At 44.1% G+C, this 223,771-nt stretch overlaps 1 protein-coding gene across 2 annotated transcripts; it reads left to right on the forward strand.

Moving 5' to 3' along the window:
* Nucleotides 1-47,953: 47,953 nt before the first annotated feature.
* cacna1ia (calcium voltage-gated channel subunit alpha1 Ia) lies at nt 47,954-177,306 on the forward strand. Of its 2 annotated transcripts, none has more exons than XM_072692921.1 (35): nt 47,954-48,060; nt 54,569-54,702; nt 68,858-68,955; nt 73,207-73,366; nt 80,022-80,364; nt 82,342-82,434; nt 92,871-93,198; nt 97,413-97,828; nt 104,317-104,468; nt 106,838-107,023; nt 111,090-111,207; nt 111,365-111,520; nt 114,365-114,455; nt 116,313-116,473; nt 117,720-118,181; nt 119,648-119,748; nt 121,856-121,979; nt 123,346-123,414; nt 127,242-127,420; nt 128,069-128,195; nt 128,474-128,599; nt 130,399-130,488; nt 134,071-134,263; nt 135,910-136,061; nt 138,161-138,270; nt 144,076-144,209; nt 145,866-145,936; nt 149,108-149,186; nt 150,129-150,250; nt 155,111-155,521; nt 169,322-169,468; nt 172,078-172,215; nt 174,728-174,875; nt 175,142-175,374; nt 175,476-177,306. In XM_072692921.1, exons 1-35 carry the CDS (start codon nt 47,971-47,973, stop codon nt 176,052-176,054), a joined length of 6,321 nt encoding a protein of 2,106 aa, XP_072549022.1. In that variant the 5' UTR covers nt 47,954-47,970; the 3' UTR covers nt 176,055-177,306. The 2 variants fall into 2 exon arrangements, with proteins under 2 accessions (XP_072549022.1, XP_072549024.1); XM_072692923.1 differs by having other exon boundaries at nt 172,081-172,215.
* Nucleotides 177,307-223,771: the final 46,465 nt, after the last annotated feature.

The raw sequence follows: 223,771 nt of genomic DNA on the forward strand, positions 1-223,771 counted from the left end.
TCTAGGACAGTGTGAATAGAGGGGGATGTTCTAGAACAGTGTGAATAGAGGGGAAAGTTCTAGAACAGTGTGAATAGAGGGGAATGTTCTAGAACAGTGTGAATAAAGGGGAAAGTTCTAGAACAGTATGAATAAAGGGGAAAGTTCTAGAACAGTGTGAATAAAGGGGAAAGTTCTAGAACAATGTGAATAGAGCGGGTGTTCTAGGACAGTGTGAATAGAGGGGAATGTTCTAGAACAGTATGAATAAAGGGGAAAGTTCTAGAACAGTGTGAATAGAGGGGAATGTTCTGGAACAGTATGAATAAAGGGGAAAGTTCTAGAACAGTGTGAATAAAGGGGAAAGTTCTAGAACAGTGTGACTAGAGGGGGTGTTCTAGGACAGTGTGAATAGAGGGGAATGTTCTAGAACAGTGTGAATAGAGGGGAATGTTCTAGAACAGTGTGAATAAAGGGGAAAGTTCTAGGACAGTGTGAATAGAGGGGGATGTTCTAGAACAGTGTGAATAGAGGGGAATGTTCTAGAACAGTATGAATAAAGGGGAATGTTCTAGAACAGTGTGAATAAAGGGGAATGTTCTAGAACAGTGTGAATAAAGGGGAAAGTTCTAGAACAGTGTGAATAAAGGGGAAAGTTCTAGAACAATGTGAATAGAGCGGGTGTTCTAGGACAGTGTGAATAGAGGGGAATGTTCTAGAACAGTATGAATAAAGGGGAAAGTTGTAGAACAGTGTCAATAAAGGGGAAAGTTCTAGAACAGTGTGAATAGAGGGGAATGTTCTAGAACAGTGTGAATAGAGGGGAATGTTCTAGAACAGTGTGAATAGAGGGGGATGTTCTAGAACAGTGTGAATAGAGGGGAATGTTCTAGAACAGTGTGAATAGAGGGGGATGTTCTAGGACAGTGTGAATAGAGGGGGATGTTCTAGAACAGTGTGAATAGAGGTGGATGTTCTAGAACAGTGGGAATAGAATTAGCAGTGATGATAATGGAGCGTTCTAGGACACATTCTGCCATCTCTCTCTCTGGCCTCACTGTGATTGTGACTCATCTAGTACACACCTGACACAAGAGCACACACAGACGCACACACACACACACACACACACACACACACACACACACACACAGACTCCAACACCTGCTCACCTGTTACTGAAACGACCCTTGAGCTGCAATTACAAGCACCTCACGTATGGCAGTGTGTGTGTGTGGATGACTCAATAAGGTCATGCTTACAGAATGCTATGCAGAAGGTGTTTGAAGACCCCCATGCATGTTGGATGACAGACCACTCTTCTTGGCAGAACTGGTAGAATTCCATTACATTTCAGACCTTTTCAGCACTGTCCACATACTTTTGACAGGGCTGAAGTCAGGACTTTGGGAAGGCTGTTCCAAAAGCTAATATAAAGCCTGATTTATCCATTCCACAGATGAGTATTTGGGGTCACCGTCCTATCAGAACACCCAGTTGTGTCCAAGTTTCAACCATCAAGCTGATGGTTTGAGGAAGTCCTCCTTTTTCAGTTCCAGTTCCACTGGCGGCACAACATCAGCCCCAGAGCATGATACTCATGATAACCCCCACCACCACCATGCTTAAATCGGCAGTCCTTGAGATTTTCCGTTTTACGTACTTACATCACATGCACAGCCTCTGAAAGAGGATCTGGTGCCATGTGCTGGTTACCTGCAACTGTGTCGCTGCTAATGGTGCTAATACCATCAGAACGGCTACTGCCGAGAGCCGCTCAGTCCATGACCTTCATCTGCACAGTTAGCGTTAGCCACCCTGAAGTCCTTCATTAACCGACAATTTCTGACCACAGTGCTGCTCTAGGCCATAATACTTAAGACATAATTTTCCCAACTAGCCAACTACCCAAACCATTTGTTAGTACTCGCCCCCTATCGCATACAATGTTCCAACCCTGGAAGGGTAAGGACTGAAACATGCACAACCAGCTACAGGGCAATCAACACGCTGGAGGAAAGCGCAGGGTATCCAGCTCTGATGCCTCGGCTAGCAGACGTCCTTACCAGCCAGCATAACACTAAGGTAAAGTGGGGAGGAAGAGAGCCATCTACCCACCCGGAGAGAGCATGGCCAATTGTGCTCTCTTGGGCTCTGGCTGCTGATGGCAGGCAGCATGACCCAAGAAACCCTCATTTTTGAAGCTGGACCACGTCCCCTAGCCTAGCAGTGATACTGACATGTAACAAGCACAGATACACTCGAACCTGTGCTGTATACACTACCGTAAATACTACTGTGTACGCTAAGAAGTGTCGTTGCTTTGCAGAGTATACCTTATGTCTGGTCAACGGGCAGTCCTTTGGTCAGAAACTGGCCTGTGGTGAATGATGCACGGATGGGCTGGGGGTCTAAATTGTGCTGTAACAGACGTTCTTCTGGGCCTGTGAAGTAGGTGGAGCTCATTAAGTGGCGAGTAAGTGTACACTAAATGTCTGGGGTGTATCAGGTCCGTCTCCATGAGTTACAGTGGGCTGCAATGGCATTAATCAATGCTGATAAATGAATCAAGAGAATATAAGGGATCCACAGTCCTGGATAACAGCCAAGGATGTCAACAAGTCTGGGCTAATTTAGCATCCTCTGTAGTTCATTAGCAGCTAAAAGCCTCATTGTAGCGCGCCTGTATCACTGACCTCAGAGACGTGGCCTACCAGGAGCGGCCTTTCGCCGGACTGGATTGCCTTGCTCTGGCTGAATTTCAGTGGTGTAAAGCGTGGGGGGGTGTACGAGTGTTGGGCTGCACGCGCCTGTGTTGACAATTCACTGCCAAGATAGCAACGAACGAGCGTCTGACTGTTGACGTCTGCCTAGGCTGTTTTCAGTCAGTGGAGCTCATGTGTTGTCCGTTGCCGAGACAGCAATACGCCAGAAATTGACCTGAACACCCCTAATTTCGAGACCACCGCGCCCATCGCCGTAGATATATTCATAAGCAGCGCTGCTATATAAACAATGCAAATGGAAGGTGTGAAAATAGACTGTTAGTGGGGTGCAAGATAGCAATGAGCATCGCGACTCGCCTTGCGCAGGGTGTAAGATAGGGCCCTTTGTATTCATACAGCCTCACTTTCTGGACGTCTCTATTGTCTGGATTTTGTACTGGAATTTATGGAAGGTTCAATACAGATCAGTCACTGTCTACTAACCTGTCAAGTAATGGAGGAGATATGATGGTGATTTACGTCTGTGTGTGTGTTCCCCTGCTCACGTCCACAGCAAAACCGCACCGAATGAATGCACAACCCATGACGGTGGTGTGGGTCAGGTCTAGGATTCATGCAATTGAGTCGGATCAATAAAGCAATTTTTAACACGCGCAGCTTAAACACCTGGTGGTAGTAAATCATGTCCATGCTGTGTTTATCCCAACATAATGGGGAATATTGAGTGCTTTCAGGTTTTCTGTAATATGCACTATATGTCCAAATTGTTTGTGGACACCCTTTCTAATGAATGCATTCAGCTACTTGCTACTTGCAAATTCACACACACATTTTGGGATAAGTTTGGGAGTCATCCTGACCTCATTAATGATGTCGCTGAGTGCAATCAAATCCTCACAGCAATGCTTCTCCAAAATCTAGTAGAAAAACCCTTCTTCCCTGGACAGTAAAACAAAAGCAAGTATTCAGGAATAAACAATGAATCAGCAGGTGTCCCAATACTTTTGTCCGTTCAGCGTGTATGTTCATGTGCAGTGGCTTTCTGCAGCATTAGAGGGCCCATATCATGGAAAACCCTATTTGAAGCTCAATTTGAAGCTTCAAGATGAATCGTTGGCTCCCTAGTTCATATTGGTCAGCTCGTTTTATGATGTCATAAAAACCAACACACTGGCTAACAGTGCATACAGCCATTACGCTTACTGCACTTTAGCCCCACCCACTCACACTGAAGCAATGAGAAGTGTGTCAGTCGGCTTTGCTTTTGATATGAGTCACGATACAGCTCGGCCAATCTGTATCTGACAAATCAGAGGTCATTTACATATATTAGTCTTAAAGGCACAGGCTTATATAATTCTAGAGGAGAACGTTTAATTTGGCTATTTTTCTTTTTTTTGTTATAATATGAATCGTGCATCTTGTCTTTAAGTTATTTTTAAATATCATGATACTTGGACCAATAGAAATGCTCCATTAAAAGTTAAGAAGGATTTTCCTTCTCCCTTTTAAAGTTGCCCTTTTGGAGATACTAGGTTTTTGTGTGACAGCGACGATAAGTGAAGTGTATCCAAACTAAATTAATATACAAAAGACTAAACAAAAGAATATTTTCAGGCACTTCTGTAATTCTGTTTTTTAATGTCCTACATCAGCACTGTGAGAACTCTGATGCATGCGGGTCCTGGTGTAATGGTACCACATTAAGACACAGCAGGATGTGGAACTCCTACATTTAGAGCATGATTCCTCTCTGCAGGTTTAGTTTAGCTGTCAGTGTAACATCTGTGGGCGTGAGGAGGACAGCTGTGTGAGAGGCGAGCTCATGACTGGCCCGTCAGAGACCTAACGGACTGACGGCAGCTGCTGCGGAGTCAGCGGTTCTGCTACACATCATCAGGACACGGAGAGAAATACAGTCCGCTGTGCTGAGAAGCACATCCGCGTCAGTGCGCCGGGAACGCGACCTTCTTTGGGAGCTGTGGGAGTTTAATGTAACATCACTGTTTATATATATATATATATATATATATATATAGAGAGAGAGAGAGAGAGAGAGAGAACTATGGGATTGTTTTGGAGATTAATAAAGCTGTGTTTAGGCCGGACTAGATGATCATTTAGGCTGTGTTTAGGCCGGACTAGATGATCATTTAGGCTGTGTTCAGGCTAGGCTAGAGGACAATTTATACCGAACTATGGGATTATTTTGGAGATTAATTAGGCTGTGTTTAAAATGAGCTTGAGGATGATTAATAAAGAACTATGGGATTATTTTGGAGATTAAATAGGCTGTGTTTAGGCTGGGCTTGAGGAAGATTGATACTGTGGGATTATTTTAGAGATTAATAAAGATGTGTTTAGGCTGGGCTAGAGGATAATTTAGGCTGTATTTAGGCCGGGCTAAAGGACGATTGGTACTGAACTATGAGATTATTTTAGAGATTAATAAAGCTGTGTTTAGGCCGGGCCAAAGGATAACTGATACTGAAATATGGGATTAGTCTGGAGATTAATAAAGCTGTGTTTAGACTGGGCTTGAGGAAGATTGATACTCAATTATGGGATTAGTCTGGAGATTAATTAGGCTGTGTTTAGGCCGGGCTAGATGATAATTTAGGCTGTGTTTAGGCTGAGCTAGAGGAAGACTGATATTGAACTATGGGATTATTTTAGAGATCAATAAAGCTGCGTTTAGGCCGGGCTTGAGGATGACTGATACTGAACTATGGGATTTTGGAGATGAATAAAGCTGTGTTTAGGCTTAGTTAACAGGGTGATTGATATTAAACTATATATTACTTAGAAAAGTAATACATAGTTGGTGTCTAGTTGCCAAGATGATTGGTACTGTACTATATTAGAGATTAATGATTTATATTGGAGACTATTTTGGAGATTAATGAATTAGCAGGACAGTTGGTATAGACATATAGGTTTTTTTTTAAGATTAAAAAGGCTGTGCTTGGGTTTGGTCAGCGGGTTATTATTTTATTTTATTTTAGACATTAATAAAACTGCTTAGGTCTAGACAGCAATAAAGTCGGTATACGACTGGGGTTATTTTGTAGATTAATTAGGTTGTGGTTAAGCCTAGGTCAACAAAAGACTTTATATTAAGCTAGAGGACAAAGTTTAAGATTAAAAAAAGACTATGTTTAGGTCTAATTAGCAGGACAGCAGATTTCATTTGGGGAATTGATTACACTGTGTTTAGGCTGATTCAGCAGGACAGTTGGTACTGAACTATGGGCTTATTTTGCAGATTAATAAAGCTAATTGTCACTTGGCATTAAACTATAGTTTTATTTTAAGATGAAAAAAGTTGGGTTTAGATCTTTAGGCTTAGGTTGGCAGGGCAGTTGGTCTTGAACTCTGAGATTTTGATAAATTAGGCCATGTTTAGGTCCAATTAGAGGGACAGTTGGTATTGCACTATGGGGTTATTTTGAGCATTAATTAGGCTGTGTGCTGGTCTAGTTAGCAGGATACATGCACAGTTGACTTATATCATAGATATTTCTGATAAAATCACTAAGGAGTACCTAGACCAGTGAGTGTACTTAATAACTGGCAAAAAGGGAACATTCTGGAGAGTGTCTGGTTGGTCCAGTTCAGTATATATACGTGTGTGTGTGTGTGTGTGTAAGCGCTTCGCTCATTGAGTCCTACATGCCAGTAGCCATCAGCGTCACAGTGGGCCGCCCACTGCGTGCCCGGAGCTGAAGTAAAGCACCCGCAGTGGACTTCAGCGCTGATGAGCTAATGCAGCCAAAAGCAGGAGGAAGGGGAAGCTCAGGTGAGGCAGCGCTAATCGCACAAGAGCAGAATAAAAGGACAGAGTGTACGTATATATGTGTTTGTTTTTAGGACTTTTTAGGAAAAAAGCTGCATGTTTCATTCGTTTAAAACTGGAAGGCCCACATCGGTTGGTTTTGTTTACTATGGTTTGGGACTACTTGTATTTCACTGCCAATGTGATGAAATGTTTCAATTAATTTGGTTTTATTTGAGAGAGAAAAGAAAGTCAAGCTCCATCCACAGGTGTTTCTGACTGTCCTTCCACTGTGGAAAGATGACTCGACACTGAGGGTCTGAAAAGATGTGGAGCTGTGAAAAAAGCATGTTCTCAGTACTGTAGACTAACACCCCAGAGTCCAGACCTCAACATCATTGAATATGTATTTTTTTTATTTGATTTTTTCGCCCATTTCCTCCCCCAGTCGGACCGTCAATTACCCAACCTGTACATACGCCTCCCCCTTTCGCACGTGATGCCCCCGACACTAGTGAGGGCGGACCAACACACCCCCCCTCGGACGCGTGCCGCAGATGCAACATCACCCAGCAACCAACGTGCCTGGAGGGAAGTGCCGCACACCCGGCTCCAACGAACCAGCATGCAGATGCCAGTGACTGCCAGCACTGCAGCAAAGCGCCATCTACCTAGAGAGAGCAAGGCCTATTGTGCTCTCTCTGGGCCTCGGCTGCCGATGGCTATAAGCATGACTGGGGTTCAAACCAGTAGTCCGCTGGACCACTCTGGGCCCATCACTGAATATGTGTGAGATTGCTGTGACAGTAAGAAGCAGCTTCTAAGGATGAACTTTGGGAATGCATAAGAAATCGATGGTATTTCAGGTGGTTGCTGTGGTATATCAGGTGATTGCTAGGGTGTTGGTAAACCCCATGTGGTTGCTTGGGTGTCAGTAGTGTGTTTGTGTTATCGTGACATAAGAAGTCGGACTATAAAAATAAATGTGTGTTTGTGTGTGTGTGTGTGTGTGTGTGTGTGTGTGTGTGTGTGTGTGTGTGTGTGCATGCCCCCCTCATGCGTCCTACAACACATACTCATTGTAGGAGTCATTTTAGGCCACCCTGCGAAATTGAATGCCTCTGCTTTTGTTATGTCGCACTTTCATAATGGCTTCCCCTATAAATTATTACCAAATCCTGGACTAAAAAACACTCCTGCTGAGTGTGTAAGCTACCTAACTGTGTGTGTGTGGGGGGGTGCATACTAGCCTACTGTGTATACTTGGCTTTTCTTCGTATACAGCTCTCCAGAATATGCAGACACTGTATATATCATCACTGCAAATTTGCAATTTTACAGGAGAAGGCAAAAACCCTCTTAACGTTTAATGGAAGTCAATGCAAAAAAGATTTCGTTCCATGTCATTTTGGAGCATTTTTATTGGTCCATTCTTCATGAAATTCTGACATAATGTAAAGATCAACTACAAGATTCAAGTTACGTAAAAAAAAAAATATTGAAAAAATTTAATTAATTTGATGGAGAAGTACATCTCATGTGGCTTATAGGGTTAGGTCTTAGCTTTTCTGCTGTGTTCAGTTTTGCTATATGTGTTTGTTTGTCTTTGTGAGCCACATTTCTTCTATTCCCGGCTTTTAGTCAGTCAACAAGGTGTTCAACAAGGTGTTTCCGTCTGCAGAACTGCTGCTTACTGGATCGGTTTTCCTTAATACATCATGTTTAGTAAACTCTAGAGATCAGCAGGTCTGAAGCTGTTCATTCAGAGGACTTTTAGTCCTGCTTTCACACGTCGGCCCCTCTGAGAACTGAGGTGCTGGGAGTTTAGTCAGACTAAAGCGGCCTGTCAAAACGCTGCCCCCCTTTGCCTCCGGACCGCTGGGGTTGGGGTTGGAGCCTCAGCGTGTCTACTGTCATCCGTACTGACGTGGCCTCTGCACTAAGATACTGATGATGTATTGTGGCTCCAAGCCTTGTGGCCGATGCAAATGTGGATATAGGCATGTGGCGCGTAAGCTGAAAACACACAACACTTTGTCACTTACAGTCGCCTCATTCTCATTTAATCTCGAGTGACTAGCTGTGCGTTTAGCCGGGCAGATAACGCTAGGAACAGCCTTCTGCCTTCTGTGTCTCGCCGGGCTAATCGCATTTACCTGTCAAGCTGCCGTCAAGGCGCATTGATTTCCCTGCATCACTTTTATTTATTTTTTTATTTCAATTGTTTTAACATTTTAACTCTGTGAAACTAAAAAATAAAAACCACTGGTTAAGCTCTGGCCAACAGGGGGAGCTGTGCACTCACTGCTCCATTGGCCATCACCTTATAGCTGCTAAATGCTTTCGTTTTGATTGCTCATAATCGAAACTGCTCACATCTGCATGAATACGGGTGTGCTTTATGTAAATAATATGTTAATGAGGTCTTTTGTAATTCCAAAAATTCTTCCCATATCTTCAAGTATGTTTTTCTACTGCAGTTTAGAATGTATCCAGTATGTGGGAATGGGCTATTAGTGTTGTATACCGGTGATGGCGCAAATGAACCGAAATGAGCCGTGAACCTCTTACAAGCCTTGAAGAGGCTAAACCTAGGAGCAGACAGGAGACCAGAGTCAGAGGATCTTCACTTGGATGAAGGAGTATAAGGCAGTAAAATGGAAGACAGGTTTGTAGGTGCAAGGCCAGGCAAGGCCTTAAAGGTCAATGGTTCTGGGATTGGTAGCCAGTGCAGTGCTGATGGAGTACGGAGGTGATATGGGCCGATTTCCTAGTGAGTACGAAGACTCTGGCGGCAGAGTTCTGAACGTACTGCAGAGGGTGGAGAGTTTTAGAGGGCAGGCCATAAAATAAAGAATTGTGATGAGTCTAGGTAATGCAAGGTAATGAAAGTATGCACCAGGATTTCAGCATCTTTAAGGGAGAGCAAGACCAGAGTCTAGCAATATCAGAGTTTTAATATGTGAAGCTTCGACTTGGGTCAGATAGAACACCAAGATTGCGATCAGAGGGGGGAGAACAGACAGGGGTATCATCAACAACAGTTGCAGAGTGCAGAGATGGCTATTTTGGTACCAACAATGAGGAATTGTGCTTTTTCTTAGGAATTAGTTTAGAATCCATGAAAGTTGAGACCATGTATAAGTGTAATATTTCCTAGGGGCATTAAGTAAATGATGAATTACAGGGGACCAAGAACAGAGCCCTGTGGAACTCCCTGTGAGACCGAAACAGTAATTGCTTTATGTTTCCCAATAGACAACAATACACCATTTATGGAATTCATTTTTTTTTTACACAGGAAGGGTCACTGGTACAACATTCAACTAGTGATTCCAAACTTTTGAACACTAGAGTATTAATAAACAGAACTGAATTCAATTGAACTGAATCGAATGGACAAGTGCTTTGCCAGAATGCAGGGCTCTACGGAACCAATCTCACTGGTATATTGTTCTAGCCCTCTAGATGTTGGTGACCTTGCCTGTCTCTCTCCTTTACACTCATGTTCTGTTGAGGGATATTCATCCAGACATGCTCACTGACCAGGCAGCCATGTTTTTCTGCTTACGGAGAGAGCAGACGGAATAGCGAACGCTCAACAAAGCCACGTTGGCTGGTTCTTTTATTAGCTTAGCGTCCAGCAGTGTCGTCTTTGTTCCTATAACTCATCCGATTGTAGCAGCTGTTTAAGTTCTGTCTGCAGCCGTCCACCACCGGGCCCAGTTTTTCATTGTCCGAGTCAGAGATTCTCTCACTCCGGTTCTGCAGCGCAGACATTACATACATCAGTGCTATTAACGAGCGCATTAAATGAAGACAATAGCATCAGCGCCGCTTTAATGGCCGAAATGAAAGTGCTGATTGCTTCCAGCCCGAGAAAATGGAGATGAAACGATAAACGGACTTAGACTGATACAGCAGGAACGCGAGGGTTTCCAGAGCACTCCATCAGACTTAACGGCTTCAAGTGTCGCGGGCTATTGCCTTTTCTCGTATGTGATGTGATTCATTAACGACCCTAAGCCTCATATTTACATTGATATTTACATTAAGTCATTCATTCCCCTGTCAGGGTTGCACTGACGCCGTCGCCCAGGGCTGCTATATATCGGACCTCACCGACAGAAGGCAGTTTGTTACCCTATCCAGCTATACTTCCTTTCTGCTGTCACTCAAAGGGGTTCCACAAGGATCCGTCCTTGGACCTCTGTTGTTCATTGTGTACACGCTTTAAGATGGACTTTAATTGCTACATGGATGATACCCAGATTTACCTTTGTACTTAATCCATTACAAATCCACCGATTGCTCACTTAGAAACCTAAGAAACGGGAAATTAGAAACCAATAATCGTCCCGTCAACACTGTAGTCAAAACATCATATTTACATCTGTGTGACATCTCAAATCAGACCGCCCTTCTCCCAGTCTGCTGCTGAAGCTCTTATTTTCCTCCCCAATTTTAGACCGCCAACTTTTTGGTACTCATTGGTACCGTACCCTCCCCCTATCACATGGAATGAGACCAACACTGGGAGGGTGAGGACTGACATATGCCTCCTCCGACACATGTGCAACCAGCCACTGCCTCTCCATTCTAACTGCCGCTGATGGAGCTTGGAGGAAAGAGCTGACCACCCAGCTCTGATGCATCATCGTTCCATCCAGCATCGCGCTGAACTGATGTCGGGGGACAAAGAGCCATCTTACCCTAATTGTGCTCTCTCCGGCTCTGGCTGCTGATGGCAGGCAGCATCTTCGGGTGTCTTCCAGCTAGCATTAGCTCTACTTCCATTATCAGAAGAACTCATCTGCTCACACGACCACATTTCACCCATTCTCCTTCTTACCTGCCTGATCTTCTTCTTCTCAAACCCTGTCGTACTCTGGGCTTCTCACCATTCCTCCATCTAACCTTCTTGGCTTTGGCCCTATTCTAGATTCATTCTGGAACTGTCTTCCTCCACACAGAGCTTGTCTAGTCCCTGTAGAGAAGTATCGCCTATAGAAGAATAGGACTCTCTGGAACAGATACACATGAACCTATGGAATAGAGGGTTATAAAGCCCCATGCTCCTCCAAAATCCAGTAGAAAGCCTTCTTCTTGGCCAGTAGAGACATTATGTTACTCCAATAAAATTAGGATAAACTCATTTGAATCCCCTTGATTTTGAAGAGGTTCCCCCAAATCACCTTCAAGCGCTTCTTACAGAACACAGAGAGGAGTTTAGGAGACAGGAGGTAAGGAGGGAGGAGGAGTGAAAGGAAAGGCTGCAGGAGTCACAGGAGAGATGTTTGGATGGTAATTATAAAAGACAGGAGCACCGGCTCCCTGGCTCAGCTTGACGTGACTGGTAGAACGGTGCCATTAGCGAGGTGCTCACACTGCCTGGCCTGTCCGAGTGATCTCTTTCTACATGGAGAAATTAGCAACATCCCCATTACGGGCCTGTAATCACACACACACACACACACACACACACACATACCAAAGTGTTTTCCAGTAGAAAGTAGTGGGTATAGTGTGACCCAATCGAGGTCAACTATGGAGCAGTGGAACTGTGATCTCTGGAATGACGGATGGTGCTCCATCCAATTCTTTTGGGATGAGTTGGGGAGTTGGGGATGTGGTGGGGTGGTGAACGGACTTGTTGGACGGTTGTCCAAATACAATCAGATCCTCACAGCAATGCTGCTCCAAAATCGAGTAGAAAGCCTTCTTCCCGGGACAGTAGAGACAGTTACTTCAACAAAAGCAGGACAAACTCCTTTTGAGTCCATTTGATTCCAGAAGAAACAATGACAATGAACAGGTGTCCCAATACTTTTGTCTATTTATATATATATATGAATATCCATTTTAGAATAGCCAGTTCACCTACTGTGTGAGTACTCAGAGGAAACTTATATGGGGACATGGAGAGAACACACCAAACTCCTCGAAAGAGAAAGCGGTAGAGGCCAGAGGAGAGTCGAACCCACAGTCCCAGGCCCCTGCACCTCCGTGCCACCCTGGTTGATGGGTTTTTATGTGTTCCTAGTGGTTTCATAGTGGGTGTACAGACTACGCCTACTAGACCTCTGACTCCACAGGTCCTACAGGTCTCAACGAGAGCGAGAGAAAGGGTGAGAGCGAGAGAGGAATATATAGGAAGGGAGGAAAATTAAATTGGAGCATGAGAGTGATGAACATTTTGTCATAAAGAGCCAAAGCAGAGGGGGACATGAGAGAGCCGGAGCGACGCAGGGTGGGAGGGAGCGACAGATTGATTATCAGAGAGAGGAAGACAATAGATCGCTGAGGGAAAGATGAGAAAGGTCAAAGAAAGCGAGAGAGAGAAAGCGAGAAAGTGTGAGAGAGAGAGAGAGAGAGAGAGAGAGCAGAGGCAGAAATAACAGAGCACACTGTTATTTTTACTGCATCCGAGCCAGCAATGCAAAAATCTCAAACAGACGGGAAAGGAAAGAGACAGAAGCTATGTATAATTGAGGATACTGTTCCCAACTTCTGTTTTCTTCCTCCTCAGCGCTGTTCTTTCTCTCCTCCCCCCTCTCCGTCTTTTTTTTTTTCCACTGAGTGCATTAATATTGAAGCAGTCATCAGACACTGTTGGTCTTTGTTGAGGGAGAAAAGAGGCTAAACTTTCGCATTAGCGCTTTGCTTCCCCTCCCAGCTGCTGAAGCCTGGAGTTTAGCAGCAGGGGTTCGCTACGACCTTGCAGTCTTTAAGCTGTTCTGTCAGGGAAAAAATAGGGTGCATTGTCATTGAGGTCTTCATGGGTTCTAGATAGTACTGAAAAAGGCACTAGTTCGGTGCTAAGTAGTCTGCTTCTATGGGCAGTGTTTCTCTACAGGGACTAGACAAGCTGTGTGTGTGCATTTGCACATCTGTGTCAGCAATGGGTGCAAGTTAAAGTAGCCTAATACATTCATTAGTAGGGGTGTCCACAGATTTTTGGACATACAGTGTATATTGGACCATTGTCTGTACTAAATCACCCTTGTACTTTAAGGGTTCTAGATAGCACCAACAGGATTGGTGCTATATAGACTGGTTCTGTAAAGAACTATCCACATGAGGTTCTACCTTTGGGTTGCTATGGTTTATTTATATATATATATTTATATATATATATATATATATATATATATATATATATATATATATATACCCCACTAGCTCATGCCTGGCATTTGGAGGCATGGTGCCAATAGCTTGGCAATACTTCTCTACAAGGACTAGACAAGCTGTTTGTGTGCATTTGCACATCTGTGTCAGCAATGAGTGCATCCATTAGAAGGGGTGTCCGTAAATATTTGGACATATAGTGTAGATTGGAGTGTTAGATTGTGTTTACCAAATCACCCTCGAAGAACCTCTCTTTTAAGGTGTATCTAGGAAGAGCATGGGGGGTGACTTTTCAGTAAGCAGGGGGACGGCTTCTCTATTGGTTTTCTTCTTCACACTCATACTCTTTATTTTTTCTTTGGTTCTTCTGTGGCATTGCAGCAGTCTAGTAAAACAGCCATAACAGACGTCCGAGGTCATGCATAATCTCGCTGTTTATCGTGATCAGATTCGCTATATACCCTGTTTATTGTTGTCCTCACAATTGGCTGCAATACAATTGCAGTGAACGTAGCATTAGCCAAGTGGATAGATGGTTTATGGGTTCAGTAATGAATATGGGAGCCCAAACAGCCATTAAGTACAACTTACTCATTTTTCAGCGGCGGGGAAATATACTGTATATGTAGCAGGAAATGACAGAAGCTTCAGCAACTAAATATAATAGTAGATATTTCAGTATTTAATGAGCCCATCCTTTACCTTCATTACAGCTTCCGTTCTTTTCAGGAGACTCTCTTTCAGCTCTTCTTTACAGCTCTTATGCAGGGAGATGTTTCCACACCTACAAAGTTCAGCCTTAGAAGTCCAAGTTATCCAGGTAATCCCAAACACATTCAGTGATGTGGAGCCTACATTATCTTTCTGTATCTTTGAACCATTACACAAACAACAACAAAACAATAGTTTTGGAAACTGTGGAAGAACTTAAGTACTTAATGACCATTAACGGACACTGTCTGGTTGCTGGAATGTACACCGATCAGCCATAACTTTACCACCATTTAACAACATTGTCCTTTATATCAACTCTCCCGACAATATAGGAGCATTGTGTAGATCTGCACGCCCAGACTGTAGTCCATCTGTTTCTCTGCATACTCTGTTAGCCCCCTTTCAGGACCCCACAGGACTGACCACCACAGAACACGTAGTATTTGGGTGGTGGGTCATTCTCAGCACTGCACTGACACTGACTGGCATGCTGGTGATGAGTGTGTTAGTAGTGACACCTCAGTGTCACTGCTGGACTGAGAACAGTTCACAATCCAGCTCTAGTGAGCTGTAAGAACATCTCGCATCCAGAGCAAAGAACAGTTCACGATCCAGCTCTTATAAGCTGTAAGAACCTCACATTCAGAGCAAAGAACAGTTTACAATCCAGCTCTAATTAGCTGTAAGAACATCTCGCATCCAGAAAAAAGAACAGTTCACAATCCAGCTCTAATGATCTGTAGGAACATCTCACATCCAGAGCAAAGAACAGTTCACAATCCAGCTCTAATACGCTGTAATAACATCTCATGTCCAGAGCAAAGAACAGTTCACAATCCAGCTCTAATAAGCTGTAAGAACATCTTGCATCCAGAAAAAAGAACAGTTCAAAATCCAGCTCTAGTGAGCTGTAGAAACCTCTCACATTCAGAGCAAAGAACAGTTCGAAAACCAGCTCTAATGATATATGAGGACAGCTTGTATCCAGAACTATATAGTTTAAATCTAAATATCTAGAAGAACAGTTTGTAAATCAATTCAGACCCATCCATGCCCACCCCTACTCACCATTATCATGGTAGTTTTCACTACAGTGATGTTTATGTATGGTGCTGGTGTAAATGTACCTGGTGTGTCAGTGTCACTACTAGGCTGAGAGTGGTCCACCACCAAAAAGAACCACACAAGAGCATTCACAGCAAAGAACAGTTCACAAACCAGCTCTAATGATCTGCAGGAATATCTTGCATCTAGAGCAAAGAACAGTTCACAAACCATGATAATGATATTTGAGGACAGCTTGTATCCAGAACTGTATAGTTCAAATCTAATAATCGAGAAGAACAGTTTGTAAGATGAATCTTGCTCATCCATCCAGAATTTGTATGGTCATGGTATGAATGTACCTGGTATGTCAGTGTCACTATTAGGTTGAGAGTGGTCCACCACCAAAAAAGAACCACACAAGAGCATCCAGAGCAAAGAACAGTTCACAAACCAGCTCTACCAGGATCTGTAGGAATATCTTGCATCCAGAGAAAAGAACAGTTTACTACCCAGCTCTAATGATGAATGCCTAGATGATAGCCAACGCAAACTGTGCATCAGCCGACTGTAGGGAGGATCAGACAGTGAGCGTACGTGATGGGAAATGATAATACGAAGAGAATTTTAAAAATGCTAGGTTCGAAAAATGCTAGGTTCGAAAAATGTTAGGTACCTCGTCAGGAGAAGTGTTTTTTTTAATGATTTATTCATGATATTTCCACAGATATCTTCGCACTTTAACAGCCCTGCTGTTCCACCCTCTTTTAGCATGGCAGACGAGGTCAAATGAAATATTGGATTGATATTTCCTCTTATTCCGGGAGTCTGCGCTCAACATTTAGCACTGCTTGTCCACATAAACCCACTCGACACTGTAATACCACTTTTTGGTAGATCTGACAGCTACTGAAATTAAGTGATAAAACTGATCTGAATACCAGGCCCTCATTTCCAGATCAGGGTGTCTCGGCAAGACAGCAGACGAAAGCGTTGCTGCTGTAATGAAGCAGTGGCTTGGGAAGGAAAGAACTGGGTAAAGTATGGTGAGAGTATTCTTAGGTGGAAAGTTTGGCTACTGTGTCAAAGTATGACACAGTGGCATGCAAACGTCTGGGCAACTGCGGTCAAACCTTCTGTTACTGTGAATAATTAAGTGTGTAGAAGACGAGCTGATGGTCCCCCGAAGTACCATGGTTGGGCACGCCAACAGATTTGAGCTCTCAGATACACTATATGGACAAAAGTATTGGGACACTTACACATTACACAGCTTTTTGACCTCCTATGGAGTTGGTCCCCCTTTGCAACTCTAACAGCAGCAGGTCTGGAGCTCTGCAGCTATTGAGTCAGCAGAGTGTCGGAGACTTTTCTGCACTATGCTCTGAGCTCCGCACTTGGCCCAGACCACGCTCTGTAACTTTAAGTGGTCTGACACCTGGTTGATGGTGGAAGATCTAGGAGGGAAGAAATTTCACCAGCTGCCGTGCTTTGCAGCAGTGGCTTTTATTGCAGAACCACGCTGAGATTCAGTGAGCTCTTCAGAATGACCCAATGTAGACTGCATGGCTTCATTCAGAGAATGGAGCAGTTCGCAATCCAGCTGTAATGGTCTGTAGGAACAGGTCACATTCAGAGCAAAGAACAGTTCACAATCCAGCTCTAATAGTCTGTAGAAACATCTCGCATCCAGAGCAAAGAACAGTACACAATCCAGCTCTTATGGTCTATAGGAACAGGTCACATTCAGAGCAAAGAACAGTTCACAATCCAGCTCTAATGGTCTGTAGGAACATCTTGCATCCAGAGCAAAAAACAGTTCACAATCTAGCTCTAATAGTCTGTAGGAACATCTTGCATCCAGAGCAAAGAACAGTTCACAAACCAGCTCTAATGGTCTGTAGGAACATCTTGCATCCAGAGCAAAGGACAGTTCACAATCCAGTGCTAATGATATATGAGAACCGTTCGCACCCAGAACTGTATAATTCCAAAAACTCCAGTAAAAGAGCCCTCATTAGACTGCAAAAGACCTTTAGGAAGATTTAGCAGACTCTGGAGTGGTGGTTCACTGTTCTACAAAGGTATGGCCTTCATAGTAGAGTCATGGTATGCGTCCTCACCACCTCATAACTTTTAGCATAGTTTTATATCAGTAACTAGCAAAGTAAAATTACCAAAGCACTTAAGTGTACCTGGGTAAAAGTCCTATGCACCTCTGCCTAGACATCTTTTACTACTTAGTAGTGACCTTGCGCCTAACCTTCATGGCACAAGTGGGCAGATGTGTGCTGCTGGCCTCTGACACCTGCAACACCTGCTCCTCCATACCAAGCCAAAGCCTATTAGCGTGTGAGAACACACACTCTTGCCTTTCATTACCACACAATCGGGATGGGGGCCAGAAATACTGGTGTCTAACGAAGTGCCGGGTACAGCGGGTGTCAGCCCTGTTTATTTACACGACACAAAGAGGCTCAGCTGCAGAGGGGTTGAGCGCAGGAGGCTCTGTAATTCAAAACCCCAATGAGAGACGGGTGTAGAGGACTGATAACAGAAAATAAGCACCTCAGACACTTTAGAAACGTGATTACCTCTTTTGAATCCAGTGGTCCTTTGATTTGTCTTGAGCTACAACAAGAAAAAAAAAAAGTCTCTCACACAGTGTGTATTAGCCATCCTTGAGCCATCATCTTGTTCTTCATGAGTGGCCAATTTCTGCCCATTGAGCTGCATATTTTGGGTGAAGAACCGTACAGAACTAGCAGTGTAGATGTAGATGTGTGTAAAGTGTTGCAACTGTGCTAAGAATGGTCCACCATCCAAATTACTTCTGGTCAGCAGTGATTCTCTGATCAGAAACTGGTCAATGATGAACAGTTCGACATTTGGATAGACATTTTGCTAGCTTTTTAAAGAAAAACATCTCATTATAAATATCAGTGAAGACTGATAGCACTGATGCTAACCTTCAAAGAACAGCTCAAATCCACTGCACAACTTCTCAGGATCGATAGGAACAGCTGACAGTCCAGCTTTGATGGACAGAAGAACAGCTTACATCCAGAGCGAAGAAACATACACAACCTCTCTCTAATTCTCTAAATCTGCAGGAACACCTTGCACCAAGAGCAAAGAACAGCTCACAGTCCAGCTTTCATGATCTGTAGGAACAGCTCACACCCGGAGTTGTGCAATCTGATTCTAAAAATCTACAAGAACAGTTCACAATCCAGCTCTGCTGACGTGCAGAAACAGCTTGCCTCCAGAGATGTACAGCTGAAAACAAGAAATCTACAAGATTAGTTCACAATCCAGCGACCATCGGAACAGCTCACATCCAGAACGAAGAACAGCTCACGGTTGTAAAAAACAACAACAAAACAAATCAGGAACAGTTCACACCTCAGCTCTAATTGTGTAGAAGAACAGCTCACATCCACAGCGTCGAAAAGTTCACTACTCGGCTCTAATCATCTGTAAGAACAGCTCACCTCTGAGGCTGTACAATACAGTTCTAAAACGCTATAAGAACAGTTCACAATCCAGCTCTGATGAACTATAAGAACAGCTCAGATCCACAGCTAAGAACAGTTCACAATCCAGCTCTGTAGCTTTACAATCTTTAAAAAAAAAAAAGTAATTTTTTTTTTTTTTTTGTGATGGTGAGCTGGAGCTCAGCTGTGTGTGTTTGTGTGTGTGTGTGTGTGTGTGTACATGTCTGTGTTTGTATCTGTGTGTTTTAAAATTAGGTGTATTCATGCCACTTGCCAGGCCGCTCTCCTGTGAATGTGCCTCCTGGTTCAGACGATGCTAATCAGTTCCTTTCATTCCAGAAGCTGAAAGGCTGATTAACAGATGACAGAGATGATGACGAAACGTCACACCACTGCTGTGTGTTCTACTACCACAGCCGGCCTGCTTGCTAGCATCTATTTAAGTCTACACACACACACACACACAGATGCAAACACACATCAACAGTACTCGCTTTTCACTTAAAGAGAGACAAACCGCCACCTTCCGCTTTACAAATTAGCATCACAAAATAGCCCGGACTCTGCCTATTAATAATGCAATTAGCTCGCTTCCTCTTCGGCTCCAGCCGGCTATTGTGCCAGCCCTGCGTCCTCGCCTTTCCTTCTGCTGCACCTGCTGTAGCTGTGTGAGCTGTGAATGGGCTTTTTTGCCATGCCTTGCACTTAGCGTGGTCTACATGTTGGAGAACATCTGATATCAGTATAGTAAGGAGCAAGAGCACGGTAATGATTCAGAACTAGGGTTGGTTGGTTGGGCAGCATAATGAGTTATACTGAGATATTAAATAATGACCATTTCTGCAAACGGTGGACGGTATTTGAAAATTGTGGCTTGACTATGATGTGCCAGATATCTGTTCTGTTGGGGTGGGGTGCTGTGGGAACTCACTGAAACTCCCTGAAATGCTGAATACAACATCATGGCCAGCTCAAACTGGTTAATATGGTTAAGGTGGTTATGGGGTATGTTTTTGCTTGAGTTTGATGGTTTGGCAGGTCAACAAGCATGATCAACCTGACCAAGCTAAACAACGATAAAGACCAGCAAGACCAAGCTAGTTGACCAACATGACCAGCTTTATTATGCTGGCTGACCAGCATGACCAGCGATACCAAGCCTGACGACTAGCATGACCAGCAAGACCAAGCTGGTTGACCAACATGACCAGCGAAACCAAACTGTTCATCCAGCATAACCAGCTTTTTTATGCTGGCTGACCACCATGACCAGCGATACCAAATTGTTCGACCAGCATGACCAGCTTTATTATGCTGGCCGACCAGCATGACCAGCGATACCAAGCTAGTTGACCAGCATGACCAGCGATATCCAACTGGCTGACCTGCATGACCAGCGAAACCAAACTGGTCTACCAGCATGATCAGCTTTATTATGCTGGCCGACCAGCACGACCAGCGATGCCAAACTGGTCTACCAGCATGACCAGCGATACCAAGCTATTCGACCAGGACGACCAGCTTTATTATGCTGGCTGACCACCATGACCAGTGATACCAAACTGGACGACCAGTATGACCAGCGATACCAAACTGGATGACCAGTATAACCAGCAATACCAAGCTATTCAACCAGCATGACCAGCAATACCAAGCTGTTCAACCAGCATGACCAGCGATACCAAGCTAGTTAACCAGCGATACCAAACTGGACGGCCAACATGACCAGTGAAACCAAACTTGATGACAAGCATGACCAGCTTTATTATGCTGGCTGACTAGTATGTCCAGCGATACCAAACTGTTTGACCAGCATTACCTTACTGGTGACCATCTAAAACTAGCTACTAGTAAAAGCAGGGAATGTAGCACTTACAATTTTAGCCTCAATGTTTAAATAAGGCAGATATTAAATATGATCATCTGCATCTGGGATGCGTGATAAACTGTGTTCATTGGACTTTCGTTTGACTTACTGCTTTAAAGTAAAGTTATGTTCACTTTCACAGGCGTCAGTGTCAACAGTTCACCTCACCAAAGTCGTTCAGCGAAGTACAAAATCCATCCTTCGGAACAAACCTTCCCTCCTTGCTCTTTTCAGCTCCTCCTTGACAGTCAATTCTCAAAGACGTTGCTTTTCAATAGCTATTGAATCCAGTGCAGCTTAAATTAAGCAGCTTAAATCGTCAAATCCTGACACCGGTGTCAGCTGAAAAAATAGCAAACAGTTCCAGCAGAACTCCAACTTTTCGGGCTCTATTTTAGCGATCTTTTGGCGAGCCGCCAACCGTGCACCGCACAACTTGATTCAGGGCGTGTCGGTGTGTCTTTGCCATTGTAACGATGGGAAAAGTTCGCCTGGCGTGGCTCGAAGCTCACAAAAAGGCATGTAGTAAATCTCTTAATGAGTCATGGGTGTGTTTTTGGGCTTAACGTGCAATAATAAACCAATCAGCGTGTCGCTCGCCGTTCCTGACTGGGGCCCAGGTGCGGTCTGACTTTGGTGGATTGCTATTTCAGTGATGTAAAGCGTGGGGGGGTGTACGAGTGTTGGGCTGCACATGCCTGTGTTGACAATTCACTGCCAAGATAGCAACGAACGTCTGACAGAACCATTCAGAGGGAGGGCTTAATGCTACCAGCTACCAGGCTCATCCAGGATTGCTACCACAGCATTAGCATGTTGGCTACGAGCCTTGTCCAGTATCACTACCGCAACGTTATCATGGCCCGCTTAGCTTAGTAAACACTAGCATTGTCTACAAGATGCATGTTGAATGTTTTATGAATGTTTTTGTATATGATATCACAAATGCAGAAACTTTCGGCTGTTCGCGCTGATCCCGCTAGTTGCTAATGTTAGCGATCTAGCTAGCCTGAGTGATTCTGGTGTCTTTTTGAACTCCTTAAACCCGCTAAATAGGCCTGCACTTCAGTTATTCTCCCTCATAACTGTAGCACAGCAGTACAGCACAGTTAGCATACATTTTTTAGACCCTAAAATAGAGCCCTGTGGGATGCCACAAAATATGCTGTAAAATAAACTGTAACCAAACAATTCATGGTCGTTTCTGTATTGTTTAAATTTTAATAATGAAAAATGAGCCTAGATTTCAACAGGTCAAAGCAGCATCATGCAGGGATTACTACTGGTATTGGTACTGGTACTCCCCCTACAGGTGTGGAGTGTGATTCACTTTTACACCATTTCTGTAAATAGAAATCATACTTTGACAGCTTAGTACTAAATTTTACACAAAATAGGACTCTAGTCAGAGGTCTTGTGCAGCTCCATCAAAATTCCATTCACTATTACAATCAGTGGAGCATCAACAGGACTCTCTGAAGCTGCTGTATTAAGGTACAGTTACAACATAATGCTCCTTTAATGCCATCTCTTGTTGCCATCTACAGCTTTAGTTGCCACTAAAACCATCCTTTCCATCACCAGTCCGAGTCCGACATGCCGGAATTGAGAAACCTCTCTGTATTCAATAACACATAAAGGCAGCGTACCTCTAGCCACCATAGCAGCTGCCGTGGAGTAGGCTGTGCCCCCCTGAGTGGAGTGTGCTAGTGAGTGTGATCATCCTCTTGCAGCTGTCTTCATTAAACATAATGACGAGCAAATGAGGCGCAGCAAGACCGGACACACATTTCCTTAAGTCAGATTCCAAGTTGCTGCTGTTGTCTTTTACAACGCGAGAGAGAGAGAGAGAGAGAGAGAGAGAGAGAGGCAGTGGTTCTTCTATGGCATCGCTCAAAGGTAGCACCTGCATTTTGAGTGGGCCTTGAGTGTATAGTGGTTTTACGCCGGTGTAGAACTGGTCTCTCAAGCCCACCAACCAGAATGCTCATGAGCCAAGAGTGGCTCTGTGGTCAGAAACTGACCCCCAGTTAATGTCTAGGTCTACACCAGCAAGGGTTTCTGATAAAGTGGGCAGTTTTTTTTCTGTTAATAGAGACATACTGGGCTCTATGTGTGTGTGTGTGTGTGTGTGTTTGCATGCTACTGTTACTGTGCAGCTTGCCTGTGTGCGGACGCACACACACACACACACACACACACACATACACTCACTATGACTCACAGAGATCTTCTCGTTCTCCTCCACAGCAGCTGGAATAGAAGAGAGAGAGATAGAGGCACCCCACAATTCCTCATCCAGCACACACCTCCCCTTTTCCCAGTCCTTTTCCGGACGTTCCCGTTAGCGTACGCAGAGGAGCTCTGAGAGTTACCCCAGCATCTCCTCTTCTCCCACATACCCCCCCTCCCTCACCCCACACCCCTTTGTCCCAGCTCTCCAGCTCAACCCCGCCGAACATGAAGCGAACATGAAGAAGGAAAAGGTCGGAGGAAGCATAGAGCGTAGGAGAGTTCAGGACAGGGTGAACGAGAGAGAGAGAGAGAGAGAGAGAGAGAGAGAGAAAGAGAAAGAGAGAGAGAGAGAGAGAGAGAAAGAGAGATAGAGAGAGAGAGAGAGAGAGAGAGCGACAGATGGCCGGAGGGAGGCTGGTGTGGCTGCATGGGACACTGCCGTCATTCTGCGCTCCACACGTCCATTTCTTCTGTCACTTCACATCTCTCTCTCTCTCTCTCTCTCTCTTTCTCTCTCTCTCTCTCCATACGTCTTCACCTTACTCTTTCTGTTACTTTCTGTCTTTGGCTGTGTCTCTCCCTCGTTCTTTCTCTCCTTTCTCCTATCTATCTCGCTCCCTTGTTCTCTCTTCCCACCTCTCTCTCTCTCTCTCTCTCTCTCTCTCTCTCTCTCTCTCTCTCTCTCTTCTTCTCTTTTTTGCTGGCTATCTCCTCCTGTCTCCCATCTCTCTCCCTTCCTCTATTTCTCTCTCACTCAGTTCTCTATCTGCCTTTCTTTCTTTCTTTCTTTCTTTCTATCCCCCTCCCTCTCTCTACCATCTTTCTCCACCTATCCCTCTCTCTCTCTCCACCCATCCCCTTCTCTCTCCACCTACCCCCCCCTCTTTCTCCACCAATCCCCCCTTTCTCTCTCCCCACCTATACCCCTCTTTCTCTCTCCACCTATCCCCCTCTTTCTCCACCTATCCCCCTCTCTCTCTCTTTCCACCTATCCCCCTTTCTCTCTCTCCAACTGCCCCCCTCTTTCTCCATCTATCCCCCCTCTCTCTCTTGCCACCTATCCCCCTCCCTCTCTCCACCTATTCCACTTTCTCTCTCTCTCCAACTGTCCCCCTCTTTCTCCACCTATCCCCTTCTCTCTCTCCACCTATCCCCCTCTCTCATCACCTATCCCCCTCTTTCTCCACCTACCCCCCCTTTCTCCACCTATCCCCCCTCTCTCTCTCCACCTATCCCCCTCTTTCGTCACCTATCCCCCTCTTTGTCTCTCTCTCCACCTATCCCCTCGTCTCTCTCCACCTATCCCCCATACCTACCCCCTCTCTCACCACCTATCCCCCTCTCTCCACCTATCTCCCTCTTTCTCCACCTATCTCCCTCTCTCTCTCTACCTATCAAACTCCCTCTCTCCACCCATCTCCCTCACTTTTTTCCTCTCTCTCTCTCTCCACCTATCTCTTCCATTCCATGTTTTTTGTCTTTCTCCCTTGTCCGAATAGCACCTTATCACCATTTTATCTATACACTGTTTGGACAAAAGTATTGGGACAACTGCTCATTCATTTTTTCTTCCAAAGAAGAAGGCTTTGCTGTGAGGATTTGGTTGATTTTAGAGTCTTTGCAAGCTCCAGTTGCAGGCGAAAATCACGCAAACACTGGCCTAGGGCTCTGGGTGAAGAGGAAAAAGATGATGTCGGATTGCTATTGGTATCGGTAGGAACCACTTCAGCTGCTCAACCATTACCATCCTACATTTCCTTGCACTGCACTGGTTAGGAATGAAAACCAGCATCCAAACTGGTCGACCCTAGTTTAGAAGATCACGTACAACCTAGTCAAAACAACAATTTGTGACTGATCAGTTTGTATGTCAATCAAGTACCTCTCTCCGGTGACATTATAGAAATCAGACACTGTTTCTTGGCCATACTGAGCAACAGAACCCACTACTATAGCTAGAACCCCAGGCTATGAGACTGACTACACATGGTTTAAACTGTTTGGGTATTTTTGGTTATTTAACTTTTTGGGCACCTCAGAAACCATAGACTAACCTGGGATGCCCGGGTTTCACCATCTTGAGGTAGAGGATGTCCCAGAGATACAAACATGTGGGCAACCCCCCACCCCCCAACACACACACACACTCACAGTCATAGAACACAGAATCGCCAAAGATCAAACCCAAATGAACTCTCTGATATAGGCAGATAAAACATGGCTCAGTTAGATCAAAGGCCTTGTGGGCTACTGGAGGACTTATTAGCGCACAGCTGGTCAAAGTGTGTGTGTGTGTGTGTGTGTGTGCGTGTGTGTGTCTCTGTGTGTGTGTTTTCATATATTTTCAGGACATAAATTATCCTATGTAGCACCATTTCATTTTTTTTTATAAACTGAAAGGGCAATACCATTTACTTTTGGTTCCTGAGACTAAGTGGATTAGGCCTAGACCATATATGTATGTAACCTATACACGCTAACACACGCTATACAGATCCAGGCACCATTAGTAATTAATTATTTGGCTACTTTAAGGTGCACCCATTGCTTATGCAGGTGTCCAGCTACACACAGCTCGTGTAATCTCCATATAAAAGCATGGCCAATAGAATGGGACATGACGTCTGAGGTCTTCATACCCAGTGCCAAGACTGTGTTCTTTGGAGTGATGGGCCTCCATCCAATACCTTTGAGATGAGTTGGAGTGGTGTTTGTGATCCAGAACTGATGGGACAAAATTATATATAGGTACTTCCATAAAATACATATGGGGCAAATTGTATTATATAAAATATTATATTTAGGTATCTACATGCATGATTTTATTACATATACGTATCTACATATATAATACATATAGGGCATAATGGTATCATATATAGGTGCTTACATATGGTGCATGTTGTCATTACACAGAAGTACATACATATACAGTATAATGCATATCGGGTACATTAGTCATACATATAGATACTTACACACACACACATATGTGTATATATATATATATATATATATATATATATATATATATAGATGTTATGTGTAATACATATAGGGTATATTAGTCGTACAGATAGGTGTTTATATAGAATACATATGAGGCATATTGGTACTACATATAGCTATCTACATATATAATACATATGGGACAATTTAATATATTACATATACTAATTTATTACATAGGTACTAACATAAGACATATGGGACATATGCCTACATATATAATACATACAGGGTATATTGGTATGAAGTGCTAACATATATATTACATATGGGGCATGTTGTTAATACATAGAAGTGCCTACATATATAATTCATATAGGGTATACTAGTCCCACATGTAGGTGCATAAATATTTAATCCATATACAACAAATTATATAAAGATTACTGCCATAAAATACATATGGGGCATATTGGTAATATATATATAGGATGTATTAGTCATATAAGTGCTTTTATATATGTATAGGATATATTAGTCATACATATACTGTAGGTGCTTACATATATACACACATAGGACAGGTTATTACATAAAGGCACTAACATATAATCTATTCATGTACATATACATGTGGGGCATATTGGTATTACATTTGGGTACCTACATATATAATACATATGGGCCATGTTGTTATTACATATAGTTACCTACATGTAATAAAATGTTTTATATATGTGGGTACCTATATGTAATACTTGTATGCATGTATGAGGTACAATATTACATATGGAGTATATCATTATTACATATCGGTTCTTATATAACACATATATAACATAAACAGGAAATATGTATGACCCCATGGGTGGATACGTGTGTGTGTGGTGGAGTGTATTAAAGTCAGTAAGATGTGTTTTTCTTACATTGCATGAAGAACTCTGCACCTCCACCTCCTCCTCGTAGCGCACACTGAGTACCATGCAGATGTTATGCAAACCATAGCAGGAGAAACACATGCTTAGTCATTCTGTCTGTGATAACGCCTGCATCATTCAGCAGCATCATCACATCATCTGTTTCCTTCACTCTTACATAATCTCAACATGCTAGATTTCTCTCTCTCTTTTTCTCTTGCTTGCTCGCTCCCTCCCTCCCTCATGCCCACACACTCGCATATAGGTAGTGTATGTATGTGTGTGTGTGTGTGTGTGGGGGGCATTCTGTTTGTCTCTCTGAGACGAGACACTGTGTTTAGCTCTGTCTCTGAAACACACACACACTCACACATATATACACACACAGACCTCGTCTGATCCCGTTGCTGTGGCAACAGGGCCTGGTTTGTCTTGGGCTCCTGTCAGGGTCCTGTGTGGTTAAATGTCTAAAACAGAAGATGTCTGTCTCTCTACCTCTCTCTCTCTCTCTCTCTCTCTCTCTCTCTCTCTCTGTGTGTCTCTCTCTCTCTTTAATGGATTGTTAGTTCTTCAATGTGGAGCGGTAGAGCTACCTCAGTCCTGAGCATGGGTGTGTGTTTGTTTCGTGTGTGTGTGTGTGTGTGTGTGTGTGTGTGTGCGTTCAATCATTGCATATACACAGCTAGTCCACACTCATCAAAGTTCTGCAGTGTTGACATTACAGTAGTAGAGACTCCATGTTTGTACTATAGTTCTATGTACTGTAGAAAATGGGTTCTTTGACGAGTGGAACCCTTTCGGGGTTCTATTTGCAACACATTTTTGAAAGAAGTTCTCTATAGAACCATCTACAGAAGGTTTTCCACTAACGTGAAGCTTCCTTACATCAGAACCATCTTCTACCAAGGGCTTTTTTGAGTTATCATGGTTCTATATAGAACAACTTCTCTTGGTACAGAACCCTAAACAAGAACCTGGAGAACTACCTTCCTGGATCCAAACCTAATCCACCCTACCTGATAAAACTACTACTGCCTTCAGGAGCCATTGGTTGGGTGATTGAGGTGATGGATTTGGGTTAGTATTGAAGCCTGCAGTAGGAGACCACTGGGACCACGGGAATGCTAATGCTGTCACCATGGCAGAAGTCACTGGTTCATTGGATTGAAAACCCAATGTTTGGAGCACATTTGATAGGTACTGACCACTGCATACCAGATACCATACTTGATGGGTGCCATTGTAATTTCACCACACCATGTGGGACACTGGGGTTTGTAGTACACCAATAAGAGTCCCACCAATGTAATACTAGTGACCTTGCAAGTTGTTCTCTATAAGAGCATTAGCTTAATGCCAATAATGCAATCAGATAACCAGTGTTATTCACTTCACCTCAATCTGGGAAAAAAAACATAGTGCATCCAACAAGAACAAAAGGCTGTGTATTGGCCTCTAGTGAGCCTGTGGGAAATGCTTATACACCTTGTTGAAGAACATGGGAAGAACTCTGCTGAGGAAGGCAGAAAGAAGAGCTGTCTTAGAAGTCAATACGAAGCTGAATACGAAGTGTTTGGTTCCACTGCATCCTGTTCCCTTCTCTGATGTTTGCAGCGTTCCTTTGCTCTCCTTGGGTACACTCCAGTCACTCTAATTGCACCCTGCATGGTGGATTACGCAGAGTATTCACACAACTGATAGCGAATGGGGATATCGGGATGTACTGAATCACCCTGCTCTGATAGCTCTGGTAGCTGATAGGAAAGTCTTTCTACAAATGTTGAAGATGATGCCACTGCAGGGCATTCTGAACAATGGGATTTTGAAGGGGGAATAATTAGGAGTCAGGTGGGATGGGGGCCTTTCCTCTATTTTCCTTTTTCCCTAGCATGTCCTCTTCTTTGATCTGCTTATTGTTTTCTTACCTTTCCTGATCTGATATTTCTTCTGATTTCCAGTACGGAAATGTAATGAAATCGGAATGTACTGAATCCCTCGGCTCCCATATTGGTTCCCATACTTTCCTCACTTGCTTATGTATATATCATATGTCAAATTTTTCCCAATTTGGTAGTCAGTTGACCCATCCTGTTCAGAGCTTCCCCTTGCACTAGCAATGTTCCTGACGCTAGGAGGGTAAGGATCTAACACATGCTGCTGATGGCCAAGCAAAGGTCGAACCCGTGACCCTCGGGCCATAGTGATATCGCATTAGACCTTTAAGCCACTCTGAGCTCCTTCTCCTACTTTTGTCCTCTTTACTGTTACTTTCATTTCCATTCATTTAATATTTTCCTTTTCTTTGTCTTTAATTCCTGATATTTTCTTTTTTATTCCTTTATGCCTTTTCCTCCTTTTCCTCTCATATTTCTGCTTCTTTTTCCCAGCCATTCCTTTCCTTAGCTTTCCTCACTTTTCATTTTTCCTTCCTTTCCTTCTCTTATTTCCTCTCCTCTGTTCCTCCTCCCCTCCGGCCTTTCCCCCTGCCTTGTCCTTCCCTCTTTTCCCTCCATTAAAGCCCCTGTGAGGGTGATACAGTAAAAAAAAGCTATAACCCAGGCGTGAACCTTTTGCATGCTTTAGAGAAGAGAATTAAGGCTGAAACCTGCTGAGACAAGCACAAGATCCAGTGAAGTCATATACAGTGTGTTTGCTTATTAAGACACTTTGCACAACGTTGGCTGTTAAGCTGACGCATTGCATTTCGTCTGCGCCCAGAACCCTGCGATAGTTTGGCACCGCTTGCAGAGATCGGCCTGATTGGTTCAATTCATATCTGCGCAGAATCCAACCAATCAGTTATTGAGAAGCAGAGGTTAAGTAAGGCTTATAGTTATTGTGTAGATTTCGACCCAGGTAGAGCCTGGAAGTGCTGTTGTGTGCCTCTGTAGGATATTCTGTATATATGGATTATTTGAGTGATGTCTTTGACCCGTGTCAGAAACTTGTAAATGATTGTAAATTGCCCAAAACTGTGTTATTTTTGTTTTCTAGCCACTGCTGCAAAGCCACATTAGTTATCTAATGAGCAGTGAGGAACCCTCAGGGCCTTCACAGAAGGCCTAATGATTTCTGGGGACTAAAACATACGTCTGACATTTTTAGCTTGTTTTTGTTTAAAAGAACTGAATTATCCCAGTTTTTTCCCCCAATTTGGCACTGCCAGTTAACCCACCCGTTCCTGGCTCCCCCTAGCACTAGCAATGCTCCCAACACTAAGAGGGTAAGTACTTAACACATGCGTCCTCCAATACATACAAAGCTAGCCACCATCTCTTTTTTGTTGGACCTGATGCCAGTATGGCATTGCGGGGTATCCGACACGCTCAGAGGGGAAAAAAGCTGCACTAGCAAACAGGCGCCTGTGGCGGCCAACATTGCTTAAGAGTAATGAGGAGAGAGAGCGCCATCTACTCACCTGTACAGAGCACGGCCAATTGTGCTCTCTCAGACTCTGGCTGCTGATGGCAAAGCGGCACAGCTCGGGATTCGAAATCATGACCCCCGGTGCATAGTGGCAGCATTAAGCCATTAAGAGCCCTCTTAATGTTTTTACACTCTCAAATTGTATAGTAATTTAGTAAAGATTTTACAATCATTATTTAGATGACAAAATAGTTGATACATACTGGGAAAAAGTCCTGTCTGGATTTACTATGGCCATGTGGGCTCTTCCACATGAGCAATAAGCCACAAGGGGCCATGCAGTACTGTACTGTCTAAATCAGGGCTATGATTTAGCTATATATGTAGCGTAGTCACTCTATATGACGTTATTATTTTTTATCTGTGTAGAAATGCATAGCTGTTCCCGCTTACTGACAGGACGCTAACTCTAAAGGAGAAGTGGCAAGAAGTACAGGGCTAACCTGAGGCTATGTTTTTAGCCTTCGGCTCAAGAAGCTGACTGAGTAGCATTAGCTTAACCTAGCAATCTATAGATATCTGACGCTGTTAGAGGACATCTGAATTAAACGGCGACAAAAAATGGAAGACTTCATTATTCAGCTGATAAATCACACATGTGATTAATAATATTGGCTATAACCGTTTTTCCAGCAGTCAGTGTAGAGTCCGCTAGCTAACGTTGCGCAGGCAGCCAGTTAGCTAACGTCTAACTGACAGCCTGGGTTTAAATCAGTGATGCTTTTATATGGAATTCAGATGTTGTGAGGTGGTGCACGTATATGCTGTATTTTACAACAGGTTCGAGCGCAGCTCAGCCATTAATCATATTTTAGGACTGGAACTAAGCGTTTTCAAAACAAAGCTCCTACAACTTAGCAATAGTTGCTATAAACGAATGCATTAGTGGGCAGAACTTGCTGGACCATAATTTGACCATGTGGTTTTATAGCATTAGGCTTCTTCACTGTGTATTAATCATGGGTGCGGTGCTTGGAAGTGGATGTAAGTGCAGGTACTTTATTGAACGCAAACCTAAACAAAGCAAAACAAGATCCAAAGAAACACAAACTGAAGAAGCTAACAGGTTAGGCTAAGAGGCCAGGCTAACAGGCCAGGCTAACAGGCCATGAACTGGTATGAGACATGTACAAGACCAAACAAAGGAACAAAGGAACTACTTCTAGAAAGACCAACAAGCAACACCTGAGACTAACAAGAGGATAGTGCTACAAAGGAGACACAGGTGGAAACACTAATGACAGGGCGGGGCTAGGGCAGAAAGGAAAAACACAAGGGCAAGACAAAGACACCTGTTACAGTATCAGTGGAGGTTCAAGAGACGCCGATTATTGAGCAAATGGCACGTCTTCAAGTACGGACTTAAAAATGACAAGAATTATTATTATTATTATTATTATTATTATTACTTTTTTTTCTGTATTACCAGTTTTCACCTCCCGCTAAAACCTTACCTTGTGGAGTCCTCGACTGTTGGCAGGCGTTTGTGTGGGCATGCGGTGTGTGAGAGAGTTGTCCACAGCAGGGTGTCATTACGCAGTTAGTGTGCAATGACATGTGGAGCTTACTGGTCTCTTAACCTGACATGAAGGTCAAGGAGGTTGACAGGAGAGTGTATGTGTGTGTATGCTTGTGAATGTGTGTGTGTGTGTGTGTGAGAGAGAGAGAGAAAGAAAGAGAGAGAGAGAGACATCTCAGATGGTGACATCCAACCTGTGATCTACGTGATGGCACTAGTTTCACACTGACACACACACACACACACAGACAGACGCACCACAGGGCATACTCAGAGGACGTTGGCTTTGCTTGGATTTGACCACTGAGGTGACTTAGCCTGCGGCTACTGAGCAACATAAAAAAAAAAAGAGCAGAAAAATGAAACAGAAGGGAAGAAAGAAAGGAAAGCATCAACATTAATCTAGTGTTAACAGATTAAAATAAAATTAATATTTGTATTATTATTATTAATAATAATAATAATAATAATATTATTATTATTATTATTATTATAAACATAACTGTAAAACTCTAGGCTTATTATTGCACACTGCGGCGTATTATGCAGTAAGAACAGGGACCATCTTCCAACCCAGAGCCTAAGTCCATGGCCCAAGGACTGCAATTTCCAGTCCCAGGTCATGCTGCTTTGCCACCAGCAGCCCGAGCCTGGGAGAGCACAATTGCCCAAGCTCTCTCTATAGTGTCAGTGACTTAAGCTTGTTATCGCTGGTTTGCTTTGACCCAGAAGAATCCCATTCGAACCATAGATCATTCGCATCATTTCAAACATCATGGCACTTTACCATACAGGTAAACCTGCAACCAAGAAACCGTTCCCCTACGGCTCCTACCCACCTAGAGAGAGTGAGATAGAGGCCAGTTATGCTCTCTGGGACTCCCAGTCATACTTCTTACACTCAGACTTCAGAGCCAACACCTTTTGGCATGCCCACCTTTAGACACACCTACAACTGCATCCTTCAGAGACTCCAGGGTCTTGAGTGATGTACTCTAAACAGTATGCCACCATAGTATCCCAGAGAGGCTGATGTGTAGTGTTCATCAACTGCGAATATATATTGTATTACATCCTGTACAACTCCGGGCGCTATGGAATTTCTTGATTTCAGTGCTACACAGGAGGACGTCCTTGAAGGCAACCATGGCCTTAAGGCTAGAGAAGTAGGCTTGGGACTGGAAGGTCACTGGTTCAATCCCCTGGACTGGCCTTCTCCTCCCTCAACGTTCATGGCTGAGGTGCCCTTGAGCAAGGCACCTAATCCCCAATTGCTTCCCAGATGTTGAGGAATAGGCTGCCCACTGGTCTCGGTGTAGGTACACTGCCACAGATGGGTTAAATGTGGAGGTTGAATTACGTTGTGCTGCTGTGCTTTCCTTCCCATCATAATTTGACTGTCAGTCCCATATTAATCCAGTTGGCTTTTGGGGTGCAGCTGACAGCCCGCAGGCAACAAGGGGTCCCCGCCAGGATGACTGCTAGAACAGTCATTGTAAAAGCTTTTGCTGATGGAACTTTATTCTTCCACAGATTTTGCCTGAAGTTTGTTGTACGCTGCACTGCAGGAGTTAAATTGCAAAGCTTAAGAACTTTTGATTTATGTGAGCAGCAATGGAAGCTGAGCTCTGGTACTGTAATTTGATGGATGTGTAAATCATTTCTAATACAAGTCTTTATGAAAAGAATTACAACTACTTGTGATAAAGTACTAGACAGCAAGTCTCCCTCATCCACTCCCTCGGCTTCAAACGCTCCATTATCCTTGTGTTTTTTCTTGCCACTGCTGGTTTATATTGCGGCCCTCGGGTCCCGGGCTGACGTGTTCGAGATATGCTGGATTCAAACCTGAATAACTCTACAGCTGATTAAGATATGAATAAGCTTACGGATAATACATACGACAATATGTATTAAGTGTGTCGTAGTTTCCTGTAAAATCCCAGTCCGGATCTACGCTACATCTGCGGTCATCTGCTTTGCCCGGTCATCTACTTCGCCTGTTAAAAGTATATAGAGGACATTGTTCCAAAAATTACATTTCGGATCAGGAACCTTGGAATAATGGTGCTGCTGCCTATAACATTGATGACCTGTTAGACCTACAGGAAACCCAGATATGACCTCCAGAGGACCATCAGGTTGGCCAAAAGCAACTACTGGGACAGAGTGGGGTCTACTACCATAGCTCTGACCTCAGACATATGCTGTTGAACGAATTCAGTTATTTTAAAATTTTAAGCACAACTAATCCCTGTTGAGACGTATTGCCAATAGAATAGGACTAGGGTATGACAGATAAACATGAACCCACTGGCACCATTTGGAACACATAAACTGTTTTCTGTGGAATGATGGTGGTCCAACCAATCCTTTTGAGATGAGTTGGGGAGTTGGAGATGAGGTGGGGTGGTGATGCAATTAAATCCTCATAGAAATGCCCCGAAAAATCGTAGAAAGCCTTCTTCTCTGGACAGTAGAGACAATTACTCCAGCAAAAGCAGGATAAACTCTTAATCCACACAAGGCACCTCATCCTGATGTGGTGCCCAGTCATGTCCTTAGACTAGCCTGTGATTCCCACATTCTTTAAGAGAACCGCCACTGTTCCAGTGCCCAAAAAACCTGCTATCACTTGCATGAATGACTACCACCCTGTGGGGCTGACATAAACAGCCATGAAGTACTGGCTGGTCGAAGCACATTGATCATCTTGCAACAATGGCACCTATCAAGGGGTGGGATCTACATATTAGGCAGCAAGTGAACATTCAGGCCTTGGAATGGAAGCCGGAAAAATGGGCAAACATAAGGATCTGAGCCACTGAGGCCAGACGACTGGGTGAGAGCATTTTCAAAGTGACAGGTCTTACAGGGTCTTTGTGGTATGCATGGAAGGACAACTAAGTCTGCCAAGTTCATCTCAAAGCTCATAGACATAGGTCTAAGCACCCATCTCTGCAACTAGAATCTGAACCTGCAAGCTTGAACTTGAAAAAGCTTCCCCTCCAAATTGACTCTGAGCACAGGGGCTCTTCAGGGATATGTGCTAAGCCCCCTCCTGTACTCCCTGTTTACGCATGACTGTAGCCAAGCACAAATCCAACAGCATCTTCAAGTTTGCTGATGATATGACCATCCTAGGTTTCATCACAATGCTCTGCCTGTCAGAATGGTGCAACGACAGCAATCTCCTTCTCAACATCAGCAAAACAAAGGAGATGATAGAGAATTCCATGTAGCTGCAGAGGTCTATGTTACTCCACTCTCCCTTATACATGAATACAGCTGAAACGGAAAGAGTTCCTTGGTGCACACCTCACCGGTGACCTCGCCTGCTACATTAACACAGCTCTGAGATCTGCCCGTCAAAGCCTCCTGTTCTTCCTGCAAAGGCTCGAGAAGTTTGGCCTGTTTCCTGACATCCGTAGCAACTTATACAGGTACACCACAGAGAGCTTCTTCATAGCCTGCATCACTGTCTGGTATGGCAGCGGCACTACCTGTGACTGAAAGGTCCTTCAGAGAATGGTGAGGACAGCAGAATTCATTATTGCCAGCAAACTCCCAGCCTTACAGGGCATCTATCAGTCTATCAGCCTGAGAAAAACACAAAATCTGAATAGTAGTGACCCAGCACTCAGCCTGCTTACCATACCACCACAGCATTCAGTCTAGAGTGAACAGGCTATGGAACAGTTTCTGCCCACAGACTATCAGGCTACTGAACAAGTCCTGAAACAGTGTATTCCCTTCCCTTGTTGCTATACTTAGTGTAGTATACCACTGTAGAGTAATTACATGATAGTATGGTAGGTTAGCGTAGTGGATAACTACACTACCCTTCTATTTTTTTACCAATTCATCTGATAAACTGAATAATTTCCAGACATTGTGACTGGCACCAACCGACATAGGCTTACCTCTCCTTACCACCCACTCCAATCTCTGCTGCAGTCTGACATGTGCAGCCATCAGGAGTCAAACAGGGATCCATTCTGTCGCCACTCTTCTCATCAGCCTACTTCGTTTCTTCTGTTTCCTACAGACTGCTGACCTGAGATCTGTATTAGAATGTACTGACAACATGAAACAATACATTGTAGAATCTGCAGAAGTCGGTGTAATTTTAGGACCGGATGAGCACGCTCCTGCAGTGCTTTCTCCGCAAACCATGAGTCACCTCAGGCCTCACGACCAGAGCTTTCACAAGGACACTCACACACACTTCACAGCCCTGCGCTTACCTAATGAGAGAGATATGTTCAAGCGTTCATCACATACGTCCTGAAATAGAATAACAGGAAAGGTTTAGATGGCACTCTGGTATACTTTTAAATGGAAGTGCTGCACTATTTTGACTCTCGCTTGTGGGAGAAAGTCATGGTGGCTTCTTAAATACTGGGAAATGTATTGGTGACCTCTTTTTTAAACTTGACATTGGAATGCTAACATGTACGGTGCCTTTTTCAGTCATGTTGTGAACTGCTCTATAGACAACAATGACAAATTTGGCAAACCTTTTCCAATCTGAGGCAGCCCCCCCATTAGAGAAATGAGGAAAAGCTCAAATCTTTCCCTCATAAATGCACTTAAATAGAGGTAAACATATTAGCATTGAAAAATTAGCATTCAAAAGACATACTAATCCATCAAAATAGTACTAAAGTACATGTAACTGTGTAAATCAAACAAATCCCTTTGCACCTCTTAACCAGTACAAAACTCTTCATAGTTACATCCCGCAGAGAACTCTTTATGCTAAGTCTATAGGCTAATGCTAATACTTTTATTACAGTTAAACTTGGAAGCATACACGTATATAAAATGTGCCAAAGTACATTTAACTCAGTAAATGGGAAAAAATCATAATAACATACAAAACTCTTAATAGTTAAAGCCCACAGAGAACTCTTTCTGCTAACTCTATAGGCTAATGCTAATATGTTTTCTACAGCTAGCAATTGAAGCATCTAAACCTGTTAAAACTGTGCTAAATTATATGTAACTGAGTAAATATACAAATCCCAAAGTCAACAAGTCAAAGTCACTTAAGTTAAAGCCTGAAGAGAACTTTTATGCTAATTCTGTAGACTAATGCTAATGCTTTTACTACAATTAGCGGAACTGTGCTAAAGTACATGTAACTGAGTAAACTGAACATATTCCTCCTGACCTCTGAATGCCTACAGAGGCTTTAGCTCTTAATGCTAACTCAGTGGACTAGTGCTAACAGTTTTACTACAGTTAGCATCAGAAACATACAAGTTTATTAAAATAGGATCCCTACTGACCTCTGAAAGTGGACAGAACTCCTAGTAGTTAAAGCCCACAGAGAACTCTTTATGCTAACTCTACAGGCTAATGCTAATACTTTTAGGACAATTAGCATCGGAAACATTTAAGTCTATCAGAATTGTACAAAAGTACATGTAACCTCTGAAGCCTCATATGCCCTCCTAATGCCCACAGAGAACTGTTTATGCTAACTCCATAGGCTAATGCTAATACTTTTACTACCGTTAGCATTTAAAGCTAACAAACATATTGAAACTGTGCTAAAGTGCACATAGCTAAGGCAGCGTAACAAATCTGCACTGACCTCTGAAAGTGGACGACACTCCTAATAGTTATGCTAACTCTGTAGGCTAATGCTAATATGTTTACTACAGTTAGCAATTGAAGCATCTAAACCTATTAAAACTGTGCTAAATTCTATGTAACGGAGTAAATGAAACGAAGTCAACAGCACTTAAGTTAAAGCCTGAAGAGAACTCGTTATGCTAACTCTATAGGCTAATGCTAATACTCCACTACAATTAGCATTCAAAGCTAACAAACATATTGAAACTGTGCTAAAGTGCACATAACTAAGTCAGTGTAACAAATCTTTATTGACCTCTGAAAGTGGACGACACTGCTAATAGTTATAGCCCACAGAGAACTCTTTATGCTAACTCTGTAGGCTAACGCTAACTCCTTTTCTATTAACATTCCTGCCTCCTCCGGCCTGCCGAACGTTCTGTGCCGAAGCATTGGGATGCGAGGCAGCGGAATAGCTGAAAGCTGGCTACGGATCATTGCGGTTGGGCTGCGATAAAAGTGGCAGCCCGAAAGTTTGGAGCGCTGCATGATGCTCTTTGTGGGGCAGCTGCCAAAAGCCTACCTCTAAAGCCTCCCTCAGAGGAAGGAGCGGAGGGAAGAAAAGGGTTTCTGCGAAGGAAAATGTATAAAAAAAAAAAAAGGAGGCAGAGAATGTTACAGAAAGAACTCGACGTATTCCGGGCTTGGCACACATGAGCGCGTTGCCTGATGTGAAAGAATGCGATGGCGTTTGGCTTCTGAAACCCGGCGGAATTAGCGGTTAGGGGGAGCGAAAATAACGATGGTGGGATAAAAAGGGATAGAGAGAGATGGGTGGACAGATAAGGAATGGCCTGTGGTGAGGGATAGAGCGATGGATGACTAAACGGCGAGGGACTGTAGAGAGAGAATGGAGCGATGGATTGTGTGAAAGAGAGAGAGAGAGGGAGCAAGGCCTGTGAACAGAGCGATGGACTTATAGAAAAGCTTGCTGAGAGGCTTGGCTCTCTCAGTGGGCCGTGGACAGAGGGTCACGGAGGGGTCAAGAGCCTACAGCTGGCTCCAACAACTCTGTTAAAGCCGTCTCTACAGCCCACTGATTCAATAGGGCGGCTTGTGCAGGGGCGCTTATGCTGACGCGGGAAAAGAGATTGGGAGAATTTGTTTATGTACTGAGAGGCTAAAGGCTTTCTGAGAGGTGCTGGGCCATGCGAGCCAGTCTACGCTAGGGAGGTATGATATGAATGAAACTCCACACTGCCGCTGCCATCCTTTCACAGCGGAATTGAATTGCGTCCTCCAGGATATTAAAATTAAAAAATATACACTGTTGAATTCTCTCAATGCGGTTCTAGATCGTCTCTGGGCTTCGTTTTTATTGCACTGTATATACGGCACTACAATGGCTCGCTAAGAATCATTCCGGAGTCTTACCGGCAGTCCTCACGTGGTGTCCTCACAGCACAATCTGCGATTAGCAAGCTGAAAAGACAGTAGCCGGATAACATTGCCCCCCACTCGGCTCCTCTGGATTGGCATTCTCCAGTCTCCATAATAATAAGCCGGTGCTTTGCTTTCTGTTCTGTGTTTAGCTCAGCAGTTTGTTTCCTTGGGAGTAGATCATAGAGAGAAGAGATGGTAAAAGCTAGCATCGGCTATCTTTAGCTTTTAGAGCAGATCCCTATTTGGTGATCCTGGCTTTTGCTTTGTCATGTGCCGGGTTTGAGCTCCCCTTAAGGGTCATGAGGCCTGGTTCTCGTAGCAATACGTATTCCCTTACCTAGCAGAGCTTGGAGGTGATGAGCTGCTCTCCAGTATCAGCAACACCATGTTCTTCTGAAGGCATCGTTCGTACACGGGGTTTATGTCAATTTTGAGGTGCAAATATAACAGGTCAAGACTGTGATGTAACAGTTTGGGGGATTTGGATTTGGCCTGTTTTTCAGCTTTGTTTTTATTCTGCTGGACTTTTTTTTGAATGAGGATTAGGGTTGCCACCCTTCCGTCCCGTCGAATACAGAATTGTCCTTTATTTATTTAAATGTTAATCCCATATTTAACTAATTTTGTTCCATATTTCCATAAATATCCGTCCAATACAGACGGGAGTGGGAATAGGCACATCCTTGGCTGGACAGCGTCAGTGGAGATGATTACAAGGCAAATTGTAAAATGGGCAAAGCTTAAAGACTATTGTAGTTGGATTGATTGTTTAGGGTAGTTTGCTGATAATATTCAGTAGAATTAGTCAATATAAAAATGATATAAGGCCATTTAAAGAACAAACCATACTAATGGAATAATACTTAATAAATAAATAAATTAGTTAAGAGAAAATGTCGGGCCCATGGTGGTCATGACCTAGGGGAGCCGTGGTGGGCGTCCCTTATTTTCATTTCTGAAAGGTGGCAACCCTACTGAAGAGTCAATGGTGTTTATGGTGTCATGTGCTAAACTTACATTATTTGAACTATGCCAAGACTCAGAAAGTATCTGCAGCAGAACATGCTATCCATGCTCCTCAAAAGTAACATCTGCATAATTTAAGGTGAAACAGAAAATCTACAGATAGCTGGTGAAGGTTTTCAGAACCTCAGCTCCCTGACTTATGCAGTAAAACATTGAACCTGAAGCCACCCTCTTACCTTATTAATCCAATGCGCTTTCATCCAAGTTCAGGTTTGGACGCCTAGACGTTTCCGTGGGCGTTCTACGGCTGATGGCCAAAGTTGAAAAGATGGAACTCTTGACGGGATGTTCTGCAGTTCCGCTGACTGCTGCAGTACTTTTCTACTGTAAAAGCAGCATTAGTGTAATTAGTCCACCGACAAGAGCCAGACAGGCTGTACAACACGAGTTGCACTGCTGCTTTGGTGCAACCAACAGCTGCGCTCCAAAGCCTAGGCTGCAGCCAAGGTAGGATGGGTCCTTGCTAAGACTGTCCAATGAAAACTCCGTCTAACCAGGCTTCCTCCAAATCGCTACGAATGGAGGCTGCATTTCTAGGCTGTATATGAAGGCTCCTTTACTTCGGAACAACCGGCCGAGAAGTGCAGCCTAGGCTTCGGAACCCAGCGCATGACTGTATAAAGGCACAGATAAGCAATGTCTGTCAAAAGTGAAGCAACCACAGGTCTAGCGCCTCTGCTGGCCGGTTGCAGTATGATGTGTAGCTCCACCCATCCCCATATGGCCCTGGTCTCTACTGCATAGACTCTGGGTTTAAATTTGACAACATGGCGGACTTTTGGCTTCATTTCTATAGAACGAAAGGGAATGGAGCCACAGCAGCCATGTTTTCTACAGTCAACTAGTCTATTTAGCTTTTAATACTAGATATGCTAATATTCTAATATTACATTTGCTTACGGCGTTGCTTAAACTTCGTCCTGGATTAAAGGGCTGCTTAATGTTTCACCATTGATATTTAAATTTAAGGCATTTAGCAGGCGCTCTTATCCAGAGTGACTTCAGAAAGTGCTTCAGAAAATACCCTTAGCTAGTTTGTATAGGCTAGGATCGAAAAGATCCCTCTAAGCTTAGATGCTCCAAAATAACCAACACTACACTTCGGCCAAGTGCTCTCAGAAGAGATGGGCCTTCAGTCTGGGTTTGAAGACAGCGAGCGTTGGACTCTGCCGTTCAGACACCCAGGGGAAGTCCGGTCCACCACTTCAGTGCCAGGACAGAAAAAAGCCTGGATGCTTGTCTTCCGTGGATCTTAAAGGATGGCGGGTCAAGCCGAGCCGTACTTGAAGCTCAAAGGGCTCTTTGTACAGATCTTGGCTTTGTAGGCCAGCATCAGGGTTTTGAATCTGATGCACGCAGCAGCTACAGGAAGCCAGTGAAGAGAGAACGCAGCAGTGGAGTAACATGGCTGAACTTAGATCCAGTTTAGGCTGAGACGTCCCCCTGATTGTGATTGGTCTTAATCACTGCCTCATTTGTTCTGAGACTTCATCCCTAACTGTGATTGGTCCTAATCACCACCTTGTTTCTTCCGAGATCTCCTGCTGATTGTGATTGGTCCTAATCAACCCTGTATTTGTTCTGAGACCTACCCCTGACTTTGATTGGTGCCAATAGCCCACACATTTGTTCTGATACCTACCCCTGACTGTGATTGGTCCATTTGTTCCGAGGCCTGGCCCTGACTGTGATCGGTCCGAGTAGCCCAAAACATTTGTTCTGAGACCTTCCCCTGACTGTGATTGGCCCCTATAGCCCAGACATTCGTTCTGAGACCTTCCCCTGACTGTGATTGGTCCAAATAGCCCACACATTTGTTCTGAGACCTTCCCCTGACTGTGATGGGTCCAAATAGCCCACACATTTGTTCTGAGACCTTCCCCTGACTGTGATGGGTCCAAATAGCCCACACATTTGTTCTGAGACCTTCCCCTGACTATGATTGTCCCCTATAGCCCAGACATTTGTTCTGAGACCTTCCTCTGACTGTGATTGGTCCAAATAGCCCACACATTTGATCTGATACCTACCCCTGACTGTGATTGGTCCAAATAGCCCACACATTTGATCTGATACCTACCCCTGACTGTGATTGGTCCAAATAGCCCACACATTTGATCTGATACCTACCCCTGACTGTGATTGGTCCAAATAGCCCACACATTTGTTCTGAAACCTGACCCTGACTGTGATCGGACCTAATTAACCCTGTATTTGTTTTGAGACCTACCCCTGACTGTGATTGGTCCAAATAGCCCACACATTTGTTCTGAGACCTGCCCCTGACTGTGATTGGTCCAAGTAGCCCACACATTTGTTCTAAAATCTGATCTTTACCACCATTTTGTTTGTTTCGAGACTGATTGCGATTGGTCCTAATCAAACCTGTGTTCATTCAGAGATCTTCCCTTGACTGTGATTGGCCCTAATCACCACTTTGTTTGTGTTGAGACCTCCCCCAGACTTTATTTGGTCCTTGTCAAAATTGTATTTTTTTCAAGACCTCCCCATAACTGTAATTGGTCCTCATTGCCAACCCCATTTCTGTCACTTCCCTTTGACTGCTATTGGTCGTAATCGCACCCACATTTGTTCTAAGACCTCCCCTAGACTGTAATTGGTCACCATTTTCATTTGTTTTGAGACCTCCCCCTGATTGCGATTGGTCCTAATCAACCCTGTGCTCATTCGAAGATTTTCCCTTTGCTGTGATTGGTCCTAATCACTACCTAGTTTGTCCTGAAACCCCTCCAGACTGTAATTTGGTCCTTCTCACTACATCATTTGTTTTGAGACCTCCCCTTGACCACGATTGGTCCATATGTCACATGGCTATCAGTGTAGACTGTCTAGTTTTCGTCATTGAGAACATACTGTACTGTAGGGTTAAATATGAACCAGACTCTTCTCAGCATGTGAGTGAGTTCGGACGTGTGTATGTGTGTGTGTCCAGGGGATTGTGCTGTCCCTGGTGTATCTTGGAGTGTTGGCCTCGTTATTAAAGTCTCCAGGGGGCAAGAAGAGCAACATAACCTAAAATAGCTCACTTCTCATCATCTTTGTCTGTCTCTCTCTCTTTCTCTATGTCTCTCTCTTTCCTTCTGTATCTCTCATCCCATCTTCATCACTGGCCTGGCCAATAAAGATGGCCTGTCTGCCATCTTTATTGGCCTGATCGCTGCCATTTGACTACATTTCAAGGATCCTCGGCACATGACATCGCCGGCGGAGCACTAAGGACTACTTCAGCTGTGTAGAAGGATAGTAACGAGTGTTCTCCCAGAGTTTCAAGGCTCTTGGTCTGGCAGTACAGGTACACGTTACTGCCAAAGCAATTACCCTATACAACTCTAGGCTTATTATTCATTTAGCAATATTCATATGATATTCATGCCATTCGAAAATGTTTCTAACCTGGTTGTCATCCCCTTTAAATCATTCAAATCTGCATGCAGAGTCAAAATCTCCATATGCTGATCAGCATGTGAAATCTAGGCTTTCAGAGTGCTATGGTGTTTCCTATTACTGTGTACAAGAAGATCCATACCGCCTTTATTGTTGGATGCGCTGTATGACATCCCAAACAATCAGCAATAATAATAATAAAAAAAAAAACAATAAAAAGTATATTCCTATTTATGTTTGCTTAAAAAAAATTGTTAGGTCATGTTTGCACTGAAAATTCACAAAATTGTGGTCATTGTGGTCCTACTGACTTGCCGTGACTGTTTCCAGGATAAGCAGCTATCAGCATTAATTTTATATTAATTCATAGTGTGCATGAATGTGCCATGAACATACTTCATACATATGTAGTCGTTATACATATACATGAAGCCATTGTTATTCGTATGGTCATATGTCAGGTACATACACGAGTCAATATACGCATAATAAGCTCCGATTCTGTCTTACTGTTTGTCCTTTAGGTTGTGGAATGATGTCATACATTGTAAAAGAGTGTGTGTGTGAGAGAGAGAGAGACTGAGGATGCTGTGGATTTGTCTGGTGTCAGCGTGCCTCTGGCCTCCATCACCTCGGCCAGCCAATTACAGTGTGAGGAGACCACAGGACTGACCTGATCTCTGTCAGTGTGACAGTAATGAAGCACACATGCCTGCACACACACACATCCTCTCCGATCCAGCCTGATGCACTGGCCTCCTGCAGCCTCTCTCTCGCTCTCTAATTTTCTCATGATGAATATTGAACAAGCTGCTCTCAGAAGAAGATCTCACTTCTCTCTCTCTCTCTCTCTCTCTCTCTCTCTCTCTCTCTCTCTCTCTCTCTCTGGTCTCATTGTCCTTTGACAGTGGTGGACAATGTAGTGGACCACAACAAAAGTCCTCAAAGCATCAAAGTAAACCTGCTGTGAGTTTGTACCGTCATGTTGTGCGGTCCATTCAGGAGGCCAGCCACCTAAGTAGGTAGCATTGTGAGCTAGCTTAGCAACATTCCCGAGCAGCACATGTTCATGCTAACCTAGTTAGCCCAATCCACTATTGATCCACTATTAACTAGCCTGAATTTAACCTGTTAGCTAGATTTAGCCTGTTAGCTGGAGTTATTAGCCCTGTTGGCTTGCGTTTGCCCATTAGCACTGCCTTAGCAAGTTAGCATGCTAGGCTAATGTTGGCGTTATGTTCAAAACGCGTATTCATTTAAAGTACATGTACAAGTACGTTTCCGTACATAGCATCAACTATTCTGCTAGGGTGGGACAACAGACCAAGACATTCAGATACGGGACCAATCAGAATCTCTGTTTTAGCTGGGGGTGGGACAACAGACCAAGGCAATACCAATCAATCACCAGTTCTCTATTAACTAGCCTGAATTTTAGCCTGTTAGCTAGATTTAGCCTGTTAGCTGGAGTTATTAGCCCTGTTGTCTTGCGTTTGCCCATTAGCATATGGGCAGTGGTGGCTCAGCGGTTAGAGCGCCAGGATATTGATAACAGGGTTGTGGGTTCGATTCCCGGGCTCGGCAAGCTGCCACTGTTGGGCCCTTGAGCAAGGCCCTGCCTTAGCAATGCACACACAAATACATTTCATTAGGTTTAAGCTAACATTCTGCTAAAATCTCAGACACACAATCACCCTCCCAAAAATTAGATGTCCAGGATATTGAATATAATTTCTGGGGCCACTATCAATATGAGGGAAACTCCGGATGTCTGGAATGTCATGGGAATGGGAGCAGAATTAGCATTATTAAGAAAGACCTTTATGGCTTCTATGACTTTTAATTACTGTTCATCACTGATATACGCTATGATCTAATAAATATCAAACCAGATGGGATCTTCTCAGAAGGCCTGCATCTCCAGCTTAACATGAAATTGGACGTCTGTTGATATCTCAGAGGGTTGTGAGGTTATTTAAGTTTGAACACAGCCTGCCGACGGCTTCCTTCGGTCTTAAAATGTTAGTCCCTTTTTTCCCACTCACTCAAGTATCTTTGACAGCATAATGGTACGATAATAACCATACCAATAAAAGCCGACAAGGGGACCTCCAGACGGCTGCGGAGACCTAGCAGGCACTTATGTCACTTATTAGGTAGACCTGGCTCTAAGGGCCCACTTAAGGCCCCCGGACGGCTTGAGCCGGCCCCACGTCCACAACGCGACGTGACGTTGGGACTGTGTTTTGTGACATTTATGAACTAATAGAGTTATGTGTTACCTGTGGAGCTCCGCTGCCTCCGTGCCTGCCACTCTCTCCCAGCGCTGCGTTCAGCGATAACTTAAGGCCGGGACTGATTTGCTGCGTGAGATTGATTCTGCGCTGCAGCTCTTTTAACACAGCTGAAGTGTTTCTTCAGGTCTCTGCCTGGGCGAGAAGGAGTCATATGTATTGTCCCAGTCAGGGACAGTTTCTGTCCCTCCTCCAGTCCTAACCAGTAAGAGCGGCCCTCTTGTCCTCTTGCTTGCATAGCACGGACGTATTCTCCCCTCTGGGGTCTGGCATTTATTGCTGTCGACGATTAAAGGCGAGGGGGCGGGGGGGTGGAATAACCCTCAAAGGCTCTTTAGAATATCATGCGTTGGAGTTCAAAGTGTGGACATTGCTGTGGCTATTTCCTCAGCCATTTATTTTGCACGCTAGCTGCAATCTGCATCTGCCCTAATGCCACGGAAGGAAGGCTGGGACAGCACAAAGGAAAAGTAGCAGAAGAAAAATGCTCGTAAATCATGTTTCCCAGAGTGCCCGAAGGCCTGTTTCCGGTGAAGCGCATTTCTATTAAGCCCTAATTAAGCGAGCGCAGTTCCGGGTTTGGTGCTAAACAGCCGCGCCCGCTAGATCAATCCATGCCCCGCGGCTAGCGCAGTTCAAACGCTACAGAGACAGGCCGACGGAGAACAGAGAATAAAAGATGTGTGGGGTGGTGGTGGTGGTGGTGGTGTCAGAGATTAGAGAGAGTGAGAGAGTGAAAGGTGATGTGTTCAAACACGATGGAGAGAATCAAAGAGAGATAAGACGGGGGAAAGTTGATGTGCGCTAGCAGGAAAAAGCAATAGCTAGCTAAAAGCTTGAGCGAGTTAGAGGGTGGAAACGCTGGAAGGGAGTAAATTGAAAAAGAAATGGTCCATAAAGGTGGAGAGATGAGAGCAGGACAGATTTAGTGGGAGAGCCTGAAGGTGTAGCCACGCTTAGATTCCTGGGGAAGTTATATACTGCAGACTTCGGGTTTCAGACACTTTTTGTAGAGGGTGATCATTAAAATGGGGGGACATATTTAACATTTAGCATGTTCTGTCACATTTAGTTATGGGCTTGTCCTTCTCTTTTTATCTCGGAAGAAAATTCATTCTTACCGCGGTTACGGCCTATTTTAGCGATCTTTTGGCGAACCGTCAGCCGTGCACCGTGCAGCTTGATTTAGGGCGTGTGGGTGTGTCTTTGCTATTGTAACGACGGGAAAAGTACGTCTCTTAATGAATCATGGGTGTGTTTTTTTGGGCGTAATGTGCAATAAACCAATCAGCGTGTCATTTGCCGTTCCCTTTAAGAGCCGGGTGCGGTCTGACTTTGGCGGATTGCTATTTCAGTGGTGTAAAGCGTGGGGGGGTGTATGAGCGTTGGGCTGCACGGGCCTGTGTTGACAATTCAGTGCCAAGATAGCAACGAACGCCTGACTGTTGACGTCAGCCTAGGTTGTTTTCAGTCAGTGGATCTCTTGAGTTTTTCATTACCAAGAAAGCAATACACCAGTAATTGACCTAAACCCCCCATATTTCGAGAAATATGGTGAAAATGCAAGATGGCCACACTGCATGTCCTGCATCTTCACCAGCAAGCCTAAACGTCATTTTAATAAGGTATTCAGAAAGAAATGGATGCTGTGCCTTGTTTTCAAAGACAAATTAGACCCATCCGGACATTGGACTTTCATGTTCTTCAGCTATTCTGTAGCAAAATGCTTGAGATGGCTTGAGCCTATCTGATAAGTTGTGGTTAAGTCTTGTAATCAAGTCTTGTAATTAAGCCCTTCGAGCTTCAAGTACGGCTCGGCTCGACCCGCCATCCCTCGAAATCCATGGAAGACGAGCAGCCAGACTTTTTTCTGTCCTGCACCGAAGTGGTGGGACGAACTTCCCCTGGGTGTCCGAACAGCCAAACACTCGCTGTCCTCAAACCCAGACTGAAGACCCTCCTCTTCCGAGAGTACTTGGGTGAATAGCAGAGTGGCGTCCTTACTGACTTGTGTTTAGTAGAGTCTAAACTTTTCATTTTATGCCTTTTCAAACTAGCTGAGGTTTTTCTTGGGTAAACAGTGAAGCACTTTTGTAAGTCACTCTGGATAAGAGCGTCTGCTAAATGCTTTAAATGTAAATGTAAGTGTAATCAAGTGTAATCGGGGCCAAACTTTAAAAATGGTGCATTTTGGATGACTGTACTGACATTTTACTGAATTTTCTACAGTGGTGGTGAGTGGAACCAGAGGCCACAGTGTGTTTATATAGCACAAATTTTGCAATTTAGTTTACTGTCCAAAATGACCATTGAACTTACTTGTGTTTTCTGTATTATTAAATGTAATGTTTATGATAATGCTGCTGCAGTGTATGCCTGTGCATCATCATGTGTTGTCCTTGACTCTTGTGCCTTCACTTGGTTCGAGCGCATCAGCATCATGGTGATCCTGCTCAACTGCGTCACTCTGGGAATGTACCAGCCGTGTGAAAACATCGACTGCACCTCCGACCGCTGCCAGATTCTGCAGGTCAGTACTGCGGCTTGTTTCCCCTCTTTCTCATCACACTTTCAGGCAGGTCGAGTGAAGTGACGGACAGCTTCAGCCGGGAAAGTTCCACAGTGCCACAGTTCCACAGTTGTTGGATCCATATATGGATGCCCACCAGGGTGCCACCTGGGTCAGCGATGGGACCAGGAGTGGTTAAACATGGGCCCCATCTGGGTTGTACACTGTACATGGGGCCTAGATGGGACCCATGTGAGATTAGGGTGGGCTGCATTGATGGGGCCCATTTTGGGAAGCCCAACTAGGTCCCAGTTTCAATACATGGTCAAACTCACTTATAAGCTCATGCCCATCTGGAACCCACCTGGACCCACCTAGACCCACCTAGCCCACGTTCCACCCATATAAGCCCCACATGAACATGTTGGCTGGGCCAGTTCAACCAGTGAGCTAAGCTAAACCATCAAACCTCAAAGAAAAACATGCCCGTGTGGTGCCTGTATGGTTAGCCCAACTGGGAACCAAAATATATGGATATATGGATGCCCACCAGGGTGCCACCTGGGTCAGCAATGGGACCAGGAGTGGTTAAACATGGGCCCCATCTGGGTTGTACACTGTACATGGGGCCTAGATGGAACCCATGTGAGATTAGGCTGGTCTGCACTGATGGGGCCCATTTTGGGAAGCCCAACTAGGTCCCAGTTTCAATACAGTTTCAAAACTCACTCATAAGCTCATGCCCATCTGGAGCCCACCTGGACCCACCTGGACCCACCTAGCCCACGTTACACCCATGTAAGCCCCACATGAGCATATTGGCTGGGCCAGTTCAACCAGTGAGCTAAGCTAAACCATCAAACCTCAAAGAAAAACATAGCCTATGCTAATTAAGAGCCATGCTGGTCAACCAGCTTTCATGAAACGTCTTGAGCTTCGTATCGCTAAAGGAATATCCAGGTCTTTCTCACGGACTCCTGTGAGACCCCCACTCGTGGTCATGGCTCAGACAATAATCTATGTCGGCTAGATATGCATGCAGTCACGCCTTTTATTATCCGGCCATGGGCAATGAACCACTTTCCTTGTTCCTTGGAGAATACGATGACTTGTTGCTTCTTTGTTAAAGTACTCCCATGCTTCCTCTTCTTATTAGGCTTTCACCTTACGTTCGCCCCCCCCCCCCCCCCCCCTCTTCAGAACAGTCGTCTCTTAAACCAGCAGTTGCCTTTAGATGTCTCTTCCGTCTTTCTTCTTTTAACATTCTCTTTATCTCTCTCTCCCTCTCTCCCTCTCTCTCTCTCTGTGGTTAATGAGCTTGCTCTGTGTCTCTATGAGGCTTCAGACAGGCTGTGTAAGTATTGTGTAGACCGAGTGAAGAATGCCCTTTACTAGAATGACAGTTAGTGAAGGAATGTTCCTTAAAACTTCTATAATGATCCCGCACACACACATTTTTACACTAGCCCGACTGTCCGGACCTCTTGGATGTGCTCATTAAGAATGTGTGAGGGAGCGTGTGAGGGAATCTCTTGACAGGTTAGGACATTTATCCATTTTTTTTTGTTAACCCAAACCTGTTGGATGGACGAGCGTCCATAATTGCCCTTTTCCTCAAACAGGACCAAACGAACAGATCACATGCAGATCCAAACATGCTAATATCCACAGCGCTATATTAGCATGCTAAGCCACCAACTGCAGGAAGCATCAACGGGGTCGTTGTGGGCCCAATTTTTTTCTGTTTTATGAGTAATTGTTAATCAGCAAGTTTGCCCTGGTGTTTATATCCAAAGCTATAAGGGTAAGGCCCAGGTCAGGAGCAGTACTGGGCTTTGAGCTGGACCCTTTAGGCCTTGGTGTGATTCATCCTGCATCTAAGCTACTTTTCCCCCTTAGGGTATGTGACTGACCTTCTCTTACCCGTGGCAGAGAGCTGGAGAAGTTTTCCTAGACCAAATATGTCTCAAACTGCCCACTTAATTAACTAATCAAACTACTCTAACTCTGCCCATAACAGTGCCACCCACCATGAGAGTGATAGACCCACTAGTAAGCTGGTCAGTGTCTGTAGGAAACACCATTCCCTGTCAAATTTGCAACCAGAGACTCCGCAGTAGGGGCCAGAGGTGGAGCCAGACTCGCCTGCTCATTTGGTAGACCCGCCCACTTCTTCTAGATCAAACGTCCCTCAGACCACCTTCTTAATTAACTACTCAATGTCCAGTAAGTGGAACGTCTCGACAGTAAAAGTGCAGTTTAAGCTCAGTGCAGTAATTTCCACTACAACTCAGCTACTCCATGTCATTAGCAGAAAGGGAGCAGTGCAGGCCCTGCAGGTGGTGGTCTTTTCCAGCCAAGGCTGTCAATCACTTAATTTCTAGGTGTAATCCCATAGTAGGCCCATTAGTAAGATGGTCAGTGTCTGGAGAAAACACGGACCCCGTGGGTCCATTCCCCTCCACTCTACAAATATAAAGCCAAGGCTGTCCGCCATGTTGTCAAATTTGCAACCGGAGACTCCACAGTAGGATCCAGAGGTGGAGCCAGACTCGCCTGCTCATTTGGTAGACCCACCCACTTCTCCTAGACCAAACAAGTCTCAAACTGCCCACTTAATTAACTAATTAAACTACTCTGACTCTGCCCATAACAGTGCCACCCACCATGAGGGTGGTAGTCCCATTAGTAAGCTGGTCAGTGTCTGGAGAAAACACCATTCCCTAGCCAAGGCTGTCTGCCATGTTATCAAATTTGCAACCGGAGACTCCACAGTAGGATCCAGAGGTGGAGCCAGACTCGCCTGCTCATTTGGTTGACCCACCCACTTTTCCTAGACCAAACACGTCTCAAACTGCCACTTAATTAACTAATCAAACAACTCTAACTCTGCCCATAACAATGCCACCCACCATGAGGGTGGTAGTCCCACCGTGGGGTGAGGGTGGTAGACGCCGTGGGTCCATTCCCTTCCATTCTTTAGAAATGAAGAGGTGGAGCTAGACTCGCCTACTCATTTGGTAGACCCGCCCACTTGTCCTAGAAGTCCCATTAGTAAGTTGGTCAATGACTGGAGAAAACATGGACGCGGTGGTGCCATGCTGTCAAATTTGCAACCAGAGTCTTGGCAGTAGGGACCAGAGGTGGAGCCAGACTCGCCTACTCATTTAGTAGAGCTTCATTGAGCTTACAGTGCAGAAGCAGAGCAGATATTTCCCCTGGATTTCCATTTCTTTTGCAGCCTTACTTTTCCGTGACAGAGGATCAGCCTGTTGCTGTTTGAAGATGGCTGCCGTCGGAGCCTCAATGACATTCGGTTCTCATTGAAAAAGCTGAGAGTTTGTTTGAGCGAGCAAACGTGTTGCAGGTTAAATATAGTATCAGTCTGAGGCAAGGCAACAGACATGAATCAGCCTCCGAGTCTCTCTGATGTTTCTGCATTTTCCCTCTGTTCCTTCCCCCCGCACCTTTGATTCATGAATTGAATGTTAATAGATCTCACTCTCTCTGCTCTCTCCCCGTCTCTCTCTCTCTCTCTCTCTCTCTCGCTCAGTACACTGAACATCAAAAGGGCACCTTGCGTTTCCGGCCGTATTTAACATGGAAGCGTTCGTTCTTTTGTGCTATAAGCGTAATATTATACACAAGTGCGGAACAAAAGCCTGAGCGTCCATTGACTAAGATGAAAGCGATCTCGCGTGTGTAAATATCTATGCCAGTATTAGTATTAAACGCAAGCTTGGGAATGAAGCCAAAGCCCACACACTGTACCCCCTTGTTGTGATGTCAGCACTCATAAGCACTCAAACCTTCCAGCTGTTTGAAAAGCCGGGAGCCCACCTTCACGGCCGTGGTGGTCATTTTGACTGTTTGTTGCCTTATTTATAAAATAACGCAGACAGAAATAGAAAAGTGGACTGGCTGCACCGCTTAAGTGGTTCCCACTTCCAGGCAGTTGCTAGGCTGTTTCTATGTGGTCGCTAGGGAAAAACTATATGTGCTATATGTACCATAACTAGTTAATTGCTAGATGGCTGCTATGATGTTGCCGGGTGGCTGCTGTGATGTGATATAGATGGTTCCTATAGTGTTGCTAGGTTGTCATTAGGGTCTCCCAGGTGGTTGCTAGGGTCTTGCTAGGCGGTTGCTAGCTGTTTGCTATATTGTTGCTAAGTGGTTGCTATAGTATCGCATGTGGTTCTATGGTGTTGCTATATTGTTGCTAGGTTGTCATTGTGGTGTTGCTAGGTGTTTGCTATGGTAGTCTATGCTATGATGTAGCTAAGTGGTTGCTAGTTGGTTGCTAAATTTTTGCTAGGTGGTTTCTATAGTATCCCAAATGGTTGCTATGCTGTTGCTAGTTGGTTGCTATATTATTGCTAAGTGGTTGCTGTGGTATTCCAGGTTGTTGCTCTAGTGTTGCTAAGTGCTTTGCTAGATGGTAGCTAGGGTATTCCAGGTTGTTGCTCTAGTGTTGCTAACTTGCTTTGCTTAATGGTAGCTACGGTAATCTAGGTTGAGATGTGCTTGCCAGGTGCTGGCTGGGGTGTTGCTAGGTGTTATGTTTATGATGTTGCTAAATGGTTGCTATGGTGTCCCAGATGGTTGCTATGGTGTTTCTGGTTCCTCAGACTAAATCAAGGAGCTTATTCAGCTTTTACTGACTGCATTGTTTCATTCCTTTAAACCAAAACCCATTGGTCCATTTTTATCTCGCCTGTTTTCTAAGGTGGAGCCAGGCGTAGCTACGTTGCCAAGGTGATGACAGACGTGCTGGTAGAGCTGGAAAACGAGATATCTGTAATGTAATCGAGCTTTTGCTACAATGTCGGACTGAGAGATGCAGTAATACAGTAAAGTCGGAGATCTGATGACGCTGGGCCTTATTATTTTCTTAGTTTTTACATCCTGAAAGGTCAGAATGACCGTTTCGGTGGTTCGAGTGTTAAACCACCTTCAGGCTAAAAGAGTTTCAGTATTAGCTTCTGACCACAGTTAGAGAAAGAACATTTGGTAGCACTTCATCTGAAGGACACTTACATAGGGACTTTGTGACACATGCAGAAGCACTGAATGATAAAGTGACCCGACTTGTCTGGGGTCAAGCCGAAGCTTTCTCCACAGACCCTTTGCCAGACCAAACACTGGACACCATATTCCTGCATGTATTCGTCTGTATTTTTGTTCATCAGTGGAGGAAATCATGCTACAGACTCAAATGATGCCAATAACAAGAACACGAAGTTAGCAGTTTCCGAGATGCTACCCCCTTCCCTCACTGTCACGGTCATATCAGAATATTATGACCACTCCTGGTTTGGAATGAACGCAGCCCGAGACCTCAGAAAGGGCACAATAATAGGGTACCGGGCAAAGGGTGAGAGCATCTCAGAAAACCATGTGAACAGTGGTCCCCCATGGGCCATTGGTGCCAGAAGGGAACGACGTCAGTGGTTCAGAGCAATAGTGGTATATATCTCCTCTAGCATGCATGTAAGTGTGTGTGTGTGTATGTGTGTGTGTGTGTGTGTGTGTGTTCTGATGCTGTGGTTGCAAGCTAGATGAGTCTGTGCTCTCTGTGCCCCATCTACACACACACACACTGAGCACAATAGGAACGACGTCCTATTTACTTGACAGCAGCTCATGCTCAATTGTAACTGAGAACGGAGCTGTTAGTAAGAAGATGGCAGTGTGTATGTGTGTGTGCGCCTGCGTGTGTGTGTGTGTGTGTGTGTGTACTGACAATACACTCATCTCATCTCTGTAATTATCTCGGCAGGAGCGTAACACAATAAGGAGGTGAAAAGCCCTGGCTGTACAGCAATGCACAGAACAAAGAGACCACCCGTCTCAGACCACCAGCTCACTCTGTCTTTATACCACGATCAGCCATAACATTAATACCACCTCCTTGTTTCTACACTCTTTGTCCATTATATCAGCCCCACTTCCCATATAGGAGCACTTTGGTGGACTGTCGCCCATCTGCTTATCTGCATACTCTGTTATAAGGACCTTTCACCCTGTCCTTTAATGGTCAGGACCCCACAGGCCTGACCACCACAGAGGAGGCGTTATTTGGGTGGTGGGTCATTCATAGCACTGCAAAGTTCTCCTAAAGTTCTCCAAAGTTCTCCATTTCGAGTCGGGTGGCTGATATAATGGACAATGAGTGTAGAAACAAAGAAGTGGTACTAATGTTATGGCTGATTATTATATATATATATATATATATATATATATATATATATATATATATGTATAACATGGAAAAAGAAAAAGCCTTCTGGAGGAAAGTGTTATGGTCAGATGAGGAGTAAAGGTGAGGCGTTCAATCCCAAGAACACTGTAGCGACTGTTAAGCATGGTGGTGGTAGGTTTGTGAGGTACAGGAAGCTCCTGCTCCACGGTGGTGTGTCTGCGTGTGAGCAGCTTTCCTACCCAACGTGCCGTCTGTGCTGATGGAGAGATCAAGCCTTTGCTGATACACTCCCTGTCTGTCTGTCTGTCTCTCTCTCACTCGCAGGCGTTCGATGCTTTCATCTATATTTTCTTTGCGCTGGAGATGGTGGTGAAGATGGTGGCTCTGGGGATCTTTGGCCGTCGCTGTTACCTTGGCGATACCTGGAACAGACTGGACTTTTTCATCGTCATGGCAGGGTAAGGGCTGAGCTCTTCTGAACCTTTCCCCACACCAACATAAAAAAACACATAGGCCTGCACATGGTCCACAATATGTGTATTATTATTGGCCCACCAGTTTGCACCTGTGGTGGAGAAAGGGCGAGACCCCAAAAAGCTGAACATCTCCTCTCCAAATCATTCTTCCAGGCGGGGGAAATCACCATTTTGAGTCTGGTTGTTAAAAGATACCAATAGCAGAGAACAGTGCTCACCTTGAGCTCCACTCAGATGCGCTTAGATAACTTCAGGCCTGAAGTAGCCGCTGACTCATCTACACAGTCCATGAATGTATGCTGTGTGTCCTCGGAAAGCTCTCATGCTGGTAAACAGCGCTCCACTCACAGTTTTACTTAGTGTTTAAATAAATAAATATGAATATGAATATTAATCTCCAGGTAGTTTTCATGGTGTTGTGAGCTGGTTGCTATGGTGTTACTAAGTGGTTGGTATGGTATCTGATGTGTCTTCTGTGGTGTTGCTAGGTTGTCGCTATTGTATCTCTGATGGGGGCTGAGGTGTTGCAAAGTGGTTGCTATGGTGCAGCTAGGTGGTTACTATGGTATTCCAAGTGATTGTTATTCTGTGTGGTTGCTATGGTATTACATGTGGTTACTATGGTGTTGCTAAGCGATTGATAGGTGGTTGCTATGGTGTCGCTTGCTGGTTGCTATGGTGTTACTAAGTGGTTGCTGTGATTTTCCAGGTAATTGCTATGGTGTTCCTTGGTAGTTGTAAAGGTGTCCCAGGTGTTAAGGTGATAAGGTGTTGCTAGGTGGTTGCTATGGTATCCCTGATGGTTTGCTGAGGTGTTGCCAAGTGGTTGCTAGGTGGTTGCTATGGTGCTGCTGTGTGGTTCCTAAGGTGTTGCTTAGTGGTTGCTATGGTGTAGCTAGGCGTTACTTGGTTATCCCAAAATGGTTGTTAAGGTGTTGCTAAGTGTTTGCTAGGTGGTTTCTATGGTGCTGCTGTTTGATTGCTTTGGTATTACATGTGGTTGCTAAGGCACTGCTAAGCCATTGCTAGGTGGTTGCAATGGTGTAACTAAGTGGTTGTTATGATGTGTGGCTATGTGGTTGTTATGGTATCCCTGGTGCTTGCTGAGGTGTTGCTAAGTGGTTACTATTGTGTGGCTAGGTGGTTGCGATGGTGTCTCTGGTGGTTGCTAAGGTGTTGCTAAGTGGTTGCTAAGGTGTTGCTAAGTGGTTGCAATGGTGTTGCTTGGTGTTTGCTATGGTTCCTAGACGGTGCCTAAAATCTTCCTTAGAGCATGTGGAGGAACCATGAATGACCACAACTGCAAGTCCAGCTAGGATATGAAGCCCTGGTCAGGCCATGGGGTTTCAGCCATGAAGCTCAGTCGGGAGATCTTGAGGGAGACGACGGTGGAGCAGCAGCAGGAGGCTGCATGACACGAGCAGGACGCTCAGAATGGGTCAAGCAGGTCCAGAGAGTACGAGGAACCAGAGCAGGAGACCTTCATCAGAATCTTGAAACAGCACTGAATCAGCAGGCAGGGAGACTCTGGCTTTCCTTCTTAGCCGTGCTCTACTGGTTTCATATCTCTATTAACTATCAGACATAAACTGCACTGAATTTGTCTTCCTCCATCAGACCCCTCCCCTCCCGTCCCGTCCTTTCCCTCCCGTCCCTGCAGGACTGATTAAATGAATGATTGGGCTCATTATGACATGCTGGGGGTGGCTGGGACTGTGGGGGCTGATGGCTCCTGACAGGCAGCCATAAGTTCATAACTGTTTCTCCTCCTGGTGCAAAGAGATCTCTGCCCTAATGACTTTGAATGGCTTTTCCAATCAGAAAGAAACTTAGCAAACATGGCTGATCCTGGTCCAAAGAAATTGGTCCAAATCACAGCCAATGACCTTTTCTCAGGTCTTGTAGATCTGATATATATATATATATATATATATAAAAGATTCCTCTTCAACCAAAATATTTACCTGCTTCTCAAATCGGTTCCAGGTTCCTAAAAAAGTTTCCTGAATCCTTAATGCTTCCTATTAAAGCTCCTGGTTCCTGACAAAAAAAATATTGTAGTGGAAAGATGAATTTTGTGGAGGAGACAGCAAACTACGTGGCATTTTGTAGAGATAATAATGTTGGAGAAGAACATTATTTGCATTTGATCTTTTAAAAATTATTCCCAAGGTTCGAGGGTAGGCTACTGTAGTGGATAACACCACTGCCCTTCATGTGGCAGGCTGGGGTTTGATTCCTCACCTGGGCTAGAACCCCACTCTGGGGCTTTTTCAGTAGCAAGAAACCTTCTCATGAGCCATAATACCCTTCCAGGAAACAAGCCTATTCGGGAACAGGACATTTTTGAAGAACCTGGAGGCTATTCAGGACTTTTCAGGAATACAGGCATTTTCAAGATACGGGACACTCTTTCAGGAGCATGCAGCCTGTTTAGGAACCAGGACATTGCTGGAGGTTTTAAAATGGTCCTAGCATGAGTATCCCAAGGATACAGGATATACGTTTGCTAGCACTAGGCTTTTTCAATAGCCTTAAAAACTCAGGACACTTTTTCAGGAATACAGGCGTTTTCAGGATACAGGACACTCTTTCAAGAACATGGAGCTTGTTTGGGAGCCAGGACACTGCTGGAGGTTTTAAAATTTTGCTAGTACGGGTATCCCAAGAATCCAATTCTGAAGATTTTTCAATTGTCCTATCACAGATGTCCCAAGAATTGAATTCAGGAGGTCATAAAATATTCCAAAGATCGAGTCTTAGGGGGCTTAAAATGTTCTTACCATGGGTTTTACACTGGAAGTTTACGCTGGAGGTCTTAAAACTTTGCTAGCATGGGTCGAGTTCTAGGGGGCTTAAATGTTCTTACCATGGGTATCTCAAAGATCTAATTTAGGGGATTTAAAAATATTCCTAGCATCTAGGGAATCCCAAGGATCAACTCCTGGAGGTTTTTATAGTTTGGCCTGCACAGGGATCTTAAGGATTGAATTCTGGAGGTTGTAATAGTTTGCAAGCATGGGTATTCCAAAGATCAAGTTCTAGGGGACTTAAAATGTTCTTACCATTGGTATTCCAAGGAGATTTTTTAAATATTCCTAGCATGGATATTCGAAGGATTGAACTCTCGAGGTTGTAAAAATTTGTTGGCAGAGGACTCCCAAGGATCGACTCCTAGAGATTTTAAAATTTGGGTATCCCTAGAAACGACTCCTGGAGGTTAGTATGGGAATCCCAAGGATCAACTCCTGGAGGTTTTATAGTTTGGCCTGCACAGAAATCTTAAGGATTGAATTCTGGAGGTTGTAATAGTTTGCAAGCATGGGTATTCCAAAGATCAAGTTCTAGAGGGCGTAAAATGTTCTTACCATGGGTATTCTAAAGAGAATTTTCAATATTCCTAGCATGGATATCTGAAGGTTTGAACTTTGGAGGTTGTTAAATTTTGTTAGCAGAGGACTCCCAAGGATCGACTCCTAGAGATTTTATAATTTTGGTATTCTAATAAACGACTCCTGGAGGTTAGTATGGGAATCCCAAGGATCAACTCCTGGAAGTTTTATAGTTTGGCCTGCACAGGAATCTTAAGGATTGAATTCTGGAGCTTTTGTAAAAAATGTTAAAAAAAAGGATCGATTAGCAGCTTAGATGTTTGTCTTACTTTGAAGTACAGTTTTGTTCTGTTACAGCTGCAAACCATTCATTTTTTTAAGTATTTAGTTTTATTTTGTATGAATATTTTTTTAGGTTTTTACTATTAATTATGTGTATTACTGGTAATAACCCTGCCTTGCCTTGCGTTGTCTTTGGCAGGATCGCAGAGTCGTAACGCTACACTTGTCCGTCTATGTTCGGACTGTGTTTTTGCGTGTAGAGGCTGAAGATAAACCTGCTACTTAATGCTGTATCAACTGTGGCAGAAGTCCACGAGCATCCAGAGCCAACACTGCCGTCTATTGTTTTACACACAGGGCTGTGTTCCAATAAACAAAAAAGGGCTCAGTTCCAATAGGTCCACTTCTGTTGTCATCTCTTTTTTCCCCTGTATTCTCTTCTCTTCTCCACAACAATGGCTTAGTGTGTATTAGCGTGTGTGTGCACGTGTGTGTGTGTGTAAAAAAGTTGGTTGTACATGCACACACACACACATATACACACATAGACAATACATTAAAGTGAGAGAGATGAAGGGAACAGAGGATGCAAAGAAAGAAGAGAACAATTAGAGAAAGGCTGCCCGCCGGCAGGTCGCTAATTACTCTGCCAAACACACTCTCTGATTGATGTGCACCGAAACAGCTGTGTGGAGTTTGCTCACTCGCTCGTTTTCTCTCTCTCTCTGTCTTTTTCTCTCGCTACATATATTGTCACTTCATGTCTCCGCCCCCCGTCTATCTCTCTCTCACTGCCTCAAAAGCACATTAGAATCCTCCCCTGTTTCTTATCAAATCTTTCTTCTGAACACCTTTTTCATCCTCCTTCACTGTCGTTTGGGGGAAGGCAAAAAGGTCCGCTGTTTGTTTTTACTGTCTGTCTCAATCTTGTGTGCTTTCACTCACACTGGAAATTCATGTGCATCCATCCCTCGCTGTTCCAGCCCCTCTCTTCTTGCTACAGTACAGTTCTTTCGTGCGCTGTTGCTTCTGAAGCTTCTTCCTCTTCTCACGCTCAGTTTAAGCTTGATTGAACACCTTTGGGATGAGTTGGACTGCAGCTCAATTGAAGCTTCCTCACTCCAACTCACACAAAGGCTAAATCGAACATCGTTGGGGTGGGCTGGAGTGGAGAAGTACCATTGAACCATTCTGGGATGAGTTGGAGTCATGAAACTAATTAAATACCTTTGGGATGAGTTGGAGTCATGAAGCTTCATTGAATACCTTTGGGATGAGTTGGAGTCATGAAGCTTCATTGAATACCTTTGAGCGTCATAACCACAACTCATCCCAAAGATGTTCAGTGGCGCTTGATCACTTGAGCTCATCCCAAATGTTTTCAATGAAGTTTCAGAACTCATCCCAAAGATATTCAATGATAATACCAACCTATCCCAAAGTTATTCAGCCCACAAGTATTCAATGAAGCTTCATCACTTGAACTCATCTCTTTGGTATTCAATAAAGCTTCATGACTCAAACTGATCCCAAAGGTATTCTTTAAAGCTTCATGACTCCAACTGATCCCAAAGGTATTCAATGAAGCTTCATTGAATGCCTTTGGGATGAGTTGGAGTCATGAAGCTTCATTGAATACCTTTGGGATGAGTGGGAGTCATGAAGCTTCATTGAATTCCTTTGGGATCAGTTGGAGTGATGAAGCTTTATTGAATACCTTTAGGATGAGCTGGAGTCATGAAGCTTCATTGAATACCTTTGGGATCAGTTCGAGTCATGAAGCTTCAATGAATACTTTTGGGATGAGTGGGAGTCATGAAGCTTCATTGAATTCCTTTGGGATCAGTTGGAGTCATGAAGCTTTAAAGAATACCTTTGGGATCAGTTTGTCATGAAGCTTCAATTAATACCTTTGAGATGAGTTGGGGTCATGAAGCATCATTAAATACCTTTGGGATGAGTTGGGGTCATGAAGCATCATTGAACATCTTTGGGATGAGTTTGAGGTTATAAGGCTTCATTGAATACCCAAGAGATGAGTTCAAGTGATGAAGCTTCATTGAATACCTTTGGGATGAGCTGGAGTCATGAAGCTTCATTGAATACCTTTGGGATCAGTTTGAGTCATGAAGCTTCAATGAATACTTTTGGGATGAGTGGGAGTCATGAAGCTTCATTGAATTCCTTTGGGATCAGTTGGAGTCATGAAGCTTTAAAGAATACCTTTGGGATCAGTTTGAGTCATGAAGCTTCAATGAATAACTTTGGGATGAGTTGGGGTCATGAAGCATCATTGAACATCTTTGGGATGAGTTAGAGGTTATAAGGCTTTATTGAATACTCAAGAGATGAGTTCAAGTGATGAAGCTTCATTGAATACTTTTGGGCTGAATACCTTTGGGTTAAGTTGGTATTATCATTGAATATCTTTGGGATGAGTTCTGAAACTTCATTGAAAACATTTGGGATGAGTTCCAGTGATCAAGCGCCACTGAACATCTTTGGGATGAGTTGTGGTTATGACGCGTAATTCAATACCCATGGGATGAGTTCAGGTGATGAAGGTCTATTACATACCTTTGGAATGAGTTCAAGTGATGAAAGTCTATTGAATGCCTTTGGGATTAGTTGGAATAATGAAGCTTTAATGAATAATTTTGGCATGGGTTGAAGTGATGACATGCCATTAAATACATTTGGGATGAGTTTAAGTGATACTGGTCTATTGAATGCCGTTAAGATTAGTTCTCTTAGTAATGGGATTAGTTCTCTTCATTGAAAATCTTTGGGATAAACTGGTGTTATTGTTGAGTATCTTTGGGATGAGTTGTTGAAGGCCCACTTAATACAACTGGGATGTATTGGAGTGATCCAGCCATTGAATGCCTTTGGGATGAGTTGATATCATGAAGCTTAATTTAATACCTTTGGGATGAGTTCAGGGGATGAAGATTCATTAAATACCTTTGGGATTAGTTGGAGTTCTGAAGCTTTAATGATTTTTGTTTAGGATACATTGAAGTGATAAAGCTCTATTCAGTGCCTTTGGGATGAGTTGGAGTTCTGAAACTTCATTGAAAACCTTCAAGATGAGTTGTTGAACACAGTTGGGATATATTACAGTGATTAAGCTCCATTGAATATCTTTGGAATGACATGGAGTGATCAGACACAGCAGTGCTACTAGAGTGTTTAAACACCTCAGTCTCGCTGCTGGCCTGAGAACAGTCCACCAACCAGAAACATCCAGCCAACAACGTCCTGTGGACCAGCACAAACTGTGCAGCAACAGATCAGAGAGCTTCTGTCTATGCTGACTTTACATTTACAAGGTGGACCAATTAGGTAGGAATGTCCAATAAAGTGGACAGTAAGTGAACATACACAGTGTTTAAACACTCCAGCAGCACTGCTGCGTCTGATCCATCCCACAACACACCACTAACACACTCACCACCACCATGTCAGTCAGTGTCACTGCAGCGCTGAGAATGACTGACCCACCACTCCAATACTAAGTGCTCTGTGGTGGTCAGTCCTGTGGGGTCCTGACCATTGAAGAACAGGGTGAAAGCAGAGAAACACATGGACTACAGTCTGGACTTCTCCTGTATGGGAAATAGAAGCTGTTGCAGAATTTTACTAGCAGAGCTATGCTGGAGACGGGAGGTTGCGAGGAGGTCATTCATACATAATGTGAAGAAGTTGTTTTTCACACTGTGGATGAGTGACCTCATCACGACCTTCTGGCTCCTGCAGAGTTCAGTAGACTGTTGAGCCATTTAGCATGGCGATACATTTTTTATGTTCTCATGCTTACAAGACCAAAGAATACCTCCAGAGTGTCGGCACGGAGGTACAGTCCTGGAATAGAGCTGCCAAAAAGGTTTATCACACAACGCCATAGAAGAACCACAGTTGGTTCGCTTAAAAAGCTTTCAGTGGATTTTTCAGACTCATTTTGGTAAATGAGATGTTTGAGTGTGAAGAACTTTTTGAAACCTGGGTGCTGAGTGAAGCGTTCAGCAGAGTTCACTCCTCAAACATCACCAAAACTCACTCCTCAGACCTCTCTGAGAACGTTCTGGGCGTGGTCTTAATATTCTGATGAACGCACATGACTGACAGCCTTTATTCACTGCCGAACACAGTTTTCTTTATGTTACCATGGCAACGCAAACAGCCTCAAGACAGAGAAGATGCGTTTTTTGTACTCAGCTTTAAACTCTGAACTGCGGTTGTGATTTCACAGGTCTTGCAGGTTTACTGAGTCCGTCTTGCATGCCGGCGTCCCTCCAGTCGGGCACGTGCCGGCTATGTCCTGTGCATGTAGGTCGGATAGTGGATCTTTACAGCTACCATCCGTCCCGGCACTCAATCCACGAAATTCCTTGGTAAAGCGAAGAGCCGATGGGCACCGGACTTGAAGGGGCATCTGTTCCCTGAGTCGCGGCCCAAGCTTTAGCTCGACAGGTTCAGCTTTGGTCAGGGGTATGCTGACGTAAACCTGACCCACTTTTGGGACCACCCATTCCACATGGAGAGGAGGGCAATACTGGTGAAATACAGCAGACACTTATTTTGCAGACTTTGCATACTCTGTATGTGTACGCTGGGGGCCCCCAGGTTGAACTTCATTAGAATGAAAACTCTGATTTAGGTTCCTAGGGGCTTTAAAGTCTAAAGAACCTCAACATGTGTAAAGCAGTGGTCGCCCACCCTCCTAGTGGAGAGCTACCCAAAATCGATGTCTTCTGAGGGCAGGGTGTGTATGTGTTAGCAGGCCCGCTAGTGCAGCATCAGGGTTGTAAGTGTTACTACTATCTTCACTTTCTCCATGAAGTAGATCTCATAAGTGCATGAGTCTCTGTGGAGCCGTTTTCCTCGTAAAGTGTGTGTGTGCTTGTGTGTGTGTGTGTGTGTGTGTAAAATGTTTCTCTGTGAATGTGTACAGGCAGGTGAGAGAGGCTGAGCCAGTTCTTAGGGGTTGTCTCATTTTATTTGCCATTTCAATTGGCAGGATGACATTTCTGCACCACTGAAAAAAACTCACTATGGATATTTTTGGCACACCCAAGCCCAGTCTAGTCCACCTGGCTAGTGTGTGTGTGTGTGTGTGTGTGAGAGAGAGAGAGTATAGAGAGTATAGTGCCAGTCAAAAGTCTGGACACACTTGAACTGAAAGCTTTCATTGTCAGGCACTAATATTCCATGGTGAAGCGAAGAGCCGATGGGCACCGGACGTGAAGGACGACGAGGTACGCAGGCAAGCTGTTCCCTGAGTCGCGGCCCAAGCTTTAAGGATTCAAGGATTCAAGGATTCAAGGAGACTTTATTGTCATTCGCATCACATGTGGTACATGGGGTGGAACGAAATTGTGGTACCCAAGGACCCAGTTTTACCCAGACAGCAGTACTTAAATAAATAAAATATACATAAATATATAAAAATATATGTAAAAATGAAAATAAAATACAGAGAGAGCTCGCCAGGTTCAGCTTTAGCTTCAGCCTTAGCTCTTCAGGTTGCTCAGACTCTAAGAGAAGACAGAGCCATGTTAGCCTTGTGATCGGTCAGGGGTATGATGAGGTAAACCTGACCCACTTTTAGGACCACCCATTTCATAGATGTTTACACTGTGGGCCCCGAGGAGCACGATTAACTCTATAAGAATATGAGCTCCCCTCCTAGTGGGGAGCTTCCCGGAACAGAGCACTGTGCCACTGTCCGAGAAAGGAGGGAATAAATCTATGAATAGATCTATGCTAAGCTAATGGCTAACGTTAGCTGACTGGCTTTTATAATCTGTTCTCTCCATCATCCGCTCCCCCGAAAACTCTTCAACTGGCTAACCACACACTGCGCTGAGAGGACACAATGGGAGGACAGCAAGACTCTGTAGGAACTGGAACCCATTGCACAATAATAATGGCCAATACAATTACTTTTGTTAATAGTTCTAAACACTATGCTAAGCTATGCTATGCTATGCTATGTGGCTTTGGTCACAGTATCATAAACCAGCCAATAAAAGCGTTTTTTCTTTCATGAACTCACTATAAAAGGAAAACCAGGCAAAATAACGGGGTGGTAAACAGGGTTGTAAAACTGCTTATGGAGCATTTTTTGCAAGGGTTCTGAAATGAACCACAATGCCATAGTTCTTTATAGAAACCTTTTTTTTAGTGGACATCTTGTTCATTGTAAGTGGTGTATACCATGGAGGGACATTAAAGCTCCCAGTAGAGCAGCCCTTGACAGCCCTTGATCAGCTGTACATGACTGTAAACCTAACTGTTCAGAGCAGGCTGGTGGAGCGGGCAGTCGGCCATTTAATTGAGGGCTGAAGTCGCTGTTCCACTTCACTGTTGCCCACCGAACCCTTGGGAACGCCACCGCGGCAAATGGCTTGGAGAGGATGTAACAGCGAACCTTCGTTTGCCGGAATCAGATTGGTAACCCTCTACTCCAACCCTGCCACGACAAATGTCTGATTATGTCTGATTATTATGTCTGATAACGTAACAGAGCTATTTTACCGTTGCTTGTTACTGCCGTTACTTTTCTTAATCCGGCCTCTGAACGAGGAAAGAGGATGCAGCATAGGGGTGAGAGAAAGGAGGAGGAGGACGGTCCAGAGCCGGCTTGGAGTGCCAAGCAGAGCGGGGGGCAATCTGTCGCAAGAGGACGGAAATAATAAGAGAAGGGGATGAAGAAATCAATGATGATGATGAAACTGCAGAAAGAAGAAATGAAGGAAAAACGCAATAGGAGGAAAAGGAGTGAGGGAAGAAGATGAGAAAGTGGTGGGGGAAAGAGGAGAGCAGTGATAGAGGAAAGATGAGGGGAAAAGAGGAAACCAAGGACAAGCACAGGGTGGAGAAACAAGGAAGAGGCAAAGGAGAAGAAGAGAGGTTTGACAATAATGGATGGAACGGAGCAGTAGTGTGTTTTGGAGATGGTTGAGGAGAAGGAGGGAGGGCGAACCAGCATCAAACTTTAGAGTAGCCCTGTGAGGAAAGCTGTGGAGGTCCAGAGCTTCTCAAATATTCATGAAGGACATGGAGGAAAGCGAGATGGAGAGTTTAATAAAGGCCGTCAACATCTTCTAATGTGCTTCTACTCCACTGAAGATTTAATTGCAGTTGTATGGATCTGCCCACAGGTAACATTACAAAAATACTTCAGTATAAGGGTGTTGAGCACTCATGGTTCATTGATGCGTCAGGGCAACAAAGGCCCTCCCATCTGGTTTGAACCGACAGAAGATCTGTCATAGAAGTTCTGGAAACCATGACCTTACAGTAGTTTCTTGACACGTGTATCCATGTCTAAGGCTTCCAGAAACGTTTTTGGAAGACGCCTTGGAAGATTTCTGGGTCAACGTGGTAGAACTCGGTCTACGTCCTCTCTGCACTGGAGAACAGCAGGACAATAACGACCGTAGGTAGTTGCGTTCCAAAGCCTAGGCCTCAGCCGAGGTAGGTGGCAGTCTTGACCGCTATGTCATGGAAGTCCATTCCAAAGTGAAGGACCCTTTCTATACAGCTTAGAAATGCAGCCTACGTTCGGAGTGATTTTCAGGATGCAACTGTTTTATCGAGCCGCATTCTTCAAAGGCTGATTCAGGCTATTGTCCCTGTTGCTAAGCAACAGCACTGTTGTAACAGGAAGTCGATATTTACATGAGGATCATTTAATTGCTATTAACTAGAGTATGTAAGGCTGCTAGCAAGAACAAAACTACAAAATGAAACTAAAAATAGCTGCTTATTGTTGGGGTTTTTTTGGATCCGTGAGGATCTGCAGAATTGCATTACAGCGTGAATGGAATGCAGTTGTTTAGCATTATAACATGCTATTCTGATCCTAAATGGGAGCTTTGGAGACATTTTCCATGCTACTTTGGCAGTTATGGCCTTTTGTGGTTGTTGTCATATTCAGGTTTTACTGCTGGCATATAGTTAAACATGAGGGCTGCTTGGTATTGGTTACTGTCTAAGGTTCCACATTTAAATCAGGAGGTTGTGAGCTTGAATCCGCAAATCCCACCCAGATTGGGTTATTTTGGAACGAGCGCCACAGCAGTTCTGTAAGTATTCTGTAAATTCTGCTACAGCTGAAACAGAAAATATCTGCATTTGAGGGATGCGCTGTATGTTGTGGAATGACTAGACAGTGGATGTTTTTGATGGATCAGTAGAATTAAAGTTGGTCTTTACATAATGTTCAAAGCTAAACGTTCAAATCCCATAGGTGGGACTATGAAGATAAGCACCAGGTTTAAAAAGAGTCATCATGTATCAGTTAGGACTGATATAAATTTACACTTCAATCAGGAGGTTGTGAGCTTGAATCTGCAAAAAAGTAGCTTGTTGATGGTGATTTTTTTCCAATATTGAGAAAAACTGGGGGTCATTAAAATTGGCTCATGTTATCGATCAAGCCAGTGTTTCTTAACCCTGGTAGTGGAGGCTTCCTGGCCTGCACATTTGAATGGTTTCCCTGCTTTAACACTCCCAATGCAACTCTAAAAGACCTAGTTAATTGGGACAAGGGAAAGCAACCAATCTGCAGGCAAGGGTGCCTCCAAGACCACAGTTTAAGAAACACTGGCTTGGCTAATAACATCAGCCATTATAAAAAAACACGGTTTTTCTCAGTATTGAAAAAAAACAGCATGAACTAGATACTTTTTTTTGCAGATTTAAGCTCACAACCTCCTGATTGAAGTGTGAAATTAGTATCAGGTCCTAATTGATAGACATGATGAGGTTTTTTAACCCGGTGCTTATCTCCAAATTCAATACCTGCTATATTAAAACAAAGTTTGAAGACATTTCTCTATTTTTTTTTTTATTTTTAAGTTTTTCCAAAAGTACAGTCCTACCTGTGGGATTCAAATGTTTAGCTTTGAGCATGATCCACCAGTCAGCTTTAATTCTACTGATTCATCAAATCCGTCTGCAGTTTAGTCATTCCACAACATACAGCGCATCCTTAAAATGCATTAAATGTTATGTTTCAGCTGTTGCAGAAGTTACAGAATAGTTACAAAACTACAGCGACGTTCGTACTATAAGAACTCGGTCTGGGTGGACTGTTACAGATAGCTGGAACCTACTTGCGTAATGATTTACTGGGAATATTTGTGTTAACTGTGTACATTACATACAGTTTGTAACTCCCCCTAGCACTAGCAATGCTCTCGACACCAGGAGGGTAGGGACTTAACAAAATGTCTCCTATTTCAAACTGCTGCCAATGCTGCCAATGCTCGCAGGAAAGTGCCAGGTTCCCAGCTCCGTCGCTCCAGCAAACAGATGCCTGTGCCGGCCAACATCGCTTAAGAGTGATGAGGGGAGAGAGCGCCATCTACTACCCACCTAGAGAGAGCACAGCCAGTTGTGGCTCTCTGGCTACTGATGGAAAAACATGGGGGTCCCGAGTTTGGCATTCAGTTTAGCATTAGACCGCTGAGCCATTAGGAGCCCATGTTTAAGATTCAATTTAGCCGCTTTTGCCGGACAATCCCTAGGTGAGTTGCCATGGGCTGACCCAACAAGGACATTCATATGTGGATGGTTAGGCAATTGCCTGTTCCACCCATAGCTGGTTCCGGTCCTGCTAGCCATGATGGAAAGCGGTGCGGTGCGTTTTGGGATTGGCTCCGAGCTGTGGTGTGCTCTCCAGGTGTGCTGTATTTTGTTTGTATGTGTGTGTGTGTATGTGTGTGAGAGATTAATGTGGAGGAGCCACTCTGGGGTGTATCTGCACTTCACCTGCGGAGAAAATGGATGAGCGCAGTAAGCAGGCGCTGGAGGAGTGCGGCTTCTGTCCAAGGCCGATTCTCAATGAATTACAAATCAGCTCCTGTTTAGAAATGTGGAGAAGACATGCATAGACCAATACACACTACACCTCGCACTACTCTACTCACACACACATGTACATAGATACACACATTCCTGTTGCTGTGAATAGTTCAGTGAATAGGAGATGAGTGGATCTCCAAAAGGCGTAAAGCTACAGATTATACATTCCTTTGAAAAGAAATGAAGCATTATGCAAAATATGTTTGGTAAGCCGCCTTTGGAGCGGTGGTGCAATGACACCTGCACAAATATACCCTCCAAGAAAGACTCCACCAATGTGCATGCCCGAAGGAAGGCGAGAGGTCAACCAGCTAACAGAAGCCTGTTCCAGACAACATCACTCCAAGAGTAATGATGGGAGAGAGCGCCATCTACCCCCTGGAGAGAGCACGAGCAGTTGTGCTCCCTCGGTCTCTGGCGCGGCTCTGCGTCTTTAACTTCATGACTTTTGTATATCAGGTTATCTTTTACTCGCTTAGCTATTCACAGTAACAGATACGTGACCAGGGGTGCCCATACTTTTGACACACAGACACTCTTCTGTTTGATTGTACATGAATATTAATGTTAAAATGAAACTTGCAGCAGAATTGTGTTTTTATGTCTCTCTCTCTCTCTCTCTCTCTCTCTCTCTCTCTCTCTCTCAGGATGGTAGAATACTCCCTTGATCTCCAGAACATCAACCTCTCCGCCATCAGAACAGTGCGAGTGCTCAGGCCGCTCAAAGCCATCAACAGAGTGCCCAGTGAGTCCCAATTCCCATTGTGTTTTTGTATGTATGTGTGTGTGTGTGTGTGTGTGTGTGTGAGAGTTCACATGCAAGCTGTCATATACAGTATGCATGCATTTGTGCATACCTCTCCAGTAACTCCATCAGCTCTACACACAGTCCCGACACTGGCGCTATATGTCCAAATGTTTGTGGACACCCCTATTCTATTGAATGCATTCAGCTGCTTTAAGTTGCACCCATTGCTGACATAGATGTGCAAATGCAAACTTCCCTGTAGACAAATACTGGCAATGAAATAGGACTCAAAGGAGCAGATAAACATCAGCCTATTGGCAACCATGCCTAATGCCAGGCAAGGGCTATAAATGTATAAATATAAAGCCCCCATTATTGAACTGTGGAGCAGTAGAAGAACTGTCTTCTCTGGAATGATGGATGGTGCTCTTTTGGGATAAGTTGGGGAGTTGGGGATAAGGTGGAGTGATGATGGTCTGACATCCCAACCTCAAACTAAAGTTCTTATCTCTGAATACAATCAAATCCTCACATCAATGCTCCAAGATCTAGTGGAAAGCCTTCTTCCCTGGACAGTAGAGACAGCTGCTCCAACAACAGCAGAATAAACTCCTTTTTAATACTCTTGATTTCGGTAGAAACATAGAATGAGTGGGTGTCCCAATACTTTTGTCCATATTGTGTATTTTAGATGCAACTTTCCTGTGGGTCCTTCGGCACATGTGTAAATGGCCATACACGAGTTATTAATTCTCATAAGTTAAGTTGATAAGGATGCTGTAATTCATATCTTTAAGCCCTGGAAACACCGAAGAGTCAATTCTTAGCCAGCTTACTTTAGCCCAGCTGACCTTTTGCAGAGCAGCCACCTAAAATACCCTTAGGTCCACATGGCCCGAGGATCGCTGGTTCAAATCCCGGGTCTTGCTGCCTGCCATCAGCAGCCAGAGCCGGAAAGAGCAAGGCCAATTGTGCTCTCTCCGGCTCTGGCTGCTGATGGCAGGCAGCAAGACCCAGGTGGGTGTGAGTAGATGGCTCCCTCTCTCTCCCCCTGGACCACTTCAGTGTGATGCTGGCCGGCACAGGCCTTTACTTGCTGCTGCATCAGAGCCGGGTACCCAACGCTCTCCTTCGAGGTGCTGTTTGCCCGGTGACGTTGCTTCGGCGGCAGGTCGAAAAGAGGCGGTCATGTGTCAGTCCTCATCCTCCCAGTGTCGGGGGTGTAGGTAGGGGGAGAGTAGTCTGGGCTGGGTTATTGGCTGTTTAAAATTGGGGAGGAAAATTGAGGGGAAATGAAAAAGCATCAGTTAGGAAAACAAAATGTGTGTTAGGCTTCTCTCCTAGGCCTGCTGGCAGCACCCCGTCAGTCTCGTGCAGCTGCTCGCTGAGTGGGACTGGATTTAAGCAGGTTTGAAAGCCGTTACCTGTGAGTCACAGCTTGAACTGCGGCTAGATTAATCCGTCTCATAATTAGGCAGCAGAAACTGTTTTCTCAGAGCGCCGGCCATCATTCACACATTCACATCCTCTCTCACCTGCGCACAAACACAGCTGCCTCCTTTACCGAGGGTCTTTACCCATGCACACGTGTTTAGCAGTTGTTTAGCACTGCAGCTGATAAAACAGAGATGCTAATAGCATTAGCGGTTAGCTAGTTTTCTCTCCTTTTCTTTCTTCCCACTCTCGCTCACTCTCGCGCTCTCTCTCTCGTGTGCATTCCCACACTTCTTCCGGCCTGTGCTGCGTGCACCGAACACTGAGTGTGTTCTTCTCTTGGCATGCAGATGTTGAAGCAGACAGGCACACACACACACACACACACTGCTGCTGGCTCTGTGATGATACATTACATCAGTGTTTTGTTGGTTCCCCATCGAGTCTCCCCATGCACACACACAAACACACACACACATACACACACACTGGTAATCAGACACAGCACTTCTCCAATCAGCACAGACACACACCATTCATTCAGAGTGATCGTGGAGCTTAACAAACAAGTACAGAGAGTGAGAGAGAGAGAGAGAGAGAGAGACACTCTCTAGACACTCCGTCTGGGGCTGGTCTCATCTCACAAGCTTCAGAGAGTTGCGAATTAATTAAGGACGAGTCTGTGTCGAGTCACTAATCAGTCATGGGCGAGTCCGTGTTGAGTCCGTGTCGAGTCACTAATCAGTCATGGGCGAGTCCGTGTTGAGTCCGTGTCGAGTCACTAATCAGTCATGGGCGAGTCCGTGTCGAGTCACTAATCAGTCATGGGCGAGTCCGTGCCGAGTCACTACTCAGTCATGGGCGAGTTTGTGTCGAGTCACTAATCAGTCATGGGCGAGTCCGTGCCGAGTCACTAATCAGTCATGGGCGAGTCCGTGCCGAGTCACTAATCAGTCATGGGCGAGTTTGTGCCGAGTCACTAATCAGTCATGGGCGAGTCCGTGTCGAGTCACTGAGTTGTGCCGCTAGTCAGTTAAGGGTGAATTCAGGTTGAGTCAGTAGTTAGTTAAGTGCAAGTCTGAGGCAAGTCACTAGTTAGGTATAAGTGAGTTTATGTTGAGTCACTAATTAGTTAAGGGTGAGTCAGAGTTGTGCCTCCTAGTCAGTTAAGGTCATGTCCAAGTCGAGTCACTAGTTAGATATAAGTGAGTTCATGTTGAGTCACTAATTAGTTACGGGTGAGTCCAAGTCAAGTCCCTATACGTTTAAGGGCAAGTTTAAGTCATTAGTCAGTTGAGTATGGGCAAGTCAAGTCACTAATTAGTTAGGGAGGAGTCTGGGTTGTGCCTGCTAGTCAGTTACGGGAGAATCCATGTCGAGTCACTAGTCAGTTAAGGGCAAGTTCAAGTTAAGTCACTAGTCAGTTGAGTCACTAGTCAGTTAAGGGCAAGTTCAAGTGGAGTTACTAGTCAGTTAATAGTGAGTTCAAGTCTGAGTCCAGTTATGGGTCGGTTTAGGTCTGATTTTTGAGTTTTGTGTTGAGTTATGAGTCAGTCATGATTGAGTCTGAGCCAACCAGGTCTGGGCAAGTCAGATTCCAGTCATAAATCAGTTATGGGCAGTTCTGAGTCCAGATGTGTGTTAGTTAAGGGTGACTCGGACAAGTCTGTGTTGGAAGTCAATTAAGGGTATTCAGACTTTCCTTAACTGACTTGCAATTCAGCTCACCCTTAACTGACAAATAACTCCAGTAGACTGAACTTGGACTTGTTGTACATTTTGTGACTCAACCAATTTGAGTTGCAAGTCAGTTAAAAACAGGTCTGGGTCGAGTTGGGAGTCAGGTAAAGGTGAGTTTGAGTTGAGAGTCAGTTAAGAACAAGTCTGAGTTGAGTTGGGATTCATGTAAAGGTGAGTCGGATGTGAGAGTCAGTTAAGAACAAGTCTGAGTCGAGTTGGGATTCATGTAAAGGTGAGTCGGATGTGAGAGTCAGTTAAGAACAAGTCTGAGTCGAGTTGGGATTCATGTAAAGGTAAGTCGGATGTGAGTCGAGTCGGATGTGAGAATTCGTTAAGAACAAGTCTGAGTCGAGTTGGGATTCATGTAAAAGTGAATCTGAGTTGAGTTACGAGTCAGTTAAGAACAGGTCTGGCTCAAGTTGGGAGTCAGGTAAAGATGAGTTTGAGTTGAGAGTCAGTTGAGAACAAGTCTGAGTTGAGTTGGGATTCATGTAAAAGAGAGTCTGATGTGAGAGTCAGTTAAGAACAAGTCTGAGTCGAGTTGGGAGTCAGGTAAAGGGGAGTTTGAGTTGAGAGTCAGTTAAGAACAAGTCTGAGGCGAGTTGGGAGTCAGGTAAAGGTGAGTCTGAGTTGAGTTGAGAGTAAGTTAAGAACAGGTCTGGCTCAAGTTGGGAGTCAGGTAAAGGTGAGTCGAGTCGGGAGTCAGTTAAGAACAAGTCTGAGTCGAGTTGGGATTCATGTAAAAGAGAGTCTGATGTGAGAGTCAGTTAAGAACAAGTCTGATTCGAGTTGGGAGTCAGGCAAAGGTGAGTCTGAGTTGAGAGTCAGTTAAGAACAGGTCTGGCTCAAGTTGGGAGTCAAGTAAACGTGAGTCGAGTCGGAAGTCAGTTAAGAGGAAGTTTAACTTGAGTTTCTCAGTAAACCCGTTGAATTATGCCATTTGGGAGATGCTGAACCAGCATGCATAACCCATTCCAGTGTTCCACTGACCACTAACTGATACAGTAAAGATGCCTGAAGCTCTCTCTCTCTCTCTCTCTCTCTCTCTCTCTCTCTGTGTGTGTGTGTGTGTAGGTATGCGGATCCTGGTGAACCTGCTCTTGGACACTCTGCCCATGCTGGGGAACGTTCTCCTGCTCTGCTTCTTCGTCTTCTTCATCTTTGGCATCATTGGCGTGCAGCTGTGGGCAGGGCTACTGCGTAACCGCTGCTATCTCGAAGAAAACTTCACCCTGTGAGTATAGAGTCTGATTAGAGTTACGAGTCAGTTAAGGACAAGTCAGCGTTGAGTCGGGACTCAGTTATGGGAGAGTCTGAGTCGAGTCACATGTCAGCTAAGGGGGAGTTCAACTTCAGTTTCTCAGTAAGCCCATTCGAAGTGGTTGTGAGTGACAGGGCAGTTAAGTCTGAGTCGAGTTACAAGTCAGTTAAGGACAAGTCTGAGTCGAGTTACAAGTCAGTTAAGGATGAGCCCGAGTTAAGGTTAAGTTAAGTCCAGGGCAGGTTGGGAATTGTCTAAGGGCAAGTCTGAGTTGTTACAAGTCATTTAAAGTCAAGTTTTAAGTTATCTAGGGGCAGGTCTGAGCTGAGTTGTGAGTCAGTTAAGGGCAAGATGGAAGATGAGAGTCTAAAGGCAAGTTTGAGTTGCATTGTGAGTCAGTTAAGGGCAAGTCTGAGTCAGGTTAGGAGTTATCTAAGGGCATGTCTGAGTCTAGTTGTGAGTCAGTAAAGGACAAATCTGAGTTTAGTTGTGAGTCAGTTAAGGACAAGTCTGAGTTGAGTTGTGAGTCAGTTAAGGACAAGTCTGAGTCAAGTTACAAGTATGTTAAAGATCTTTTTTTTTAAAGATTTATCTGAGGGCAGGTCTGAGCTGAGTTGTGAGTCAGTTAAGGAAAAGTCTGATTCGAGTTGTAAGTCAGTTAGGGGCAGTTCCGAGTTGAGTTACAAGTCAGTTGAGGGCAAATTTGAGTTAAGTTGGGAGTAATCTAAGGGTAAGTCTGAGTCGAGTTACAAATCAGTTAAGGATGAGCCCGAGTTAAGGTACATGTCCAGGTCAACAGTTTGTTGTCCAAGTCCAAGTTTGGTGTTGTCTAAAGGCAGGTCCGAGTCAAGTTGTGAGACAGTTAAGGGCACGTCTGAGTCGAGTTACAAGTATGTTAAGGATAAATTTGAGTCAAGTAGGGATTTATCTAAGGGCAGGTCTGAGCTGAGTTGTAAGTCAGTTAAGGACAAGTCTGATTAGAGTTGTAAGTCAGTTAGGGGCAGTTCCGAGTTGAGTTGCAAGTCAGTTGAGGTCAAATTTGAGTTAAGTTGGGAGTAATCTAAGGGTAAGTCTGAGTCGAGTTACAAATCAGTTAAGGATGAGCCCGAGCTAAATTGTCCAAGTCAACAGTTTGTTGTCCAAGTCCAAGTTTGGTGTTGTCTAAAGGCAGGTCTGAGTCGAGTTGTGAGTCAGTTAAGGGTAAGACTGAGTTGAGTTGAGCAAATCAAGCTAATTTAATGTACACAGCACTTTTATCAACAGGCATTTCCCCTGTATTTGTGTGTTGCTGCAGAAGTCTAATCTATGTCTGCTATTTATTATCGTATATATATAGCATTTATCGATCGTCTCAATCCTCAGTGTATCTGAATGATGTAAAGCAGTGTGTAAAGCAGGCCTTGCTTTAAAAGGCAGTGTCTGAACACCCCCTCAATTGACCCTAATCCAACAAACCCCATACTTTGCAGCTGCCCATATCATTAGTGTAAAATGAGCTCGAGCATTTCCTGTACATTAAACTCATTTCTCCGCTGCTCTCTCTATTTGTCCTCTGCTTCCATCCCCGTCTCCGTCTCCGGTTCGCTCTCCCGCTACCGTTTCAGATGCAAATGCTTTTCCGCTAGTCGATGGCTGCAGTTGATTAAAACTGTTTGGTGTCTGTATTCATGAGCCTGAGGTTACCGTGCCAACAGACGCCTGGCCGCCTCTGTCTGCGGAGAGATTGGATTGGAAAGCCCTTTTCGGTGCATGAGTGTGAATGAGTGTTTGTGTGTGTGTGTGTGTGTGTGTGTGTGACAGAGTTGAGATCAATCCTAATGTACACATATTCATAAACCTGTCCTCCAAGCTCTCCCACGAGAGCTTTTTTGTCATATTCTCTCTTTCTGTTTTCTGAAATAACTCATTCTCCAGCACATCCTTATCACAAGCTTTCTTTTGTCTCTCTCTCTCTCTTACACACACACACAGCCCCTGTCAGTCATCCTGACAGGTCAATTATCTTTCAGCGTGTGGTGTATTATTAAGAGCATAGTAGCATTCTGCCTCTCGGCGGGTGTTTGCCAGGTGTCACACTGGGTTTTGCCACAAAGGGTTATGCCCTGCATGACTACAACAAGCTTTACACGCTGCACGGAGACAATTATTAGCCTTGTATCCAGCATGGATGCAGTTGTTAGCTTTACACACTGCCATTAAATAGGTATTAGGTTTATACACTGCACTGGTGCAGTTTTTAGTTGTACACACAGCACTGTTACAGTTATTAGCTTTATACACAGCACTGTTACAGTTATTAGCTTTATACACAGCACTGTTACAGTTATTAGCCTTGTAAACTTCCCTTTTATAGTTATTACCTTTATACACTTCACTGTTACAGTTATTAGCCTTGTAAACTTCCCTTTTATAGTTATTACCTTTATACACTTCACTGTTACAGTTATTAGCCTTGTAAACTTCACTTCTACAGTTGTTAGCTTTATACAATGCACTGTTACAGTTATTAGCCTTGTAAACTTCACCTTTACTGTTATTAGCTTTATACACTGCACTGTTACAGTTATTACCTTTATACACTGCACTGTTACAGTTATTAGCCTTGTAAACTTCCCTTTTATAGTTATTACCTTTATACACAGCACTGTTACAGTTATTACCTTTATACACTGCATTGTTACAGTTATTAGCCTTGTAAACTTCACTTCTACAGTTATTACCTTTATACACTGCACTGGTACAGTAATTAGCCTTGTAAACTTCACCTTTACTGTTATTAGCTTTATACACTGCACTGTTACAGTTATTAGCCTTGTAAACTTCACCTTTACTGTTATTAGCTTTATACACAGCACTGTTACAGTTATTACCTTTATACACTGCATTGTTACAGTTATTAGCCTTGTAAACTTCACTTCTACAGTTATTACCTTTACACACTGCACTGGTACAGTTGTTAGCTTTATACACTGCACTGGTACAGGTATTAGCTTTGTAAACTTCACTTCTACAGTTATTCGCTTTATACACTGCACTGCTAGAGTTATTCGCTTTATACACTGCACTGGCACAGTTATTAGCTTTACAACCTGAACTAATTACTTATTAGCTTTATACACTGCGATGGTACAGTTTTAGCATTATACACTGCACTGATACAGTTATTAGCTTTATACACTGCACTGATACAGTTATTAGCTTTATACACTGTGCTGGTACAAATATTAGCTTTATATCTCAGTGCTTTGTTTATTAGCTTTATACACTGCACTGCTACATTTATTAGCTTTAGGCTACACACTGCACTGGTACAGTTATTAGCTGTGTACACTGCACCGGTACAATTCACACTGGCTTTACACCTTGCACTGCTACAATAAGTAGCTTCACATCAATCATAGATGAGATTGGAGGCATGGTGAATGTATGCAGGGGTTTTGTGGGGGGCTACTGTGAATAAATCTGCTGTAACCATCCTCCTCTAGTTTCTATCGACTGTGTTTCTCCTCAGCCAGTCAGTAGCTGAGGTTTATCTGGGTCTATCTAAATGAACAGTCCCTCTGCTGTGGTCTGATCAGCTATCGATCGGTTTGGGCATTAGGGCTGGGACTGGGGACAAATTCAGCATACAGAGAGAGATGCAGAGAGCGGCTTGTTTACTCTCCTAATAGCACATTTCACAAAAATGATTCTTTAGGGATTCAAAAGTGGTTCTTCTCCTGCATTGCTCAAGACATTCTTTGTAGCCCTGTTGTTTTTACGGGTGTATGTTACAGCTAATCCATGAATGATTGACATGCCCAAAGCTGAGTAGGTTTTAGATTAATCTATATGTATGAAAGACCACACTCGCAGCTCAGTGTCCAAACAGGCAGCTGGATGCCAGCTCTAAGATGAGATAAACCTTAGATAAATCTTAGCTCAGACCCTACCAGGTAGCCTTGAAGACACCCCATATCGCAGGACAAGGGTTACGTTCACCCTGATATTGGGAGCCCTTTTGCGAAGGGTAGGTGGTGTAAATTGGCCTCCAGATAGGCGCAATTGTTCTGTAGTGTGGGCCAGGCATTAGCTGACATTATGACAGCCTTAGTTACAATTGCTATGTCTATGTTCGAGAGCCCAAATCCGATTTCCCCCCCAAATGCAGTGTTGACCTGAATCCCACATTCGTCTGAACAGTCAACATGTTATTCGGCCATGGACAATCTATTGTTTTGCGTTCTTTGCTTGTAAGCTTTTTATTTTTTTTCTGTGACGCTGCAGCAGCGCCCTCCTGTGGCCACGTTCAGCCATGTGGATCAGTTATGATGAATGCTTTCTAAATGAGTTCGATCAGAGACATCCCACCACTTTGTATGAGGTCTGTTACCTTGCTGTCACTCCCAAAGGAACGTCGAACTGGATTGACGCAAAAGTCGCGTGAATTCCTGCCTCAAATTTATCAGATTTCATTTATCGGACCAAATCAGAACTGAAAATGTCCAATTCAGTGTGTTTTTGCAATTCACACTGCCACAGAGATAATACAAAAAAAATATTTGGGCCACTTCGGGCCACTTTTACCTGCTGTGTGAACGTAGCCTTGGCCTTAGGACGGCCTGGGGAGTTTTACCTATCCATTAATGCAAAATAAAAAATCTAATCAGACAACCATGTGGCAGCAATGCATACAATCATGCAGATACAGGCCAACAGCCTCAGCTAATGTTCACAGTGACCATCAAGTGGTCACCAAGTGGTGATCTAAGCATTTCTACAACTGCTGATCTCTTGGGATTTTCAGCACAGCAGTTTACTCTAGAGTTTACTCAGAAGGTGCGATGAAGAAAAATGTGCGGCAGTTGATGAAAAAGGTCAACAGAGCAAGTCCAGACTAGATATCCACGCAGAAAAGCATCGCTGGGCTACAACAGCAGAAGACCATGTCTGGTTCCTCTTCTGTCTGCCAAGAACACAGGCTCATCAACACTGGACAACTGGTTGAGGACCAGAAAAGCGTAGCCTATAGTCTGATGAAGCTCGATTCTGCCGAGGTGCACTGATGGTAGGGTCAACAGCATGAATCCATGGACCCAACCTGCCTTGTCTCACCAGTCCAGGCTGGTGGAGGTGGTGGAAAGGTGTGGATGATGTTTTCTTGGCACATTTTGAGCTTGATAATACCAGTCAATCATCACATAAAAGGCCTCATGGCCACAATTCGCCCCTCCTCTAACGACTCTACTTCCAGCATGATAATGCACCATGTCACAAAGCAAGTCTCCTCCAGCTGGTTTCATGAACTTGACAATGAGTAGTCGTTGTCACCGGATCTGAATCCAGTAGAACACCTTTGGGATGTGGTTTCCAAGACCTTGTGGAAGAACTGAGGCTGTTTTTAGAGCAAAAGGAGGCCTTACCCAATACTAGTATAGTCAGGCAGTGGTACACAGTCAGACCAGTGTGTGTGTGTGTGTGTAAGAGATAGAGTGGCTGATGGAAAAGGACTATTTTTGGTGTGTAAAACACTGAGATTGAGGGCTAAGCTGCCCTCATTGGGTCACTCTCAGAGAAATGGGAAACACACACACTCTTCCCCACATTCTGGAGACAGAATGGCATGCAGTAACAGCAAATGGACAACAGCAGCACAAAGGACAATGAGTTTTTACTTCATTACCTTTTCTATCATCCAGGTCTTAATAGTCAATTTCCTTATGCATTGTTTTGCGTGCTGTTATTTCCTTAGTTTTGTCTGGTTTTTAAAATCCATTTGGAAGTAATTATTCTCCATGCATTTCCTAGAAGTCCACTGTTACAAAGCAAAAGATTAAAGTCCGTCTTGGTAAGAATTCTGTTGTGGCATCATCCAAGACATGTTTGGTGTCCAAGGCTTTTTTAGTTTTGCCCTGTGTCAAGACCTTAAAGAATCCCTGCAATGGAATAGAACTCTACAATGGAAGGCTCTTTTTTTAATACCCTTGATTTTGGAAGAAACAATAAATCTGCAGGTGTCCCAATACTTTTGTCCTCAAACACTGTCATATCTTTATTCAAAAGATAATCCAGCTAAACCAAAACAGAGCTGGAAAACGGGCCGGTCCCATTTTACCCAAGTTATGGTGCTCCATCCAGTAATTTTGGGATAAGTTGGGGAGTTGGTGATATGAGGTTGCGGTGGTGATCATCCAACACCCTGACCTCAGTGAGTGCCCTACTGTGGATGTGGTAGATCAGGAGATTCACAGCTTAAAGGTTCCCCTGAAGATCCTGCAGGAATTGCGTGAATCAGTCCCCAGAATCTCAAAGGAATGTTTCTAGGACCTTGTGGAATCCACGCCAATGGAGCATTGAGGTTGTTTTTAGAGCAAAAGGAGGTCCTTCGCAGTAGTGGTATAGTAGTACTATATAATGAATGCAATCAAATCCTCACAGCAATGCTCCAAATGCATCTAGTAGAAAGCCTCCTTCCCTGGACGGTAGAGACAGTTACTCCAACAAAAATCTTTTGAATTCCCTTGAATGAGCAGGTGTCCCAATACTTTTGTCCATATAGTGTATGTACTGGGGGTGGGGGGGGGGTGTCCGGTCAGTAGTGTTTCAGTGTCAGTAATGTTTTCTTGTCCTTCATATCTTCTCTTCTCAGCCCCTCTGGTATTCCACTGCCTGCTCCATACTACCAGCCGGAGGAGGACGACGAGCGGCCTTTCATCTGCTCCCTGGCGCAGGACAACGGCATCATGTCATGTTCAGATGTCCCGACGCGGCGTGAGGGGGGCAGGGAGTGCTGTTTGGATAAGGAGGACGTCCTGCACTGGCATGCCCTGGGCCTGAGCGCCGAGCCGCTGGCAAATGGCAGCGCCTCTGCTATGGGCCTCTGCGTCAACTGGAACCAGTACTACACCCGCTGCTTCACAGGCAACAGCAACCCGCACAAAGGCGCCATCAACTTCGACAATATCGGATATGCCTGGATAGTCATCTTTCAGGTCTGTGTACCACACTGAGCATGGAGAAAAGATAGAAGAGCAAAGAATTGTCTGAGGAAAAGCAAGATTGATTAGATAGGTGGATAGATATTTGGGTGGACAGATAGATAGGTAGGTAGGTAGATGGAAGGATTAACTGATGGATGAGTGGATAGATAGATGGATAGACAGACAGGAAGAAAGACAGACAGACAGATGGATATGTGGGTGGACAGCTAGGTAGGTAGGTGAGTAGATGGATGGATGGATGGATGGATGGATTAATGGATTAATAACTGTATAGATGGATGCGTGGATGGAAGGATTAATAGATGGAATGATGGATTAATAGATGGATGGATGGATTAATAGATAGACAGATAGAAAGACAGACGGACAGATAGACAGACAGAAAGATATGTGGGAGGACAAGTAGGTGAGTAGGTAGGTAAGTAGATGGATGGATGAATGAATGGATGGATGGATTGATGGACATGTATGGATAAATGGATACATGGATAAATGGATTAATAACTAGATGGATGGATGGATTAATAGATGGATGGATGGATTAATAGATGGATGGATGGATTAATTAATGAATGGATGGGTCAGATAGATAGACAGATAGAAAGACAGACAAACAGACAGACAGATAGAAAGATATGTGGGAGGACAAGTATGTAGGTAGGTAAGTAGATGGATGGAGGGATGGGTGGGTCAGATAGAAAGACAGATGGACAGATAGACAGACATACATGTGGGTAAACAGGTAGATAGATAGATAGATAGATAGATAGATAGACAGATAGATAGATAGATAGATAGATAGACAGATAGATAGATAGATAGATAGATAGACAGATAGATAGATAGATAGATAGATAGATAGATAGATAGATAGATAGATAGACATGTGGGTGGACAGAAAGGTAAGGAGGTAGGTAGATAGACGGATGGAATAACTGATGGATGGGTAAGATAGACAGATAGAAAGATATGTGGGTGGACAAGTAGGTAGGTAGGTAGGTAGGTAAGTAGATGGATGAATGGATTGATGGATGGGGGGTCAGATAGACATGTGGGTGGACAGATAGGAGGGTAGATGGATGGATGGATTCATTGATGGATAGATAGATAGATAGACAGATAGAAATATATGTGGGTGGACAAGTAGGTAGATAGATAAGTAGATGGGTGGATGGATGGATGGATGGGTGGGTCAGAAAGATAGACAGATAGAAAGACAGACAGATAGACAGATAGAAAGATATGTGGGTAGACAGGTTGGTAGGTAGGTAAGTAGGTAGATGGATGGATGGATGGGTGGGTCAGATAGATAGACAGATAGAAAGACAGACAGACAGCTAGACAGATAGAAAGATATGTGGGTAGACAGGTTGGTAGGTAGGTAGGTAGGTAGATGGATGGATGGATCAGATAGATAGACAGAAAGACAGACGGACAGATAGACTAACAGACAGATAGACACGTGGGTGGACAGACAGATAGGTAGATGGATGGATGAATTAACTGATGGATGGATAGAAGGATAGACAGGCAGACAGACAGACAGACAGACAGATAGACATGTGCTTGGACAGGCAAGTAGGTAGGTAGGTAGATAGACAGATAGAAAGACAGACAGATAGAAAGATATGTTTTGGACAAGTAGGTAGGTAGGTAGGTAAATAGGTGGATGGATGGATGGATGGATGGGTTGGTCAGATAGATTGACAGATAGAAAGACAGATGGACAGATAGACATGTGGGTGGACAGGTTGGTAGGTAGGTAGATGGATGGATGGATGGATGAATGGTTTAATGAATAGATGGATGGGTCAGATTTTTTAACAATAAAACTGTATTGGATAGGAGTTTTCCCTTTGATTTAGATTGTAACTCTTTAGAGGGTCTAAAATGATTTGCCATTACACATCTCATGCTTTTCTACTGGGTTTGCAGTGACCTGAATGCTGTATGATGTGCTGTGTGCAGGTGATCACTCTAGAGGGCTGGGTGGAGATTATGTACTACGTGATGGACGCGCACTCTTTCTACAACTTCATCTACTTCATCTTCCTCATCATCGTAGGTCTTCCTCTCTTTCACTTATCTCTTTCTCCAGAGAGCCGAGTCCCAAAAGCTGAAATAACCTACAGTGTTTAATTAAACTACTGTATTAATATCACCCCTGTTTTTGAGATTCCCGTTTCCAATCGCTTTGAGCAGAAGTGACTATAGACTTTTCATCAAATTCAAATCATCCTAAAATATCTCCTCTTCTACGCAGAAACACAAACAGAGGTCAAATTGAAGGATGTTTAGGTAGTGGCAAGGGTGTTGCTATGTGGTTACTAGGGTGAAACCCTTTGTTTTTGCTAAGCTGTTGCTGTTTGCTGTGGTAGCTATTGGAATTTCACCCTGTCCAGAAGCTTTTGGTGGCCATATTTGACTGCTGTTTTTGGCAGAGTTGGTAGAGTTCAGGATGGAGTTGAAGTCAGGACTGGGAAGACCAAGTGTGTTAGGGGTCATTGTCCTGTTGGAAAGCCCAACTGTGTCCAAGTGTAAACCATCTAGCTGATAATTTGAGGTGGTAGTCCTTCTTCAGAGTCCAGAGTCCCAGAGTATGTTGCTACCGCCACCATGCTTAACAGTTTGTACAGTGTATTTGGGGTCAAGTGTGACATTTGCTTGACTGTAGACAGTGATATTAGTGTTCCAGCAGCTTCCTGTGCAGCCTTGGCTCTTCTTGCATTTTTCCTGACCATTTACACAGGACTTTGTTTACATTTGCAACAACTTCTGTTGGAACTGAGGATCTTAGAATCTGCAGATGTTTAGAAATGACTCCAAAAGACATTCCTGACTGTCTTTATAGACTTTATAGACCAGTGAGGAGCCTTATCCAGTGAAGTAGGGCCAAGCCTTACACCCTACTTTGGTCCAGGATGTGTTTGGTGAGCATTTCTTTTATTTCCAGACCAAAGGACATTAGGTTGGTACTCAGAGCTGTGTGAACTTTACTCATGTTAGAGGTGAGGCTCATTTGTGTGTACAGAGGACGACGTGCAAAGGTCACTTTCCTCCCTTGTGTTTTCTCCAGACCTTTGTAAAACACGCCAGGGCCTCGTGTAACGTCACAAAGAAAATTGGATCTTTGGTGAAGAAAAGAAAAAAAAAGAGCAATAAGCCGCACTTCTTGGCCGCTGTCCATCCCAGTGAGAGATGAACGCTACAAAATGCTGAGTGTTTCACGCTCGCAGTGAGATCACTTCACTATGCCAAGCAAAACTGGCCGTAATAAAGTGTCCATTCATCAAATGCGAAGAGCCTGGATGTCAAAAACTAACGCACAGAGGATATTTGCCATGGTACCCAGCACTGCCCCTGGTTATTGATGTTATTTCAACGTTATGGAAAGCTCTATGGAAAGGCGTTTTGCTGAGCAATCAGTGGAACATTTATAGAGACATTCAGGGCTAGATAGTCTGACCCTTCAGATACAGATTGTACTTATTCTGTGGGAAGAGTCGGCCGTCTTGCTGTGCAGCTCTTTTGAGGTCTATCCACAGAGTTTCAGATTTTTGCTGATGTTTAAATCAAGGCACTGTGAGGGCAATGACAAAGCTTGAGATAGTCCATTAGGAATTTTGAGGTGTGTTTAAGATCATTATTCTGCTGTGGAAGCTCATGTTCTTTAGATCTTTAGTTTTTTTACAGATGGTGTGATGTTTGCTTCCAGAATTTGCTGGTATTTAATTGGACCCATTCTTTCCCCTACCGGTGCAATGCTCCCTAGCTCCCTGGCTCCCTGTGCTGCCACTGGCTGCAAAACAAACCCAAAGCATGATTGCATCTCTTCACTTGCATAACTTCAGGCTCCTGTAGATGGCATTGCTCAAGGATGATGGGGCTACAAATACCTGTGGAGAGTACATCGGGATTTATAGATTGAGAAGAGGTGGTACAGTGCAGGTACAGACAGGAGGTATTGTGTCCATCAGTTTTGCCTTTTGGCCATAATTCCTTTGAGAATGTCCTGTAGACTGGGATTTCTGCCACTGCTGGTAGACCCGTATGACCGTACGACCACTTCGATATACCTGCAAGTTCATCTACTTCCTTTACACTATGGCCAAATGCAATCACTTCCTTTTACCATTCACCAACATCTGCTTTGCAACCTATTTTTCACACATCCAGCAAGACATTCACTGCACTGTACTGCGCTCTTCTCAAAGTATGAGTTCTGTCGCACACCCCGCAGGTATTTATAGCCTGAATAATAGCCCTCGTGCAACGCCACCTGCAAGAGCCTGAAGTTACTACCTCCTTAAACACGTAAGGTGACCAATCATTTGAGCTTATTAGTACAAAAATGCTTTTCTTCTGAGCCCGAAAGGACCCTTTTTGGCCCCTTCGTCTGAAGCAGGGAAGCCTAAATGCATAGTGCAGAAAGGGCAGTTCATTTAAATGCGTATCGTGAAGTATCTCATTACTATGAGCTGATAAATGATTTAAACTCGAAATGAATTTTCCATAAATCTTTATAAATCCAGTTTAGACAGAAATGCAGCAGGTTGAAATGTGTATTATAAAGCATTACATTGCGCCTGTTTTAATCGGGACATATCGCACCAGGGCTGCTGACCGGATAGGCAGTTAACATGAACCTGAGTCTTCCATTAGAAACCTTGCAAATTGAAACGTGGCTTATAAATCATTTAGAACCATTCTGAATATTCCATGAATGTTGATGGCCTGGATTGGAACCCATCAAAGTAGATCATTGTACATTTTACCATATGGTAGATGATGATTCGGAAATGTGTTAAAAAAACAAAACAACAGATTTTCATCTACAATCTGGACACTTAAAGCCTATCCCAGACTGACTGAGTTATGCACTTCCCTTTTGGCACAGGAACACTGTGGATGGGGTAAAACGCTAGTCAAGTCACGCATTCAACATTACACACACCTTCTTGGGTCGATCTAGCTATTGGCACAGAGTGAGGAGATTCAATAGAAGAGTAAAAGCTGATTGTGTAATGTGTCAAGTAAATGGACAACTACAGAGAGGCATTATGAAGATGAGGAAGGATGTATATAGAAGGAGGAAGAACGCTGTATAGTATAGAGTTTGTGTTAGCTGACCGTATGCCTAAAGCTTCTGTAGTAGCCCTCCTTTGCCGGGAGGAAATGTCTGGATCTGGTGAAAAGGGAGCAAAGCATTGTATTATGTTGGCGGTTTGGATAGGTGGCAGTGTGCTAATGTGTGTGTGTGGGGTGTGTGTGAGTGAGGTCAGGCTGGTGTCTGGGTTGCTGACTCTGTTGTAGTATGTCCCTGAATGCAATCAAATCCTCACAACAATGCTCCAAAATCTAGTAGAAGGCCTTCGCCCTGGACAGTAAAGAAAGTTACTTCAACAAAAGCAGGATCAACTCTTTGGAAATACACATGATTTTGAAAGAAATAATGAATGAGCAGGTGTCCCAATACTTTTGTCCATATAATGCATTTACACATCTCTGTTCAGAGAAAATCCTGAAATCCTTTTAGGTGTAAAAGTACACATTGTAGCTCATCTGTTGATGCCCCCCTTCTTCCCATTCATCCTTGGTCACTTTCTCACCAAAGTGCCTCTACTGACCAGCACAGCAGTGTATTGTGTTGGCGAGTTGGATAGGTGGTGGTGTGCTGATGTGTGTGTGTGTGGGGTGGGGGGGTGGGGGGGGTGTAAGTGAGGTCAGACAGGGTGTCTGGTTTGCTGACTGCATTGTGCTCTGAGTAATAGGAGGTCTAGGTTGTGTATGTGGAATGGCCTAATCTTGTGTGGGTCACGCATGTAACCCTATCATCATGTAATCAGACCCTGCTGCCACCACGTACTTGTGTGAACTGTCCCAGCATGCACTTGACCCCTGCAGTCTCATACACATGAGACCACCCTTGAATTATCTAATTTGCACTCTAAATCAAATATAAAATATATTAGATTCACCGTAAACTCCACTTTCGTTCGCTCATGTGCATCAGAGGCTGCGTCCAAATACTTTACTGAAATATCCTTTCCTGTTGGCTTTCAGTGACTCTGCCTGATCTGTATCCCATGGCCTAATTAACTATTCTAGCAGAGCTGACTAACACATGGACCCACATGGCTGCCAGATCAGTAAAGAATTTGGATGCAGTTGGTCATCAGCGGTTCACTTCACTGGCCAGATCTCCAAAATACAACCATATTCCTATACAGGCTGTCCTCTAGACACTGATTTCTTCCCACACACTATCTGTCCAAAAGTTTGTGGACATCCTTGTTAATGAATGCATGCAGCTACGTTAAGTTGCACCCATCACTGACACAGATGTGAAAGTAGAGTAAGGCACCTACTGGCAACATGCTGAATGCCAGGCGTGGGCTCAAGGGGTAAAAAGCCCCCCAGCGTTGAGCTGTGGAGTAGTGGAACTGGTTGGAATTAGGGATGAGGTGGGGTGGTGATCACCAAAAATCACCTAAAGCTCTTGTCCCCGAATGCAATCAAATTCTCACAGCAATGCTCAAAGCAAAATCTAGTAGAAGACCTTCTTCTCTGGACAGTAGAGATCAGCAGGATCAGCTCTTTTTTAATCCCATTAATTTTGGAAGAAACAATAAATGAGCAGGTGTCCCAATACTTTTGTCCATATAGTGTATATATATATACTGACTAATGTAGATAAATACATTTGAAATCCTTTTAGGTGTAAAAATACACGTTGTAGCTCATCATAGCTCATCTGTTGATGCCCCCCCATCCCTTCTTCCCATTCATTACTGGTCACTTTCTCACCAAAGGGCTTCTGCTGACCAGATTTTACTTGGGTGGTGGACGACTCTCAGCACAGCAGTGGCTCTGTGCTCAGAAACCGACCACTAATGAAGGACCAGCAGATGACTAACACAAACTGTGCATCAACAGATGGGCTACAGTCTCTAACTGTACACCAGCGAAGCCCCTAATAAAGTGGCCAGCTGGTGTATTCTGTGGGGTTCATTTCTGCTGAAGGAGGCCACTGCCTTTGTGGGACACTTTTGCCGTGAAGGGATGTTCCTGTCCCACATCAATGTTTAGGTAGGTGGACATGTGAATGACTGGACTTGGGACCTACCTGTAGAACATCCTAGAGCATTGCTCAGCATCAGCATCACACTTCCTCCACTGGCTCCATGTCCATGTGGGGCCTGGATGGGTAGCCCATCTGGGAACCAGAAAATTTTGTCCCCAGATTTCACATTGGACACACATATGGATACCCACCAGGGTCAGCGATGGGACCAGGAGGTTAAACATGGGCCCCATGTGGGTTCTACACTACATACAGGGCCTAGATGGGACCCATTTGAGAAACCCAACTGGGTCCCAGTAAAAACATATGTACAAACCCACTAAAATCCCATGCCCACCTGGAACCCACCTAGTGCCAGACACACCAATTCTGCAGGTAAATGGGACATGCATACCTGGCGTCCGTCCATGCGTCCAGCTTCTTATGTGCTTATTCCTGGTCAGGCTTCCTGGTCGCCCAGCTAACATGTCCATGTGGGGCCTGGATAGGTAGCCCAACTGGGAACCGGAATATTTTGTCCACATATAGATGCCCATCAGGGTCAGGGATTGGACCCAACTGAGTCCTGGTAAAAACACATGCGATGGAACCAAGAGAGGTTAAACATGGGCCCCATGTGGGTTTTACACTACATACACGGCCTAGATGGGACCAATTTGAGAAACCCAACTGGGTCCCAGTAAAAACATATGTACAAACAGATTCTATAGGCCTACATTGCCCGCTGCGTAGCTTTTTGACTTCCTCCTTGAGTGTCTGACCTCGAGTAGCTTCTTTTTAAACCCTGCATTGTTTGAATGTCGTAAACAGTGTGTTTGCCAAAGAGCGAGCGAAATGATTGCATTAGGCTCCCAAACGCACATGAGCAAATATGTCATTTTCTTCCTGAGGAAAATCAAATTTGTCTTGGCTCGGGCTCGGTTTAATTAGTTTGTAATCTTGTGGTTTCCTGAGAGTGTGTGTGTGTGTGTGTGTGTGTGAGGGAGTTATACAGTAGCTTTTTCGCCGCTCTCTCTGGACGCTCTCCGGCAGTGGAAAACAACAGCCGTCAAATCCCTCGTAATCGTCAATGTTTAGGGTATTAAAATGTCTCGTTTGGCTGGAGTATGCAGGATTGTGCTGCTGCCGCTGCATGTGTGTATGTGTGTGCGAGCTCATTTTTATTTACTCCCCGATTGCCGCGCACGCCCTGTAACCAGGCAACCGCCTGGCCAGGTGCCGTTTACCTGTAGAGAAAGGCTATAGTGTAGTAACACTGCACCGCAACCTGCTGATTCCCTCCATTCACTTCACTGCAGTTCAGCTGAGTTCAGCTCAGTTCAGCCCCGTCGTCCTGCACACCCCCCACTTTCCTTATTATTCTTTACCACTGCTGCCCGGCGGCCTCCATTTACCACACAGTTTACTGCTGTTCACATTGTTCCGGAGTTACTACCGCTGTTTGTGCCCTACGCTGAATAATGTGCATTGACATAGTACAGGTATATACAGTGGCATGCAAAGCTCTGGGCTCTGTTGGTCATGTCCAGAAGGTCAAGTGAATAGAAGATGACCTGATCTCCAAAAGGCATTGTGCTTATTTCTGTTTTGCACCAGGTCAGGTACTACCTGGGATCATTGGGCGAAAGGAAAGAATCCCCCCCTGGACAGGGGGCTGGTACGTGAGTGTTTGGGTGGATGTGGTTCCCCGCCAGTCCATCACATGGTACCTAGGGGCCAATTCAAAGCCAGTTTACCTACCACCGTTTTTTGGAAGGTGGGAGGAAACCGGAGCACCCTGAGGAAACCTACATGGACACAGGGTGGACGTACCAAGGTCCTTATAGGGCTGAAGCCACAATCCCGGACTCCTGGAGCTCCACAGTGGGGTTCGATTCCAACCAAAGACATCCATCCATCTATCCAACCATCCATCTTCTTATTCACCTTCTTCCAAGGTGGGTCCGGGGTCATTGGGCACAGGGCAGGAATACCCCATGGATAGGATGCCAGTCCCTTCGGATGATACCACACATCACACACACCCATTCACTAGGGACAATTACCATGACTAGCTAATCTACCATGTGGGAGGTAACTGGAGCACCCAGAGGAAACCTATATAGACACAGGGTGGACGTACCAACATCCTTACAGTGTTGAAGCCACAATCCTGGACCCCTGGAGCTCCACAGTGAGGTTTAAGTCCATCCAACCATCCAATTATCCATCCATCTTCCTATCCACTTCTTCCAGGTCAGGTCAAGGTGGGTCTGGGGCCTACCCGGAATCATTGGGCGCAGGGCAGGAATACCCCACGGATTGGACGCCAGTCCATCAGATGATACCACACAAACACACACACCCATTCATTCATACCTAGGGGCAATTAGCATAGCCAGTTCACCCATGTTTTTGGAAGGTGGGACGAAACCGGAGCACCCTGAGGAAACCTACATGGACACGGGGTGGACGTACCAACGTCCTTACAGATGTAGCAAAGGTTGAAGCCACAATCCCGGACCCCTGGAGCTCCACAGTGAAGTTTAAGTCCATCCAACCATCCATCCATCTTCTTATCCACACTTCTTCCAGGTCAGCATCAAGGTGGGTCGGGGCAGGCAGGGCAGAAATACCTAATGGATTGGACACCAGTCCATCAGATGATACCACACACACACACACACACACACACACACATATGCACTCATACCTAGGGGCAATTAGCACAGCCAGTTCACTTTACCAAAGTACAGTATTCTCTACCCCTGCTTTTGAAGCCTGCTGTATTCCTGCAAGTTAGTAAATAAAGTGCACTGCCGTGCTGAGCCAATGATTAAGAGCCGTCTGGTCATCAGAATCCCAAACGAGCCGGACAGATGAAGGGGCAGGACACACACCTGCATACCTGCACGGCTGTACACACACACCCATTGCGCTGAGTCACATACAAACCCAGGTCCACAGCTGTTCCTTATCTCCTCCCTCCCTCTTCACCTCTACGCTTTGATCCTCATTTCTCGCAGCCAGGCTGCGGTATGTTTCATTAAGCGCGGATCTGGGACTTTGCTTTGTGTGTGCGCGTCTGTGTCTGTGTGTGTTTTGACAGCTCTCGCTGTACGGCAATATGAATGGAGTGCGATATGAAAGCAGGCACTCTACTCTGATGAGTTAGAGCCCGGCTCGCACTCCATCTTTAAAACGGATCCCCGCATAACGGGGCTGACGTATCCATCAAAGCAGCACTGCTAAAGCCAGACCCTCCAACTTCATCCTCCTTGTGAAGGCAAAGGGCTTATTAGCATTAAGCCATATTGACTTTAATAGCATTGGAAAATTGTTTGTGGCCTACCATGAGTATTTGCCGGCTGTTGTCAGGCATTGCTAATGCTTATAAGCCTAGTGACGAAGCAAGAATTCATGTGAGTGAAACATGAACAATCCGTCAGGGACATGTTTAGCAAAGTGGAGAAGGAGTGGAGCAGCTCTTTCAAGGCGTTTTCAGGTTCCCGCTAAACGGATGGGCAAAAGGAAATAGCGATTGGCGCCCCTGGGATTTAGAGAACGGCACGTCTGCCAACCGCATCTTTTCAATCTGCTGCTAACGCCGTTGGACAGCTGTGATTGCCCTTGGAGGAGAACGCCAACTGCCAATTCAGATACGTCAGCTAACAGACACCCACGCTGGCTAGCATCGGCCGGTGTATTCTGCCCAACCCCGAGAGAGCTGCTGGCCGCGGATGGCTGTGCCATCACCAAGGATCAAACTCGTGATCTCTAGCTGATGGCAGCAATGCTGAAGGCCTTTGGGATTCTTCTTGCAGAGATTACGATCATCTGGCCTCGGCGAACATGGCACATGGCAGCTGGACAAACTCCGCCCATAACCACACTACCCGACGAAGTCCAAAGTCCTTCCCTTTTTCATCCAATATGGTACTGCCAATTAACCCCATAGCTCCCACTGCTCTAGCAATGCTCCCATAACACTAGGAGGGCAAGGGCTTAACACACACTCCACCGATACATGCTGCATCATCAGGCAGCCAACTCGCTCTGAGAAAAGCGCTGGGTTCCTGGCTATGGTAGGACCCACCATGACCCTGACCAGAAAGTAAGGGATAAGAAGAAGGATGGATGGATAGACTGCGTCTTGTTGTCGTCACCGGGTCCCATTGATGTCCGGCCTGCATAGTGTGTGGTTAGCTAGCGGAAGGTACTGTAGTAGGTTCTGATAGTGATAGCTCCCGGCTAGCACTTGCACAGCTCTTTCCCTTGTATCTACAGCGGTGCTTAAAAGTTTTTGTGATGATTCCAAGTGTCCAAGTCCAAAGTGTCCAAATATTTTTGTCTAATTTGTTTGATTTGGTTCTCCTGATCTTCTTTTAAGACTTGAGGGGAAATCTGGTGATGTTTTAGGTCAAATTTATGCAGAAATACTGAAACGTCTAAAGGGTCTGAATTCAGCTGTCTCACCTCACATTACCCTGCCCAAATCTATGCCCTTGAGCTTGGTTGTGAAGATGTACACTGTGTAACAATGGTGCTTCATGTCTGTTAGACTGTGTCCTTGTTCAATAGTAGGCCTCATTTCAGGAATTTGAGAGTATTACTTTTACTGAGTGGTGAAAATCTCTCTCTTTAAGCAACTTTTGAAAGTAAAACTTCTATTGTAACTTCGTCACCTATCACAGGGGTGCCATGGCAGTCTCTAAAGAGAGATTTCCCAGTTGTAAGACCAGGAAACCTCTCTTCTGATGAAGAATCTTGAAGGTGCTGGAGCTCTCGGAAAACTCTTGCTTTGTACTGGACTTGATAGCTAGCTAACGTTACTGCTAGGAGGCCAAATATCTCATTGCGACTGGATGCTCAAGGTGGTTGTGTGCTAGGCTAGGCTTGTAGGATTAGTTGAGCATTCCCAATAGTTGGCATTTCCAATGGCTGTTTGATATACCATGCAAGATCAGCCATAGCATTAAAACCACCCGCCTAATATTGAGCAGAGATGTGCCCCTAAAACAGCTCTCCACTCCAGACTCCACAAGGGATCCTGTGGTTTCTGGCACCAAGACGTTAGCAGGAGATCCTTTAAGTCCTGTCATTTGCAAGGTGGGGTCTCCATGGATCACAACTGGTTCACTTTTGGTAGATATGCACTGCTGGCTGCGGGCTACTGGGAACACACCACATGACCATCGAGACCACCCCATAACTGGGATGCTTACACTTGGCCATTTTTCCAGAACGTCAAGAGGGTCAGAATGCCTCTGGTGTCAACACACTTCAGTTCCTATGCATATAGATCCAGCATCTGCTAAAAGTTCCACTGTAGCAGCAACAGTTTTGGGGATGGCTTTGGGCTGCTCTCCTCCGCACCTCTGCTTGTTAAAGGTTTGAACCTTGAAACCTTGTTTTTCTGTCTCCTGACCTTCAGATTGGCTCCTTCTTCATGATTAACCTGTGCCTGGTGGTCATCGCCACTCAGTTTTCGGAAACGAAGCAGCGTGAGCACCAGCTGATGCAGGAGCAGCGCGCCCGCTGCCTCTCCTCCAGCACGCTGGCCTCCATGACTGAGCCCGGGGACTGCTACGAGGAGCTTTTCCAGCTGGTGTGCCACGTCCTGCGGAAGGCCCGTCGGCGCTCTGCCGCTCTCTACTACACTCTCCGGGGCAAAGCCCCGCCCCCAGGGGGAGGGAGGGGCAGGAGCCGGACGGGGGCAAATGTGAACGGAGGAGAGAGGCGTCACTGCCATTCAGCTCAGGGTGAGTAAAGTCTGAGTTTCTTATAATATTTAATAAGTATAATCTCCAAACCCCCGACAACAACCCTTCAAACATCCAGCTACACCCATACAATCATCCAGCTACATCCCTTCAAACATCTAGCTACACCCATACAAACATCCAGCTACACCCCTTCAAACATCCAGCTACATCCCTTCAAACATCTAGCTACACCCATACAAACATCCAGCTACATCCCTTCAAACATCCAGCTACACCCCTTCAAACATCCAGCTACATCCCTTCAAACATCCAGCTACACCCATACAAACATCCAGCTACATCCCTTCAAACATCCAGCTACACCCCTTCAAACATCCAGCTACATCCCTTCAAACATCTAGCTACACCCATACAAACATCCAGCTACACCCCTTCAAACATCCAGCTACATCCCTTCAAACATCTAGCTACACCCATACAAACATCCAGCTACATCCCTTCAAACATCCAGCTACACCCCTTCAAACATCCAGCTACACCCCTTCAAACATCTAGCTACACCCATACAAACATCCAGCTACATCCCTTCAAACATCCAGCTACACCCCTTCAAACATCCAGCTACACCCCTTCAAACATCTAGCTACACCCATACAAACATCCAGCTGCACCCCTTCAAACATCCAGTGACACCCCTTCAAACATCCAGCTACACCCCTTCAAACATCCAAATACACCCCTTCAAACATCCAACTACACTCATACAAACATTCAGCTACACTCCTCCAAACATCCAGCTACACCAGTACAAACATCCAGCTACACCCCTCCAAACATCCAGCTACACCCCTCCAAACATCCAGCTACACCCCTTCAAACATCCAGCTACACCCCTCCAAACACCCGACAACACCCATCCAAACCCCCGACAACACCCCTCCAAACATCCAACTACACACCTCCAAACCCAACATCCATCCAAACCCCCAACTACACCCCTCCAAACCCCTGACAACACCCCTCTACACCCCGACAACACCCATCCAAACCCCCAACGACACCCCTCCAAACATCCAACTACACACCTTTAAACATCCACCTGCACCCCTCCAAACATCCACTTACACACCTTCAAACACTCAACTACACCTCCAAACTACATATACTATATGGACAAAAGTATTGAGACACCTACAAGAGTTTCTCTTGCTTTTGTTGGAGAACGTTTTCTGCTGACCAGGGAAAAAGGCTTTCTACTAGGTTATTGAGCATTGCTGTGAGGATTTGATTGCATTCATCTATAAGAGCATTAGTGAGGTCTGGATGTTAAAAGCAGTGGATGGAGCACAGCCTTTATACCCCTCTAGCCCACACCTAGCATTACGTATGGTGCCAGTAGTTTGAATTGTTGGGTCCTACTCTAGTACTTCTCTACAGACAAGCTATGTTTGCCTGCATTTGCACATCTGTGTCAGCAATGGGTGCAACCTAAAGTAGCTGAATGCATGCACTCATTCCAGACTCTCAACCCCCCCCCCCCACCCCTCCAAACATTCAACTCTCAAGTGCACCTTAAAAACACTCCATCACACACCCCCGAAATCAGCATACTCTACTCTATTCAGTCCAGTCTAGTCAACCCTTTGATAAAGTGCCATTGCTGACCACACAGCTGACCGACTCACTGAGCTCCAGAAGTGGGTCAGGTGCAGGTCAGGTGAGGAGAAGGAGAAAGGCACCGTAGCCATTAAAAGAGCAGCCTATACAGAACTTGCGAGCAAGTGAGAAGTCCTCTCTAAAAGCATTCGCTAAAAGCACTTGTTCAGTCATGTGGCATTTTGAGCTTCATTACGTTCACTAATGAGCTTCATCGATGCATGATTTAGTAGTCTTTGATTTTCCCTCGCTGTCAAATATCACACATTCGGTCTGCAGCTCGGTGCGGCTCAGGCCTTTTATATGTAGAAGGTGGCGCTAAATATGCTTCGAGACCCTTCAGTGAAACACAAGGGTCAGACTTTTTAAATATACAAACCGAGAGCCCAAAACAAGCAATGGCACTCAACAGACATGCTTATATAGAAGCACATATAAAATACATGTCGAGCTGACATGTTCTGGAGTTAATGTTGTATCTTTAACATTAATGACATATGTGGTGCATTAGTTCCATATTCCCATTTCCTTATAACTAATATATTCATTTAGATGGTGTTTGGCTACTGGGAGGCGGCTGTAGTTTTCACAGTCTGAGAGCAGTAATAACGGTGGAGTGAATTTAATTCAGTATGAATCTGCAGTGTGTGCCGGTTTTTTACAACCTGGCTTTAAACATTTTTGAGTGATTTCAGTCCAGTATGAATCTGCAGTGTGGCTCTAATGTTTGCCCTCTGACAGTGTTATATATCAAGTGATTTTAATCCAGTATGAATCTGCAGTGTGTGCCGGTTTTTACGACCTGGCTTTAAACATTTTTGAGTGATTTCAGTCCAGTATGAATCTGCAGTGTGTGCCGGTTTTTACGACCTGGCTTTAAACATTTTTGAGTGATTTCAGTCCAGTATGAATCTGCAGTGTGTGCCGGTTTTTTACAACCTGGCTTTAAACATTTTTGAGTGATTTCAGTCCAGTATGAATCTGCAGTGTGGCTCTAATGTTTGCCCTCTGACAGTGTTATATATCAAGTGATTTTAATCCAGTATGAATCTGCAGTGTGTGCCGGTTTTTACGACCTGGCTTTAAACATTTTTGAGTGATTTCAGTCCAGTATGAATCCGCAGTGTGTGCCGTTTTTTTACGACCTGGCTTTAAACATTTTTGAATGATTTCAGTCCAGTATTAATCTGCAGGGTGGCTGTAATGTTTGCCCTCTGACAGTATTATTTATCAAGTGATTTTAATCCAGTATGAATTTGAAGTGTTTGTAGTTTTTACAGCCTGACAGTAATTATTGAGGACCAATTTTAATCCAGTATGAATCTGCAGTCAGTTTAGTTTTTACAGTATAATTGTTTGACAGTAATAATTGTTGAGTGATTTTAATCCAGTATGAATTTGCTTTATGGCTGTAGTTTTAACAGCCTGACAGTAAACATTTTAAGTAATATCAATCCAGTATGAATCTGCAGTGTGTGTAGTTTTTTTTACAGTAGAATTGTTTAACAGTAATAATTGTTGAGTGATTTTGATCCAGTATGAATCTGCAGTATCCATTTTTTACAGTCTGACAGTAAACATTTTAGTCCAGTATGAATCTCTGTGTGACGATGATATGGTATGGCTATTGAAATATCAAGAGTTAATTTAGGTCTGTATGTCCATGCAGTGTGTTTACATTTTTCTTAATAATCTGACATAAGTAATTTAGAGTGTTTTTTATCCAGTGTGAATCTTCTATGTGGCTGTGGCTTTACAGTCTGACAGTAATGTATCTGAAATTAGTTCAATCCAGTATGAATTTGCTGTGTGCCTGTAGTTATGTACAAGTTGACAGTTTTACTGTCTAGAGTGATTTTTATCCACTATGAATTTGCTGTGTGCCTGTAGTTATGTACAAGTTGACAGTTTTACTGTCTAGAGTGATTTTTATCCACTATGAATTTGCTGTGTGCCTGTAGTTATTTACAAGTTGACAGTTTTACTGTCTAGAGTGTTTTTTATCCAGTATGAATTTGCTGTGTGCCTGTAGTTATTTACATTTGACAGTTTTACTGTCTAGAGTGATTTTTATCCACTATGAATTTGCTGTGTGCCTGTAGTTATGTACAATCTGACAGTTTTACTGTCTAGAGTGATTTTTATCCCGTATGAATTTGCTGTGTGCCTGTAGTTATTTACAATCTTACAGTTTTACAGTCTAGAGTGATTTTTATCCAGTATGAATTTGCTGCGTGCCTGTAGTTATTTACAAGTTGACAGTTTTACTGTCTAGAGTGATTTTTATCCAGTATGAATTTGCCTGTAGTTATTTACAAGTTGACAGTTTTACAGTCTAGAGTGATTTTTATCCAGTATGAATTTGCTGTGTGCCTGTAGTTATTTACAAGTTGACAGTTTTACTGTCTAGAGTGATTTTTATCCCATATGAATTTGCTGCGTGCCTGTAGTTATTTACAAGTTGACAGTTTTATAGTCTAGAGTGTTTTTTTATCCAGTATGTATCTATAGTGTGTTTTATGGTCTGACAGTATTTTACAATTTTTTTACAGATATTTTACAGTGATCCCTTCTGTCCATCTTTTCTCTCCTAGTGTCTCAGTGTCCACATCAAAGCAAGCTGGACCACAGTTCCCAAACTCTGGACAATGCCATCTCACTGTCCATCACTCCAAACCCTGAGGAATGTCCACAGTGTTTGGCGAGCAGGGAAGAAGAAGGGGCCCTGGAGGAAACTGACCGGGAGGAGAACCACTTAGAGGAGAGAACGGAGGAGGACATGGAAGATGAAGACGAAGAGGAAGAGGAGGAGGAGGAAGATGGGAAGAAAAAGAAAAAGAAGAAAAAGAAAAGGAAAAAGAAGCGCTCCTGTTTTGGGACCTTAAAGGACATGTGGGATGACATGCGGGTGAAACTGTGGAGTATTGTGGAGAGTAAATACTTCAACAGAGGGATAATGATTGCTATCCTGATCAACACCATCAGCATGGGCATCGAGCACCATAACCAGGTAAATGCACTGGCCTTCTGATCCTAACCTGCCCTAGCGGAGAGCTGCCACTAGGGCAGTCTCGAGTGCCAAAATACTGTAAATTGAACCAAGATTAGTTTCATGTTGAGATGTTCTGTAATTTCAGTGATTTCTGAGAAACGGAAGGGAAGGACTTCTGACACTAGTAATTTAGTTGCAGACTGTTCATTTTATTCCAGTGGTAAACCAGTGACTGAGGTTTTATTCCAGTATGAATCTACAGTGTGTGTAGTATTTACAGTCTGACAGTAGTATTTGTGCAGTGATTTTTATTCAGTATGAATTTGCTGTGTGTGTGTTTTTTTCAGTCTGATAATAGAATTTGTGGAGTGCTTTGAATCCAGTATGAATCTTGAGCGAGTGTAATTATTACAGTCTGAGAGTGATAGTGATTTGAATCCAGTATGAATCTTGAGTATGTGTAATTATTACAGTCCGATAGTGATAGTGGTTTGAATTCAGTATGAATCTACAGTGTGTGTAGTTTTTGCAGTTTGACATGAATAATTGAGAACTGACTGTAATCCAGAATGAATCTTGAGCATGTGTAATTATCACAGTCCAATAATAAAAATGTGTAATTGTTTTATTCCAGTATGAAACTGCAGTGAGTGTTGCTTAATAGTCTGACTATAGTATTTGTGTATTGATTTTAATTCAGTATGAATTTGCTGTGTGTGTAGTTTTTTCAGTCCGATAATAGAATTTGTGGAGTGGTTTGAATCCAGTATGAATCTTGAGCATGTGTTATTATTACAGTCCGATAGTGATAGTGGTTTGAATCCAGTATGAATCTACAGTGTGTGTAGTTTTTGTAGTTTGACATGAATAATTGAGAACTGACTGTAATCCAGAATGAATCTTGAGCATGTGTTATTATTACAGTCCAATAGTGATAGCGGTTTGAATCCAGTATGAATCTGCATCATGTGTAATTATTACAATCTGATAGTGATAGTGGTTTTAATCAAGTATGAATTTACTGTGTGTGTAGTTTAATAGTCTGACAATAGCATTTGTGGAGTGATTTTAAACCAGTATGAATCTACAGTGTGTGTAGTTTTTGTAGTTTGACATAAATAATTGAGAACTGACTGTAATCCAGTATGAATCTGCAGCGTGTGTAGTTTCCACAGTCTGAGAGGAATGATTATGAACTGATTTTAATCCGGTATGAATCTGCACTGTTTGTAGTTCTCACATTCCCAGGTGTGCTTTTTCTTACACGGTAAAAGGAAAATCGTGTCTCATCTGGTCGCATTGGGACGCATTTTATTGGCAGGTGTAGAGAGTAGATCCAGATACTGTCCGGATACAGAAAGCAGGTGTAAACAGGCTCTGAATGTCAGAGGTTTTAATAAGACAGCTTGAAGTCATGAAGATCGAACGTCCAGACATTTAAATATGTTCAAAAAGATGAAGGGTTTCATGGGGTCTGTGTGGACCTTGGCCTTTGTTTGTGTGCTGGTTGTTGAGATGGCCGCGGCACCACTTTGGCACCTCCAGACCGGAATGTTTTGAAGCTCTTGAAGATATTCCCGGTCCTTTTTATCTGCTTCCTGGTGTTATAGTCATTACTATAATAGCTGCTTTCGTGAGCGGTGGCGTCTTTATAAGGAGTGCCAGTCAAGCTAATGGAGTCGCGCGAGAATCCTTCTGCGGAGTTAACGTCTTTTGAACATTTTTAGCTCTGCTGTATGTTGGAGCGCGCTGTTCTCCTCCCCCTCTGCTCCCCATTTTCTCCCTCTCTCTGTCTTGCTGTCTCATCCACCCCCTCACTTCTTCTCTGCCTGCAGTAGATCCCTATTCTCTCATCTCTGAAGAGTCTAAAAATAACAGTGCTGTGGAGAGGGCTGAGAGAGGGAGGCAGACGCAGGAAAAAGAGATGCTGTGCTTCCGTTACACAGCAGTTTCAGCCTGTTTAACATAAGGACTATTACACAGCCTTTTTTTTTAATGGGTCACACTTACACTGATACACACCAGCGAACAAGTCCCAGCTTTGTCTCTCTTGAGTTTATGATGCACCGGCCGACGTGCATCAGCACACTGTATAGGAATGACGTCATGACCAGTGACTCATGCACAAGGTGTTGCCGCACTGTGAGCGCTGGAAATATTGACCATTTATGAGATCATAATATTTGTAAGATATTTAGCTCATGAAGGTCCTCATATTCACAACACGAAGGCAGTTGGTAGTTTTGCGGATTAGCATGACTGCAATCAGACCAAGATGTGTCATGCATTCATAAACATAGGGAGGAAATCACTTCCATCCATTTGGATAAACAGGTGGTGTAAACTGAGGGAAATTAGGGGATAAAAGTTAAATGAAATTTAACTTAAATGAAATTTATTAAATGAAAATTAAATGAAAGGAAAGGGGAAATGGCATCTTTTCTGTCTTCACTTTGTTGTACAAAAGGAAACAGGACAGAAAGGGAAAGGCAAGGAAAGATGACATTTCTTCAGTTTCAACCCTGGTGCAGATTGGAGAAAGGGACGGGAAGGGAAGGAGACAGGAAAGGACAGGAAAGGAAAGGAAGGAAAGAGAAGGAAGGAAGGAAGGGAGGGAGGGAGGAAGGAAGGAAGGAAGGAAGGAAGGAAGGAAGGAAGGGAGGAAGGAAGGAAAGGACATGAAATGAAGGGAAGGGAAGGGAAGGGAAGGGAAGGGAAGGGAAGGGAAGTGAAGGAAGGGAAGGGAAGGGAAAGAAAAGGAAAGGAAATGAAAGGAAAGGAAGGAAAGGGAAGGAGGGAAGGAAGGAAGGAAGGGAGGGAGGGAGGAAGGAAGGAAAGGACATGAAAGGAAGGGAAGGGAAGGGAAGGGAAGGGAAGTGAAGGAAGGGAAGGGAAGGGAAGGGAAGTGAAAGAAGGGAAGGGAAGGGAAGGAAGGGGAGGGAAGGGAAGGGAAGGGAAGGAAGGGAAGGGAAGGGAAGGGAAGGGAAGGGAAGGGAAGGGAAGGGAAGGGAAGGGAAGTGAAGGGAAGGGAAAGAAAAGGAAATGAAAGGAAGGAAGGGAAGGGTAATGGAAGGGAAGGGAAGAGAAGAGAAGAGAAGGGAAGGGAAGGGAAGGGAAAGGAAGTGAAGAGAAGGGAAGGGAAAGGAAGTGAAGAGAAGGGAAGAGAAGAGCAGGGAAAGGAAGTGAAGAGAAGGGAAGAGAAAGAAAGATGACTTCACTGTTTACCCTGAGGAAGAAAGGAGAAAGAAAATGAAAAGGGAAAGGGGAGGAAAAGGAAGGGAAGGGAAGGAAAGATGACTTCAGTGTAAACCCTGCTGCAGAAAGGAGAAAGGGAAAGAAAAGGGAAAGTAAAAATGACACATCTGTAGTGTTAACCCTGCTGTGTAGAAAGGAAAGGAAAGGAAAGGAAAGGAAAGGAAGCGAAGGAAATAGGACATTTCTTCAGTGTCAACCCTGGTGCAGATTGGAGACAGGACAGGACAGGAGGAAAGGAAGGGAAAGGAAAAATGACACCTTTTCTGCACCAGGGTTAACACTGAATTGAGAAAGGGATGGAAAGGTGACATCTTCAGTGTTAACCCTGCTGTGTGGAAAGGGAAGAGAAGGAAAGCAAAGGAAAAAAAGGAAAGGCAAGGAAAGATGACTTCTCTTCAGTGTTACCTCTGCTGTGCAGAAAGGAGAAAGGGAAGTTAAGGGAAGTGAAGGGAAGTGAAGGGGAAGGCAGGAAGGGAAGGGAAGGGAAAGGAACTGAAAAAAGACAGCTCTTCAGTGTTAACCCTGCTGTGTAGAAAGGAGAAAGGGAAGGGAAGGGAAAGGAAAGGAAAGGCAGGGAATAATGACACATCTTCTGCATCAGGGTTAACACTGAATGGAGGAAGGGAAGGAAAGGAAAGATGACATCTCCTCAGTGTTTGCTGTGTAGAAAGGAGAAAGGGAAGGGAAGGAGACAGGACAGGACAGGGTAGGACAGGAAAGGAGTAAAGCAAAGAAAAGGAAAGATGACATCTCTTCAGTGTTAACCCTGCTGTGTAGAAAGGAGAAAGGGAAGTGAAGGGGAAGTGAAAGGGAAGGCAGGGGGAAATGACACATCTGTAGTGTTAACCCTGCTGTGTAGAAAGGAAAGGGAAGGGATGGGAAGGGAGGGAAAGGAAGGGAAGGAAGGAAGGGAGGGGTAATGGAAGGGAAGGGAAGAAAGGAAGGGAATGGAAATGGAAGGGAAGGGAAGGGTAATGAAAGGGAAGGGAAGGAAGGACGTAAGGAAGGGAACGGAAATGGAAGGGAAGGGAAGGGAAGAAAGGAAGGAAAAAACGGCATCTCCTCAGTGTTAACCCTGGTGCAGAAAGGAGAAAGGGAAGTAAAGGGCAAGGAAAGGAAAATGACACCTCTGTAGTGTTAACCCTGCTGTGTAGAAAGAAAAGGGAAAGGAAAGGAAAATGTGAAAGAAGAGGAAAGAAAAGAAAGGGTGTGCAAATGAAAAACAAGAAAGGACTAGAGGAGTTTTCCTAGAGGTAGAAAAGCATGAGGTAGGAGCGGAAAGGAAAGGAGACGAGAGGAAAAGAAGAAAAGACACAAGAAATGAAAAGCACTGATGGAAAGGGAAAGGAAGGGAAGGAAAAGTAGGAAAAATGGAGCAATGGAAGGGAAGTGGAGAGAAGAAGAGGAGAGGAAGGGATGGATGGGGAAAGGGAGACAGGATAGGGAGGGAAAGAGAGAGGATAGAGGAGAAGTGAGGACAGATATGGAGCTTAGTGACTCTCTAGGTTTCCACCTCTTTGCCATTATGTGCTCTGATTGCCGTGTCAATACCCCGTTGCTTTAAATGGCACCTCCTCTGAGTCGCCGCTGGTTTTGTTTTCATTTGTCCTTTGGTTGGTGGTTCTCCGGCCCGGCTCACTGATGGAGTGATATTGATCACAAAGAGATGGAAGTGTCTGATAGTCAGTGGGAGCGAGAGAGAGATAGACAGAGACCAAGAAGGATGTGTTCTTCTACTATATCCAGACAAACAGCTCGACCGCCCTGTGCTGCCTCTCTCACTCTGTCAGCTTGTGTGTTCACACACAAACACACACACACATACACAAAGGCCGACTTTTATCTAGTGTGATGGTGCCTCTGTGCTTTTTCACCAGCTCCTGAGGGCCTTTGGTGTCAGATGGTTGGAGCATGGACAGAGATAGATAGCGTTTATCTACGCTGTGTGTGTGTGTGTGTGTGTGTGTGTGTGTGGAGTGATCCCTCCTTCCCCGGCACGGTGGAGATCTCCGCCAGTCACTCTGAGCTCATCACTGTCCTACAGCTAGCTATTAGCATCATCAGATCATACAGGTGATGACGTCCTAATGCTGCTCCCCTGAAAAGTTCCGGCCCAAGGTCCGTACATTCGATCCCGGTCACTTTCCCTGGGAAAAATGAACGGACTCTTGATTTCAGACTCATTAAGTTGCTAAACTGTGAATATCATGGCTTATCCGAGCTTAACCCCTTTTCAAAGGTCGTCTCAAACTGTCGCAGCATGCACTATTAAAAAAAAAAAGTATTGGGACACCTACACAAGTTTCTATGAAATCCCATTCTGAGCTTAATATGAAGTTGCCCCCCCCCCCTCCCTCTTTGCAGCTGTAACAGCAGGTTAAAGAGAAAGTCTGCAGTTAGTGAGTTGAGTCGAGTCGATGACCTTGCATCGGCACTCAGCACTGAGCTGGTTAAAGAGCTGGTCTTCCAGGCAAAAACATATCACATGCTGGTAAGTCAGCTGATTTAGCAGTTGAGCTCTTGACCACCAGCACAGTGCATATTCTCCTTTGAGTTGGTTGTTGGGTCGTGGTCATGCTGGTTGATTAGCGTAGTCATACTGGTCAAGCTAATCACGCTGGTAGACCAATCAAAAGGGGGTGAGGCTGGTCAAGCAATTTAACCAGCTTGTCCAGCTTGAGCTGGCAAGGCTGTTTTATTCAGCTGGCTTATTAATAGCATTTAGCCATTTGCAAGGCAAACGTGATGTTTTATGGTTTTATGGTCCTTTTTAGCCAATAAGAGGGTCATTTCCGTCCTGTATCTTACTGAGGAACACGTTTTGGATGAAGACCAACATCATTTTAAAACACTTTAAGCTTTAGGCCGGGAAAGGAGGTTGCTGCTTTGTTTTCCTGCACTATTATTCATGTGAAGCAAAGCCATGCCGAAAATCCAGCAGCACCAGTTTTGCTACTAATTATTCATGGGCTCAGGTTGCCGTTTATGGACTGAAGCAGCTGGAGGCATGTGAAAGCGCTACCTTTTTTGCTGCATTCCTGTGTTTTGCTTTCTTCCCACCCTGCTGGTGCTGTCATTTCTGTTCTTCTGTTGTGTGTAGAGTAAACGTGGCAGATTGGCAGAGAGTGTCCGACCTTCAGTTCTTTACATAAAAAACCCTCACAGGGTAGTTTGTCAGCCTTAATATCAAAAAATGCATCACAGTATAATGACTTCCCTCCCGTCTTCTTCTTTTCCCCTTCTGCCTGCAGCCTGAGGAGCTAACCAACGTGCTGGAGATTTGTAATATAGTCTTCACCAGCATGTTCACCCTGGAGATGATCCTCAAACTGACAGCTTTTGGCTTCTTTGAGTACCTGAGGAACCCCTACAACATCTTTGATGGCATCATTGTCATCATCAGGTGAGCACAGCCAGCGCTCTGGCTTTACAAATGAAGGACGTTGACAAATGTTTTTTGGTCACCCAGAGCATCCTCGGATGTCCAAAATCTCAGTAGACAGGCTCCCATTGGAGGGTCCAGAATAATGTTCATAATCAAGTCAATTCATTTGGTGACCTTTTAAGCGTTCTTGAAAAAGATGGCCACCTTCAGTCGACTGCCAGGGAGGGCTCGTTCCAACACCTTGGTGCCAGGACAGAGGAACGTCTAGATGCTTATCATCAGTGTGTGTTAAAGGATGGAGGGTCAAGCTGGGTTGAGACTAAGATCGAGTTTTGACCATTGAGATCAGGTAGGAGGCCCTGGTCTGTGTTTGGCTTTGTAGGCCAGGGTCAGGGTTTTGAATCTGATGGGCAGCTACAGGAAGCCAGTGAAGAGAACCCAGGGTGTGACGTTCATTGATGGTGATTGAACTGAAGACCAATCGCAACCGTTTGGATCAGCCGAGACAAGAGAGAGGTCAGGGAAATACGTTGATGGTACTAAATGGATTTTTGGACATCCCTAGATCCATAAATGGATTTTAAACCTCCATTGACATTATTGATAGGTCAGTAATGAACTGACATTTTAAAAGCAAATTCTGGATGTCCATTGATGATAATAATAGGTCACCAATGAGCTGACTTTTAAAAATGGATTCCGGATGCCCAATGATGCTATTAAAAGAATTCCAGAGACCCATTGCTGTTATTAAGCAGATTCTGGAAATCCATAATGTCACCAGTAGGTCACCAATGAGCATACTTTTTAATATGGAGTCCAATCATGTTTCAATAGGTCAACTGTGAATTGACTTTTTAAGCAGATTCTGGACGTCCATTGATGCTACAAAATGAAATGATGGACATCCAGTGACTCTTTTAAGTGGATTCTGGACATCCATAGTTGTGATTCAGCTGATTATGGACAATCATTAAGGCTATTAAACTGATTCTAAACATCCATAGATGTTAGTAAATGGATTCTAGACATTCACAGATGTTATTAAATGAATTCCGGACATTCATAGATGTTAGTAAATGGATTCCGGACATTCATAGATGTTAGTAAATGGATTCTGGACATTCATAAATGTTATTAAATGAATTCCGGACATATATAGATGTTAGTAAATAGACTCTAGTGATGCTATTAAACTGATTCAGTACATCCATAAATGTTATTAAACAAATTCTGGACATCAATAGATGCTAGTAAATGGATTCTATACATCTATAGATGTTAGTAAATGGATTCTATACATCTATAGATGTTAGTAAATGGATTCTGAACATTCACAGATGTTAGTAAAGGGATTCTGGACATTTATTGGTGCTATTAAACTGATTCGGGACATCAATAGATGTTATATTGTGAATTTCCCCACTGCGGGACTAATAAAGGACTAACTTATTAAGCTGATTCTAGACATCCACTGATGCTATTAAACTGATTCTGGACATCCATAAATGTTATTAAACAAATTCTGGACATCAATAGACGCTATTAAACTGATTCTGGACACCCATATAGGTTAGTTAACTGACTCTGGGCATCCATTGATGCTTTTTAATGCATCTCTGGACATCAATATATGTTATTAAACTAATTCTGGACATCCATAGATGTTAGTAAACAGACTCTAGACATTCACTGAATCTATTTAGCTGATTCTGGACATCCATAGATGTTATTGCATGAATTCTGGACATCTGTAAATTTTAGAAACGGGCTCTGGACATCCACTGATGCAATTAAAGATGTTATTAATAGGTTAATAGTAAAGAACTGACTTGTGAAATGGATTCTGAACATCCACTGGCGTTATGAAAAAGTATCTATGAACTTGATTCTGGATGTCCATTGATGCTATTAAACAAAATCTGGACATCCGCTGGCATTGATCATTTAGCACTAATCTTATTAACGGCTTGTGAGTGCACTAAAACGCCTTACTTTGGTTTCCTGGACGTTCAGGCACAGTGTAGTGTATGTACGGTATCCAGTGGTTGAGTACTGTGCATTATTTAAGTATCAGTGTGCATTATTTAAATATCATTAATGTTTGTATTTGGCTGTAAGCTTAGAGGTATCTCTGGAGTGCTCTCAGTACCTGGGGGACTTTATCAGAAGCACTTCTGTGAGTTGCTCTGGATAAGAGCGTCTGCTGAATGCCATAACTAAATGGACGTCCAGAATCCATGTTAAAAAGTCGGCTCATTACTGGCCTATTAATAATGTCAGCAGAGGTTCAGAATCTGTTGACAGGCAGAATGTGCTTTGAATGACGGTTCACTGACAATCAATCCATCCTCTTTGTACCCGTCTGTCTGTCTCGCTCTCTGCAGTGTGTGTGAGATAATTGGTCAGTCTGATGGCGGCCTGTCAGTGTTGAGGACGTTCAGGCTGCTGCGGGTGATAAAGCTGGTGCGGTTCATGCCCGCTCTACGCAGGCAGCTGGTGGTCCTCATGAAGACCATGGACAACGTGGCCACTTTCTGCATGCTGCTCATGCTCTTCATCTTCATCTTCAGGTAAGAAGTTGTGTGTGTGTATGTGTGTGTATACACTTGCACATGCTGTATGCTCTGCCATGACTTTTACCATAAGAACCACCTGAGACCATAGTAACCACTTGAAATACAATTGCAGCTACCATAGCAACCACTCTAGCAAACACCAAGAAACACATTAGTGACACCATAGCACCCACGTAGCAACACCTTTACAACCACCTGAAATACTCTTGCGACTGCATAGCAGCAACCTAGCATCCACCTCGCAAACCATAGGAACCACCAAAGATAAACATAGCTTCACACTAGTGGCCATGTAGCAACAGCTTAGCAACTGCCTGAAAGTGGCAACCAATTATGCTGGGCAAACATTTGGCATTTCCTTCAGCAAATGCACTTATCTACTTTCTTCTGCTATTAAATATGACAGCAATCACCATAGCAACCACCTGGAACACATTAGCAGCAACCACCTGAAATACTATAGAAATCACTCTATCGAACATTAAGAAAAATATTAGCAACACCATAGGACACCTCAACCATTAGCAACACCTCAACTACCATCTGATATACTGTAGCAACAACCCAGCAACCACCTGGGATACCATAGCAACGTTCAACCTATTTTACATCTAGCACTTTTCTAGTTCCAGCTGCTATTACTTAGCACCAAGGAACATCTTAGCAACACCATAGGGCCCACCTTTAGCAACACTTGAGCAACCACCTAAAATACCATAGAAACTGAAATAGCAACAACCTGAAATACCTTAGCAATATCCCTAGCAACCTCCCGGCATACAGTGACAAACACCTTAGACACCATATCAACCACTTGAAATATTGTAGCAGCCACCATAGCAAACACTTAAAATACTATAGTATCCACTATAGCAAGCATCAAGAAACACCATAGTAGCATCTTGGCACCAGTTTAGCACCATCTTAGCAACCACATAAAAAATACCATTTTAACGGCTTAGCAACACCCTAGCAACCACTAGAGCAGCTTTTTTGTGATGATATTACATTGTATTGTTGATAAATGAGCACATGGACATCTTCACAACCATGCTTTTGCCATTTGGGAGGTTTTTTTATGGCTGCAACAGTTCACTGTGTTTGCTACAGTAGCCTTGTACTCTTGAAATTGCTTCTGGCGGAACAGGGACAGGTGGGATTTTGTGTGTGTGTGTGTGCAAGTGTGAATGCCAGCATTGGCCCTCTCCAGCTTGACAGACCCGTAAGGAACAGAGGTAGATGTATTGCAGGTGGTGCAATAACGCAAAGCCCCCCAGCGGCCCCCTTGCAGAGCTGCAATTCCAGCGGAGTGCTCCACACAGACGGAGGCTAATGCCAGACTGAGTGCATTAACCTCCGCCTTCCATCCGTCTTCACACACGCACCTTCAGAGTGCAGCTTCATCCCCCCGTCTCGCTTAATTTACAGTCCGTCAGCTCCAAACAATGGCCTGATTTACGACTCCTAAATGAATTCACTTAGCGCCCGTCTCCATCCATGCCTCCCGATACTGTACGGCTCTTGGTCAAACAGATGGCTACGCTTTAGCGAAAATGAGCAATATGCATCAACCTTATGCATAAATCGATGGAAAATGAATTGAAATTATAGATCTAGGTCCAGGCCCAGGCTTCGAAACCCTGCTAGACCAGAAGCACATCCTACCTACCCCCCTAATGCAAGTATGGAAGTGTAAAGGTGCTTCAACACTCTAAAATATGTTCATGCAATGCAGGATCTTTGCAGCAAGGGGGCGCTAGATGTGGGCACAGATGTAGGCTGTTGACAAATTGAGTGCCTGGACTGGCCAAGAAGTTCTAAAACACTGTCTGGGATGGTGAAGGCTTGCATGTACCACCCCCTAGACATGTGAATGAGATGAGTTGGAGTTATTCTGCTCCACTGAACATCTTTGGGATGAGTTGGAGTTATGCCACTCCACTGAGCATCTTTGGGATGAGTTGGAGTTATGCCACTCCACTGAGCATCTTTGGGATGAGTTGGATTTATGCCACTCCACTGAACGTCTTTGGGATGGGTTAAAGTTATGCCACTCCACTGAACATCTTTGGGATGAGTTGGATATATGCCACTCCACTGAATATCTTTGGGATGAGTTGGAGTTATGCCACTCCACTGAACGTCTTTGGGATGAGTTGGATTTATGCCACTCCACTGAACGTCTTTGGGATGAGTTGGAGTTATGCCACTCAACTGAGCATCTTTGGGATGAGTTGGATATATGCCACTCCACTGAATATCTTTGGGATGAGTTGGATATATGCCACTCCACTGAACGTCTTTGGGATGAGCTGGATTTATGCCGATCCACTGAAAGTCTTTGGGATGAGTTAAAGTTATGCCACTCCACTGAACATCTTTGGGATAAGTTGGAATTATGCCACTCCACTGAACGTCTTTGGGATAAGTTGGAGTTATGCCACTCCACTGAGCATCTTTGGGATAAGTTGGAGTTATGCCACTCCACTGAACGTCTTTGGGATGAGTTGGAGTTATGCCACTCCACTGAACGTCTTTGGGATGAGTTGGAGTTATGCCACTCCACTGAGCATCTTTGGGATGAGTTGGATATATGCCACTCCACTGAACGTCTTTGGGATGAGCTGGATTTATGCCGATCCACTGAAAGTCTTTGGGATGAGTTAAAGTTATGCCACTCCACTGAACATCTTTGGGATAAGTTGGAGTTATGCCACTCCACTGAACATCTTTAGGATGAGTTGAGGTTTTGAGGCTCAACTGAACATCACTGTGGTTTTAGTTCTGTGTGATTTTAAAAATCATGGGTGTCAGATGGGTATGTTAGATCACATAATTGGACAATTGCCATTCTCCTGAGTACATACCGTACTGAAAAAGATGTGGTGACCTTACGTGTCTCAGAGGGAGACACGTAATTATACCCTTTACTTTGCAGGCTTGATAGCAACCAAGATCTCCTAGCTTGTGGGTCAAAACTGGTGATAACCAAATTCAGTAAAAAAATAGCTGCATTTGGACACTGAGGCAGACAGGCATTGTCCATCTATCTGTGTCCCTTGCTGATGTCCCACAGGGGTCTTTATTCGTCTCTGTCCTAAGGATATATGTCACTTTCATCTGCACATTTCTGCCACTGTCATGGTAGAGGTAGGAGAAGGTCCGGAATTCATAGCTCTGGGGGATTATACCGGTGGGAGTTTCCAGAAGACAATACAGGCTCAACCGTCAAAGCCTTGGCTTTGAAGTCGTCCCCTGTGGAGATGTTTCAAACACAAGCCAGTGATTGACAAATCAAACAACCACAAGGCCATAGGCGTTTACTACATTTCTCCTACATGCATCGTGACACTTTAGCATTAGTTTTTTCTCCAGTTTCACAGTGAAATTGTTTAGATATACAGTAAAAGCAGAAATCAAGATGGAAGACCACCAAGCTGACCATCACATCCTTGTAGACCATTTGTCAATAATGAGCTTTATGAGCTTCATGACTGCTGACCCCTGCATTGACCTGTTCTGCTTCTGTCTTGCTCACATAAGAATTATAGAAGTTACATATATAGTACAATTCTAAAAAGCTACACTAAATAGACAAAAGTATTGGGACACCTGCTCATTTGTTTTTGTTTTTTTTCAAAATCAAGGGCATTAAAAATAGTTTATCCAGCTTTTGTTGGAGTATCTATCTCCATAGTCCAGGGAAGAACATTTTCTTCTAGATGTTGGAGCATTGCTGTGAGGATTTGATTGAGATTCAGCAGCATTAGTGAGGTCAGGATATTGGATGGCTGGAGCGCAATCTTTACCACCCCACCAGAGCTCAATGCTGGGGGTCTGTCTGCTGTTATCCGACCTAGAGTAGAGTTCTAGTCTATCCTAGTTCCTATTCTGTTGCCAACTCTTGCACATCTATGTCAGCAAAAGGCGCAACTCAATGTAACCAAATGCATTCATTACAGGGGGTGATGAGGTGTCCTCAAACATTTGGACATATAATGTACTTTGGGATGATGGCAGCACCAATCAATCAATGACTCTTCTTGATGTGTTTGAGCAGTATCCTGGGGATGCACATATTTGGCTGCAAGTTCAGTCTGAAGACCGAGGCTGGAGACACAGTGCCGGACCGGAAGAACTTTGATTCCCTGCTCTGGGCCATCGTGACCGTGTTTCAGGTATGAATACTTAATACCTGACCTTAATATCTGCCCCCTGCACAAATTAGATGCAGGTAGACGCATCATCTAATCAGCCGTGTTCTGCCAGTCCTGTATAAAAGTATTTGACCTTGTGTATGTGTGTGTGTTTGTGTGTTTATCCGTTGGTGTGTAGATCCTGACTCAGGAGGACTGGAACATGGTGCTGTACAACGGCATGGCCTCCACCTCCCCTCTCGCTGCTCTCTATTTCGTGGCCCTCATGACCTTCGGGAACTACGTCCTGTTCAACCTGCTGGTGGCCATTTTGGTGGAGGGCTTTCAGGCTGAGGTACTCCTCAGGGCTTTTGGGGAATAGAGTTCTGGGTTGAGGTACATTGTCTCAGGTACATGTGTGGTAGCGCAGGTGTCCACAGCACAGCAGAGGATTGGTAGTATAGTATGGGATGCTCTAGAGCAGGCAAGAATCTGCTAGAGTGGACTGATGAAGCTCAGATGAAGACATTAGGACAGGGTAGAGCAATGAAACCATTGAACATCTTCACGACGAGTTGGAGTGATGGAACTCATCCGAATACCTTTGAAAAACGCTCCACTGAATGGCGAGAAAAGTGAGATGGTGATAAAGCACTGTTGAGAACCTTCTGGAAGAGTCTGAGAGTTGAAGAACCACCTTTATTAGGTATGCTGAGGCTCCATGGACCATTCATTTGAGGTCTATGAATACCTTTTTGGATGAGTTGGTGTTCTGAAGCTCTACTGATCTCCTTTGGGATAAATTTGAGCTCCGCTGAACAACTTCTGGACAGGTGGAAGGCAGGTGGAAAACCTCCATGGGATACCTTTTTAAGTGAGATGGTGATAAAGAACTATTGCGAACCTTCTGGAAGAGTCTGAGCATTGAAACCCCTTTGTAATGAACTATAATGATTTGTTTGAGGTCCATAAATACCTTTTGGGAATACCTTTTTGGAGTTCTGAAGCTCCATTGAACATGTTTGGGATAAGTTGTGTTGCTAAAGCTCCACTGATCACCTTTAGGATGAATTTGAGCTGAACCATTTTTTGGACAGGTCAGAGTGCCGAAACTCAACACCTTTGGAATGAGCTGGAGGATGGACCTCTACTGAACCTTTGGGATGGGTTGGAATCCTGAAGCAACAATGAAGACTTTTGGGATGAATCAACCAGATGAAGCTCCACTGAGCACCTTTGGGATAAGTTGGCATGATGAACCTCCATTGACCACCATTGGGATGAGTGGCAACGATGAAGCTCTGACACTCCTTTGAAATTTCACTGATCTTCGGAATAATAAACTTCCATTAAAACTTCCATTGAATACATTGGTTGGGATGAGTTGCTGTGATGTAGCTTGACTAACATATTTGGGGTCAATTAGGGTGACATGGAAGCTCCACAAAATACCTTTGGGATGAGTTAACTTGATTAAACCTCAATGAGCACCTTTGGGAATTTCTGGAATGATGGAACTGCATTGGAATGCTTGCACAAAAGGTTGAGGGCAAGGGTGTTATTGGACAATTGGCGAATTGGACAACCCCCCCTATTAATACCCTACCTCCAATTGCAGAAGACACATGGGACATGATCAGTCTTTTTTTCCTCCAAACGTACACTTTATATGTCCAAATGTTTGTGGACACCTCTTCTAATGAACGCATTCAGCTATTTTAAGTTGCACCCATTGCTGACACAGATGTGCAAATGCACACACACACACAGACACAATATCCTACCTCTGATTGCAGAAGATATCTTGGCCAAACAGATGTGGGTACTTTTGGATATGTAGTACCCTGCACATGAAAGCTTTGGAGATACAGTTTGATTAGACCGAACTGGGAATTCTCACCTTGAAGGGAAGCGGATGCTTCCGGACACAGTGTCAGATGATCTCACATATCACCCTCTTATCTTCAGGTGCACTGTAGTAGTAAATAACACCACTTTGAGGGAATGTAAGCGTGTCAGTGTTTTGGCATTTCAACACAGCATGCAATAGCCTGCTTCCGCACGCTTCTCTGCGGAAAACTTTGTAGAGGGAACAGGAGTCACGGGATTCACTCACAGCAATTGCCATCTATTTGGTCCCTTTTATTGTGCCACAGCAAGCCACAAAGGTTAACACAGGGTCATTTGCTTTTATCCCTTCCTTGTACTTGCCGAGCTCTTTCCCGCGAGCTCTCAGGAGGCGTCTGATGGCGGAATTTGATTTTTTCCACACACACACACACACACACACAAGGGCCTCTAAATTGGGATGCACGGGCAGGTAGGCAGACTGCAGTAGTAGGTTATCTCCCTGGAGAAAGTGAAAAACTGGGCTTCCAGGTTGTGGTCTATATCTGAGGCGCAGAGAGTAGGGAACTGGGCCAAAGGCGAGACTGATCTCCATGGGAAGGTCACGAAGAGTGACACGCCCATTAAAGATCGCTCATGGCTGCTTAGTGGATTTCTCTGAATGTATGCCAGGGCCTGTGTACTTTTTTAAAAGATAGACTTACAGTGGCAAGTAGTGTCTAGTAGCAAAGTGGTGACTGTGAATACCAGTCTACCAGTGCTGTCCTTGCCACTGGCTGCAAAGCAAGCCCAGAGCATGATCAGTCCACTGCCAGGATTAACAGTTGGAGAGGTGCTCTTTTCATGCCATTCTGCTGCTTGTTTTCCCCTCCAAACATACACTATATGTTCCAAATGTTTGTGGACACCCCTTCTAATGAATAATGCATTCAGCTGTTTTAAGTTGCAGCGATTGCTGACACAGATGTGCAAATGCATCAGAGCCGGCCCAAGGCAAGGCCCAAGGCAAGGCCCAAGGCAAGGCCCAAGGCAAGGCCCAAGGCATACTCGAATTAGGAGGCCGCTTAGGGCCTCAACTTCTCTTAAGGGGGCCCCAAAAACACCAAGATATCATGAGAAAAAATACATATTTTAAAAATAACATGAAATGGTATTACACAGGTAAAATTAAATTAATTTATTTTCATAGTTGGCACAAAAGTCATAGGTTAATAAATTCCTGCTGTTGGCTAAACCGGTTCACAACCTAAAAGCGTTAAGAGAAAGAAGGTAAAGACATCATCCTGAACCTTCCCTGGGCTTCCTCTCTGTCTCTTCTCTGACTCTCTTCCCTCTTTTCCCCTCGAAACAGGGCGATGCTAACCGGTCCTACTCGGATGACGACAGGTCCTCCTGCAACTTTGACGAAATGGAAAAAGAGAAGGATCCTCTCCAGCTGTCAGGTGCGGAGCAGCAGACCCAACGGAGATTTGCTCTCATTGCTCTGAGCATGTACTCTGATAACGCCTAGTCCCAGACACATGCTGCGGCTGTCCCCGAGCTCAGCTGCATCCTAAGCAGGGAGCCTTTCCATCTGTTAGAGCAGAAACTTTAGCCTAGCCCTAGCGCTCTGTGCAGCGAGCGGTTCTAATCTCCCTCCTTTTTCGCCTCGCTCGATGAATTATACATGTGTCTGAATTGCATCAGTCTGCGATTAACTGCTGAGGGGCGCGTACCAGAGTTCGGACTTATCTGAGTCACGCGTAACTAGTACTGGCATGGCTTTAAAGACAGGACAGTCGCAGAAGTCAGCCTGGCACAGTGCGAGATGACACACTAAATGATGCATGCCTTCACAGGCCTCCTTACCGACTCCCAGCAGACAAACAGAAAAAAGCCTCCCTCTTTCTCCCTGGTTGGGTTTCATAGTCTGGGTCTGCTCCTGTTTTGTTCTTGTTTACTGCAGCAATACGGTAGCATGCAAACGTCTGGGCACCCCTGGTCAAAATGAGTAATATTAGGTAAATGGTAAACAGGTTTTTAATATTCTAAGCTAGATTACTTTATTATTTCCATCTTTTAGAGTTTCAGAATAATAAAACTGCTAAATTATGACCACCCTGCACAGCCAGTACATAGCATCACCCCCTTTGGCAAATATCACAGCTAGTCTTTCAGTAATTGTTTGAAGGATTTTAGCCTTGGAAAAGGCCTCTAGTTCTTTAACAGTCTTGGGCCGTGTATTTTCACCCCTCTTTTGAGTCTATCCATACATTTTCAATGACGTTTTGCTTGGGGGACTGTTGGGACCTGTGAGCTAACGCCTTGGAAAGGTAGTCCAGTGGATTTTCTGGTGTGTTTAGGACCTTTATCCTGCTTGTTTATTCCCAATTTGGAAGGTCAGTTACCCAATCCCCATTCATGTGAACTCCCCCTATCACTAGCAATGCTATCACCCCAACAGACTAGCATGTCTCCCCATCTTCGATACAACAGCTAACAGACGGCTATGCTGACCAACATTACACAAGAAGACACCCACACATCAGCGGAAATGGAATGTCCCGTTCATTTGGCCCCCATTATCAGGCTTCATTCAAACTCCGATAATTCACATCGCCTTGCCATTAGGCCAGCGTTCAACCTTACTCACAAGAAAACACCTTGCAATTTATACAAGTTTGGGCTTTCCCAGGCCATCCCCTGAGGTAACACATCATGCTCAATTTATACACCATCTCATGACTCATGGCTTGTGTAGTGTATTTATCAACTAATACAATTTATATCCCTGACAAGCTAATTATCACAGCAAATATCACAGCTAGTCTTTCAGTAATTATTTGAAGGATTTTAGCCTTGGAAAAGGCCTCTAGTTCTTTAACAGTCTTGGGCCTTGTATTCGCACCCCTCTTTTGAGTCTATCCATACATTTTCAGTGACGTTTTGGTTGGGGGAGTGTTGGGACCTGTGAGCTAACGCCTTGTAAAGGTAGTCCAGTGGATTTTCTGGTGTGTTTAGGACCTTTTGGAAGGCCAATTACCCAATCACTGTTCATGTGAACTCCCCCTATCACTAGCAATGCCCCCAATCTCATGACTTATGGCATGTGTAGTGTATTTATTAACTAATACAATTCATAGCCCTGACAAGCTAATTAGGGTCCGAGAAACTCAAATCTTTGGGGTGCCTAAACATTTGCATGATGCCCTAAATTGTCCAAAGAAGAAACAAGGCACATGCTTGGCCACGAGGGGAAGGGAATGCATGAGCTAACACTAACTAGCATGGACATAACTTTTTCCTTCCTTCTCACCTAGATCCCAAAATCTGCACCCTCACCCCTAACGGACACCTGGACCTGGCTCTTGCGCCCAATGCCCTGGGTGTGTACCCCGCAGAAAGGCTAACCTTCGCTCTGGGCTCACGCAAGAGCAGTGTTAGCTCCCTGGGGAGGGCTAATCTGGAGCAGAGAGCGCTGGTGAGTGCTGATACACAGTGGAACAAATGGCTGCCCTCTCTGAGAACAAGGAGGGTATCTCGCAGCACTTCAGTGCCGCAAATTGCTTAAACCAGCACAAAAGAACCCAATAATTAGCCATCAGCCCTGCATGTATTAGCATTTAGCGCACCATTAATAGGACACTTACGTAGCACTTAGAAGGCTATAACTAGCCATCAACCGAGCACAGCATTAGCATTCGCACAGAAGGCTGTTGAGCGGGCACTCGAAAAGCAGAAAGCAACTTATTATGTTTTAAAAAGTACAATAATTAATAAAGCCTGACGTTTCGCTGAGGAAGCTCTTTAACCTTACAACAGCAATTGGTTCAAATGTGGGTCCACACATCAGTTTCTCATCCACGTAGCCACATCGTTTACATTGCTGCTAGAAACTTGTTCACAGTAGTTATTTAGTCATATATAATCATAGTCACATCCAAATATTATGACCACCTAACCAATAGTGGAAATAACCACCTCTGGCATAGATGACACCGCTGACATACCGCTGACACTAGCGAGCATGGCCTGTAGTAGGTGATGGAAGGTTAATTATAGAGGTTCACAGTGGTCCCCAGTGTCGATTGTACCACTCTGTACCACTCGTTGGAGTAGTAGTTCATTCTGTGGCATCAATGGCCAATGAGACACCCCTGTTATGCCGTTGGGAGGCACTCAGTGTATGAGAAGTCTGTTCTCGGTACATCTTCACACCTAAGACATCTCTAAGACATCCTGTAAAGTTCACGTTTCTTGTTCCCGAGATGTTACCACCCTTTGCCCGGTACCCTATTATCATGTACTTTGGACATCGGTCAAATCACGTCAAGTCTTTTGCCTTTGGTGATCGTTTTGCACTCTGCAACAACTGACTGGTGTGCTCGCTTGTTCATTTGTGCAGCATACCCTGTCAGTGGCATAACAGTGGTGCCCCACAGGCTGTTGATGCCTAAGGGGAATGGCAAACGTACTGCGAAACAATGGTAATCAAACTGCGAAATACAGTGGCGAGAGAACCGGGGAAAAAGGTTTGAGTATTGGTTCATTAGCAGTGAACGAATGGACGAGAAAGGACACTAGGTAAAACCACAACCACAGTTGAAGCTGCTGTTGGCTCAACGTATTGGGCATCAGCGACAAAACGTGCCTTATAATTAACTATGGAACCCGGATGCTTTGCTGGTGGACAGTTTCTAATCAGTGTCTTCCCTGTGTTGTCCTAGTGTCCAGGCCGGGGCTCCCTGTACTACAACTGGGGTCGTCCCGCCCCGCAAGGCCCGTGGAGTCGTAGGTCCAGCTGGAACAGCCTGGTCCGGCCCTCCAGAAGCCTGGCAGTGGGAGGAGGGGGCAGCCTCAGGGTCCGGGGACCCCACGGCCACGAACAGGAGTCCCTCTTGACGCCCCCTCCTGCTCACCTGCCTCCGACACTTCTGTCCAGACACTTTGTCCCGCGTAGGGACCGTCGTGCCCTTTCGCTGGAGCTGCCCGAACTATTACAGGTGCCGGGGCCCCCCCTGCACCCCCGGCAGCGCAAGAAAAGCTTCTCAGGGGTGTTGGGGAATGCTGGGGAGCATCAGGACTGCAATGGGAAAACGCCGTCTGTCCAGCAGCACATCCTGAGCGACGTCTACCCGCAGGTCAACACACGCAAAGACAGAGAGGACCTAGAGGATGAAATCGATTACGTGAGTTTTTGCATCCCCTAACCGGCCACTTTAATGGAAACCCCTCCCTTGTGGCTAGCTGTTGGTTAGAGACTGTAGCCCATTTGTTATCGTATGCACATAAGGTCTTCGAGGCCTTTTTTCATCAGTGGTCAGTTTCTTAGCTTAAGCAGCTCTTGCAGGATGGTCTTGGATAGTGGAGCACTACTAGATCAGTATCGCTGCTGTGCTGAGATGGGATCCAACACCCAAATCATATCACCAGTGTTCCTGTGGTCGGAAACTGACCAGTAGTGAATGATATCCTGGAACAGATGGGCTACGTTTTTTAATTGTGGAGTCATAGACAGTATTGGACAGGTCATTGCAGCTGCTGAAGGCTGCTGGTGTTCTAGGAACAATGCACTGACCACCTCCAGACCTCAAACTCAGTGTTGGGGCTGAACTTCTAAGGCTAATCTTTAGAGGTTTGGAGCTGAGTCCTCAGCAGAGACTAGACTGTATGTAGAGTAGGTGGAAAGGTAAAGGAAGAGGGGGGGGGGACTCACGAAACACTGAAACATCTGAGTGGGACCTCCTTTTCTTCTCTTGAGGGATGCTCCTAAACCGCCATCAATTTACACACAATGTACAATGAAACCAAACAATGAAACTACCCAATTAATGGCAGCAACGAGGAAAGGCGCTAACAGATGGCAGTGGGCTCGCACATTTTAATTTCCAGCCACTTGCTTGTTTTGTAAGCAATTAAGAACAACATTATGTTGTCTCTAGCGGGACGAGAATGATACGATAGCATTGTTTCATAACTGGCCCGCTACTCAAGTACAAGCCCGAGCATTTCCGCTTTCTCTAATTACCCCGGAATTAATCCAAGCCTTTGTTTACAGCAAATGCAAATCCACGTTCTTCCCAAATGCATAGGCCTGGAGATGAACAAGTTGCTGAAAAGCAGGGTAATAGCACAGCCAGCAGAAATATTGATTAGTTAGGCCAGAGCAGGAACAGAGCCTCTGCAAGGTACGCAAGCATAAAGGTGCATTCTTGTTACCCCGGTAGTTCATGCTCCTAGACATACTAGACACGATAACTATCTAAATCAGATGGCGAATTTTTTCCCCTCCTAGATCTTCCACCATCAACTCTGAGTGGTATTGTTGAACAGTGGAAGCGTATAGGAACTACACAGCAACTCGTAAAGTTCACGTAAAGTTACACTGCGGGGTCCTAGCTTGCTGAGCTCAACGCATAGTGCATAAACAGTCGCCGTTCTGCTGCCTTCATTACTGCAGAGCTCCAAAGGGGGAACCGGTTCCAGCTATTAATGCCTGTGGGTTTAGAAAGAGTGGTCCAAAAAGCTCCTTTGGTGTAACGTGTCGGTGTCCCAATACTTTTGTCCATAAAATGTATGTGTGAAATAGAGCTCTTGAGATGATTGCAATGTCACAGAGAGTAATGTGCAGTCTTTTTTTTAATCTTCTGTGCAGAGTTTGTGCTTTCGGATCCAGAAGATGGTCGAGGTGTACCGGCCGGACTGGTGCGAGACCCGGGAGGACTGGTCCGTCTTCCTCTTCTCCCCTCAGAACAAGTCAGTCTGACCTCCCTATCCTTGCAATACATTCATCCGGATTGACATATCCAGATAGCAGTCGAGAACATAGCAGTCAGGGGATGGTAAAGAAAAAATGAGCCCTTGGCAGCTTGCCAAGCCTGTCATCATGGTCAATAGCCCGGTGTCCTTGAAGCCACCACTGGGCCACCACTGCCCTGGCGACTGCTAATGAAAACAGCGGCCTTATTTGCCAGACGCCGTCGTCTTCTGGTGGTGTAGCCTGGCCGCCTCAAGGTTGGACGTGGTGGTGTTGTTCATTCTGGTGTTAGTGATTTTACGCAATACGCTGCAATACGCCAAGCGACTGACCACTCAGATACAGTAGAAATTTCTCACATGCACTGGTTTTTGCTAAGTATCGAACATATTGCTCGCAATAAGGGAGGCTATTTATACACACTCAATAAACTCTTCCAGGATCCAGACAGACTGTCTTGGCTAAGTTAAGGCATTCAGCTCGACTGTGACACTCTAGATAGCTTCTTTTTTTAGAGCCCAGACTGTGCTGCAGGTATACGGCCGTCCGCCGTCCACACATACACACACACACCAACAGCAGATCAATAGTCGTGATGGTGTGCCAGTTCTTTAGAGACTGGTTTGATTAGGATATTGATCGGTGTCAGTGAGATAGTAGCCAGTAATTCCCCCCCTCTGTGTGTCGGCCTGCTGTTTTTTTTTTGTTGTTGTTGTTTTTGCACAAGCTTTTAGGTCGACCAGTGAGGAAATGCCTTAAATATATAGTGTGTGTTGCCCACCCAGTTGAGCCCTAGGTTTAGCCCTAGGTAATACTTAGTTGTGGATCCCAATGCTGAGCTGAAAGCACTGTGAATTATTTGGAGTTTGATTTAGCATTTTAGCATCTTTTGGAGTCCCACAGGGTTCTATTTCGGGGCCTCTGGAAATCTGATTTGTTATGACAGTAGTGTAGAACAGAACTGTAGGCTAACATACAAGTCATAGTTCAGCGAAAATCTGCGAAAATCATTTTCCCAGCACCCCAAAATAGGCTCCCTGTAGTCGTATCGTCATCCTGCAGTTAGCATTGTGCCGGTATAACGAACGCTCTGTGAATGCTTTTGAAAATATGGTGCAAAAAATATATTCAAAAGTTTTGTCCCATATTATTTGCCCCAAATGCCACTGGATCTTTTTCAAGATCAAGATTTCAAGGACTGGAACTGTGCTACATGCTAGCTAACGCTGTTGCGCATTGAACTGACATTACATGACAAGCAAACTCAACAAAATACCACCAGCAAACCAGCAAGCATTATCATGTGTGGTGGTTACATGGTTTTGTGTCATTTAAATAGCTAACGTTGTTATATGCTAGTTTCTTTCATGCTATTTTAGTGAGAGTGCTAGCTTGCTTGGATGTAGCTTGGATGTAGTATTAGCTGTTCATATGACACCTCCACACTCCCAATTCCGAGGATCCAGTGACCTTTGGAGGACAAACATTTACACGGAATGAAATGCACCAAGTTTGGAACACTGTTTACCACAGGGTGGTATGGACAAAAGTATCTGGACACCTGCTAATTGATTGTTTCTTCTGAATCAAGGGTATTTAAAAGAGTTTAGCTTGTTTTTGTTGGAGTATCAGTCTCTACTGTCCATGGAAGAAGGCTTTGTACCACATTTTGAAGCATTGCTGTGAGAATTATTAATTGCATTCAGCAACAAGAGCATTAGGAAGTTCGGGATGTTGGATGATCACCACCAAACCTCTAGACATGGGTGTAGAGGGCTATTCTGCCCACCCAGAGAGAGTGAGGCAAGACATGGAACGGTCACGGTGGTTCCAGGACCGGCCACGGATTGTTGTGGCCTTACCAATGAACAAACTCTTGATAGTAGCTTCAGCACTTAGACAGTAGGGCCACTCGGGAGCTCTGATGGCATTGGGTCATGCTATATTTATTTACCCACTGGTGCGCTGTGACATAATCAGAAGGTCAAAGTTCATTTTAATGAGATGATATGATGAAGCATGCTTACTATGAATGGTCAACAAGGTAAAAAAAAGGACAGCTGACCTTAATCATATTTCTCCCATTGATCTCTATCTCTTTTTTAGGTTCAGGCAGCTGTGCCAGTCTATCATAGCTCATAAGCTGTTTGACTACGTCGTGCTTGCTTTCATCTTCTCGAACTGCATCACTGTGGCTCTGGAGAGACCCAAAATCCTCCAGGGCAGTTTGGTAAGCTGGACCACTTCTGATAAATTCCTACATCTGTACTGGGTTTCAGTAGCTGGTAACAATAGCGGAGCAGTGTGTTACAGCAACAGCTTATTGGTTATGCATCCACTTTCTCTCTCTCTCCTTCTAAAACTCTTTAAAGCAAACACACATAAATATGCAGAAACAATATTTGCGCCAAACTGGGAAAGCACACATTTCCATTTTAACATACATCCCGAAGCCACTGCAGCAATAGTTGGCCGCTCCACCATGCTGGTGCACAGCTACAGACTGTAGCCCATCTGTTGAGGCACTAGATGTGTTATCCGTCCTTTAGCCCTTCATGAATGGTCAGTCTCCGAGCACAGAGCAGCTCTTGGCTGGACACTTCTGGGTTGTGGACCACTCCTAACCGAGCCACATATTGTCTGGGTTCTCTGGTTCATAGATAGTGGAAAGATCTCCACTATCTGCTAACAGCCTGCTTAACCCTTTACTGCAGGAATTACCACACTGTAATTCTGCCTAGTAAAAATTCTAGTTAGACATCAATAAGATTAGTGTTACTAGTCACAACATGAATTGTAGAGCTAATGTTTTAGCCTCAGGCTAACATGTTAAGGCCGATTATGTTCCTCGTCAGTTCTGCGTCTCATACTTTGCGTTGCACTTGATCCAGAATGCCATGTTACTCCTCCGCTGCGTTCTCTCTTCACTGGCTTCCTGTAGCTGCTGCCCTGATGCTTGCCTACAAAGCCAAGACTGGACCAGCCAGCCCCTCTGTACTAGATGGCAATGGTCAAAAGCTGATCCGCACCAAGAGCCCTTCCAGCTTCAAGTACGGCTCGGCTCGACCCGCCATCCTTTAAGATCCATGAAAGATAAGCGTCCAGGCTTTTTTCTGTCCTGGCACCGAAGTGGGTGTCCGAACAGCAGACTCGCTGTCTACAAACCCAGACTGAAGACCCTCCTCTTCCAAGAGTACTTGGGTGTAGTGTAGTGTTGAGTATTGTGGTCTCCATACTGACCTCTGTATTTAGTAGCATCTAAGCTTAGAGGGATCTTTTGGGTCCTAGTCCATACAAACTAACTAAGGGTATTTTCTGAAGTCACTTTGGATAAGAGCACCTGCTAAATGGCATAAATGCAAATGCTGTAGCCTGACGTGCACCTCCCCAGACATGTAACTACCACCTCAACAACTGGGATTGGTCCATTTGCTCGGTATGGTCCAGTATATTCAGGTCAGTAAGGTAGGCCCAGCTCATAAAGCAGACAGTTAGTCAGGTAGTGTAAGCAGAGGGTAGGAGTTTCCAATGCAGTGAATAGTGAATGTCTCTCTCTCTCTCTCTCTCTCTCTCTCTCTTTTTCTCTCTCTGTGTAGGAGAGGCTCTTCCTCACCATCTCTAATTACATCTTCACTGCCATCTTCGTGGGTGAGATGACACTAAAGGTAAATGTAATATTTATGATTTTTTTTTTCACGCGCTCCCAGCACGTGTCATGATGATGATGCTGTTGATTTTAACACTGTCATTAAAGTACCGTCGTCACTGTAAACAGCCTTGGCAAGGTCCCTGACGCTTTTTTTTTGTTAGTTTTTTTTTTTATACTGTGCAGCCAAGCCTTCAGTCATAAAATCGATGTTGTTATTGCCCGTTCTGTGTCAGCACTACAAGCGTTAGACTCATTGGCACTGCTTTGAAATCATATTTGTTTCACTCTCATGAGCCATCAAACTGTGCTTGAAACATTTGGAGTTATTAGGAACAGGGGTTATCTCCGGCGAACAGTCTTGGAAGACTCAATCACAGATAATCTGCTTATATGAATGCGGTTTAGAGTGGAGATATTTGTCCACTAGCTCACAGACAGGCTTTACACTGCAGAATGGCCCGAAGCCGTGCAGACCATTCCCAGAACACACATTTTAAGGGGGGCCAAAACATTTTCTTTGCCATGTTGGATAATGAGAGTTCGGTAGATGGAAGTGACAAACCGTGAGCCTCGAACACTGTTGTGTTCTGCTCTCAAAGATTTCGAAATCCGGCCTAACCAGAAACAGAAGCCTGAGTATAACAGTCATAGCTTGTTATCTTCACGCCCCCCCCCCACCCCCACCCCCCAAATTGACATTAAACCAGCCCACTAGAGAAGACCCTGCTAAAGTAAGCCCTAGTCAAAGCTAGAGAGACGGTAAAACATGACGATGACTTCAGGAGAATACGGTGGTGTTAATGCTGGAGAGCAGCTCATCGCCTTTCTGGGCATTGCGACTCTTCTAGTTATGGGAAGACAGGTTGCTACAGGAACCAGGCCTTGTAACCGTGGCTTTTCTGGTGTCAGATTTCACAGAAGAGGAGCTTAAACCTCGCAAACGATGAAGCGGAAGCCAAATCGAAGGCAAATCGGTAGATCCGCGCTAGGCTAAAAGCTAACACTGGCTAAAGCTGGCTTTTTTTTAATACGATTTTATACAAAATCAAACTGGGCTCAAACCTCAGATGAGCCAAACTGGACCTAAACTCATCAGGAAGGAAAGCACCAGCTTATTTGTTCTGAGGAAGCGACTGGGGGGAAAGGCTAAAAGCTAACTGGCTGCAATCTCCTCAGCTTGCTAACTGCGCACATAATGCCGAAAGGACAGCAGCCCCATCCAATAAGACTTGGGATGAATAACAGTATTTTCGTGACGGTGTTAAAGCTATGCTATAATATGTGGATTTTGTTTAGAGGCAAAATAACAGGGTGGTACACTGGCTTGTAAAAGCAGGTTTGAATGTTTTTCACCCCAACCCAAAAGTTCAAGATCAAACAACAACGTAAAATATGAATAAATGCATAACTGCATTCTTTGGCACCTTGAAATAATTACATGTAAATATATGTACGCACCTTTGATGAATAAGGGCATGAGACATTGTCTGCATGGCATCCAAGCTGGGCAGCAGCTGAGTTGGGCGGTAGGCCCGGCCTGTTTAATTGTATAGGAAACAATGGCTCGGTTTTCTACAGCCAAAATAACAAAGCCAGCCGGAAGGTGGGGAATCTCCTCTTCAGTGTTTCATTCTCACATTCCCTCTCTCCGGTCTAAGAGGGGGGCTATTGGCTCTCTCCATCTTTCTCATGATGAGCAATTAAGCAATGATATTAATTAGAGGCAGCGTCCTCTCAGAGGCGCAGTCAGCGTCTCCGGCAGGCCCGATCCATTCAGCTGTGGGCGCTTTGGCACATGTAGGCCACCCATTATGCAACCAATCAATTATTAAGCAGCGGGCCAGACGAGGGACGGACCTGTCAGACCTTACATGGACACACACACACACACACACACACACACACAAGTGTAATACCACTCCTTCTCAGATTACTCACTCACCTTCCGACGTTGGCTCGCCTCGTCCTGAGCGGGCAAATTGTTTGCCTGTCCTGGTGTAGCCATGATTTATTCATCACTCCTGATGCTATCTGTGATTTGCCTAAGTAATGACATTGTACCATCCAGCTGACATGCACTCGGGTGTAAATCATCTTGTCTTGTAGGGAGATGGTTGCAATTACTCAAATTACGTGCTGATTAGCGATTAGCGGTCTGTGGATGTCATGTAGCATGTGCATGGGAACTACATCATTAATTTGCTGCATAATAATTACATTTAATACATTTAATACATTTATATAAGGAAACGTACGTGAACCCATTGGAATTCCCTGGATTTTCCAATGGATTGCTAATAAAACGTGGTCTGATCTTTTCCTAAGTCACAATTATAGATAAGCACAATCTAACTGGACTGATAACACACAAACAGTCATACTCTCCAGGTGTCGTACTGCGCACATTGAGAAAACATCCACAGTGCAGGCTAGAAAAAGTAAGTGGACCTCCTGGAATTGTTAATGACTACCCCAAGAGCTAATGGACTAAAAGTGTCTCAATCAAGGAGATGGGATTGGAAGTGTGGGGGGGTTGTGGGTGCTTTGCCAATTAAAAATTGGCACAAAAGGCCTGCTTACTGACAAATGTGTTATTTTCAAGACAGATTGGGTAGTGTGAACCTGGCCTCAATGCAAACAGCTGTTACAGGACCTCTGAAAATATGTTTTAGAGATGCATGAATGTGGAAATGGCTGCAAAATTATTTCTAAAGACCTGGTTTACATCTTTTCATGGTTCAACAAATAGTCAATTGGACGGAATTCAGGTCTGTTGCTGCTCTCCATGAGAGTGGAATCCTGACAGCACAATGAGCAATCCTTAAAGAACCAAAAGATCTACGTACATAAGACTACAAACTGCTAAAATCTTTGTTCATTCGTCCACTATCGGGTGTTCATTAAAGGACACGGTGACCAGTCTCAAGTTTGCCTAAGACCACATGGATGTTTCACAGTCCTTCTGGAAAAATGTTTTATGGACAGATGAGAAAAAAATGGAACTTGAGAAAAAAGATCCTTAAAGAATCCCATCCCAACTGTGAAGCATGGTGGAGGGAGCATCATGGACCTGGATGCTTTGTGATCCTTATGTCAAAAGTGTATCAAACATGATACAGAAGAATGTAAGGGCCACAGGCCAGACATTCTGTTAACTTTCTACTTTCCTTTTCGTCCGAGCTGTTCAGGAAGAGACCTTATGTCTTTGGCTTGTTTAAGAACTTTCTTTTTAGAAAGGCTGTGAACATCTGGAGGAACAGCAGCTCAAATGCAGTCAAAGCTCTAGAACCACAGATTACAGTGGTAAAGTTGCACACTGCAGACTCTAAGCTGATCTGTTACCTTCTGAGAACGTTCCTCCAGAATCTTGGCTTAAAATTTTTTTATTATTATTATTACATTATATAAATAACAATGTGCTTCTTATTATTATATAATAATAATATTGTAAAATGTCTAGAGGATTTTAGAGGGTGCTCTGCTAGAGCACAGTGGTAAAAACAAAGGATCATAACTGGATCAGGCCTAAAATAGCCCCCCAAATATATCTGCTGATCCCCAATTTTGGTTGACTCGATTGGACTACTTTATCCCTACCAAATCAGGATCCACATATACATCCCATATCTTCACACTTGGTACCCCAACAGGAATAACCAAAATCGACCAATGGAAAAGCACTGGTTACCGCTACAGATCATCAACCTTTTCAATCATGTCTCTAACAAACACCTTCCCTTTTCTGTAGTAGCAAATAATCTGCTGTATGAATATACATAAGAAGCGCATAGCTTACAGATTGTCTCGCTTCCACTGACTCTCTCTCTCTTTGTCCCTTTCCAGGTGGTTTCTATGGGTTTATACATTGGAGAGCAGGCGTATTTGCGGAGCAGCTGGAACATTCTGGATGGCTTCCTGGTGTTCGTCTCACTGATTGACATTGTGGTGTCAATGGCAGGTGGCGCTAAGATCCTGGGGGTGCTCAGGGTCCTCAGGCTTCTGCGCACATTGCGCCCCCTCAGGTAATGAGAAGAGTTTGGGTGTAGTTATTGAAATATATGGACGTCTGAACTCTGTTTTGGTGTTCATTTGCTTACATCTGCTGTTTACATTTGCTGTTTAAATAAGGCGCATAGGATAGGGTGGTGTTTTTATATTGAGAAAATAAAGGAAATGAGCACACCCTGCAGACATTCGGACACTCCAAGAGATTTGAGCTCTTAGATAACTTTTACCATGGCCTCAGACCTTAATTAGCTCACTGGGGTATGGCTTGTTCATAGTTATCATTGGGAAAAATGTGATTCAAATTGTAAAGACAATAATCAGCAGCCACAGGCTCCTCTAAGCAGCTGCCTAGCACTCTTAAAATAACAATACCCGGTCCGGTTACAGGAACAGTAGAGGTCAAGCTGAGCTCTGGAAGACCCAGAAAACTTTCCAATATAACTGTTTGTAGGATCACCAGAAAGGCAAATTGAATCCCCTGTTTGACTGAAAGACCTTCAGGAGCACTAAGCAGACTCCTTTGACCAAGGGTGTCTAAACTTTTGCATGCCACCGTATTATATACAGTGGATTTTAGCAGCAATATGAAGGGCAATCGCAGTTTCAGTGCTTAGGTCAGGCTCCCCGTGAGCTGTGAATAACTGTCCTTGGTTCCCTTCCAGGGTTATCAGTCGGGCTCCGGGCCTGAAGTTGGTGGTGGAGACTCTGATCACCTCTCTGAAGCCCATCGGCAACATTGTGCTGATCTGCTGCGCTTTCTTCATCATCTTCGGCATCCTCGGGGTCCAGGTACGCTGCCGACTCTCCTTCTCTCAGACCATTCTCTTTATTACTCCCATCACAAATTCCGCCCGCTCATCTCCGGTGTAGCGCATTCGCTTCTCTCCCTCTTTTATTCCTCTTTTACTTATCATGACTCTTCATCTCCTGCATTTCTTTTTCCTATCTCTCTTCATCTCCACCTTTATTTTCGCCGCTAGCCTGTTTCCCTGTTGTTAGTTGGGTGAAAGAAATGTGACGAGTGATTGTGAGTGACACGCAGATGTGCGTTTGCTTCACCTCGGCAGCTTTTCAAAGGCAAGTTCTTCTACTGCCTGGGCCTGGACGTCAAAAACATCACCAACAAGTCTGACTGCCTGCTCGCCAACTACAAATGGGTCCATCACAAGTACAACTTTGACAATCTGGGCCAGGTTGGTTTGTTATTGTACGCTTATGCCACAGCTTGCCTTTCAGGTAGCATCAATGAATCTCGCTGATATGGGATTCAGGGAGACTGAAGCTGCTGTCATTTATGGCCTTGCAGTGTTTCGGGTAGAAAGGAAGAAGACTCAAGCTCAGGGAGTGAGGGATTGTGATGCTTTGGGCAACGTTCTGCTGGGAAACTTGAAAGTTGTTGTATCTGTAAGACCAGTAGCTGGACATTCAGGTCCCATACTTGACGTGTTCGATGCAGGAGAAATGGTCAAGTGTGAAGACACGAATGACTGTTAGGGATTGGAACATCTCCAAAATGGCCAAGTTTGTTGGGTGCTCCTGGTCACCAATAGACAGCGGTCCAGGAAGGACATGAAACCTTGAACCTTAGGCAGGGTGTTGGGCATTCAAGGCTCATCAGTGCGCAAGGATAATGAAGGCTATCCATCTGGGCCAAACCAACGCAAGGGCTACTTTGGGACAAGTATAAGACCAGTCGGAGTGCCCATGCTAACCCCTGTCCACTATTGCCATTGCCTACAATGAACATGTGAGTCTTTTACATCACATGGACTGCCTGATACATGGGCACTGTTTACCAGGAGAAGTGATGGCACCAGGATGCACTCTGGAAAGAAGACAAGGTGGTGGAGGGAATGTGATGCTCTAGGAAGTGTTCCAGTGGGGAAACTCACATTTTGACATATGCCACCTACTTGAACATTATTGCAGTCCATGGTAATTGGTATTCCTCAATGACAGTGACCTCTTATAGTAGGTTATGTGGCCTTTCCACTGGGAATGGCTTGAGGATCATCATGAAGAGTCCAAGGTGTTGCCTACAAATTCTGCAGATGATGGGATGGACTGGAACAACTGCCAGTGTCTTGGTGCTAGACACCACAGGACTCCTTTAGAGGTCTTGCAGAGTCCGTACCTAGATGTCAAAACTGTTTTGTCGATACTTCAACCAACAACGCATTAGACAGGTGATCATTCTTCCGTTGCTTCAAGGTCCAGTCCAGATGCTTGTATGCCCATTGTCGGCACATTTGATGGTAGATCAGGTTGGCGTAGGCACTGGTCTGACTGGTCTGAAGGTATAGTCCCAAAACATGGTTATGGGACTTGTTCCATAGTAGCCCTTCTGTTAGCTCTGCATAGATGGGATAGCGATAGGTCTTGGATGCCCCACACCCTGTTGTCACTTTTTTGGACCACTGTTGATAGTTGACCAGGAGCTCCAGCCCCCATAGTTTAGACTTTAACAATTTGACGCTTGTCAAAATGGCTCAGATCTTCATGCCTGACCATTTCGGCTATGAGAATCGACTGTTCTGTTACCTATTAATGTACCTACTAGACCTTCACATGCTCTGCTGTTATAGGAAAATCAAGGTAATTCACTTAACCTGTGAGTGGTCTTAATGTTTTGCTTAATGCTCATTTGTGCCACTTTAAACACATTCAATATCCAGAATGCCTTATATTTGATAATTAGTGACCCGGTCTTGCAGACTATGTTAATATGAATTGTTATTGATGGCTAAATTATAAATATATTACTGCAGAACAGTTATTTCTTGTTGTTTCTAAAGATCTTCCTGAGTCTGCCTGCAGGAAACTATGAATTAATAACAGTTATTAATATGGCAAGTTATGCCAGACTGGCATTTGGTGTAGATTTTATTCATATGGAAATAACACACACATTTGATACAAATGAATTCAGTGCATTGTTGTTTTTTGCAGCAGCCATGTCGTAATGCCTCTGTGTGTGTTCTTTCCAATGTAGGCTCTGATGTCCCTCTTTGTATTGGCTTCAAAGGATGGCTGGGTTAACATAATGTACCATGGCCTAGATGCGGTGGGAGTGGACCAACAGGTACAGTTTGTCCTTTTTTAAACCCTACACTTGGTCATCGCCAGCAGTAACACAAGCATGTTACAAATTCGCCGGCTCGTCAAATTCAACGCTTCTCGATGTTCCTATTAGTATGTTCGTCCACCCTGTTCCTGACCATCCACCTTCCTCTCATCTGAGGGTTCAGAGTCAAGTTCGGGTTTATTTATATAGAGCTTTTAACAACTGACATTGTGACAAAGCTGTTTTCCATATATCTGGGTCTGAGGCCCAAATAAGAAAGCTAAGACTAAGACCAAGACAAGGAAGACCATTTGGGTCTTCGTCCGGATCTTGGCGAAGTGGCCACTTCTCCCAGTAACCTGTATTTACGTTTGCCACAAGTTGTGTAAATCTCAGGAATCTAGATTCTGCCTCCAAAAAAAGTGCAGTTCAAGGACATCACTGAGGGCCCAGAGCTGCAAGGACACTCACGTCCATGAAGAGCGTATGCAAACTTCTGACCACAACTGTAGTTATGCAGTTATATACATACATACATACATCAACTTGGCTGTATTCAGTAGCGTACAACAAAACTCCAGCCTCCAGGACTACGTATGTGGACCATGTCTCAGGGAAGTCCATTAATAAAGCATTTGTTTTCCTTGTATCATAAATTATCCAAAGGCATCAACAGAAACTACAAGTCTGTAAACATCCAGTTCTGAGCGCAAATCCTGTCGCTGCATTCCCCCAAAAAACACACCTGGCCACAAAAAACCCCCTCAAAAAACAAGAAGAAGCCTCCTGGGTCAAAATCCTATTATCCTATCATGTCCGTTTCATTAAATAGGGACGCTTAACCATGGTAGAGTCATGGTTGCAGAGGAGATCTTTTTTTTTATTTATCTTATTAAATTTATTCCAATTTAACTTACCCAATTAACCCCAACCCCCCCCCCCCCCCCCTCCCTCAGTAGGACTCCCCTTATCCCTTGCTGTCAATGCTCCTGACACTGGGAGGGTGAGGCCAAGCTGCCTCCAGGGCAGATGCCTGGGTCTCTCTGACTCTGATACACCACCAATAGACGCCTGTGCCGGACAGCATCACAATGCTGAGTGATGTGGGGAGAGCATGGCTAATTGTGCTCTCTCTGACTCCAGCTGCTGATGGTGAAGCAGCATAGCAGCATGACCCGGGATTCGGACTCGCGATCTTCGGGCCATAGTGTCAGCGTCTTCGTCCAGGCAGATAGATGGCATGCTTTTATGATATGCTGGCACAGCTTGCAGAGGGCCCAGTAGGTACAGTATCCACATGCAGCAATTATGCCAGTGGAACCTACTGCGAATTGGGCCCTTGAGGCCTAGTGCAGTTTGAGCCATTTTAACGTATGTTGGTTGATTGAGTAGTGGCTACATATTGACCATGTTTTATGTAAATGATAAATTGTAGCCGCAAATCCAAAAAAATATTAAAAAAATATGAAAGAAAAAACTTTTCCAATTAGGGTTTCAGCCCTTCATGCCTAAAGCCCTAATAATCTTTACTTCACCATTGCCTCTTTGTTTGCTTTAATTCTGTACTGATTTCAACTGAAACAATTGGGCTGCTCTCTGCGAGATTGTTACATGTAATAAGCTTGAAATAACAAAATTGTCTGGTTAAATAACGTCACATTTGAATGGTTTCAGAGGCTTGAAAAAAGAAACAAGGACAAATACTGAAGCCTTATGGCTCTAAGCTTTTTTTCACCGGCTTTATTTCAGAGCAATGAAAAGGCGATAATTAAACTTCCACCGGTTAGAAGCAGTGTTTTTCTTTATGTATAAAGACACTAAGCCTCAATGAGTGGCATTTATGCAAACAGTAGGACACTGCAAACTGTGCTGTATCATCTTTTTAATACTGTATATCTGTACAGTATTAAATACTCTACATACTGTACAAGAATGATTAGCTTTTCTGATGCAGCAATCAGCTTTAATTCTACCTGCCCACAACACATAGCGTATCCCTAAAATAGGCTGTGACTGGAATGGATCTCGACTCCTTCATTAGTATTGTGCTTTACAGAAAGGCACTATTCAGACTTCTCCTCATCATCAACATAAAAGGTAAAGGTGCACGTATTTGTCACTGTACAGCGAAATGTGTCCTCCGCATTTAACCCATCTGTGGTAGTACACACACACACACACACACACACTAGTGAACTAGGGCCAGTGATTACACACACAAGCAGAGCGGTGGGTAGCCAACTCCAGTGCCCGGGGAGCAAAGAGGGTAAAGGGCCTTGCTCAAGGGCCCAACAGGAAGCCCAGGAATCGAACCCACAACCTTGTTATCGATAGCCAGACGCTCTAACCGCTGAGCCACCACTGCCCCTGTGCGCCGGCACCACTCGCATGAGATCCTCTTAAGCTGTGCAGCTATTCTGCATGTTCTGAACACGGCACTGTTCATGGCATTAACATTGAGGATGTTGCTTAGCAACCTAAGCCTACTGTTAACAGGCTACATGGTAAAATACTGTCTCAGTCTCAAATCTCAAAAAAAGAAACAAATCTCCACCATGCAACACCATAGCAACTACCTAGACAACATCTGGAATTTCTTAGCATCCACCTAGCAACTACCTGAGATTTAATAGCAACCAATTAGCAACACTATAACAACTACCTAGCACAATTGCTTGGCAACCACTAGCGAACACCTAGCAACTAATTAGCAATACCATAGCAACCACCTAGCAACCACCTAGCAGCCAATAAGCATTCTGTGTTTTCCTTTAGCAACTGAACATTTCCACCAAGCAGCACCATAGCAACCACCTAGCAACTACCTAGTAACCAACTAGCAATATCATGGCAATCACCAAAACAACCACCACAGAACGCCATAGCAAACACCTGGAATTTTATAGCTATTAGTAGTTGCAACCACCTAGCAACACCATAGTAACCACCTAGCAACCACCTGGGATTTCATAGCAACTACCTAGCATGCACCTAGCAACCAGTTAGCATTCTGTGCTTTCTTTAGGAGCTTTGTTCTTCATACTTTCCTGCAAACTGCAGTTCAGAATGAGCGACCCGTGCATCACAATAGCGAGAGAGCAAATCAGGAACCTGCGGAACGTAATAATACAGAATATTGGAGCAGCGTGAGGGTGAGGGGAACGTATCAGTGCTCCGAAACCTCATTAAACAGTGTAAGTAATTCTCCACCACTCAGCCATGCTCCTGTGATCACACCACCTCCCAAACGCAGCGAAGCAGGCGCGTGGCGGTCCGAGCTAAACGCGCCCATGTTTCACAATGAGCTGATTTAGATTCCCATTAGGTTTTTTTTTTCATTCCCCTCCAACCCTGTGCTGGTAACCAGTGGAATAACAGATGCCTGCGTTTATTCCGCTGCAACACATCCAATTTCTTTCATCATCTGCTTTTTTTCTTGTGTGTCTGTGTGTGTGTCTGTGTGTGTGTATGTATGTGCAGACAACTGCTTTCCTCAAATGTAACCCCACGCCTGCTCGCCCGCCCAATATTCTGCAGTAATCTCTCCTCTGTTTCTCTTCCCCCTCTCTTTCTGTCTTCCCTCGGCTCCTCCTCCTCTAGCCCGTCATCAACAACAACCCGTGGATGCTGCTGTACTTCATCTCGTTCCTCCTCATCGTCAGTTTCTTCGTGCTGAACATGTTTGTGGGCGTGGTGGTGGAGAACTTCCACAAGTGCCGGCAACACCAGGAGGTGGAGGAGGCCAAGAGGAGAGAGGAGAAGAGACTCCGCCGCATGGAGAAGAAGAGACGGAGTAAGAACGATCTCGACTCTAGGTTGTTGTGTAAAATATACAGTGCAGATACAGTTGTGTGAAAAAGTTTGGATACCCCATGAAAATCATTGCATTTTTTAATATATTTAAACATCTGGACATGTGATCTTCACTTGGACAGTGTCGGGGGATGGAGGTGATATAACTGAACTTATAAAATTGAAGAAACGTCTTAAAATTAATGGCAATTTATTTGTTTGTGAGGACAAAGTTAGGACACACTATGTCCTAATAGCTAGGTTTTCCCCCCTTGGCTGAAATAACTTCAGTCAGACATGTCCTTTAATCATCTACCAGTCTCTGATATCAACTGGGAGAAGGTATTTCCCACTCCTCCATGCAGAAATCTTTCAGCTGTAGTTTTTGGACGGTGAGATGGTCTCATATTTTCCTCAAGTGTCATCTGACTCCTAGTGGATTCTATGTTGGAGAGCTCTCCAGGCCCTACTGCTGAAAAGCAGCCCCAAACCATGACATTTCCACCTCTATGCTTCACAGTTATATGGTATGGGTTCTTGTGCTCAAATGCTAGGCCTGGTTTATGCCAAACATGTCCTGGTCTTGCCCCAAGTGTTCTCTTTTCTTCCTTGCTCACCTCCCATGAATATCAAGTGTTTCTTTCTGATGGTAGAAGCAGTGCTTTGACTTCAGCTGTGGCGAGAGCCAACTGTAGATCCTGTGATGACATTTTAGGATTGTTGGAGACTTCTTTACGCATTTCGTGGTCTGCTAGGCTCTGTTAAGCTTGGTAGGATGGCCAAATCTGGCCATGTTGGCAGTTGTTGCACTCGGGTTAGCAGACAATGGAACAGCTGATTTCTGAGATCTTTTTAAATCATTTCCCTGAATCGTTCTGCATCTACAACCTTTTTTCTGAAGGCCTCAGACGGCTCTTTGGATCTGACTCTGGTAATAACACCCACTTTACCAAGCAAGAGCAAAGCAAACTAAATGTCTGAGGTTTTAATAAGACAAGACAGGCTCCTCCAAAACCTCTTCTAATGTTGTTGGAATCATCTGAAGGCAATGTGCTGGACCTGATTCTAAGTCAGTAGCCTTGGAAGGACCTTGGAGAAGGTCTCCTGGTCCGTTGAGTCCTGTTGTTGAGTCATTTCAAACAAGCAAGCCCCCAGGGTCCCACAGGTAAGTGGGGTAGCCATACCCTGAGGTCCACCTGATGTGAGAAAAGACTCATCAGACCAGGTGATCTTCTTCCATCACTGCGAGGTCCAGTTCTGACACTTGTGTACTCATTGTAGGTGCTCTTGTCGGTGGACAGCATTGGTTCAGCCCTGATGAGATACTCTTTGCCCTGTTGGTAGGCTCTCACCCCTGCTGACCACACCACTGGTTTAGGTGTTATGGGAGAGTCACAGTATTTCACCTTTTGCTGGTCTAAGCTGGTCCTTGATGGTCAGTGCTGTTAAGCAAGTTGGTTAAACTGGTTGACCAGCTAAACGCTTGGCCAGGATAGTGTATTCACTTTAGTGTTTTCACTTGAGTTTAATGGACTAGCGTATCTATCAGCATGACCAACATGGTGGTCATACTGGCCGACCAGCTTTTAGTATAGGGTGTGTTTGATCTTGACCATGCTCTCGCTCTCTCTTCCTTCCTTTTCTCAGAAGCCCAGAAGCTCCCGTACTACGCTAGCTACAGTCATGCCCGCCTGATGATCCACACACTGTGCACCAGCCACTACCTGGACCTGTTCATCACCTTCATCATTTGTGTTAATGTAGTGACCATGTCCCTGGAGCATTACAGCCAGCCTCACGTAAGCATCCTTACAAACCTCTTCACTGTTTGCGAGCAGGACTTCACAACATTTAAGCATGCTTTTGTTACCTTCTCTATTTACGATGGATCTACAGTGGTGTTTGGAGTCGGTCCAGACCAGAAAATCAATTGAGAGATAGCACTGCCCTGAGTCCAGCGCGTATAACGGCTCGAAGACCAGCTGGCTGGCTAACAACTTCTTAGATTAAATGGGCCATTTTACGCTAACATCAGACATACCTGAACAACTGCAAGAACTTTGTAGCTCCTGAGTGTCTGTTATTTACTGATACTGCTGTTACTGTTACTGCTGCCTAGCATAGATAATACTTACTGTATACAATTTATTAGCAATTCATCAGAGGAGGATGGGTTCCCTCACTGTCTTGGTTCCTCCCATGTTCTTCCAGCTTTCATTTGGCGAACAGCATGAAATTCCATCAAGTATCAGAAAGTCAAAGGACAATGATCCCAAGCATACCTCAAAGTCCACTGAAGCATGGTTTCAGAAGAAGTCCTGGAAGATTCTGCAGTGGTCTGACTTGAGGCCCATAGAAAATCTTTGGTGGGAATTAAAAAAGGCGGTTGTAGCTCGCCTTCATGGACTAGCTTGTCTGTCATGACAACCTAGTCCATTAAACTCAAGTGAAAACATATAAGTCTGAAGTCTGGGCCTTCCAACAGGACAATGATCCCAAGCATATCTCAAAGTCCACTGAAGAAGTCCTGGAAGATTCTGGAGTGACCATTACAGTCGTCTGAATTGAAGCCCATATAAAAACTTTGGTGGGATTTAAAGAAGGCGGTTGCAGCGCACAAACCACAGACAATTTTAGAGAACCGGAGGCCAGATTAGTCTGGAACGGAAGAAGAACGCTGGAACGCTTAATATGACCAACAGCACAACCACACATGATCAAAGCTGGTATAAATAACTAGTTGCCTGACAGCTCAACAACAACTCAGGTACTCCATGCAATAAACAGAAAGGGCATGATGCAGGTCCTGCAGATGGTGGTCTTCCCCAGACAGTCTTGCCAGCTTCTGGCAGCGTTCCAGACTTATCTGGCCTCGGGTTTGCTAAAATTGTCTGTGGTTTGCGTGCTGCAACTGTCTTCTTTAAATCCCACCAAAGATTTTCTATGGACTTCAAGTCAGACAACTGTGACGAACACTGCAGAATCTTCCAGGACTTCTTCTGAAACCATGCTTCAGTGGACTTTGAGGTATGCTTGGGATCATTGTCCTGTTGGAAGGCCCCAGACTTTCTGATACTTGATGGAATTTCATGCTGTTCTCCAAATGAAAGCTGGAAGAACTTGGGAGGAACCAAGACAATGAGGGAACCCATCCCCCTATGCTAGGCAGCAGTAACAGTAACAGCAGTATCAGTAATGCTAGTCATGATGTTGGTTAACATTACTGTTGGTTAAAGCAGCATTATGCAAGCACTGCTGTCTGGTCTTCCTCCTGGGCTCCCCCTACAGTCAGGGAATGGAATTCATGCTTTGAGTCACTTCTTAAAGACATGCTTACATGCATTTCTGGACTTTTCTGGACTGTTGAGAGATACAGAACTGCCACTGAAAGTGAAAGAAGCATGTGGATGCAAGCATTTCCCTCCTCCCTGCCAAGCTGGGAGTAGCACCAATAGAGATGCTATTCTCCCTATTACAGGTCAATGGAGCTTCAGCCTGATTTTGAAGCTATTATTTTAATCCATTAATGCCACATAATGTTGCTTTAACCTGGGTAACATCACAGCCCTCCATGCAGCAATAGATTAGGCTCAATTAGGCACCACATAGACAGATGTATTACACCATGCAAATAAGAGGTTTCCACTGTAAGCTACTCTGGATAAGAGCTTCTGGCTAATAATAGGAGCACTGTAGGGCAATACTGCAGGAGGTGTAATAGAACCTGAACTCAGATTCAGAACATGCAATAGTTATAGGGACTATTTTTACTGCAGTGGTTCCTGTTTTACCTTAATTTGCTCACATGTCCATTCTTCTTACCCCCCCCTCCAACCCCACCCCACCCCCCTCTGTACCCTATTTGTCTCACCTTCTGTCTGTCTTGCTTTCCCCTCAGTCTCTGGAGATCGCTCTCAAGTACTGTAATTATTTCTTCACCAGCACCTTTGTGCTGGAGGCTGTCTTGAAGCTCATTGCATTTGGCTTCCGTCGCTTCTTCAAAGACAGGTACTGCACACACACACAAACACACACACACAGATACACACAGCTGTGGCTGCCAAATTCTCTCTCTCTCTCTCTCTCTCTCTCTCTCTCTCTCTCTTTCTATTCCCCTTTCCTTTTATTTCACTTAGGGGTGTAACAGTTCACCCACTTTCCACATCATTCATTTACTTGGTTTCTAAGCCATGGTTTGGATTGGGTCACCGGGGCAATTCCAAAACCCCAAAACTGTTGCATAACAGTCTTGGCTCATTATAATCACAGCCCACTAGCGAAAGCCTTTTAAGGCTAAATGCAGCAGTTACTGCTGGGGAAAATGGGAGCAGTCCTTTAAAAAAAAGGCTAAAAGCTAATGCTAGCCAACCAAATGAAGCACCGCTCAGGGAAAGGCCGACCAGAGGATTGGCACTGGGGGTATCCCTGCGATGGCCACGTGTTGCTGGGAAGCTCCTGAAACCAGCAGGTGCTAGTCAGGGGCTAGGCTAAAAGCTAACCTACCAGACCCTACTGAAATCTCTTCAGCCAGTTAACCACACACCATGCCATCTGGACACCGAGAGGAACCAAAGAGGAATGCAATACTATCCAGTAAAACTGTGGGAAAATGACAACAAGGTCTTGTTACAGTGTTAAAAGCTAAGCTAGGCTACAGGCCATTAGAGTGATGTAAACCAGCCAACTAAGGCTATCATGAGCCCGTATAGTAGGGCGACTATACGTTCTCTTTTTCCTGGGCATGTCCTCTTTTTGGAATGTCAAAAATGCATCAGGTGGGATTTCTAAATTGTATAAACCAGCTTTAAACATGCCTGCTTGAGCCCCGCCTTCTCACTGCTACTATTGGTCTACGTGTACCTGCATCTATATCATCCATTGGTCAAATTGTGTCCCACCACAGCCGACTGACCACAGCCTAAAAATGCTTAAACAAGTGTAAATAAACACGAATCAGTTTTTTAATTTAGTTTACATTGGCATAAAAATAATATATATATATATATATATATATATATATATATATATATATATATATATATATATATATATATATATATATATGTAACAGGGTGGTAAAGTTTTTTTTTATTTTAAGACCCTAATGTGACGTGAAAGTAGTAGCAAAATAGGCTATTAATGCTGTACAGACCTACAACTTAGGCCTACTTGAAGCCCCCCAGCTACAATGTCTTAACCACGACGAATGCCAGTGTGTCCCCACTATCCTCTATTTTGAAAAACAAAATATGGTCACCCTAATTAACCCTATTTAAGGTAAAATAACAGGGTTGTAAATAGGCTTTTAGAACAACATCTAAGCATTTCTATTAGTTACTATTCTACTATTTATTTACTTTATATAGTAAGTCACACATTTATTATTTATACATCTTCAGATACTACATAAATGTATTTTGTGGCACCTTTAACCCCTTTAACCCCTCTGTAGCCCACATTTCTTCACTTTAATAGGCCCTAATATAGAACCCTGTGGGACACCAGGAGATATGCTTAATCAAAATGTTTGCAAAAATGAAATCTGAAGCAGATTTTGGTTCAGAACTGTGACATCACTACTTTCAGCTCTTTACTCTCTCTCTCTCCCTGTCTCTCCATCTCTCTCTCTCTTTCGGTCTCTTTTTCTCTTTCTCTGTCCTTTGCTGTCTGTCTAATGGATTTAATTGATTAATTAGCAGGAGACTCCCGCCGAGCTCCGGCTCTGTTTGCTCAGTGCTTCACCGGAGGGTGAAACAGTACAAAATATTGGTTTTTCCCTCAAATTTATCATCGCAATGAAACTGAAATTAGCGCCTGCATGGCATTGATGGAGCATACACTATATGGCCAAAAGTTTGTGGACTTACTTGATCTACTCGTCATATTTGTATACCAAAAGCAAAGTGCATTAGGTACGTCAGGTTCAGACATTCTTGATGAGCAACACTGTTGAGCGGTTTTCTCTCGGTGGAAGGATGGAGAGAAACATCTGAGATGTTGATGTTTTTAGATCTAAAGCACGAGTGGAGCTTGGTTTTCTCCCCTCTCTCGCAGTTTTGGTGGTCTACCAGATCTTGTACTTGAAAATCTCTGGTTTTGGAAACTCCCAGTTTTCATCCATAGCAACCACCTGGATCAGCTTAGCAGACCTCAAGTACACTGAAATATTAATATACCTGAAATATCTTAGCAACTGTCCTAGCAACCACCTGTCATACTAAAGGGACCAACTAGAAATACATTGCCAACACCAAAGCACCCACTTTAACAGACACCTGGAGCACCTTAGCAACCACTGAAATACTATAGCAACTGAATATCAACACCTTAACAGTCAGACTACAGGAATACCATAGTGATCACGGTGCAGCCTAGCTAGTATATGGAAGTAGTGGGGGGGTGCTTTGCTGTTGCTGCGTCTCGTTTACAGCAAGGCTCAGAGCTAACGCTAGTTTTCTTTTTCCCAAGCTTTCCGTTCCACCTTAAATAACGCAGCAGTTATGCTCTGCTGTTGAACTGTACACACTGTAGCTGAGGCACTATTTAAGGTGGAATGAAGAGTTAGCATTAGAGGCTAACTTTAGCTTTTGTTTTGGCTGCTAACTGGTAACGTCACCGCTCTTATCAGTTCAAATAAAGCTCTGTTTACAATTAATTCTGGTGTCATCCATAGCAACCAGTGTGGTGTAGCAGATCAGAAGTGGATCAGAACCTTAAAAGCTGAAACTTGATCCTTCTGTATACATCGGAATCCATCGAGATCCATCGGGACATCCCGAATACAGTGGTAGAAACAATTCCACACACCATCCATTTAACTACGACCAACGTGGACCTGAAGAACACCAACTACTCTGGGGGCGGATTTCAATGACCAGCACTTTGAAGGGGACACATGACATGTGTTAGACGAGGACCAAGCAGACAGTGTAGTATTATTTTCTGCCTCGTCATCTCCTGACGTTGACGCCCCAGTGGGCCCTAGTGAACGCACTCTCCGTATTGGGCGGCTTTATGAGGACGGGCAGTGCTGACCCATTTAAAGGTGGCCGGGCTGAAAATAAGCGAGCTGTTATTGCCCAGCACTTTGTCTTTTTTACACAGGCCCAGCCAGGCCTGACACCAGCATGCTTTCACACACCTCCTTATTTACTGGCGTAATGCTCCATGCCTCTTAACTGGGTCACACTCGCGAGGCTGAGGGGCAGCAGGTGTGTTGTGACAGATGCTGCTGTTGTTTGGGCTTGGAGTGTAAAAATGCATCTGGCTGAAGGTGGCAATTCAACTGCATCAATTCAGAAATCGATTTTAATAAGGTTCAGTAAAGTGAGCACTCAGTAAATTCTGAGGACAGCTTGTTTGTAGAATGCAGTACCACAGATGTCAGCGACCACTCGTCATTTGTTTATTTTCCAGGATCTTCAGTGTTCAGGGGACCTATCTGAGAAGGTTTGCTATAGGATGACCCAATCCAAATGTTTGTGGACACCCCTTCTGATGAATGCATTCAGCTTCTCTAAGAATTGCGGACACAGATGTTCAAATGCACACATACACATAGCTTGTGTAGTCCCTTTTGAGAAGATGGGGTGGGCTAGAGGGGTATAAAGCCCCTCAGCTTTGAGCTGTGTGGCAGTGGAACTGTCTTCTCTGGAATGATGGATGGTGCTCCATCCAATAGCTTTTGAGAAGAGCTGGGGAGTTGGGGCTGGCTCTAGTCGTGAATGCAGTCAAATCCTCACAGCAATGCTCCTTCAAAATCTAGATGTAGAAAGCCTTCTTCCCTGGACAGTAGAGACAGTTTCTCCAACCAAAGCAGGATAGACTCTTTTTAATACCCCTGATTTCGGAAGAAACAACGAATGAACAGGTGAGCTCAGCTCAGCTGAGTTGCTCCTCAGCTTTAGGTAAAGAGTCCCAGGAGTCCCACTCCATCTCTCCAACTTTTCCCTTGATTTTATTCTCGACCTCTAAGTTACAGAAGGTTCTGGTAATGTAACTAGTCATTGGATTCCTCCAGACAGTCCCGAGCCCCCGACAGTCTGGCAAGGCCCTAAGGACCGAGTTGAGATCGTCTGCTCCTTTGTCTCTGCTAGAATATATGGTTTGTATACCACCTGTTGTAGTGCATTGTGGGACTACTAGACGGCAGTTTCACTTTCGGTTATAACCTGTGACAGAGATCTGTCATCAGAGACTTGAACACTTCCCCTCCGGAACTAGCTTAACGAGGTTGCCTGAGGTAAAACTCCCTCTTAATTGTCTTTGCTGTAATTGGGCGCTATTAATCGGTCCCAAGCTGCAAGCGCAGTCCCCAGCTGTCTCTTCAACCGGGACTCAATTTAAGATGATGGAGCTCTCAAATTAAGATGTGGTGTAATCTTAGGCTGCAACGAGTACAAGAAGGTTGATGCCAGCACTGGAAGGAATACTAACTTTGTTGACATAATAGATGGTAGTTGTACGCTTAGGACTAAGGGACCCCAAGGAGACCACACTTGACTCTGACCGCCAAGACTTGAGACTTGACACTGTCTCGCATCCCATAAACACACAAAGATTTTACAGACTTGTTCTCCAAAGACTCAAATCTTGACCAGACTTAAAACTCAGCTCAGACTCACATCCCAGAGACTCAAGACTGGACTTTAAGTGAGACCTGAGAAAAACAAGGCTCAACGTAAACTCGTAGACTCAAGACCTAAACGTAGACTCAAGACCTTAGGACTCAACTTGAACTTACACCCCAGAGGCTCAAGATTTAACTTGGACTTATACCCCAGAGACTCAAGACTAGACTTTGACTGAGATCAGAGAAACATAGGAATCAACTTGGACTTACACTCCAGAGACTCAAGACTAAACTTTGACTGTATGTGTGTGTGCGAAGGTGGACCCCAAAGACTCAAAACTTGACTTGGACTTGTACTTGAGAGACACAAGACTTAACTTGGACTCACAACCAAGAGGCTTGAGACTTAAAACTCAGCTAATTCAGACTCACGCTCCAGAGACTCAAGAGTAGACTTTGACTGAGACCTGAAAAACACAGGGCCCAACTCGGATTCACACTCCAGAGACTCGAAACTTTAAGACTCGACTTGGACTTACACTCCAGACACTTAAGACTAGACTTTAACTGAGACCAGAGAAACACAAAAATCAAATTGGACTCAAAGCCCAGAGACTTTAGACTAAAAGACTCAACTCAGACTCACACCAAAGAGACTCAAGACTTTAAGACTCAACTTGGACTCACACCCCAGAGACTCAAGACTTTAGGACTCAACTCAGACTCACATCAAAGAGACTCAAGACTTTAGGACTCAACTCAGACTCACACCAAAGAGACTCAAGACTTTAGGACTCAACTTGGACTCACACCCCAGAGACTCAGGACTTTAGGACTCAACTTGGACTCACACCCCAGAGACTCAAGACTTTAGGACTCAACTTGGACTCACACCCCAGAGACTCAGGACTTTAGGACTCAACTTGGACTCACACCCCAGAGACTCAGGACTTTAGGACTCGATTTGGACTTAAAATGAGACCTGTGAAAAAAACGACTTGACTTGGACTCGCACCAAAGACCTGAGACTGTACTTGGACTCGCACCCCAAAGACCTAATCTCACACACTCACACCCCATTTTAATAATCTTTAATACACTGTAATATTTATTATCTTTTAGAAATCATATTTCCCCCACAATTCCATTCCTTGGGCTTGCAGTGTGTGTACTGGAATAATGAATGACATGTCTTCTCTGTGTGTGTGTGTGTGTGTGTGTGTGTGTGTGTGTGTGCGTAGGTGGAATCAGCTGGACCTGGCTATAGTGCTGCTGTCAGTAATGGGCATCACCCTGGAGGAGATTGAAATCAGCGCAGCTTTACCCATAAACCCCACCATCATCCGCATCATGAGGGTGCTCCGCATCGCCCGCGGTTAGTAACTGACTCTTACACACACACACACACACACACAAACACACTGTCATATATATCACTGGGATCTATCTGCTCATCTATGCGTTGTCCATCATACATTGCCCCTGGTTAATCTCACACACACACATATATACACACACATCCACACACACACACACACACACACACACACACACATCCACACACCCTGTCAAACTCATAATGAGGACACCGCACATCCCCCACAGTTAGTCTTGTTTGCACACAGACATATACACACACACACACACACACACTATCATCTTCATAATGAGGATACTACATGTCCTTCACAGTTAGTGTTCACGCACACACACCTACGCACACACACACACACACACACACAATTTGCATCTTCACTGTCTAACTACCCGGAAACTCCCCCCAAACCCACCCACCTCCTCGGTGCTTTAATTTCAGCTGCTGCGCTGCAAAATGTTTGCACAGGCTGTTCCCAAATGCCACACAGACAACCCCCCACCCCACACACACACACACACTCCTTGTCGGTTGTCAGATTCCTCCCATTTTCTCCCCTCCATTTCCCCCACAATGGGTGATCATCAATCTGTGCATTAATAAGCTCTTAAGTCGCACAGCTGTTAGATTTCACATCTGCGCCATTACCCAACACGAGCGGGGCAAATATCAGCCCAGACAAGTTCCCATCCCGCTACGGGTCACTGCTGCACTGCTGTTCGCTGGTTGATCTGTTTATGGGGTCTTTAGAGAGAGAGTAAGGTTAGAGTGGGACGTGTTAGAGCTGGATGGGTACCGATAACAGGGCTGGAACTCTCTGTGTTGCACTAGCCACTTTAATACAACCTCCTTCTCCGAGCTGTCAACTGTTTTTACCCTGATTTTACAAAAAAAAGTGCAGGCTAGAAAAAGTAAGTGAGCCTTTTTTTTTTTTTTTATATTACCACTAATGTTCATTCAACCATGGATGCAGGTCCTCTTTCTTCTTCGGAAGAAACATAAGGATGCTCGGCATCTCTGAATAGCGTTAAGCCGCCTGTTGGAATTTTGGGTTAGCATTGCTAGCTAGCAACTTTGCGATCAGTGTCCACAGCAGTTGCTTGCCTCAGGCTGCATTTATCTTGAATACGCCATGACCATAAAGGCAGAAGAAACTAACTTTTGGAGAGTGGGCGTGGCCAAACTAGGTGAATACATTGTGAATACATATCCATAGCCTGTGGATTTTAGGGTATACTGTCTGGAGAGGAGGGCAATGAAGCTCTTGTTGATCTTGATCTATCAGTATCCCGCACAGGCTGGTTAGCATTAGCATGCATTTTAAATTTAGCCCTGACCTTTTCCTGCGCTGCTCATTAGCTGGTGGGTCTGGAATCAAACTAGCGTGGTGATTGGTGTGTGTGTGGGGTGGGGGGTGGGGGGGCAGGGGAGAAGGTGGTCCTTCTACACTTCTATCTGTAGTCTGTCTCTCTATTCTCTTTCCACTCCATCAACTGTATTCAGGCATGCACAGCCTTATCCAGACACACACACACACACACACACACACACACACACACAACTCTTGTCCGCATGCCCTCACACACTTGTCCGCTCTGATCATCTACACCTCCACCGCTCACCCAGTCTCTCTCTCTCTCTCCTTCTCTCCTGCAGTGCTGAAGCTGTTGAAGATGGCCACTGGGATGCGAGCACTGCTGGACACTGTGGTCCAGGCATTGCCTCAGGTACAGCACTTATGTCTGGGCTTGTCTACAGGCCTCACACTCACTTTCTTAGAAACGCCGACCTTCTGCTTTCACTCGCTGACCACCAACTGAAAATGTCCAGGCAAGAACAGCCAGAAACTCTGACCACTAATGAAGAGCTAGGATGGCTAACACATACTGTGCCTCGATAGGTACAGGGCTACTGTCTCTAACTAGCAAGGTGGAGCTACAAGTTGGGGGGTTCTAATAGAAGGATGTACCTCAAGGCTCTGGAACTTGTGGGCAGTGGTGGCTCAGTGGTTAGAGCTCCAGGCTAATGATGACAGGGCTGTGGGTTTGATACCTAGGCTCAGCAAGCTGCCGAATTCCATCTGAGGAGAGGTGGAACACCATCCAAAATCTAACATAGGGTTCCATGTTGGCCCCACATATGGATGCCCACCAGGGTCAGTGATGGGACCAGGAGGTGTCAAAAACATGGGCCTTGTCTGGGCTGTAATGATATGGCCCATTTGGGAAGCTCAATTTGGTCCCCATAACAACACATGAAATGCTGGGGGTCTTAACACCCCACTAGCCTACACCTGGCATTAGGAAGCATGGTGCCAATAGGTTCATTAATGAATGCATTCATTAGAAAGCGTGTCCACAAATATTTGGACACAAAGTGTATTTCAAGCCAGGGAAAGCTTAGGGTAAGGAGATGTAAAGGAGTTGTGTTACATAGCTGGAGTGACAGCAAAGCGGCAAAGCAGCTAGCGGCTAGCGGCTAGCAGCTAAACTACAACCTATCCGAGTGTGTTTTCCGGTACCTTATAAAGTTGGATGAGGTCCATCCAGGCCAAAGCCATGCTACCGCTCACTGTGCTGTGGTTCGTCACAAGAAAAGGGGCTTCGTCCCAAATCAACACATAGGCCTTTAGGGAATACCTTTAAATAGCCGCCCAGCCTTGTTGGTCAAGCTTCTTGGTCAACCTTGTGATCTCGTTTTCATTCATGTCACTTTGTAGTTTGTTTTTTTTTTTTACGACCAAGCCACTAGCAGTTCGGACGCTGACCTGATCCTACGACGTTGCTGTTCTTCTTCATCCAGGCTTGCTAACATGAAATGTCACTTGTGCTTACTCCACCGCCAGTGAGTGGAGGGGAAAGATAGCAGGATATTAGAGAGATTACAGTTTCAGGACACGGTTCTGCCTTAGGGAAGCTCTGTAGTGGTACGGTCAGCAGGGTTGATGGCTGAGGCTTCCTGGCCTGTCCCGCGGGTGGTTTTCAGAATGACCACAGTCCTGTTCTGCTGTGACAGAGAGCAGTAAGTTTAGTAGTATTACAGTCGCCAGTGGGGATTGCACCCAGTGCAGTACTGAACAGCGTATTTCGCATATTAAAATCGTTGTAATTATACCAAATATTATTTATTAGAACTTCATTTTGAATATTACATTTAATATAACTTGATTTTAAATATTAATCAATCATTATAATTTATATCAAGTAATAATTTGATTACCTTATTCTAAATATTCATTTTCTTAGAACCTCTGAATATTGATTTATTAGACTTTCATTTTGCATATTGCATGTATATTTTTATAACTTATTTTATAACTTTTATAATGGAATTTTGTTAAAAATAAAAAGATTATTGTAACTATTCTAAATTTCAATTTTATTAGAACATAATTTTGCATGTTATTATATTATTATCTAAGGCCATGGCTTTTAAGGCCACTGCTTGTAAAATCACTGCTGGTAAAGCCATTGCTGGTAAGACCACAGTTGGTCAGGCCACTATTGGAAAGGCTACTGCCAGTAATGGTACTGCTGGTAAAACCATTGCTGGTAAGGACAACCATATTCACACATTTAACATAGTGGACGTTGAGCACTCATGTCCAGGGCAGTGGGCAGCCATCACTGCGGCGCCCAGGGAACAGAGAGGGTTATTGAATCCCGTCATCAATAGCTCAGTACTACTACTGGTCAACCCTGAGCCACTGCTGGTAAGACCACTGTTGGCAAGGCCACTGCTGGAAAGGTCACTGCTAGTAATGATACTTCTGGTAATACCACTGTTGTTAAAGCCACTGCTGGTAAGGCCACTGCCAGTAAGGCCATTGTTGGTAAGGTCACTGCTGATAAGACCCCAATTGATAGAACCACAGATGGTCAGCCCATTGTTGGTAAGGTTACTGTTGGTGAGGTTATTGCTTGTAAGGCTACTGTTGGTGAAACCACTGCTGGTAAGGCTACTGCTGGTAATGCCATTGTTGGTAAGGCTACTGCTGGTGAGGTCACTATAGGACGCTGCTGTCCTCCATTTTCAACTGATGTTTCTTTGCTATTTCATTACCGACACCTCAAAGAAGTCAGGTTTCTGCAGGGCCGTTTCCCTCCCCTCACATTTTGAGACGCAGCAGGCTTGTTCATTAGCACCAGACTGACCCCAAAGCTAATTTCTGTTTCATGACCAAAACAGTCAGAGAGGCTGTGAGGATTGCACAATCGCACAAATTACTCAGAAAAGAACTCAAAGCAGCATTTTACATGTCTAGGATGCTCTCTCCTCCTCCTCCTCGTCCTCTTCCTCCTCCTCCTCCTTCTCCACCTCGTCCTCCTCAGTTTGAATAATTACGGTTACTTAGGCTTGCTTTTTGTTTTGTCTCATCTCTGGGTGCAGAACATGTTCGTACATAGCACAGGAGGCGTGGGTGTCTGTATGTGGTTTATTCTGTGTGCGTGGCAGCTGCATAAAGAGACAGGTTGTTTGTTCCATTAGACGTGTTAATTCAGTACCTGATTGCTGCCGCTGCTCTATTATTTATTAGCTTTTTGTTAAACAACAAATGTGCTCTGCTTCATTAAGCTCCAGGGAAACAGGCACTGAAGGGTTTGCTGCAGAGGGACTTCGTCAGATAAGCCGCTAGGGCTGAACGATACTGCAGGAGCTCGCGTTACAATATTCTAGCAATTCTAGAGCAACAGATTTGACGTTAGTTTTATCGTTTGACAAAGCTATTTGGCAAATCCATAACCCGGGTCAGAGAACAAGGCCGAGGGTCAAAACCACGTCAGAAATTGGTATTATCACAGTGACATCTGAGGTGCCCTAGAGGAGTCCTAATTAGTCCAATCATGAACAGCACCTCAAACGGACTAACACACACGTGTTCATGTGCTACTTTTCAGGTGGGGAACCTGGGCCTTCTCTTCATGTTGCTCTTTTTCATCTACGCTGCTCTGGGAGTAGAGCTGTTTGGAGAGCTGGGTAAGATACAGCTGCATTCACACTCACTCAAATCCCTTTATTTAAATGGGCTTAGAGGAGTGATGCGCAGATCTAAGGCGACAGCAAGGTTAATAGCCACAACATCTTTTGAGCATCTTCTTGTTTTCTCAAAGCAACGCCATCTGCAGATTGTGAGAGCAATCAGACAGATGTTCCCCCAGATTTACCCTGAAGCTTTTTATTGTTTTTGCAACAAGACATAGACATAAGTCATAAACATCACAAAAAAATAGTCAGGCTAAAGTACGGCCTCCACATGGCGGGGTTAGTTTTAACACAGTGTTACAACCCAGCGTCCCTAAACAAACCCCCAAAAAGTCCACCCTATACCCCTCCGCCCGTCCCTAATATACATTCAGAACTGTACTGCCTCTTTTAAAGGTCCAACAGAATGCATTTATTTGGTAAAATATATACAAATAATATCACACGCCTGTTTACCACCCTGTTATTTGACCTGAGAATAAAAAACATGCTGTTTTGCCCTTAATGGTGAAGAAAAACCAGTAAGCTCCACTTTTATTGATTGGCTTCCGCCACCACAACGGATCGCAATAGCCATGTAGCATGGCATAGCCTAGCCTAGCTTGGCACTGTGCCAAAAATATTATAATTATTTTTTCCAGTCATTTCCACAAGTCTTAGCGAAGAGTATTGCTCTCAGGGTCCCCTTGGCACAGTGCATGATTAGCTAGCTAAATAAACTGCAGCAGGTCAGCTAGATTAGCATTTAGCCTAGAAGCCAGTTGGCCCCTCTCCAGTCGGTCTAGTGTTAGCTTTTAGCCATTCTAGTCACTTCCACAGTTTCCATGCATCAGCCATAAAGCCATAAATGCAAAACATGCTACATGTAATTAGCAAAAGTAGTAGTTCCAATATACCCAGCACCTAATTACCTGTGTCTCCCTGTGTTTCTGACAGTGTGCAATGAAGACTACCCGTGTGAGGGCATGAGCCGGCATGCCACCTTTGAGAATTTCGGCATGGCCTTCCTCACACTCTTCCAGGTGTCCACCGGCGACAACTGGAATGGCATTATGAAGGTACAGGCTCTCACAGTAATCCCAGTGTCTTTCAAAAAAAACAAAAACGTCACACACGGGTCTAGTTTTGAAGTGCTGTTGCACGTTTCACTTGGCAAGACCTCCTTGGAAGCACGGTGGGTAAAAACAAGCCAGCAGTGGATTCTGTTTGAGTTTGATGGATTTACTGCGGCATCAGGTATCAGACTCGGTATGCTTCCCATGGAGTCGGAGCTGCCATCTGTCTTTAAAACTTTACAACACACAGCTTGAAAACTGATTTTCTAAATTTCACCTTACCTAGAAACCCATGGAGGGAGTTTAGCTGTCTGTAAGACATTATACAGGCAGGGACATAAGTATTTGGACAGTGGCACAGTTTCTGTCATTTCGCCTCCATATGATTTCGCCAAATGACATAGCAATACATACTATTAGCTTTAGCATTCAAGACGTCTAATAAAAAATATTAAAATGCAAGAACTGTTTAGGAATCCCGGCAGATTTGTACATAGTCTCTCTCTTTTCAAGGTCAAAAGTAATTGGACAAAATAACATCATTATAAAAGTATGATTCTGAATACTTGCATGCAGATTTCTTATGCCGTACAAATCAGTCATACATTTAATTTTACTGACATCCTGCAGTACAATTACATAACTCCACCCCCCCATATAAAACGAATCCTGTCTGAATAGGGCTAATGACTGCCTGAAGTCTAGAACTCATGGACATCACCCCTGAGATGCTTTGCCAGGCCTTTTTCTCTGCTCAGCTGTCTTGAAGTCTTGAACGTCTTGAAATTCTTTGCCTTGGGTTGCTTCTGCAGTATGTTTTGGGTCATTATCCATCTGTACTGCGAAGCGCCAGCCTTCAGTTTTGCAGAATTCAACTGAATCTGAGCAGAAAGTACATCTCCAAACACCAGTGACCCAGTTGCCAATGTCATAACAGTGCCTCCACCATGTTTGACTAATGATGTGGAATGCTTCACCTCGTGAACCCGTCCTTTCCTTCTCCATGCTCAAGTTAGTCTTGGTTTTATCTGTCAGACATGTCTTGTTCCAGCATTTTCAAACAGTCTGATTGAACCTTTCTGTTCTGGAGTGTCACCAGTGGTTTGCATCTTGTAGAAAACCCTTTGTATTTACATTCATGAAGGCGTAAATCTTGATTGTAGACAGTAGTCAATGATGCACCAACCTCCTCAAGAGTTCTTGATTTCACCAGATGTTGTGAAGAAATCTGTAATAATCCTGTTGACAGTGGTCTTCTGTTGTCGTCTAGGATTTTTGGTGGTGCTCAACAGCTTACTAGTGCAGTTCTTCTTTCAAAGAAATGTGGACCACATATTAAGAGTTCCCATAACCAGCTACCAAATACAAATTCAGCACTTGGAATCAACTCCAGACCTTTTTTCTCCTTAATCTGTCACAGAATAATAAACAGGCCACACCTGGCCATGAAACTGCCTATATTATCAGTTAATTGTCCAATTACTTTTAAGCCTTTGAAAAAGGAGGAGGGATGGTGTGCAAAAAATGCCTTTTAACTAAATCGTATTGTCACTGTCCAAATACTTATGGCAGCTTAGCGCAGGTCCGGTCCATGTGTTGCTGGTTGACCATGTGATGATATTCCCTAGTGACCAGCTATTCTGGTCTAAGCTGTTTCTGCTGTTACTACTAGTCACTCTTGCAGCCTTGCACATCCTTTCCCTCTCTCTCTCTTTCTCCTTTTGCCTCTCTTTTCGTCCCTCTCTCTTCCTCTGCTCATCAACCGGAGCAAGAACGCTGGAGAGAACAGTGGGCTTCGAACTCTCTGGCCATTTCTGTCCTCCTTTCTCTGTTTTAATTTGACGGCGCTACCAGGGAGGAGGTGCCGGCTCAGCATCTCTTCAGCAGACTAAAGAACACTCTGGTTAAATGAGGGAGCTAACAGTCACAGGAGCTTCCAGCAGAGAGCCAAGCCTGATGGAGGGTGACAGAATACTCCATTAAGCACACACACACACACACACACACACACACATACACACACACACACACACACATACACACATGCACACACAATGTGCCTTATGAGTGACACAGGCCCTGCCGCAGCCTCCTTATGGCTAAAGTACTGTCATCAGGCCTGCAAATCATGACCCACGGAGCCCCGCAGACGCTCCCAGTAGATCTCAGAGGACGTGTCGTCATTCTGTAGTTGGCAGCGTGCCTATATAAGGAGCTCTGGGTGTGAGCCATTTTACTGTATGAGACTAATGAATAGGGTCCTTGAAAACACTGCTATGACTCCCTGTGGTAAACTCAAAGGATCTCAGTTTTCAGGCTGTTCTAACAGTTTCACTACCATGGGCTTTTTTTCCCCACTAGCAATGCTCCTGACACTAGAAGGGTATCCTCTGATACATGCAAATTCAACCACCGCCTCTTTTTGAACCGCCGGGCAGCCGGCATGCTCAGAGGAAAAGGGCTTGGTACAACAGATGCCTGGGCCGGCCCACATCCCAAGTCCCATGGCCAATTGTGCTCTCTCTGACTCTGGATGCTGTTGGCAATGCTGATGGCATTGGAACTCGCAACACACGGGACCAGAGTCGCTCAGCGTCCTTAAGATTCGGGTTTCCCTGAACGCTGCCTCTAGAGTCATGGGAATAACATCGCTGGAATTGTGGGTAATATAGTTGGAGCAATGGTCGGTACTAGGTTGGACCTGCAGTGGAAACTATGATGGTATCTGATTGTCTTTAAGTAAAGTGTCTTCAAACAAGGATGATGCCAGCCCCCACCTTATTTCAAACCGCCGGGCAGCCGACACACTCAGAGGAAATGGGCCGGGTACAACAGGTGCCTGTGCCAGCCAACACTGCTTAAGACTAATGAGGGAAGAGAGTGCCATCTACGCCCAATTGTGCCCTCTCTGACTCTGGATGGTGATGGCAAAGCAGCATTGGCTCGGGAACCCCTGGGTCATAGTAGACTGCTGAGTCACTCAGCACCTGAAGACTCTGGTTTCCCTGCACTCTGCCTCTAGAGTCATGGGAATAACACCGCTGGAATTGTGGGTAATATAGTTGGAGCGATGGTCGGTACTAGGTTGGACCTGCAGTGGAAACTATGATGGTATATGATTGTCTTCAAGTCTCCGAAGTTTAATTCTTGACTAACAAGGACAAAGCCAGCCACCTCCTCAGAGGAAACGGGCCGGGTACAACAGGTGCCTGTGCCAGCCAACACTGCTTAAGACTCATGAGGGACTCTGGATGGTGATGGCAAAGCAGCATTGGCTCAGGAACCCCTGGGTCATAGTAGACTGCTGAGTCACTCAGCACCCTTAAGTTGCAGTTTTGCAACCATACTCCCCATCAAACCTGAAGACTCGGGTTTCCCTGCATTCAGCATTTGGAATCATGGGAATAACACCGCTGGAATTGTGGGTCGAACAGTTGGAACGATGGTTGGAACAGTTTAGTTTTTAAGTTACAAAAACATTCTTGGCAAATGCTTTCACTTCTGTCCATCTTGCGCTGGTACAAGAATTTGACCTCCAGCGGCGCAACAGGAATTCTCCTGGTCATCCCACTTAATCAATGCCCTGGTTCCGGAAAAACCCACAAAATAGAGTCCTATTCCATTATTTCTAACTCAGGAATTCAGGCAGGTGGCAGACCACTATAAGGCTTTTTGAAGGCTCCGGATTCCCTGAGGCCCGGACACCCAACCAAGGACAGTATGTGTATGCTGGCACCAGACTTGCCCTCCAGTGGGTTGTCACCCATGTGTTTAGGGTATGCTCATCCCAAAGATTATAGGAGACCTGCATCGTTGTTACCTCCCCATCCCTCTCCGGGGCATCTATATTTATGTGTATATATATATATATATAATTCTGTAAAACCTGTTCAGTCTCGCAACACCAAGTTGTGGGCGGGGCCTGGACAGGTCAATTACCAAACGAGCACAGACTTGCCTGCCATTCTCCGCCCCAGAGAGATAGGAAGGGTTGTGTGTTTATATTTGCTGTGCTGTTGTGGGAAGTGATGGCCTGCATACTAATGAGAGCCAGGGTGTGTATTCTATTATTTTAATGACCAGAGGCTGGGCACAATCTGCCTGACACAATGCAGCGCTGCCCCATGCTGCGTCAGCTTTGTTTATGAAAGTAGTACGAGCACCCTGTGTCCCTTTTGTTTAATTTCCCAATAATTGTGTTTGTATAAGCAGCAGTACACCAGGTATCATGCTGTACCGTTACAACATGGCTATGAAACTGTTCGGCATGCGATTCTGAACGGGTCCAAATTGGACAGTTTTTATTGTTTACAGTTTTAAGCAAGTGGAATAGGTGTAACTACTTTAGGTAATTGCCAAGAGGGCTAAACCATGAGCATCAATATAGGAGCTGTGTTTCTTCCACAAGCAGTTTTCGAGTGGTGTCCACATACTTTTGACATAAAGTATGTCATGAATAGAAATGCAGCTTTCTTCCGAGGCAAAACTTAGGACACCGCCATATTTATGACTGCTGATCACCTGCAGATGATTAGAACATGGTTGGAGAGGTCTTTGGAGGAGCCTGTCTTATTTAAACCTCGGACATTTAGTCTGGTTTTGCTCTTGAGCGTTGAAGTGAGTGATAGCTGTCCCCATGGCCGAACCCAAAGAGCTTCCTGAGGCCTTCAGAGTCTGGAATGGTGTCTAAAAAGACCTCAGAACAATCAGAAATCAGCCGTTCCACCGTCTGGAAGATCATTTACAAGTGAAACAAGTGCCAACAATAATAGTCTGGTCAAAAGCTAAATTAGCCAGATGGGACAGGAGCCAGAAAGTGGACCCAATTTACAGAGATACCTAACCTTAAATTGTCTCTCCTAGGACACCCTTCGCGAGTGCCCGCCAGCTACACCTACCAACGGTGAGATGAACTGCAACCCCAGCCTGCAGTTCATCTCGCCTCTCTACTTTGTGAGCTTCGTGCTGACGGCCCAGTTCGTCCTGATCAACGTGGTGGTGGCCGTGCTGATGAAGCACCTGGACGACTCCAACAAGGAGGCGCAGGAGGAGGCGGAGATGGACGCTGAGATTGAGATGGAGCTGGCGCAGGGCACTCTCTGCTGTATGGGTGGCATGAGCGGAGGAGGTGGAGGAGGAGCAGGAGGAGCAAGAGGAGTAGATAAAGGAGAGAGGCAAGGAGGAGGTGGTGTTTCCGGAGCTCCGCCACATTCCCCAAATCCACTGCCTGGACAGGAGGCCAACGGCTCTCGGAAATTATACTCCCCTGCCCAGGTAGGAGACATTGATGTGGAGGTATGGGTGCATAATAGACCGTCATGGCAGAAGATGGATGGATGAGGTGATGGAGACTTTTGTGTTGAATGGATGGATAGATAATGCATGGATTAATACTTTGAGACAGATGAAAAGGATTATATAAGAAGTGTTGAAATAAAAGTGGCTCATGGCTGTCGCAGTGGATGGATGGACGGACGGATGAATGGACAGATGAACAGGCGGATACATACAGGCCGCTGAAATGAAAGGTTGGATGGATGGATGGATGGATGGATGGATTAATATGGACTTTTGAAAGGGGATAAGCACTGTTAGTGATAGTTGGATAAATATGGACATTTAAAAGGAAATACAGACTGTTGAAATGGGTGAATGGATTAATGGCTGGATAGATGGAAGGATGGATGCATAGATGCATAGATAGATGAATTGCTCAGCAGATGGATGGACACATGGATATGGAAAATATGGAATTCTGACAGTGGATGATGGCTGGATGAATGGATGGGTGGATAAATATAGACTTTTGAAAGGGGATAATCAGTGTTAAAATAGATGGATGGATGAATGGCTGGCTGGATGGATGAACAGATGTATGAATAGATGGATGGATGAATGGATCGGTGGATAAAGGACAATAAGGACTGTTGAAATGGATGGATGAATTGATGTATAGGTGGATGGATGAATTAATGTATAGGTGGATGGATGGATGGATGGATGAATTGATGTACAGGTGGATGGATGGATGGATGAATTAATGTATAGGTGGATGGATGGATGAATGGATGAATTGATGTACAGGTGGATGGATGGATGGATGGATGGATGGATGGATGAATTAATGTATAGGTGGATGGATGAATGGCTGGCTGGATGGATGAACAGATGTATGAATAGATGGATGGATGAATGGATCGGTGGATAAAGGACAATAAGGACTGTTGAAATGGATGGATGAATTGATGTATAGGTGGATGGATGAATTAATGTATAGGTGGATGGATGGATGGATGGATGAATTGATGTACAGGTGGATGGATGGATGGATGAATTAATGTATAGGTGGATGGATGGATGAATGGATGAATTGATGTACAGGTGGATGGATGGATGGATGGATGGATGGATGAATTAATGTATAGGTGGATGGATGAATGGCTGGCTGGATGGATGAACAGATGTATGAATGGATGGATGGATGAATGGATCGGTGGATAAAGGAAAATAAGGACTGTTGAAATGGATGGATGAATTGATGTATAGGTGGATGGATGGATGAATGGATGAATTGATGTACAGGTGGATGGATGGATGGATGGATGGATGGATGGATTGATGGATGGATGGATAAATGGATGGATATATGATGTATAAGATAAGATAAGGACGAGGAATAAGGACTTATTAAAATGGTATGAATAAGTATGGACTTTGAAAAGGAACCAGCACTGTTAAAATGGATGGATAGATGCCTGGCTGGATGGATGGATTGATGTATGAATGGATGGATGGATGGATGAATGTTGTATGGATGGATGGATGAATGGATCGTTGGATAAACGAAAATAAGGACTGTTGAAATGGATGGATGAATTGATGTATAAGGGGGATGGATGGATTGATGGATGGATGAATTAATGTATAGGTGGATGGATGGATGGATGGATGGATGAATTAATGTATAGGTGGATGGATGGATGGATGGATGGATGGATGAATTAATGTATAGGTGGATGGATGGATGGATGGATGAATTGATGTATAGGTGGATGGATGGATTGATGGATAAATGGATGGATGTATGATGTATAGATAAGGACGAGGAATAAGGACTTATTAAAATGGTATGAATAAGTATGGACTTTAGTGCAGAGCGTCTGTAGTGCAGAGAGACTTGGTCAGTTTGGTGGTGTGTGTTTCTGCAGCTGAAGAGTGATTTAGGCCTGTTTAAAGAACAAAAGGAGTATCGATGGTTGAAGAATGGAGAGAGACATTTTCATTACGACCGTCTCGCTTCGGCTTGACTTCTGTCACCATGGCAACACTTCTGTGTCAGCTGGTGTGGCACGGAGACATGCAAACACACACAGAGCCGCCATTAATCACCTTTTTAATTAAGTTGGGGATCGCACGTTGACCCGCCAAATTGAAGGCATTAAGACAAACCCGGGCAGGAAATAAGAGCCTTTACACCCACATAGATAGATTACCATGATGCTAAAAAAAAGGAATGATCACAAATATTGCAGAACACACACACACACACTCGCGATGAGTCATTGTCAGGCAGGCTCTGTGTAGCTGAAGCTATAATTGTTCTTACTTGTCCATTTTTAGCTGGTGCAGGCAGGTTATGTAAGTGAGAACAGAAGAAAGGCGGGGGTTGAAGCTCTGATCTGATGCTGAGGAATTCTGCAGAGTGCCGAACGGATGGGCCTGCAGTGAAGCTGGCTCTGCATTTATTTACCACCTGTGTGTGTGTGTGTGTGTGTGTGTGTGGACTAGTTTAGAAAAGCCAAGATCATAGAAGATCATAAAAAATAGGAATTCGAAGTTCATGTGGACCGTAAGTGTCGGGACGTCTGTGGAGAACAGATTGTGCTTTTAAGTTTTACTGAAGTGGAAAATTAGAAGCAATAAAATTTCATCCCTGTTCCAGCTGTCAGTTTCGGCCAAACACTGAACTCGTCTGGGTGTGAGTTCACTGTTCACTTGGCCTCAGAACTACACCAATTACGCTTTAGTTTCGTAATGCTTATGGATGATTCATACTAGCTACTGAATAATGTATGAAAATGACTGAATTCTATGAATTATTCAACACCTACTGAATGAATTATTCACTGAATATCTCATAGTAGTTACTAAATTATTAATAGTAGTTACTGAATAATTCATAGTAGTTACAGATTATCGAATAATTCAAAGTATTTACAGATTACTGAATAATTCATAATAGTTACAGATTACTGAGTAATTCAAAATAGTTACAGATTACTAAATAATTCAAAGTAGTTACAGATTACTAAGTAATTCATAAAAATTACAGATTACTGAATAATTCATAGTAGTTACAGATTACTAAATAATTCAAAGTAGTTACAGATTACTGAATAATTCATAATAGTTACAGATTACTAAATAATTCAAAGTAGTTACAGATTACTGAATAATTCATAATAGTTACAGATTACTAAATAATTCAAAGTAGTTACATATTACTGAATAATTCATAATAGTTACAGATTACTAAATAATTCATAGTAGTTACAGATTACTGAATAATTCATAATAGTTACAGATTACTAAATAATTCAAAGTAGTTACAGATTACTGAATAATTCATAATAGTTACAGATTACTAAATAATTCGTAGTAGTTACAGATTACTGAATAATTCATAATAGTTACAGATTACTAAATAATTCAAAGTAGTTACAGATTACTGAATAATTCACATTGGCTTCTGAATAAGTCATTGAACTTACTGAATAATTAATAGTAGATCGAGAGTTACTACTGAATAATAGTTATAGCTTAGAGATAACTTTTAGTCAGCAGTTACTGAATAATTTATAGTAGCTACTGAAAAATGTATTGTAGTTCATAGAGGCGACTGAATAACCCCTAGTGGCTAGAGGAAAATTCATAGTTACAATAGTTTCAGTAGTTACTAACTACATTTATTGTAGATACGCAATAATTGATAGTAGTTACTAAATAAACTGGAGGACTTAATAAATTCATAGAGATACGAAACACTACTATTTTTGTAATTCATGGCTTCTGGATAAATTATTTAACTTACTAAGTAATCAATAGTAGTTATTGTAAAATTAATAGTTGTTACTGAATAATTGAGATAACTTTTAGTCAGCAGTTATTTAATTATTTATAGTAGCTACTGAAAAATGTATTGTAGTTCATAGAGGCAACTGAATAACCCATAGTGGCTAGAGGAAAATTCATAGTAGTTACTAACTACATTTATTGTAGATACGCAATAATTGATAGTAGTTACTAAATAAACTGGAGGACTTAATAAATTCATAGAGATACTAAACACTTTTTTTTGCTGAATAATTCATAATGGCTACTGAACAATTCATAGTAGTTGCTAAATAATTCATAGTGGCCTCTGAACACAGTGCATGTTTAATAGATACTCAGTAATATTCTAGAAGTTACTGAATAATTCTTAATAGTTACTGAATCATTTATAGTGGATATAAATACAACTTATTGTAGCATCTGAGTATTTCATAATGGATACTGAATAAGTCATCATAATTTATAGTCGTTCCTAAATAATTCATAGTGACCTCTGAACAATTTAGACAGGATATTGACTAATTCATAAGGAGTTGCTGAATAATAATTGAAAGAAAACATTAAATAATTCATAGACATTACTGAATAATTCATAGTGACTGAATCATGTATAATGAATGTTAAAAAATAACTTATAGTGGCATCGGAATAATTCATAATGGCTACTTAATAAGTCATTGTAGGCACTGAATAATTCATAGTCATAACTAAATAATCCACAGTGGCTGCTGAATAAGTCATTATAGCTACTGAGTGATTCACAATGGCTACTAGATCATTTCATTTACTTGCTGAGTCTTTTATAGTCGTTACGGAACAATTCATAGTGGCTACTGAATAATGCTTAGCTTGGCTTGCCGTGCTGGCTGCCACAAACAGAAGTAGTCCAGATTATTACAGTCTCAGAGGGTTAAAGTGCTGCTTTCGGACCTTCTGTATAAAAGTGTGGCAAAAACTGCCATCAGGAACTAACTTATCAATTAGCATGCTGGCTAACTGGCTTGTATGGGCCGGGACATGCTGAACTGAATAATACGTGTAAGGGGTGAGTTTAGGGGGAGATCAGTAGAATCTGTAAAATAAACAGTGTGAGAGGAAGGGTGAAAGAAGAAGCAGAGTGAGACACAGATGGCCTCCACCACGCCTCCACCATCTCTCAGACACAAAGAGGTCCAAAGAAGCAGATCAGACCCTACAGAGAGGAATGTTCAGCACTTGTTCAGGGGGCTTAGGTAGACAGACAGGTAGGTGCACACACACACACACACACACACACATACGGAAAAACAGGAACAGATCTGCTCACTAGACAGCTCGGGTCTTATCAGTAGCTGCAGGCTCTGGGGGTTCGGAGATGGAATAGTGTGTGTGAGGGAGGGAGGGACAGGTGTAAAAAAGTGTGAGAGACAGGCTTTCTTGGAGAGAGTGGATGAGGGGAAGCTTTGAGGGACAGAAAGAGTTGGGGAGTCAGCAGAAGAGAGAGAGAGAGAGACAGAGAGAGAGAGAGAGAATGAAAGAGCAGTATCGATAGCAGCCTCCCAGTGGAGGTTCGACTCAGCAGCAGTCAAGTCAGCACAGCTTCTTTATACTGCACTGAAGAGGAGGAGAGCGAGAGCTGAAGAAGAAGAGATAGAGCTGGCTGAGGAGAGAAAGTGGAAAAGACAGAGCAGGAGAGTAAAGGAGAAAACAGGGCGAGGGAGTGGAGAGAAGGAGTAGAAGAGGCTTAAAAAGGAGAAGAAGGAGAAAGAGGAGTAGAAAGGTAGGAAAGTGGCTGAGGAGTGAAAGTGTGAGAGTGAAGAGTGAAAGAAAGTTAAGGGTAGGAGAGAGTGTTGAAATGGAGAGATGATTTGATAGGGAGAGTGAAATAAAGTGAGAAAGAAGGAGTGGAAGAGTGAAAGACAACGAGAACTAGAGCTAACTGCAGAGTGAAAGAGTGGAAGAGAGAAAACTGAAAGAAAGAAAAGAGGAGAGCTAGAGCTAACCGAGGAGAGAAAGACAGAGTGGAAGAGTGAAATAAAGAGAACGACTGTAAAAGAGTGAAATAAGCGAAAGAGTGTAAAAGAGTGACAAAAAGAACCAAGAAAAAAGAACAAAAGTATAAAGAGTGAAATAAAAAGAAAGTGTAAGAGTGAAATAAAGAGAAAGAGTGTTAGAGTGGGATAAAGAGAAAGAGTGTAAGAGTGTAAGAGTGAAATAAAGAGGAAGAGTGTATGAGTAAAACAAAGAGAAAAAGGTGTAAAGAGTGAAATACAGAGAAAGAGTGTAAGAGTGAAATAAAGAATAAAGGAGTGAGATAAAGAAACATGGATAAAGAAGGAGAAGGAGGGATAGTGCTAACTGAATATGGAAAAGTATAAGAGTGAAATGCAGGGAAGGAAAGAGAAAGAGAGATGGGGCTGAGGAACGAGGGTAAGAGTGTGAGAGGCTCAAGAGAGAAAGGTGGAAAGAGGGTGAGGGAGTGGAACGAATAGAGGCTAAAAAAGAGAAAAGGGAGAAAGGGAATAGAAAGGGAGGAAACTGATTGGGGAGAGAGAGTGAGTGTAAAAGTGTGAGGATAGAGTCAGAAATACATCCAGCAGAGGAGAGTGGAAGATAGTGAAGGGGAAGTGGTAACTAGATTAAAGGAAAGTGGACAGTGGACTGTATCAGAGTCATCTGAGAAAGAAGGAATGTAAAGAGTAAAACAAAAAGTAATAGAGTGATAAAAGCAGAGATGGAACTAACCAGAAAGAGAAAGAGTGTAAAAGAGTGATGCAAATAAAGAGAAAGACGCATTTGAGGAGAGAAAGAGTGAAGTAAAGAAAAGGGGTGTAATAGAAAAAACAAAGACCATGAGTGTAAGTTATATTTATAAGAGAGATGGAAATAGCCAAGTAGAGAAAGAGTGTAAAAGAGTGATGCAAATAAAGAGTAAGAGGCTATTTAGGAGAGAGAGTGTGTAAAAGCGAAATAGAAAATAGGGATAAAAGATAGTGGAGTGTATGAGAGTCATCTGAGGAAAGAGTGTAACAAACAAAGCCAAAAGTGAAACAAGGGGAAAGTGATAAAAAGAGTGATCGAGCTTGTAATGAGAGAGTGATAAGGGGATAAAAGGAAAGATGGAACCAGCCAAGGAGAGAAAGATTGTAAAAAAAATAGTGAAATAAAGACAGAAAAGAGGGAGAAAAGGAGAGATTGCGGAGTAAATGAGAGTCATCTGGGGAAAGAAGGAGTGTAAAAGAGTAAAACAAAACGTAATAGAGTGATAAAAGCAGAGATGGAACTAGCCAAGGAGAGCAAGAGTGTAAAAGAGTGATGCAAATAAAGAGAAAGAAGTATTTGAGGAGAGTGCAAAAGAGTGATGTGAATAAAAATAAAAAGGGAATTGAGGAGGAAAGAGTGTAAAGGAGTGGTGTAAATAAAGAGAAAGAAAGAGTGTAAAAGAGTGGTGTAAATAAAGAGAAAGAAAGAGTGTAAAAGAGTGAAATAAAGAGGGAAAGTGGCAGAAAGTCTGATAGAGCTTGCAGGAAGAGAGTGATGAAGGGATAAAGGGAGCGATGAAACAAGCCAAGGTGAGCAAGAGTGTAAAAGAGTGATGCAAATAAAGATAAAGAGGCATTTGAGTATAGAAAGAGTGCAATAGTGAAATAAAAAGGAGAGATAGTGGAGTGTATGAGAGTCATCTGAGGAAAGGAAGCGTGTAAAAGAGTGAAACCAATCAGGAAAGTGATAGAAAGAGTGATAAAGCCTCCAGAAAGAGAGTGATAAAGAGATAAAGGAAATGTAAACAGCCCAGAAGAGAAAGAGTGTAAAAGAGTGATGCAAATAAAGATAACGAGGCATTGAAGAGTAAAATAGTGAAAAGATAAAAAAGGAGAGATAGTGGCGTGAGAGAGTGAGAGTCAACTGAGGAGAGAGTGAGAGTAAAAAAAGAAGGAAGACAGAAGCTAGATGGGGTATAGGATTGCAGCAGAAAGAGACAGATGAGGGAATGTGAGGATGCCAGTGGATTGGACATTTTTGACCACCAGGTCAGTAGTGATCTTGTCAGTGAGTGCTTATTAATAGAACCCAGAGCAGATGAGTCCTCATGTGTGGTCAGCTGGGTTATATTTAACAGTACTAGAGAGAAGGCGGGCAGGGTGGGGTGGGATAAGGTGTCGAGAGACAGGAGGGAGGTTTATAGCCGGGGTTCAGCTGCAGTTCAATGTATATTTATAGGGGGGTATATTTTGCATGCAGGATGGAGCTATAGCTATAGCATCCGCCCCCCTCCACTGACACACTGACTGTAGCACCACAGTGCTGGTGCTCCACTCTCTGCAGGCTGTCCTGTGGGGGACGCTCATAGAGAGTAAGCCAATTTGCCGGATGCATCCTCTCTTTTCTTTCAGACGGATGGCACACAACACATTCCCTCTCACATCCATCATCACCGGCATAATATTGTGCAGGTCAGCCTCCACAGGCCCCAAAACAGCTCTGACCCATCGAGGCATGGACTCCACAAGACCTCTGAAGGTGTCTTGCACCAAGGCGTTAGTCTTGGCTCTCTTGGACCACGTTTGGTAGGTGCTGACCACTGCATGTCGGGAACACCCCCATAGGACCTGCCTAATGTTTTGGAGATCTCTGACCCAGTCGTCTAGACATCGGAATTTGGCCCTTGTCAGTGTGGCTTAGATTCTTGAATGCTTGACCATTTTTCTGGCTTCCAACACTTGAAACACTGACCGTTCTGGGTAGGATGGGCATCCCTCTGCTCCCATCATTCAGCCTGATGTGGGCTCCTGTAAGCTGATGTAAGTCTAGATGCAACTATAACATCTCTGGAGTTGAGAATGGTGTGCAGTTCTGCAGACAGGAACATCTTGTTGATGAGAGAGGTCAACGAAGAATGGTCAGACAGGTTGGAGCTGACTGAAAGGCTACAGTAACCCAGAGAACCACTCTGTACAATCAAACCTTGAGGTGGATGGGCTACAACAGCAGAAGACCACGTCGGGTACCACTTTTGACAGCCAAGACCAGAAAGCTGAGGCTGCAATGGGCACAGGCTCACCAAAACTGGACAGTTGAAGACAGAGAAACGTAACCTGGTCTAATGAATCTCGTTTTTTTCCACTGGGGCTCATAGATGGCATGGGTCAGGATTTGGTACCAACAGCTCGAATACATGGACCCCCTATGTGCCAACAGTCAAGGCAGGTGATATAATGGTGGGGGGAATGTTTTCCTGCATACCTCAATGGCCTTCCCAGTCACCGGAATGCCCCCATCATGTTCTGCAGCACACTATCAAGCACATGGGTCATTCCGAATGGTGGAGATATTGATCTTCAGCATCTGCAGCTGTGGTTGCCTCAATGGGAGGAGAGCGAGAGCAAATGGTGGGAGTGTGCCGTTTGCGAGAGTGCATCTGTCGACACCGGAATGCTGGGTTCTAATTTGCCGCAGGGCAACAAGGGGGTAGCCTCATTATGGGAGTGCGGCTGAGAGTCAACACACACTGAGTAGCGTGGAGTAATGGTGCCCTGTGGGCTTGACTGCCACCTGTGCCCCAAGGACAAGTTAAACTACGCTAACCATATGCTGCTCTGCTGCCACAACTGACGACAGCTTCGGTATGTTGGACCAGGAGGAAAGCCACGTTACAGGCTACAGCTACTTGTTGTTTTCCTGAACCCTCTTGGGCTGGTCACAGATGCATGTGAGAAAAACATTAGCAAGGCAATGCTTTTTAGCTGGCCTCAGTTTTTATCATTTAGGACAAAAACATGTACATTTACCTTATGATGGAGCTGGCTCCCTGTTCAATGGGTATTCCCAAATGATAGAGCTCCTGGTTGTATTCCATACCCTAATACACCTCATTCTGCTCCTCACCATCAAGCACTTTACAGGTTTAATCTAATAATGATAATAATTAACAAAAATCTTGAGGAAAAGCTTTTTCCTATTGGGCAGATTCCCTAATGGCCAGTGTGTAGGCTTCTACAGGAGCTTGTTCTGAATTTCTGTCTTTAAATGAAGCAGCTTGCCTGATCGCTTTCCAATTCTGCTAAATTACTCAATTTTCTCAATTTTCATGTAATTGTTTATTGGTATAAAGGAATCAAAGGCAGTATGCTCTGTTTCTTTAATGAGGTGCCATTAAGGCAATAAGCTGAAACTACCTGGGGAAATAAAGATTGCTATTAAATAACACCATATTGGCAGTTAAATCAATCCCTAAATTGCCCAGTTGCATAACAGTAGTGTTTATCTGGCATTTCTATTGCTTTTGTCTGGTGTTATACAAAGTGCTCAATTTGAAAAGATTTCTATCCATTATTTGAGAGTCTTTGCTCTTGGTTCTCATGGTCACAATCAAGGACAAAATCACCAACATAAACATGTCCACCAGCCTGGAAGGGTGAGGGCTTGCACTTTTTTTGAGCTACATAAAGTGACACATATCTTCTCGAATTGCCAGAATTTGCTGGTATTTAATGGAATCCATTCTTTCATTTATTAGTGAAAAGTTTCCTGGCTGATCAACCCCTGTGCTTACCAGTTGGAAAGGTGTTCCCTGTGCCACTGGCTGCAACACAAACCCAAGGCATGATTGATCAACCCTAGTGCTTAACAGTTGGAAAGGTGTTCCCTGTGCAGCTGGCTGCAACACAAAGCCAAAGAACGATTGATCAACACCTGTGCTTAACAGTTGGAAAGGTGTTCCCTGTGCAGCTGGCTGCAACACAGTGCCAAAGCATGATTGATCAACTCCTATATTTAACAGTTGGAAAGGTGTTATTTTCATTGTCACCATAAGGTTGTATTCCAACTTCATAAGCCAACAGAAAAGTTTTCCAGGCTTATTTAGATGTTCCTTTTAAAAGTCCTGATGCTGAACTTTGTGGTGAGAACACAGGGAAGGTTTTCTTCTAATGACTAATGACTTTCATGAAGGTATTTGTGTAGGTGTTGCTGCACAGTAGAATAGTGCTCCACCACTCCAAAGTCTAGCTAAATATCATAAAAAGTTTTTTTGCAGCCAAAGGGGAGTGTTTGATTTCTTGCCTTTCTAGCAATCCCATTTTTTGACCAGGAGTGCCCAAAGGTCTGCCCAGAAATGTCTGTTGGTTTGAATAACTAAAGAAAAGATTACCTGATTTCCATCAGAAGTATAGTTTAGTAAAGATTTAAGGAAAACAATAGAAAAACAGCCCAAAGCAGAGGTTCAATTTCGGGTTTTTGCCCATTCCTGACCCTGCAAAGACGTATAGATCTGTGCGACTCTTGGCCCGTCTTGCTGGACTGCTCTTTTGAGGTCTATATATATATATATAGATTTTCAATGATGTTTAGATCTGGGGACTGTCAGGGCCATGGCAAAACCTTCAGCTCATTCTTCTTGATGTAGTCCGTTGTGGATTTTGAGGTGTGTTTGGAATCATTATCCATCTTCAGCATTTCTACAGATGTTGTGATGTTTGCTTCCAGAATTTGCTGGTAGTTAAACAAATGTATTTAAGCATCTGTTAAACCTACAAATCATAGTAGCATTGCCCAGTGTTGTTACTGTCCTTGGGGACTATAAAGTCCCCTCCAGTCCAGCTCTTCTGCAGTTAAACATCTCTTAAAGTGAGGCAGCGAAGGTTGAGTGTGTGTATGTATACTGTATGTATTGTATTTGTGTGTCTATGAGAAGGACTGTACGTTGCATGAGATGCTGTCAAGTGATGTGTAGGCTTTCTCTATAAGTACAGTTACCTACACACTAATCAACAAGGGCTTACTATATGCATCTGAAAAGAGTTCCTTGGCTCATAACAATATAGCAATCCTTCCTGATACAACATCTCTGTATGGAGCCATCTACACAAAATGTTCCCCACCAATGTAAAGAACCCTACATCCAGGCAAAGAACAGTTTGAGCACCCAAATGGCAAAGAACAATTGATCAACCCCTGTGCTTAACAGTTAGAAAAGTGTTCCCTGTGCCACTGGCTGCAACGCAAACCCAAAGCATGATTGATACACCCACAATCCTTAACAGTTAGAAAGGTGTTCCCTGTGCCACTGGCTGCAACACAAACCCAAAGCATGATTGATACACCCACAATGCTTAACAGTTGGAAAGGTGTTCCCTGTGCCACTGGCTGCAAAACAAAACCCAAAGCATGATTGATACACCCACAGTGCTTAACAGTTGGAAAGGTGTTCCCTGTGCCACTGGCTGCAACACAAACCCAAAGCATGATTGATACACCCACAGTGCTTAACAGTTGGAAAGGTGTTCCCTGTGCCACTGGCTGCAAAACAAAACCCAAAGCATGATTGATACACCCACAGTGCTTAACAGTTGGAAAGGTGTTCCCTGTGCCACTGGCTGCAACACAAACCCAAAGCATGATTGATACACCCACAGTGCTTAACAGTTGGAAAGGTGTTCCCTGTGCCACTGGATGCAAAACAAAACCCAAAGCATGATTGATACACCCACAGTGCTTAACAGTTGGAAAGGTGTTCCCGGTGCCACTGGCTGCAACACAAACCCAAAGCATGATTGATACACCCACAGTGCTTAACAGTTGGAAAGGTGTTCCCTGTGCCACTGGCTGCAACACAAACCCAAAGCATGATTGATACACCCACAGTGCTTAACAGTTGGAAAGGTGTTCCCTGTGCCACTGGCTGCAAAACAAAACCCAAAGTATGATTGATACACCCACAGTGCTTAACAGTTGGAAAGGTGTTCCCTGTGCCACTGGCTGCAAAACAAAACCCAAAGCATGATTGATACACCCACAGTGCTTAACAGTTGGAAAGGTGTTCCCTGTGCCACTGGCTGCAAAACAAAACCCAAAGCATGATTGATACACCCACAGTGCTTAACAGTTGGAAAGGTGTTCCCTGTGCCACTGGCTGCAACACAAACCCAAAGCATGATTGATACACCCACAGTGCTTAACAGTTGGAAAGGTGTTCCCTGTGCCACTGGCTGCAAAACAAAACCCAAAGCATGATTGATACACCCACAGTGCTTAACAGTTGGAAAGGTGTTCCCTGTGCCACTGGCTGCAACACAAACCCAAAGCATGATTGATACACCCACAGTGCTTAACAGTTGGAAAGGTGTTCCCTGTGCCACTGGATGCAAAACAAAACCCAAAGCATGATTGATACACCCACAGTGCTTAACAGTTGGAAAGGTGTTCCCGGTGCCACTGGCTGCAACACAAACCCAAAGCATGATTGATACACCCACAGTGCTTAACAGTTGGAAAGGTGTTCCCTGTGCCACTGGCTGCAACACAAACCCAAAGCATGATTGATACACCCACAGTGCTTAACAGTTGGAAAGGTGTTCCCTGTGCCACTGGCTGCAACACAAACCCAAAGCATGATTGATACACCCACAGTGCTTAACAGTTGGAAAGGTGTTCCCTGTGCCACTGGCTGCAACACAAACCCAAAGCATGATTGATACACCCACAGTGCTTAACAGTTGGAAAGGTGTTCCCTGTGCCACTGGCTGCAAAACAAAACCCAAAGCATGATTGATACACCCACAGTGCTTAACAGTTGGAAAGGTGTTCCCTGTGCAGCTGGCTGCAACACAAACTCTTTGACTTGTTATAGTTCTATACAGGACCCTTAAAGAGCCCTTTTTAGGTTTATATCAGCAGTTTGACATTCTGGCAGTTGTCCTTTACATTATGTCCAACTTTCAGGAGGAATGAACCAATAGAAGTTCTCCAGAATTAGTATTAACATATTAAATTTTAAGAAGGGTTTTCCTACCCCTATAAAGTTGCCATTTTGGATATACAAGGTTTTTGCTTGATAGCAATGGTGTATTGTCTAATAATTTTTTTTTTTAAATGTATGCCATTCTCTCGAGCGCAGTCTCTCTGAGTGACTGCCTGTCTCTTGTTGTAAGTGACATGACGATGATGTTATTGACTGTAGCACGATGTATGTTTGTGTCCCAGGAGAATCTGTGGCTGGACAGCGTCTCTCTGCTCATCAAGGACTCCTTTGAGGGAGAGATGCTGTTGATTGACAACCTGTCAGGCTCAGTCTTCCACCACTACTCCTCCCCTCCAGTGTGCAAAGACTGCAAGAGTCATCCTCAAGAGGTAAAGGCTAGCAGATAGCTGATACTGTAACCATTTGGCTCATGTATCAACCAAGAAATGCACAAATGGTTACTGGTTTGCTGTCTTTCTGGACACTGCTTTTAAAAACAGAACTTTTAAAGACTTTGAAGACCTCCCCCTGAATGTGATTGGTCAGCAGCAAAAAAAACAAGGCCATGTACAGGTCAGGACAAGCGGCTTTAGTACTTCTTTAGTATGACCTGCTGCAAACACCTCACACAGCTTCTGGCAGCATTCCTGAGGGATCTTAGCCCATTCCTCTAGGCGGTGGCCTCCAGTTCAGTATTAGCTTTCTAGGTTGATCGGACTCGAAGAGACCGGAGAGTACGGAGCCATGTTTGCCTTGTAATCGGTCAGGGGTACGCTGACGTAAACCTGACCCATGGAAACCATAGCAATACTAGTGAATACTGGTGAAGTTGGTGTACTGGTGGTGGTGTTTACACTGGGGGCCCTGAGGAGCCCGGTTCACTTCATTGGAGTGAATACTTATATTTAGGTTTCCAGAGGCTCATTATCCATCTTAAGAATGTATGTATTGCTTCTGTTGTAAAACTGCTTTCAAGGGCTTTCTGTTATCTATGTGTACGTTCACAGTGACCCGCCTACACGCTCAATCCCTAACAGTTGCGTCCATCACCATGACAGACAGGACAGGGACGGTTGGGGAAATAAGTAATTCAAGCAATAACCTCCTCACCTGTCATTCCTTCTTTCTGCTTGTCTGCAGACAGTGTCGACCCATCAATCTGCTCTTCTCTCGTCTTTCTGCTCTCCATCCATAGCTGATTTATGAAGGCTCTCCTCATACTCTCTGTCTCTGTCTCTCTCTCTCTTCTTCTGACTCTTCTGTGAGTGTCTCTCATTACTCAGATATTTCAGAGCTAGACCCTTTTTTCTTGCTCCCTCGCTCTATCTGAAGCAAACCGCTCTGCCTATCTGCCTCGCAGCTCAAACCCAGTTCAGAAAAGGAATCGCTGCCAAAAGACTTGCTAGAAATGCTGGGGAGATCAAATGCGCTAAAGATTCACTTCCAGTACAGGACTCTCCTGCAGTGTGGAAGTCAGGCCGACTTAAAATGATGCCTTATCTGATTACAGAGTGTTTTGTTTTGAGTTCACTCAACCTAGTTCAGTCAGAAGTTCTCCCAACTCACCAAACATCTCAGTTTGGTCAACAGTACATGATGAGGTTGTGGCTCCTCTCCCTCAATTTTCTTACCATTCATTCCCGACAGCAGGTTAAAACACAACCGGTCACATTGGGGGAGGCCTTTCTGTTCTCAGACTCCTGACCATGGAAGGCTGTGGGATGTTGATGGGATTCAAACTTATGACCTCCTGTATCTTGATAAGCATGCAGTTAAACAGTGGTGCGACTTTAGAGCCGTGAAACTGTGTACATTTGATACTGTGTCTAAAAAAATTGGGAAGCTTAATTAACTCAGAACTGTGCTTTTATGTACCTAGCAGGAATCAGACGTCAGTTTGAGGTCAGGAAGATGTTGGACTTCAACATCAGACAGATGTTGAATTTGAATTGAAAATGAAAATCGGGTTGACGTTAAAACCTTAAGTTGTACAGACACTGAGTTTTGGTTGGAAATCTATCAAAATCTATCAAAAAATCAACATTGGGTTAATAGCAAGTTCCAACATCAGACAGACATTGATTTTTAATTGAAAATGGAAATCGGGGTTGATGTCAAAATGCTACATTGATTATTGGTTGGAAATCAATAGTCACATATTCGACAAAAACCAGCATTGGGTTTACATCAAGCTCTAATGTTAGACAGATGTTGGCACATTAACATCTAACAACATTAGCATTCTACATTGTGTGGATGTTAACGTTCACAGTTTAGCAGATGTTGGGTCACAACACACTTGCCATTGCTATGGCTGACCCGTGAGTGCCTTAACTGGCCTGTATCTGACCAAGAGTCTTCTGCTGTCTGGGGTCTGGGGTCTGCTGTGTGGGGTTTGCTGTCAGGGGTCTGCTATCTAGGAAAGTATTTCTACTGAGGTTTGTCATGGCTGTTGAACTCTAACTCCAACTGTAGCCCACTATGGCTGTGTTGCAGCACCCTACCATTCTGCGGTGGTATGTGTCCCAAAGGAACGTTGTAAGTGTGGGTCAGAACTGGGCCATGATTGGTTTTCTGGTCTGGTCTGGGTTGCAAACATTTCACACAGTAGGTTAGATGTCGGCCACATGTGTTCCAGAGTTGACATACCATGACAAACCTTATATGTGTCTACTACAGTTGGGCCAGTTTTGGGCCACAACCCACTTGCCATTGCCCAAACCGACCTGTAACACCATAAAAAGGGTGTATTTGGCCCAGAATAGTCTCATGTCTGGAGCTCTGCTATGTAGAATCATCTATCTAAGAAAGCATTTTCACTTCGGGCCAAAAACCGGCCCAACTGTGTTCTGCGCCACCTAGATTCAAGCAAAGTCATTGCTACAGAGGTATGTAGGCCAGAACTGGGAACATGTTCCAGGAAAGAAACAGCAAAGGAAAAGAGCTTTGGCGTTCCAGCTGAGGGCACCGCTGATGTTCATGTTGTTTGTTCCAACAGCAGATCCACATGGCTGAGCTGGAGCAGGCATCTCTGCGATCCGAGCAACTCTCGGACAAATCCTCCTCTCCGGCGTTGCCTGATGACCTCAGCCTGGACGAGCAGAGCATGTTCCAGCTGGCAGTGAGGGAGAGCAAGGTGAGCATGGTGATGATGTTGGGTTCCTCGAGGGTTCTTCACTATACATCTAACCATGACTACTCAAGAAAGTTTGGCTGCTTAAATGGTTTTGAAAGTGTTCTTGGAGGACAACCTTTTGTAGATGGGTCTCTATATTTAACCAACCCTTTTTTTACAGTAGTGATGACCAGTTGAGTGTACAGGTAAAGGCTCTACATCTGTTGATGCCCAATATGTGTTAGCCATTATCTAGCCCTTCATCAGAGGTCAGTCTCTGACCACAGAGCTGCTATTTTTGGGTGGCGGATTTGCTCTTAACCTAGCAGTGACACTTATCCTGATGTTTGAAACAGCCCAAAACACACCATTGTCACTGCTGTGCTGAGAATGGTCCACCATCCAAATAATGTCTGGTCAGCAGGGTCAGGGGGTTCTAATAGTGTGAACCAGCCCACATGATATAATTGTGCTATCTGCAGTGGTTTCCTGCCTTTTCAAAGCATTCAGATTTTCCAGGGCTTCAGTGCATCAGCTTTTGTGGAAGCTCTATTGGGCATGGTCTTGCGAAAGTGCCACACAATGTGAAGGGAGGAACTGTCGCCCGGGGCTACATAATCCATTCCCGTAAAGAGCCTGCTGAGCATGCGTGCGCCGAGTGCTACCTGCTGCTGTTTTTTCCACTTCCGTAATCTCTTAAGTCTCTCTCAGCTTTAGCTTATAATGAGGCCTAATCAGTGAAAATGACCATGAACTCCTGCTAATTAGACCAAGGAAATCAAATAAATATGTCCTGCAGGGTGGTTTTCTCAATTTCTCTAGAATTTATTAAACCTCTTTTTCTGCGTTTTGCTGGCACAGGTTGAGGAAGCTCAGAACTTAAATAAAACGGGTTCCCTCAGAGGATGCAGCTTAATCTCTGTAATTGATAGACTTAGGAAAAGCTTTTCTGGTAGGGTATCCATGATACCATCAGAATCATATCAATACTAGCAGATTATTCCTAAAAAGCCAATATTTGATGCATTAGTTGGAGCTGGAAAAATTGTTACTCCCTAGATGCGACTGACATGCTACGCTAAGGTTTCTGCCTGAAACAGTGGTAAATGCTACACAATGCTAATCCACAGGGATTCAATCCCAGTTTCTACATTTAATAAATGTTTAGGGAGCAGCAATGGCCCACAATTCCCATTTTGTTGTGCTCATATTTACTAGAATCTTAATAGGACTTTTTACCTGTTTAATTCTGTTGCAGAGGCTGCCTAGCAACCACTAATCAACTCCATAGCAGCCACCTGGCAGCCACTAAGAAACATCATAGTAACCGCTGATCAGGATACTGTAGCGACACCAATCGACTCCAGACCAACCTCCAGTGAATACTGTAGAAACTGCTGTTGCAATACTCTAGCGATTACAAAGCAACACCTGGCAAAGCCATGGCATCACCACAGCAACCACATAGAAACACTTTAGGAACTACTAAGGAACTCCATAGCATCCACTTGGGATACTAGCAGCATCTGATGTTGCATCTTGAAGCACTTAGCAACACCATAGTAAGCACCTAGCAACACTGTGGTAACTGCATACTGAAAACTATTCACCCCAGTGACCACATTGCAACAACCTAGCAACTCCATGGTAATATGAACAAACATCAACTGCACAAGCATTCTGCACCATTTTGCTTTGACACCATAACAACCACTTAGTGACCCTATAGCAACCACCTGGGACACCATAGTAACTGTCTAGCAACCAGCTAGCAACACCATAACAACCACTTGGGTTATCATAGCAACCACAGAGCTGTAGCAACCATTTCCCAAAAACAATTCACTCTAGGGGCCTTGTAGCAACAGCCTAGAAAATCCCTGGAAATTTGAACCACTTTAGCTGCACAGGCCTTCAGTAAAGCACTTTTCCGGTTCTATTTAATAGTCTTTAATCTATTAGTCAAGCTGCCATAAGTATTTTGCAGGATTTTCAGGATTTTTCTTATGGTGCAACACAAAACCTCTCCACTGTGCCTGGCTTAATTGCATGTTGGTTTTATATAGCACTGTCTCAGAGCAGCATTAAGTCTACTGGCTACTGTCTAGCTTCAGACTCTGAGCTAGAGAGCTCTGCTAGCACAGAGTACATCTCGCGTACAGTGATGCTACCATCCTCCCAGACAGTGCTGTTGTGAAGTGCAATTTGAATGTTTCCCTCACACCTTGTTTTCAAACATAAGCAGTTTATCCATTCATGTCATTTTATGAGGAGGAATAAAAGGCAACAAGCTTCTACAAACGGTGAGGCTATACCATAGCAGCTCTGCAGAAGCTATACCTTACATACAGTACACACATTCGCTCGCCTAAAGGGGCAACATCAGGCGCTGTTGGAGGTCGATGCAAGCTAGATGAGTTCATTTCAACCTGAACCCCGGTGGCGACGACTGTAGAGAGCGAACAGCTGCTGCATGGGCATAAAAGTGCTAATGCTCTAATGCTAACTGAGCTTTTGTCTGCTGTCCGCCCAGGAGGAGCGAAGCGGTGGGGAGGATGCAGCAGCAGCAGGAGGTGGAAAGGAGGTGATGAGGCGGCCGTGCCGGGTACACAGCGCCGGGGCCGAAGACGGAGCTCAGAGACAGCTCCAGCACCCTCACACGCCGGCCCGCCATAGTATAGGTAACTACAATAGAGCAGGCCCAGTTCTTAGGTATCTGGTACCAAGGTGTTAGAAGCAGATCTTTTAAGACCTGCCTGCCATGTTTTGGAAATGCTCTGACCCGGGCAGTCGGTCATCCTCCTGCTTCCAATACATCTCCTTCATGAACTGATGGTTCACTTGCTGTCTATTATGTAGGTCCCACCAGTCACTGGCTTTTGACCAGTCACTGGTATCATGTCCTGTATGAGTGAATCCCTGCCTTCCTGGATTTGTCTTTCTACAGGTGGTGCTCCATGTAGCAGCAGTAGCAGAGGAGATGGAGGAGTTTCTGGAGGTACGGGCGACTCCTCCACGCTTTTCCATCTCCCTGCAGAGTTCTTCCATCCAGCAGCAGCAGCCCTGCCAGCACCCCCCAAAGGTCAAGTGGGCCATAAACCCAGAGGCCTCAGAATGACCTCTCCTGCATCCTGGGCCTCCCTACGCTCCCCTGGAGCCTGCAAACTGCTCACCTCACAGGTAGAAGCATTTTGGTGGCCTCATTAAAGATAAGCTTTATAGACGTGGTGGTTTTTTGCCCGCCTGCCTTGCCTTTACTCTTTGTGTCTCTGCGTCCTCAGTATGCATCTCACAGCGACTCGTCCCTGGCCACGGGTAGCTCAGAGGGAAGCCTGCAGACCACCATGGAGGAAGGGCTGAGCTTCAGCGTTTCATCTCCGCTCGACCCGGACTTCCCGCTGCCTCTGCTGGAGCCACTGCCCGACAGGGGCACTGCTGGCCTTTCCACAGAGACCCTGAGACCGGCTGATTCGGCTGCGTTTAACCTTCTGGCCACAAGGGGACACCAGCGCAGTCAGAGCAGCAGCAGCACCAGAGAGACCCGGCAGGGCTCCAGCCAGGCCTGCAACAGTGAACAGTTGTCAGAGACACTGAGCAGCTTGTCGTTAACATCACTGCTTTCACCTAGCTCTCTAGCGGCCCCTTCAGTGAAGAAGTGCAACAGTACGGGGGATTTGGAGCAGGGCACCATTTCGGCCCGGGGCAGAGAGGCGAAGCAACTGTTTGTGACGGACTCCCAGGGCCACCTCGCCACCCCATGGGTGGAGGGGAGGAAAGGGGCTAGGAAAGCACCATCGGAAGCGTCAGGATTTCAAGGAGAAAGTAGAGTAACGGTGGCGGCTTCCCGGAAGAACAGATGAAACATTCTTTTTTTGGTTGTTGTTGTTCCACTCTACGGTCCACCACTCTACCTCTCCGTGTGGGTTTGGTTTGTTGTTTTTTCTTTGGTATGCTTTATGTTTCGGGCACGGAGACATTTGAAGCGTGAGATTCCGTACTACAAACCGAAAAACAAAACCTGATCTCTCTCTGTTCTCGATCTCTCTCTCTTTTCATTTGGGGCCTCTTTCCAATTTGTACAAGCTCATGGGAGTGATTCCTACCTGTGGTCGAGAGGGCTGTGGAAGAGCTTGGTTAGGGGAAGTCCTTTCCATCGGAGCGAAGGTGGAAGGAGGCATAACTCCTCGAAGAGCCAGGAGTGGGTCCAGACGACCCGCTTAAATCAGGGAGTCCGAAAGCTAGAGCAAGTGTCGCAGGAGTCACAGGAATCGCACGAGTTGTTGGCGGAATTAACGTTTTTCCGTTTGCGTTTTTATCGGATTACATACTAAAGAATCCAAAACCCAAAACCAAGACTCAAGTACGTAGCGAGAACGGGACTGCGGTACAGAACTTTTTTTTATTTTTTGCTTCTTGTAGAAAGGGCATGCACATGCAATTAGGAATAAAGCATCTTGCGGTGGAAGGTTATAGAATCCCAGCTATATTCAGCAACATCGTGCACATGCAGTAAATCGTAGAACGTTATTGTGTGCTTGCATGCGTCCGTGTGTATGTGTGTTTCCATGTCTGTGTGTGCGTGTCTTTGTGTGTATGTGCGGTTGAGGGGAAGGAAAGGAAAAGGAAGCGTCCCGAGGCTTTTCATTCAAGGGCCTCAATTCAAGGGCCTAGATTCAAGAGCCTAGATTGGGTCTTTGGCGGGTGAGCACCCATCCAGGCCAGATGCTACCAAGTGGAGCTGGATTGATGAGAGAGAGATGGAAGGCTCTGGACGAGTCTTCACTCGAGGACAACTGAAGGATATAAACAAATTTACAAACTCCATGTGCAAAGCAAAAAAAAAAAAAAAAAAAAAAAAAGATATTCACAATCTTCTGCATGAAGGCGTCTTTCTGCAGACAAGCTGAAGTTTTAAACACACCGAACCATGTGAAGATGTCAATGCTGGATGATAGCAGTCAGATTTTTACTCAGATATTTTTTATAAACTGGTTTGGCGGTAAAGCAAATTGGGGGAATTGGATATGTTGTGGTTGCCTTGTCTTTACCCCATCCCTGATGTTTCTCCGTCATATTTGAAGCTGTTTCCTGCAAGTGACTTCCAGTTTTATAACTTTGGCTAACTTGGGTGGGCGGGTGGGTTGGCTTTTGTACACGGGGAGAAAACAACCATGCAAAAAAGTGTATTTTAAAAATGTAGGTTGGGGTTTGTTCGTGGATTTTAAGAGGCGAAATCTTCCAGAAGCAAAGGAGGATTCTCGTGGAGCTGGTGCTCCACTGGAAGACGACATTGTGAAGGTTGTGGTGGAAATCGGAAGCCTCTGCTTTGTGGTACGGATTGAGAGAAACAACATTCTGAAAGCTTTAATTTGAGTGTCATATGACATTACAAGGTTTATTAGATAGTAAATATTAGGTATTTACATGGTACTGTTCTCTGGCATGGTGACGGGACTGGACTCTGTAAGACCTTTCTTGCAATTTGCACTCCGATTTGCTCTACATACCATCGCTAGTTCATTGAACTTGACCAGACACTTGATTCATGTACATGTATCTTTTAAACCTGTAAGTATGACACTCAAAGCATCCAACGCGAAACCAGTGTTTTAGTGTAGTCTACTGTAGCATTTAGCATCCCTGATGTGTTTCCTTGCTAGAAATCAAGGGATTCGAAATTCAAACGGCTTGACCTGTTGAACTTCATTTGATCGGTAGTGGTTGTCTGTCCATAATGTGGAGATATTATTGACTGACCAATGTACAGTATATCAATGGTGTTGTGGTATATAACCAAGACCACATTAGCTCTACTCACAGTGCTTGCATTGCGCTGGAAAAAATTACAGTGCTAGGGTTTATAAAAAAAAAATGATAAAAGACACAATTCTGAAGGGCTTTCTCACTTTTCCAAGATCTTACCAAACTATCTTGGACGTTTCAAGACAATTCCGCTTATCAACAAGACAAACAAGACATTTGGGAGGTTAGATGGATCGATACAGCAATAAGGTATAGCTTCATACGCCCTTATTATGTCTCAATAGGTTGATTATTTTTACCATAGTAGAATAGAGCAACCCCCATAGTCCAAGTAGGCGTAACCGCCAGACCTAGGGGCTAATACGAATACACAGTTTTCCTTATGGACTGCCACCGGTTCCGATGAAATAAATGAGGTCATTTAGAACTCAGGGCCTTGGAACATACCACTAACAAATGCTCTGGTTTTTCAGAGCTGGGAGACTTTATGGGAAATTATGGGTAAATCTGAGTGTTTGCATTGAGACACCTCCTTTAATGCCCTGATCTCATAAGCTTACATCAGTGTATCATGAATATGGCACAACACTGGCACTGACCGCTGAACAGATTGGCCCGATCCTGTGACAGATTTGTAGCATTTGTTACGGGCGAGGGCCGTTTCCTTTGGATCTTCAAAGAACGTCTACGTTAAACCATTAGCTCTGCCCCCCATCCATACCCATACTGTTTGTTAGCATACTATTAAACGGGTATGCTTATGCTAATTCCTGCTAATTTGCAATTGTATGAGAACTGACTGCAAGATAACCGTTGCTGTATTCTTAGCAGTAGCCAAATGTGTCCAAAGTTTTGATATCTAAAACGAACCAGTGAGACGACGCTATGGATGATGCTGGGTGTCATGTCATGTTTATGAAAGGCTTATGTAAGGTTAATGGCTAATGGCGTAGAGTATTAGATGAGGTTGTTATTTTTATTATCAGGCACTCTAGGATGGACTGTGTCATTGCTGAGGTGAACGTATGTACATAACTTTGTATATTGAACTGCATGTGTGCTATGCTACCAATGACAATGAAACCTTCATGCATTTTCGAGAGTCTGAGGGTGAGAAAGATTCCCTTCGATTCTTTTCCGCACCCTAGAAGTCTTCCTTGTTTTACTCGGAGCTGAAGCCGTGCTGACGTGGGGCCCTTCGCTTCCCAGCACGACTGACTGTGTATGTGTCCTATATTTCCAACAAGATGGCCTACGGTTAGCCATAGCCTGAGACTGTCAAACTAGCCCTCAGAACCAAACTAGCCCTCATCTGATGTTTAAACTCCAACATGTGTGTGCTGGTAGATCCATTGATTCATCCCGGCTGTAGGGCCAGCCTTTCAGTTGTTGTATGCATTTTCAAGCCGCTATATCCCCTCTAAGCTGTGGAAGGTGTAAAGAAACTAGCTGATTGTTGCCATGTGGAAAAAAGTAGTGTTTGGTGCTTCGCATTTAAACGGTACACGTTATAGGGACGTGCACTCGGACTAAGTCAACTGATAGACATTCGGTTAACCATAGGGCTTACTTTTGAGCTGCTAGCTGTGGTATTAGCAGGCTAAAAACCACCAAACACATAAAAAATATATGATTTAGGATTCTTTCTATACGTAACTATGTTCTACTATCCAAAAGTAGCTATGGGAAAATGGGTAGAGGCTGCCTCTTCAAGTGAGCTACCATGCTAATGCGGGGGTACAAACCGGTACAATTCTGGATGCCAATAAGGACACATTGTCTCTCCACAGTGGACGACGAGATGCCAGCATGTTAGTATATTGCAAAGTAATACATGGACCTAGCTAACCTAGCTAATCTTGTGATGTCAGATCTAGCCTAGTTAGCAAAAAAGTTAAGCCAGAGCTGGATGTGCTATCTCTGCCATCTCCATCATGTCTTTACCCACATCTTCAGACATCTTCATCTCCACATCATAGACAGTATATATGGGTGGACTGGAAACTGAAGCCAAGTGAAGCCAAAGTCCCTTATACTCCCTCTGGTGGCTGGGAGTATATCCTGTGGTAGTATATCCCACCCAATCCTGTGTAATATGGTGGATATGGGCTGAGTTCGAGCAAAAATGTCATTTTCACGGAGACGGGAGGCCAAAACTGCGGTCTATTGTTAAATTATTATTTTTTTTAAATATGCGGACACCTTTGGACAAGGCCTACAGTTTGCCAGAGAACACCTAGACAAACACCAGCAGGACTTCAGCAAAATGAGCTTCATGAATCGATAGTCTATAAGTCTAACCCTGACCCCGGTTCAATCAACCCAAAATTCAGGCAGTCACATGGCCTTGCCTCCCATCTCCACTGCGCCAATGCAAACAAGATGGCAGCTTCCATTTTGGCCTTCTAAATGTTTGAAATGGGGTAAACCGGGATGTACTGTCCAATCCTCTTATATACAGTCAGAGGTCCAGACTCTGTGCTGCCATCTGGTGGACTGTATGTCATGGTTCTTATATTCCAGAGCATACAACATTAGCAATGAGCTAGATCTGATTCTTTTGGACTTTTGAGTATTCGAAAAACATGGACGCATCCCTAGTAGTCATCATGTAGCTCAACCCCTCAGGCCCCTCAAGAGCGAGTTAAGGAGGGGGAAAGCTTCGAGAATGAGTCAGAGATATTAGAAAGGCTGAGGTTTGTAAGCCACTGAGGCGAGAGACCATTTAGGAGGTGTTTCTGCCCCCCTCACGTCGAACGTCTACTCTGCCTGCAGCCGTCCCCCATTCTCGAAATGTCAGCGGGTCCTCCGCTCAGGCATTGGAGCGTGCCGCCTCGTAGGCCAAATTCGCTGTTAGATTCACACACTCTAATCCTCTTCGGCACAAGCAGGAGGAGATAATCAGCTTGAGTCGCCCAGTGTGCATCAACCAGGACCCATATCTGCATATACACCACCATTCAAAAGTTTGGGCTCACCTGTATGAAGTGACCGGTCAAAAGGATCTCTTTCTGCTTTAGTCTCTATCTCTCTCTCTCTCTGCACTCTGTCCATGCCTCTCTCTCTCTCTCTCTCTCTCTCTCTCTCCACTCTCCCTGTCTCTCTTTCTCCTTCCACACTTACTCTCTCTCTCTCTACATTCTGTCCATGTCTCTCTCTCTCTCTCTCTCGCTTTCCCACTCTCTCTCTCTCTCCACTCTCCCTCTCTCCTTCTGTCTCTCCTTCTATTCTCATCTCTCTTTCTCTCTCTGCGCTCTGTCCATGCCTCTCTCTCTCACTTTTTCTTTCTCTCTCTCTCTCTCTCTCTCTCTCACTCTATATATTCTCATCTCTCTTTCTGCTCCCTTTAGTCTCTCTCTCTCTCTCTCTCTCTCTCTCTCTCCACTCTCCCTGTCTCTCTATCCTTCCACATTTTATTTTTTCACCTATTAGTCTCTCTCTCTCTCTCTCTCTCTCTCTTTCTCTCTCTCTCTCTCTCTCTCTCTCTCTCTCTCTCTCTCTCTCTATCTCTCTCTCTCTCTCTCTGTCGTTTTCTTTGGCAGTTGCTAAATAAGGGCATTGACACACCATGGCACACACACACCTCCTTACACACCTGAAGTCTATTGACCTGCACCATACACACATAGACACACACACACATACACACATAGACACACACACACACACCTCATCAAGGCTGCAGAAGGCGAACAGTTGCTGACACGCTGACAGGGCTGAGTTATTTAAGCCTCGCTGCATTTGTCTCACCATCACGAAAGTCAGTGGCTCAGTGGGGTGTGTGTGTGTGTGTGATTGTGTGTGTGTGTGTGTGTGTGTGTGTGTGTGTGTATGTGTGTGTAAAAACTGCTGTAATTGAATAGGAATTATTTCTCACTCGTGGATCATTAAAAAGCGCTGTGGTGTTCCTGTGGAAAGCTCAGATTCTGCTCTTCCAATCCAGACCCCGCTGGTGTGTGCAGGTAGAAGCGAGACTTTTCCATCCAGGGATGAAAACACTTGCATTAGTATGCTGCCCTGTTTGGGGTGACAGTACCTCATAAAGAGATACTTCAAAAGACCACAAGGTTTAATCCCAAATTACACACTGCTCCCTATCTAGTGTACTATGAAGATCACAAAATTACATAATCTAAATAGAGCATTATATATCCTGAATAGCGCAGTATTCACTAACATTTAATAATGTGTAGAAATCTGAAATCTAGTAGACGGTGTAGTTTTATGACTTATGAAGTTCACTATATATATAGGCAGTAAGTAGATAATTGAGATTCAGCCCATTTCATCTCCGTTTACCACGTTTTTTCATCTTTACCTTGGAAAGCCCCCTTTTTTAAGAGCAAAAATGTCATTTTCATGTGGACGGGAGGCCAAAACTGAGGTCTACTGTTAAATCTCATTTTTTTTAAATATACGGACGCGTGTGGACAAGGCCTACAGTTTGCCAGAGAACCCCTAGACAAACATTCTATAAGTCTAACCCTGACCCTGGTTCAATCTACCCGAAAATCCTCATCAAACTTCATAGGGTCATCACAGTACATCTGAACTACTATGGGCTAACAGACGAGAAGCTGCAGTCTCTGGCTTTTAGCACTGTTGGCTTTCAAGCCAGACACCTGCATGTGGGAAGAAAACTAATTGGTAGGAAACCCTTGGTTGCTTTTGCGTGAGTGTGTATGTGAGTGTGAGTGTGTGTATGAGTGTATGCAAGTGTTTTTCAGCCTCTTTGGTTAGTTATTAAGGCTTGAGGGCTGAATTTGCAGCTTCATAGCTCAGAACTGTTCACACGTCCTTTAATTCGGCGGAGGCCGCTTGCTTATGTAATTGACAGCAGTAAAGGCTTTGGTCGCTGGAGTCCATATAAGAAAGCATTCAGACTTCAGAGTGGAAGCGCTCCAAATAATGCACCTTAAAAAAACGTGGCAGACCCGGCTCCGGCTGAATCGTAATTTCCGTTAATTATTTCTCAACCCCGTCGCATACGAGCGATAACACCCGTCATTATTCAATTAATCCCTAAATTCCGCTCCGAGTGCCTGCTCGTACGAGTTCATCTGCGGTTCACTGTTGTTTATCGCAGCACTGGCCCTATTATTCATACCGATTAATGTATGTTTAGTGCTCAGGGCCATGAGAATGTTTCATTTAACATCCCTACCAATTCCGAAGCGTTCCCTCTCCCAGCTTTACATATGAACCAGCACTGCCCGCGCCAAGCTGTGAAAACGCAAAGCTGCCAAGGCTGAGGCCTTAGTGGGCTCGCCAGGCTCTCTGGGCTCTCCCGCTAAGCTCAGTGGATGTTATAGCTTGACGCTGGACATTGGAATCAGCTCCTGTTTGTCCTTCAGATCCAGCTGACTGATCATTTTCAATGAGGCTGTTGTACTGTAGCTGCTGTTGAGGCTGAAATTGCCTAGGCCCTGCGAATCCTCAATCAGTTGACTGCCTCGGGTTTTGACCAAACATGGAGCGCTCCCACTGCGGCAGGGTCGTAACAGGTGTGGGGAATTATTTAAAGCCCCTGGGAACCTAAATCTGAGCTTTCTTTCTAATGAAGTTAATCAGAGGCTCCTCAGGGCCCCCAGTGTAAGAGTATGTATTATGAACATCTTCCTATAGTCTGATAAGTGTCTGCTGTATTTCACCAGCATTGCTGTCCTATCCATGTGGAATGGGCGTCCTAAATGTGGGTCAGGTTTTGGTCGGCATACCCCTGACCGATCATTGAGCAAGCTGGCGAGAGAATTTTTTTAGTTTACTTCGTGTAAACTTGCTGTTTTTAAGATTTTAAGTCTTTTTAATTGAATCTCTGTTTATTATATTTTGTTAGTTTTAAATTACAAATAAAAATCAGCTAAAAACGTTCCCATGAGCATGCCAGCCCAAAAGGGGGCGATAATGCCCCATATAATTTAATACACATCTCTAGGAAGCCGCTGTGAGCATGATTTATTGAGTATATGGCTGAAGCAGATCTTTGAGATTGTCTGATGAGGTAATGGTGATGTGTCACAAGTACAGTTTGGTTAGCTTGGTCAATTTCTGCCAGAAAATAAAAGCTGAAAAGCAACATAAGCAGATGGGAATTATTTCAAGCCTCTTTCTTTCTAATCGGAGGCCCCTCAGGGCCCCCAGTGTAAGAGTATGTCTAATGAACATCTTGCTATAGTCTAATAAGCGTCTGCTGTATTTCACCAGCATTACTGTCCTCTCCATGTGGAATGGGCGTCCTAAATGTGGGTCAAGTTTATGTCAGCATACCCCTGACCGATCATTCAGGCTTATGTGGCTCTGCACTCTCTTTGAGTCTGAGCAAGCTGGCGAGCTAAAGCTAAAGCTAAAGCTATACCTGACAAGCTAAAGCTAAAACTAAACATAGAAAGCTAAAGCTAAAACTAAACCTGACAAGCTAAAGCTAAAACTAAACCTGACAAGCTAAAACTAAAACTAAAACTAAACATAGAAAGCTAAAGCTAAAACTAAACCTGACAAGCTAAAACTAAAACTAAAACTAAACATAGAAAGCTAAAGCTAAAACTAAACCTGACAAGCTAAAACTAAAACTAAAACTAAACATAGAAAGCTAAAGCTAAAACTAAAACTAAACATAGAAAGCTAAAGCTAAAACTAAACCTGGAAAGCTAAAGCTTAAACTAAACCTGACAAGCTAAAACTAAAACTTAAACTAAACATAGAAAGCTAAAGCTTAAACTAAACCTGACAAGCTAAAGCTAAAACTAAACCTGGAAAGCTAAAGCTAAAACTAAACCTGGCATGCTAAAGCTAAAACTAAAACTAAACATAGAAAGCTAAAGCTAAAACTAAAACTAAACATAGAAAGCTAAAGCTTAAACTAAACCTGACAAGCTAAAGCTAAAACTAAACCTGGAAAGCTAAAGCTTAAACTAAACCTGACAAGCTAAAACTAAAACTTAAACTAAACATAGAAAGCTAAAGCTTAAACTAAACCTGACAAGCTAAAGCTAAAACTAAACCTGGAAAGCTAAAGCTAAAACTAAACCTGACAAGCTAAAACTAAAACTAAAACTAAACATAGAAACATAGAAAGCTAAAGCTAAGCATAGAAAGCTAAAGCTAAAACTAAACCCGGCAAGCTAATGCTAAAACTAAACCTGGCAAGCTAATGCTAAAACTAAACCTGGCAAGCTAATGCTAAAACTAAACCTGGCATGCCAAAGCTTAAACTAAACCTGAAAAGCTAAAGCTAAAGGTAAAACTATAGATGGAAAGCTAAAGCTAAAACTATAATTGGAAAGCTAATGCTTAAACTAAACCTGACATGCTAAAGCTAAAGCTAAAACTATAGCTGGAAAGCTAAAGCTAAAGCTAAAACTATAGCTGGAAAGCTAAAGCTAAAACGAAATCTGAAAAGCTAAAGCTAAAAGAAAACCAAGCAAACTAAAGCTAAAGCTAAAGCTAAACCTGCCATGCTAAAGCTAAAGCGTTTCCTCTCCCAGCTTAACATATGAACCAGCACTGCCCGCGCCAAGGCCAATGCCTTTACAGGCTCGCCGGGCTCTCTGGGCTCTCCCGCTAAGTTCAGTGGATGTTATCACTTGACCTTTGAAGAACACTTTTCTTCTAACAAACATTTTTCTTGAAGGTTCCTCCAGAGTCTCAAATTGAAGAACCTCCAAAAGTTCCTCAAGGATCTTCTACTTTTAACAGTGTAGCTTAACAGCAAACTCTTGGAGCTCTCGCGTCAGTGTTGGTGCCTCCACAGATTACACACTGACCTTCATCAAATCACAGGGAATATTAAATGGGAAATGTATTCCAGTCTTCCTGACGTTAGGGAGGGAGCGTGCTGTGATTTGCTGAAAACACTGACCTGATTAAAAAGGCCTGTTGTTCTGGCTGCTGCCTGAGCCACGGGAGAATTCAATCAAATAAACTTCAGACTCATTCATGCCCATGTTCCTCAGCGCTCACACGTCTGCTCACGCAGAAGCACAAAGCCAAGAGCCGAGCTCTTACCCAGCTGTGAGTTCAGCACAGGGCAGACTGCAGCGGCACTTCTGATGAGCGTGTAGTTTGTTACATTTGAAGCTAAAAACCCAGTATCTTTACTGCAAATTCATAAATATTACAGGTATTGTTGTCAGTTATTGTTAATGTTGGGCTGTAAAATCTAAAAAGACTTTCAATTCGTACTGGACTGAAATCACTCCCAAGTTATTACTGTTGTACTGTAAAACTACGCACACTGTCAGACTTTATAAACTACAGAGGCAGCAGATTCATACTGGATTAAAAGTATCGCAATTATTACTTTTAGACTTAAAACTACCGATGCAGCAGATTCATACTGGATTAAACTGATTGCAATTAGTACTATCAGCCTTTAAAAACTACAGAGGCTGCAGATTCATACTGGATTGAAAATATCGCAGTTAGTACTATCAGAATTTAAAAACTACAGAGGCTGCAGATTCATACTGGACTAAAAGTATCGCAATTAGTATGTTTCAGACTTTATAAACTGCAGAGGCAGCAGATTCATACTGAATTAAAATTATCGTAATTATTACTTTTAGACTTAAAACTACCAATGCAGCAGATTCATACTGGATTAAAATTATCACATTTATTACTATCAGACTTAAAACTACCAATGCAGCAGATTCATACTGGATAAAAATTATCACAATTATTACTATCAAACTTTAAAAACTACAGAGGCTGCAGATTCATACTGGATTAAAATTATTGCAATTATTACTTTTAGACTTAAAACTACCAATGCAGCAGATTCATACTGGATTAAACTGATTGCAATTAGTACTATCAGCCTTTAAAAACTACAGAGGCTGCAGATTCATACTGGATTGAAAATATCGCAGTTAGTACTATCAGAATTTAAAAACTACAGAGGCTGCAGATTCATACTGGACTAAAAGTATCGCAATTAGTATGTTTCAGACTTTATAAACTACAGAGGCTGCAGATTCATACTGGATTAAAATTGTCGCAATTATTACTTTTAGACTTAAAACTACCGATGCAGCAGATTCATACTGGATTAAAAGTATCGCAGTTAGTACTATCAGACTTTATAAACTACAGAGGCTGCAGATTCATACTGGATTGAAATTATCGCAGTTAGTACTATCAGACTTTAAAAACTACAGAGGCTGCAGATTCATACTGGATTAAACTGATTGCAATTAGTACTATCAGACTTTAAAAACTACAGAGACTGCAGATTCATACTGGATTAAAATGATCGCAAGTATTACTATCAGACTTTAAAAACTACAGAGGCAGCAGATTGATACTGGATTAAAATCTCTCCACAGATATTAATGGCAGATAGTAAACATATAGATTGATAGATGGTTAATAATATATACATATTACAGATTCATACTGGATTCAGTTGAATCAAATGATTATGAACAGAAGGTTAATCTATGTAGCTCTCTCTCTCCCTCTCTCTCTCTCTCTCTCTCTCTCTCTCTCTCTCTCTCTCACGCTCTCTCATGTTCACTGGTTGAAGGCTCTTGGGAGTGGATTACATATTTAGTATCACAGTGATTAGATAGCGTGTGTGTTACCTGAGCATTAGCTGCGTGTGTGTGTTTGTGTGTGTTACTTGAGCATTAGCTGTGTATGTTTGTGTGTGTTTGTGTGTGCTACCTGAGCCTTTGTTGTGTGTGTGTGTGTTGCAGCATTGATGCAGCAGGGCTGCCGTGTGTGCTCTGAGGTGAGGGACACGGGAAGCCGCTTATTGATCGCCCGCTGGAGAGATTTTACACACACCTCTATTACAGCTAAAGCCTGTGTGTGTGTGTGTGTGTGTGTGTGTGTGTGTGTGTGTGTGTGTTTGTGGTGCATTTTCATAACAAGGGCTCAAGCCCTTCTTTTTTACGCACGCATGCACATGCGCGCGCACACACACACACATGTGTGTCTGTCACACATGACTTGTGTTTGTTTTTTCTTTCAAGTATTTCAGTGCAGATTCATACCGGATTAAAATAGTTACACTAATACTGTCAGACCATAAAAGCTACACACACTGCAGATTCATACTAGATTAAAATAGTTACACTAATACTGTCAGACTTAAAAAATTACACACATGCAGATTCATACTGGATTAAAATAGTTACACTAATACTGTCAGACTTAAAAAATTACACACATGCAGATTCATACTGGATTAAAATGATCCACAGTTATTACTGTCAGACTATAAAAAATTAAACACACTGCAGATTCATACTGGATTAAAATGATCCACAATTATTACTGTCAGACTATAAAAATTACACACACTGCAGATTCATACCGGATTAATTCATTCGCTTTGCAGGTATTACTGTCAGATTGTTAAAAAATATACACTGTGAATTCATACTGGATTCAAATCACAGATGTTGTTCGTTTCAGTAAGGCTTAAGCTTTGATGTCTGACAAACAATGAAAGATTAGTAAGCATGTTCAAACCTTTGACTGGTAATGTGAACAAAACACACACACACACACACACACACACACACACACACTACCTTTGGGGTTGAAAACAGACCTGGTTTGTCTGGGTGGCATATGCCGTTGAACCACAGGTTTCCAGGAAGCCCTTCTGAAGCCAGACCCTCCAGCACAGGATGTAACCATCATGCATGTTTCCCCTCGAGGAATTCATGCATGAAGCCTTTAGCCTGCTGTTGGATTGACCAGCACGCTGTATGTGTGACCCTATGTATTAACTCGAGTACTTCAGCGCCCCCAAAGCTCATTTTGCCTCCTATAGACATATATAAAGACTATAAACAAGCATTTTCGAGGCACACTACAGACCCAGCTCCCCTCGCAATATGGGGTGTTTAGCAGGCCGTCCAAGCTCAGGCAAGCTCCTGATCCCTTGATTCATACTGGCGCAATCCCATCAAACAGCACGAGTCTTTTTAGATGATGCACTGCAGTGCATTTCCTCCAGTCCCGCGAGAATCCTCAGCTCGGCCCTGTCCAAACCGAGCCTGACTGGATAAACAGGCCTAGAGAGCCTCTGACGCCTTTCCCTGGAAAATGGCTCAGGCGAGAATTCCAATACCCAGAGTCTGCTGATGGGTCCTGGGTTCCGTTCGTCATTCCCGTAACTAATGACAATTTAATTATGTTGTATTATTTATTTTATTTTATTTTTGATTTAGCAACTGCATAAATTGCTTTATGGTGTAATACGGCTGCAATTTTCAGGGCTTAACTCGTAAAAGTACAGAGGTAATGTTGTTTAATTGCTATATATTCAGTTTACATTACATACCATTTTAAATGTAATTACATTACACTAATTACATCAATTTAAAGTTTTTAGGGGGTGCACTTATGAAGTCTGAAATTTCACCAGTATTTCCACAGATTAATGCACCTCGATTCACATATGGGAAGTGGATCTGCTGGAGGGGGAGGGCCTTCAGGTATATGCTGCCTAAAGGCATACATAATTGACATAATATATTACGTACCCCAGCTTCAGTCTATCAGCCAAGGCATGTTTGATCGGGCGTGTTTTTAGTTGCTAGGCTAACATTGTTAGCAGTGACTGGACTTTGGCCTACATGGGGAGGTGGAGTAATGCAATTTTACGACAGGGCGTCTGTAAACTTTCTGATCGATTGGCACGGGATTATAAATCTCGGCATTAATAACCGAGCTGGGAGTGGCTACTCGATTTACGCACTGCTGCGTATATGTAGGCTATAGGCTACGCTACACAATGACTCCTCTAAAGCTGCCAGCAGTGTCGCGCCTGGATTAAAATCTCGTCCATATTAATATTGTCAGACTGTAAGAACAGTGTCGCGCCCCTGGGGAGTGCTTTGGCCCGTCTTCTGGATTTGGCTGAGGTTTGCCACAGACTTGAAGGACTCGAGGTATCTGAGCTTAGCTTGTGTGTGAAGGCGTATGGAAAGACATCCCTTTGGCTTGCTGTAGCCGGCCGTCGGCATGCATGAACGAGTGGCTAACTGCATTAGCATCTCTCCGCCTAAGCCCTCTTGTGGCTTGGCTGCTTTGATGTTCAGATGGACGGACGGATGGACGGACAGGCAGTGGGAGGGGTGGGGGAGGTGTGGAAGGGGGAAAGGAAAGGTATAGAGAGTGACTTGCTGATGGAGGAGAGAGAGAGCATGTAGGATGGATTGCAGGAGGCATCATCTGATATAGATACACTATGTGTCCAAATGTTTGCGGACACCCCTTCTAATGAATGCATTCAGCTACTTTAAGTTGCACCTGTTGCTGACACAGATGTGCACAAGCAAACACACACTGATTTTCTAGTCTCTAGAAGAGAAGTACTGCCAATATAATAGGACCCCCTGGAGGAGATAAACATGAACCTACTGCCACTATGATGATGGTGCTCCATCTAATACTTTTTAGGATAAGTTGGGGTGGTGGTCATCCTCCATCCTGACCTCACTAAGGCAGGAATACCTCTTGGACAGGAGGCCAGTTGCAGAGTACGATGCAACCATTCACTTCAAGTCAAGTCAAGTCAAGTGGGTTTATTGTCATTTCAACTACATACAGAGTACACAGTGAAACGAAACAACGTTCCTCCAGGACCATGGTGCAACATAGACATAGTGCATACAAGACACAAGTGCAACACAAACAAACAAGTGCGGACAGACAACACAACACAGTACAGACAGAGGATAATAAATAATGACTGTAGTGTGCAAATTGTGCAATGTGCAATAAATAGATTCCAGTGAGGTAGTAAAGTTATTAGTGCAAATGCTTGTGCAAAAAATGCTTCCCATGTTATCTGGGGTAAATGGTTGGAAAGAGAGAGAGAGGGAGAGTGTACATGTACCAGAAAGATATCAGTTCAGAAGTTGAGTTGTGTTGAGGAGTCTGATGGCTTGGGGGAAGAAGCTGTTGCAGAGTCTGGTCTTGTTGGACCGGATGCTGCGGTACCTTCTTCCTGATGGCAGGAGGGAGAACAGACTGTGTGAAGGGTGGGTGGAGTCATCCACAATGCTGGTTGCTTTGCGGATGCAGCGGGTGGTGTAAATGTCCATGACGGAGGGGAGAGAGACTCCGATGATCTTCTCAGCTGTCCTCACAATGCGTTGGAGGGACTTGCGGTCAGAGGCTGTGCAGGTCCCAAACCAGGCAGTGATGCAGCTGCTTAGGATGCTCTCTATGGTCCCTCTATAGAAGAGGGTGAGGATGGGTGGAGGGAGACGGGCCTTTCTCAGCTTCCGGAGGAAGTAGAGACGCTGTTGGGCTTTCTTGGCTTTCTTGGCTTTCTTCACTTACACCTAGGGGCAATTTATCCGTCCAACCGTCCATCCATCCATCCATCCATCCATCCATCTTCTTATCCGCTTCTTCCTGGTCAGGGTCGCAACCAGTCCGGAACAAACCTGTAATCACTGGGCGCAAGGCAGGAAGAACCCTTGGACAGGACACCAGTTCTTTGCAGAGTACCACACAACCATTCACTTACACCTAGGGGCAATTTATCCATCCATCCGTCCATCCATCCATCCATCCATCCATTCATCCATCCATCCATCCATCCACCCATTCATCTTCTTATCCACTTCTTCCCGGTCAGGGTCGCGACCTATCCGGAGCAAACCTATAATCACTGGGCGCAAGGCAGGAATAGCCCTTGGACAGGACGCCAGTTCTTTGCAGAGTACCACACAACCATTCACTTAAACCTAGGAGCAATTTATCCATCCATCCGTCCACCCATCCATCCATCCATCCATCCACCTATCCATCTTCTTTTTCTGCTCCTTCCTGGTCAGGGTCTGTAGTCATTACGGGCAAGGCAGGAATACCCACTGGACAGGACACCAGTACCACACAGCTATTCACGCACACCCAATTTGGCAATTTAGCATAACCAGTTTGTCTACTGTGTGTTTTTGGGAGGGGGAGACCACCGGAGGACCGCTGGTTGGAACTCCAAGGCTCAGGCCTCATGCTGGCTCTCCAGATTATTTGATCTGACTCATGCCAAGATTGCAAGAAGACAAAGAAACAAGCCTTGTACTCTGTAGAGTTTGGGATATGCAATAGCGAATAGCGGGGAGTCACGTCTGGATCGCGATGTCTGCCGCCGTTCATGTAGTTCATAAAGACTCTCATAAAAGCAGCACCACTATCATTATCGCTTTCCGCCTTGCGCGGCACCCTCTGCTCCGGCCTTTCTATGCAGCGTGGCGATAAAGTGAAGCTCGCTGGTGTGCTCCAGATAAGGCAGCCAAACAGGATGTCAGGAAAAAGAGAGAGTGACTGATATGCTAACCATCCCTCCCCCAGTGAATCCGGGGCTCCTGCGGCTTTTGCTGCGCTCCAGAGTGTTTACGGGGCGGCCAACGGAGTGGCAAATTGGATGAAATTCGGCACTGTACGAGTCGGGTAGAGAACGAGATGGGTTAAAAGGGTGGAGGGGTAGGATATTCTTCGGCTGAGGAATAGAAAGACTAGCGGGCTCACTGGTGTAGAGACAATATGAGCACTCCAATTTTATGGAGAGTGAAGGCGAGGATTAGGGACAAAATAGCGTATTAGGCATACTGTTAGCATATTGAAAGGGTCTCGTTCCCTGGTCTGGATGCTTTTTGGTGATTGCGTGGTGTGTCTATCTTATTGCTTTTTATCTAGAATATTAGGCTGTATCTTCATGAGGGGGATCTCGTCTGTAATATGAGAATTTTTGCAAATGACCTGGATAAACAGTTCACATTTAGAACAACACTGTGGACCCGTTCACATCTGGTATTAATATGCGTCCTCGTTTCATTACTTGTGTTCATCTGTGAGGTAGAGGTAGTGCTGGTGTTTTTGCTCGCCCACACACAAAAAGGGTTCTTGGAGATTGTTTACAGTTTGTATTGTCAAGTTGTCCATGATTGAGATCGTAGAACCGGGATTGTATCTAAATACAACCACTTTTGACTAAATTGCGTCCCTAGTTTCATACCGTACGGCATTCGGGTTCATTCATAACTACATAGATAAGGACAATGCATTCAGTTTAACGTGGTCAGGATTCGTCTCCACCCACCCAATAATGATCCAATCTCTTTGCGATCCCAGTGCATCCTGGATTGGTGTATTCCTGGCTGAAATCAGAACTGACTGCATGTTGTTGGAAATGGCTCCATAGGACCATTTCCTCTACTAAAGAACCCTAGAAGAACTTCCCGTTTCCCGTTTGTGACGTTGCTAGAACTCTAGGATGACCACCAACATTTCGGACAAGTCAGATATCCATCCGATCGTTCAACCACTCCTCAATTGTTTGGGCAGCTTGATTGGGCAGAATATCCCTACCCCCCTCACGCTACACGTAAAAATGAGGGCCAGCAATAAAGGTACTATAGATGGTTCTTTGGTGACGCCAGAGAAGAAGCACGTTTAGTTTCTTAACGAAACGCGTTTACTGTAGAGATGTGTCAGTGTGAAGAACCTTAAATTTATCTAGACCTTTACAAGGTTCTCCATACTTATGCCTCTTTAAAATTGGTTCAGAAAAGGTTCTTTGAGAAATGCCTTACAAAGAAGAACCACTTTTGGTTTCAGAAAGAACCATGTTTTGTTATAAAGATGTGTGAGTGTGAAGAACCATTCTATTCATAAAGAACCTTCACGTCAAGGTTCTCACATATGGATCTCAATTACAAGCGTAGTTCTTTTGGAATCAAAAGAGGTTCACAAATGGTTCTTTGAGTGATGCCAGATAAGAAGAACCACTTTTGGTTTTGGTTCTCCATACTCCCACATTTCTGTTACAACCATGGTTCTTTCTGGAACCATAAGGGTTTTGTTGTTTTTTTTGTTTGTTTTTCTTTTTTGAATGATGCCATAGAAGAACCACTTTTGGTTCCAAAAAGAACCATGTTTTAACAGACATATAATCAAGGTTCTTTAGATCTCTATTACAATCATTGTTTTCTTTGGACCCAAAGGTGGTTCACAAATGGTTCTTTGAGTGACCACTTTTGGTTTTGGGTTCTCCTCTGTTACAACCATGGTTCTTTCAGGAACCACAATGATTTTGTTTTGGGTTTTTTTGGGTTTTTTGAGTGATGCCATAGAAAAAACACTTTTTGGTTTCATGTTTTCAATAGACATGTGAGAACGTAAAGAACCCTGGCATCAAGTGATCAAGGTTCTTTAGATCCTTGAAAGCATCTTCACAGTCACACATCTCTATTACAATCATTGTTTTCTTTGGACCCAAAAGTGGTTCGCAAATGGTTCTTTGAGCAATGTCCCATAAGAAGAACCACTTTAGTTTTATGTTAATAATAACAGACATATGAGAACCTGAAGAACCTTTAAACTGGTTTCTTCTTTGTCATCGCTCAAAGAACCCTTTGTTGCCCCTCAAACATAAGAGTGTAGTTTGATGACATGGTCGCGCTGACCCTGTCCAGAGAGTAAGAAGTCCGAGTGTAATCCTGAGTGTCTTGGCCCTGTCCATCAGTCCCTGCTTTGTTCTTCACCTGTTCACGGTCAAAGCACTGACCTACACTGAAAGGCGTGTTTGTACTTTGGAGTTATGACTTGTCCGTAACAAAATTCTCGAAATCTTTCATTTGACCTCTTTGTTTCCGAACCAGTGGAACTGAAAGGTGTCCCACGTATGAGTCTGGAGCGTCTCTGGTCCGTTTATCTTCAGAGATTTCTTAGTTTTTTTGTTTGTTTGTTTGTTTGTTTGTTTTTGTCGTTGCTGTTGTTGTTTTTAAAGAGTCTCTATGAATATACATATACTATATATAAATACATGCATATATATATATAACACTTTATTTTTGTTTTCTTTGTACTATATTGTCGAGAAAATGGAAGCGATTGCTTTATTTTGTTGATTCTGTTCATAAAAAGAAAAAAAAACCAAACCAACGTTGTGCAATAATGAACACTGAAGATAGAAAAACACACATCTTGTAATTTAGTGTATATATTTTAGCCTGGTGGCAATAAAGAGATAGTGACTTCCAAGCAGAACCTTGCGTTCTGAGCGGAGCATCTGAGGTTCTTCCTCTGCGCTTGCCCTCGTTCTCTCTTTCTCTCCTTTGTACATTCACCACAGCCACCCTCCAACCCCAACCACACCCCCCCACCCCCAATAGGATTTCATTGTACAATGTATTGTATGAAATAAAATTTACGATATTGAGACTTTATGAAAACCACTTGTGCTGTTTCTTCTTTATAAAGGCATGTGTGCATATGCAGGGATGGACTGGCCATCAGGGGGACCAGCTAGGACCTTCCCAGTGGCCTTCCTGGTTCCTCTCCAGTTCTTTATACAATTCAGTGCATGAGTCATAAATATAGTTCTTCAGAATGGTTTTGTGTATAATGGTACCGATCTGAAGACCCTTACCAAGATCCATGAACAGTAGTGGTGATAGGAACCAGGGGTCTCCGTGACTACAGTGCAAATGCAGCCATATTATTTACCAACTAAAATGGCCAGTGAATCTACCCATGTCTTATGAGATTCATATGTTACACTGTATGTCCAAATGTTTGTGGACACCCCTTCTAATGAATGCATTCAGCTACTTACACAGATGTGCAAATGCACACATTCACACCTGTCTAGGACTAGGGCCATGCCTAATGCCAGGTGTGAGCTAGAGGGGTATAAAGCCCCCCAGCATTAAGCTGTGGAGAACTGTGTTCTCAGGGATGATGGTGGTGGTGCTCCATCCAATACTTTTGGGATAATGTGAGTGTGTTGGGGGTGAGGTGGGGTGGTGGTGATCATCTAACATCCTGACCTCACTCACGCGCTTGTCATTGAATGCAATCAGATCCTCACAGCAATGCTCTTCCAAAATCTAGTAGAAAGCCTTGTTTCCTGGACAGTTGAGACAGGTACTCCAACAAAAGCAGGACCAGCTCTTATTTTAATAGCCTTGATTTCGGCCTTGAAGAAATCACAATGAATGGGAAGGTGTCCCAATACTTTTGTCCATATGGTTGATGGTGGTAAATCCAAAAACATACATTTTCAGTGGAGACTATTTTGCACCACAACGCCTGCATATAACCCTACACCATGAATGGATGTTAAAAGCTACCTATGGGCCAAAGGCATCAGGATGCATATCTGTAACTGTAATTTTGAGTAGTTGGTGGAGTTGCCCTTCAACTCAGAACAAAGGGGTTGGAGGAAATATGTGCTGCAGTACCGTGTGCAGTACCAAGTGCTTGTTAATGAGTTTAGCTCCTGCTGGTTCTCCTGCAGAGTTTTAATGCAGCTGTAATCAGATCCACCTGAATCCCCCCACACACACCCCATTCAGATGCTCCTGAAGGCCTCATCGGCTCAACCAGGTGTGTTTTGTTAGGGGTGTGTGAAAATTGTAAAAACTGATCAGTGTAAGGCCCCGTCCACACGAGTCCGTATATTTACGCTCTCCAAGGTAGAGATTTTTGAACTCGGTCTTCAGTGTTGTGGCATGGACGGGTTAAACAGAGCTTTATGAAAACGTTTCCGGCTAAATCTTAAATACCTCCATCCTCCCTATATATAGTGAACTACATAAGTCTACTGGCAGATAGCACTAGATTTCAGACTTCCACACATGAATAAATGTGGACCAAGAGCCACATGGTTGGTGGTTGGTGTGGCGCAACAGATAACACCACTACCTGCCACTGAGCTACCACACTATGTGGGAGGCTGGGGTTCAAATCCCAGTCTGGGTGATTGTGCTGCGCTACACCAATAAGAGTCCTTGGGCAAGACTCCTAACACTGCATTGGCCCTCCTCTGTAATACAGGTAATACAGGTATCTCTGGATAAGAGCGTCTGCTAAATGCCGTAAATGTAAATATAAGAGCCCTTCAAGTTTCAAGTACGGCTCGGCTCAACCCGCCATCCCTCAAAATCCATGGAAGACAAGCGTTCAGGCTTTTTTCTGTCCTGCACCAAAGAGGACCCTCCTCTTCTGAGAATACTTGGGCGAATAGCAGAGTGATCACCTTATTGACTTGTGTTAAGTAGAGTCTAAGCTTAGAGGATCTTTGAATTTTTAGTCTATTTAAACTAGCTGAGGTTTGTCTTGGGTAAATAGCAAAGCACTTTTGTAAGTCGCTCTGGATAAGAGCTTCTGCTAAATGCCTTAAATGTAAATGTAAATGTAAATAAATGTAAATACTGCTCTATTACGGATTTATAATTGCTGCGTTTAGCATTCATTTCGTGACTGGCAATGCACACTACCTAGGGAGTAGGGCGTAATGTGGGATTAAGCCTCTGTGTTTTCTTCTTCCTTCTTCGTGGTGTTTTGATGTCCCTCTTTATGAGGTACTGTCACCCATTTAGGATGCAAGCATTCTCACGCAAGTGTGTTCATCCCTGGGCGGAAATATAACAGTATAACAGTAAGGCGGGAAATAACGTTTTGTTGGGATGTGTGTGGACCTAGTGTAAGGCAGTGCTATCGGCACTGTGCTACGTAGCACAGGATTCCTAAGCAGTGTGCTTAGCCATTCCCTACAGATACAGTATGTGGGCATGTAGGCATGAGGTTAAAGCCGGGCCTAAAGCCAGGCTTACACTTTACCCCAATATTTACCCTGATTTTAGCCCCAGTTCTCAGTCTGGCTGAGTCTGAGCTGGTTGGCTCTGGTCTGCAGACTTTATGTCAGTTGGAGTCAAGAGTTGGAGAGAGAATCGAGTCGTGTATGAGGGGCGCAGACGCCGGTCTGTTTCAGACCAGTCAGAGCTTATCAAACATGTTTTCAAAGGAACCCTAAAGTAGTGCACTATATAGTGAATAGGGCACACTTTCAGACATGGCTGCAGCCTTCTTTTAATGTGCTAAGACTTGTAGTCATGTAGTGTACCTTTAAAAAGTCTTTATAAAGTTTATTACGCTACGGTGCACTAAAGTGTACTTGTAGCCACACTAGGGATCAGTGCACTTAAGGGGCCCTATCTTAAACCCTGCGAAGCAACACTAGCAACACAAGCAACACTGCTTGTGAATATATCTCCGCCGATGGGCGTGGTGGTCTTGAAATGAGGGGTGTTCAGGTCAATTTCTGAGTATTGCTGTCTCGGCAATGGTAACCTCAGGAGCTCCACTGACTGAAAACAGCCTAGGGAGACGTCAACAGTCAGACGTTCGTTGCTATCTTGGCAGTGAATTGTCAACACAGGCGTGTGCAGCCCAACACTCATACACCCCCCCACGCTTTACACCACTGAAATAGCAATCCACCAAAGTCAGACCTCACCTGACTCTTAAAGGGAACGGTGAGTGACATGCTGATTGGTTTACTGCACATTACGGCCAAAAAAACACACCCATGATTCATTAATAATATAGTACATGCCTTTTGTGCATTTCAAGCTGTGCAAGGCGTTCTTTTCCTGCCGTTACCATAGCAAAGACACACCAGCACGCCCTAAGTCAAGCTGTGTGGTGCTGCGTGGTTGACGGCTTGCCAAAAGATCGCTAAAACAGGGTCCGTCCTACCTCGGCTGCAGCCTATCGGCTTTGGAACGCAGCTTCAGTCTGACCAGGGTTAAACACCCTTGTTAATGAATGCCATCAAATCCTCACAACAATGCTCCCAAATGAATAGACAGTAGAGGCAGTTACCAGCTTTTTTTAAAATACCCTTGATTCTGGAAGAAACCATGAACGAGCAGGTGTCCCAAAACTTTTGTCCATTTAGTGCAAAAAGGTTGGAGGAAAAACAGACCTATCCAACTGTTAAGCATGGGGATGGGTCCATCATGGTTTGGGCTTGCGTTGCCAGATGGATATGTGTGCATGGAGGATAAATCCTTTGAGGAGCTTAAGACTACTCTTCCCATTCCAGACATTCCCAATGAAGCCTCCATGAATTATCCGTGCACGTGTATCGGTGTGGTACGCATGCAGTTCCTGACATGTTGCTCTTTTCTAGCCACGATTGCACTGAAACCCAGCGCTGACAGTCATCAGTCTTCCCTTTGTTTGTTCCTTTGTGCCACTCCTGAAGCACATCCAGCAGTTAATTTCCCCTGACTTCCATCACTAGTACAGCTCATTTAGCTGTGATGGCTTCGTTTGCCGCTCTTCCCAGGGAAATACCTACGGAGACTTTGTCGCCGCTGCTGTTTTGGGTCCATTTTTTTGCGGCAGCTGCTCATTGACATTCTGGAGTGGTCCATTTGTTGGAGTTCTGAGGCCGTTATCTCAGCACTCCCGTGTCCCCTATAGCAGTGCTGTAGGTGTATATACTTACTGACTGGATCTGTTCCAGGACAGTTTATCAGCTCAACTCTACCCGTTTGTCTTCGGACGGTTTCCGACAGCAAGACCACTGCTGACCAGTAATATCTGCAATCCAAAAATGTGTGGTCAAGAGCAGTTCTGTGCGCCCCTGATTGACCCCTGATGAAGGGCTAGCGGATGACTAACACAGATTGGGCATCAACAGATGGGCCACAGTCTCTAACTGTACGCCGGCAAATGGCCTCTGTGTGTGTGTGTGTGTGTGTGTGTGTGTGTGTGATAGAGAGAGAGAGAGAGAGTCCAGACTTCCTTGGAGGGATGTTTAAGGTGTTTACGTGTGTGTGTGTGTGTGTGTGTGTGTGTGTGTCCTTGTTGGATTGCAGGTGTATGGTTTCCATGCTGTGTAACAGTATTAATCCCATTCCCAGAGGCCCTCTCAGTGTGTGCTGTTTAATGCAGTACAGTGTGTGTGTGTGTGTGTGTGTGTGTGTGTGTGTGTGTGTGTCCTTGTTGGATTGCAGGTGTATGGTTTCCATGCTGTGTAACAGTATTAATCCCATTCCCAGAGGCCCTCTCAGTGTGTGCTGTTTAATGCAGTACAATGTGTGTGTGTGTGTGTGTGTGTGTGTGTGTGTGTCCTTGTTGGATTGCAGGTGTATGGTTTCCATGCTGTGTAACAGTATTAATCCCATTCCCAGAGGACCTCTCAGTGTGTGCTGTTTAATGCAGTACAATGTGTGTGTGTGTGTGTGTGTGTGTGTGTGTGTGTGTGTGTCCTTGTTGGATTGCAGGTGTATGGTTTCCATGCTGTGTAACAGTATTAATCCCATTCCCAGAGGCCCTCTCAGTGTGTGCTGTTTAATGCAGTACAATGTGTGTGTGTGTGTGTGTGTGTGCGCGCATGTGTATGTCTGTTGCTCTCAGTGCAGCATGTATATTTTCATATGCAATATATACATACATATATATCTGTATATAATCTGCAAACATGTCTGTCTGTCTGTCTAGCTCTTCATGTGTTTATTTTTATGTCTGTCTGTCTGTCTGTCTGTCTGTCTAATTCCCTTCATATCCATGTATCTGTTTTATCTATTGTCTATTTTTGTCTGTCTGACTGTCTAACTCTCCCTGTCTGTTTTTATGTCTGTCTGTCTGTCTAACTCTCCATGTGTCTATTTTTGTTTTTCTGTCTGTCTGTCTAACTCTCCCTGTGTCTGTTTTCATGTCTGTCTGTCTAACTCTCCCTGTGTCTGTTTTCAACTCTCCCTGTGTCTATTTTCCTATCTGTCTGTCTGTCTGTCTGTCTAACTCTTCCTGTGTCTATTTTCCTATCTGTCTGTCTGTCTGTCTAACTCTCCCTGTATCTATTTTCAAGTCTGTCTGTCTGTCTAACTCTCCCTGTGTCTATTTTTATGTCTGTCTGTCTAACTCTCACTGTGTCTACTTTCATGTCTGTCTGTCTGTCTGCCTAATTCTCACTGTGTCTACTTTCATGTCTGTCTGTCTGTCTGCCTAATTCTCCCTGTGTCTATTTTCATGTCTGTCTGTCTGTCTGTCTGTCTAACGCTCCCTGTGTCTGTTTTTATGTCTGTCTGTCTGTCTAACTCTCCCTCTATCTGTTCTCATGTCTGTCTGTCTGTCTCTCTCTTTATCCATGTCTGTGTTTATCACTCTCCCTGTCTGTCTGTTCATCTGTCTCCCTGTCCGTCAGACATGCAGCATGCAGACGGGTCCAGCTGGACTAAGCGTTCACACGTCCCTCAGCGTGATGCGCTCCGTTCACACATCATTAGTTCTCCAAATTGCTCTCCTGCCAGACCCTTTCCCCGTTCTGCGTTTCTGATGGATTCGAACTGTGATGGCCTCTGCTGCTATGGTAATACACACTGATTGGAGGCTCACTAGTGAGCTGAAATGTGATTGGTGATGGGGCAGCGAGGCTCAGCGGCACACGGCCAAAACCCGGAGGAGTGCCATTAGCATGGAATGCTTTGGGCCAAAAGCCCTCTAATGGATGGCTCTGCGATTCGAGCCGCTGGTGTGTGTTCCCGTCTTCATCCGAGCACTTTTATAGTCTTCATGAGTGTGTGTAAATGCGGCAGAGCTCCACCTAACCCGACCCCTTCCTAAACCTCAGCGACCAAAACATCAGCTTTGGACTTGGGAACTTTTCAATTAAAAACAGGCAGAACATCCAAATGAACATCAGAACATCCTCACAACCATGAAATGGTCATGATTTCATCTTTCTGGAGGGATTTGATCACACACACACAGAAACACACACACACACACACATACACACACACACACACACACACAGACCTTCCCCTGTCCATTCTCCATTTAACTCCATTTCATTCCACTCCACCCTCTCTCCATGCATACACAATCTCACAATCCACTCAGCTGGGCCTTAGAGAGCCTCAGAAGCAGCAAGCCAGAGACGGAGGGAGATGCGCTCTGCTGCCCGGCCGGCCCACCAAACGCCCCATCTGAGGCTAGGAGTCCACAGCGCTCCAGCTCAGCGGCACAGAGATGCAGAGCCAGGTGCGCAGAGGCCTCTGTCTGCAGCACAGCCCTCCCACCTGCTTCAGGAATATTCACAACAGGGTTGGCTGGGCATTGTACTCTGGAGGTTTGATTGCATTCAGCCACGAGAGCATTAGTAATGGATGATGCTCAGTGCTGGTGGGATTCATACCTCGCTAGACGATGCATAACTTGTCAGAGTAAATGTCTCTACTCTCCACAGGGAAGAAGACATTCAACTAGACGCCTTTTCTGTAAGGATTTGATTGCATTCAGCCACACGAGGACTAGTGAGGTCAGGATGCTGGATTATCACCAGTCCACCCCACCTCATCCCCAACTTCCCAACGATCGTTTCAGAAACCACAGTTCTTCCACTGCTCCTCTGCTCAATGCTGGGAGGCTTTATGCCCCTCTAGCCCGCGCCTGGCATTAGGCATGGTGCCAATAGGTTGTGTGTCCAAATCTATATGATCAAGATATAAATACCTGTGGGGTGTGTGACAGGTTTGTGCGACGAGGGCACTGGTTCAGGCTGCTTGCCATCAGCAGCCAGAGTCAGAGAGAGCACAATTGACCTTGCTTTTTCAGGGGCGGGTTGATGGCACTTCCACCTTCCCACATCACTCCTAGTATGATGTAGGGCTGTGTATTGGTAAGAATCCGGCGATACGATATGTATCACAATACAGGGGTTACGATTCAATATATTGCGATATACTGTGATACTTTAAGCAAGACGATATTTTACGTTTTTTTTAATCTAATTTTAGGTAAACTGTCATAGTATAAAAAAACAACCACTACATGCATAAAATCTGAGGGAAAATGTTTACTTTTCATGCAGTCGGAACAGAGGAATCTCTAATATTCAAAACATACTACTACTGTTTTAACAGTTTAACAGAAATTACCAGTTCTATAGAGAGAGAGAGAGAGAGAGAAGGAGTCTTTAGGTAAATAAATTAAGATAGCTCTGTACACTGCAGGAGCCGGTCTAATGCGTTTGTATTCGGCGGTCACACTGCTCAACGCAGTTAGGCTTGCTAATGCTAATGTGATGTGGTACTTACAACACAAAATCATCACCTGCCACGAATCTTTACATGTAAAATATTAATAAAAAATCTGTACTGTTTTTTTTTTTTTTTTTTTTTTTGAGAATCGATACAATATCTCAAAACAGAATATCGCGACATTAAGGTGTATCGATATTTTCTTACACCCCTAGTATGACATTGGTCGGCACAGGCAGCTTCTAGCTGTTGCATCGGAGCTGGGGACCCAACGCTTTCCTCCGAGCCCTGGCTGGCTTTGCATGCGCCTCCTTGTGTTGGGTGCTTTGCTAGTGATACTGGGAGTTCACATGAACAGGGACTGGGATCCAGAATGGACTACCTCAAGAGGTGCAAGCTGAAGGTTTTGCCATTGGACCTCACAGTTTTCTGACCTAAACCGCATAAAAAACCTGTGGACAGACCTCACAAGAACAGTGCAGCCAGACGGCCCAAGGATCCACCCAGAAGAGTCTTGGCTGGCTACTAATAGCATTTACAAGCGGTGAAACTTTGTTCCAAATATTAAAGCCATATTTAGTATCTATAACTATTTGCCTATTTGAAAATCCGATGAACGTTGAAACATGGGGTGCCCAAACTTTTGAACGCTAGTGTATAAAAGGTCTCGGGCTAGCGAGCGCTACCAGCTAAAGCCAGGGCTGTCTTCTTGCAAGCCTCTTTCTATCCTTGATCACTTCATCCCCCCTTCTTCAGCTGGGAGGAGAGCTAAAACCATCATAAGCTGCCCTTCCAAGCCTGCCGACTTTCTGCAGCTTCATGTGAATTTCATATGTCGGTGGCTCCACGTCAGCTTTTAGAATAGCCAGCTTTCATTTGTGTCAAGAATTACAGTCCTATCCTCCTCCTCCTCCTCCTCCTCCTCCTTCGGTCCTCAATGCAGCAGTGTGCCTGATTCAGTCTTGTGGTATTAACATCCCGGCTCCCCTCGCCATCCTCTCCACCTGTCTGCTTCCACTGAGAATCCCATTCTTGGATTGATGGGTTATTTCCGCCATTACATCAAGCTTTCTGACTGGATTCAGCAGGCCGGACAATCTGCTCGAACCAATAAATCCTCATATATACACCGATCAGCCATTACATTAACACCACCAGCCTAATATGAAGTAGGTCCCCTTTTTGCCGCCACACCAGATCTAACTGTTCGAACTCCACAAGACCTCTGAAGGTGTCCTGTGGTATCTGGCATCTCCATGACATCAGCAGCTGGTCCTTTACAAGCCCTGTTGGGCCTCCATGGATCACATCAATGAGCCTTAGGTGCCCATGAACCTATGCATACCTGGAACACTCCACAAAACCTGCCTGATGTTTTGGAGATGCTCTGACCCTCTAGTTGTCTAGCCTTCACAACTTGACCCTTGTCAAAGGTTATGGCTGATTGGGGTATGCTGGCCACAATATTAGAAACAGATATAGCTCCAGCTCGTTGGCGTAGAGACTCTAACCCTTTACAAATGGTCACTGTCTGACCACATGAGTCGCTGTACTTCCTTAAATAATGCAATGCAATAGAAGAACCATGAAGAACCATGCTTGCAATAGAGCTTTGTGTGTGAGTGAATGTTCTTTAGACCTTTAAAGGGTTCTTCACACTTACACATGTCTGTAAACTTTCAAAACTTTCTTTATGTGGCCACCAGATAAGTATGAAAGAGGAAAGGTCACGCGTTGGACCCAAAGAAGACCAACTGGACCAACTGTTAAGCATGGTGGTGGTAGTATCATGCACATGGGCTGTTTTGTCGCCAGCGGAACTGGTATGCTGCTCAAAGTGGATGAAATAATGACTGACCCACCGCCCAAATACTACCTGCCCTGTGGTGGTCAGTCCTGTGAGGTCCTGAGCGTTGAAGAAGGCTAATAACAAAGTATGCAGAGAAACAGTGGATGGATACAGCCTGGACTTATAGAACTACACAGTGCTCCTATGCTGTGAGTGGAGCTGATTTTATGGGCTGAGTTCATCTCAAACCAGGAGTGGTCATAATGTTCTGATATGGATGAGAGTAGGCAACGGTTCTGGCACTCAGCTCACTCTTTAAACACAAGAACGCACCATTTCTCTCGGCGCCTGTTGTCACACTGTACTGTGTGTGTTGGGCTAGCGCAGAGGGGACTGCTGAATTGCTGTCTTCTTGTTTTTGGTCGAACACACTCTCGCGCACACACTCTCTATACTCTGGGGGTCTTGTTAGACGGCGTAGTTTGCTGGCTCTGGTGACACAGCAACAAGGCAGGAGCTGCAGCTGGAATCGTCAGTTCTGGAGTGGGAGAAATTCTGCAAGGATTAACAGTAGTGTAGATATTCCAGACTCCTAGAGGCGTATGTTGCTACAGTTGCTTAAAAAAAGGCGCCAAAGGGTTGCGATGCCATCGAAGAACCTTTACATCAAGGTGCAAACCTGGACAAAGAACCTGAGCCCTACCATTGACCCAACCAAGCTGTCCATATGAAGCCCAACTGGGCACTAGAAAGTTTTGGGTTCCACATTGGCTCTACATATTGATACCCACCAGGGTCAATGATGGGACCAGGAGGGGTAAGCATGGGTCCTATCTGGGTTGTACACTGGGACCAACCACACTGGAACAATGGGCCCCATTGGGGAAGCCCAACTGGGTCCCTGAGAAAAGCCACTTACAGTCAGGGTTACAGACAGGGTTCGAACAGGCATTTTCCCTTGGTCCCAGTTGGGCTTCCCAAATAAGCCCCATTGGTTCAGCCCATCTTAATCTCACGTGGGTCCCATCTAGACCCTGAGGCAATTTGCCTTCTATATAAACCCTTCGCTCCTATTCTTGTTGAATATTGTGTGTGTGTGTGTGTACAAGATCTGTGCGGTGCAGCCAGGCTGTTGTACTGATGAGGATAATTAGTGTGTTCAATAATACATGTCATGAATGTTCTCCCTCCAGAGAAGGGAAGATAAATTGTGAACCTGGAACTGTTAGCAGTGCTGCATTTTCGTCACACTGCAGCACTAAAGCTGTGTAAGCTGTTCATGAGCTTCAACAAAATCCGTGCTCCCCTCACCCCGAGTCAGTGTAGTCAGTCAGCCATCAAGGATTTGGTGTCAGGGACTGTGGAGTGTCTCCTGATAAGATTTTAGCCACAGGCATTTAGAGTTGGTCATCAAATGCCTGGTTAACTTTCACTTACTGGTTAAGTTTAACTTTCACTTACTGGTTAACTTTAACTTTCACTCACTGGCTAACTTTAACTTTCACTCACTGATTAACTTTAACTTTCACTCACTGGCTAACTTTCACTCACTGATTAACTTTAACTTTCAGTCACTGGTTAACTTTAACTTTCACTCACTGATTAACTTTAACTTTCAGTCACTGGTTAACTTTAACTTTTACTCACTGGTTAACTTTAACTTTCACTCACTGCTTATCTTTCACTCACTGGCTAACTTTCAGTCACTGGCTAACTTTCACTCACTGGCTAACTTTTACTCACTGGCTAACTTTCACTCACTGGCTAACTTTTACTCACTGGCTAACTTTCAGTCACTGGTTAACTTTCACTTACTGGTTAACTTTAACTTTCACTCACTGGCTAACTTTAACTCACTGATTAACTTTAACTTTCAGTCACTGGTTAACTTTAACTTTCACTCACTGATTAACTTTAACTTTCAGTCACTGGTTAACTTTAACTTTCACTCACTGATTAACTTTAACTTTCAGTCACTGGTTAACTTTAACTTTCACTCACTGGTTAACTTTAACTTTCACTCACTGGCTAACTTTCACTCACTGATTAACTTTAACTTTCACTCACTGGCTAACTTTCACTCACTGATTAACTTTAACTTTCAGTCACTGGTTAACTTTAACTTTCACTCACTGATTAACTTTAACTTTCAGTCACTGATTAACTTTAACTTTCACTCACTGATTAACTTTAACTTTCAGTCACTGGTTAACTTTAACTTTCACTCACTGGTTAACTTTAACTTTCACTCACTGGCTAACTTTCACTCACTGCTTAACTTTCACTCGCTGGTTAACTTTAACTTTCACTCACTGGTTATCTTTCACTCACTGGTTAACTTTAACTTTCACTCGCTGGTTAACTTTCACTCACTGGTTAACTTTAACTTTCACTCACTGGTTATCTTTCACTCACTGGTTAACTTTAACTTTCACTCGCTGGTTAACTTTCACTCACTGGTTAACTTCAACTTACTGGTTAACTTTCACTTACTGGTTAAATCTAACTTACTGGTTAACTTAATCTTTCACTCACTGCTTATCTTTCACTCACTGCTTATCTTTTACTCACTGGTTATCTGTCACTCACTGGTTAGCTTAATATTTCACTCACTGGTTAACTTTTACTCACTGGTTAACTTTAACTTTCACTCACTGGTTATCTTTTACTCACTGGTTAACTTTAACTTTCACTCACTGGTTATCTTTCACTCACTGGTTATCTTTTACTCACTGGTTAACTTTAACTTTCACTCACTGGTTATCTTTTACTCACTGGTTAACTTTAACTTTCACTCACTGGTTATCTTTTACTCACTGGTAAGCTTTAACTTTCACTCACTGGTTAACTTTCACTCACTGGTTAACTTAATCTTTCACTCACTGGTTATCTGTCACTCACTGGTTAGCTTTAACTTTCACTCACTGGTTATCTTTCACTCACTGGTTATCTTTCACTCACTGCTTATCTTTAACTTTCACTCACTAGTTAGTTTAGTAATGTAGATTACTGCCAAAGTTGAGTATACATTGCTTACTTAGCTTGGTTTTTGAGTGTGGTTACGATAGACACTATTACTCCACAATGCAGTGCGAAGCCAAACCCGCACTAAAGTCTCTGTGTAGTGTGTAGTCTCTACCGTACAGTATCAGTGTGTCGTGGGCAAATTGGGATGCAGCCATGGACGCACTGCTGAAAAGGCGGCACAGTCTTTAAAGTGAGCGCTAAGTGAGCGCCCTTAAGACAAAGTGTTGGAGGGCTGAAGGTGCGTATTCCTTAAGGTCTGCCTCTGTGTGTTGTGTGATTCTGCAGCAGTGTGTGTATTATTGGGCAGATTAAGGGAGGTCAGTTTTGTGGCGTTGCCATGGAGACAGGGCCGAGTCTGAGGGGGGCTGTAATTGTCTCTCGTTTAAATAGAGAAGCAGAACAGCTCAGAGTAACACAGACAAGAGGGAACAGAGAGAGAGAGAGAGAGAGAGAGAGAGGAGTAGAGGGGGTGCAGAGAGGACAGAGAGGGACCGCATGGAGGCCACACCCTACCGAGGAGCCATCTGCTCAGAGAGAGAGAGAGACAGAGAGCAAGATAACGAGAAAGCCACAATAAGAGAGAGAGAGAGAGAGAGAGAGAGAGAGAGGATAGATCAAGAGATACAGAAAAAGATAGAAGTGGGATAGAGAGAAAGTGAGAGAACAAGATAGCGAGAAAGCCACAAAAAGAGAGTGTGTGTGGGAGAGAGAGATAGAGAACGAGATACAGAAAATGAGACAAAGTGAGATTATGTATTTATTATATAGATGAAATGCTGGTTTTATTTATATATATCGACAGATTTTACGTTTTTTTTTTGTATGTCAATAAAATAAACCGACCTGACCTGAACGGAACTGAGACAGGAGGAGAGACAGGGAGAGGGAGAAGGTGCATGTGTGAGACAGGGACAGTCACAGTGAGCGACAAGAGAAAGACTCCAAAAGTGTTCCCAAAATCATCAATAACCCTCTATCTCTCTCTCTCTCTCTCTCTCTCTCTCTCTCTCTCGCTCTCCTTATGACTCCCTCTCTCTCTCTCTCTCTTTCTATGTCTCTCTCTCTCTCTCTCTCTTTTTATGATTCTCTCTCTCTCTCTCTCTCTCTCTCTTTATGACTTTCTGTGTCTCTATGACTCCCTCTTTCTCTCTCACTTTCTCTCCCTTTGACTCTCTCTCTCTGTCTCTCTCTATATGACTCTCCCCTTTGACTCTGTCTCTCTCTGAGACTCTCACTGTGTCTCTCTATGATTCTCTCTCACTGATTCTCTCTCACTGAGACTCTCTCTGAGACTCTCTCTCTTTATGAGTCTCTCGCACTGAGACTCTCTCTCTATGACTCTCTGACTCTCTCTCTCTTTATGACTCTCTCTCACTGAGACTCTCTCTCTCGCTCTCTCACTGAGACTCTCTCTCTCGCTCTCTCACTGAGACTCTCTCTCTCTTTATGACTCTCTCGCACACTCTCTGAGACTCTCTCTCTCTCTGAGACTCTCTCACTGAGACTCTCTCTCTCTCTCTCTCTCTCTCTCTTTATGACTCTCTCTCTCTCTCCCTCTTTCTGACTGCGTTGCTTTACTCTCCTGCCAAAGCAATTATAAGGTGGTAACAAATATATGACACACACATAGGCAGTGACTCTGGCCGCCATGCACATTCTCTCTCTCTCTCTCTCTCTCTCTCTCTCTCTCTCTTACTCACACACACACACACACAGATCCCTCTCTCTGTTTTGGCTCAGTGTCAAGACAGTAACTGACCACAGTGAAGCTCCACACTGCCCCCTGTTGGTGAGTAAAGGATCAGCACTACACTCCAGGACTCCCAGTCAGCAGGTGATAACCGATAGTTTGGCAGGTGAAGGCCTCTTAAACATGGGACAGATCTGCTGTCCTCACGATGAGACTTCTGAGAACAGTAAGAAGACTTCAAGATCATTCAGCTTCTCTTTGGACATTTCTCCAGACCAGACTTAAATAACATCATTACACTCGCAGATCCATTTCACCTCATTTTAGCATCATTTCTTGGATTAAGCAGTTTTATCTATACATGAACCTCGTTTAGCCTCTCTAGGATCAGTATTCAGTTCATTATTACTAGGATTATATCTGGATTAGGCCTAAGCCACATAAAAATGCAGGTGTAAACACAGCCGAGGCGCATGTAATCCAGATCCAATCCCTCAAACCACTTCAGGAGGTGGTCTGATCTGAGACGCATTTGAGCCACATGATATAGCAGCGGAAATACAATCCACGACCAAAACCCCTCCCAGTACAACCGAAACCCCTCCCAGTACAACCCAAACACCAGTAAACATTTGCATATTCCGTCCCATTTCAGTCTGACTAACCAGAGATGCATTTGAACACATATTCATATCTGAATTCTGCCCATCATTGGCTCCTGCCCGCTTTAACTCAGCATGGATCTGCTGATCAATGCCCAGAGAGAGGGAGACCTTTACTCTTCTCCATGGAAACGGGTCACAGAACTGGAGGACGGCGAGGACAGAGAGACGAGAGAGAGAGAGAGAGGAAGAGCGAGGAAGGACCAGCATTAGAATCGCATGAATATGCACAGAAAGAGCGAGAGAGTGGACGAGGGAGGTGATGCAATACGCTTCCATAGACATTTTGGCCCAAAGCTCTTGGAACGTCAACATCTGCCAAACCGCTAGCGCTAGTGTAGCCTATCACCTAATCTGACACCCTCACTTGCACTGCATGTATCAGTGGTAAGTGCTTTATCGGGGGTTTCTAATGAAGTGGTCAGCGCGTGCAGCACAGCATTAACGCTCAGCTAGGGGTTGCTACTACGACCTCTGAAGTCATATGCCATTCTCTAGGTGGAGCCATGCCCTTATAAGGAAATCTGAGATCAGGCTCATTGTATCTATGGGAAAAATGAGTTAGATGGTTTAGGTGGTCTACAAGCATGATCTACCTGCCTAAGCATCATTTATCTGGTTGCCCAGCAAGACCAAGCTATTCAACCAGCATGACCAGGAATGACCAAGCATGATCATACATGACCAAATGCCACATACACTACGCTGGTCATGTTTTCACCTGGATGACCAGCCTTTCAACCATCTTGACCATCAAATCATCAAGCTTGGACCACCGATAAACCAGCTACAAGCAAAAGCTGGTCTTGAGTATTAGTACTGAAGAAAGTCCAGTCAGGGTACAGGGTGCAGAAACAACAGTACACTGGACAAAAGTATCCGGACACTGCTCATTCATTGTTTCTTCTAAAATTAAGGATGTTAAAGAAAGAGTTTAACTTGTTTTGTTGGAGTTACTGGCTCTACTGTCCATGGAAAGCTTTCTAATAGATTTTGGAGAATTGCTGTGAGGATTTGATTGCATTCAGCGACAAAAGCATCCCAATTATTCTCAAATGTGAAGGGTGGAGCACCATCATTTCAGAGAGCACAGTTCCACCGCTCCACAGCTCAATGCTGAGGAGCTTTAGACCATGATGCAGGTACCGATATCCCGAAAGGACAGCAGGACAATTCTTCGTCCCATTCCCAGTCAGTCTGGTTCCCCCTGCAGGTCTGGAGGAGGTTGTGGTTGGCCTACCTGGAGCTGAGCCAGCAACCCAGTTCCACAAAGCCTTAGGGAGGCGCCTTGAGCCGAGTACATTGACCCTGGCGGTCAGCAGCTATTAATTATAGCTGGTGTGGCAAGGCCACCGTCTGCGAGTGGACTGTATGGGTCATACACACATATACACACACACACACACACACACACAGAGAGAGACATGGAGCTGATTACTCATAAGCCTGAGGTGGCAGCCTGCCAGGCCAGCAATCACCATTAACATTTCACTCTCACTCTCTTGTCTCATTCTCTCGCTTTCTCTGTTGTCTTACTCAGTGAAGGTGGAGACAGTAACAGGGTGCCATGGCAACTGACCCAGTGTGTAGCTTCAGTTCATACCTGCCTGCGTGTGTCCACATGGTTCCCACATTGTGGATTCGATCTTTGCTCTGGTCACTCACTGTCTGTATGGGGTTTTGGATTGTGGTTAGACTCCACTGGCTGTTTAAATATATACCCACCAGATCACAGAGCGCAAAACTGGACAGCTGGCAACCTAACTTGTGTGGAAAAATTTATATTTTAACTCTTTAGGGATGTAACCATTCAGATCCAGCGATATTTAGGCAAAAAATGCGCAAAGGACATGTCAGGCCTGGAGCGTTTATGTTGAAGCATGTTGCTACCACCACCATGCTTAACAGTTGGTACAGTGCTTCTGAGGTCGAATGCCTCACCTTTGTCTTATCTGGCCGTACACTGTCCTCTGTGTTTTCCCTGTGGCCACACAAGTTTCCTCCGGGTCCTCCAGTTTCCCCCAACTTCCAAAAATGCACCTGGTAGTGGAACTAGCCACCTACCTTTGTGTAAGTGTGTGAGCAAGTGGGTGTGTTTGTGTGGAACCCCCGTAAAAGACTGGAACCCTGTCCAGGATGGTATTCCTGTCTTGTGCCCAATGACTCTGTGTAGGCTCTGAAGCCACTGCTATCCTGACCAGGAAAAAGAAAAGGAGAACCATGCAAAAGTTTGGACACCCTAGAATTTGGAGCTCTGAGGTAACATTTTGGTGGGGAAAGAAGGGGAGAAACAAGGGTGCAGAATTTCATGGAAAGAAGACCTTTCCAACTGTTAAGCACAGAGATAGGTTGGTTGTGCTGTAGACAGTGGCACAGTGATTATTCCGCTGGTAGAGGAACAAATGGATTGAGTTAAATATCAGCTCTGAACTCTGAACAGAGGTTAGTTTGTATAGAAATATGTGGAGTAACCTCAGGTTAGTGGAGAGAGCCAATGAGGGCAGGCTTCTGCCAATCCCCCCCCCCCACACACACACACACACACAGCAGTTTCCTCTTCCTGACCATCTGCTGCATTTAGGCCTTTTACCTCATCTTCTCATTGGAAGAAACTCATCTATGAAGCTCAAACACTGATGAAAAGAGGCCAACCACAAAACAATCAACTCACTAGCAAAATCTCTTCAAGTTAAAAGCAACGGCTACTTCGGGAGAATACGTAAGAAGGGTTCAAAAAGGAAGGTGGATGCAGAAGAAGGGAGGAGAGAGACGAGCTGCATTCCAGGACACGTGGTCAGTGTGACGAGGTAGGCAGCGATCCGGCATGTCTTCCGAGACCTAATGTGGCACTGGCGAGATGGACATGCACTCTGGGACAGGCAGTGGCTGTAGCTTGGCCTCTGGGACATGTGTTGGCACTTACGAGACAGGCAGCAGCTCTAGGCACTACAACATTGGGTGACTCTAGCCAGTCCGCTCATGGGACGTCCTCGCCAGGAGGGGGCAGCCTAGCAACACCAGCATGTCCAGCGATGCGTCAGCCACAGGAGGAAAGAAAGACAAAGGGGAGGAGATAAAAGCAGAGGGCCAAGGCCAGAGGGACACAGGTAGGGAGGAAAGACAAGGAGGCACCTCATCCGGGATCAAAGGGAGGACAAAGAAGCTGTACAGTCCTCCACTGGCTCGAACTCTTGGGCAGTGGGTGGAGGGATGGCCATTGGGCCACACACAGCAGGTTGCAATATCCTCAGCTCTGAGGTTCTGCCGTGGGCACGGCTCGTACCACCCTCCAGCAGCAGCAATGGCTGTCCAGTAGAGGAGCTCCAGAGGAACCAGGGAAAGGACTGCAAGTGGCTGGTGGTTTCCCCTGCTGTGCCCGCATTCTCCACCAAATCTGATCTCAGCCCAAGGAGGCCGAGTTGCAACGACTGGAGGACCATACCAAGCTCTGAGGCGAACACACACTAGTGTCCAACCAACACACTATTCTTACAAGTGAAAGAACCCTTTTCTAGTGAAGAGGAGGACCTAGAAGCCAGATATTTGGGAAGATGCCTAAATATTGCCTAAGGATTTACTTCGTTCGTAGGGATTCAGTGGGTGATGGCTGTCCGTGGGCACTTTTTTTTTATACTTTACATGCTAGGCTAATGAATGGGCACTATTTTTTACATCCCATTTAGTGTAGTAGTAGACGCTTTGGGAGGCAGCCAGCGACTTAAGCCCTTATTAAATGGGCCACTAACTGCTCCACCTGGCTACTCTGAACTGCTAGGCCTACAGCCATGTACAGCTGGCAGAGGGCTGTGAAAACCGCTCTGCTGAGATTTAATAAAGGGTCAAATTCCTTTAAACAGAGGCCTACAACAGTAGTTGCAAGCTACATGAAAACGCTGATTCATTCGCATGGTCTTTTACCGATAAAAATGACGACATGATGATGTCATTTCCTGCAAATGACTGCTGTTGCATTTATCAGTAAAGAACACTTGGTTTCCATTTCATGTTTTGAGGCAGTTGGGGCAGTTGCCTTTCCCAACTTTCCCACAAGCAACTGATGCTGTGAGAAAGTATTTGCCCCTCCTGATTTCCTCCACTTTTGCAGATTTGTCCCAGTTATTTCAGATCTTATCATATACAAAACTTTTTTTTTTAGCTATGCCATAGACAAACCACATTTGGCTCCCTAGAGAACTATGGGCTTAATTTACCGACGGTTCTTATGAAGACATTTCCACTTACGCAATTTTCACAAAGATTCAGATTTTCACCAGTGTTTTCTTATTTAGAATCTGTTTCATTTACACAAGGTTCATGATACAGGATTTTAGCCCAGCGCTGGCTCAGTCGCTATGTGTGAACTGCTAAAAGACATGATCCGAGAGCTCGCAGAGAGCTCACAGAGTAACCGGTGATGCCTTGCAAGCCCCTGACAAATATCTAGCTGTGACGAACTTAGCGCAGCGGCTAGCTACAGCCAATGTTTGCAAATCAGCGCACAGACAACTTGTACCTCTAGTGTCTTACGGACATCCACCATCACACCTCTGAAGGTGTCCTGAAGATGTAAAATAAGAGTTTTTCTTCCAAGCCATTAAGAACATTTTTATTGGTCCATTGGTCCATAGAAGTATCCACACGTAGTGTACAGAGCAGATATTGGTCAACCATCTTGGTCTTCCTGGTCAGGCTGGTAGACCAGCTTGGTGATACCAGGCAGGGTCGTCGACTATCTTGGATGCCAGATCAGACTGGTTGACCATTTTGGATTTCCTGGTCATGCTGGTCGACCATCTTGGTCGTCCAGGCTGGTCTTGTTTTTCAGGCCGGTCGTCCAGCTTAATTATTTTTGCTGGTCATGCAAATTTGGTTTGTTGCATTTACACAAGGTTCATGATACAGGATTTTAGCCCAGCGCTGGCTCAGTCGCTATGTGTGAACTGCTAAAAGACATGATCCGAGAGCTCACAGAGAGCTCACAGAGTAACCGGCGATGCCTTGCAAGCCCCCGACAAATATCTTAGCTGTGACGAACTTAGCGCAGCGGCTAGCTACAGCCAATGTACAGCCTTGTATCTCTAGTTTCTTATGGACATCCATCGTCACACCTCTGAAGGTGTCCTGAAGATAGTATCAGGCACCAGGGCGTTAGTTAAGCCCTGTAAGTTGTGAGGTGAGGCCTTAATGCATTGCAACAACAACCCTTAGGTGCCCATGACCCTGTCGCTGGTTCACTGGTTGTCCTTACTCGGACCACTTTTGGTAGGGACTGACCCCTGCACCCGTGGTGGCTCAGCGGGTAGAACACCAGACTATCGATGACAGGGTTGTGGGTTCAATACTCGGGATCGGCAGGCTGGCTGGCGCTGTTGGGCCCACCCCTCTGTTATTGAAGTGTGTGTTTCCTAACTAGTGTGTACATGGGTGTTCACTGTGTGGATGGGTTAAAGATGGAGGCTGAATTCTATCTGTGTCCAACATTACTGGTGTTCTTGTCTTGTCTTGAGATGCTCATGATGAGCCAGTTGTCTAGCCACCCTCAAAGAGGCTCAGTTCCACATGCATGCCTGTTGTTCCTGCTTTTAAAACATCACTGGCTGTTCACTTCCTGCTTAATGCCCCCCCCCCCTTGACACATGGAGCCACTGTCAGAAGTGCCAATGCCATGGCTGATAGATATCCGGCCAAATATGCACACATACTTTAGACTCAGGATTAGGATCATGCTTTATGCAATGGAATATTTTACCTCCACATCATAGCAGCTGTATGCGACTGTATGATATTTGACCTCTCATGATTATGTCAGTGTCATTTACCTGGTTTCATGTAAAGTATTGCCTCAAAAAAGCAATATTTGATTATTTTTTCACTGTCAGTGTTAACTTCCATGGCTTGGCTAATGAACCACATTTTGGGGGAAACAGGGGAAATGTGTCAATTCGATTTCTGGCAACAGTATCATTTTTTCGGCACATTTTCCTCATGACATACAGAAAAAGGCCCTATCTCACAAAGCAGAAGGCCCTGCTGCATCCTCTCTCTCGCGCGTGCACCCGTGTTTCTCTTCCTCAGCTCTCTGTGCTGTCAGATATATATTCAGGAAATTATCTCATAGGCCTCAGTGCAGAAACAGCATATATGAAAGTGGGGTTGGGGAGGGAGGGAGGGAGGGGGGCTGGGGTAAGAGAAGGTTTCTCATCAGAGGCGGGTCGATGGATTGGCGAAGGAGAGCACATTTCTTCAGCTCCTGCACTTCACACTCTTTTTCAGTTACTACCTAACACTTACTCATCTTTTAATCTGCGAGAAGTGCAGTGTTTATCGATTTCCGCCAGACTGCTGCAGATAAATACTGACGTACAGACATGTCGCCGTATAGAACGCGGCGCTGGCAATATGGGCTGCTGTGAAATCACTGTATTACAGGGCCCATATTGTGAGAAATTGAATTTGCAGGGTTGTATATATATATATATACTGTTGCTGTCCAATGAAAACCATGTATCTCCAAAAAGTCTCCAATATGGTGATTTTACAAGAGAAGGCACAAATGTTCTTCACTTTGAATGGAAGTCAATGTAAAATAAGAGTTTTTTCCAAGGCATTTAGAGCATTTCTATTGGTCCATTCATCCAGAGGTATCCACACGTAGTGTACAGAGCAGATTTTGGTCGACCATCTTGGTCTTCCTGGTCAGGTGGTCAACCAGCTTGGTGATACCAGGCCGGGTTGTCGACTGTTTTGGATGCCAGATCAGGCTGGTTGACCATTTTGGATTTCCTGGTCAGGCTGGTCGACCAGCTTGGTGATACCAGGCCGGGTCGTCGACTATCTTGGATGCCAGATCAGGCTGGTTGACCATTTTGGATTTCCTGATCATGCTGGTCGACCATCTTGGTGTTCTAAGCTTGTCTTGTTTTTCAGGCCGGTCGTCCAGCTTGATTAATTTTGCCGGTCATGCCAGCGGTCTTGTAGACCAGCTAAACTATATATAACGCTTAGTCATTTGCATCATCTGGAGTGTTCTAAAGGCGATAGTAAAGCCAAAGCTCGAATTAGCTAAATAAAGCCTGAGACCTTGTTAAACATTATCTAAGAGAAGGAATCTCGAGTGTCTAAACTTGCCACATGGGCTGGAAACTGACCAATCCCAAGGCTAGGGTTTCTAAAAAAGTGTCTGTCAGAGGTACAGTATTACGTAGAACAGGTGTGGCTTTTGCGGTGCTTGTCTTCGCCCGTCTGCTCTTCAGATATGACCTGCTCGCCTCAGTGATGTGGTGCAGAAAGCTTCGTTTCCGCCATCGCTGAAGTGCAGCTAGTGCAGAAATGACTGGGAAAGAAGACACGTCACTCACATGAAAGCCGGGGATGCTAGCTTGACTAAACCTGAGAGCAGTCTTAGCGCTAATTGCTCAAAAGGTGTGAAAAGGTGTTTTTTTTTTGGTGATAAAAAATCTGTGTTTTCATTGACAATTACACCACAAGTCGATCACTGGGTATTTTCGTCCCCCTTTTTAAAAGAATGAACATATCTAGCATCCATTTTTTATTCACTTTACTAGCAGTTGTTAGCAGTAGACGATAACAGTGGAGACAAGTGACAGAAAACGAGATATTTTATACCTTATTTTAACTATATTGACACATTTGTGCATGTGTGTTAGTGTGTCATTGCGTTTGGAAGTGTGTATCTCAGGTAGGGGTTTGTGTGTGTGTGTGTGTGTGTTGCTGGGTGTGTTTCTAGTTAGCATAAACAGGAAGTAGGCTTTATCTGCAGTTGCAAGCACACAGTTTCGGTTGGTTTTGCAGAAAGTAAGGCTAATCACATACTGAAGTTGTCCTATTCTGGTGTTTTTGACACTAGCATGTGTCTTTTCTTGTAAAACCACCATTATATCACTTGAATCAGTGGTGTTATACTATCCAGTATCCATCCATTAACACACCTACAGAAAATACCTACCCAGCTAACATGTCTATGACGGGCCTGTATGGGTAGCCCAACTGAGAACCAGAAAGTTCTGTCCTCGAGCTCCACGTTGGCCCCACATGGACGTACGCCACCTGACAATGAGCTGCCACACTATGACATAGCTGATCTCGGGGACTATACTGCGCTACACCAATAAGAGTCCTTGGGCAATACTCCCAACACTACACTGGCCCAACGCTGTTATACAAGCAACCCTGAGAGTTGCTCTGGATAAGAGCATATAGATGTATTCAGACATTCCACAAGGGTCAGTGATGGGACCAGGAGGGACCAGGTTAAACATCTGGGTTCTATGAGGGCCCCATCTGGGTTGAACACTGCATACAGGACCAAGACAAGACCCATGTGAGATTAAGGTGGGCTGTGAAAAGAAGGGCCATTTGGAAAGCCCATTAAAAATGCATGTACAAACCCACTCAGAGCCCATGCCCACCTGAAACCAGCCTAACCCACATTCCACCCATGTGAGCCCCACATGAGCATGTTGGCTGGGTGGTGGATGAAAGCCACAGAATTTTTTTTTTATATTCATAAAGTCTTATGTAAATATAATCAGCTAATGGAACCCAAAAGGTTCTTTGGAGTGAAGTAGAACCATGATTTGTTCCCTAGACAGTCGTTCAGTGGAATAGCCTAGCCTAATGCTGATTCATTAGCATTTCGGTTGAGGGTGAAATTTAAGTGTCACCTTTGCCAGCTCGTAACCTTGCCCAGAATGACACTGAATATTTAGTAAAGTTGATTCTTGGGGAAAATTTGCTTGTCATTAAATTAGTTTTAAGAAATATCCAGTTCCAGTTCGTCTGACTTTTATATTATTATAAAAGTAGATATTATAGATATTGATTAAATGAAGTTAAAATTGGCATTTTAGAGGTGATCTAACATTGATGCAGTCATTGTTTCTGAGAACTTTAAATCGTATGTACAATCTAGGGCCTGTTCAAACTAATTTTCTAAGTAAAACAAATAATTAAATGAATCCTTTACCATACATGAATATTTATTAAAATGTAATTGTATTTTTTGTACATTTTATTAAAATGTAATTGTATTTATTTGCAACAACACATGCAACCTATATAATGTTTATAATTTACTTAACATCACAATAAAATGTTAAGTCAAGTATATACTATATATATAGTATATATTATAATACAATACATATAGTGTATATAATAGCTACAGTATAGCCATATATACACACAGTATAGTTATGTTAGTAACAGTATATTTGTATTTTTGCTGTCACACAGAAACATTTTATCTCCAAAAGTAACAGCAATTTTCCAGAAGATGGCAAAAACATTCTTAACCTTTAATGGAAGTCAATGTAAGATTGTATTCCAAGTCATGTTGGAAAATTGCTATTGGTCCATTAGTTGGGAAACTTGAATTTTAAAGAACAGCTGACAGGTTCAAATTATGTAAAAAAAATAAAAAAAAAAAGAAAAAAGAAAAAAAGAAAATAGCAAAACTCCTATAAATAAATGTATTTATTTATTTCAAATAAATCCTGTCCAGTCCAAAGTTTTTTTTTTATTTACGGTTAAATTTATATTGCTCTACAGTTTAAGTCAATGCTCCATTTCCTCACAGTGAGCCTAATCACTTTCCTCACCAACAGTTGTCAGTTTTGGGGTCACATCACTCAAGCACTGATCGCGACTCTGACAAATACAATTACTTTGGCTAAATTTTATGAGCGATTTATTCACGTTTAAGAAAAATATATATTTAAATATGCTACAAATACAACAAGGCTATCAATATTGTAGTGAAATGCCAGGAACTGAGTAGTTAGGGAGTAGTTATTATCCACCTCTGATTGTAAGGCTATTTTATAAATATTTCATTGGTTAAATTAATAGCTATTTTTTTTTTCTGAAAAGTCTAGTATAGACTCTCTTAAAAATGGGACCAGAAGGCCTTCTTTGAAGCATTGCCATAGTGGAACCACATTTCTGTTCCCTGAATAACCTCTCCATTGACATTCTTTATTTCAAAACAATGCGCAGTTATTTTTATTAATTAAATGTATTTAATGTATCAGTCATTTTTATATGCATATGTTGGTTACTCACTTTCTTTCTTTCCATGTTTTTTTTCCAAATAACCTCATTAATTTAATAATACTCATTTAATTATATTGTCTGTACTTCACAATTCAGTGGCCTACTATTTTTACTCTGGTTTAACAAGTCAGTGATAAGCCCTGCGATAGCGATGAGCTGCACTGTGAATGAGTAATCAAGCATGTTTAGACACTAGTACAGCGTTCTATTATAGCAATACAATAAGAGTGCATCCAACAATAAAGGCAGCATGGAGCTTTCATTATAAAGCAATCATACAGAAACACTGATCCGACTTATGGAACCAGCGTAAACATGCAGCACACCAGATTACCTGGGGGGCAGATTGTACTGTGTTCATGGGGACATAGACCGCTCGCTTACCGATAGGCCCTTTTACAAGAGGGCAGTGAGTGTATGGGCTAAAGGGCTAAAGTTCAATGAAGATGCAGAAAAAATACCTGCAGCGTGGACCGCAGTCACACCTATAATCTGCCAGACATTTCCTGTAATGTAATCTGCTAATCTCAAAACTCCAGTTACGGTAAAACGCCTTCCTTCCCTCCCTCCTGTTTCCTTGCAGAAAATACAGAGCTGATTCTCAAAAACGATATCAAAGCAGCTTTCAGTGCCGTGAGAAACAGACTTCACAGCTCGGAAGAACTCGGCTCACCCACAGCGGGCAGAAGATCAACGCTGGCGCTTCTGATTGGCACTGAAATTTTTTTTTTTTTTTTTTTTTAATAACAAAAACAGCAACAAATTCATCCTAGATTTCATTAAAATTAGAGAACTCTTACTTTCTTTCATTTTAAAATGTTGCAACCAAGCAGATTTTATCAGTTTTGCAACAGATGAGTCAGGAAGTCTTTGCAGATGTTGCATAATCTATTAAAGATTTTATTCAATTAAGTTACGATCGCCTCCATCTCCATAGCAACACTGCAACAAGTATTAACATTTTATCAGATGCATTTCTAAAATATGTGTCTTTATGGCTCACATAGCTGTATGTGTATATCCACCGATCAGCCATAACATTAATACCTGCCACCTGCCTAATATTTAGTAGGTCTCCCCTGGTGCCACCACAACAGATCTGACTGTTCGAGGCATGGACCCCACAAGACCTCTGAAGGTGCCCTGTGGTATCTGGCATCTCCAAGATGTAGCAACAGATCCTTTAAGTCCTGTAGGTTGTGAGGTGGGGCCTCCATGGATCGTCTCAATGAGCCTTGGGTGCCCATGATCCTGCATCGGTTCACTGGTTGTCCTTTCTTGGAGCACTTTTGGTAGGTACTGCCCACTTCATAATGGCAACATCCCATAAAGTCTGTCCACAATGTTTTTGGCATATATTCTGACCCAGTCGTCTACATATCAGCATCATTTGGTTCTTGTCAAGTGGCTCAGAATCTTATACATGCCCATCTTTTAACACATCACCTCCAAGAGCTGACTGTTCACTATTCACACTTACTATTTTTTTTTACTTCTTTGATCCACATTTGAATATCTTGGGGTTTCCTAAAATCAACAAAGGGTCAAAAGTATACATACAGCCAATTAGATTATGGATTCAGAGGTGCTCTAAAGTTCCAAAATATATTTTCACCCTTCTTTTTTTACTCAAAGTTGAAGCATTCAGCACTGAGAACACTGTACCAACTGTTAAGCATGGCGGTGGTAGTATCATGCTCTGGGGATGGAACAATAAAGAAGGAGAAGGACTTAAAGGAGAATAACAATTCTTCAGCTTAACCACAAATCATTAGCTCTGCGTTTACAACTTGGACTCAGTATTCCAACAAGACAGTGACCCCAAACACACTTCTGAGGTGGTTATGGAATGGATAAAGCACAGGCTAACATTAAGCTTTTGGGATGGCCTTCCCAAAATCATGACCTCAACCCCATAGACAATATGTGCTTTAAAGTTGGGTCCAAGCCAGGAAACTCTACCAATTCTGCCAAGAGGAACAGTCAAATATCCAAGCGGAAATCTGCCAGAAGCTTGCGGATGGCTACCAAAAGTGACATTTCACCAATATTATGTGGGCTGTATGTATATTTTTGACCCTGTATTGGTTTCAGAAACCCCCTAAAATGAAAAAGAGATCATTGAAAGCCCAGTGAAGTTGTGACATTCATGTCAATGATGAGTGTGTAATGTAATATAAGCATCTGACTACACTAAAACCCATTAACTTATGTTCTCAATCTCTTTCTTATGGTCTTAACATCATTCATGGCAATGTTTGGCCATTGTTGGTCACTGGAGTTTGAAGGTTATTGGTAGATGCCGGAAAAATGGACTAACCATCTGTCTATCCATCAATCTATCCATAGATCTATCTCTCAATCAGTGAGCAAGCATTGCTCATGCCTGCAGACTCCCTTTAGGGCAAGGTCAAGGCCCAGGCCGATGCCCTCCCAGCCCACATATGTGAATAAACAGAGCTGAAGAAAGTGCTTTAAAAGTCAATCAGAAATGCAATCTGACCTTGTGTACCTCGTTAATTCCTGCCCCGGGTCATATTAATCACAGCTCGTGGTGTTCTCTCATTTAAAAGTCTAAATCCCTGTTGTCTTGTAGCCGTTCTATCTGATTTTCGTAAGGCATGGTGCGCACCCCCCCCCATCTCCTCCACCTATCACTAAACAAAAATGCTGTGCTAGCTCAAAGACAACCCTGATAACAAAATATGTCACGCTGTGGAAAGGAAAACCAATCCACCAGTGTGGTTTCCAGTTCACGTTACCTTTTAAGGGGACTTCCACTGTTTTTTTTTTTTCTACAAAATTTTTGCACAATTCAGTCATTAACCTCTTTAACACAGAAAGGCATATTACACACTAGGGCGTATTACTCAGTAACTACAGCGACTGGGGCTACTCTCTGGGAATAGAAGTTTGTAATAACACTACTTGCCCACCGAAGGGCCCTAGGCTAAGCTGAGGGCAGAGACTTCGCACCTTGAAATCTTCATGACGTTTCAGTGTACACGGCCCCTATCAAATAATTATTTTTTAATAAGCCAATCGTTTGGTAGGAAATACTCCATTGTAGTCGCATTTGCTCACAGTGGTGGTATATCATGGAAATTACCCCAGTTTTATAAGACATGTACCCCATTTTTATCATCATCAACATGACGTATAAACTCAGAAGGTATGTGTAGGGTAGGATGTGTATAAAGAACATGCCTACCATATTGATTGATTAGCCTTTTGTATAGCTAGGGTGACTAGACATGTCCTCTTTTCAGGATCTAAACAATGTATCTGGCCAGGAATTCTGAACTGTGTGAAGTGTCCAGGTCGCCTTGATTTTTCCACCAGTGTTTGCTTTTACAATTGCCTCATATTTGGTGTACGGATTCCTAAACTGGTGGCATGGTGGTACCACAGGTAGTGTGTGTATAGTCCAGCTCTAGGGGCCTTGGTTGTGGGTTCAGTCCTCACTCTGGTCACTGTCTGTGTGGAATTTGATGTGTTTCCATGATGTGTACGGATGTTTTAAACCATCAAACACTTTAACTTCTCTTCTTTTGCCCAAATTGGCTCAGCAACGTAGCGCGCTACCACTATGGAGTTCGAATCCAGAGCCAGGCTGCTTTGCCATCAGCAGCCGGAGTCTGAGAGAGCACAATTGGTCATGATCTCTCCGCTCTCTCTGTTAGCCGGTGTCGTGACACATCCTATCCCCCCTGACACATCCTATCCCCTCTGACACATCCTATCCCCTCTGACATCATCT

This window comes from Salminus brasiliensis, chromosome 12 (assembly GCF_030463535.1).
Source record: "Salminus brasiliensis chromosome 12, fSalBra1.hap2, whole genome shotgun sequence".
Taxonomy (NCBI): domain Eukaryota; kingdom Metazoa; phylum Chordata; class Actinopteri; order Characiformes; family Bryconidae; genus Salminus; species Salminus brasiliensis.

What these genes read in the sequence shown, in the direction of transcription:
- cacna1ia (XM_072692921.1), top strand. Translation starts at nt 47,971, where the DNA reads ATGGTGATCCTGCTCAACTGCGTCACTCTGGGAATGTACCAGCCGTGT. An exon ending in TAGAGGATGAAATCGATTAC is followed by an intron (nt 118,182 to 119,647) that starts GTGAGTTTTTGC and finishes TCTTCTGTGCAG; the next exon opens with AGTTTGTGCTTTCGGATCCA. An exon ending in GCAAGAGTCATCCTCAAGAG is followed by an intron (nt 169,469 to 172,077) that starts GTAAAGGCTAGC and finishes TTGTTCCAACAG; the next exon opens with CAGATCCACATGGCTGAGCT.